At 46.4% G+C, this 244,480-nt stretch overlaps 2 protein-coding genes and 1 long non-coding RNA gene across 10 annotated transcripts; 1 reads left to right on the top strand and 2 right to left on the bottom strand.

Moving 5' to 3' along the window:
• Positions 1–19,995: 19,995 nt before the first annotated feature.
• PRICKLE2 (prickle planar cell polarity protein 2) lies at positions 19,996–124,711 on the bottom strand. Of its 4 annotated transcripts, XM_051788789.1 has the most exons (9): positions 124,601–124,711; positions 124,213–124,298; positions 51,867–52,050; positions 39,997–40,110; positions 38,113–38,250; positions 37,264–37,467; positions 35,384–35,570; positions 32,191–33,054; positions 19,996–21,885 (listed from the first exon to the last, which is right to left on the bottom strand). In XM_051788789.1, exons 1-9 carry the CDS (start codon positions 124,640–124,642, stop codon positions 21,017–21,019), a joined length of 2,688 nt encoding a protein of 895 aa, XP_051644749.1. In that variant the 5' UTR covers positions 124,643–124,711; the 3' UTR covers positions 19,996–21,016. The 4 variants fall into 4 exon arrangements, with proteins under 4 accessions (XP_051644749.1, XP_051644752.1, XP_051644751.1 ...); XM_051788792.1 differs by lacking the exons at positions 124,213–124,298; positions 124,601–124,711 and adding an exon at positions 117,616–117,791; XM_051788791.1 differs by lacking the exons at positions 124,213–124,298; positions 124,601–124,711 and adding an exon at positions 77,528–77,676.
• Positions 124,712–134,909: 10,198 nt separating this feature from the next.
• ADAMTS9 (ADAM metallopeptidase with thrombospondin type 1 motif 9) lies at positions 134,910–218,420 on the bottom strand. Of its 5 annotated transcripts, none has more exons than XM_051788735.1 (40): positions 217,821–218,420; positions 217,312–217,700; positions 215,909–216,071; positions 202,553–202,839; positions 201,499–201,582; positions 201,275–201,396; positions 200,830–200,870; positions 200,604–200,709; positions 198,486–198,632; positions 197,471–197,612; positions 197,150–197,257; positions 192,418–192,563; positions 186,339–186,520; positions 186,098–186,234; positions 184,925–185,042; positions 184,567–184,662; positions 181,784–181,950; positions 181,546–181,675; positions 180,849–180,975; positions 179,107–179,317; positions 178,184–178,348; positions 176,910–177,074; positions 175,917–176,036; positions 174,036–174,140; positions 173,723–173,890; positions 173,245–173,529; positions 172,432–172,593; positions 171,666–171,842; positions 158,110–158,277; positions 153,845–154,018; positions 147,704–147,877; positions 145,997–146,191; positions 144,428–144,560; positions 144,088–144,182; positions 143,839–143,933; positions 143,610–143,743; positions 142,037–142,128; positions 139,929–140,033; positions 137,759–137,853; positions 134,910–137,455 (listed from the first exon to the last, which is right to left on the bottom strand). In XM_051788735.1, the coding sequence occupies exons 1-39, from the start codon at positions 217,912–217,914 to the stop codon at positions 137,764–137,766; spliced, it is 5,799 nt and encodes a 1,932-aa protein (XP_051644695.1). In that variant the 5' UTR covers positions 217,915–218,420; the 3' UTR covers positions 134,910–137,455; positions 137,759–137,763. The 5 variants fall into 5 exon arrangements, 4 of the variants coding, with proteins under 4 accessions (XP_051644695.1, XP_051644696.1, XP_051644699.1 ...); XM_051788736.1 differs by having other exon boundaries at positions 197,150–197,254; XR_007904718.1 differs by lacking the exon at positions 134,910–137,455 and having other exon boundaries at positions 143,644–143,743.
• Positions 217,636–219,166, top strand: LOC127471663 (uncharacterized). Its single transcript, XR_007904723.1, has 2 exons — positions 217,636–217,882; positions 218,664–219,166. It is a non-coding gene; the product is annotated as an uncharacterized LOC127471663 (long non-coding RNA).
• Positions 219,167–244,480: the final 25,314 nt, after the last annotated feature.

Raw genomic sequence — 244,480 nt, 5'->3', positions numbered from 1 at the left:
GTATAGATTTACTTTCAGAAAACAGGTACTCTAGATCAACCCACTGATGTATTTGTTTCATACACAGCAGCAGCACCCAGTGTTTCCTGTGAAAAGTGGTGTCAATATTACCAGAGGCTGGTGCTGGATCTGGCCCTTGCTTTCCCATGGAGCACAAATATTGATACCTCCTCCAGACTGATGTGACAGTTTTTTGGGGGGTACCATCCACAAGGTAAGGTGTGCTGCTGTTTAAGGTATCCTATTGCATGTAGAAATCCACAAATCCTCATTAAGATTTCTCAGCTCCAGCTGTGTCTGTCTGCCTTTGTTTTTTAGGTAATTTGTGCTGTACACTTTCACCCCATGATTGCTTTCATTGTATATGGATCCTTCTGTTGGGCACTTCTTTGTTGACTATGATTACTACCACATCAACTGAAAATGTTCCTGTACTGTATAATTAACTTTATCTGCTTAGCTACAATGCCTCTCACTGGTAATTACACACACTTCAGCTCTTTCACTATGTTTCTAAGACTCTAAGAAATGCTGATTACTCTTGCTCAATCTCTGTCCAAACTGGAGGGACTTTACATGTCTAAAATTATAACTTTTTCCTTGCGACAGCCCTGGGGTAATGTGGATACTGATGGTAGTACATATAAGATGATCTTTAAATAAACCATCTGTTTGGAATTCATTTGGGCTTACATGTGCTGGTGGCAAAAAGCTTATTTAAATCCTCAGGTTGTTGGCTGGTTGATGTGATAGTTATCAGTTTACTGAGATAATCTGAAATGGAGAGCAAGGAATTTGAAATCTTTCAGTCCTCTGGGGAGTTACTCCATTTTCCTCCTCCTTAGCTCAGCCTTGTCAGCCTTCCCTGCGGTGCCTTAGTGACTTTTGTCCTTTGATGATTTTTTTAAGCCTCTTTTTCTCAGGCAACAGTCTCATGTGATTATACTCTCTACCCATCAGCCTGCATTTCTGTTTTGTGCTCTAATGCCTTTGAACACACTGGTCAGCTTGAACCAAGTTTGATAGATGTCATGAGCTCTCTGTAATGTCCAATTCCTCGAAGTCACATGCAGATCAGAGAGAGCAGATCCAAACTGGAAGGATCAGCCATTCTGGCTCTAACCCACACCATCCAGCCCTGCAATGACTCTATGCCTGTGTCTCTTGCTCAGCTGGTGTTTAGGGAATGTGGCCAGCGATGAGGACTGCTGTGTGGCCGGTGCAGGGTGCGTGGAGGGAAGGGAAATGTATAGGAGTGAGCAGCATAGGAAGGAAGAGCTGGGAGTCTCGCCATAGTGAGGATGAAGTGGGGAGAAGGGGTATGGGATCCATGGGAAAGCAGCCTTCATCCCTGACTGCTCACAGAGCAGCAGCTGCCTCTGTAGTTGCAAATATTGATGTATTTTCCACAGCTTCTTTTCAAACACACAGCCTGTTCTGTTTTGTTTGTTTTTTTCACTCTTTATAACACAAGTGAGTTTCACATCATGCAAGGAAAAGCACTTGGCTGAGAAGTGTTGTGTAACTTCTGTTAAAATCTCGTAACAAAACAGGCACACATTTATTAATCAAATGAAGTGGTGTTTGACACAAACACCAGTGTGATGATTTAACGTTGCATTGTCTTTTAAAACAAAACCAATGGTGAAGTGACTACAGTGTGAACGTTATAACTTTACGGGGCAAGGGACTTCTCTAAAACATGTGGGAATTTAGCTCTGGCTGTTGCTGCAGGCTTTTGGGGTTCCTGGAGAGCACCTGCCAAATGCCCATTGAACATCAGTTTGACTGAGGAAGGTGCTTTTATTTCCTTCTCTCTAGTGCACTACAAGTTGTAGAGCAAATGGGATGTGAGGGTAACACACAGTGCTGTGCTTTAGTGCCCCAGCACTGATCTCCCTAACTGTTGCACTTTATGTTTACTAATAGGCAAGTAGCCAGCCACTTCAGTTTGGGTGAAAATAACTGGATTATTACTTTAGGGGGTTTTATGTCCATTTTAATAAGTGTGCAGAAATTTAAACCATCTGGAACTGAGAGTCTGTGTCTGTGCAGTGCTGGAGGATCCTCCTCAGTTAATGGAAACAGCTCTACCATCACACAGAGGTGCCTGAGTGACTTTGGGAAGCAGAGTACTTAGATGCCCAAGTACCTTCAGCATATTTCTTTCTTTTATTTGGAAGACTAAGCCCGCTTTCCCAGAATAGGAATATCCTTCATCCGGTAGAGGTGAAGAAAACTCTCCAGATGATTTACATCATGTCTCGAGATCAAACCTTCAAAGGTCAGCGAGAAGGGCCTTAAGCAAGGGAAGCATGATTTAGCCCTCTATAAATGCTACTGTTATTAGTGGTATTACAGCAATATAGGTGACTTCTGATTGCATATTTAATCTTCTTGAGCTGCGATTTGACATTATTGAGTGAAAAGATACGTGCAATTAATTCCTTTCGGTGTCTTTCCATGTTGTAAATTCTCGGAAGTAAAGAAACCTGTGCCTCAATGGTATTTCATAAATACCTGGTTAGTGCCCTGTAAAGCCCCAGCAGCATCCAGTCTCTGCTGCCATGGTAGTTATCCACCCATCTCCGTGTCTCGCTGCTCTGCAGTTGGGGCTGCATTTAACTGTCCCCTTGTAGCTGATTAGAACTGCCTCTTCACTGGGGTTATTTTTCTCTCCATTTTCATTTTCCTTTCACCTCTTCCCGGACTTTCACCTCCTCATCTCTTGCTCTCTGGACCTTTCTTCTTTCCCTGTTCCTTGCACTTGGGGTTAGCAATCGCCTCTGGTAAATGAGATTATTCACTCACTGTTGCCTCCTTTTGGGGTGTCATCTGAGTTACTGATCATTATCCACATGGTGTGGATATGACCAACTTCTAAAATCCCCCCCACAACTCACATGAACCCAATGCAATGCCAGAACACCTCTGGTACTCACCTTGAACAAACTCTTTTTGTCTTGTCTGATGAGATATACTGCTTGGCATTTACTAGTGCACATATACCATTTGCTGTTGCAGGATTATTCCTGGTTATTCACTGTTTCTTCCAATGTGGAAGAAACACATTGGAAAAAATGGAGTGGGATTATCCTGGCCCTAGCCAGCCGTGTGTGCTGCTGAATGATGTAACATATATTCAGCTGCTTCTCACATCTTCCAGCTAATGTTTTTCCCTGTTACAGCTCAATTCATTCCTTTCCAAGTGCATAAATCGCCCTCTAATGTTTTCCTAGTGTGACCTGCATGACAGTACCTCCACTCTCACCTGCTTTCCTCTGTGTTCACACTGAATCCCACCCTGCCATTCCTGACACAGTCGCATAGAGGTTGTAACTGCTGCTCCTCTTTCTGGACTGGCACCCCTGCTCCTTCCCCTGTGCTTGCAGCTCCTTGCACTGACAGTTTTGGCTGGAAGAACATCCCTGAATGTGCCACTGTCCATCTGACACGGGGAGGTGTTCTTCACAGCAAAGAAAAGGCTCTTTGTGGAATGCAGTTTGCTGCTTATTTGAGCAGAGACAAAGCTGTCCTGGTTTGTGGCCATCAATCCTTTCTGTTAATTGCCGAATACCTCCCCGTTGGCTGGAGGCTGTACCCCTTCTTTCCACCCATCAGGGCTCTCTGCACACATGCTGAGCTCCATTTCATGCATTTTCTGATTATTTCAGTTCTTTGGCACCTGTCCATTCTGCTGTTGGGTGGCTGGATCTCACTCTTGCTGTGTGTTTTCTGGTCACAGCCATCCTTGGGCAGATGCCATTTAAACACTGGTCCAACTCATCAAAGAACTTGATTTCCTGCTCAAGGCCTTGGACGTCAGTCAAGTTAACCTCTGAGAAACCCTCTCATCTTCAGTTTGGTGCAGGAAGTATTTTGTGCTGGCTTCTTTTATTCAGTATTATTTTCCCAGAAGGGTATATATATAGTTACATATCTAGTTATATATATAGTTACATATGTGCATTCTACCTGTATATATGTAATCACACACACATGTATGAGTTTATCTATCTATACATCTCTGGGTATATATATTATAAAGCTTGCAGGAGTCTTACTTGCATTCATTTTCCTCTCAGAGCTTTTTTTTCCCTGGAGTTTTCCCTGAGCCGTAGTTTGGTGGTTTGCCCCATTTTTCCCTTTAAAATCCATTTTCCGAGAACATCTAAAATTACTAAGCTGTTTATTCAGTCGCCTTTTAATGTCTAGAACCTTTGCAAAGAAACATTCCTGGAGCAGCTATTTTCAGCTACCTTTTTCATACCTACTTGTGTTTTGTGCTACTTTACTTGTAGTTTCCATGACAATTATCCCCAGAGTTAGAGGCAGCCTTACCCTTGGTTGCTGTTTTGCAAAGCAGCTTTTGCTCTTGACCATCTGAGAATCTGACTGCAGAAGTTCATGCTCAGCTCAGGTTTTTATTTTCATACCTTCTGAAGGTCCCACTAGCACTACATGGGTGCTGCAGGTTACTCTGATTATATATATTGCCTTCCACCTATTGCCATGGGAATGATCTGAAGGGCAAAGCCATCCCATGCTCAAAAGGAGCAGCATATTCTGGCTGGTGGAAGAGGACACATCACCTGTGGAAGACTCATACAAAGGACTAGTTTTGCCTGGTGCAAGGTAACTCACTGCCCAACAAGAATTCCCAAGACGGCAGCAGAGCCAGGTTTGGCACCCACTAGGATAGAAGAGGAGGGTGGGCAGAGCAGGTTTGTGCCATTGTGGTGCTGGTTTGTGCAGAGCCTGAGCCCTTGATGGCTCCTGCCCCCACACCCCAGCACCAGCTGCCCTCTGCCCAACCACATCCTCCCTCCTGGGCACATTGCTCAACTACCACTCTCTTACTGCACAGTTGTCCAAACATAAAAAACCATATTTTGAATATTTTTAACTATATTGCAACATCTTTTAATGCTTTTAAGATCTTGGTGTTTTCCTCTCGCTCATTCCCCTTTTCCTGTTTCCTCCATCCCACCTCTAGTGACTCACAGCAGTTCCTGAAGTGCCCAGCAGCACTTTGATACATTATCCTTATACATTTCCTTGTTATCCTTATCTGTTCAGTCTGGTACATACAGCTCCAAGGTTTCTGTATGATCTACTCTCAGTCCTCACCCTTTCTGTGCATCTTTTTTTTCCTTTATTTGACTTCCATTTTTCCATGCACTGACTCCTTTCATTCTTACCTACTCGCATCCTTCCCGCCCACCACCCCCAGTTTCCTCTCCTGAATCCACTTAAGTGTAATCTAAAACACACTGCATGGAAGTGGAAGCCCAGAGAAATATTTGCTCTGGCTCTCGCTAGCACCTCACAATGCCAGTGAGCTCTGAGACAGTGGATTCTCAACCCTGCAGTAAAATGAGCTTTTCCCGTAAGTTTAAAATTTGATTCTTTCTCACAAGCTACAGTCAAAGTGTTTGTCAGCTCAAAAAGTGCCTTTTAACTAAATTCAAAGGAACACATTCAGAGCAGATATTTGAATTTCCACCATGATAAAACTAATTACAATTAGCAGCCTGTTACTGAAACAGAAAACATCCAGAATGCCACAATATTTGAAGTTATATTTTAAAGAACAAACACATATCAGATCAGAGAAAAAAAGCTTCAAAGTCCAAACTGATCATCTTCTTAAACAGTCTTAATTGCTTGTAAGATAAATGGTAATGAAGAACTAGGGGAAAGAGAGAGCCTTGCAGACAATCCACGTGGAGAATGTGATCTGCCATGGCAAATGAGCTGTGTGTGATTCAGTACTGAATCGTCCCAAATTACCAACCCGCCCGCCCAAATGCCACCACCTACCAGCAGACTGACTTGGCTCATAGTGTGGTAAGGGAGACTGAGAGCTGCCATTTCAGGTGGCTATGGGATAATGAATGCTGCTGCTGGCTATTGAGAGCAGCTCTTCAAAGCTCCTGAAATGTTTATTCATCCTTGTAGCTGCTCTTACTCATCTCATCCTTAATCAGGTGAAATGCAGAGTTTTGCAGCTGTACAGGGTGAGTCACTGGGTGAGCTCCTTGACTCGTTCCACTGGCTGCTGGAGGTGGTCTCCATGAGTGCACTTTGCTAGTCTCATCCCTGCACTGTGTATTGTTCACTGTCAGGTCCAGCCCAGCTACAGTGGGGTTTGAGGTGATATTCCTTGTCCAGTGTGTCTCGCCAGGACATGGAGACCCCTGCTGTGGGTAGTCCAGCAGGGAGATGTTAACCTCACTTTCCCAAGGATTGCTAGTGTTTGATGCTCTGCTGTCCTCATGCTCCACTGCATATCCAACCTCAGTTCCTTCAGATGACCTCAGTAAGACTTCTATTTCCAAAATGCCACATGCTCAGGGCTGTACCCTGCAGCACAGCAGTCAGTTCTGCTGAGATGCCCAGTTGGACTCCTCCATGTGCAGTGACTGGTTGCCTGATTTCACAGGGTCTATCTGCACCACTTTCTGGGCCAGTCTGCATGTAGAATGGGCTACAGAGAAGTCAAAGGGGTGGCAAAACAAATTAGAGGAAAAAAGGCAGTGGAGGACCAACCCCTACACTCACCAACCCACTGTGCACTGCAGCTTTGTCTCAAAGCATTAGCCAGGAGTGGGGCTGGGACCCCTAAAAACAGGGCTGGGGTGTGTAAGAAAGAGAAGGGGAAGGTGGCCGGGCTGGTGAGGTGAGCCTGGGAATTGCATCTGGACTTGAATCTCACAAAGCACATCTTTCCATGTGTGGTTGGACTTGTTGCAGTGCCCCAGGGATGTGGATTTTGGAGGCAGTCATGGCTCACTTCTTCTTGGGCTGTGGTGTTTATGGCCGGCTGTGGTTTTGGCTCACAGTTCCTGTTTCAGCTTCTCCCAGATGCGTGGTTTTGGTATGATGGTTCCCTGTGGCACAGGGGTCTGCTCCCAAAGTCTGAGGGCTGGGCAGGCATTGACTCTTCTAGGGTTGACTCTTCCAGGATCGTTTTCCAGTGATGATGAAGGCAAGGTGTGGCTGCCCTGTGGCTCCCCTCTGTTGGTACAAGGCAGATAATATTTTATTCCGAGTTAGACTAATGATGAAAATGTTCTGGACACTGGAAAGAGATGTCTTGAGCACACAAAGCAACTTACAAGCCTGAGAAGTGAGGAGGGAATTTTTCATCTGGCAGAACGACACGCGTAGTGAGCACTCTTGTTTTTAATAAGCTCACAAAGCTTTCTTGAAAGCCAGGGATTTTTTTTTCCATCCTGAACACATGAGGTATTTTCATTTCATAATGAATGTATGTTATGTCCAACTCCCAGAAAGCCTTTCACATGAAAAAAAAAATAGCAAAGAATTTTTCAGATGCTGAAGTGAACAGGGTGGAAGTAATCATGACATAAACTGCTGGAATATTTGCTCTGTGCTCAGAGATTGTGTGGCATCTTGTATTGTCTGAAACAGCCCTAGATTGTAATCATACGTGCAAATCTCTCAGACTGGGGCAACAGGGAGAGGAGCCAATCTCTGTGTCTCCATAGAGCTGGAAGAAATTTCAGATATTTCTGTTTGTCTGCAGAACAGCTGGGGACTTCTCAGACATGAATCTAATTAAGCATATTCCTCACCACAAACACTTTGAGTCCTATTTCTGAGATCCAAATAGCTTTCCGAAATGAAGCCATAGGAATATAGCTTTCATGAAGCCAGCTTTTTTTCCCCCTAACTTGATCTGGACAAAATTAAATTACAGTTATAGGCTCAGAGGAAAATTTACTGAAGTCAATAATATTGATTGATATTGGGATATCAGCAGAATCTCATGCATTAATGGTACTGAATTTAATCCACAGGACTTGTTTTGTTTTGTGGCACGAGGTTGCCACTGACTTCTCTACTGCATGTAAAAACCCTCTCTGGATTTCTTGAAGATTTGAATGCATCTTTTCCTGTGGATATTGCAGGGAATGCATTAATCTGAGGAAAATCACAGTATTGATGCACTACAGTTTTCATCCATCTGCTTTTTTCCCCTGGTATCTTTAATTCTATTCTTAATCCAGTTATGCCAAGCACGAGGCTTGTAGGAGGTTGGTCCTAGGCTTCAGGTCCTGCTTTCTAATGCAGGTCACAGCTGTGCAAGGATCATCAGCAAAGGCACATTCTCTAAGACCATCAAATGCAACTGGAAAAAACAGATAAGCTTTCAGTCACATTTCTTATATGCAAAGTTACTTGTCTCTGCTCCTCAGAGAGTTCGATTTCTGTTAATTTGCATGTACCAAGTATAGTGAAACCCAGTGAATTCTCTTGATATGTTTTCATTCCTGCAAGAAACATGATGGGAAGTGGAAGATATGATCATCTTTCTCCCTAGTGGCATCAGTAAGTATCACACATATCAGATTAAACCCTTGACATTTTTCCAACAGTGTGAAATTTGCTTGAAGATGCTGGAAAATGAGTTATAGATGTGAAAGCAAGGCTTGGAATAGGAATGCAAACACATTAACCCTAAAACCAGTGCAGTTTGCTTTTCCTGACATTCTGCTGTGTGGAGCTGGAGGGGCTGTGGGGGAGAGCTCCCACCACAGAGCCTGGGGGTGAGTAGGATGTGAGCCATGAGACGGAAATGCCTTTTGGCTCTTGAGTGGATGGATGGCTAAATCCTGCCCAGAAATCCTCAGGGATGCAGCCCAGCAGTGAGGGGGAACATCACCTGCTCTGTCAGGTGCCTGGGTGGTGTCAGGTGTATTCCTGCCCCAATATTGGGGTGCAAACGTCTCCTGTGGCAGCTCAGACCCTGGGGAGAGCTGCCCAGCAGCTTGTGCATGAAAAATACACTTTTCACTTAGCTGGAAACACAAAATCCCTGCAAAAACTCTCCAGCAGGTTTCAGACACATCTGCCCCTGGCATGCCACGGGTGAAAGTTGCACTAAGGTAACAATGTTGGATGTTTGTGCTTGCCTTTGGGGTCTTTCATGTCCTGATGGTGAAACCCCACCCTGATTTCCGTGACCCCTGAGCGCAGCACACCCTGCTTGGGCCCCTTCAGCCTCCTCCACGGACATGAGCAGGGCAGAACTGAGCAGCAGCAGAGCAAGAGCTGAGAGACACTAGAAATATTGCTCATTTTCAGGAACAGACTAATTGTAATCCGGAGGAATTGTTGAGGCAATTATACTGTTCAAACACTTTGAATGCCTCTTATTAATTTCCTCTGCATTATCCTCTTGCCCCCTTGGAGATGACCAAGACAGAACTTGATTGCAACTGCTGCTTGCGAGCGCGGCGGTTCCTTGGGAGCCATTAGGAATGCAGCATCCGCTGGAGTTGCCATGGAGATGCCAAGGCTGATTGTAAGCCAGGTGAAGCGCTCCTGCTGCTGCTGGCTCATCCCTCCTCGGGGACATGGCCACGCAGCCTGGCACTTGGGCAGGAGGGACAGTAGCCCCAGCCCAGGCAGTAGTGCTGCTGGAAGGGATGGCTGTGGAAACTGGAGTGTGGGCCAGGTGCTGGTGGCTGGAGAGGGACTCGTGGTGAAACTGTCAGGAGTAATATTGACAAGCCTGAGACCTACGTCTGCAAACAGAGTTGGGGTAACAGGAAAGGTTCACTGTGCCAAATCCATGCCCCAGATATCCCGGGTCCAGCCTTTTGCAGGTCCTCTCTAGATGGCCTCGCTGACCGGGCCAAGAGCTGCTCTGAGGGAGCTGTGGCCATTGCTGGGTGTTTTGCCCCTATCAGAGGAGGGGGTGACTCCTTCTGGGGTTGTGCTGTAGCACTGAGAAATCCAGTCTTTCAAAATTTGGCAAGCACAGTGTGACTTGAAATAGAGTCTGAGCACAAATTAGCTGAGAACACATTTGTCTGTGGCAGAGGGAAGGTGGCTGCTTGGCAGCAGGTGGCTTGCTTTTATGCAACAGATATTCTGTCTTCACTTAATAAACATCTATCAGATAAAAAGGTGATGCAGCTGACATTGGGCTCATCTATTCTTAGATCTGGCATTTGGGAACAGGGTTTCACTGCTTGGATCTGCCTGGAAGCATGTACCATTTCACAGGCAGGAAGGTCCTTCACTGTTAATAAATTTTGACTCCAATTTAATTGCAAGATAAGCGGACATCCTCTGTGCCCCAGCTTGTCACTGCAGTGTGTGCTCAGCCATTGCCTGCATTTGTGTGGTTTGCCCAAAAAATCAGACTTCTCACACTCAGTGCTGCCCTCTCCTTTCAGGGTTCAATTTCAGGAGAGCCCATCAGACCACAGGGGCACCAACTGGGGCGTATCTGCTCTATGGATGCTATTACTTTATATAAATCCTACTTTTATACATATATATATATATACACACAAAAATATATATATCTCTTACTTTGTAGGTATCTTACTCTGACACTATGATTATCTCCCTTGAAATACAAAGTTAAAACATAAAACAGTTCTTACAGATTTCAGACATCTGAGTGAAGGGCAAGAATCCTTTTTTTTTGGTCTTCTTTTGAGAATGGTAATGGAAAAAAATATTACTAGATATGAAAACAGGGTCAAAAAGCTGCAGATAAATGGGGCAGGGCATCAACTGAAGTGACAGGAGACCCAATTATGGGATTGAAGCTGCGGGATAAAATAGGTAAAAATCTCACGGGAATTTGTATCTCCTTGTATTTTTTTTTTTTTTAAGAACTTGAAATGCTCTTTTCTCTTCTCACCTGAGCCTTTTAGAAATCGGTATATTTTTAGCTGAAAGTTGGAGACAAGGACCAAATGGCCTTGGCATTAAAAAAGACATTTGAGTTGTCCAAGAACAGTTGGAGAGATGTTTGCATTTCTTTCCTCATATTCAGAACTGGGTGGCTGACCTTGGAAATGTGGGGGAAATCAAGGAAAACTGTTGGGCTTTTTTCCCACTTTTTCAAATTGGAGTTTGTAATCACCACCACCATCTGTCCCGTTGTACTTTCTACCATCTACCCACTTCATGTGCTTCACTTAGAAGGGCAAAATTATAGAGCACCAAGACAATATACCATGACTACAGCAGTCACCCATCCAGGATGGGATGGGCCAAATGGACCTCTAATGGAAGATGTCCCTGCCCATGGCAGGGAGGTTGGAACTAGATGATCTTTAAGGCCCTTTCCAACCCAAACCATTCGATGATTCTGTGATTCCATGCTTGCAGAGTCACATTTGCACACTCAGGAGTGATTGTTCACGTTCCTGCTCAAGTGCTTGTTCACGTTCCTGCTGCCCATCCCAAAGTTCAAACTTGCAGGTGCAAATGGCATTTGGCAGTATGGATGGGTCAGCTAGCCACAAACCTCAGAAAATCAGGCATCTGAAAGCCTGAGATGCTGGGACACACAGTCTGAGGGAGGAAATTAGGAATCAGGTTGAGCAAATGTCCCCCATGCCTTGTGCTGTGCTCTGTGAGAAGAATAAGGAGTGTGTGCTCTGCAGGTGGGCAGAGGCCTGGGAAGTTGCTGGTGGGCAATTCATTTGCTGGGAGAGTGATGGTAATGCATCAGTGAGAGGAACATATTAGTTTGTGGGTATGTAGCCTGCTCCCGCTGCTCATGAGGCTCCACATTTCCCAGGGCACTATGAATAAATAATGCAGTATGAAAATGAAGGCAATGTGGTTATCGGGGCCGTTAGATGGAAACACATCGGGAGCTGATTTGGATCTGAATATTCTGCCTATAGTTGAATGTAGTGGCTACTGGGGAAATCACTTCTCTGGAAGACCGTGCATGCTGGTGAGGAGAGGGTATCACGCTGGTCCTGGGACATGCTTATCTTTAGGAAAGAGTACTGGGAAATTTTGCTTCACGTTGGTGAAACTTGATTACTGCCTTATCATTCAGAGCTCGAGGGATATATCCATGCTGTTCTTATAACCTGTTATTTCCTCACAGTTCCTCATAGAAGTGATGGAGGCTGTGATGTAGAACTGCACGTGTGTTTGTGCAGGAGAGAGAGAGCCTTGTGCCTCTGTAAATGAAAATCCATCTGCTTTCTGTCTGGAGGAGGATGCTCGGTGCTGGGCACAGGCTGTTTGTTCTGGCTGTCACAGTGAGCAGGCCCCAGAAACGGGAAACTTGCAGTAGCTGATTGAGGACAGCGATGTGACTCCTCTGGCAACCCCCCAGGTCCTAAATCTGCCCAAAGCAGCAGCTCAGGGCCCCTGGGAGATTCTGTTTCTGCAGCAGGGCTCATTGCTGATTCTGTGGGAAAGGGAGCCAGGGGGGAACAAACCAGGGCTGTGCCAGGGTGCTCACACTGTTGTTCCTGGTCCATGTGCCAGGACCCCCACTGCTCCCACCAGTGTCTCACAGGGAGACACTGATCCCATGCCAGACCCTCAAACCAGGGACTTCAGTCCCAGGGACTTGAACTCCACTTTGATGCCAACAGGCAGGAAACCTGCTGATAGTGCTGGAAGGAGATCCAAAGCAGTGCCAGCACATCCCAGTCCGTGTCCAAGTGTGGAGCTGGAGGTGCCTTTTTGATTGGGGGTTGCACTAAAGCCTTTCAGTCTTCAGTGACTTCTTCAGTGACTTCTTCAGTGAGAAACAGGTGAGTAGGGAATTACTGGGAGAACTTCTGCCTCCTCTGCCAAGCACAGAGTGACAGCCCCGTGCAGGGACCTGGGGGAACACTGTGAGCTCTCCAGTAGGTTGTTAAAAAATCATTTTCATTAGGAAGCAGAAATCCCACTGCTGAGAAAGATTGTTTCATAGCAGTAGATCTGGGCTTGCTAAACAGAGTTTTCAACTTCCAGCCAACCCACGTCACATGGTGGATGTTCTGGTTGTCTTGCCAAAAGGTGGGCTCAGGCTACACCAAGAGGGTGTTTCTATGTGCACCAATGCTTTTTTTTTTACCATGAACAAACCTCAGACCTCTGGGGTCCACAGGTGCAGGGACAATGGCACCTGGAGAGGCACTTGGTGCTTACAGCACCCCTGGAAGTGTTTAATCTCAGGGCCTTGACACAAAGCTCCTCCTCAATTTTCTATTTTTTTTTGCCCATTCTTTAGCTCGTTTCATTCTTCATCCCAGTTTCCTCCTGAACATGTGATTGAATCCAATACTGCTCCCTACTCTGTTATGGAGTTCTGGAATATAGCACTGAACTCTTTGATTTTCAAACTTTGTCATCTGCAAAAAAAAATTGCTTTACGTGTGAAAGTAAAATAAAAATTAAAACATCATTGACAAGAAAAATGGTTTTGAGCAATTTTCATTTTACTCTTTATGTCTTAAAACTGCCTCAATATTCTAGCAATAATTTTGGGTTGTTTTGACCTGAAAGAATCAAAGTCTTTCTTTTCTGACAAGGCTGACAGATGCTTTGACTGATGATAGCAGAAAATCAGGTCTTTTAGTCTAAGAAATGTTACAACATCATTTGCATACAAACAGGGACAGAGACAAGCTCTTGAAAATCTTTTGCACTTGCAAATCCTGACACTGGAGACAAATAAAAGGAATTTTACTCCCTAAGCCCAGTGGATGCTCAGCAATAATGACATTGTTATCAACACTGGTTTGAAACTCCAAATTATGAGAGTGAAACTGGGAGATTTTTGCCTTTCCTCCCCCCAGACAGGCTCTCCCCATCCTCTCTCGGCTGTTAACAATCCAGAAGCATTAAAGGCAGGGATCTCTGAGGCTGCAGTGAAGCCCCATGGGGAGCCAGGCTTGTTTGTTCCAGTTCTGTGTGCATCCCAAATCAACTTCTCTTCTTTGTATCTTTTGCCATAAACAATTATGTTCATAAATATGCAAAGATCTGCTTCCTCTGAGCAAAACCCTCCACTGTCACAACCGGGCCAGGCGGTGAAGCCACGCACGCTTATTCCCATCATTATGAACTCCAAAATGAAATGAAATGAGAAGGGCAAGTGTTGGGAGAGGAGGCTGTGGGACAGGGACAGGGACAGGGCAGTGCCTCTTGTGGGGGCTGCTCTGTTGCCCCTGCCTAGGGGGCTGCACATTGCCCTGCTGTGTGCTCAGTGGGGGGAGAGCTTCTCCCATTCCCCTTTCTCTTCCTCTTCCCCTTTGCCTTTCTTCTCTGTTTTCCCTTTCCCTTTCTTCCCTTTTCCTTTTTCCTTTTCCTTTTTTCCTTTTCCTTCCCTCCTTATTTTCTCTCTTTCTCTCCTTTCCTTTTTCCCCTTTCCCTTTTCTCCTTTTCCTTTCCATTTCCTTTTCCCTTTTCCTCTTTCCCTTCCAGGCTGGCAGCACCCACCAGGGCTGGCAGCAAGCCATCCCCACCCCAGACTGGGGCCACAGTGGCACTTCTGGAGGGGCTCACCGAGGTCCCCCACACTCAGACACTGCTGTGGCGGGGTCTGGCCTCCCCTGGCACATAAAAAAATAAATTGCCATTTCACCCATGTGCTACCCAACGATGAGGTTTCAGTTTAACTCCTCAGAGGGGCCCCGAGCTGCAGGGGAGCACAGGCCAGCATCACATCTGCTGGACAGAAATCTTGCAAATTTCGGTCTAAACCATGAGGATTTTGCAGTGGCTCTCCCTGGCTCCCTTTTCCTCCCCTGTGATCACATGAACAGTGCACCATGTGAGAGGCAAGTACTTCACTCAGCATTTTAAAACTGTTTGTTATGAGACTCTATGAATTTAGTAAAACTTCCTAAATATTCACAAACTGCTCAGCAGCTCCATGAAGGATGGAGCAGGCTTGGGCGGGGGGGGGGGGGGAGAATTTACTATTTTGTAGAGTCATCATATAAATTATTCACCAGCCCTAATCTGCCCAGCTGTATTTACTGTCCTGGGCCAAGAACTCCAGAGGCTGCTGCTCCCAACACAAACCAGCAATTTTGCTGCTTCGGCTTTTGGCGGTGAGTCAAGGTCAGACCTGACCCAGGCAGATGGGGTGGGAGGATGGGGGGATCACTGGAAGCATCCAACAGGAAAAATCTCCATTAGGCCAATATATGAATGGCCTTCCCAACAGGCACTCTATGCATGGTGAACAAGCAGCAGTAATTATGGAATTGCAGGGGCTCCAGATGTTTTGTGTACGTTTTAGTCTTCATTTACTTGTTTTCTGTGCTGAGTTACTTGGGATACTGAAAAATGTAAATAATGAATATGTGATGAGCAGCAAGAATAGATCTCTGCCCTGCCTCCCTCTTCCAGAAAAGCTAATTAATCCAAATACTAAAATAAAAACTGCCTGAGTCTGCTCCAGCATCAGCCATGAAAGAGAGCTCATAAGCAAATAACTGACAATTAAAGCCCAACTTACAGAAAAGAAGAAAAATTCCCAAGTTGTATAGTGCTACAGCGAGCTCTTTCTACCAGTGGGGATCTAAGGGAGAGTTGTGTCAATAGGAAACAACTCTGATAGAAATTGCTGGCACCCAGGTGCCAAAAAACTGCCTCAAACCCTGGGCTAGAGCCACTGGTTTAAATCAGAACTGTTTTGACAGCCTCCTTCATCCCAGATTTTTTAGCTCCTTGTTGTTAAAAGCATCATTCTGGTGGAAGTTTGGAGATGGAGAAACTGAGGCACAGAGCACAAGCAGGGCTGGCAGCTGAAGGGATCCCTGTGACTGGGGTGGGAGCAGATTGCTGGGCTGGGTTTGTTAAAAATCAGGGCATGTGATAATACATACATCGCCTGATATACACCCAGCATGGCTCAGGGCTGGCTTTCTCCTGGCTGTTGATATGGGATCCCAGCATGGAGGACTGAGGGTATGACTGCAGGAATTATATGGAGGATATATATATACACACACATATATATGTGTACATATGTATATACTGTGATCTGATGTGTGCTCTTCAGAGTTTAATGCTTTATTTAGACTGAATTAACTTGCTTCACAGGGCTTTGTTTATCCATTTTAATAAATCAGCTCTTTCAGCTAAATCTTGCCTTAAGAGTTGATCATAACCAGAGCCTCTAAGAGCGCAGCAGATATAAATATTTGCTTTTACATCAGGAAAACTCTCCTGAGAATGCTTTAGAACTGATTGGGTTTGCCTAAAACAGAGAAGCTGGTAATTTGCTGAGTTGTTAAAAAGAAGTGAAGAAGCAGAGAGGCAGAGCTGCAGGTAAGGGATCTTTGGTCACTGACCTAAGGGCCAGTGTGCCACAGGTGCTTTGAGCCTGCAAGCTGGTTTCCTCCACTCCTCCCAGGTGAGGATGGAGCCTGGAGGCAGTTGAAGCTGATGCTGTAACATGGAGGGAGCACAAAGCACAACACTGGAGTCCAGTGTGGATGGGCAGAGGCAGCAAATACAAGTAATATAAACTTTCTAATTTTTTTCCTCTACTTAGAGATCTAGACAAGCATTCTTGGCACTAGAAATAAGTGTCTTTCCCCTTTCCTTCTCCTTTCCTTTCTCCCCTATAAATGCACTGATATGTCACAATTTGTGGGTGCTTTTGGAAAGGGGCCCCAGATCTCCAGTGACTTGTTCCCGGCCCTTGGCATCCTTGGCCACCGACTCCCCTTTGTGCTCAAACAGGAGCTGAATTCCTAAATAGTTTTAAGGATCTAGGTTGAAAATGTGTTGCATAAAAAAAAAAATCTTTAAAATAAAATACTCCAGAATTGCTCTTAGCTAATGAGCTTTCCTGGCTGGGGAGGATGGTCATCTAAATGGTGGCAGATAATCTCCAGGAGAATGAGGACAGCCTAGATTTCAAGAATAGCATAATTGTATGTAAATGCAAGGAACAGGGAGCTTTTTTTAGCCTGAAAGAGTAAAGTTCATCAGATAACATGGCAGCTTGAAGCCCAGGAGCTCAGATTAGCTGGGGGCTGGGAAGCAGACAGAACAGAGCCTGGTGGGTGCTGCCAGCCCAATGCTACACAGGCACGGCTTTTGGGGGTATTAAATTGTGAGGGTAAATATGTGCCCGTTTCTCAAGAGCCCTCAGCCTTCATCTAACAGCTCCTATTAATTAACCCCCCACTCAGTGCTGCTGTCTTTTCAGAGAACCTTCGTCAGCAAATGGCTCTGCAAAGCCACCGAGCACAGTGGACGATGCCAGAGCCACTTGGGCCTTTTGCAAATGTGGGATTATCTGGGGAAAATAATTTCCAGATCAGGGTGCTGCTGATTATTTCTAACCTCACACTTATGTTATCTGCATCTTTCTGCAGAGGCTCTGCTGATGTGCTGATGTGCACTGGGTCCAAGGCTGGGTGGCTTTTGCCTTCCTGGAAAACAAGTCTCAGTGTGCTGGAAGCTTCCCTGCACAGCTTCAGTGACTTTTGGGCTGACATGCTGCCAACACTGGGGTGTTTTAGGTGTTACAGGGGCCTATACTGAGCCCCACAGCCTGCTGGGAACATGGATGTAAAGGATGATGTGCTCTCACTACCACCTGGGCTATGGCCAAGTGTGCAATGCAGATGCTGGTTTTGCAATGAAGGTTAACTCTAGTCCATTCCCTGGGTTCACACTTGGCAGGTCTTGCCAAGGACTTCTTGGAGAAAAAAAGGGAGGAAAAAAAGAGGTATTTTATGGAGGAAAATTGTGGCAGCAATAGACCTGATCGTATTTAATTATTTTATTTTTTTTAAGCAACAGTGACTGTGCCAGGCCGACTCTGGCAGCACAGCTGTCTGGGGCAACCCAGCAAAAAGCTACCCACTCCCTCAGCCAGTAATGAGCCCAGAGAAACTGGACCCACTGACACTCATCCTGAGCTTCAGGTGGTGTCACCTTCACTTAGTTGTTGGAGACACGAAAGTAAATGTCTGTGTGTGCCCCCTGCTCCCACGGGGCGCTGGCACCCGCACGCAGCGGGCACAGAGAGGGAAACCAGCAGGGCCAGATGGCGACAGAGCAACATTTTACAGACTGGTAGCTCCGTCCCTCAAGCTCAGTGGGTTTGTCAGGAATGGTTAATCATACTCCAAATGGGCTAAAGAAGACGAAAAAGAGCATTCTTTTTTTTTCCTTTTTTAACCACGTGTCTCCAAGTGTACAGGACTTCTGGAGCCCGTAGGAAAAATGAAAAAGGTTTGAAAGATGCATTTGCACTTTTTTTGCTGAAATTTGTACCAACTCTGTCTTTCTTATAAAATGTGATCTGAGACCTTTCTCTTGTGCTGGTGAAGGGCCCAGGAGAGTGGAGCATCATCTGAGACACTCTCACCTCCCCAGTTTGTTGCCCACCTGTTCTGATTCCAGGGCTGCATTAAAGCCGGGGTGTACACCAGTCACAGCAGGGATAGAGATGCTCTGCAGTGAGAACCAATTTTTTGAAGAGCTGCATCCAGCAGCAAAACCATCCTGTGAATGGGGGCACTGTGCCCTGGATTTCAGTATAAAATTGCAGGGGAAAAGTGCAGCAATTCTGTTGCAAGGAGTTTCTACAGCTTGTTCCATTAGCCCTGGGGAGAAGCAGCTAGGAGGAAAAGGGGAAAGGTTGGGAATTAGTGTTTTACCGTTTGCTGAGCAATCCAGGCTCCTGGTGTACAAGAGTAACTCAGCTGTACCACAGCTTACAGACAACATTCATTGTCCTTTTAATCACTGACAGTGAATTAAACTGTACATATTAAATAATATAATATAAAATACATATAATAACCTGCAGTTCCAGTGTCATACTTGTTCCTGAAAACAATACCCCTACCCGACTCACCAGGTCTATTTTGGAAAACATGGAAAGATCTGTGGTCTTTCTAAGAAAAAGGATGTTATTTGTAAATTCCACATTGAAGTCTCCCCCAGACTATGCCAGAGGCCCACCAGGGATTTTGGCTGAGCAGTGCTGGCTTTTACCAGGTGAAGACTTCAAAACACCCTGGAAGTGTTCAGAAGGTGGCACTTGGGGATATGGGGGTAGTGAACACGGTGTGTTGAGCTGATCTTGCTCGATGATCTTAGAGGTCTTTTCCAACCTCAATGATTCTATGACTTGGTTTTTTTAACACCAAAAAATTAGTCCAGGACACCAACCCTGGGGAAGGTGCGTGGTGTGCAGGAGATGCTTTCCTTGTCCACCAAAACCACACCAAGGATGGGGCTGAACTGGTTCTTGTGCTTTTATTGGAACACCAGCTTAACGAAAATCAAGTTTTCTACTCACAATTAACCAATACTCCTTAAGAGCAAAAAACATACACATGAGACTCTTCCCTTTGGATGAATACTTCCATTTATTCCAACTGGAAAAAACATTTTTTTTAAATATACTTAAGTGTAATTTCTTTTTTCTTTTTAAAGGAATAATAATTATCACATTGTCCTTTACAAACAACAAAAAAATTCCTAGCAATAGTCTGTGGTATGGAGACATCCATCTTCCAGATTTTTCTGCATCTGCTGCTTTGAGTAGGCATCAGGGTGTCCCTATGTGTGCCAGGGATGCCGGTGCCATCCCTGCAGTGGGACCCTCATTCCCACTGGTGCAGGGCAGGGGCTGGCTTGGAGGTGCAGTGGCATCCTGAGATGCTGGCAGCACATGGGAGGAGGGCTATTAAGCCAGTTAAGCTCTCAGCCCTCCTGTGGCTCAAAGCCCAGCCTTATCTTAACACCCCTCAGGCGCTAACCCGAATCTTTGGGTGCCAAGAGCCCCTTTTGCAAACCTGCTTCTTTCTGGGAAGCACTGAGACAACCTTTCATTGGCTTGCAACTGGGACATGCTGGGATGGCAGAGCCCCAATGGATTAAAGCACACAGAGAACAAACTCACATCCACCATAAATACAACACAGCTGAGCCCTATTTATAGACCCTCTGCCACGGTGAGGGCTGTCCTGGCTCTGTGGCAGAGGCTGAGCCCCTCTAGGGGTCAAACCCCCTGGCCCCACATGGCCCCAGAGGGGTGGGGGCATCTCGCCAGACAGGATGGGGCCCACGGGGAGCAGTTTGCAGGTGTTCTCATATGTGTTAGGCAGTAGGCAATACTGAGACTTCCACTTGGTAATGAACAGCAGTTAACATAACCCAGGAGACTAGAGCACCATAAGACAAGTCTATATTCAAAACAACGTCATGCTGACATCACACAATTGCACCATTTACACTTTATTTACTCCAAATAATAGTTCAATGTTTAGTAACTTCAGCGTTCTCTACAGAGGTGTGAAATTCCTTCTCCGGCTTTGGTCATTTACAATGTTGCAGACATTTGGTAGTTTTGTTCTTTCCTGTTTAATAACAACAATTTAAAAAAAAAAAAAAAAGTCCCTTTTTCAGCTGTCAGGGTTCCTGTATCTGACTGGTGGAGCATACCTGTGAATCACAGGCGTGAGCAGATTTCAAAATGCCACTGAGGCCTCATCAAGACCTAATGAATCAGAAAATGCTCTCCTTATTGACCAGGATCAAAAAAAATTAACAGAAAAGAGAGTTAAAACAAAAAAACTAAACCTCAAAAACCAATGACAACTCAATTCTCACTGATATACTTAAAGAATTTGGTGATGAAATGGAAAGGGGGATCAAAAGTACTGTTTGGTTAGCTCTGGCTGAAAACAATTCTGAACGTGCATGCATTTTCCCAGTGACTCCTAAGATATAGAAATTACTCTGATATTACAAAATACAAAAATATTTTCTCCAAACTGTCATTTACATCGCATTTACAACAACCATGGAAATAACTTAGGTTCCCACACTGTCTGAGAGACAAATCACCTACCAACATGGCTAATGGAAAACAAAAACGTGGTGGAAAGCAAAAGCTACCGGCAAACTGATGCTGAGAGTCAACAGTGGCAACCAAAACGTATGGACAAACAGAGCTCAAAGGGGTGGCAGTATCTGGGAGAAGGAGGAGAAACTACTGGGTAAATATTACAGGCTAAAGTGAACTTTTTAAATTTTTTTCTCCAAAGTAAGATGTGCAAAATATATTCACCGTGCCCAGGATTATGACTATTTATAGAAGCCAGTCTACAACCTTCTTACAAATCCCCACTCTTCAGGCCTTTTTTTTGTTACAATAAAAGCACTTACATGATCTAAAACAGTGCAAGATTGTGAGTTAATTTACATTCTCCCAAGGTGCCTGGCAAGGATGCCATTAGGATATGATACAGTTTTTGCTCTTCTGTCTTTTCCGGCTGTGCAACTGTCCCCTGGCACCCACCGTGGAAGACTTGGGCATGCTGTACGAGCCGTACTTGTGCAGGAGCTCCTCGCTGGTCACGTACCGGAGGCGGGTGGGCTGGGGAATGGGCTCCCCAAGGAAATAGCCCTCGTTGTCGGACTCCGAAGAGGAGGAGCAGGTGGAGCACCAGTCGTATTCAGCGAAGTAGGGCCCCCACCTCTCGCCCAAGTGGTTCTGCAAGGCGAGATCCGACACCGTCCGGGGACAGTGGCCGTAGACGTCCCTGCGGGGACCCTGCTCCACCGTCTCTCTGCAGCTCCTCTGGTGCATGAACGGGTCGTAGTCGTCCCTGGCTCGGAGCGAGGGTCTCTCCTTCAGCCGGTAGCACTGCTCGCTGGCCAGGTGCAGGGCGTTATCCGACCGGGAACGCCGAGACCGCCGGGGCCGGTGCGGGCGGTAGTGCCGGTCGTCATCCCGCAGGGTAGTTCGCCGGCGCGTGCGCTCACTCATGGGGGCATGTCTGGGCACCTCCTGCACCCCCAGGTTGCCCCCGGGCACCCCACTGCCGTAGTCAAAGCTCTGGTGCATCCGCCCTGGCAGTGGCCGCTCTCGGTAGCCGAGGGGGCTGGCGAGGTCGTGCAGGGTGGGCTCCATGTCCTGGTACTGCTGTGCTGACAGCAGGCTGCGGACGGACTCAGCGCTTCGGAACTGCATGGAGGAGTTCAGGGTCCCCATGTTGCTCATCTTCTCCGAGACGTTCATACCTGAGTCTTTGCTCAGGTCAGGCATGGAGAACCTGGAGAGATGCTCCTGGCGCTTGGCTCCACCATCTGCTGAGAGGCCTTTGCAGGGAAAGGGCAAAGGAAGGAAAAAAGAGAGTTAAGATGGAGAATTTTCTATCAGTGGAGGGTGGAGGCTGGTTTTGGCCCAAGGATTTTGCTTTAAAAAATAACTCAGTGGTTTCGATGCTGTCCTGAAGAGCCCTTTCAAGAGGAGGATTTTTATTTTTTTTTTAAAGAGCAGGCAGTTCCTCCTTTGGGGAAATCACACCAATTTAAGGTGTTTTGTGTTGGACTCCAAGTTGCTTTTCACGACTTCCTTTCCCATATGTCTACACTGTCTGCGACTTGATAGGAATAACCAGCGATGCCAGGGAGAAATCATGCGTCAGAGGTAACCTGAGGCCTCCTGCACGCCAAGATAACTGGGGTGCCATGATCCAGCACCCACACCTTGTGCTTGGAGGACTGAACAACGTCGGGGCAAATGAAAACAGGGCCACTGACTAATTCAGGCTTGTCACCATGCTGCACTGCACAGATCCCCGAATGACACCCGAAGGCACAGCCTTGGCCACGTGCATGCAGTCGGGTTTCCCAGGAGACAAGGAAACACCCCAGGACAAGAGAGTCTTCTATAGCTCCCTGTAAGCAGCGGGACAGCTGGAGGGTCAGGCTATCCCTACAGATATCCAGGGAGTTGTGCATGGGCAGGAGCCAGGAATATCAGCTCCAGCTTGATGAGCTGCCCTGCCTGGGAAGGTGACCCACTGGGTCACTCTGATGTGATAACAAGCCCTGAGCTCCTACAAGGTGCTTTCCTCCAGCCCAGAAAGCCTTCACCAGGCAGCAGGGAAGCGGGGTGTCTCCTCAGCACCTGCCCATCAAGAAAAAACAATGCACCCCACACTGCCTAGTCCTTGTCCTGTTTTATGGGTGTTTCCTGACTATTTTCTATCTCCCCATTGGCTTGACGAGTGGCAGCAGTCGGTGCTTGCACTGCAGGCTCAGGACAACATGTTTCGCAAGTTATTTCAAAGGAAATCCATTTCATCCCAAATCAAACGCAAAGTGTTTGCTTTGGCTCTCTTTTCCCTGTCCCTCTCTGACAGCCTCCCGGTGCAGACCCAACACGCAGAGCTGTGCACCATCAGCAGGATTTCCAGCATGACGCACTGCCTTTATGCAATCATCGAGAATTTATGACTTTGTAAATTAATTAAAAAAAATAGCAACCCAGCCCAGAGTTCAAGAACAAACCTCCTCTTCCCTCAACAAAAGCTGTCTGCATTTCATCGACAGCTCGGCTCCTTCGGCATTAGCCGCTGCTGCCAAACCTGAACAAGAACATGGGCTGCTTCAGGGTTTCTCTGGATTCAGCCTTAAAAAAATCAACAGATCCTGCAAAGCTGGACAAAGTTTTCCAAACTGTCCCCTCGGTGGCACTATGGAGAACTCTGACTGGCTCTCACACGGTTTGGCTTTGCTCCCCGAGTCCCAGTGCCACAGCCACTTCTCCCTGAACCTTTGCTTTTCTGCTCTAAATGGGGATGTTTCTGGAGTTTATGATTACAGAGGAAGGTAAAGTGAAGGTGATCCCTGAATGCTACAGGAAAAGGGAGAGGCTGTGTTAAAAAAAAAGGAAAAGGCATGTTTTGTTTCAAAAAGGACACACTTTCCAAGCCAGGCTCATGCCTTTTTTGTTTTTCCTAACCCACGCTGATCTTGAGTGAGTAAACCCAATCCTGACCACTGCCCTTTAAAAACAGTTCTGGATGGGCTCCCTGTATCCTTCAAAGTCCTGCCCACCCATGCTCACTATGGGAGTGAATGATTCCCAGCATGTTTCTCCTCCCTGCTGGAGCTGCGATTTTCTGTCCCTCCTGTGTCACTGTGGAGGAGCCCAGCAACCCCCAGTGAGGGAAAATTAACTTGGTAACATGCACAAGGACCTCCTGCAAAGCCAGAGCAACAGTGGGATTGCTGGCAGAGCTGATCCCAATGAGAATCACAGTGGCCTTAATCAGACCTGTCAGACAATAGCTGACATTGAAGAAAATGACCCCTTGGTGACATTTATGCAGCTCCTCATTAAGAGAACCGGCGCAGCTCCGCAATAAGAACAAGCTATGGCAGTACTGGGCAGGAATGCAGATCCAGCAGCACAGGATGCTTCTGTGGCATCAGCAGGTTGATTTTGGCAGCACTGTTTAAAAGGGATTGACCTCATCTCACTCACAGGGGTGTGGGGCGAGCTGGTGCTTTGCCCCCAGCACCAGCCGCATTGGGTGGTACGGCTGCCCCTCACAGCCATCTCCCTCCTCCAGTGCTGCATCCAGCAAAGAACAAAACTGAGCATCTGGGGAGAGGCTCTGGAGACACGGAAAGAGCAAAACAGTATTTTTAAATTAAACAAGACACATCTGCTTCTCCACATCACGGGCAGGAATGCTGTGGTCGAGATCAAGCAAGACGACCAGCAGTGAAACCTGTTTGTTTCTGTCAAGAGTAAAGCAAGCTGTGGTAAGCAGGGAGCTCCAGCTTGGAAAAGGCAGAGACAGCACTTCACCAGTTTAGTTCGTGCAGGATAGGGGTTTCCAGCCCCTAACACACACCTCCAGCAGACACCATGAATGCTTTAGTCTTTTCCCCTTGGAATTGCTGGTCAGCACAGGGCAGCGAGTTCAAATAAGGAGCCTGCAATACACACATGGCTCAGGCTCAGAGCGTGAGGTTTAATCAGGGAATGTTTCTGGCTCTTCATCCAGACAGCCTGATTATAATTAAGCACACACGTTTAAGATCTTGAATTGCTGGGAAAATGTTGATTCTAAGAGGAATCCTGCACAGAGCACGTCCACCACCATCATCGCCAGCACACAGAAGCTGGGGTGTGATGGAACCCCTTCTTTCTTGGGAGGCTGTAGCAAAGCAAAGCTACATCCAGTGGCTTCATTTCTCCATAACACAGAGTGGGAAAGGCTCCTTGCTGAGGGCCAAATGCATCTTCCCAGGCAGACTGGGCAGGTTGCACGTGCACATGCCTTTTTTTGGGAACCACAGTACAAAGTGACCCAGCAAACACCGCGTCCGGGAGAGGGAAGTTTTATTCCATTCGCTCATAGTTACAGTGAAGGATTCATTCTGCTCATTCAGGAGCAAAGATGTGCTTTTCCAGCATTGCTGAAGGCACCAAGAGCTCTGCATAGTTCTTATGATGCTCAGAGCAGGTATTAGGTTGAGGATGCAAGTTAAAATCCTCATGGAACACAAAGGTGCCTCCAGGCTGAATATTACATTTATGCCAGTGTAAAGCATCATGAGTGGGGTTAGGCCCACATTAGTCTTTCTAAGCTCCCGATATGATCCTGTCCCTCCCTGTGGAGCGACAAAGGCTCAGCAAAGCATAGTGGGAGCAAGCCAGGAGAGCTCCGGTATGACCGCAGTGAGTTCAGGGGACAGCAATAACCATTTGTCTAAAAAAAATTTCATCTAGAAAGTATAACCTGGGGATAAAGTTTGAAAGAGCAGGGATTGTTTAGTCTAGAAGAGAGAAGGCTGAAGGGGATATAATAACAGCCTTCAAATATGGAAAAAAATGCTTGCAAAGAGGAGGGAATACATTAATTCTCCAGGTCTGCTGACTCCTGCAAGGAAAATTTCAGCTTGGAGAAGAAGAAAACTCTCCCTGTGTAATCACAGCAGAAGGTGGCTGAGGCAGGCTCCAGCACTGGAGAGCTTCCCTGGCACCTAAAGGCCAGGGATGCCCAGGTACACGCAGGGCAGCTCCAAGTCCCTGCTCCCACACTGCCCTGGAGAGCGTAAAGGTGTCTGCTGAGGTTATCTGCCATTCCAGAGCTACACTTGTGCACGAGGTCCCATCTTCTTGAGTTACCAATATTTATTTACAGCCGCTGCAGCTCCCTCTTAATGAAGTGTTTCATCTGGCAACACAGCTAATAACACGAGCAAGCCCCAACCTGGAAGAAAGAGCATGCGAGGGGAGACCCCACCACACAGCCCCGACTTTTTTCTAACAAGGAAACCTGAGAATCTGTTTCCCAAGGCCATCCAGGGGACCAGAAGCCCCGCTCTGGGCCTGTGGCAGGGGATGGTTGCTATCACATCACAAGACCATTACCAGGGTGCAAAACCAGGGGCAACGTGCTGACCCCACCAAAATTTCCTGCTGCAAAACGATGCTCCGAGGCACTGAGCGCATCCATCACTGGCTGCCCCAGAGGCCCTTGCACTGTAAGAGGAGAGATGGCACCTGCTGCCGCCTGCGCGGTGCACCGGCCGGTGGCTGCCCCACGGCCCGATCGGTGCTGGCACCGCGGCGCACGTGGACACAGCAGGTTTTTTTTGCTGCCGCTCTCCGCTGCGTGGGGCTGCCAGGCTCAATATTTCACCCCGGAGCCATGGAAACGCACGCCTTTCGGATGAGCACAAGTGAGAGCTGCAGCTCGTCCGCGGGCGTTCGATACAGAACTCGAGCTGGCTGCAGCGCCAGGAACACAAAGCAGGCTTCTGGTTAACGCTCAGGTTTGATGAGAACACGCTGCACAATCCCCTCTGAAGTCCCTCCCCACCCCTATTAAGAACCGTGTTTATCCCATAAACATTGCCAAGGGAAATAACACCCGAATAAGCAAAGTGACAGCACAAAGATATCCCTCGTGAGCATCACCTCTGCAAACTTGCCACAACAAAGCACTCGGAGGCACTTAAACCCCACTGTGTGCTTTGCTAAACCGGGGCTGCAAGTTGCATTAATTATGAATTATTAAACCACTCGGCAAATGACAGCAGAGAGGCCGCAGAGAGTGCGTAGGCTGGGTGTGAGGCTGGGAGTGGAGCCCCCCGTGAGGGGAAGCAGCTCCCAGCCCCCATTAAATCAAACTCCCCATGAAGCTGGGCTAACACAGGGTGAGCCAGCATCCCACTGCAGAGAGAGCATCAGCTGTTTCACCCCGGCAGGGGAACGCAAAATGCCCTGACTTAGGATATTGCGAACAAACAGGGCTGTGCTGACACTTGCTTCTTGCCTTTACATTTATCACAGTGTACACATATACCTGTACACTACAGCCCTCACCACCTGAGCCCCACAGAGGTGCCTGCCAGCACCAAAACCTGGCACCTAGCCTGGATAGCCAGTGTTTAAATGCAGCACAGCATCTCATGTCCAGCCCCCTGTGTCAGAGCCTTCTCTCCCACAGCATCGGGCAGGCACATCCTCAAACCCCTCAAACCAGGTTTATTTCAAGGTCAATCCCAAGAACTAAAAAGGAACTTAAGGAAAAACAGCCTGCCCAGGGCTTTGTTTATAGCTCAGCCCCATCTCACTTTTGAGCGACCTCAGGGCACGCAGAAATAAAGCACAACCCTTATGTAACTGGAAATTATGGAAACTAAACGATTTGGGGGAAAGCAGAGCACTCACCAAGTGGGTTGCAGTCCCAACAGCCTCCCATGGTGTGCCCCCATCTGCCACCCATGGGTGTCAGGGTGTATTTCCCACCTGATCGGTCCTTCTCTCAGCGAGTGCTGCTTGGGAAAGGGGCTGGATTTTAACCCAAAAGCCTCCCTGTAACCTCTTCATTACCATCCCCAGCTCCTGAGATGAAGCAGGACAGCCAACATGCTGGATTGGGGATGATGTGCCATTGCTTACCCTGACAACATGTCCTTTTAGAAGTCCATTTTGGGTCTCCCTCTGGTTTGGTTCTTAGTCTACATGCTTTGCACTGTCCACATGTGACACTGAAGGGGTGAAGCCATACATATGGCTGATCCTGCAGCACCCACATCAAACCTCCCACAGGCTGAGCAGCAAGAGGCGAGTAAAGGGGAGAAGAAACACTCCTGACAGGTTTTATAGTGTTTTGACATTGGGCCTTTGGGATGGAAAACCTTTATCTTCACATGGGTTTCGAAATTATCTGGCTTGGATTGGGGAGTGTTATACTCAGGTCTCAAAATTGCACGAAATCCTCCCAGGGATCTCATCTTCCGACTTGGAAGCAGTTTTGCGCTGCCCGTGTCTGGGGAAAAGAGAGTGATAAGAACATGCTGGAGAGCTGGGAGCCTCCTTTTTTTCTCAGAAAAAGCCAGGAACAGTAAATGTGTCATTTTCTGGAACTCAGTTGGAGCGCCTGGGGCATCTGCCCTCTCCAGCCCACAGGAGAGAGGAGCCCTCACAGGATGCAGTGCTGCTGAGGACATGGGGATGGGGACCACTTTTCAGATCCCTCACACCTCACTGCCATCCTTGAGGGTGTTCAGGAGCTGCTCCCAAGCCCTCAGTGCAGGAGAGACTGGATCAATGAATATTTCTCCAGAAAATATAACCCTGTCCCTGAGGAACATGGTTTGTTCTCCCCCTCACCCGTCCTGCAGCTTTCAGCTCCTCCTCAAGCAGAGGAAGAAGAGGGACTGGAGATGATGATGCTGTCAGGTCACAACTCAGACATGCAGGGATCAGCCCTGACCCACGTGCATACTCATATGTCCTTTCTCTCCATTTGCTGGGTATATCACAACTGTTGTCTAGTCCTGGAAAAATGAACTAATTGGGGCCTTTAGGTATCTCATAACACTGATGGCAGGAGCAATGTGTGCCATACAAGTGAAATGACATTTCACCCTGTAACAGCACTGCTGTTTAACATCTTTTTAAACTGGATTTATGACTGTGACAGATGAGGCTGTTCCCTTCACCCAAACTCATCTTCTCAAGGAATCCTTTGAAATCTATTTCTCCTTTGCACACAACAGTGTCACCATTCAATGACACTTCTACCTCCAAAGCGCTCCTACTCTCTGCAAGGGGCACACAGAGACTGTTCTAAGAGAATAACATTTAGCCTGCAGGTACTTTCTTAAGTGGACTATTTGACCAGCTGGCATTTTCTGGAAATAACTGCTTGGAATCAGCAGAGATCAGTTCTTGATTTCTAATTCTGCTGCCAGGCACACACAGTGCCTGCAAAACCTTTTTTTATAGGGGAACACAAGCACAAGCACTGGGAGCAGGGTTGATGGACTGAGTATCTTCTGGGAAGTGACTAACCTCTGGTTGGTTCAGGCTTCTCATCATGAGCAAAGCTTCCTGGACAAATTTCATCTTAGCACTGTCCTGATGCAGGGAGCTATGAGGTAAACATTGCTGTAGGATCCCCTGGTTTGTGTTGTTACTAATGCCATTAAAAAAAAAACAAACAAAAAACAAAAGCAGCCAAAGGAAATAAAAATATAAAAGATAATATAAAATTATAACATCAGCAAAAATGAGCTCTCTCTTGGAAAATGGGTTGGGAAATATATTTTGCTCTTTGTCTCTCCATCTAATGGCCATGTTGGGCAAGAGGAGGACCCAGTCTCCAAACTGTAGTGGATCAAAGTCTGTTGTAGTCTTCAGCTGATGGCAGAAAAGGGATTTTTCAAACAGAAACGTGCAGGGGAAGGAGAGATGCCCTCCACCAGCAGGAAATTCTGCCCTTTGCCACTGGATGTGTTTAAATCACATCAGCATTTGTGGCAATTACACAAGCACAAATCAGAGCACAGCGGAGACACTCCCACCTAATTCTAACCCCAAAACAGAGCACAAGGAGGGTCACAACCACCTCTGCCACTACTGTGTCTGCTGGTGCACTAATGCCCACGGTGACAGCAGAGCACAACCCAGAACTGTGAGGGCAGGTGCCCAGGATTAACACGGTGTCTCACCTCTTTACTAATCCATGAGGAATTGGCTTTAAAGTGATTAACAGAGCCTTTTGGGTAAGGTAGAAACCTGGGGTCTTGCAGGAGATTGGGGTCACGTAGATCTTGGCCTACACAATGGCTGACCCCGAAATATTATAGGGAACAGCATCTGCTCACAGCAGGCAGCCTTCCGGCCAAAGGACAGGGATTACCGCTGCACACCCTATAAGTTATCTGCATTTACTGACGTCTCCAGCTAATTAGTAGTTAAAGTCATAATAGAAACATCACAGCAAAATCTGCTGCCAGGGAGGGACCAGCTTTTAACATGTGCTCTGCAGGTCAGGGACTGTTTGCCCTTCAGCTCCCTATAAAAACCAGAACGTTTTCAGCGATGCCATAAAACCTTAGATGGATGCGGTGTTAATTATTTCACTTTATAAGGTGGAGCAACTGTGAAGCATCGGTAGCTCAAAGGGACCTCATATGTGGATGCCTGGGAGGTTCTGGCAAAGCAGAGCTGGGGAATGCGGGGTGGAGGGAAGGGGGTGAGCCAGACCCCCGGGCTGTGTTGGGAGGAGCTCTGTAGGGTGCCTGCTGGGCAGCTTGCTTGGCCCCAGAGGGGATGGCAGGGATGGGAAAAGCCAGGCAGTGGGGTGGTGTGCCCTGACACCACCTGCCCAAAAACCTGCTCTCCCTCAGGTCTCCCTGTCCTCAAAATGCTGCCAATTAAATTGGATGATAACTGCAGACATGGCCCTGGGGTAGCTGCCTGTTGCTGCTGCAGTGCCACCAGCTCAGCTGAGCCAGCTCCCAGAGCAAGGAAAATTATTAGAACCTTACACATTAATAAAAATGTTATCACCTCGCTCTGCAGAGGAACAGTGTACACTTGCTGCAAGCCCCATCACGCTGAGCATCTGCTCCAGAAAGCAGGAAAGCAGTGAAATATTAAGGCAGGCACTGCCTGTAAGGAAACTCATACTTTGGCTCTGTATGGAGGATGGGTGCCTTTGGGAGGTTTCCCTCTCAGCATTCTTAAAAGGGGTTTCTAAAATGAAAGACAGAATGATTTTCACTCCAATACGAAGGCCCTGTCATATTTCCTGCCTCTTGACCTGTATCCCCAATAACTTGCTACACTTCAGCTCCAAAGCATGCAACAACCCCTACGCTGCACAGGGACTACTCATCCGAGCTTGGTGTTGCTCAAGACTCTTTGTACAGATGGGGTTTACGCAATACGAGTTTTTAGGAACACAAGAGGCTTTGGAAATGTGGAGCTTTGCTTAGGGAAATCTTGTTTCAGAGAGCGATTCCCAACTCCCTCTCCATTTCACATCTACTCCTCTGAGTATATTTGAGGCTGTTTGAGCAAAACCCTTCCCAGCTCATTAGCTTCTCTCCCCCATTTTGCTGCTTGCTGGATAAGGAGATCCTGGTTGAACACAGAGATCATTTCACATATTGCCATGGGGCTGGCAGCTTCCCTAAACAAACACACCAAATCCCGGGAGCGGGTGAGGAGGCAAGGGTGTAGCAGAGCAAACCTGTCCATCCAGGCAGGGCAGAGCCCAGAGTTCGGGTTCAGCCGGGCTCAGCTCTCCATGGGCCCAGCGATCCTCGCCGGCGCATCCCCACCACTCAGTGCCAGCACCCTGTGGGGCATCCTCGGGACTGGGTACCAAACACTCCACAGGCCACTCACTGCCAGTGACAAGGACTCTGTTTTGCAGGGGTTCAGGTGCAGGACCTGCCCAAATCCAAGCACGGCTTAGCTGGAACAGAGAAAAGCCAGGGGAGCCGCAAAGAAGCAGCAAGGCAGCATCTCTGGCGAGCAAACCAGGCCCACTATTCTCTTTCCTGAGAAGTTTTCTCTGCTGAGGGACTCAGAAGCAAGGATAGCTGTGCCACATGAGTGGAGTAGAGTGAGCTGCAGGAAGGACTGAGACTGCCCAGTGCCAGCTGTGGACCAGAGCCCCACACAGACACACACCCCCATCCCCGCAGCCACAAATGAAACCCAAACACGTTTGGGGTGAGAGGTCTGAGAAATATGACCCTGGGATGCTCTCGTGAGAAACGGGCTCAGCTTGATAGGACAAGCATCTCGCCAGGCTTTTCCCTGCAGTTTTTACTGAGGGATTGGGGAAGAGGAATTAAAGAGCTGTGCACAGAGGGGGAGGAATTTAACTAGTCATGTGATTGAGGATGGCATAACACTCAAAAGGGGCTAACTGGGCCTATTTCAAAGCATTTAAAAATATTTTTAGCCTGCAAGGGCAGCTGACAGCAGTCCTTCAAGCGCTGAAGCCTGGAATCTGCCTCTGAGTTGGCAACTGGCCTTGATTTTACTCCTCTCTTCACAAAAGGGAGGATTAAAGAGCTTGAAAATACTTGTTTTGAGCTGCACAGAAAGGCCAGCCATCCATAAAGCCCTGCATTTGGTAAACCAGCAAGCAAAGGGAGAGGGGCTGCCAGGCACACGGGGGCCAGGCAGGCAAGCCCATGTCACCAAGCCGTGGTCCCCAAGCTGTCGGTCACTCTCATAATGAGAAGACACCTGCTATGGCACTGACCCAGAACACCAGGGACTCAATCACATGGAGGGCATCCTGGGGTGGTCTATGGGTGGCAGGAGCAGGGGTGACATACCTGTTGCATTGGAGAGTGCAAGGGACTCCATGGAGCCCCGGGGAGTCTGCTCGGTGGGCGTCAGGTCCTCTGTGAACTTGAGGGCATTGATGGGGTGACGGGTGCGGCACTGCGGTGTTGGCATCCCACCTTCCTCTTCCTCCTCGTACTTGGGGACTTTGACACTTCCTCTGGCTTCAGGGAAGCTCTGGTTGGACATGTCACTGTAGCTCTCCTGTGAGCGAAGCCTCCCCGAGTAGTAGTCCTCTCTGCAGTCCTGGATGAAGCTGCTGCCGTGGCTCTTCATCGCCAGCGAGGAGCTCCTCTTTGGGTTGCTGAAATGTTTTCCCCATAAATCTGGCTGTGAGCCTGGGACCTGGCTGGGGTTATAGGAGGTCCTTATGTTGCACTGGCTGAGAAGCTGCAAGGGGGTTTGGGACTGACTTTGCTCCATCTTGCCACCGTAGTGATAGAGCTCGTCCCGGCTCCTCCACAAGTGGTCCCTGTTGAGGCTTGGTGTCTGGCTGGCCAGGCTCAGCAGATCCATCTGCAGGGACAGCGGGTCCACATCGGTGGAGAGACGGTTGGAGGTGACCTGCAGCTGGTTGCACGGGCTGCGTGCCCCCTCCTCGCCTTTGCCCTTGTTCTTGCCGATCTTGGCGCTGCGGCGGGACTCCTTGGCTCGCGCGCTCTGGAAAGCCGAGTCGGAGGAGTCGGAGCCATTGGGGTCATCGCCAATGCTGCAGGCCCTGGAGCAGAAGATCTGACCCTGCTTGGGCAGGAAGGGCCGTCCCAGCAGGGACTTCTTGCACTGAGCACAGCAGAAGCAGGTCTCGGTGGCGTGCCAGTGCTGGCCATCGTATGTCATCTGGCCCTGGTCGATACCTTGAGGAGGAAGATGCACAGTGTCAAGGTCACTTAACACTGCACAACACCTGCATCAAGGTCAGGCTGGACGGGGTTTTGCGCAACCTGGTCTAGTGGAAGGTGCCCCTGCCCATGGTGGGGGGTTGGAACAAGATGATCTTTAAGGTCTCTTCCAACCTTAAGCATTTCATGACTCTATAATCCCCTGTGAGTGACATGCACCTGGTCTCAGTCTCAAAAGTCCTTTTTCAGGGTTTCTCCAACACATGAAACTAATCCCATTTCTAATTCCTCCCAGTTCTAATTCCAGGCCTTTGCTTGGGAGTTACTCAATGTTAGGAAGGGCAGCAGAACCATGCCTCAAGCTATTTTGAATTAAATGGGGATATTTCCGATCATAAAGCAAAGGAATGCAAGAAGTTCTCCATAAAGTCCTTGAAGTCAAAGCAATAACATGTTGCCTATTTAAAAAAACAAAAAGCCTCTAACTGAACCATAATGAGGAATTTGTGCTGCCCTGGTTAAACATGTAACAGACCAGATGACATCCCTGTCCCTTGCTGCTGCTGCGGCCCCATCCCAATTTTATTTTGTCTTCTGGAGCCCCTTCTCCAAAACAGAATAGAAACAGCTGGCCCCAGGGGTCAAACACACACCCTTGCCTTGCACCCAGACGCATTTCCTGGGTTGCTTCGCCAGCCCGCCTTGGGCTCAGTAAGGGAATTGATGCAAACAGTCTGTCCCCCACCCGCAAAACCCCAGGGGGCACACGTCTGCACACTGCTCTCAGTCAGAGCCGTGAGCAAAGCTCCTGAGGTTTCAATTATAACATTTATCCACTTGTTTAAACTGCTGTTCATGGCAAAAACCCTCGTTACCTGAGAAACTGCCATGCACAGCATGGGCTGGCCAGCACGGCGGGTGCTGCACCCCCTGTGTGCACAGCATGTGCTCACACACCCGCCGCGGCCGTGTCGCTGGGGGGCCGAGTGCTGCCAGATAACTTAAAAATGAGCAGTATGTTAATGGTCTGTTTTATTCCAGCCTAAATTAGGTTTGGTGTAATCAGGTTTTTTCTCCCCTCATAACGAGCAAAATGCTTTTATACAGACTGGAGTGCTACACTTCTGGGCAATTAAGAGACAAGACGGTGGGTGGGATCCTATCAGCTCCTTTTCCACTGCCCAAAGCCATCTTGGAGAGGAAGGAGCGCAGCCTCCTTTCTCTATCCTCACCTACCCAACCCAAGCCTTACAAGCACATGCTTACCTCTGATTTATGTGGCTCTTAAGCACAGCACTTAATGACTGCTATGAGCAACTTGCAGCAAAACGGTTGCAGACCCTCCTTTGCTAGAAATGTGCAAATATGCACCAAAACAGGGATTTTACCCTGAAAACCTAACAGTCAGCAGGCTCCAGCCAGCTGGTCAGACTGAAGATCAGCAGATGGGGAAGCACAAGAGAAGGGAGTATGTGAGAAGCGTTAACAGCTGCTTCTTCACCGCTCTGCAGCTGAGCTTTCGGGAAGGATGTGCTGCAGGTCACAGCAAACGCATCCTCCCAAGTGCTTCACTGAAGCCCTGAATTTCCCCTCCCTGTGCCATCTGGCTGGTGCACAAGAGCAAAATGTTTGGTTTTTCTTTCTCTGCAGCCCCTGAAATATTTGAACATGTGAGCTCACCTCTGTGGGCAAAAGGAGAGCTGCCTGCATGCTCACGAGTAAGTGCTCAGCCAAGTGGCAAAGGGGATTGGGGAGAGCAGCAAGGTGCTTCCCAGCCCACCCGGCTGGGGGACAGCATATCCCCCTGAATAAAGTGCATTTTAAACCACTGTTCTAGAAACACAGATGGACCCTCATGAGTTATTTCTTTCTGTCTGAGAACACCTATCTGCGGGGTTGATTTAAAAAGGCAAACAGAAACAATAATGATGCCTAATGATCAAGCACCTTTTCTGACAGTGATCTTTTGGCAAGCCTGGATGGGAAAAATCTGTGTTGAAGAACCAGGTTGTTCACAGGAAAATGAGATTTAAAGGAAAAAAAGCATGCGTTACATTAGGCCAGGGAAGGCTTTCACCACTAGCTGCCACAGCTCCTGAGGTACCCTCTGATAATTAATTCTCCCCTCTCTGACTACAGAAAGGGATAAACAGTGGTTTGACCAAATAAATCACTGTGCCACCTCCTTGGTGGGATGGGAGAGGGGTACAAGAGGCTGGAGCAGACCCCAGCCACAGGCAGTCCTGCCCGCAGCCCCACAGTGTCTTAAAGTAACAGCTCTTGCCATAAACAACCCCCCAGGCAGAGGTTTGCCCCGCTGCCCTCTGGCACCGCTGGCACGTACCGATGTGCTGGGCGCAGGTGTCGCAGTACTCAGCGTAGAGGGACTCGAAGCAGCTGCAGCAATAGGGCCTGCCATCCTTCATGATGTACCGCTGCCCCCCCAGCACCGTCTCACACTCAAAGCAGCAGAAGTGCTTCATGTGCCAGTGCCGCCCTTCGGCCTCTGTGCACTCGTCAGCAAAAATGATCTGGGGGGAAAACACAAACGTGGAGCAGAGTTGGTCAGAAAGGGGTCCTGGGACACAGACACCAACCTCTGTGCCTCTGGCCTGTGCGTGGTAGCTATTCCCATTTGTTCATACAACCTCCAAGTTTTACAGCTAGCCACCCCAGTCCAGCGTGAGAAATTCCCATGGTTTGGCTTGTGGCAGGGGCATCCATCCTTTCATAGGAAAATCCATTAAAATGCAAATACCTCAGGAGCAAGTTATTGCCCGGACTGCAAAGCGTTAAGGCAGAGCTGCAGTAACGTGCTCGAAGCTCATCCATCAGCTGACAGGGTCGATCAGGGTAATAAACACGCTTATACACAACCTATCGATCTGGTGGACTTCTGAAGAACAGAGCAGCCACTTACTGGAACACATTTAGCCATCTCTGAAACAGGGACCTGAGCACAAAGGATGAGCAAAAGCACAAGGAGAAGTGGCATCTCCATGGGGGAGAGAGAAGACAGAGCTACCTGGCTCCTCACAGTTGCCAGTACCCTACCCTGTGTGCTTATCAAGGTGATTGCAGTCATTATACCAGTGGGGAAACTGAGGCACAGAACACTGTTAAGGGTGAGCTGGTGAAGCAGCCATTTAAAATATTTTCAGCAGATGCTTTCTTGCTGTCTCTGTTTCGCATCCCCATTCCATCTCAACTCCCAAGCCAAGTCAAGGGACCAAGAAGCCCTGGCTCTGCTCCCTGGTTCTCTGCCCTGTCACAAGGCACACTAAAACCTTTTCACCTGCAGATCCTCTTAGCCCTGAATTACCCTTTCTCACAATTAGCATTGGATGTTTCAGTAGAAGAAAAGCGTGTTAAAGAAGGAGTTGAATGAAAGACTTAAACAAGAATTTGCAGGGATAAAAAGTACGTGAAAAAAAATTACCCAGCCTAAGCCACAAAGAAATAGGGCCAATCGAATGGTTAGAGGTTGTTTTTCACTGGTAATGCTACAAATTTAATTGGATACATACATCAATGCTCTTCAGATATGAAGTGCATATAGCCTTGGATATTTACTATTACACGCTTGCAAAGATAGGACGTGGTATTTTATAGTACAGATGGTTTTCCACACTATGGTTTTTGTAACTTTAAAAACCAGAACAATTTCCTTCACCAGCCTTTTAAACAGAGATTGACACTTGAGAAATGCTCAGAGACGACTCTGTATGGTTTTCTATATCAGTTTTGTATTCCATTTGTTCAGCTTCCTATAGCCTGTTAATCGCCTCTCTTAAAGCCTATTTCAGCTTAGTGTGTATGCTCAGACACGACTGACTGTAGGAAACACAGCACTCATCCCATCAGAGGCTTCTTCTGGGAAAATAGAGGAGAAAGGAGGACCACCATACCCACCTGGGCTAAAATCACAGTATGGGGGCTGTGCTCCTACTGGAAACAGAGAACCCCCCCAGCTCCCTGCATGTAGACAAGGACCTATCTCTGAACAGTCCTAGGCATACTGCAACAAAGAATACCCGAAACCTCAGGAAAAGCTTGGCTGAACCTTTGGCAAAGCCAAGCCATCATATTTTGTGTGCATGCCTCCATGCAGAGGTCAGGATGGATGGAGAGGAAAATGCCACCCAGGGAGCAAGGGGAACCCTCTTGCACCACCCCCACAGACAGCAGCATCAGCGGCAGATGCTGGGGTGAGCTGGCTCTTACCTCGTCGCACGCGGCACAGCGGGGCTTGAGGCACTCGGCGTGGTGCCTGCCACAGTAGATCTTCCCATCTTGGTAGAAGTAGATCAGGTCAACCAGCAGCTCATTGCAGACGCTGCAGATGAAGCAGGGAGGGTGCCAGCAAACGCCGTGTCCCGCTCGCGAGGCGAAGACGGCCATGTCCCCTCCGTTGATCTGGCCGCCGCACTGTCAGAAAAGCTGGTGACTAATGGGGGGTGTGGGTGAACCCACTGCCACCCATCACCAACCAGTTGCTCTCACAACCACCCCCTGCAGAGTGCCAGGAGCTGAAGTGACTACTCCACATCAAATATTGCAGGGTGCTCTTGAAACACATCCTGACAGACCTCAGTGCTCGTACCTGGTGGGATCATGAGTGGGCGCTTCTCCCGTGAGCTTCATAAAATCATAGAATGGTTTGGGCTGGAAGGGATCTTAAAGATCATCTAGTTCCAACCTCTCCTGCCATGGGCAAGGACACCTTCCACTAGACCAGGACCAAGCCCTGTCCAATCTGGCCTTGAATACTTCCAGGGACAGGGGAGTCACAGCTTCTCTGGGTAACCTGTGCCAGGGTCTCACCACCCTCACAGTAAAGAATTTCTTTCTAATATTTAATCTAAACCTACCCTCTGTTAGTTTAAAGCCATTCTCCCTGTGATAGGGAGTCTCTCTCTAGCTCTCTTGTAGCCCCTTTAGGTACTGGAAAGGGTTCTAAGGTCTCCCTGGAGCCTTCTATTCTCCAGACTGAACAAGCCCAAGTCTCTCAGCCTGCCTTCACAGGAGAGGTGCTTCACTGATTCAAGTGCCAGTTCATCAGCTGCTACCCACCTGTTCACAGATGGCTCCTGTCATAGTTACAGGGAACGGCCGAACATTGCCTCTTCCTAAATTTTCCCTCTTCCTTTGGTTGCTGAAGAGTTTGAGCTCCCTCTTCTCCTCCTCATCCAATGAATTGCAATAGCGGACCTAAAAAACACAAGTGATGTTCAGTGTTAGGAGTGTTCCTGGCTCCCCAGACAGCGAGCTGCAGTCCCACAGGCCCTGCAAACCTCTGCATGGGGACTATGCAAACTCTGCCCTTGGCTCAGGGGACACTGGAGAAATGCAGGTGTCTGGGCTTCAGTCATCTGGGGTTTGGTCGGAATTTCAAGAGGCTGAGATGAGAAGAAAGGGTAAGAGAAAGGTTGCTCTTTGGTTGCTCAGTTTGCAGAAAAGTCTTAGAAGTTAGATTCTCAGAGTCCTACCCAGACCAGCAATTGGAGTGATGGTTTTCCTGCTTTCTCCACCAGACTCCTATAGCAGAGGTCTTCAAAACATTTCACTGGCATTTCCAGAGCACAGCCCCTTTTCCCTGTGCAAATGACGGAGTTTCAGTGATTTGTGAACTATTTTTCCAGCACAGGGTCAAGTCTGTACATTTCCAAAATCTTTGCATTGGAAGGCAATAAGGAAATAAGTAAAATAAAATGATACAGTGAATGATGCCATCTCCCCAAAGCTTATAAAACTCTGAGGTTTTCTGGGCTATTTTCATCCTGCAGGTTTAGTTCTTGGCTGGTTGCACCTCAATGGAGAGTACGAGTGGAGAGTCAAGGCAGCCACGTGTAGTACCAATGCCCGATCCAGTCTCCATTATGCAGGAGAGCAGATTCATGGAGCTGAGCAGGGTTATTCATGTGAGTAACCAACACACCTTGAGTGTTCAAAGGAGCAAAATCGAGCACGAGGGGAACTTGGATGCAAAATCTGCCAATTTACAGAAAATACATGCAGACTTGTGTGTCTAACTTGCAGCAACACGGGCTGGAGTAGCATCATTTGTGCATATTTATTCTCATATTTTTGGCTGTCAGAGGTTGTGGGTTTCAAGCAGATGCCAGGAAAGCAAGCAGGCAGGCAGGTTGGGGCCTGAGGGTGTATAGGAAGAAGCCCCTTCCTGGTGCCTGGAGCTCCCCCTGCGCTGGCAGCGCTGTGCTGTGCCCGTGGCACCCAGCCACGTGCAGGCAAACCTGTTAAAATCTGACCTAGACCAAACAAGTTACCTGCATGTATTTTCCAGAGCGGTTTCTTCAGAAAGCAGCATGAAAACGATTCTTTTTGTTTACACAGGGAAATTTTGCGGGTTACCAGAAGCCAGCGTTCTCACTGGTGAGATCAGGATGTCAAAAGACCAGACCCTTTTTGCTGCCTCACATCGTTCTTGTAAGACGTAAGAGTGTTTATTTGCTCTGACTGGTCTTGACTCAACCTCTGGCTTGCCAGGCTCTCCCAGCTCATGAGGCTCAGCCCAAGTGAAGCCCCTCCTTGGCACACTCACTCCCACTCCCAAGGTGAGTTGGAAGCAGCACCTGGGAAAAGGCTTTTACAACTTTGTATCTGTCTCTAGATGATCTCAACAGCATTACAAGCCACTTTTAATGGGGCTTTGGCCTCCAAGGGCTGATAAAATGCTTTTATTTCAGAGAACTGCAGAACTGATGAAAAATTTTTAACTTCAGAAACAAACAACTCTCCACCTCCAACACAACCAAAGCAGGGAGCAAACACAGTCACTTAAATAGCAACATGATCAAACTTCAAGTAAATCCCCCCAAGAAGAAAAAGGAGTTGAGAAAGGATGACCCACGCTTCCCCCACAAGCAACCCCAGGAGGTGCATCCACTCTCCGCCCGCAGCCCTGCTGATGTCCGAGGACACGTTTTGGACACTGACCTCATTGTCATGCGGTGGCAGCTGATGCAGAAGTTGCTTTATGCGAGACTTTTCTCCCGGGCTGTTGACGTAGGGGACCTTGTCCTCGGGCAGGCAGCTGTAGTACTGGTGCACCTACGGAGCAAGAGAGTGGACTGCAGAGGGGTTCCCCGGCCAAGCCCATGCCCCCAAGCCCAGCCAGCAGCCAACCCCCCGAGCCAGTGGGCGCTGGGTCTTCCCAAAGATTTTGAGCATGGAAAGGCAGCCAGGAGCTGCTCTGGGTTTACTGCCTTTTTCTCCTCGGAGGTAGAGGGGTGGCAGCCCCGGCGAGGCGGCAGGCGCGTTACCGTTTGCTCGGTCAGCCTCCATAGCGTGAGCATGTTGCGCCGGCTGCGGGGATGTGTCGGCACCTGCCTCGGTTGGGGAGGTTAAAAAGGCTGCGCCCCGGCAGCCTCCGAGTTGCCGGCTATCTCAGCCTCCACCTCCATCAAAACCCTCCGGGCTTTTTTCTGCAGCAATTTGTGGAAGTAAACAGCAGATAAAAATCTGTTGGAAGGCTTAGTTTTTCTCTTTTGTCTCAGAGCGTATAATTAAAATCAGCTATTAAAAAGGCTGGAGGACGGCGTGCCCGGCGCTGGGAGCGCAGTGCAGCCCGGAGAGGAAGCACACCCTGAACCCCAGCGTCTCTCCTCCGACTGCCACACCTGGGACGTGCACTGAAGGGCCGGGCCAGCACCGGGAGGGGACTCACTGGCTGATCTGCGCTGAAATGGCCACAGTGAAGCTGAACGGCTTGGGAAGAACCAGGAGAAGCAAGAGGTAAGGGAGAGCTCGGCTGGGATTGGAATTCTCTGCAGACCCAGATGCCTCTGGATGCTTGGGCAGGAGGAGAAGGCTGGCTGGCTTCCTTAAATCTGCTCTTGGCTACAGAGATGCAGGGTGTTTTGCCAGCACACACAGCTTTCTGCCTTTGCCGCGGTGGGATTAGACCCGAGATGCTCCCTCAGCTCTCAGCAATTCATTTTGGAGTGGCTGCACCGCCTGCAGCTTTCACAGGGCTTTTCCCAAATGACACTTCCTTCGCAGTAGCTTCTGATCAGCTTTTTCCCTCGCTGTATGTTTTGGACTTTGGCCTAGAAAGCACCACCTGTGCTGGCTCTCCCCAGAGAAGCCCTCTCTGCCCACACAACCCCACAGCATCTGTGGATGACAAGCTGCCGTGGGTCACTGGGAGGGGTGGGGACACCAGGGTCAGGTCACACAGGGGTGGCTGGCAAGAGAGCTCGCCTGTAGGCTCATAAGCTGACAGAGGTGGATCATAAACATACTTACCTTCCACAGGAAGAAATACTCTTTTATTCCAGAATAAATATCCAAACCTGTCTTTATTCAGGAATAATTGCTTTGCATTCACCTCACTCCCTGCTCTCATTTAGAGCTACCTGCAAGCAGAGTTGCTCCAGTGCTTTTCTCAATTTATGTTCCTCCCCAAACTGATGTCACCATCCACCTTTCCCCATCATCATGTTTTCCAGAAAGGGAGATTTTTAGCAGATTTCCACCCGTAACTCTGCAGTGCTGATGACAAGGGAACGGCTTGTATCATGAAGTTGAAGAATATGCTGAACATATGCCACTGCAAAACCCTAAATTTGTTTTGCTAAGGCACAGCAGAAACAGACCCACCAGCTATGGAAACTGTCAAAGAAAGAATGGCTGCGAAGTATTTTGTTATGTTAAAAAGAAAACAAACTACGTACATTGGAATACTTACTTTGCATTTATAGAGCATCCTTCATCCAAGGACATCAAAGCACACTGAAAACGCTTAAATTCTTATGATGTGCTACACAAGGTGGCAAATATACACACTGGAAAGGACTAATTGCAGCATCACAATGTTAAATGAGCGCCGTGAGTTTATGCAGCAAGCCTGTAGCAGAGTTTGCAGTTGAAAATCTCCAGTGATGTCCCAGATGCCATTATCCTTTACTGGGCTGCCAGGTTTCCTTGCTGCCTGCCCGGCCGGCACACACTCCTGCTGGCTTCTCCTGCCAAACTCCCCACGTGCAAACAGGCTGCTCGCTGTGCACTGTGCTCACATTGGTTAGTTTGTGTTTTTATTTCTTGCAATGAAATTTTTTTGCCCACTGAGTCCTTGAAGTTGAAGGAGACCATAAATTATTTTTTTTTTTGAAGAGCCGCCAAATTCCTAAAGCAACGAGCCCTAAGACGCTCACCCTGGGCAAAAAGTAAGGATTGGGGGTTCTTTCTTCTTCCTTCAGCAGCCTGGGTGCTGCCTTCCCGGAGCCCAGTACAGCAGGATGTATGTGCCCAGCTCCGCTCCTGCTTCCGGTGGGAAGTTTTCCATTCAGTCTCAGCAGGTCCGCAGGAACTGGTTCCCATCAGACCAGCAACATAGCTCGGCAGGGATGGGCAATTTGGTTTGAGAAGCAAAACAAAATAAATATAACAGGTTCAAACCTGTGTTCTGTTGCCTGAAATAACCTGAAAGGGTTTGCTCTGGATCCGCGTCAGCCAGGGGGACCTTCCGCGGGGGTGGCCATGGACAGGATGGAATGGAGACAGCTGCCACTCTTTGCCCAGCGCCTGCGGGACATCTCATGAGGAGGAAATCCTTATGCCTGTCAATGGCTTCCTCCAGCCACCATCCTTCCTGGGGCTGCACAGATCCTTTCACCTGGGGCATTGCTCCTATCCCAAGAGATCCACCCAGAGTGCAGATGAAGAGCAAAAGGACACCCCTTGCCCAGGCTGACGTTAAGCCACGCTTGTTCAAATAATACTCTCCCATCCATCACCCGTTCCCACGGCATGCACCCAGCTCCCTGGCTGGGAGAGCCAAGGCTGGGAGGGACAGTGCCACAGGCTGCCAGCATCCCTGCCTCTGTGCTCAGCCGGCTGCATTTCTGACCCGCCAAGTGAGCATCTGGCTCGAGAATAAGGAAAATAAAAGAAGGAAAAGGGGATTCTCAGATCAGTCTGGTTTTTCAGGGAAAAGGCATGCAGAAAATGTTAACTTGCTGGAAAATGAAAACTGCTCAGTCTGCACTTTGCTTTTGTACAAAAGGTCACTGTTTTACGTTACAGTAACTCCTCCTCCGTCCGGCTCTGGTTTGGAGCACGCACAAGCCTTGTGGCTGGGGAGCCCTGCAGGGCCAGGGCCAGACCCCCCATGCACCGGTGGACGGCTCCTCACTGCCCTTACACGCTCTGCAACATGAGCTGCACCCAGACAAGGACAACAGCGAGGGGCAATGACCTCGGATGGATAACATTTCCTTTTTAAATCGTGCAGTATCTGTAACTGTTTTATTATTAAATACTTCTGCCATATAACACCGCAGCTCTACACACTCCTACTGCCCCTCGCAACAGATCTGCTCTGCCCAAGATTAACCAAACAAGCATCATTAACACACAGGAGCCACTCGTGGTGCCAGACTAGGTTCATCCTCCGTTTCTCCATTTGCCCGACTTCTCTCTGACCTCCACTCACATCTGGATGAGAGAAACTGCAGAGGAATCTGGAATACAAGCCTGACAGAGCTCAAGAAGCATTTGGACAATACTCTCAGGCACACCATGTGACTACTGGGGATGGTCCTGTGCAGGGCTGAGAGTTGGACTCGATGCTCCTTGTGGGTCCCTTCCAATTCAGCATATTCTGTGATTCTGTGAGTTAAAATAAGGCCTCAGACAACACTGGGAGGCCACAGATGACAGGGGGATGGGCTGGACAGTGTGCTGGACACCAGGCCAGCTGTGGGTGCTGAGTGCCATGGCACACTGGCCAGCTGGGCAAGCCCCATCCTGCCCCAGGGAGATCTCCCAGGCACTCGGACAGGCTCTGGGTCGCCAGAACTCAGCACAGCAGATATCCATCTTCCCAGGGTGTTATTATCACCTTCAAAAGGGAAACGTCCAAACACCAAGTTTTGTTAACAAAAACTGATACGCATTTCGGAAATTAACAGCTGCTTGAAGCAAAAAGGGGAAGGGGGCATGGGACAGGAGAGGGATATAGAAATTAAAAGAGAAAGAAACCAGGAGAAAGGAAAGAACATAATGTAAAATGAGGGTTAGAAAAAGCCTTTTAAGTGGAGCCAACTTTATTCAAAGGCACTGAGGAAAGTAATTACGTTAGTTTACAAATGCCTTTGTGTTCTGCAGTCTTCCTAGGTTTGGGGTGTGTTTCCAGTTTAACTTTGACTGTTTACAAACCTACCCCGACTGCTAAATAAAGGCAGGACTGCAGTTTGTCCTGACAGTCCCAGAGTGACCAAAGACAAAACCCACATGAGCATGTCTGTGAGCAACGTCTTACACCTCCTAGAAGAAAAAGTTTGCAAACATCCTGTAAATTTAAGCTATTGATGAAGGATCTCTTTGATCAATGAATTAAAGGAGGTGGAGGGGGAATATCATTTTTCTTATGCCACAAATTGCTGTTGGGAAGCAGTGTTTGGTTGTACTCGCCCTGAGTACAACACATCTTCCTAAAGCACCCACCAAACTGGGCTGTTTGGAATGACTGTGCTGCTGGGATGGACTACAAAGGAGCACGAGGTGTCCTGGCACGGGTGCCGACTTGCTCAGCCCTCACAGCTCTGGCACATCCAGCTGGGCAATCCCACCCGGCTTTCATGGAACCAAACAAACTGCAAAACCATCTGCAAGGTTTTTGCAAAGAGCCCTGCAAGGGCAGGACGTGCTGCACTGTATGCAGTACGGTGTCTGCACACAGATGTCCCCAAAAAGGGGACCTTGGTGCGTCAGCCACTGCTCAGGCACAGCGCAGTAAATCATCACACACAGTGGAGCCCGTTCAAAATACAGGCACACAGCATTGTCTGACATCTACCCATGCCCAGGACAGTATCATTTCCCTTGGGACCATGCTGGGGTACCACAGCCCTGGCAATCCATCCCACACCACCCAGGGATGTAGCACAGCAGCACGGGGAGCTGTCGGCACATTGATGTGCGTGCACTCAGTCGTGGTCCTGTCCCTGGCTCGCTGCGTGCGAGCTCCCACAGGATTTGGCTGCAGAGGGGGGAAGGCAGCCAGTGGCTCTGACAAGCCTGTGCTGGCCCAGGCGAGCAGGGTTGCTCCTGTGGCTTGCCTGCTCCTCCCCAGTGCCAGTTTTGGAACAACACATATCAGGCATTAATGATCTTTTACACTGAGCACTTAAAATTGACAGAGAAACAAATCTGATGCTTTAGTATTTCTCTCATTCCTGCTGGCCTCCCTTAGAAAAGCAAGGGGGAAATATCCCAAACAAGCCACATGCAAATAACCTTCCCAATGTGTCTGCAAAAACACTGCAAGTGCTCGTACACGTCAGCTCACACATGAGCTCCACAGATGACAGCATGTGTGAGCCTGGAAAACGGGTTCAGTGTGCTTTGGTCTGAATCCGGCACGTCCTCCTTTTCAAGGCCATTAGGATACAAAGCACTTATTTATTTCTTGAAGCAAAACAATCCTTACAGCAAGGCCAGATGCTCTGAAACAGAGAGGAGAGTGGGAACTGCTGGCTAAGTCTGCCAAGAGCGGGGATGCAGCCAGGCACGCACCCCAGAGGGACCCGGAGTGCCCCTCGAGACCCTGAAACCCCAGTTGGGAGAAGACCTGTATCACCCCCAGAACCATGAGCATGCCCATGTGCCAGCACACGGCGGCGGGAGGCAGATGCCATCCCTGGCGCCGGGCAGTCCGGCATCCCGCAATGTTGGGTTTGCTCTTGGAAACCCGCTCCTAAGGCAGAGGGACAAAGGCAGGGAACAAAGGAAAAATAATTTTTCTAAGTGCTATTTTTTCTGGCACGCTCTGCAGCTCTCTGCATGCTCCTCTCCCAGGGCTAACGGCAGCTGAGGCGTCTGAGTGTTGCTGCTCCCCAGTTGAGAATGACATCCATTCCTGCCAAGCCTTTGGAGCAGCTTTTGGTCTGTAAGAGATCCCACGGAAACATTGCTTCCTGCTGGCATCAAAGAGGAACATTTGAATGAAGGCTGTACATCCACACGTTTTAGACTTGCGAAAGTGTATGACATGATTTTTCTTTTTTAAGCAGAAATTGAATTTGGATTAAAAGGAGTCAGATCACTCCTTTCAATAGCATCCAAGAGCGGTCTCTGCTGCGAGGTCTTGACCAGCAGAGCTGTTCTTCCAGGGCTCAGGGTCCCCTGGAGCATCAGGAGTGATAATGATCATCTGCTGCATTGATCATTGTTGATCATTCCCCTGTGTATCACACTTAAAATGCTCTAGGATTTCTAAGGCACAGCTCACTAGCATAATGCTGCAACATGGAAAAGCTGTAATTGCATGGTGGAATAAAGCTCCAGGACAAGTTTATATCGTGCAGTTCAGGGCTTTTCAGTTTCCTTTTTCCACTCCCTTCTCCCCTGCCTCTCACCTCTGCTGACCACCACACAGCTGCTTCAAATTTCAGAACTGAGTAAACCATGTCAGGTAAGTGGTTTGACTTCTGTGGCCCACCAAAAGCAGTTGACTCCCTCCCTCATAATAAGATTATTCAAGGATTAAGTAATTTTAACAGCTTCCATGGGTTCACCATGATCAGGCCAACACCCCAGGATACAGAAATGGAGCAAAAGCCCAGACACATGGTTCTGTCATGTTTTCTTTTGCAGCATGGATGTACTCACACTCCTCGATTCACTCTGCTCCAGGGCAGAAGGAATAGCTCTAGGATCTCCTAACCCGCCCCAGCCGCCCCCAAGTCACGCAGCAATGGCATCACACATGGAAAAAGCATTCCATGTGCGGGACTGCTGCTCCATCCAGCAGCTGGGAAGCATTCGGTACAGTCTGATGCCTGGAGGCTGGATTTAGACAGCTCCAGCCTTGAAATAAGAGCCGCTAACTGCCAGGCTATTTAGATACCGAGAGAGTTCACTGAGAAGGTGATGGACTTACCGCTACCTCAAAGTGAAACTGGAGAGCTTTTAAAATTGTGCTGAAATGCGGCTTTTGGCTTAAAATACTCCAGTGTGCACGTGTGTTAGGGGGCAAAATGAGAGGCAGCTGCAGCTCCTGGGACTGGGGTTCATGAGTTACAGCTTCTCCTCAGCACACTCGGCTTCCCATCCACCCTGCCCTGCCAGGAAGGGAGAGCTCTTCATGGAGCTTTTGTCCTTCCTCTACCAGATTATAAATTAGCTTCTCTGCTCCCACTACTATATATGTTTGGGGCACAGGATTGCTTTGGTCTCTCTTACTCCTTCCTTGTTGCATGCAAGACTTTAGTCTCTTGAGGAGTGAAACAGTTTGCTGAACTGAGAAGTCTCAAGAAAGGACAAGAAAGTACAATGCACTTGACCATGACCCACAGGCACAAATGAGACACATGTCCCCCTAGAGATGCCTGGCCCAGATAATGTATTTTCTACCACACCAGGGTGGTGAAAATGGGTATCTTTAGGTAAGGTGTAAATGCACATTCAGTGTAGGTTCACCTCCACTCTCCTTTCCTCACTGCGTGACCTGAACAGCAACTGATGAAACTTGGAGGTTTTATAACTCAGGCCCTTGCTGCAGGTCTTGCAAAAGACCCAGAAGAGGAATTAACATGTATGTCAGCCCCTGAATAAACTCCCTGTGACAGTTACAAGTTTCACACCACTGCAAAGCTCTTGAGGTCCAAGCTCTAACAGCTGCCTTAGAGGAAAATCATCCCCTGAACCTTCACGCTGCTGATTTTAGTTCAGATGAGATTTTCATAACTTTTTAAGGGCCTCAACCAGAGCAACTGTACTGACAAGAGGGATGTAAGGGCACATGCAAAAGGGTCTCAAATGTTGGCATGCTGGAGCCATACAGAAAGCTGCACCACAGCTTAAGTAGAGCTCCATCTTTTGTTTAATTGGAAATCTCTGCCCATAACCAGCTGCTCCTATTACTGAGACACAATAAAGATAGAAATCCTCAAAAATCCCTTGTATTCAGAAATTCAAGCTGGCATGTTATAACCCCTTTGGATTTCTCCAAACCACAGGCCCAAGGAATTCAAGGCTGCATATTCACATGTATTTACACATGCCTTCCTTGCCTAAAAATGTGAAAAACACATCACAAAAGGACTTATTTTTAAGCATCTGCCCTCAAAACTTATGTCAGTCCAGGGAGAATCAGCTGTCAGACTGCCAGCCCCAGCAGACAAACTGGCTCCTGAAGTTGCCTCCCCTGACTTTGCAGCCAGGCTCAGTCTGGGATCTTGCTTTGCTGAGGACACATTTCTATCAGTGTCTGCCCATTTCAAGACTCTCACAGTTATTTCCTTATCTTTCACAAGAGAAGTCCCTCTTCTGCCATACGACAACTTCTCACTGAGGTCCAATCCAAGTGGGATTAGACCCCACAGGAGCTTCCTGGCCATCCTGTGTAGTCGATTGCTACTACAAGAAACCATATTTTCTAATCACTTTGTAATTTATGGAGCTCAGTCTCGGGTTTTTACCCATTGCTCTCCCTGTTGGCAGGTTGCCGCTGAGCCTTACACCTCTGATGGTTTGAAATCTCTTCCAATTTCCTGCCTGAATGCATTTGGAGCCCATTTATATCTATTTTCTTGTGCCAAAGTTGGAGCTTGAGTAACTGCTCTTCCTCCTTTAATGCACAGGGAGTGATCATAATCCTTCAATTTGTTAGGCTGGACAAAACAAGCTCTTCTAGTCTCCTCAACAAAATAGTACTTCCAGTGTCCTTCCAGTTTATATCCCTCTTCTTGAGCAGCAATGGCATATGTTTGAGCTGCTTTTCCAGATGAATTTTTATCCTACCTTAATGCAGTGGTATTATAATTTTTTTATATTGCTATCTTAATCCCTATGTTATGAACATATTTAGAAATATATAATATATATGGCTTTTGAGTAAAGGACTTTGTAATCTTACACACTGATGACTCATAATATAAGGGACAACTTCCAGCTCCACTCCTCATTGCAATGTCTGGATCAATATCTGTGAACACTGGACCAATGCTTTTTTTTCTCTTCAGTAGTGGGCACTGAGTAACCAACAAAATTTTGGCTAGTTGACAGGTACCACAGACCAGCTGATGCCTGAATTAGTATCCAGGAACCCAGTGAAACCTTATAGATTTGAGTCAATTCCCCTCTAGATGACACTTAATAATTTAAGCTTTGGATTGAAGGGACTCTCCAAATTCTGAAATGACCTGTGGATACTGCCAAAAACCGATGTCATGTTAGCAGGCCAACTCCTTCCTGCTGAAATCCTGTAAATTGCTGCGTTGAGTGAGATGTGAACACTGTCTCCCAAGAATAGTGAGGTAGGAAGGCTGTCGTCCAAGTATAATAAGAAAACTGCATTAGTCTTTCAGGGGAACACTTACCTCCCCAGTTCATATGCTGTGTAGAGGTTTTAATAAAGTAGAATATTGCAGAAAAAGTTGTTTCATTTCATCTGTTTCACGTCAAAAAAATACGACAGCGAAACAGCAGAAGGCAGAATTCTCTGCCTGCAAATCTGTATTTTCAGCCCAGACTGACATCAGCGTCCTCAGCCAGAGTGGAGCCCACCAGCTGCTCCATGGCAGACATAACATTGCAGGGGCTCCACATCACGTGCACACACCTGACTCACTGACCAAAAAGCCACAGGTCTGTCTGCAGCCTTGCCCAACTCCAGAGAGTCACTGCAGAGGTATCTCCTACCCCTCAGGAAGCAAATGACCCTTCCTGCACACTGGGACACTCCCAGCCCTGTGATACCCCAGCCACATGATAACTCCTGGAGAAATTCTGTATGCCTGGAAGTGCTGAAGGCCAGGCTGGACGTGGCTTTGAGCAACCTGATCTAGTGGGTGGCATCCCTGCTCATGGCAGGGAGGGTTGGAACCAGATGATCCTTTAAAGGTCCTTTCCAACCCAAACCATTCTACGATTCTATGAAATTCAGGGTGCTGCTCTTCACCAAGGGACAAATCCCAGCCCCGCAGTGTGGCTCTTGCATAGCCCAGAGAAGTCACACCTGGCTCTTGCACAGCCCAGGGAAGTCACACCTCGCTTTTGTCTCCTTAGTGGCTCATCTCACATATGAAAACTCATGGAAGGGCTGGTGAATGAGCTCTGCTGGAAGGATTTCAGTGCCTGTCTCTGGCTCCGCTTACGGCTGCTCTTCATCTCCATGGTGATTAGAGACAGGCCTGAAGTGGCAAATCTGCTAAGAGGCCCAGTAATGCAGACCGAGGAGCATAATGAGAAAACGAGTGTTCGTATTGAGGAGCACTGTGACTTCTGCAAGAAATAGATGCTGGAAGAACCTAAAAGTACATTAACCTGGGTAATGCATGAGATGTCAGTAGCTACTGATAGAGCTAATGGATTTCTATTTTCTCTTGAGCATCCCAAACTCCCTGATAGCACAGGAGTTCTTAAAGAGCACCTGAAGTATCAAAGAAGCACACAGGTCTTCTGGAATATGTCACCACCATGCTCAAAGTGGGTTTCAATCGCTGTCCATGCCATGCTGTACTTATTAGACACCATATCTACCTGGTCAGGTGCCACCTGTCACTAAATACCTGTATTTCCACTCAAAACAACAGGAGCATGGGCCAGCTTGGGCTCCAGAAGCCACTGTCACGCCTGGACAGAAAACAGTGCAGAGAGCAGGTGGCACCACCTTGGGTCTGATCCTTCAACAGGACTCCTCAAATTCAACTGGTTCAGGTCCCCACAGCATGAAGGACCAGCAGAGCTAGTTCAGGACCATCTGCACTTGTCCACACACCATGTCTTGTGCCTCCTGGGAGGCACAAAAGGAGCCTCTAACATAAGGAAGGTGACAGAAAACAAGGCTGCTGCCTGATTTGCACGGTTGGATGGCACCAAATGAAACACACGGTGCTGTGGAGTTTCAAGCTAAGGCTGAGCGAGGCTTATAAAGACAAGAAAAAAACCCCCCAAACCACCAAACAACTGGATTTTCTCTAATCAGACAGATAATATTTACAGCCTACGGGTAGTGCCAAAATATTTCAGGAAATGCCTAAGCCGGTCTGAATAAAAGCTCATGAAAACACAGTATTTAAGGACAGCAACTACAACAGTAAGAATGAAAGCTTTCCACCCTCTCCCAGCCTCCTTACACAATTTAAAATGATTGCCATAGCAATTATCAAGGCTAAGCTCATTTTGCAATCTCCTCTGCAAATTAAGTTCTGAGTTGAACACATAGAAGACTAGCATAAAAACCAAAGGAATCATGTACACTGGAAGGAATAGAATCAATGCCTGTTCCACACACCCAGCACGCTGAGGTCTAATCCATCCTGCTCAATTCCTGCATCGAGAGACTTGAGCTTTATTTGAGCTATTCCTTCCAGTAAGGCACAAACATCATGCTTGAAAAACCCAAACCACAAAGCCTTTGGCCCATTTTTCAGAGTAATCTACCAGCTTTGACTGTCTGCCCTGGACTTACCGCAGAGCAATCCAGGAGGGCAGAACACAAGCACTGAGTCCCTGGGGAACACTGGAGTCCCATCGTTTTTTTCCCAATGAAACATAAGTAGATATGTCTGTATCTTTTCCCTTGCACAACCACAACAAATCCCACCCTGGAAGTATTTTGTTTCCCCTCTCTCAGTTGCCAATTACATCTACAGATGCAGAAAACCACAGGTCCTTGCAAGGATCACATGTGTATTTTGCTCCATTTGTGCATTCAGACCAGATCTGTCTCTGCGAGTATCTCTAGTGCACCAGAAACAGCCACATGCCTGCGCCCCTAGAAGAAAAATCAGGAAAACTATTTCCAAAGAACATATTAGAACAATTATTTTCTGGTAACTGGGTGGTGTCATCGTTACCTGCTCGGGCTTCAGGCCGGGCGGGACCCACGCGTACTCCTCCAAGGCACAGCCTGAGTCGTCGTCAGAAGTGGAATTCCTCTGGAAGTCAAACATGAGCTTCGTGACCGTCTTCTCCATCTCCAGAGGCATAACTGTTACGATGTGCTCTTCCTGGGAGCACTTACAGTGAAGGCAAATCTTCCTGCAAGAGGAGGGGAGAGGAAAAAAAGGAGATGCCTCAGTGAGCTGCACTTTAAATAAGAAAGCAAAGCGATTCCTGCCAGTCACTGGCCTGCAGAGACTAAACTCAACCCTTTCTTATGCTCAGGCATTTCCAAATGCGGGATTTGTCTCTTACAGGGAGGAAATAAAAGTCCATACTTGCTGTAACAACACTTGGCAATCCAGCTGAGTCAGACTGCCCAATGTTTTGGGATATGCAATTGCTTGTCCCTTTACTGCACCACGAGGAGCATTTCCAGGGGCCAGCACAGGCAAGGGTCATGCACACGCCTGGTTCAGGTTGACATGCCAGCTGTAATTGCAGAGTTGTTACTGAATTTAGGACAGCTGAGCACTTCACTAATACGGAAAATGGTTGATTGACTGGGAAGCTGTGAATGACAAGTCCCTTTAGCATGCTGATAGCATAAATTTGCTTATTAAAGTAGCATAAAAATTGATTATAGTCTGAACATATAAAGCTAAATTAAATTAAGGGAGGCTACAAAAACCACAGTCACACTACAATGGAATCTTAACCACCCTGCTCGGCAGCACTTGCTGCAGCTCAGCAGAATAGGGAGGAAAGCACAAGAAGAAATGAAAGAACAGCCCACAGGTTGCAATTGAACAGACATTAGATTAGTTCACTGCAAATATCACTTATTCTTAACACTTCTTTTAAGGGGCTGTTGTTCCTGCAGCTTGTGGTCTGTGAGATTTTCTTCACAGGCTTGAATCTGAGCATTTATCTGCAGGGCTGCAAGGACAACACAGAATCACAGAATCACAGAATGGTCTGGGTCAGAAGGAACCTTAGAGATCATCTAGATCCAACACTCCCTTCCATGGGCAGAGACACCTTCCACTAGACCAGGATGCTCAGAGCTCCATCCAGTCTGGACTTGAACACTTACAGGGATGGGGCATCCACAAGTTCTATGGGCAACCTGTGCCAGGGCCTCACCACTCTCACAGTAAAGAACTTCTTCCTAATATCCAATCTAAATCTACTCTGTTTCAGTTTAAATCCATTCCCCCTTGTCCTATCACTACATGCTCTTGTAAAAAGTCCCTCTCCAGCCTTCCTGTAGGCCCCCCTTCAAGTACTAAAAGGCTGATAAGGTACTAATAAGGTCACCCCAGCCTTCTCTTCTCAAGGCTGAACAATTCCAGTTGTCTCAGCCTCTCCTCATAGGACAGGTGTTCCATCCCTCTAATCATCACACCCCTTTGCCAGGGTAACAGCGAAGGACAAACCTGGCTGAAAACATCCCCCGACAAAGAAAAAGAGGTTAAAGGGAATGCTGATAAATTGGCTTCTATTTCTGAAAACTCAATGCTCTTCCACAGGCTGGGTCAATGGTGTCTATTTTAAAGCAACCACACAGGATTCTGAATTAATTTGCACTAATGAAGCGCCACTGACTTCTGAGGAATGAGATAAGATTTCACTTGGGTAGCAGAAGGGAGACATCTCAGAAATAATAAGGTACCACACAAAAAGCAAGGGAAAAGTTAACGCTGCCATTGCAGGTTTCTCTGCTCTAACGTAAAACAAAGGAATTCAGAGGGAAAAAACAGTTAAACCCAGGGGCTGGAATTTTCAAACACCTTTCCTTCTTTTTCACCACTCTGTACAAGCCAGCTAAGCATACCAGCACTCGGATCCAGCTTCAAGTCTAAATTTCCATTTGGCCATTACAGCACAAAAAATGCACTCCAGCAAAAGTCAAGAGGCTCCGTTAAGTCAAGCCAGGGAGATTTGCCAGATTTTCCCATTTCCTGCCTTTCATCAGATCTAAACCACACAGCGACCCCCACACACCCCAGCGTCTGGTTTGCGTCCAGTCGGAGAGTCTTGGCATCGCCTCTGGCTGTTTCCTTAAAAAATAATCAAGGTACCATTTCATGTGAATACTTTAATTAATCAGCTACCGTGGAAGGGCGCTCTGCCTCAGCAAAGCCACTGCTCTCATTGCTGTTTCCACCTCATTTCAGTATATGATTAAGAAGCAGCTCAATAGGTAACAAGATGTTAAAAATAATTCATATCTCCAGAGCCCCAGATTTGGCATTAGAGATAGTTATTCTAATGGAGTTTAGGACTCCTTAGCCAAATTTTAACTTTCAGGACATCGATCACGAGCTCCAAAGGGGGACAAACCCAACAGTCCATGCTTGGATAGTGGCAATGCTGGGAGCATAAGCACTCCTAAGTGGAAAAAGCCAGCGTGCAGGTTTCTGCCTTCTTCCCGTCTAGACACATCCTGTCCAGGAGATGAGAGATGGCAGGAGAGTATCAGAGGTCTTGGCTTTTAATAAACGAGATAAATCAGGACTTGAAATAACAGTGTCAAAAAGTGAATAGGTGAGATGTATGATCAAGTAGACCCCAGAGGTCATTCATTCCCACCACCAGCCCACAGCTCACCCCACATTCAGCCAGGAGCTTCAGAACCGGGTCAGGAAGCTGATTTACCCCACCCTCCCTCCTGCATCCCAGGCAAGGAGGTATTTCTGGTGAGTGGCTTCCCTGGTCAGAAAAACAAAGGATGAAAATGACACAGGTAGTCTGTCTACTCAGCAGTGATGTCCCCAAGCCAGGACAACTTTGCACCATTAAAACTCGATCATTTCCAGACATGGGGTTTCTGTCACCCTCCCTGGGCAAACTGTACAAAATTCAAGATCTTGCCTTTGAGATGTTCAGTTCCCTTCCTTTCCCCTCGTTAAAAGCAGAAGATTAACAGCTTTAATTACAATTTTCTTTACATTAGGATATGTTGTTTCATGGGAACAATACCCAGTGTCCTAGGAGTGTCTTTCCACTTCTATGATCAGGTTTCCATGACTTCTTCACATATGTCTCACTTACTCAACTTTATTTTATCCCCTTCCAGCTCACTATAATTAAAAATAATTCCCTGTAGTAAAAATTTAATATAAAAATGTACATTTCAAATGTGAGATGAAATTGAAAAAAACCCAGTATTTCCCTCCCCACTCGCAGTGGAGCGGCACAAAGTGAGACGATGCACGTGTCAGCACCCAACCACGCGTGCAGTGACCAGAGTGACAATGTGCTGTGGGTGCTGATACCACAGAGGAGAGCTGGTGGGTGTTGGAGAGGAGCAGAGCCTTGGCTGGCAGCCTGCCTGCTCCCATCAGCAACAGCTCATTAGTTATTAATGCGGGATGAGCAACAAAGCCTGGAGATGCTCGGTGTGCCACACACGTTACCACAGACAGGGCCCTGCAGCCCAGGTGGGGTGGCACCTCCTGCAAAGGGAAACCCATTAGCTTGGCTCTGGCCAGACACAAGCCTTACCTCACCACCACCAAAGCTTCAGCAATAGCAACTTCTGCTGCCTGTGCAACCTCACACAACTCGAGAAGAACGTGGGCAGGTGTTCTTTAAGCACAGATAAATTAACGCCAATCACTGTCTGGAAATCCCAGCTTCGTTCTTGTGCCTTTCCATCCTGCTCTCATCCCAGAGAAAGGTCTGCAAGCTTGTCTCAGGGAAGTGACTCAGAAAGATCTCCAACATCAGGGAGGACAAAAGGCTGGAGATATGTCAGACGTGTTACTAAAAGCTGGGGACATCCTGAAGCATCGCTTCATTCCAGGAGCTGAGAGGGGGTGAGGAGAAACCAATTAAGTTGTGTTTCCCAACGAAGCAAAGAGAGCTGACAGCACGACTGGCTTTAGGCATGGAGGGTAAATAAAGGAGCTGTTAAGCAGGAAAGAAGGGAGGAAAGAAGAGCAGGAGCCAGCCAACAGCCAGGCTGCTGCGGGAGGCACGGGCTGGGGAGCATCGGCAGGGCTGCTCGGCACGGAGCTGCACACAGAGCTGTCCTGTAGCGGGGCCAGGACGGCGGGAAGCAAATGGGGAGAAAAAGAACATTTCCTGGTGTCAGATTTAGCTGGAAAGGAGCCTGCCTTGAATTGACTTCACATGGTACAAAGCAGCAATGGCTCAAAAACAGACTGAAAAATTTCTTCTCCTCAAGGCCAGCGCTTCATGTGATGAAGTTACAAGATGGATGTGCTTTATTTTGCATTGGCTGCTTTTACGTGCTGCTCTTGGCACAGTGGCCAGTCCTCTCCCAGAGGAGGCTCTAACCCCCATCCCCAGTCATATCCCCACCCACACACTGGTGCAGGGGGACACTGCAAATAGATGCACCATCAGGCCTTTTCTCTCTACGGATGAGAACAGGAAATCTGAAGCAAACAGGACCCAACCCATCAATCAGAGAACCTGGTTCCCAAGTCCCTCTCACTTGGGATGCAGAAGCATGCTTCCAGCCTGAGTCCACCCACATACAGCTCTATGTGAACCCAATTGACCCCTGAGGTCTCTGGGACGAGACAGTCCCTTGTGCGCCGTGGTTAGCAAAGCACAGCCTCTGCCATCTCTGGAGTCTCCCACAGCCCTTTCATTACAGCGATGGCACCAACAATAAGCTAAACCACACTGAAAACACTAATGCTGTGCAAGAGGCTCTGGAGAGAGCTGTGAGCATGACCCCAGCTTTCTGAAGAGAGATAAGGTCTCCCTGCTGTGAAAAACCTGCAGACTCCAAACTGGGAAAGCAGAAACAGAGCTAAAAAGCTGGGGAACAGGGATGGGGGACAGCCTGAAGCCAAGGCAAAGGGGGTCCTTGCAAACAGTGTGTAGCTCCAGTAAAAGAAGTGTGTAAGCTGACTTCTCCCAGTAAATAGCCTGCGTGTTTTGGGGTCTGGGCTGGCACAGGCAGGACAGAACTCCCCAGGGTTGTGAGGGCAGCACAACCCTGCCTGTAGGAAAAGCTCCTTGCTGCAGGGCTCTTTTCTTCCAGCTTGGTGAGCGGGCATGGAGAACCTAGGGCAGCAAACAGCACCAAGGCAAAGCCTGCCCGGGCTGGGACCCGCAGATATTCCGAGGAAGGGCAGCACAAGAGCTCAACCCCTTCCTGACAACAGCAAGAATGAAGGCAGAGTTTAAAATTGTGGCAGAAATGTTAAAATTCCTCTTGGACAAAGGAGGAACTCGGTAAACAGCCCTTATCACCCACCAGCCCTGCTTATCTCTGCTTCTCACTTGTTTCTTCTGGGATGGAAATAAATGGGCTGTATCAGGGAGCAGCTCAGTCTCCAGACAAAGCAAGAAGCAAGAATGCCATGGCCTTGCCGGGCCATGCAATGCTTCTGCTGTGCTCCCTCAGATAGGATTTGCATGCATTTGTGCACACATTAACATGCAAGATCCGGAATCCCTCAAAAAGCAATTGTCAGCTCAGGTTAGGATGGGGTGTGTAAATGTAGATGGGCAATTCCCTTCCCATTTGGCTTAAGACACACAGCAGTCTGATTTCTTTCCAGCCTTGTGCCATCATTCTGATTGCAATGAGGCTTTTGGATCAGCCAGTCAGTAAATCAAAAATCACAAGATTTCTCGGAAAAGGGAGAGGTTGAGGATTTGGGGCAGCTCATGTGACCCCTGAGTCTCCTAACAAGGGCATCTTAATATAATATCCCTGTCTGTTACCTCCTCCCCTCATTTGAGAGCTAATGAGGCATCTTCCCATTCCGAGTGAGCTTCAGCTACACAGACCCATTTCTCCAGACCCCACAGGCAGGGTAAACATTTACCTAAACGGAAAAATTAACATAGTCCTTCACTGCCATAGGCAGAGCCCAGCAGCTTTTCTTCAGTACAGGCACCATCCAGCCATGGCTTCCCCACCAAATCCCTGAACGTCAGCTCCATCAGAGGAGCCTTTGAGCTTTTGTGTTCAAAACAGAGTTTGGGTTGAATTTCTGACTCTTTCTCCAACATCTGTAACACTGTATTTTGAACCAAATTCTCCCAGCAGCCCCCAGTATCTGCTGCCCATGGCCACAGGTCCCACGGACCTCAGTGATAAAGCAGAGTCTCTCTGGACAAAAAAATTTCTGCAGCTTCCCAGCTCTTCCAGTCACTTCAGCTGAAAAAAGCCCCCAACTATCAGTGGGAATGAACTGCAAAGACTTTGTGCTGCCTGGGTTGAAAAGGAAGCTTAGTGAAAGCTTTTACCCACCCAGCTGGGGTGCAGGAGGAGGAGTGAATTAGACACGGGTACCTACAGTAGCAGCAATTCAAAGTCTGAGGATAAGGTGCCCTTGGTGGCCTGCAAGGACAGTCAAGGGAGGCCAACACTGACTTGACACAACATGCTGTGGGAACAGCTGGCTTGAAAGATCAACATCAGGTAGCAGCAACAGAGCAGGCAGAACAGCAATGCCAGGAAACCAAGGAAGAGAGAAATAATCCAGCAAGCAAACTGGTTGCATCCTACAGATGGAAGTCCCCCACACACCTATGGCCATAGGGAAGCACGTATAGCCACCCATCTCTGTAAAGATCCACAGTAGGTGGGGAAACACTGAGAGGATGGAGGAGTTGCAAGTCAGATTCTTCTCCACCTTCCCTATCCATCTTCTCTACCCACTTGATTTGCTCAAGGCAACCCAACTTTTCAGAGTTGTTTTATTTTTAGTTCCTCCTTGACCTCTGCAGTGCCAATAGCAGCAGTTGGGAAGGCATCCAGGATGACACTGAAGCTTTTATGACAAACCTCATTTCCACTCTTGGAAAAATTCTCCCCTATGGATGTTGTCCATGCTTGGTCTCAGGTTGGAGACTAATTTTATTTTTAAAACTCATTCTTTACCATTGCAAAAGCTATTCTTGCTTAATTAAGAAAAAGAAAAAAAGAACCATCCCCAGTATTGCCAGTTGCAGCCAAATCAGAGCAAAAGCAGTCTCTGAGAATTTTCCAGTTGCTCTGCCTTCATGGTGAATCAGGTCCATCCATTTGAGAAACGAGTGGAACATCTGCCCATGGGTCCCCACTGCCCTGTCACCAAACCACTGCTTTCCCACGGCACAGCCCAGAGCAGCCTCCAGGCTTCTTCCAATTCTGCTGTCTGTGGTCTGAGGCACCACATGGCAGTCAACAACCATCAGCACACCAGAGGTGACCAAGAAATTAGGACAGAACACGACACAATGCACAAACCCCCAAATTCCTCATCTAGCCTGCCTTGGTGCCCTCTTAGGCAAACAAGGAGTCACAGAACCACAGCCCCAAACTGTGGCCAGATCTTGCAGCAACACCCCAGCATGAATTCAAGCACAACCAACCTTTCTAACCTGTGGCTAATTCACAGGGAGGGATCTGGGGTGCATCACAGGGTGTTTTGGGGAGCCCAGGTGCACCTCAGTGCTCTGCAGTGAACACTGGTCCCTGCTTGGGCTCCAGTTTCTCCTCATGAGCTGGGTAAGAGCCCCAGAGTGTTTTAACACCCTCCTGACCTGAACCACACTGCCAGGCTGCTCCCATGAGCTGCAACCCCTGACACAAACCATGAAAATTCCGATGCATAAAGATGAGATGGTTAAATTAATGGATATTAATAACTCAGCAGCTCTCAGAAGAACTCTCTACTTGGAGCTCTCAGGACATTTTGCAGAAGACTCAGTATTTTTTTTTTCATAATAGAGACTAGACAGACGTGGGCTAAGTGCTACACACCCATGTGAGCTGCAGATCAAGCAAGTGGGTAAAAGAAAAGAGGCAAAAGAAGCTGCAGTGAGCCCCAGCCTGTTGCCCAGCCACGCTACCAGGAGAAAAGACATCCAACAGGCTGCTCTATCACATCCAACTCGACAGAGGCAGCCTGCCAGCACACAGGCTTACCACTACTCTCAGCATATTTATATTAGAGTTTTTTTTTTTCCCCTTAAAGGTCCAGCTCTTAGCATACAGAAACAATAACAACCACATATTTTTCCCCAGTCACGGAGAAATGCAAACCACTAGTTTCCAAGCTGAAGAGAAGAACAGGCTCAATAACAGCAGTAGTAAACCCTGAAGCTGGTGGGCAAACAATGCTGAAAACAATCTCGTGATTTGGAAAGGAAGAAGTAGGTACAGAATGGGCAGATCCAGGAGAGGGATTTGGTGTCCCCCATGGCAGGACAACCTCAACTCAAAGGACCCCAGAGACCAATGGGTTCCCTGGTTGATGGGGATGGGGAAGGGGAGGTAGCAGGGGAATAGGCACAGCAGGACCCTGCCAAACTCTCTCTCTGGGCTCCACATCCGAGAGCCAATATGGGTCTGCGTGACAAAGTCCTGTCCTACCCCAAGGGTTATCTTGCCAGATTTTACTTATACTATTGGGTGGCTTTTCTGCCTAACAAGATACAGAGATGGGGGTTCTTTCTGCTTTGTTCTTAATTAAACAAAGAAAAAAAGCCTGGGGTTCTAGCAAAATTTGGGCTCTCCCCCTGCATCCAAACCCATCTCTCTATTGAGAAGTCTGTCTCTGTTCAGCATGTGGATCCTCACTGTCTTCTCAAGTTTGCATAACCCTGGGCTCTCCACAGGCAGTATTTATCTTCCTGCCCCTCTCTTTCCCCCATCCCATTCCAGGCTTGTAGCCCATCTATCCAGATGGGCTAAGCTAAGCGGGTTCCCAGCGACCTGCCCCGGGGCTGTACGTGCTATTTTAAGGGCCTTCATCAGTTTGTATTTGCAGCATGACAAGCAGAAACCATGGGAAGCTGTAAACATGCTGCAATCCCAGCTTCTCCCGGGCACTACGTCCTAAAGGAAAAAAACTGGCTGGATAGGCAAAATGCTCAGAAGCAGGAAGAGCTAGGCTAAAAATTGTCATTATTTCAAAAGTTAAGGCTTAGACAGCGTCCCTTGAGACAGGCAATATCGACCTGCTTGTGAAAGCAAACACTGCCAGCCTGATCCGTGCCTGTGCCGGCTAAGCCTGAGCCAGGCTGCCAACAGCAAGTGCGCAAGGCTGGGTCATTCTGCTAAGCCGAGTCTGGCTGTCAGAAAACACACAACGGGAGGAGATTAAAACACGAAATCAAAATATAATCTTGTTAGCTGCAGATAGTTTTACTTCACAAATCTTTATCACAGGCTCAAGCTGGCACACTCATAAACACAACGCAGTGATGCGAGACGTGTAAGTGCTCCCACAGTAGGCGAAATAATCACTGAATGAAAATAAGTCAGATAAGTTACAAGATAAGAGAGCTAAAACTGAAAGGATGACACTGCATCTAGTGAGAATAATTATTTTGGCATTTTTCTGTCCAGCGCTAATCCTCAACGGCTTGGAAAGATTCAATCCGTGTTTAGCAACGCCAAGCAATCATGACTAGAAAACAAAGAGTAACTGGATTAAAATCTTTCTACGGTCACAGGTCACGTCTGTGTCACATCTGCTTAAAATGTTCCTTCAAGGGACAAGGAAAGAAAAGGAAATTGGACTTGAAAAGATTGCACTGCAAAACGTAACCCCCGGGTTGCAGTTCTAGGTTGGTTTATAGTTCGGCATTCTGGCATGAACAAGGAAGAGCGCAGAAAGATTATTACTTTAAAACTTTCCATCCTGAGGAAGGCAAACCCACCACAATAAACATCTGAACAGCAACGTCCTCATTCACGCCCCAGCCTGCATACAGTCTGCTCAAAAAATATGCAGAGAACACAGGCTTCCAGGAGCTGCATTTACCAGAGCAGTACAATTAACACCGAGAGAGGAGGATTTTTTTATTTCCTATTAGAGCCAGCTGAGCCTTCCTGATTATTTTTAAAACACAAAGTCCATTGCAGCGGCATTGGCGCTTCTCCCTGATGTCCTGCAGCTGCAGAAATGCAATTTAGCAATTAACCTTTTACATCAATAAACACAGAGAACAGCAAAGGCTTGAGAAACAGCGCAGCCCCTCGCAGCTCACCACCACCAGCACACCGAGCAAAGTTAGCACGCAGCTGCGTGCATCCATGGAATGCTGCTTATTCCTCCTCCTCCTCCTCCGTTCTACTTTCTATCCCTCCTAAAAATCCACGACAACTTTGAAGTCGCTGTCTAAAGGCAGTTTTCCTTACCTGTTCCCACTGACAATGACAGTGCAGGGGGAGAGAATCCGTCGGGTTTCCGAGCTGTCCTAGCTGTGCCCGTTTGGCTCCGGGCTGGTGGGCTGCTCCCAGGACCAGCGGGAGCACCGCAGTGCCATAAAGCATCCCGAGCTCCCCGGCACAGCCCACCGCCAGCGCCTGCCGCCAGACGGGGTTTTGTCGGAGCCTTTCAGAGGAGGCACGAACCGACCGCGGCACGTCTCCAGAGGAAACCTGCCGTGGAAAAACGTGCCATTCCTGCCCCGCGCGTCTTAAGCTTTTGCTTCAATTGCCTCGCTCTGAAATCCAGCTCCGGAGGGTGCCCCCCTCTCTGCTCCCAATCCAAATGAATCCAGCAGCTCCCCCCCTCCAGCCTGCCTTTCACTAAATGACCCTTGGAGGTGGCAAGAGGATGTCCAATTTGCTCGCCGAGCGCAAGGCATTAACGAGGAGCGATGCAGCCCGTGGAGAATAATTGGCGGCGCGGGAGCGGCGCGGGGCTCTGCTGTTGCATTGCTCTCCTCTCCTGCATGTTAATGAGCAATGATGTCAGCAAGCCAAAGTCACCGCATCCCACCCGGACCGCGCGCCGCGGCCCCGGCCACCCGCCCGTTTATTTACATGGAAATCAGCCCGCTCTTCCAAATCAATAAATCCTGTAGGCTGCTTAGGCAAAGGGACAGGGGAAAAAAAACCCCAACAATCCTCCTCACTGGCTTGCGTGTGCGTGTTTCAAAGAGTTGGCTCCGCACCAACAGCCCAAATTGAATGGTGTGAAGACGCTAATTATCTTTCCCCCAACTATCATCTCATTTGATGCTGACCGAACCTCGACTTGCTGTCAAACTTCAGGCACCGTTTCTTAGGTACACGGGCCATTAACGCAATGATCCGCTGGCTCCGAGCAACGTATCATTTTTCTCCTGGCTTTCAATGCCCTCTTAATTATTTTCTGCAGTCGTTTGCTATGATTCCCTACTGGTTTTTAGACGCAGCATGTTTGTGCACCAGCAGGGCTAAATATTCTGGGAAATACGAGTTATTAGCGTGGCATTTTGGTCACTGCATATTTTAATACATTTTCTTTCATATGGCCGCGACAGATGAACGATTCACACCTTTTATGTGTGTCTCAGGTGAATACTGCCAGCTCCAGGAATACACTATCTCAACGGGAATGCTGAAGCCTCTTTCCCCTGTGTTTCCCTCCCCTTAGAAAAGAAAATGCAGGGAAGGAGCTACACTGACAAATCTCTTCTGCTGCTCTTGAAGTCCATTGCTTGGGAATTCGGTGGTCACAAATGACTCTCTAATTCAAGTAAACTGGATGAGAGTGTACTTCTCAGCTTCTGCATTTGCAAAAAGTGAGTGATGTTCAAAAACCTAGTTTCTGTAGACCCAAAAAAACCCCACCGAAAGCAAATAAAACTTGCCCAACACACAGTGCTTCTTGGTGAGGAATCCATCTGGTCCAGGTAGCTGGGGCTGCAAACTGCAGATTGAGATGGAGACTGAAATGCAGATGGAGCTCTGGGTAGCAGTCCCAGACAAGAGGCTGAGAACTGCCAACCTTGGGATAACAAAGGGCATGAAGATGTCAGCTAGGGTTGACAAGGGCTGGGGATGCCAGCCAGGTGAATGGACACTAAGAGACACAGGAGCCAGGAATTGCCAATCTTTTGGATAACTACATATTTCAGAGCCCTTGATTTTGGCAATATTAGCTATGGTTACAGAACACAGAAGGATGCAGAAACTACAGCTGTGAGTCTTTCTGCAGCCTCAAATGCCTTAAATATTATTTCTGAGGCTCATAAATTAGTTTTCATTACATGGAATTACACTCAAAAATCTCAGGGGTGAGATCTTCAGCTGGGACAAAAAAGCCCAGCTCCCACTCAGAGCCTCCCCAAATTACTCAGCCAAGTGGGACAAACCAAGAATGTGCAGAGATCTGAACTGGCTCAGAGAACTTCAGGCAAAAGAAAATATTCAGGGGCATTGATTAAATAGTTGAGCACTTACAGTTCCTTTTATTATTACTAATTTTTTTCCCTCTTTCCCCCCCCCCCCCCCATTTAAATTAAATCTGCACTGCAAGTCCAAGAGCTGAGCACTGACCCTGTTACTGCATCCAGCCAGGTCAGGCTTTCCTTTCATGGAGAAAAGGTTTCTGCTGGAGATGGCTGCAGCACCAAGGATGGTCTCCTCCAACTCCTCAGAGCAACAGAACTTGTAGAAAAATTCCCCTGTATCCTTTAGCTTCCTAAACTGGCCCATTCTGCCCATTCCAGCTTGAACTGGCACTGCAGGCAGGCTGTCAGCTTGCCTCTCTATGGTTAACATGCCATGGCCCCAAGATGATTTATTTTTCCTCTTAAACTCAGAACATGTTAATTACAATACAAAGGAAATGAGACAAAACTGAATTGGGCAAAAGCAAATAAAGAAGCCTGCTTATAAAATGGTAATGTTGAGCAGAAAAGCTGTAGAGCAGAAATTACCCTTGTTCCCTGGAAAGGTATTGCTAAAAGTACACAGCAGTGACTAAGGGCTGCAACTGGCACAAGAACTGCTCCATACAGCAGGTCCTGTAGGCACTAATTTTCACTGAACAGATGAGTAAAATGTCTTTATCTGCATTATCTTTCAAGGAGCAAAGGTCCTTTAGCTAAAAACACTTCGGAGCAAAGTGTCTCTTAGTGCTCCAAGTGCTGTTGGAGCATGACCACCACCCGGCCTCGGACTTGGGGAAAGGCTGGCAGAGCATGAGCCTGAGTGTTCAACCCCATTTCTTGTACAACGTGCTCTGTGTAACAACCTCCAGCAGCTTCCATCGCTCCACACCAGCCTGACATGATCCTACCCCAGGGTGTGTCGCAGTGTCATCCCCACACAGCCAAGCATCCCGACGCTGAGTTCTGCTTGGCTTTCCTGGCCAACTGATCACCCCAAGAAAGGGATCACACCAGCAACTGCAAACTTTTAAGCTGATCCACAAAGATAAAATGGGAGTGAGAATCATGAGCTGAAGTAAAAGATTAGCAAGACCAACGCTTATAACACCTCAGCTGCATGAATAGTTGTGAGCAGAAGAGCTTTGTGTCTCCAAACAGCACGCATGATCGTCATTGCTCCTGGCAGACTTCTTGTTTCCAGTACTTGCAAATCTAAATATCCACAAAATCCAACAAACAGGCTCTTCTGAGACAAGAAATCAGATTAGAAGCTGCCACCTTTGGACACACAACTGTCTTAGGGAAATGGAAATGAGCCCTTCCTGCTTTGAAAGCTGCTGGTTCGTTGGCAATTGCTCCATTATACTGTTACCTACTGCAAGGCTTGTGAAAAGGTCATGTGTTGGAATGGCTCCAGAAGGCACACAAGATTTCTTGACGGATTCTGCACATTATGCAGGTGGAATGGGTGTTTCATTAAGCAACAAGGAGAATACTGAGCTGGTGGAGCACATTATCAAAGGTCACGTGAAGGACTCGCACCATTACAAGGACGGATGCTGACAACTGCCAGCAATGAAGCGAACGAGCCAGAGTAAAAAGCTACTGAAATAAAGAAAGATCAGGAGCAGAAAGCCCCTGCTTCAGTGCAGAGGTGTCAGATGGACAGCTTTGTTTGTAAATGTAGCACCATCTTTCTTCCCTTTGTTGCTAGTTTTAATGAGAAAGAGCCAAACCCAGTCAACTTTAAACTTTCTGCCATTTGCACAACTCATCCCTACAGATAATTTAACAAATTATTGTAAGAGCCCACATTTCATAAATGCTGCATTTTGTAACCTTGGTGTATTGATTGTCTGTCAATCAATAGGGCTCCATGTGACAATGTTGACTCTCCTGATGACAATGGGTTGCACAGCACGGCCACACACGGCGACAGCAGACTGGTGCCCTCAAGGTCACCGGGCTACTAACCTGATGAATGTCAGATCAAGTTGCCTTTCTGAATTATTTAGTGAACATCCTCTGCTGCGGCGTGCCAGGGCACTGCACAGCACTGCTACCTTGGGATGTCACAGAGGCTCCAGCTTCTGCTGCCCCAAAATGCTGCCCATGGGGACGAAGACTGTCCCCTGCACTGCACACACCACCAGCCTGTCTGGGATGAGAGGGATGGCAGGTCCCTCTCTCCCCACACTGAGCCTGTCCCGGCTCACAGCAACAGGCACAATAACAGATTACTTTCCCATTGCTCTTTCTGACCACAGAAATGCAGAATTGGATACCCACAGTGTTTTTTTTCCCCTCCGTTCCCACACTCACCCCTGTAATTTGCAGAGCCAGAGCTCCCGCCCCAGTGCCAGGACAGGATGAGCCCAGTGTGGTCGCTGGGCACAAGGCAGTGATAAGCAGAAGAATGAGAGGCTGGACAAGGCAGCTTTGCAAACACTGGATGGGAAAGGCAAGGGGACTGCAAAAAGCTCTTAGTAAGCAGAGAAGGGAGATGACCCTACGTGGCAGGGTACAGCCCCACTCCTCCCAGCCAAATGCCTGTCTCTTCAGGAGACACATAGGGATATGCCCAAGGTATGGGAAAAGCTCCTTGGAGAACTCGAGTTATGAAATACAGGTCATGACTTTAAATGAGGTTGAGCTCTCTTTTTTCTTTATTCTCTTTGAGCAAGGCAGCAGACCCTCCCCACATCTTTCAATGCCAGAAGCAGGGGTGTCTTATCTCAAAGAAAAATGGGATGAAGGGAGGGGCAGAGAGACCAACATCAGATGCAGATCATTAATCCCAAAACTTGGCCTCCTCCACTTTTCCTCAGGGCTGCCATTTGTACCTTCATGCGGCTGCTGCCTGAGACCGACCAAAACAGTCCCGCTCCTCCTGCTGTCACTGCTGCTGCCTTCCACTCATTTTTGGCAGAGCCATGGGTAGAGATCTGTGCTGTCAGTTTGCAAGGAGGAATTTAGTTTTTAAAACACCATCGAGCCCAGCAGCAGCTGATGCAGAAGGGGAAGTACAGCCCATACGCACTGCGGCTGATTTTAGAGGCAATTTTCTGTATTTCCTACCAATTCCCCCAGCACGACAGGCCCGGCCCTGGCTGGCACCCTCCAGTGCACAGCCAGAGCTGGACAACGAGGCTGTGGCTGTGAGCTCAGCCTGTGCTGCCCATGTCCTCTGGAAGCCCTGAACCACACAAACACAGGGATGATGTCTCAGAAGACCCAGCGCACTGCGCTGATGGCTCCTGAGCATCACTGCCTTGGACCCCCATCCCCTCCATGTCAAGGCACCCCAAAAGGATCCTCACCCACCGTCTCTACCCAAGGGCTACATGCCCTGGCGTGACACACGGAGCACACCAACGACGGCATTTCATCAATCGCTGTATCTCTTTCTCTCTCATTTTTTTTTAATCACCTTAATGCAAGAAGCTTTATAGAGCTTAACACGGTAAGGCTTTCATAGCCTCCAGCTTTAACTCGACACTACTACGTTTTTTACTTTTATATGTTGAAATCACATTTGTAACCGAATGTGAAAAACAACCCGGCTGTTCCTGTGGTTTTCTTCCCTTTGCTAGCCTGACAGGCTTCTCAACTGAAGACTTTTTAATAGTGTCCTTTAATGATGTCTACAAAAGCCTCATTAAAGCTCTATCATAATTTAAGCTAAATAAACTCAACACAGTTATTTTTGTAATCACATATTTTTCTTGGGGCCTTTCCACAAACAATAAAGTGCTCACTGAAAATATGTTACAAAAGAAACGCATAAATCTTCAGCTTATCTGGTGGTATGTTTTCCAAAGATCTAAACCTTTGATCAGCAACTAATTAATTTTCCATTTACACAAAATAGAAGATGTATTTCCAGGATAACCAACTAACCCTGCAATTCTGCATTGACATGTGCCTTGGCAGCAGCTCAGGACTCCCTTGCTGCCGCCCTTCTTGCTGCCTGACACTGTCAGGGTTGCTGTCACATCAGATGATTTTTATTTTATTTTTTGGCTTCAAACCTGTCTAACAGGGTGTTTCGGGTCAGTGGTTATGTCCTAAGGATTTCTTGTCTTCAGTCACTGAGCTCCCCTCTGCACTAGCCATGCGCTGCCTGGTCCCACCATCAAAGATGTGCATCCCCCAAGACCAGGGGCCTCGACCATCTCCGTGCTCAGAGGTGAGTCTTGAGCCAGCACAGTGTTCTGGATGAGTAACACAAGTCTGGTTTTTACCTCCTTAAACCACACTGTGCAAATCTCTTTCCTGGCTGCCAGCAGGATTTTTCCTGCTTCCCTTGCCCTGGCCAACACCACGTGAGACCCTGCACCCAGTTGGGTGCTGCAGGCAGGCCCTGGGGCTGCACAAACCTCCAGCCAAACTCCCCTGAAACCAACAAAGGTTTGAGGTGGCCTTGTTTCTACTCCCACCCAGGAGATACAGCTGCCTGCCCTTTGCCAGCTAAGGAAAAAGACCTGTTTGCTGCTTTCACTCAAACTGTGTTAAATGCACAGGGAGGTGGTAAATCCAGCACATTTTTGGACCCAGCCAATTCTCTTGTAACGTGTCAGGGAGGAAACCCCGCACTTTGGGTCACAGACAAAAAGGGGTTTTCACGATGTCATCAAGCCTTTTTCAAGTCTTAGATTTCCCAGTGTATCTGCAGACACAGGGGGGATCAGACATGGTCAGGAATGCAGCCAGTTCTTCACCTCGCAACTGCTAAGTGGGAAGAAAGATGCCCAAATGGGTTTTTGTATCAAGAAGTAGACCTGGATGACATTAGATGGACTGGCATGTGCTGTTTTGGTCCACCCCAAACTCTACCCATTACAAGACTTCTACAAGCAGGCTAACCTTAAAAAAAGCCCCAAAACACAAAAAACCCAATAAAATTATGAAAAGTGACATCTCAATTTAAGCTTAGGTGGTCTCTCAGCCCCAGCTCTCTTAGGACCATGGCCCAGTGCTCATCCTGGAATGCACAGAGAGGGTCATCCTGTCCTAAGCGATGGCGAGTGCCACTGGCTGAAGCTGGATGGAGCTCCAGTGTCCCCCAGACAGCCTGGCACTACACGCACATGACAAGAGATGTTTGCTATTCTTCCCTTTGTTTTAATTAGTAAGAACAACTTGTTTTCGTGGCTTGACATTTGTTCATACTTAGGAATAAATTGCTTCCTTGAATGATATGCTGAGATTACAACGGGCTTTCTGTGTTTGTGTTGGTTTTAGTAGCTCATAACAAACCATGAAATTCATTACTCTTGCCACAAGCACCCACGAGATGTGCCAACCAGGGTGTGATTTATACGCAGCTCAACTCATGGAAATTAAAAGGTTTTAATGTTGCCTGCAAGAAGTCCAGGGTTTGAAATTTTATACAGCCTTTTATACAGAAAAAAAAGAATCCTAGATGCAAACTACTGCATTGTTTTATCTGCCTAAGGACTAAACATTAAAGTTAGGTTAAAATAATTCACTAAATATTAAGTGCAGAATTTAGACAGCCTTTTTAGTGATAAGCCTTCTGGCCTGCAAGTTACTTCATTCTCATCTGGTTTTAACTGCTTGGAAGCTATTAAAAGGAAAATATTTAACATCAAAACTTCTCTGTTATAATCTAATTCGTCAAAAGCATTCTCACTGAAAGGAATCACTAGAGAACAGCCTGTGCCTCACCATCCTTAATGGGAATGGGCTGTCAGTCATACTCCAGTCCCATTCCTCCATGCCGTGTCAAGCCTTGTACATCAAACCCAATATACAAATCGCCAGCTCCATCAAGATCATTAGAGCCGCTCAGCCCGTCAGGGAAAGGTCAGCGCGTCGCTGGCTGATGGCTGCCTGCTCCAAACACAGCATCAATCACAGCCCTCATCAAAGGCGGCCACGCCGGCGGGAACGTGCAGCTGGAAACCTGCATCCCTTTCTCCTGTAACCTGTCATCCTCTAAACCTGCTTCTCTCGTCGTAAAACACGGTCAGGCTTTTATCTTATCGTCATCTACGGGGAGATGCAACTATACAGTCGGCTCTAGGAACAGGGGGGATCAGGACCTGCAGGGAGGGATTAAGATCGTATCAGGAGAGGGCTGGCCAGAAGCGTGGCCCCTGACTCCAGCACGGGCTCCCTCCTCTGCAGAGTCCCAGACTGTCCCTATTCCCTGGGATGGGTCCAATGCAGGCAGTATCACAGGAGCATCCCTCCTCACTGTGCCAGACTCAGACCCACACGCCTGATAACAGTCCTAGGCAAGGGTCAAAGCCATCCTGTAAGGATGTTTGCTTCCATCATAGCCACACCAAGGCATGACTCGCAGATGTCCCCAGCCAGGGGACTTTCCGGGTGCCCCACACTTGCAGACAAACTAGAATCACTGTGCTAGGCTACTGCTCCCTTCCACCAACCAGAGCCTCAGCCATGGCACTGCCAGCTTGTACAACTCCACAAGGGCATTCTGCCCACAGCTCAAGCACCACAGGGGGTGGACAAACCCAACTGTTGGCAATTAACAGGCATTACTGAATGCTATGGCTCCCACCAGCCACTGCTCAGTAAATGTGCTAAAAACACAGGCCATTTCTTCCTCTTTTTTTCCCTGCCATGCTGTGCTGCATGCAGCATTATCTTCAAAGGGTGAAGCAAATATGTTTGCTAAACATAAGCAGACTAAATACATCAGCCTTTTTTAGAAGCAATTATTGCTGCTAGAGACTTAGTGAGTCTCATTGTTTCGTGGCTCAGGAAGAATTTTGCCGGCTGCTTTGGAGTGGGCTGTCCTCCAAAGCAAGCGCCCTGTGACAGGGTGTAACCCCTCTCCAGGGAAATAAAAACCAGGTGGGCATCCAAAGGAGCCATGCTTTCTTTCTGCTGAGCATTTAACTCATAGTGTCTCCTTACAACAAAAGAACAGCAGGTTGGGGGTCAGCTTGGCTGCTGATAGCGGGTGGCACCAAAGGCAGGTCAGCCAGGCTCCTGCAGCAGAGAGGTGAGGAAAGCAGTGGATGGGTTAAAGCTGGGAACCTTCCAGTGACATGCCCAGACTGGAGGGGATTGCTTTGACCAGTAGTTAGACTGGTTACACGGGTACAGAGCAAAAAACAAAATACAGAGGAAAAAAGGCAACAACATAAGTGCTGGGAATTGTCCTCTTCCCTCCATCCCAAACAAGTTGGGATGCTCCAGATTAGGGTGGTTCACCTGGCCGAGAGCTTTAGAAATGTGGAGTTGCAGAGTCAGGGCAACATCTCCCCTTGGCCTTAATTCAGGGCAAGCAGCTCAACCCCAACAATTCCTTCTCTGTACAAGCTGCGATCATTCCCCTGAGGGAATGCACAGTGGGAGCGCAGTCCGGGCTCCTTGTGGTACTAAGCACTTCAGACGCATCTCAAAAAGATGAGCAACCATGGATTGCCAACCCGACAGATGGGGGAAGGAGAAGGGAAGCTCACGGTACCGGAGAGACTATTGTAATTAGTGTAATAAGCAGCAATCGCAGCTCAACAGCTGCCTTCCCCTCCCTGAGCGCCTGCTGCACACACCAGCACAAACCATGGCCAAGGATTTGACACTTGCTGTACTCTGGACATCTCTGCCGTGACTAAAGTTTTGACTTTGGTAGTTTTCATTCCACGTAAGACACAGAGCAGAGCACTTATCTGCTTTCCCAGCCTCCACCTCCACCTGAGCAAGCAGCACCATGTGCTTACAGAACGGACATGAAATTGGGTTTAGTTTTGATGTCAACTATGATTTTGCATGTGACTTTGAACAAAACCTTGTCTCCTCCACGCTGAGGCAAACCTGCCATACTCAACTTTCTGAAGCCTCAGAGATGAGCCGTTCTACAGAAAATGGCAACACATGACAAAAATCATTTATGGGGGGCATATACAACCATCCTCCTCGGATGGGTATGTGTCCAATGTTGTTCTCTGAAGCATCTCTAAGCTAACTTCCCTTGAAACACAACAACAAAGTCGGCAGTGAGCATACAGCACAGAAAAATTGTATGCAGCTATAACTGTGTTCCTCCACCACCCTCACCCCTAGACACCAGTTTTACAGGCTGGATCAACATCCCCAGTCAGCACAGGGGTTGCAAAGCTGCTGATGTGACAGGCTACAGGACCTAAACTGCAAAAATATGCTGTGGCTTAGATCCAGACTAATTCTGAATCATTTCTGGTGCTCACACTCCAGGAGGGAATGCTCTTCTCGCTTCCTTCCTGCTATCCCTCAGTTTAACAGAGGTGGTCAAGGGAAGAAGTCAGATCCTCAAGGTATCTGCATATTTTGGCAGTAGTTAAGGATTCAGTTCCCAGTGATTTTTACTGGGTGTTGGACACTCAGAAAGTGTCTGCTGTGAAGATGTTTGGAGGTGCGAGCTCCAAGCTCTTCAAGCAAGTGACTGTTTCCTGCAGTGCTTAAGAAAATGCGAGTATGAAGACAACAAATAAGGACAAGCTTGGAGAGCAGTAAATGTTTATGTCGAGGAAACTTAACTCCTCACGAAAGAAAGAAGCCCAGGCTGGGTGGAGAGCTCAGGAGTAACTGCAAACAGGCGGCTGAATGTTTCCTGAACGACCAGTTAGGCAGCCGAAAAGTCAGCGGCAAGTTAACCAAAGCAATCTACTGGAGTGCTACAAGGCATCGCTTCATGCAAAGTGAAAAACAAGACAGACCAGAGGCTGAGGCGCAGTGAGAAGCCCTCTGTGCTGCACGCCTGGCACAAACCACACCCGATGTAGTGACTGCCATGGGGATCAGCCGCCTCCTTTCTCATGCAAAGGATGGGGGAAACATATCAGAGAGCAAAGAGCACGGTACAGTCAAACCTTTCACTTGCTGCTCTGCTGTGTGGTGCCAGTGGAAATTAATGGGGGTTTCAAGTACATAAATGGATTGCAGAGACATCCGCAGCGAGTCTATTAGCTAATTAGTCAAGATTAGCATTTATTTTATCCAACAGGCACTCAGGTAAAGGAGGAAGCTCTCTCTCTGTACATGTCCCTTTTATACACTTGTCAAGAAATAGGACAAAGCAGTCTCCTGGTGACAGTAATACCAAGAAGAACTTAGTCTCCCCCAAGGGAAATGCCCATGGGCACAGCCTGAGCTGGGCATGTCACTTGCTGTGGCTGGACAGGGCCAGCATCTCAGGCCTTCAGCCCCAAAGCCCATACATGGCAGACCTGTGCAACCAAGCTGCTTTTGGTACGAGCCCGAGACCAGTCTTGGGCTTACGGTACTGGTCTAGAACGAGGTATCCTAAAATATGATACATGAGCCTGTGTCATCTCACAGGAATGTTCAATCCATCAGGCTGCTACTGCTTCAGACCTCCCATTTATGCTGTGGGAAGTCTAACACACCTTACCACAATCCTTTATCTGAGAATGCAATGGTCAGCATATAAACACATTTCAACCATTTAAATACCTTCACTTATAAATTGAAAGTGTTTCTTACATTTGTTACCAAAGTAATTTGATACTTTCTATGCTGTTAATGAAGAAAGCATTAATACCATTTTATAATCAGTTCTAATCTTCCTGGCATCATTTCACGCCCTTGAATAACTCACTCTGTAACTTGGTACCTACAGCTCGTGCTGGAGGAGGCCCCCAGTCCCAGCCGGTTTCCAGAGCCCTGAGAACTCAATCTCTGCTAATCCCAGCCCTTTACAGCAACTCAGACCAGAGCAATCTAAAAAGGAGACACATGAAGTCACTTAGGCTTATCTCTCTAATTGCCTGCCTGTGAACCAGGGGTTCGGTGTCAGCCACTCGCACCCACATCAGACATGGCAGCCAGAAAAATCACACCTGAAATATTTACTGTGAGCATTCTGAGAACTGTACTGAAATCCTGCTTACTGCTGCAACTCCAAATGCAATGCCAGCTACAAGGGACTCATCGGGTAACAAAGCCAGCGTTCATGCCTTTCCCCTGCTGCAGCCCTTTCCAGGTCTGTGGCTGTGTAACACAGACTCCAATTCTCTCGACAACTTTCTTGCACTGCCCAGTGCCAACAGAGGGAAAATGTTAATGAATACCGTCCCATAAATATTTAATGCACATTTTCCTGCAAGTTCTGCTGTGATTAAATAGCCACCTCATTACTCAGGCCCATCTTTTTTTCTTTTTTATCTTTGCACAAAATACCAAGAGTTGGAACTGCACCCATACGATCGAGCTGCTGGAAACATCACTGCATAAACCAACACCAACAGGGCAAAATCCAAACACAGATTTCCAAGGAATGTAAAGAAAGGTCAAACCCTGTCAGAGCAAATATTTCCTCTCAGCTACCTCCTCCCAGGATCAGCAGAGAAAGAAAAGCAGAGGGGTCAAGATAACAATATTCTTTCTTCTTGAGTGCAGTTATTTGTCTGTTTTTATTGTCTTTTTTCATTGCATTTGGAGGTCCTGGCCACAACACGGGTTCACTGCAGGTACTGTCCAGATATGGGCATTCTTGAGTACCACCCTGGGGCTGGCTCTGCTCTGGCACCAACTCCTGAACAGCTGCAACAGGAACTCTGCTGCTTCCCTCCATCTGCAACTTGGAGGATGTCCATGATTTGTCTGAGGTTACACAAGCAATACAGGACAGACGTGGAAGGGAACACAAATCACCCAGAGGCATTGCTACATTGGTGACGCTCACCCCTGGTGTGCAAAGCACAGCTGACCACAAGATCCACCACAGCTGCATTTGCAATGTCATGACAATCATTCAGGCCTCGTGATATGGAAATACTAGGACATTGTTTTCTGGGCCACTAGAATTGATGTATTTGAGTCCTTCCCACCAACCCTCAGCTATTTTGCAAACCAAACTGAGAGCTGCAATCCCCCTGGGATACCCCAGAGCACAAGAATAACGCTGAGCACTGAGAGTCAGCCAGGGCTGGCAGCACTGGGTTTGGGGTTTGTGCATGCTGCCAAATGTGACACGTGGGATTTCCAGTGCTGCCATCCAAGCACGTCCCGGCTGGAGCGAGCACTGGTGCTGGAGACACGTTTGTGCTGCTGCCTGTGGTTCTGCGTTGCAGGGCGATGCTCTGGGCCATGGGAAACATTTCCTCTGAGAGAGCGAAGCCGTACAGCCCAAATTCATGCCAAAGTGCTAAAAATGTAAGAGACTCGAAGGACTAAAGCTTGCGTACGTCAGAACTTTTGGTAATTCCTCCCAAATACATAATTTTTTGGCACGGGTGCTACAATGTAACTGGAGGGCAAGCATTTAGTTCCATTTTAGCTGGGAGAGTCCCAGCTTCTGTCTCTCCGATTTATATATGGAAGCAGGCTCATTACGCAATACGTGTTTCAGCGAGTTCTGTGCTGGGGAGGGTGTGAAGTCAAGGCTGAGGAGGGGAATATCATTAAGAGTAATAAACAGTACAAAAGAAGGAACAAATAGGCTGGTATGAGGCACGGGCTGCTGCCACGTACATCACAAGGATTCTCCAAAGAGAAACATTTGAGCCTCTTTGAGAATCAGGAAAAAAGGCAGCAAATGATGGGGAATACTGGTGAAGAACTGGTGCCAGCTGGAGAGGCTGCTTTTGAAGTGTTGTGGAGAGACACTGGGTGGTCAACACAGTGCCACGTGCTAATGCATGGGAAATTTAAAGGCCACTGGGGACTGAAAGAAGCATTATCCTGTTCAGAACTGCCCCTGAGATACCACCCCAGTCCCAGGTCAGTTGATACATGTGAAGAGAGCTTTCAGAAGACCACTGCAACTTACTTTGTTTGCATAACACTGATGCTAGGAAAAAACAAACATCTATATTCTCTCATTTCAAATTCACTGCTGCCAGGAGAGCCAGCCCACAGGAAGCATCAACACCCATCTCTGGGAGTCAGAGACACAGATGCCAGCATATTTCCACCGCCAGCCACCACCAGAACCCTGACGCAGCAGCATTGGGGAAGCCAGCTCACCTGAGCTCCCTTACTGACTTACAATGACAGCTGCCTTCTGGAGAGGAAAAAAAAACCTTTTAGAAGAGAAAAAACAGGAACTTTTTTCCCCCCTCCTCTGGATGAACAAACAGACTCATTTAAGGTATAAGCAGATGAAGTAGCTAATTAAGGAAATAACCAATAACTTAATCAAGATCATTAGAGGAAGCAGCATGTTGCTGCCATTATTTAAATGGTAGCAGAGCAAAAACATTCTCGTGCAACTGGAGCCTTCAAAACCTACAGACAGCCCGATCCATGCGGGGGGAGCTTCCCATGTCACCCCACTGCTGGTGCCAAAGCCACTGAGGAAAACACTCAAATCTCCTGGTAATTTCCCACAGACTGAACATTTAATCATCCCCAGCCGCCACTGCAAAAATCCCAAGTGAATGATCTGCATGTTCAGAGAAATTCATTGTAAGCAGCACGGTCTTCTGCCCTGGGATGCAGCCCCTCCCTGTTTTTGGCAGTGGGGAGAACAACCCCATTGCAGAAATAAAGTCAAATATTTTGGGTCATAATAATTTTGGTTTAGGTATCTTGTGCCGACTGTGCTCCTCAGCCAGCTGCCCCCAGGGGATGGACTCTGGAATCTCTCTACCCCCCCCCAAGGCGTGTTTGCACACCACTGCCACGTCTCTCTCTCTAATTACTTCACCAGTTGCACAGATAAAACATCTGCTGGAAGAGGGAAGGAATCCTAAAGCACACAAATAATTTGCACTGCCTAAACAAAGGCAAACAGAGGATGCTGTTAAACCCCCCTGCACAGCGAACAGCCCCAGGAGCTCTGCCCAGAGCAGACATCCACAGACTGTGAGCTCCTCTGCCTCTCCAGCAGGAATAAACCCTTGTTTCCAACCACAACCATGGTTTGTTACTAACACAGCCTCCTTCTGTTTAATTCCTAAATTATCCTAAAGCAGTTGAATTCAGCAAGTTGATTAAGTACTTAAAAGACTTTGTTTCCTTCAAAAGAAGCCTTTGTTTTGCCTGAAAGAAAATTGGACTTTTTCTCCTGAATTCATGCTAACAAAGGCATAAGAAATCCAACATCTCAAAGTTAAAAATACCCCTTTATCCTGCATTTAACACAGCTGCCAAAGGTACAAAATTCACATTTTGTCATTCCACACAAATCCTTGCAACAGCTGAGAAGACACACAGCACGTTTGGAAACCCGGAGCTGAAGATAAGCTCCAGCCTCCCGCAGGGTTTTACTCTTCAGGGGTTTTTCGATAGAGTGAAAAAGCAGGAGCAGCTCAGGGGCTGGTGACAGAAGTCATGTTTGCATCAAGGAAAAGTTCTCCTGTGTCCAGATATTAGCAGAAGATACAGCACATGCCTGCTACTGGGGGAATGGCGGGGCTGTGCCTGGCCCCCGGCAGCCCCTGCCTGCCCCTGGGCTCTGCCTGCACCGAGAACCAGCGCTTGCAAAGGCAGGCAGCAATCAAGGCTGAAAAAGAAAATCATTTCCTAATGCAAACATTTGTACAGCATTAAAGCGGCTTATACTTTCAGATGCTATAAATCGGGCGCGATTACTTACCCCGGCTAAACAGGCATTCACACGCTGGAAAACCCCCCTGTCACGGGCGAGGGCAGAGGGAAGGACGGGCAGGACGCAGCGTGGGGCATCCTCCGGGGATGGCAGCGCCCGGGCGGGCAGTGCAGTGCCTGCCTTGCGCCCCGGCAGCGGCTGCGGTCATCTGGGGAGGGCAGGTCCCCGCCGGCTGCCCCGGCTGCCGGAGCGACGCCCACCGCAGTTTTAGCTTATTGGTGAAAATCTTAAGCCCTGATCCAATCCTGTCCCTTTACCCAAATGTAGCTCTTTGCAGAGCCAACATCCCTTCCAATTTTGACTAGTGGTATGAAAGCAAAGTTACCTTGCCAGTATATAAATCACATGAAGAGAAGCAATAACAAAAAAAACCCACAAACCTCTCACAATTTGCTTCGCTCTTTCTCCCCCAAAAAAGTTTCTTATCTACCTACTTGGAGAATACCACAGCTGTGTGAGAGCGCTGAAGAAAGCAGGCAACTCTCTGCCTATATCACCGGATCAAAAGTCAGTAAGGTAAATATCAGGATGCCAATAAAACCAGTATGTGTCAGAACGCCTGCTGGTACCGCTGTCACATCTGGGGCAGGACTGTAACACGTATGGAGGAGGTTTGCAGAAACAGTCAGCACATGGTTCCTAAAGTTATACTGAATTTCCCAAAGGTAACTACTGAATCATAAAGCGCTGCTGGCAAACAGCCTGGCCGGCCAAAACACATGGTTTGCTTTCTTTTTTCAGCCTGGTGCAGACATTGACTGTAGGACACGTCTTCCTCTGTACACACAAATCTAGATGCGTGGCCACGATGCTCACTCCTGACACTCAGGCTACACTGGGTCTGCTGGCAGTGGGTCAGAAAGCAAAGGGCTACACCACGGGCAGCTGCCTGCTGCAGGCAGCAACCTGGAATCCTGCCTTCATCCGCAAACAACGGACAGTCAGGGATAAAAGCCTCTCGTGCAACAGCACATTCCTGCACTCGGTTACAGATGTGCAACCCTGGAGCAGCTCCAGGGCGTGGGCTGGCGTCTGGGTGAGCTCTGAATGCACACACACAGCTACCCCGAGTGAGGGGGGAGCCAGTGGTCTGCGCTCCAGGTGTCCCGGCGCACAGGCAGCAGGATCCAGATGTGGGCAAACTGCCCCAGCCCTCGCACAGGCTAGCAATTCAATGAGGTCTATTCATGGAGGAGTGAGCAGGGCTTCAAGGGACACAGAGGAAGCGCTTTTGAGGAGTATTCCCATTGTAAGCTCAAGAACCCCCTTTGCATTCTAGCCCCCTCCACTGCTGCAAGCTTTAAATATAGAAATAATCAAAACATACATTAGAAGAAGAATTTAGACCTTGGCAGTGTTGATCTAAGAACCATCCCACTTGGGAGCGGGGCTCGAAGAGCGCAGGCAGCCTCAGGGAGGGCTGAGCCTGGCTCTCCAGGAACAAAAGCAGCTTACAAACCAGGTTTGCCACGTGAGAGCCTAATTAGAGACCGAAGCCCACACAGCAAACAGACAGACTACAGAGGAAATTGGAGTCTAATTTACATGGAGAACGATTACTTACTGCAACCAATTAGTGTCAAGCTGACTGACAGAATATCCAAAATACATTCTCCCCACCCTCCTCTGCATGTCTGAGCTTTCCTTGCTGCGCTATTTAACCTGGGTAGTTCAGTAGGTGAGCAGTAGCACCTCATCACTAGACATGGGACAGAAAACAGAGACCACCTGAGCTTCCCCACAACAAACACAGAGCTAGAGCCACCCACATGCCCCCCAGTGCCAACCTCAGCCTCAGCCGAGCCAGGGATAGCAACAGAAGAGAGCAGTGCAATGTACTTTCTTTCCTGGTCTTAAATCCTTAAATGACATCCTGAAGGTCACAAAATTAATTATTTAAGAGAGGTGCTCCCCCATTCCTGAACATGTATTCTGCATAGGGGTTTTCACACTCTCATTTGCAATCATGTGATAGAGCTTCAGGTAAAGGTTGTGTCCCTGTTTCCTTTCCAACGTGCTCAGGCTGTGGATTTCGGGTCCCAACTCACGTTGCTGGCCTCTGCCACAGGAAAGCACCATCCACAGCACTGCTGCTGCTACTCGGGACACTCAGCTCCTGCTCATCTGCTCATGAAACAGCCCTTTCTTTGCAGACCAGTCCCCCCTCTCTGGTCATGCTGTTCCCCATGCACTGGCAGGACCATTGCTGCTCAGTGGGGAAATGGAGAATCCCACTGCTGCTGGAGAGAGCCAACGTGGACAGAAAAACTCCTCCTTGGCTGCCACAGCCCAATGGTGCCCAAGGTCCCACCAGTGCCTGTGCTGGGGAAGGACATCACCTTTGTTCAGGGCTTCTCTCTCCAGGTGCCCTCGAAGAAGACAACTTTATGTTTTCCAAAGTACAAGCCTGCTGATAGTTCTGCAGAAAACCTGCCCCTCCTCCCTATCAATTAGTCCCCAAACTGGTAAAAAGACTTTTAAAAACTCCTGAAATGCACACATGGAACCGACCAAATGCTATTTTCCTTCCTTTTACTGTTACAGAAGAAACCATTCTATCATCATGAGCAACACGCTCATTATTAACAGGACTAACTGCTGTCCTTTCCTCCACACCGTGGATATGTGCATTTGGAATGCACAGTGACAACAGCATTTCAATGCAATTTGCTGTGCTATTCTTCATAAATTCTTAAGGACAGTCTGTCTGGGCAGCATCTCTGACTATTCATCAGACAGCTCTTGTGTACATATGCTCAGGCACGCAGGGACCACATTTTGGATATTTAAGACCAGGCAATCAGCCCTTCCTTTGAAAAGCACCAGTATAAAGCATATTTAAAGACTTTATGGGTCTTCTGTATGGATGAGATAAGCTATTCTTTTAGTCTCTGCAGGCTACATGGATATATGGCATTTTAAAGGAAACTTACTCTAAAAAGAAAACTCAAAGGAAATGCTTGGTAGAGTATCTAGTAGCTGTTTGATAATATCTGGAGACAGCCAGGACCTCAGGTAGGGTAAAGCATCAGCAGGGATCCTTTGAATTTCAGCTCACTTCAAGTCATAAGTGCTAAAACAACTTACACCACAGGAGCACCATCAAGAGAGGTAATGCAGGACATCTCACCTGGGTCTTCTTTGGGTACAGACAAAACACCAGAAAGGCTGCAACTCCTAGTGGCTCTGGTCTCCCTCTTGGTTAAATTAAAAGTCTGCATTAATTACCAAGTGGATGCAATGAAAATGCATGTGTGCTCATGCTCAGAATTAGGCTGTTAATCTGGTGTTTGTGCTCCTGGAGTTTATCTCCTCCACACCTCCCTTCTCCCCTGGGAACTGACTCGCTGCCACTTTATCTGCAGCTGCTCCAAGGACAACACACACTGCTTGGTTTTTAAATTCCCCTCCAATGCTATGCCCCGAACCAGCTCTTCAGAGAGGGAGCCTCCACCAGCTGTAATTCCCATTAATTCCTCTTACGATTAACAGGTCAGCTCACTCCACCCCGATGACAGTGGGCTTCAGAAGTCCAACTCTATCAAAATTATCTATGCATGAAAGACAATCATTATAGGAGCAAGTGCCTCGCTGAGACTTTTATCAGCTGTGCACTTGCTGCTCGCTGTTGTGCCGCTAATGGCTTTACAGAGAGTGGGGAAAGCTTCAGCCTCATCTCTCTGTGGTGGCTCCAGGCACAGGAACCTCTCTGCACTGGGAGAGATGTTGATTATAAAGCTGTAGAGGCAATCACTCCTGGAGAGGGGCAAGGGCAGGCAGGAGCACAGGGAAATTAGAGAAACCTTCTTCTGAGTGTATCCCATTAGGGCTGGCGGCAATTACGTGTGCTGATGAAGGAGGTGGGCTTCCCAGAACCCCCTCTGAAATTACCAGGAGGGGAGGGGAGGGAAGGTGAGAAAAAGAAGGAAAAGAGCAGAGAAACAGAAGCAGCAAAATAACCCTCAACAACGGCAGCAGACATCCCCCAGGTGGCTGGGAGTGGGGCACAGGGGAGCAGCGTCCTCCCTGCAGGCATCCCTGTGCTGGTGGTCACTCAGAGGAGACCCACAGAGATAAAAGGCAGTAAGACCAGTCGAAAAATGCTTGTAAAAATGCTAATGGTCTTAGGTCCTTTTAAACGACCTCCAGCACTGCTAAATCACTTCTTTTATTTGCTTTCTGGTGGGATTTGCTTAGGTTTGAGCTCTCCATGTTTACGCTGATATGCTGCATGTCCTGGTGTGCACGTCAATGCCAGCCTGGACCCGTGAGCCAACCCACGATGTAGCCACCACTGCCAACCTCTACAGACCATTCCTCCCTTCACCCTTCCACTTTTTTCACTGGTTGCACAGGAAGAAATGAAGAAACCAACTTAACAACATCTTCCTTTCAATATGCACTATTGGGAGCTATTGTAATAATAAAAACCAGAAGGAAAGGCAAGAACTTTCATTGCAAGCACTGTGCAGCCTTGCAGTCCTGACCCCGAAACTCCTGACAAGGTGACACATTATTAAGAAATATCCATATTAATCCCAACTGTAAAGCTCTACATTCAGCCAATTAAACTGCCTGAGTGGCTGAGTGCTCCTGGAGACCTTTGTACTCTCTCCTTTTTTTCTTTTTTTTTTTTTTTAATGCCCTCTTAGGAAAAGGAATGGCTTCTGCAGAGATGAGCCACCCAGCTCCTTCCAGCCTCGCCTTGTGTGTATAAAATGTTTTTGGCTGCTTTCAAACACTGCACATTAATCTGCGCGATAGAGCCTGTCTCCTTCAGCGTTCGATGATTTCTCTTCGAGGCGGGTAAGACAGAGCTGTTCCACTTGGCATCACATCGCCTCCCTGCCCCCTTCCCAGCCTTTTATTTTTTGTTTTTTTCTTTTGTATTGCCAGAATAGCTTACAGGCCACCACCCCTAGCATATGTGAACATGGAGAAGAATATATTGCTATAGGAGCCCACAGAGGTATGAGAGAGCCCAGATGCTCCGAAACAGAACTGGAAGATTATAGTTTTAATGCTTCAAATTATGAAAAATACCATCACTCCCCTCCTGCAGCTTAGGACACATCACATCTTTCTCCCTCAACCAGTTCTTTGCTTGTCACTGAACCTGGAGTGACAGAAACTGTTTCTTGAATTAAGAGCTGCTGGAAACAAAACCCCAGAGAGGTCTTTGGGTGGTGATGACTGGGATTTGTTCTCGAGCAATGTGAGCTCCACTGTCCCACCCTGATGAGCTCCTGCACCAATAAATCAGAGCATCTCCCCCACGCAAAGGGCTGTCTGGTACAAAGCCAAGTATTTTTACTAACACCACTCCCAGGACATGCATTTTCATGCCTGTCTGCCCAAAATTTACACAAGTGAGGATGCCTGTTGCTCAGGCCACTACCAGCCAGGCACCTCTCGCTGGCTGCTTGCACGTGTGACCCCTGCCATGTCCAAAGCACATGCTGAACTACCCACAGGCCACCAGAGCCCAGACTGGTGAATCATGACGTTTCCTCAAGTCTTCATTAAATATGAAAACGTTCAGTAGTTGCAGTCAACAGGCTTCCCCAGAGCAGACACTGAAGCTGCAGCCTTGTCTGCTGGGAAGTGTAACCCCGGCTGTAGCCCACACTTTGTTGCTGGACCAAGTGGTTCCTTGCCACAAGCTATGGTGGACATTTCCCTTCTTCACCTCGGGCATTGTGCTCCATGGAAACACCCAGAGTTTGAGGAATGGAACAGGAGCCGATCAGAGAGGGACCACAGCCCTCCTCCACTCCTGATGGCAGCAACTGCTTGATCACACCCAGGTTAACCATGAGGATGAGCTTCCCAGGAGGGAGGATGGATGTGAAGGATAAAAGCTGTCTCAGAACGTATGAGCATCCTAAACCCTAACAGTTGCTGGAAATCCAGCAGCCTCAGGCTTCTGCAGCACATCTCACATTTTGGAAGCTGCAATGGAAACACCATGCACTTTCCCTTATTTCCAAGCATCCCTAAATCCTTGGCTCCTGGCAATTCTACGGTAATTAAACACACAGTTCTCAACACTGAAATCCCATAAAAACAAAAATCCATATGGGGAGTGTCCCTATAAACCAGCCGATACCTGCCAGCAGCTGTAATCTTGGTGCCATCAGATCTGCACAATAAATGAGTTCATTTTACTGGGGCAAGATTTTTCTACAACTAAAATGGAAACAAAAATTGGCTTGTGAAGATGAACGATGCCTGTGAAAGTTTTTTTCTGCACTTGATTAAATACAGCACACAACAAACCCATTTTTTCCTCCTTGAACAATAAACTCAATAGTCTAAAATTAAGCCCAGCAGGGTAAGCAAGATTTGTATAGATTTTGAAAGATACTGTGATTTGTTTTTGGAAAACCTGACCGCAATGTATACACTCTTTGCAAAATCACTGAAGTACCTCTGGCACTGAACATAAACACAGGGAAAGCTAAAAATCATGTCATGTTTTTATCTTGATACAGCCTACACCACAAAGTACAGCCGTGGTTTGCCGTTTCATGATAAACCAACTCTTTGCTTTTGATGATTTTAGTGTGTAACCATGGACGTGAATGTACATGAGTATCATAAAAAGCAAACAGTACGAAAAAGCCCAATCACAGAAGCACACCAACCTGAACCCCACACTTCCCAAGCAAAGGGTATTTGTAGATATCAGAATTACCATTTCTCTTCAAGACAAGTGATCCCTTTCATGAAAATATAAGAAGCTCTAAAGAAATTCTGGTTGATCATTATTAAATGAATAGGCCTCACACATTTTTTTTTCCCAAGAAAATGACTGAAGCTTGGCTTTAGCATAATCCTGAAGATTATTTACATCTTCTGTATTTTTTTCCACTGCTGCTGAATAATCACAGCTCCTTAGGAAACCACTGCCAGAGAAACATAAGTCTTCTTTTTTTCCCCCCTCCTTTCCTCTCTCTTTTACCTGTTTTTATACATTCTTTCTTGCACAGGAACAGTGAGGAGGCAAACAGGCATGAGAGAAATCCCTGGGGAGTGGCTGGGAAGGGGCAGTGTGCACATTCTCAATCCTTCTCCTCAGTCCCCAGCTTCCAGATATATGATGAAGGGGAGCTTGGGTTGCCTTTCAAACATTTCTCTTTTTTTCAACAGAAAAATCTAAGAGAGGAAAAAATTTTGACTCCTCAGAAGGCAGTGGGAGAAGAAAGGGCTCCAAAACACTGCAGTTTCCTTGAGTATTGGGATGCTTTGGGGAGGGATTCTTACAGGGATGCTTCCAGACAAGCGCTTCAATCTCTGCCTCAGCATCCTTATTGTTTCCAGTCACACAACCTCCCTCCCTCTTCTGCTTCTGCCCTATGCACTAAAACGGCTGTGCTCGGGGAATGAAAACAATTAAATACTCTTAAACAGGCAGGGCTGCAACTGGCATGGTAATGAGGTCATTATGCGCCTAAACGTGCTTTCTAAAAATAAATTACATCCAGGTATAGAGATCTCCTGGCTGCACTGTGCCCAGGGAATTGTCTTAATGCAAAATCTCTAACAGCCTGGTTTGGTTTTGCTGTTTCAAAGCAAACCTGTCCCCATCAGGACAACAAGAAGGGCTTGGCTGATGTGCAGCATCCCAAATTTCAGCTCCTCTCAGGTCAAAGGGAAGCCAAGAGACCTGGTGCTCTGAACAGCCAAATGCTGCATTATAGCCAAGGGTCACTTCTCAATGCACCAGGGCACAGACAAGCTCAGGGATCTCTGCTCCACAACCAGCTGCCATCACAGGTCAGGACCAACATCTCATCCTGCTCATGTGACCTGCTCCCTGTCACCATTGTGGGGACAGACATTGCCAAGGTCTTGCCTGGGAGGGATCCCATCTGGCAAGCAGCCTTGGTTAGAATTACACAGCAGCCTGGGCTGCAGAAGGCTCATTTGCAGTAATTAGAAGCATGATGTGGGCACATGGGAGACTTCAAAGGACACCGGTAGCCTCGATGGCACAAGTCTCTTTTTTTAGTGGTCAAGCAGCAAAAACTCCCCTGTGCCCTTGAGCTTCTCTTAATAAACCAAAATTATACAGAACTCTTTTTTTTTGGAGGTAACCAGACAGGTCACTGCAAAACCCACTCCAGGGAAAGTTAAAGGTCAAAATTTTTATTTTAACATGTACAATTCCCAGAATCATAGAATCATTTAGGTTGGAAAAGTCCTCTAAGATTATTGAGCCTAACCATTAATTAGCACTGCCAAGTCCACCACTAAACCATGTCCCCAAGTGCCACAAAAGACACGTCCACGTGTGTTCATATCCACACATATGTTCCCTGCTCCAACACACACAGCCATATGGGCTGCTTTGCTTCCACCAGTCTCCCAAACTGAATACAAACAAGGCTTCATGTATATTGGAATCTGTAGGAAGCTTAACATTTACTTGGCTTTTGTGTAAACACTTACGTGAATTACACAAGTTTCAGCCAAGAGTCTCGGCACCCTGCCGTGCCGAGCCAGATAATTCATTACAATTAAAAGCAGAAAGAGAGGCAATCAAGCTCATCCAACACTGGGCTGGTATGGATTTGCTCTTCCAAATGGTTTCCAATTTGTCTTCGCAGCAGCTCAGCCTCTCTGGAGGAAACCTCGCTGGCATTTGCCTGGTGCTCCATGGGGATTCTGCTCCTGCACCCAGGGTCAAACTGTGTACAGGACGGACCCAGGACACTTAAATGTCCCAGCCTCAGCTGCCCCACACCATATCAAAGCAGGATGTTTTGGCCTCTGCCTTTGCACCATCAGAGTGAGGCCTGTTCTCACTGAAAATCACCATGCAGGCAAGGTGAGAGCTGCCCTGGGTGCAGGTTTTATACATACAGAGCACCACATCCCAACAAAAGTACTTTGGTAATAATAACAATAATCAACAAAAAGGCACGTGGATGTGGCACTTGGGAATATGGTTTAGTGCTGGACTTGGCAGTGCTGCGTTAATGGTTGGACTCTGTGATCCCAGAGGTCTATTCCAACCTTTATCATTCTATGATAAAAGAACTCCCCCCATAAGCAAATGCATCACCCCAAACTGCAAGGCAGCATCTATTCCCCAAGCCTCTGCCTTTCTCACTCAGTATTCATAATATGCTAAGCTATTAAAACTATCCTATGGAAAGTGCCACGGCTTACAGTGCTGCAGAGAAGTGGTGTTATCATTTGGTATTTCTTCTTTTGTTATTACAGTGAATCTTCCTACATCTCTGAAAATAATCCAATTATTGCTTACTGCTGCTAAGGTCACTGTTGCTTTGAACAGAGATTTGGGTAATACTCTGATTACTCTTAAGCAAATATTGCTGGGACTTGAGCAGAAATTTCAGAGAGACCGAAAATCCATTTAACTGGAAACCACAGACGGAAAAATATTCACACTCTAGAGGATATAAACAACAAAAAGAAGGTATCATTTCTCTGCCTTATTAGAAAAATATTGGTTTATCTGAAATCAACAGCATAGATATATTCAGCTTTTAAAACAATATATGATTTCTCATATCATATAACCTTCAAAACATGGCAATCATCGATTCTTTATTAAATGATCCCATATGGGTTTCCAAAGGTATTGAACTACTTAAGTGCAATATATGGAAAACAGCAGAAGGTTTGTATCACTTGTGGGAATAAAAGAGCTCCTGGAGAAAAGCAGATATCAAAGATCAATCTGTAATAAGGAAAAGGAAGTTAACATCCCTTACGGCAGCCTTGGAGATAATTTTTCTGCATTGAGCCAACGAGATAACAGCAAAATCATACAAAATTCAGATGGTGCCAAGAAAAGGTGTCTATTATATTTCTTTTGGTGCAATTAATCATGGCTTCTTTACTGTCAGACCATCTCTAGGTAATGGCAAAAAAAAGGAAAAAAATACCCAACTCTTTTTTTTTTATTTTTCCTTAAGAAGGAATTAATCATATTGTCACTGGAAGAGGTTTTTTCTGACATTGCTTTTCTTGCATTGGCCAACCGATATTAAAAACAAAACACTGCTAGGACTTGCTGTCCTTCTGCTGAAAGAGTGGAAAGATGCTCAGATTAACCCCTGTGCATCCTGCCAGCTGGGAAGAGCCCGTCTCAGTGATACCACCAGAAAACCCAAACCAGTCTCTCTGGACAAGGGGAAGGATGAAAATCTCCAACAGCTCTGGGGTGGCCAGGGCTGCCTGACCCATGGATGGCTTCTCCTTCTCCTCCTCCTCTCCTCCCTGCTTGTTAAAGAGTTTCCTCCCAACACTCCCACAATACATACATCTTCATCCCCCAGCAGGGATCTGTACCAGGGTCCCAGCTGAACCCCTGTTCAGCCCCAGTGGGTTTGGCACAGGAACACCCCTGTGCCCTTTTCAGAGCTGCATCTTTTTTTTTCCCCACACTCTTTTAGCCTCATGAGATTTCCAGCACTGCAGGCGGATAACACCAGGGCAGGATGTCATGGTGTTGCGCCTGGAGCTGAGACAGGCAGTGACACGCCACTGGGGACACAGACGGGTGAGCAGGCACAGTGCTGCACTGTCTCTCTCCTAGGAAACCTGCTCTGCCTGCCTCAGACACGCCAAAATCCCAAGGGGATAGTGAAGAGTGGAAAATACATCAAGAAAACCTATTTAAAGTGATACCCTGCTGTCATGCAGCAAAGGCAAAATGTGAGCGTGTCTCAGCCCTCCTGATAACTCTGCTCCCTCCAGGGAGCTGCCTGCCAGAGCAGGGCAACCCATGGGGCCAGTGACATGGCAGCACCATCACAAAGCCTAACCCTGCCTTTGCCTTCCCCGTCTTTGCCTCCTGCCTTCCCATCTCAGACCAAGAATGGGACAAAAAAAGGCTTGGAGAAGAGAGGACCACTGCTGGGGCAGCTTCTGGCTAGAAAAGACGCCTGGGGGATGAGGATGCTCAGGGAACACGGATGGCTAGGAGATGAGGAGATCCCACACAAGGCTCATTTCCCACTGATGGCAACGTGGGGTGCCCACTCCCCTCCCAGTACTGGCCTCTCACCCCCCTCTCCCCAGCCAGGAGGCAGCGAGTGGCCGCACAGGGACTCAGGCAGGTTTGGCATCATGAGGCATTAATGTTCTTATCCAAACACTTCACATATTCTCTGTTTTGAACCTCAGTCCTGGTGCCTTTCTCCTGTTTGCTTCTTAATGCTTTATTCACCACTGCCCACACCCACTCTGCAGCACAGATACCTGTAGGCTTTTAATTGCCCCTGGATTGCCTTGATTAGACGGGGACCTTTGACTTTTCTCTCAAGATGTATCCAAGAGACAGGCCAGGCCACAGCCTCACAGTGCCAATCCAGAGCACTGGGCTTGATTTCCTCTTCTACACAGCAGACAGGGCTTGGGCTCTGCTTAGACCATCCCTGGGCATCTACAGTGCTATGGAATCAGCATGAAAAGGGTACAAAACAGCAACTACAGCAACTACACTTCCACTGGGCTAAGGACTCATGCCTCATGGCTTATTTCTACAAAACCATAAGTATGTTGCCAACTAATCCCCTCTTTCCAAAGTAATAACTGTATCTGGTTTTGGTTTTTTTTGTTTTTTTTTTTTTTTTTTAGCACGAGATCTTCTTTTTAGAGAAAAAGCAGCAGCCTAAAAAGCTGAAAACTGACTGTTTAAGAAATAAACTGTATTGGTGCCTTAGGAAGGACATGGGATATTTTAAGCACATTAGACTGTTAGGTTAAGTATCAGCAAACAGAAAAAGAAAAACACACACAGTTTTGTGCTTCTCGTTAATGGTACTAAAACCCAGCACACAGGAAAGCCCGTGGCACAGGATTTTTAAAACCATCCTGCAAGCCACAGAATAGCCTCCAGGTTAAAAGTGCATTAAGACAATTATAATCAAAACACCCCTGTCCAGGGTGGATCCCAAATCCATGTCCAGGGATGGATTTAACTCCTCAGCAAGTGAACACAACCAAACCACACCACTGTTTTGTTGCCAGTGGCAGGAATAAGTTATCCCAGCTACCTCACTGGGACCAGTGCTAGTATGGGGACCTTGGATCCACTGCTGCAGGATGCAGGCACTGCAGGGGGGGTCCTGGCATGCCAGGGGAGACCAGCATGTCAAAATGTCCAGGCTTCTCACAGCATCCCCCTTCCAAAAACTAGATGAGGTGAGACAGGCTGAGACCTAAGAAGTGATAGATGGGTCTGAGATAAATGAACGGATGCACCATCCGAGGAGAGGCAGAGCAAAATGCAGAGCCAGGTAGCAAGTGGTGCCTGTGATTATGCTGGTACAGAAAAGGTAGGGTTTTCAAGGAAGAAATAAAAAATAATAATGAAAACCCCCAAACTGAACTGGCAGACCCCTTTCTAAAGACTTGTGTACAGATTCTGGAGCAATATCCAAAGCATAGTTGTGTTTAATACTGTATGTTTACAAACAGCACCTGATAATGCTGACTGGGTACAACACTTCCCAAATTAACTTCAGAGTCAGGAGGACCAAGAGAGGATACACTCTCATCTGCTTTTAGCCAGGCCTGTTTAAATGTGAGGAGCCTGGGGAGGCTGGTAGGTAGCAGGAAGAGAAAACAATATGGGTGGATTTAATGCAGAATCTGAGCTGGCTCACTAGCGTGGAAACGAGTTGTCAAAGAGCTCAGGATTCCACCAAGGCACCCACCTGGCAAACTGAGCCCAGATATTTAACCCAGAATGAATGAGACTTCACCACACATCAGCCTGATGCCGCTGGTACGGTGCCACCATGCAGACCTTACACAGATGAAACAGCCAACAAACTCCATGTATGGTGGTTTTCCAAAAAAACAGTCAAATAACCAGTTGGACAGAGCAAATGCACATTGAAGTAATGCCACTCGCACTATCGAGGTTCTCACCAGGGATGAGTATGCCATGAATCACTGCTGAAGCCAAATTTAAAAGGATATTGATGGTAAGAATCCCAGGCATCCCATTTGGTGCTCAGATAACATATGGCTCATGTGAATTTTATGGCTTTTATATTAATCTGCCCAGAAAGCCGTCACTTTGTGAGATTTCATGAAATATTAAAATTAATGAGGATAATTTATTTTACAACTCCAGGCAAAGGCCCTGAGAATGATGAGAACCTCCCCATTAAATTCATGCAGGTCTGTGACTTGAAGCCCTAATATCTTGCATCTGTTTGCTGAGTGAAAGACGCGATGTCTTTCAACTTGGTTATTTGATAGATTGGCCTGAATTTGCTTATTAAGGGTTCTACAATCCATTATCACTGCAGGAAACAGAGAGGGAGGGATGATAGACTGAGCATGTTTATCAAACCATGTGAAATCCAGAAAGACACTCAAAACAAATCTCTACAGCCACTGCAGGAAAGCATCGGGCATCTTTATTGACAGCCCAAATATGAATTGCACAGTTGGCTTTCAAAAACACAACAGAAGGCTATGATGTATAAGAATAGTATAGGAAAAGACTGAATTTTCCTCTCTTAAGATGCATACAGGAGTGCTAGAGGCATTTCTAAAGGACTCTGCTCACCTGTGTGCGTAACAGTATTTGAGGTATCAGCAGGTGGCAAAACGCTCGAGCACCAACGCACAAACCCAGGCTGTAACGAATAGTGCTGAAAAGCAGATGGGGCCAAAATATTCCCTGCTATAACAATTACTTGTAGAAGAGAGTGGTTTCTGCAATATGTATCCAGAAGATTCAAAGCCAACAGCTGCTGGGAACTTCGAGCAACCACGGAATTCAATAGTAAATCTCTGATGAACGGTTAACACCTTGCAAATCTTTTCAAGAGCAGGGAATGGTATAAAAGTAGTAGCCTATTGCAAAACTAACCGTGTGCAAGATACAAAGTCAATGTTTTCACCAACTAATCACAAAAAAAAGAAGGGTTCATGCAAGGTTCCTTAGTCCAGTCAAGTGCCCCAAGGGGCAGGGGCATTGATCGTGTGAGTAATCGCGTGCGTCTTGGACCTTGGCTACGTCTGCGCACGCAGGAAGAGGCAGCGGAAGAAATCAACTGCAGCATGACACAGTCGTGCACTGGTGTGTAACAGCCTTGGCTGTGCTCACGTCTGAAAAAGCAGTTAGTAATTCCTGTACCTTAAACACATCACGCACCAACTTCTGCAAAATTTATTATTCCCTTATTTCTTATTGCCAGTTGGGCTGACTGAAATCCTCTAAGCCTCGCGACTGAACAAATCATCCTATTAAACATGAACTGAAGGGAATGGGTGGAGATACATCTGCTTAAATGAGCACACAACTGGTAGTTACTGAACATGCAATTATGAAAACTTGAGCCTGTATCTACAGAGATGTTTCCCATTAAGAAACATCTTGTTAATACCAAATACTCTTGGACCACTTCTCCACAATGTAAAAAAATCACGTGCAAAACTACATTCCGCCTCCAAGATGCCATAAACATGAACAGCAGAAAAATAATATTATGAAAAAGGAACTTCACAGTTGGTGTTATTTGTGCCAAAACGGCTGCGCTGCAACCAAGCGCACAAACAGCACCATCCACAAAAGAGCCATCATCTGCCCAACAGCAGCCTGCCGTCGGAATCACGATTGATAAGGACAATGATGATGATAAATGAAGTTGGACCGACAACGGCTGGCTCTGAATTACACTTTGATTCTGTTATTTCCAGCTCCCAAGGCACATATGCTCAATATATTGAGGACGTATCATGGTGACATGTGGATTTGCGCATCGATTTCAAAGGTACGTGGAGTCACATAAACAGAGTGGGAGTGTGTGCTCAGTCCAGCCAAGACACTCCTTCATTCCTCATATGCATTCAGGGATGGGAATGGGCTCATCGGCATCACTGCTTGGTTCATCCATATATTAACATCTGGATGCCAAAAGAGAACGAAAGCTGACACAAGATCCAAGTATTCCAAAACTCTGTGAGCTCTCTGGATCCTTGAAAACTAAACACTGAATTAAATAAGGTATGTCTTGACCTGAGAAGGAGAATTTTCATTTCCAGTTTAAACATGTGCTAAATTGTACAGACACATTGGTCCAGGGTGTTGACCCAATGTCTCAGCTGATGAGGAATGACCTTGCAGATGGAGTGATCACACAGCACTGCCAAAACAAGGAGAGATTTTGCTTTAACAACTCTTTTCTGGGAAATGATCAAGTGGAAACAGCCTCATTAAAGTAAGGGGGGGAACAGAGAATAACAAAACAGAGGCGAAAAAAAGGAAGGCAGAAAAGCTTTCATGCACCACCAAAACATGACAAGGATGCAGATAGCCATGCCTTGCTGCTGCAAGGACACTTGTTGGAGAAAAATCCATCGAGAGATAACTCCAGCCCCTGTTCATCACACACCAGCCTGGAGCCCTATTCTCTCCCCAGAGTGATCACAGCACTGAACTGGCTAGGATGCAAAATTTTAGCTGGAACCAAAGAATCCTGAATTGGCTTCACAATTTTGTTTCTGGAAACCTCAGAGCAGCCCTGTCCTTCCCTCTTAAACAGCCCCGTGCTGCTCGTGTGTGGTTTCACTGAGCGTCCTTGCTTTTACAGGTCTACTAGATGTAACTAGGGTCAGCAAAGGGACAAACACAGCTGGGAAAAGTCATTAAAATACTTGCAATGTTCCCTTAAATGTTCATTGTTGTGCTTTGCTGGAGGACACCACATGCCCTCTGCATTCTGTGGTCTCTGGCAAAGGAAGTAAACCTGTTTCTTCCATGCTTTAAACCACAGCAAATCAATCTGCATCACCACATTATACCTGTCCTGAGATAAAAGGAGGCATTTCTCCATGGAACTACCTTCTCCTCAGCTCAACCCTTCTGGAAAGCCCCTCAACAGACTGGCTGTTCCCATGCTTACGATGATCCCAAATTACAGTTTTTTTCAGAGGTCCTGGCTATAATTTAGATGTTGACTGACCTAACACCAAAACCCTCAGCCATCACCTTTGCTGTGCTAGGGCTTGCAAATCCATGCAACGCACCCTCAAGGTGTGATTTTCTGCTGGTATAACCGACCCAGGAGCAGATGTGATCCCTGCTCACACCATGGAGAGATGAGAGGCTGAAGCTGGCGGACAGTTTGCTTTCAAGTAGCTGTTGGAGATGGAGGTGAAATCATCATGAAGCAGAGGCAGGTGTGACCAGCAGTGCTGTGGTAACTGCGAGGTGAAAAAGAGGACATACACCTCCCTACCAGTCCTCAGCCACACTGTTTTGCCAAGCCATTAGGGATAGACTCCACTCACCACAAACATGCTTTTTGTTTGCAAACTAAACTAATGCCATGGCAAAATCTGTTTACAGAATGTCAGCACAAGTCTTTCAGATACATTTTCTCCCCATCCAAAAAGAAGATTAACCATAGCACCTTTGGCAACTTACATTTCAACTAATAAGACCACTACCCTGTGAATAAAACCCAATTATCAACTATCAAAATCTAAAGTTTTTCCTACAAGGGGGGTTTCAGCAAATGAGGAAAACAAAGCCTCATCTACGGTTAGCAGAAAGATGCTCCATCTTTACCTTCCCAGATGCTCTGGGCATTTGGCATCACAACCACAACACAGTATGTCAATATACATATTATATACATGACATATTTTATCTACCAGAGCTCTGGTAGTCATAGCAAAAGCATAGGACTATAGACCACTCATCAAGAGCAAAGCTTGTGTGCTATTTTCCACGTAGTTCATGCTTCCAATCTGCCCAGCATAACTGTCTTGGGTGATTTAAATAAGAACTGAAAATCTTCCCACAAGACTGAAGCAGCACCACAGAATTTGTAAATACCTCGGGCTCCACAGAAGGTCGTTAATGTTAATACAGGGAATCTGTTTGATGCAAATGAAAAATGAAAAAAAAACACTCATTACAGAGTTTCTTGTAATGACAGTGCTCAAATATAACCACAACAGTCTGCTTTTGATTAGAGCAAGCCATTTAGTGCTGCAGTTATTATTTGTTGTTTCTATGGTTCCGTGAGTGCACATCACTCTTCCCAGACAAACACTGAGAAAGGCTCAAACACTTCTTTGCTGAAGTAACAAATCCTGCTCGATTTCAGCAAGGTTGATCCCATGCACACCTTTGCCTTCCTCCCAGCTCCAGTACTGCTTTCCATATTGACTTGAACTCCCTTCTCTTCTCTTTCCTCCTTTTCGGAGGAGGAGTGGGGTTCCCTTACACATTCAGCTGCACTGGGAACTTTCCATGTTCTCCTATCCACTTTCAGCAGAAAATGTTCTCATTTTTATTATATCTGAAAAAAGTCATTCCCATCTTATGGAGAACTGTTTGGGGCTCATTTAAATCTGCGTGGTGCCATGGATGCAAAAACAAAGGGCCCAGATTAGCACCTAAAATTAAGGACATGGTCCCCATCCAGTTGACTCCAATGTACATCTTCTACATGACCAGCACCCAGCAACCCTGCAGGCTGGCAAAGCCATCTTCAGCCATCACAAAAATACATTTTTCTTCAGACTTCTCAACCTGAGGCTTATTTTAATTTCTTTTTTTTTTTTAAAGAAAAAACCCAACAAAACAAAAACCTCCAGCAATCGGTTGGGTCAGAGGGTTAGAAAACAGGAGTCCAAGTTTAATAAGGTGATGGTGGTTAACGGCCCCAAAAACACGTTGTGTGCCCAGATTTGTGACCTTGGTTCCTTGGCACGAGCCTTCGTTTGGCTGCAAGAGATGACACCAGACACACAAAAGCGGCTGCACAGCTCCAGGGTCGGTTTGTGCAGTATTAATGAAGCAATATAGATGATAAGAAATACATCCAGTGCCTGGATATACCAAATGCTCGGGGGAACTGGGCTCATATTAAACAACAAAATAGTGATCTATTGTGTAGGATGCACGTCTGAAAGAATGGTTTCCAGATGGGACCACACCACTCCTAAACAGAGATTGCAAAAACCTCTCTTTTTAAATAAAACAGAATCCAAAGAACAGTATCTGCACATATAGTACATCTATAACACACATATATTGCTTACATTTTTCCAAGGAGACTTTATGACAGCTTTCCTTTAATCTGTGCCTCTTTTGCACTGAGATTTCATTTTTGAGCATAAGGTATTTTATCAACACAGAATGGGGCTTTCTACCTTAGAAGAACAGAATTTAAATGAGAATTGCCACACCTTGCTTTTGCCCCACCCAGCTGTGGATGACTGGGAAGGATTGTGAGGCCGGAGCTCAGATAGCAAGGAAAAAAATGTAAAGTTGTTTTAATTTTTATAGTACTTCCATGTGCAGTACATAAACCCCTACTCAGGGTAAACAAACCCATTGTGGAGCTGGAGGGAGTGATAACCAGAGTACACAGATCTCAATAAATACGTCAAACTATCAAACTGTCAGACTTGGCTCTTTCCTTTGCTATTTGAAAGGGACCAAACAAACACTTGGAATTAATAAAAAATCATTTAGAAAGGCCATATAATAAGAAGGCTGGTAATAAATCACGTTAGCAAAGCATCCCAGTACAGACTTGTGTGTTAGAGCAACCGATCCTGGGAGAAAAATGCTGTTCTCCGCTCCTATGTAAACGTTATTAAAAACTTGCTTTGTTGCCACTGACATGTTGTTCCCAAAGCTGTTGAAAAATTTCCTTCTCATCAGTGCTGTTAAAGAAATGTTCACCATGGGTTGAAATCTCACCAGAAGTCATTCGGGTTGCTATGGGGCAGGTCACCACACCCCTGCTCCTCCTGTCCCTGGATGCTGGACGAGAGGCAGAGAGGAACCAGGACACTGAACAGCCTGACTACGATTTTACCTATTATTACAACTCCACAATTTGATTTCTACTCCACTTCTCACATCTGTTTGCCAAATCCAGCTATTTGCTTACCTGTTCCATTTAAACATTATTTTCCTCTTCGACATAAACAGTTTATCAGTGGAGAGCTACTCCACACCAAACGAGGGCTGTGAGCAATATTCCACCCTCTTACTTATGTAAATACTGTTTATTAATGACAGACACAAAGTGCGATGCCTGAACCGAGGCCTGCGAAGCTTTGCACCCACATTTTGGCAGAAAATCCGAGAAATGTGGGAAGGTTTGATGGGGTATAAATCAGAAGGAACCCTACCTTGCTAACAGGGAGCTGTTGGAGCTCCAAGATCCTTGCCATGCCGGGCAAGGCTCTCCATGCACCACGAGCCACCCCAAAATGCAAAGCCATTTTCTGTGAGTCCCAAATGGTTCTAAAAAGGCAAATTTTTCCGAGTGGAAGTGTCAGATTGTGGCAAGGGACAGCTTTTTGCTTTATGTCACCATTTTACCTCACAGTCAGTTGTAGCCCTGCAGGAGGAGTTGAGCGAAATGACTATTAAAATATTATGGCAACAGATTTGCACCACGGATCATGATGGGTTGATGAAAAACAATATTCCCCAGTAAAATGCTATTCCCTGAATGACTGACCAGGCAACTGATACAAGTTTGGTACCAAAAAAAAAAAACTAAAAATGTATAGGTCAAATGACTTCAAATCCTGTCTAATCCTTGTTTACTTCACTAATGACTCCAAACTCTCTCACACTTCATCTGCATTACTTCAGCTGTTTATCAAACATTTCAATAAAGAGCTTTTTTTCTTCTTCTTGTTCCTGTTTATTTCCATTTCCTATTTACAGATTTCAGACTTCAGCTTTGAACAGAGGCCCCACTTTGCTGCTTTTCATCTTGTACCAGCAGACTTGCGGCCGACTGAAACAAGGTAACCTCTCCTCTACCTGCCCCTGGGCAGAGCCCAGAGCAAGGTGCAACTCTCTGGATAAACACCCTGTGAGTCACTTCGGTAACGAGGCTGGGTGAAAGCTAATTAATTGACTGTATCTGTTCCTCTGTACTGTATTTATTCAATGAAGTCTCCCCAGAAAGGCTGGCTGCCTCATGATTACAGCATTCAGATGTTATAAGTTCATGAGCCAGAATCAGTAAACATGATGCAATTATAAAAATAAGTTGATGTGGAAAATCAATTTAAAGGGTCCTCGAGAGAAAAAGCACTTCTAGATAAAATGCCTCATAAAAATGCACATAATAGCACCCTGGCTGCAGCACAACCAACAAACCAGGATTGCGTTTTATTTTGTACTGGGTGAATTACACCCTGAGACATCTGATTCTGCCTTTCCCACATAGCCCTGTATCCAAGGTTTCCAGCCCTGGATCTGCTCCCGCTTCCCAAGCCGCTTTGAGTGGACCACACCAAGCACTCAGCCATTTGGAAGATGGACAGGATGGGTCCTCTCCTATTGTGCTTCTTGGTGTTTCCCAGGGTTTCTTTTTGATTTTACTGTCATGTTAATACTCCTGAAATCCTATGATAATCACCCTTAATCCAGCTGTCAGGATCCCAGCATTTGTTACCCTGCATTTACTCCAAGGAAGGTGTGAAGGTGTTTTATCCCACCAGTCACAGACAGATGAGCTTCTAATTGCAGAACCTTTCCCAGGTTCCTTGTTTCTACTTGCAAACCAATTTCCACATGGGAGACAAGAAAGCCTTTGCACAGACCCTGCACTTTCACATGGTCAGCACATTTTTTTGGCTCTCCTGGCAGCTCACAAAACCACTGACTACCAGCTTTACTGCCCACCTGCAGGACTGGACAAGAGAAGACAAGTCTGCTCACCAGTGGCTTCTTCCTGATTTGGAGATCTCAAGAAATTCAAGTGGGTAAATCTCTAATCTCACCAGAGGGCCCCTGTGAATCACAGCCCCTCACTCATAGTCTGAGGTCACCAAGATGTGCTTTTGGTTGCAAGACTGTCTCTTCAGGACACTCTGCTCTAAATCTCCAACAGCTGGTGCATGGGCTGAAGTGAGGACACCTACACCTTAGGAGAAAGCCCAGCTGCAAAGCAGGCACCATACAAACATGTGCCCAGGATGATATCTCTGCCCTAAAGACCCTGTAATCCTCTTAAGGAGAGAACAAGCCTAAAGAATCCCAAAATTCTTTAGACTGAAAAAGGTCTCTAAGACCATCAAGTCCAACCATTAACCTAGTACTGCCCAGCCCACCACTAAACCATGTCCCTGAGTGCCACATCTACATATCTTTTAAATACCTCCAGGGATGGTGACTCAACCACTTCTCTGGGCAGCCCGTTCCAGTGCTTGACAACCCTTTCAGAGAATAATTACTTTCTGAAGTGCAATCTAAACCTCCCCGGTGCAGCTTGAGGCCATTTCTTCTTGTCCTGTTGCTTGTTACCTGGGAGAAGAGACTGACCCACATGTGGCTACAACCTCCTTTCAGGTAGTTGTAGAGAGCAATAAGGTCCACCCTGAGTCTCCTTTTCTGCAGGCTGACTCCCTCAGCTGTTCCTCATAACCAGTTAGAAGCACTCCTCCCCTTCACTTCTACCAGCATTTTCTAAGAGTCCTGCAAGCACTGTGAGGAGCCTCACCTTGCTGGAGCCAGGATTACAGCTTCCTTGCCCACAACTCCCCTGCAGGAAGAGCTGCCAGGGTGTGCAGGGAGACACACTGATATAATAACTATCAGAGCACAGGGACAGCCGTGTAGGTCGGGTTGATGTGTGATTCCCTGGGGGTCCCAGGGCAGGTGCTGCAGCAGAGCACAACTTTTGGGATCTCCTGGTAGAGGATCACCCCTGTATCCCCTCCCAGGCTTCTCACCAGCCTCAACTCCAAGCACTTTCCTCCTGCTCATGCTGAGGAGCCACAAGCTCTTTAGGGATCAGGACTGGGGTCATCTCCTTTCCCTGGCTCCAAGCAATGGAACAAACTGTCTGAGCATTTGGGCAGAGCGTTATCCCAGCACTCATGCCAATGTGTGCCAGACACCATGGCAACTGTGCACTGAGATAATGATGTCCAGCCACACTGCTCAGTAAGGAGGCATTACATTGCTTCCTTTGAAAGCCTTTGCCTGGCTCTGTCCTCTCTCCCCATGCTGCCTGCAAGGGGCAGGGACCACTCCAGCAATCACACTGAAGGGCCCTTCCACCCGCTCCTTACAGCAAAAAAGGCTTTTTTTTGTGACAGAGGTGATGGAGCTGGGCCTGCAAACTCTTCACTACTCCTCTAGAAAAAACTCTGTGCCACGAGAAAAAGAGATGAGTGAGCTGGAGAGACGATGTTATCCCTTGTACTCAGCACGGCCCCTTCCCTTTGCCTCTCCCCACCTTGAGCTTTGGGCAGCTCAGCAAAGCATCCCGGACTTGGTGCTGGTTCCCACCCACCAGTATCCACACAGGACCCTGCTTGGCTGGCCTGACCAGCACCATTTCTGTGGTCTCTGTGTGTGGTCCCTGTTCAAGCACCATCTGTCTCGAGTTTAGCACAACAACGCCACAGCCCCACCAATTAAAACAGGCTGCAGAGTTAAATCCTGAATAAATGCAAAGTTAAGTAAACAATCAGCAGCGAAGATAAATAACACAGGGATGGGTCTGACACAGAGGTGGGAGCCAGAGGGGCTGGGACACCACAGGAGGTGAGGGCATGCACCCCAAACTGAACCCAGGTAGAGTCAGTCCCTTGGTGACAGCGACACCAGGACACCGCTCACTGTCGGTCTCTAATGCAGATTTAGCTGTACATTTACTGCTGCACTGCACCTCACTACACCAGTGCCAGGTGAAAATGCAATTACCCAGCCTGCCTGGCATCCTCCCCATTCCAAGCGTGGGCCATGTCATACTGGAGGAACAGGGTCGGATGCTCCCAGTGCCTGCATCCAACCCAGGCTGCATGTGACAGCCCAGCACCAAGCCCTGCCTGCAGGTCCTACCTGCTGTCCCAGTATCACATCTACCAAGGATTTTAGGAGATCCAGGAGTTCTGTGATGTGCTCAGGGGAGTAGCTGTGCACCCCACAGGCAAGACAGGACACACACCCTTGTAATAGTACAGCCCACTGACCCCACTGGAGAGGTCCCACTGGCTCCAGTGGGAATGGGACCTTGTCCTAATGCAGACGATGCAGGTGGAAGCTACTCAGTGGGGATAGTTTAGATAAGCATCATATAAAATAGCTGAATCCCAATTCCTGTGCAGAAATGTATCTGCTTGTATTTACCACCCACATGCTATTTTATTAAGACATAATCTCAAACAAGAATTGTTGCCATTGCTGAAGTTTATTTTAACATATGGTCAACTGAGCCTAAGAAAAACATGTAAAATACATTTTAACGTGCTATTCTTGCCTAATGGTTTTTATAATTTTTTTAATGTGCTATATATATTTATACATTCCAAACATTTGGGGGGTGCACATTAAAAAATTATATCAGTCACAAGTTGACTGTTAAAAGAAAAAAGTACTGTGGTTCCTTTGTGTTAGTCTAAAACCACGAGTGTTGTATTAATTTTCAATAGGTAAAAGGTAATTTGTGGTTTCATAAATTCTGTTCAAGACACGGTAATTCTTACCTGGTCACAGCTGTCAGACGTTGATAGGCTATACCGTGGTGATGGGTTTTTAAAACCAGAAATGGATATCTTGTAAAAAAACCTGAGGTATTTAAAAGGCTTAAAAATTTTTTAAGTCCAGAAAAAGACCAACTGAAGCCCTGGCTGAGGTTAGATCCTTTCTTACAGTTCAAGGTACTGAAACACACTCCCAATATTGAGCACCGGAGTCAGCTCTGCTGTCTTTGATAAACCATCCGTGTACACAACTTTAAGCACACAATTTGCCACATAATCACAGATCTCAGGACCCCATTAACTGAAAACCATTTGCAGAACGAGCATCCCTGGGGTTTCCAGCTCCCTCATCCCATTTGCACACTCTATAGGGTGCGACCATCCTGCTTCTGCAAACAGCATCCCCATTCCCAAATTATTCCCCCAGGCCTTGAAAGAGCGTCTGATGGTGGTGATCATCCCCACAAAAGTGAAGTGCGATAACACATCAGACCACCCTTGGGCTAGCACAGATAGAAAGCATTCCCTCTATCCAGGTTGTTCAGAGCTGCTTGCTCCGATGGAGGAACATCCTGATGGGGGACTGGTGTGTCCCACCCAGCCAGAGGGATGCTCGTGTCCCAGCAGGGTGCAGCCCATGAAGAGAGTCCACAGAGCAACCCAGGCTTCCCCAAGGAAGCAGTTGAGCTGCTGTGGCCCTCCAACCCTTCCCAGATTGGTTTCTCATCCACATGATGCAGATACTGACACAAACAAGGGTGGCAATCATAGAATCACAGAATCATTTAGGTTGGAAAAGATCCTTAAGATCAAATCCAACCATAAACTTGACACAATTGGTCTTGTTCCTTCCACGATGCCATACAACCAGAACATGCCAGCCCTTCCCAGGTGGAAGATGGGCTCCCGACTCATCAGCAACCACACCCAGGGCTGGAAAAAGCCTTTGTCACAAGCATGGACAAGGTTACACCAAAACACCTCTTCACCTGTCCCCCCGTTTCTCATGCTTGAAGGGACGTGGCCCTAAATGTATTTATCCTCACGTGACAGCCCACTCTGCAGAATTTAATTGGATAAATTCTAAAATATCAGCTTTGTTTCTTCACCAGTAAAACCAGAAAGCCGCTCTCTCACATGTTTATTTGAAATAGGGATTTAGCAAGTATTTAATGCTCTCCTCTTAGCTACGGTTTCAGGCCAGGATTTAAGTATCTGCGTTAAAAGACGAATTTGAGTTTTAAACCGCAGTAAGCACATTCTAAAAATGGAATAAAATAATCAATTCCATGTGCAAATCTCTGCCCTCCTGGTAACCCTCCTGACCCAAATACAACCAATGCTCTGACCTGCCTGGGATGGTCCCTTCGCTGTCTGCTTAAAGAAAGAGAAGCTGAAGAGCCAAGATAGAAAACACACCCTAATTTTTGCAGTTTTCAGCTATTTCCCTCAAAGGACAGATGGATGGGGAGGATGAACTCAGATCACTTGCAAAGGCCACACTGCACACACGCAGCATTCTTTATTCAGCATTTACATATTGACTCGCATCCTGTTTTGCTGTAAACCATAATGTTACTTCACTGCTGTCTGCAAAATAAGCAGATCTGGCAAAACACTTTAGCCACTGCATAACTCCCAGCCCCGCAGTTGCTCAATGGGGCTATTCATGGGCCCTGCACAGACTTTAATCCTTTCCGCACCAAGCGGTGCTGAGCTCTTTTCCTGGCTGCAATCCTGAGTTCCCGGCAGGAGACATTTTCACCTCTGCCCTCTGGCTTTATCTCCTCTCTTCGTGCTACACATGATGCAACAGAAAAAAAAAAAAAAGGAAAATCATACAGAATGCAATGACTTTGATTTGTTTTCAGTGCTGGCCTGAAGGCAGCCATGGTTCAGCACAAGTAATGGGCAGCAAAGGATGGTATTGCTGATCCCAGCCTGGCTCACCATTACAGACACAGCAGAACTATTATTTTCTATGTTTCTAGAACACCACTCATACAGAAAACACTCAAGATTAACCTTACATCAGATACAGGGTTGTCATTTTCTGATACACCTTTTTTATTTCTTTTTTTTAAAGAGAAAAAGAAGAATTATATAGCTTTTTACATCCAGTGAATCAAACTCCTTATAATTAGGGTTGCTCGTTTCCATGGTAACAAGGATTCAACTCTGTTTTACGTGAAGTAAAAATAAAGGATAGCTCCATCCAGCTGTCAGTGTGGCCTGGGCACTTTAAGCCAGTGATGGGATGGTGCTGCAGATGTGGTGGAGCCTGGAGCACCCAGAGCAGATCTGCTCTGCTCCTAGTGCCACCACACTGGAGGAGGGACACACACTGAAACACTCTTGTCTCCATCTGGCCGAAATCATGGACATGGACAAGATGTAGACAGGGAATTCTCCAGCCTTCCCACTGGTGCCTGTGTCCCCTTGCCCTGGGACTCCACCACCACCCTTCTTTCTGCAAGAGCAGCATCGCCCACACCCTTCCCCAAGGGTTACAGCCTCCTCTGTGATGACTTCACCTCTAATAATAACTTCCAGAATCCTATGGACTCCAGAGGAAAATAAACTCCAGTTATTTTTTCCTTTTACAGTCCTCTTATTTTAGGAATTTGATGTGGGTGTAAAATAAAAAAGACACACCTATCCTAGCTGGAATAAAGCGCTGTGGGTATGATGTGACTCTGGCAAGCACATAAGTGAATCACAGGAGGATCTGCACTGACTTTCTAAAGCAGTAATTTGCCTGGGCCAGGCTTCCGTAACAGATGTTGCCGTTTATATATGTAATTTTGTATTGCTTTTTCAAATATATGAAGGGAGAAGAAAAAAAAAAAAGAACCTTCAGCAATATAATAATCCTCCCTGGCACACCAGCACTGCTCTGCACACACACACACACACACACACACACATGTCTGTAATGCTGGAGATGAACACATGCAAAAAATAAAATGCACAACGAATGCCTGCTGGTGCGGAGAGGCGGGCGCCCGGCGGCATCGCTGCCTGCGGGCAGCTGCCCATCTGCCGAGGACACGGGGCCCCAGCATCGCTGCAGACCTCAGCCTGGGCAAAACAAGGAGGATTATATCAAAAGCAGGTGATAACTGACCGTGCAGGTACGGTCTCAATGTCACACCGCTTGCACTCTGCCGTGGGCTCCACGAGAGCCGCGTGCAACTGGAAATCCGTGACTTCCTCCACCAGCCTGCGGCAGATAACGACAACGTCGCCCGATTTGATTTCACTAATCAATACTGAGTGCAAAAGAAGGGAGCTGGTTGGAAAAGGTTTTGTGTGTGTGGAGTTCCATGGGGGAAAAAAAGGAATTTTCCATTATAATTTCGATGCTGACATTTTGAACAAACAAGCCCTCCTTTCTTGGAGATGCTGTGCCACGCACACGGGATCAGGGCTCCAGGTTTCCCCAGGACAGGCACAGGGGAGGCAGCATCTCCCACAGAGCAGCTGTGTGTCCCCAGGACCAAGTCCCTCACAGAGAAGCAGGGTAGAAGAAAAAGATTATAAATAGAAGCTCGTTACAAAAAGTCACCACTTTTGAACCAAGATCTGGGCACCTGGAAAGCTGAGATGCCCAAAAACCCACAAGTAAATTCTACAAAATCTGAACCTGGTCATTTTCTGGATGGCTTCTCCCTCTCCTCCTGCTTCTGGCAACCCAGCACCAAAGCCTGTCTAGATAGCAGCTGAAGGGACATGGCCAATGGGACAGCCCCTCTCATCCACAGTTAGACTTTATGCACCCCATATAATGTGGAGGAAGCTCCCAGCCTCCATCTGTCACCTAAGTCTGGGAGATGATTTCCAATCAAAGCACCACATACTCCTGCAGCCCTTGATATGTCGTACTCCAGTGCCAGATGTCAGGTCAGAGTCATTCATGCAGTCAAAAAACCTGGTTACATCAACAAACCATCCGAGCTAACAGGATGTCTCTTGAACAAAACAAACCCAATTATTTGCACAACATTGGACAGGGGGTTGTTCACTTCTGCAGAAGAATGCCTGCAACGTTTAAACACTTTCCAAGAAAAACCCTTTCCTTTTCTCACTTTACATTGAATGACAAAGCCTTTTCCTTATCAATTAGGAATCTTAATTACAGATAAACTGATGACAGAACCAGTTTGGCTGAGTAAATCTGCAACTGCTACTATACTTTAAGCCAAAAGGGAAACAGAAATTACTTGCTTGAGCTTCCAAGTACTGGTTTGAGAGGAAACACGGCCATCAGTGCAGCCCTGGTACTGGCATGGACCTGTAGGCAGCCTGGGAAGGTCTTTCCTTCTCCCTCCTCTTTTCCCCACATGGATGGCATGCTCTCAGCAGAGGAAATTAACTGGGTTCCAAGTAACCCAAGCAAGGTGGTCTCCCATGCAGGGGCACCAAGCCATGGTAAATGATGCTGTGGATGCCCAAAGTCCGTGTGGGCTCAAAGGGAGGACAGATAACTCACAGGACAGAAAGGCACCTGGGGACACCGAATACTTAGAAATCACATTGGCTTAGAAAGTCATCCAACTGGAAATCCTTTGGGTGTGGGAGAGCATTGAGAGACAGTCACACTGTTCTCTCCCCAACTCTGTCACAAACCCTCCCATTTACCTGACTCCTCCTCTCCACTCTCAGGTTGTGTTCAGCTTTGCATTCCAAGAACTAGAGCATCTTGAAACCACCAAATTACTGTTTGCTTGTCTGTATTTTCAGTTGAAAAAATAGAAATGCTACATTTGAGGAGTCATTCCTTTTGCATCCAGACACTCTTCAGACCTGTCTCCCTCCCTCTCCACCTCCCCTCCACTGCCCAAGTTTTACCAAGGAAGTTTTTCAACCCAAGCCTAATGTTAAATAAAGCTCAAATTCATGGGACACTCTACATAAACCCAGCAGGAACATAATGTGGCATGAGGCATTTGCAAAATCCACTTTGGAAATCCACAGAGGTGCTTACAAAGACTTTCGCCCCAATCAAAGTGATTTATATTTTTCACGAGTGAGCAATTTGCTTACTAGGAAAGAGACAAATTTAATTTTTAATTTGATCTCCATCAAAACAATATTTTCTTGTTGCTATGACAGCTGAGAGGAAAACCTCTTCCCTCGGCAAGAGCCAGCAAACAGCATTGCCACACGTCCCCCTGCAGCAGCTCGGGGAGGGAACGCAGCCACGTGCATCATTTTTGGCTCTCGATGTCTCTGATTTGATGGGATTTTTTAAAAGGACATTCTGAAAGCCAAGAAGTAGAAAGTGTCTTTGGAGAGACTGAGGGGAAAGAGCTATGAAACATGGGAGCCTCGTAACGCCTGCAGGACCGTGAACTCTCCGAAGCCCAGTGGATCATTCCAGGGACCCTCTGGGTTTCACACCAGGCTCTAGGGATCAGCTGCCCTGCACCATAACCAGAGCTGCACCTCTAATCCAAGATGCACAATGCTGGGAGGGGAAGAAAAAGACATCTGCTGACCATCAGTAGATATGGCAAGAGTCCAACAACAATAACAGAAAGGACTTAAATACATAACCGTTTCTTTTCCTTCCACTCCTCCTCCATGGCTACCAGCCTTGCAGTACTGAAGAAGTGCCCTGATGAATAAATATCTTCTTTCCCTTAGCAACAGTTAGCAACAGAGTCAAGGTTTTTTTGCCTTGCTCGAAAGAAACACATCTCAAACTAACACAGATGATTTAAACGGCAATAAATATAGGACGTGGGTGTAATCAAAAATCGCTGAAACGCAAATCGCACTTTTTAGCCTGGGTTATTTTAAAGCACAAGCAGAGCTGCCAGTGATCTGTAGAAAGAGCATGGAGAGGGCTAGAGGGGAAAGGAAAAATGCAGCAAGATTTTGGAGGAGGACAGAGAGATACTGTCCATTCCTCCCGAGTAAAGCCCAGGCCAGGAAAAGCGATGATACTCTGACGTTTGCTTTCAGCCTTTAGTACAATTTGAGTTTCTGCAGCAGATTTCTCTTTCTACAAACTGTAAAGGTCGCATATACTCAAAAATCTGTTAAATGCATAACCCCAGCTCACAGCAAATGTATTCTTTTCACGGCTCTATTCCTTTAACAGTTCATTTAAGACGTCTGCCTTGCATTTTTCCATTTGGTGTTGGGAAAATGTTTTCTTTCACCTGGCGCAGAGCCCAATTCAACAGAAAAAGAAAGCCCTCCCCGTTTCCATGGGGCCCTGCAGTATAAGACATTGGACTGATTTTATCCTTAACTGGGCTACTTTCGGCTCTGTTACCAGGTGTTTCAGCCCTTCCCTTTTGCACAGGCTCTTTTACTCCTCTGTCATTAGGAGGATGAGTTAATCTTTTCCTGGTTCCTTGATGCTACCAGCAAGGGCAATCCCCTACCACCACTTCTGCTCCTCACAGTGTTGTTGTCACCACAAACATCACTGCAATCCATGAGGGCCCTCTCCCTGCAGCCCTTCCCCATCTCACCTCAAGCCTTGGTCCCAAAGAATGCAAACCTCTGCTGCCACCATCCCAGCAAAGCACTACGAGACAGAGGTCTAGCTGGGCTTTTGGTGACATCTCACTCTTCTTTCTCCACAAAGAGAAATATTCGTGATTTCCATACAATTCACATGCCTTAAAAAACAGTGAATCACAGCTAGACCACAGAACATAGCCTGGTTTTTACCAAAACCTGAACAAAGCCAAATATCACTAACTGCAAAACAAAACCATGGCATGGTCCTGCTGATATCGCACTGCTGGAAGGTAGTTGGACTGTCCAAGGGTTCCATGGGGAAAAGTGTCTCTTGGGGATGCCTGGTTCCTGGGGATATGGTGATGGATGGTGATGGAGCCAGGCAGCTCCAACACATCCCGATTTTATTTCTCTAGAGACCCAGAGTGATAACAGCATTTGGTTCCTGCTGAGTTTTTCAGGATAAAAAAATTGATTCAATTTTTTTATTTATTTTAAACTGAAGTTGGAGATGGCAGAAGGCAATTCTGCAGCTGAGGAAGCCCAGCTCCCTGGCTGACACTGTGTAATGAATGCCACATCTCCTCCTTCACCCTGTTCTATTCCAACAACTGGAAACCTATCAGGTGCTTTTCTCTAATTAGCCATTGACTTCAGAGAAGGAAAAGTCCTCTACTCAGTGATGAACTGAGGAATGATTCCCATCTCATACACTGTCAGGACACTGCTGTAATGCACGTCATAAGGCCATGCCATATGGATTTGTAGCTAAAATGACTCAGTAGAATGATGCCAGCTGTGCCGACTGAGAATTGGGCTGCTACGTCTTTTTCTGTTATACGTAGATGTCTAAATCCCTAAGCCTGAAGTAAAATAATTTAGAAGCTCCAGGTAGAAAAGATCTGTTCCCAAATCCTCATCACTTTTCAATCCGGTCTCCAACACATTATACTCTTTCTGCATTTAATGTGCCCTTAAGGTGGGGATTAGGTAGGCATTTGATTACGCCTTTTATGTTTATAGCAATTCATTTCCAAACCTTTACAAACTTTAATTAAACGCTACATTTTTTACCACCTCGTCCTCAATTGAGTGAGAGCAGCACAGAAAAATCTGTCCTCAAACAAAATTTACATTTCTAAAGCACCTTTTTCTGTGCAAGCACCTTGGGGCTACTGCATAAAATCATCCTGGGCTGCCTTAAGATGTATCAGTGCAGACATCAAAGCAGCTCTAATACCCAGCCTCACGCAGACCCGCAGACAGCTGAGATCACTGTGTTCACAAGCACGAAATAAAACAGCTCCTGCCAAAACCAGCCATCGATCCCCTCAAGAGGTGGCCGTGGGGGAAGCGAGAGCAGCAGCCAAGCTCCAGCAGTAAAAACCAACCTTTGCCTTGGAGAAAGCCCACAAGAAGGGGCCCAGTAGCCAAAAGCACGGCAACTTCATCCAATCCCACAGTGTTTTTGAGCATCACTGCCCATGAGAGGAGACATCGTTGTGTTCCCATGAAGCTAAAGGGGAGCTGAGCATTGCCAGTGAAGAGAAGAGCTCAGCAGAGCCAGCTCCCCAAAGCTGGGAATGACCAAACCACCTCCAAAAGTAACCACCCCCTCGACTGTAAAGACTTCCAGTGACTGGGGAATGTAATGCCATTGCCTTAAAATCTGGACTCTTCTCTTAAGAGTTGGCTGCAGTTGGGGTCACCCCATCCCTATCTCAGTGAAAGGCCATGCACTGGCACACATTGTCCCTGTAGTCATTTCCCAGAGGTCTCACAACCCAAAATTTGTCTCTTTTCAGCATTTAGGACCTGAGAAATTGGTTTTGAAGCCAAATTTTAATTGCAGTTTGGAAATTGGGAATCTGGTCCATTTTAAAGTCTGGGTGCAGCAGAAACCATTCTCGGGAGCTGTCAGATCAAAAAGACATGGATCTCATAAGATTAGCTAGGCTCTGCAGCTTTGCCCTTTGGGACCAAGACAGAAGAATGATATCAAATCTTTATCAATCCTGAAACTCAAGCCTGGCTTGAACACCAGCACATCTCTGCAGCCCAGTGGAATAAATTCAGACTGCACAAGGAGAATACTAAAAAAGGTTCAGTTAAAAATCTCACAGGTCGGGTAGCATCAAGGTCGAAGCTGCAGACACTCCTGTGCACAGATACACAAAACACTGAAACAGCAGCAAAATCCTCATTTTCTGCTTTCTTGCAACTCCCTACCTGTCCCTCCAACAATAGGAAGGGGTTCAGCATGCAAGGATGCTGTGCCCCATTTGCTGCCTCCCCATCCTACAGGCTCCAGGGTGCCATGGGCAGGTGAGATCTCTGCAGCTGTGGACGGTGCCACCTGAGCTGGCAGGGCACCCCAGCTCCTTGTGCCACAGCCAGCTTCAAACCTTTTAAACAGCTTGGGGGGGATTTAAATCATTGATCAGCCTTGCGCTTGCCCTCTGCGCTGGGCTGAAATTTCACTCCTCGGGTTACCATGGCTGGAAGCACCGCATGTGCACGGAGCGTCCAGCTCTGCAAACTCACTCACTGCTCACATCCAAACAGCTTCACTTTTCCTGGATCACGCAGAGGCATTTCCCAGCAATAACTATGGTCAGGCCAAATTTTGGCCTTCTCGCTGCAGTTGTTGCCATCAAAGAGCATTGAGAAGATGTAAAGCTGTGTTTTACCTCGCCTGGAATGTCCTGCAAAGGCCAGACAGGTTTTATTTGAAGACTGTTATCACAGGTCACTGAAGATCACTTTCCCAGTCCCTGGGAAATTCACGACATGACTTCCCCAGGTTAAGATTTCACTTCAAACTTGAAAAGTTCAGGCCAAAAGGAAAGTTTAGGCAGTTGCTGCATGTGCTTGAAGGAGCGGCTGGAGCAGGAAGCCAGTGCTTAACAGCACAAGCAGCCCTGCAAAATTTTACAAGACACAACCCTCACGTTAGAGGATCCATTTCTTTCTTCGTAAAATATATTGGGCCTTTCCACAAACTTCTTTTATTGGTCCATTTGGCTACTCACTCCTTTTATGAACTACTCAAGCTCCCGGATCATCTGGAAAAGCTGAGGAAGACGGCCGAGCTAAACCACAAGGACGTGCCAGCCATTGCTAACAACCTCCTCTGCTACCATGGCTTGGGCACTGTGCGTGGGAGCAAGGAAGGGAAAAGCCAGCAGACAGGGCAGCTGGATTTCATCACCTGAAAGGAAGCACACATCATCTTTTTAACCCATTTCTTTTCAATGCCTACAAGGTTTTGGAGTCCCAAAGTTGAGATAAATCCTGGAAGCCCAGGTGTCTTTGCGCCTTTCACCTCAGCCCAAAATCCACTTGGCAGCAAACAAGCAGTTAAGACTGGGATTTTCTTTTTAACCAGCCTCCTACATATCTTCCATGGGGGTCCTTTAATGGATCCAGTTAAAGAGCAAGCTTGCATGGAGGTCCACATGCTAACATAACAACATATTTTAACTGTGTATTTAAATAGTTTAATTTCTATTGACATTGGCTAAGGTGAGTCCTAAGGTTTGCCAGTCTCCAGCACAAGGCTGGACAGCTCACCAGTGCAGCCTTTCAAGCCCTATATTGCCAAATCTCCTTTAACAACAAGCTCCTGCAAAACATTTCATAACCATCATTTCCCAAGGAGAGGGGTGCCTGAGGCACTCAGCGTGCTAAGTCCAGTCTTTGTGGCACAGTCAGTGCTGAAAAAAGACCACAAGAGCCTTAAAAGAGAGGAAAAGCCAAGCAGCATGAGCAGATGTGCCTGGTTCTGCATATCTGCTCCTACCCAAAAACCTGGAGCCAGTGGGGCAGAACCAGGCTCCTGTGCTCCAGGCTGTGGTGTTGCATTTTGCTTTTGGTCCCAATCCCAGACCTATAACACTTCATTCCCAGTACTGTTCTCCTAATACTTCCCAGCCCACCAGTCCAGGCAGGAATACCTAACTGGTGGTGGTAGCATCATGTTGCTCTCACAGCTCCAAAACACGCAATGCAGGAATCAGGGTAATGGGACAAAATGTCCCTTCCCAGAGCCCAGCTCTGGCGAGACCTCCAGGAAAGCAATTATCCAGGCACATCAATATAACAGCATCTTTATCCTAGTGAGAAGGTGCTTCTCAGCACACAGGCCAGCTTGTACCCTTGAAATTATTCACATATGTCATGTCTGAGCTGTACCAAGCCCTTGTGAAATAACCAGCAAAGGGCGAACGCTGCTTGCGACAATCCCACAGAGAGGCTGCTTTAAGCCCTATAATAAGGAGCTCTGCTGCCCTCCCAAATAGCAGGGGCTACTTTAAAAAAACCTTACTATTGTAATCTTGGATTACTCTCTACCACCCAAATCCATTTCATCATAATTAGTGCCCATTATTATAAAGCCCCTCCAACATTTCCATATTCCTCTGAACGTTTTAGACTCTGCAGATACTCTAGTAAAATCCACCCAGCTGTGTATTTTGCATAAACTGGTTATCTTGAACCACATGCCCTCTCACTCTTGTTACCAGCCCCATATTTTATACAACAGCATTGACACTTCCAGCCTCTTGCAGGAGCCTTGCTTTGAGAGATTTAAATTAAGCCCAATCCAAGCAGTTCACTGGGGTAGATAGAGGAAATATGAATTCTTCTTGAATTAATGACTAAAACCTGAACATTCAGCATAGCATCATATGTTTTTACCAGAAAACACATCACCTGAAGCATGGCACAAAATTCAGCTGCCCAGAATATTTTAACAGCACCACATTGCAGCCAAAAGCTGATCATGGACTTGGCTTTGGAGTTCTTTATTCCTTCTTAAAAGAAATACAAGGTTCACAAAGAGTTCAACAAGAAACACACCTCGGTAGTGTTTGTGCAATTAGCTACAGGGAAGATTAAAGAATAAAGTCCATTTCTGTTGGAGAAACCTTATTACAGAAGATGAAGTCCCAATCTCTGACCAATTAAGTACACACCTCTGCACCTGCAGGATGGGGTCCCTCACTAGCAAGCAGGTCCTTCATCATCTAACTAACAATGCTCCAGCCAGCATCTAAGCCCTGCCACCTCACCCTGCCTTCTGCTCCAGCCACGAACTCTGTATTTTAAGTTTCCTTACACAGATGATAACCTCTACAGTAGGGGTAAGAACCATCTCAATGACTTCCACAAGAGCCCTGCAACTCCATCAGCTTTGGTGGCGCTGAGAACAAGACCTCAGCACTGCAAACTCTAGCACAGAAACCCCCAAGTCCCCAGATGTGCTGCTTTTCTAGACACAAGGACTCATAATTCTGCATTCCCCAATATTACCCATCTTTCAAGACCTTTTCTTGACTTGGGTAGTTCCCAGCATCCTAAGATGTCTCTAGACTTTGTGTCTTCAAGAGGAAGATGATGATTGCAACCCTTCACTAGCTAGGGCCTCCTCGTTTTTCCCCTCTCAGCACACTTCAGTGCCCTCCAAAGCTCAGTGTAACACCAGGCTGAGTATTAATCAACACAACATGCGCTTCATCCAACTTCAGTGACCACTACGAATATTTAAGTTTTATATTATGTGCTGGGATTATTTTTATATATATGCCACCCTGTGTCTTTTTATATACACACTCACACCCCTATATAAGCAAACACACACACAAGAGTATTTCATTTCTGCAAAATATAATATAAGCGCAGGAATTTTTTTTCCCCTTCAGGCAGCTGGATCAGCAGCCGCTCAGCACAGCAGCGATGCAGAGTGCCCTCTGCTGTACATGAGACAAATGCTTCTTTGTTTAAAAATATTTTCTAAATGCTTACAACTTTTCTTAGGACAAAATACATATTAAAATTACACTCGATCATTTCAAGCGCACCGTGCAATACCGGTGCCACCAGATTTCTCCTGTCAGACTGAAAGATTCATGTCTCTCACAAGTTGCATCAGCAGAAAGTAAATAAGCCTGGGCTGGAACTACACTGGGTACAATGTGAAAATGTTTTATTTATACATTTGAAAATAGCAAAGGGAAATCAGAGCAAACAATAAAGCTTTATTATTCAGGCATTTATCAGATAGCCTTCACACTTCAGCAAATTGCACATCTATTAGAGGTACACGCTAAAACTGTCACGTGGCAACGTGAAATCATTTTTCTATTGTAAAGCAGCATTGTTCCTGCTACTGGAAGGAAAGATAATATTAAAACATATTCAAATATATGTATTTGAAACCGTTATACCTTGTAATAAATTATGCAGTTGATATTAAAAATCCAAGCTATGCTGCAGAAACCTGACTTTCAAATATTAACTTTTATTATCTTCTCACGTCCCAGCTCTTCTCAAATCTGACATTTAAAGGGGTTGCACTTTCAGCATGTGGCCTTTATGGCATTGAACGCAGATAATATGACAGGGCCACACCTCTGTCAAGACCATTCCCACTGTCTGGCAGGCGAGAAGAGGAAAGGAATCAGCCTTGTCTCTGCCTCGCTGCCTCTTCTTCAAATGTTGTGTAATTTTAAGCAAAAGTCTGACTACTGTAGAGTTGGGTTTTTGCAAAAACAGGGATGAAACCATCCGCAAAGAGTCAGGATAAGATACAGGACACCGAATCCAGCAGCATCTCTGCTCTGGGGTCCACCTCCACCCAAGGCAAATGGGTCAAAGACCAGTCAGGTCTTCCTCCATAGAGCAAACCCTGCCACGACAAGCACCTGATGGCTTGGGGAGGTCGGAGCAGCAACGTCTGATACACAAGCACCAAAATCCCAGTTACCGGCACCACAATGTATTTTTTCTCCCTGTGTCACACTCCCACAGAAGGAGACATCTTTTTTTAACCTATCTCTGTGCAACACCTCGGCTCTGCAAGCAGGGCCCATCTGCTCTGCAGAGCTCCGTGGGCACACCTCCACAGTGACCTGGGAGGGTGGGAGGGGGCCGGTGGGGTCAGAGCACCCATGGGTGCTGTCTCCAGATGCCCAGGCCCCCAGGTGCTTCCACACAGCCACCCTATCCCCACCGCTCTGTGAGCTGGTTGCTCATGGGAACCGGCACAACTGGTTCCCCATCCCTTCCAGTGACTCACTGCAAAGCCTCTCCATTTCCAGCATTTGTATTCGCCTCACAGTTTGGATTTCCTAGAGGAGGCACTACCCAGGAAAACAAGCCTCCTCTTACGCCCTCCTGTAAACGTGTCCACATGAAGCTGACCAAAAATATTCCAGTTTATTTTTTTAAACAGAATCTTATACCAGCATTTTTTTTTTCTCCCAACAAAACGTTGTGGTTTTTTATAACTTTTCATCCTGCTCTTCTCAGAGATTCTTGTCCTAGATTCCCCGTCTTGGTTGAAGGCCAAGCATCACTAGCTGAGCCAGAGGGAATATAAAAGCATCTTTCTAAGACACTATAGAAAAGAAGAATTGGACCCTGGGAGCCAATTCACTTTTATGCCTTGGGTATTTAAGGATCAAACACGCATTTGTGAGCTGACACAAGGTAAAAAGGTGGCTTTGAAACTTTATGGCGTATAAAGAAGCCTCCGAAAGCATCTTTTTACCAACTAGAGTGTAAGAGAAAACCAGGAGCAGCAACACATCCCTTGGGGACAGATGGGCTCACTGGCCACTCGTGGTGGCACCAAGGGCACTGAGCACTTGCAACCACTGCTCTGCTTGCAGAGCAAACAGCTGAAGGCAAGGAAACAAGAAACATCCAAGACACGCTAAGGAGGTTTCCTATGGTTACTGCTGCCATGGAAATACTTTTTTGTTGGCTTGATCTAAATAATCTCTGGCTCCTTGGCTGCAGTACACTTCCTGCAAGGTTGGGTTGGATCCTTAGACCTGCACCCCGTACTGGAGTGTAACCACACTGAGTACCAGCCGCCTGCAAGCTGGTCCAGGAGTATCTCTAACCTGAGCTGCTTGGGGCTTTCCTCCAGGCTCCCCGGAGCACATGGCTTGGTTTCAAGCAGAAGAGGAGGAAAGAAAGTGGAGGGAGGGGAAAAGACATCCTTTACTAATTGCTCACAGCTGTGTCCGAGCAGCTCCCACTTCAGCTGCCAGGAGCTGCAGACTCCTGCTCGCCCAAACAGGCTCTGAGCAAAAGAAACCCCTCACAGGGAGAGGGACTCTCCATCCATCCACAGGCTCTGCGTAGGGATTTCAATAATTATATTTATACACTCCCCTTATCAGCAAGAGCAGCCATTATGTCTTTTATCACCACGGCAGCAGCGTCTGCACAAGGGCAATTGATAGGGGATGAAATATTTGCTGCAATGGCTGAGTACAAAGTGCCTCCTTCCATGGCAAGAATAATAATTGTCTCACTGAGCTCTCGAAGTGTTAAGCTCTGGTATCGGGGTCCTGTGATGAGCAAAGAGCCACACATGGGAGGAAACAGCCTCTCCAGCAGTGGAGAGGAGCACCCTGAATTCTCTCCACACCTCTTGGCCCAAGCACCGCTGAACCTGAGACAGGCCCTGGCCATCAGGGCTGCTTTGATGAGTGTCCAGAGCCCACGAGAAAAACGCTCTTAACAGCCATGCTCGCGAGGCTCACCCTGAAATTTTCCTCACATCAGACAATTCTGCTAATGTTACAAATTCCTCCAACATTAGATAGTGACCGCAGAGATGCTGCGCTCGGGAAGAGTCTGGCTTTCCCCGCCACGGCTGGGAGATTATTCATTGGAGAAAAAAGCAAATATCCAAATGAGCATCACAAATTGCAAAACCAGCTGCCAAAGGTCTCAGCTGATACTATCAGCCATCCTTAAGCTCGGTGATAGACTTACAAGCCAGACAATGAAAACGCAATTGATTATTTGAAGAGTGACTCACTGGTGTAATAAGGATGGATTACAGGGCGGGGTGGGGGGAGACCGTCTTTTGAAAAAACCTAAAAGACTGCAGATTGACTGTTTAAAGGCAAACAGAAAGGGAATAAAACCAATGAAAAAACTCTTGAAAGCACTAAACAGCCCTCTACAGCCGGGAGCAACAAAGAGGAGGGGAGCGCTCAGTGGGCGTCAGCCGAATAGCTGCACCCCGGCCCCCTCCAGCTGGGAATCCCGGGCATCACCTTCTATCCAACCAAACTGGTGACCGGGAGCTTTCCCTTTCACGCCACACCACGCTCGTGAAAGGCCTGTTGCAAACCCTCTATTAAAGGAGTTTTCCTCCCCACGGAACATGTGCCACACGCTCCGGGCGGGCGATCGCAGCCACCGCAGCACGGCACCTCCAGGGCTCCAGCAGGACACATCCTGCGAGGAGAGCGGGCTCAGGGCATTCCTTGGGAGCCAGTGAGGAGGACCGAGAGGGCTGAGGCTACGGCAGGGAAGGAAAATTCAGTAAGTGGATAGGGATGCCAGCCCAGCTTTGCCTGTCACGGGACCGATGTGACTCTTCATCTCCCACCTCCTCCCTCGCATCAGTCCAGCAGAGACTTCAACAAGTGATTTAACTCATTTCCCTGGGCTTGGGTGGATGCACAGGGAGCTCAGGAGCTGTTAAATCAGTTCACTACATCCCACTAAATCACAGCCGACACGGCTCCCAAATCCATAACCTCAGTCTCCAGCACTGACAGCTGTCTGCTTGAAGGAGATCCCCACTGCAAGCCAATCCATCCTGCTTCCAATCCATCCCACTTAAGTGGGTCTCTCTCGGGCAAATCCATTTTGAAAGGCTCTGTGAGGAAACTGTGCTTTGCCAGTGCAACCCCATGGCCGAGGCACCAGGAAAGTGCTTGCTGGCCACCGTTCTGCCTTCGGGATGGCAAAACCCGCTCACTCACACAAGGCAGGTAACATTCCTCTCTCTGCATACCAAGAAGCAGCTGTAGTCATTTTCCAAAAAACCTCAGTGCAAAAAAACCCCACCAACCTTTAAAATTATTTGTTTAGAAGTAAAATATCAGGTAAACACAGAATGCACTGTTTGTCTGCTCTGCCCCCCTCCATCACCAGTGTCATTCACAATCACTCCAGAAACAGAATACCCCCCCCCCAAACCAGCCCAAATCCCTCAACAGCTTATTAGTGGTTTTTCACCCCATTCATAAAACTAGAATTGCACAAGGCCACTTCAAAACAGACAGAAAACGTACCCACACTGCCTGTTCTCTAGGAGAAATTCTGCTTTTTTGGCTTTCGCCAGCAGCTCAGTGGCACTGGAGCAGGGCAGAGCAGATCCAGTTAGAGCAGCTGCAGAGCAGGGCTCCGTGCTCAGCTGAAATTCAATCAACAAGTGTCTCAAACTCCTTTGAGTTCTTGCAATACAATCCTGAGTGGCTTGTAAAGGACTTCAAACAGGCTCCCTGAGTTTGCCCGGAAACAAGCACATACCTCACCTGCTCTTTTGTACATCGCATACAAAAAAATTAAAGAATTTATTTTAGGCTTTTTGCCAGGGACAATACTGCCTCCGATACTGTAATGCTCTGCTAATGTGCATATTGTGTCTCCCAGCCAACACAAACAGGATACCTTATCAGTCTCGGCTGTTTAAAGTGCTGTTTCAGCAGCAGGGCATGAAGGAATGGAATGGACAAGCCAGAAAAAATGTTTGGGAGATCCTTAAATGCAACTGTACATGCAACATTAGGAAAAGATTGTCCCAGGGCAGGACGATGCTGATCCCTACACCACACCCATGCAAACTTCCATCCCAATGGCCCAGCTGCCCCTTGGCAAAGACGCTCTGGGAACAGTGGGATCAGCACAAGCATCACTAGTTATCCTGTTCTGTCCCTACTACCACAGAGGGGGGAAAACTCAAAGAAAAAGTAGACCTGATTTTCCAAACACTTACACAAGTGTTTAACCTCGCAGGTGTGAGTAAATAGGACAGCTGAAGTCATTGATGCCAATCTAAGTGCACACTCCAGCATCCCCCCGAGCTGAGCCTCAGTGCACACAGCAGCCACCCCCACCAAACCACCCCCAACCAAACCAGCACAGGGGCTGAAGGACACAGACTCTGTCACTGAGTAACCTGGCAGGGAACAGCCTCTCCTTTCTGAACTGCTTACGAATATCGAATATCGTTAAAGACAAACTAACGATAGCAACCCTTCTGTGAAAGGCTTTAAAATCAGCAGACACAACCAGGCTTTCACTTTTTTTTTTTGCATCCCCTCCACCATGATGCAGTATCCTTGGGAGGCAGGTGACTCCTGCCTACCCCTGGGGACAGGCACAGGTCTCCTAGGGACAGCAGCACACTTGGCCCCTCTGTAGTCCCCCAGGGACTCACCTCAGGAGTGCTGTGATGGATAAGCACTGGGATGGACCCACACTGGCTGAATGTTGCCTATTTCAGCAGGTTCTCCATTGCAAAATGACAAATTTGCTAAAACCCACCAGGCCAGCACAATTCACTGTGGCAGCCATAGCCCATTCAAGATAAGGTATTGCTATTCTCACATCTCCAAAGCCTTTCAAATAAACATGCATGGAAGTGTGGAATATCTGAATCCTAAAGGAGTGAGGCACAAAGCCTGTTATTCATGAAAGGGAAAAGCTGGGAGCGTGTGTGTGAAAGACACATAACCTACGAAAAATGCTGAAAACATATGGAAGCAATAATCTGTACTTTTTTTTTTTTTTTTGGAAGTAGAAACAAATGCTTCAGAACTCGGTGTTATTCGTTCATGTGCTGCGTTACAAATATTATTGTTTCTGCTCTCTGGATGAGGAAAGAGGCATCAAACCGGAGACCCAAAGGCGCCCAGGATGTGTATGGGAGCCTGCCCGGGCAGGGTCAGTGCTGGGGGAATGCAGAGGGAGGCTGCAAACACAGAGTTTCTTGGTGCTCGCCACGCACGAGCACCCGACCCTCTGGAGCGCTGGGCACTGGACAAACACAGGAAGAAAACAAACATCCACTGCCACGAGCAACTCCCTGCCTACAGTCAACAAGGCAGAGAAGGGAGTTGCAAAGCGACTTATCCACCATCACCCAGCAACCTCAAACATGCCAACAACCCCTTTGTGGGTCACCGTCTCGTGACACGCGTCTCTTTTTCCTCGTCTGTAGGTTTTTGTGATCAAGTGGTCAATCATAACCCTTTGGGTTGATCACCTGGGATCTCTAGGTGGATCTCTCCTGAGAAGCTGAAAAGTTTATCCTTGCAGATGCTCCCTGATCTGACGAGGCCAGATGAGATGAAACTTCAGGGGGACTGACTGCAGTAGAATTTAGCAAGATGCCGAGTTATGGAAATACATAAATGCTCAAAACACTTGTACGCATCAAAACTTGTTAATACAGAATATTACTGAATATTATGTCAAGTCACATAAATTTGCCTTGGAGTGTAAGGGCCAGGCACTATGCTCTGTACAAACACACACCCACTGATGTTAAGACCACGATGTGTGATGGAAACACATGACGAGAAGCAGATCTCTTCCCCGGCAAAACGTGATTCCAAGGGACAAAGATTACACAACACATGCAAGGAAGAAGATATTCCAAGAAAAGATGTAAAACATAATCTCACACTGAAACTAAAGACGAAGACTGATTTGCCAGGGTTTTATGTCATGTTTATTACTGCTTTTTAAATGCTTCTGCAAACCAGAAGAATAACTATGGCAACAAAGACTTCTCCAAAGGTTTTCAGACACTATTTTTAAATTTGTCTTCTCTGTCACAGCATCTGAATGCTGTGACAGAAAACCTCAGAAAACCGGCCGTATGCCACTGCCTCTGCAGGCTTAGCAAACCAGGTGGCACATCCCCCCTCCTCAAACCAGAGCTCAAATAGCACCCTGAGGTCTGGGTGTGCTGCATCTATGCTTTTAGCTGGTCGTTCCGGGGAAGGCAGAGAGCAGGGAACAGCAAGGTCTGTTCAATTGCAAGAGTATGGTTTTTGCAAGGCTTTCTCAAGGAGCAAACCAACCATGGCTCCATGTGCTAAACACATGCCAATCTCCCAACACGAAGGATTCGCTATTTTAACTACAGCATTAAGGCTGTAATTTTACTTCACCCAGAGTAAATCTGAAATTAGTTCTTCACAGTAAGTTTAACAGCAGCAAAAGCCAACCATTTGTCACCTTTAAGGTTTGCATATTCACACTAATTGCACCAGGACTAGGTTATAAATTCCCTTCCCTCCTCCTGGACCACCTCCCTGGAAGGCTTTTCTCTGCAAGACATTATGCAAAAGACATTCCTAATGGCCATTCATTCACCAAACTCCAGTGACAGCTTTATTTAATGCCAAAGCTTGTTAACAAGCTGAATGGCACACAGTTTAATGTAATGCAGATCTGATTAGAAAACAGCAACCGGGCTCCTAAGGAGTTCAATTTTTATTGAATTTGATTTCCCTTTTTCCACACAAAGCCATCGACCTGTATTAATGAGGATTTGGTTATGTACACCCCATTTCCATCCTTCAGACCGCAGCCCACACAGAAGAACTCAGTCCACGTGCACTTTGCTGACAACCCACCACAGCAGAAAGCAACGAGAGGAGAGGAGAGGAAGGAGTCGTTTTGCTGCTCAGACCATGAGAAATTGGGGGTTTTACTGGTTATAGTTTGATAGCAGCATCTTCACAGACTTCACACCCAAGGTGGGTGGAATTCAGTCTTCAGTCTTTTCAGACAAACCACTTACTTTCTCCTCTTCAGGGCTAAATGATTTAAAACTGAAAATTGAACTTCTGCCTTACAATAAGAGGCAGAGATCTGTGGCACTCAGCAGAGAGCTTTGAGGGCATAAAACACAGGGCTTCAGTTTAACTGAGGTGTTTTCAATTCCTCTCTTCCACCCAAATAGCATTAAACATGCTGACACTGCTACAGGATAATTCACCCACTACCTTGAATATGAGATTATAAATTGCAGAGCAAAATTACTAAGATTCAAAAACAAACTTCAAAAAACAGGGACATTATTTAATTACTTAACAATTCCCTTTCATCTTCTTTTTGCACATCACCTGCAGTACAGAGATCAGGTTTATTCTGAAAACAGTTCTGCAGAATACAATTTATTTTCAGGAGGTTTCCCTGGCTCAGGAAGCATGTCTGTGCTTCCAGGAATGATAAATTCAACCAATACTCACAGCCATCTCTGAGAAAAGTGGCTTTTAAGGGGACATACAACCACAGAAATCTTTGTCTAACAAAGCAATTTGCCTGCTGAACGGAGTGGCTGATCACACCTAAAATCACAGGTAAGTAGAAAATACACAGTCCAGCATAATTAGGTATAAGACAATGCCTATCTCAGCAATGGTTTCAGTGCCTGCAAGCTTACAAATTCTGTCTCCCTAAAGCACATCACCATTCGGCATCTCTGAAGCAAAAAAAGTCCCATTTACATTTATCAGCAAAACTCTGCTGTTAAAGGATTATAAAAAGCCTTACAAATCTCTAGTGGTTAATTGATCTGGATTTATATCCCTAATCTGAGGATCTCCTTGCAAACCCTTGTTTCCTTCCAGTCTCATTCTGCACATTCAGGTGAGCAGCCCCAGCAGGCCCTGGCTACACCACCTCGTGCACAGAGGGCACAGGCTCCTCAGCATGTTTTTGACCTGCAAAACTACAATGAATAATTTGCCTTCTTACCTATTCCTGGCATTAATAGACCACTGGCTAGTAAAAAATGAACATGCTTCCTCTCTATTGTGTTCTGGCAAATAGGTTGCCTTTATTTGGTTTAATTGCATAATTACTCCCATATCAAGGCAATTAAATGGAAATGTGTGCAGGAGGGCTCTCAGCTTATGAAGTCCCAGTGTAAGGCAATTTGGTGTAAGGTCTAACCTGCTCAGCAGGATGCAAACCCGGAGCACACAGGCAGCAGTGCCTCTGGGGGCTGACCCCACCCATACCCAAAGGGTGCCCATCTTCTCCTGCCCTTGGGGAGGTAGAGAAAAGGCTGCTAGAACAACCCACACTGTTTCAGCCAAAATCCTTGCCCATGTCTGGGGTCCCTCAGGAAAAGAGATGGCTATGGATGGTCCTGACAGGCTGGACCCTCCTGCACACAGAGTTTGGCAGGATTGGGCCAAGTGGCACAATGTGCCAGTGCAGAGGGCACAACCTGAAAAGAGCCACAACACTCCTCTCATCTGACACTACTCAAGTAGTGGGTGCCCCTTCTGCTGGGTCGTTTGGCCTCCAATGGGGTGCTATCAAAATTCACTTAATTCTTCAAAAGCCACTGAATAGTTGCACCCTCTGACACATTAGAACAGGAACCACAGCACCTCACAAAGTCCTTCGAGCAGGGTAGGAATACTGTTGGTGACCACAGCTTTTCTTCTCATCCTGTACTTGAAATTTCCCCTTGACACTTTTAGCATTATAAAGCAGCTCTGCAACGACAAGGAAACCTGGGACAGCTCCGGAAAGCATTCATAAGCCCTGAAAAGAAGACAACTCAGGGGTGACCTTATAAATCTATTAACACACATGTGGCAGATTCAGATCACTGGGAGGGTGTCAGGACACCACATCTCCTGCAGCCCAGGAAGAAGGGACACCTTCAGCTCCTGAAGGTCTGAGCACTTGGATGTGCCATCAGCACCTGTGGAGGGCCAGGCTGGAGGACCACGGGAAACCTCAGCTGAACCCCACCCATCGCTGTGCATCCCTCGGGGCAGACCTCAGCCTATGGAACCTGTCCCACCACACCCTGGGGCAAATGCCACCAGGAACAGATGATTTGCAAGGCTGAACTTTAAGATACAACTCAATGGGGGTATATCAATCCCCCTCCTTGCTCTAAACCTGAGCTTTAAGCAGCTGAGATGCATCTCTGAGAAGTAGGGCAGGGGCCAGGAGGAATGCCAAGCACAGCAGATACTGGAGAAAAGGGTATATATACCCTGAAAAATAAGGTTAAAAGGTCGCCACACGCTCCCTGGCCTACTAAGTCTGTGCACAGTTCCCAGAGCCCACAGCCCAGATTTAATATCACCAAGTCCCAGATCGCCCATCAGCAGGAACTCATTTCGAGGCAGAAGAACGAGGGGAGGTGAGAAGGGGCTGACCCAGCACGAGGCCAGGGCTCGCTGTGCCTTGCAGGCACCGGCGCTGTCAAGTTTGTAAAGACACACAGCAGAAATAGCCAAAAATACTTGTTCGTTCCTACACACCGCCATCCATTTCAAGAGCTAAATCTCTGCTTGGCATCACTGACAGAGGATAAATCCCGCCATGGGGGAGGCAGGAGTTTCACGCAGTGGTTTGGTGCAAACCATCAGAACGCCTTCAGCCGCGTTTCCCTCTTCCCACCCCACCCAGATTGTCCCCGCCAGGTGAGGGCGGCTTCAGCTCCCCCGGCATGATCCGGGGCAGCAGGACGAGCCCCTGACCGCAATGGGGAGGCTGCGAGTTGGTAATTACCAAACCAGTTACCCCAGTCCCGCGTCTGGATCCTGCTGCACCCCGCACCAGCGGCCGCCACGGGCACACCTGTGGGGCACACCTGTGTGGGGCTGGCAAACCCACCCGCGCCTCCAGAACCCCCACCCCGGGTGCGCGACACGCTTAGGACTAACACAAACGCTCCCCAAAAAAACCCCACACCTGCAACCCGGATGCGCACGGAACCGGGGAGGGAGCCACGAAAACCCTGCGAAGAGAGAGGCTGGATGGGACCCACCGGGGTCCCGCTGCCCGCAGGAGTCGGGGCGATGGGCCGGGGGGTTCACGGGGGTCTCGCCGGGCCTTACCTCCACTTGTGCAGGGCGAAGCCGGGACACTGGTCCCCGCAGGTGTTGCAGGGCTGGCCCCTCTCCGGCTCCCCCGACGCCGTCAGCTGCAAGGAACCGCAGAGTCAGCGCCGGCTGCGGGACGGGGGGAGGATGGGGGACAGGGGACACGCACCCGGGGGGGAAAGGGGGCACGCTCGGGGGAAAGGGGCACCCGCACGGCTGGGAGAGGGCAGGGGCCGGAGAGGGGGACGCACCCGGGGAAAGGGGCACATGCGGGCGGCGGGAGCGGGCGGGGACCCGCACGGAGCCGGAGCGGGCGGCGGGACGGAGCCACAGGTTGGAGCGGAGCGGGGCGGGGGGACGAAGGAGGAGAGAGAGAGAGAAAGAGACCCCCTCGACAACTCACCGAGCGGCTGGAGAGCCGCTTGCGGGAGCCGCGGCCGAACATGGCAGCGCTCCCCGCACCGAGCCCAGCGCAGCCCAGCCCGAGTGCGCGGCAGCAGCGGCCGCCCCGTCCCGTCCCGTCCCGCCCCCCCGGCGGCCGCCCCTCCGCCGCTCCCGCCCTCTCACCCGCCCCTCGGCCCGGCAGGCACCGCCCCGGGAGGGCCCGGCTCCCCCCGCCCCGCATCGCCCCCGCTGTCATCGCCCCGCTCCGGAGCGAGCGTCGCTCCCCCTGCTCTTCCCGGCGCTCTTGTCCCGCCGCCCTCGGGAGCAGCGCGCCCAGCCGGGTCCGTCTGTAGTGCACAGCCCAGTGTGCTCCTTACGTTAGTAAAGAACCTGAGCTCCCGAAGGGCAGAGGTGCGATTTAGCAGGGCTGGAGCGGCAAACGCTGGGGTTACAGCTCTGAGCACGCTGCGCTGTGCCAGGGGGGTTTTACTGGCACAGGCACGGAGCAAACATCCTGGGTTCCTGCTGGGCTTCTGATCCCCTCCTCAAGGACAACAGGTTTAGGCGACAAACACGAACAGGGTGAAGGAGAAACACAGTCACAGGAAATATATTTGCAGCCTGAGATGCTGGGCCAGGACACAAAGCACCTGTTACTGCCCCGGAGCTCACGGTCCCCCCAGAGCTACATATGGGCCAGCAGGGCTGGGATGTGTGAGACCGTGGGGTCGGGAGCCATGGGCCTGGGAGCTGTGGGGCTGGGATCCATAGGGCTGGGAGAGGTTGGGCAGCCCATATATCAACCTGCTCGTGCCCTGTACACAGTGCACTACAAAGGGATCCCCACAGCTAACAACCAGCCTGTACCCCTGGGGTCTGCAATCAAACAGCACATCTGGTGCAAGGCAGAGCAAAATGAACCATGGGGAGAGAGGAAGGAGCAAACACGCTTCACAGAGCACAGGGCTCCTCGGAAACTTGTCCCCAGTGGCGCTGGACCAGCTTTGCTATTAGCATTTCACAGCTTCACCCATGGTTGTGGTTGTTTGCAGATCCTGCCAGCTCTTCCCCTCCTTCCCTCCCTCTTTGTTCCTTTGCCTTGCTGCCTCCCAGGTGGTCAAAACCATAACGCTTTGATAATTTTTTTTTTATTTAATCAATTCTCATTTTTGTCAATTCTTCACTTGTATCTTCCTGTCTAGGAGGCTGAAATGAGGCTGGGAGCTATGTAGCTGCATTATTACCTCTTGAAGAGTCTCAGGCAAAAAGTTTCAGGGAGATTTTTGCTCTTTCCTCCCATACTGGGCTTTCTTAAACAAAAAGAAAACCCAAAAAACCACAGACAATTTTATCATGGAGAAAATTTTCTTTTTCACAGTGTTTTTTCATGTCACTGGGAAAATATCGAATGCTCCCTGCTCTGTTTTTCTATGGTTGCTATTTTTACCTTTCCAAAACCCTCCATCTTCCCTCTAGTGTTCCCTTCTGCTAAATTTCCTCATCATTTTCCTTCTTGGTTTCTCTCCCAGTTTCCAACTCATACAGTGGTGCATGAATATATTATAAACTCTCGAGGGAGGAGGCGATCTCTTCAAGTACACACACATTTCATCACACAGTGGGCAACTGGTTGCAAAGTGGGGTTTGACCTCATATTGAAACACCTCCACCTATAACCTGTATCAAGTGTGGAATACGTTAATATCAGGGTGCTGAGTTACTGTTATCTCTGCTGAAGGACAATGGCATTTCAGGGAACAGATGATGTGCAAGAGAGGGTCTGAAAATCTCCAGCACTTTGGGTGTCTTGCATAAGATTCAGAATATTTAAAACTCCAATTAAAACTGCTGAAATAAAAGCAGTATTGGATACAAGACTTATAACAAGATTCAACGTGCTGTGGGAAATGCTTTAAAGGTGACCTGCAAATCCTCTTTAATTGCTCTGCTGTTGCAAGAGGTGCCGTGTGCCCTCAATAACAGGGCTGGTGAGGACATCTGCTATAAGTTTAAAACAGCAAAAGTAAGTCAAAGTTGGAGGGTAAATTCCTTGGAGGTGTGGCTGTGCTGAATCACAGCTCCAGTCTTCTGATGAAGATGCAGGTCCTTAATTGCTACATAAAACAAGGCAGGTTGGTCCCCTCCCTCCATCCCAAGCTGTCCATGGAGCTACCAAGCCTTCCTGTCACCCTGCACGCTTGTATCCTTAGGCTCCTTCCAGCAGGTACTGCAGGCGCTGGTGGGTGACTCCTTGATACACAGGCAAAAGGCAGGGGAGGCTCTGAGCATCGAGACTTACATCAGTGTGTTCAAAAGAAGAGGGAAGATGAGGGCAGAAGGGACTGCCTAAGATGCAGATAAGAAGGGTGAGGGATGCTCACTGCCTCTGTCCTGGTGTGCCTGGTGAAGGATCTGGGGAAATCATGTACAAACAGAGCCATAAAAATATTCAGGTAGCACAGACCCCAATGGAGTCAGGTCTTTAGGGACTCCCGGTCACATAAATATTTCATGGGGACAGCAGTTTGTCTCTGGCCAAGGACATCCAGGACAAATAAAAGGCCAGTCAGGAGGACTCAATCATATTTTAGGGATGCTCAGATGCTGCATCTACATAAGGAAACAGCCAGGCCAGAACATCATCTCTGGGATGCAGTTGGGAAAGGGAGGGGATACATTATCTCATTGGCCTGAATGCTCCTCTTCTCTTTCCTCCCCCAGAAAAGCTGCCAAGAGTAAAGATCTCTCAGGAAATAAACTCCCACTCCCTTGTTCTCACCATGTGCAAAGGGGATGATGCACCATCCTGGCATGGCTGGGTGGGCAGGGGACAGCAACACAGCTCCAGCCCTACCTGTGCTGCCACAAGTACTTTCGAAAGGGGATTTTGTATTATTGTTTTTATAAACATGGAGATCTTCCTCTTGAGAGGAGGCAGACTCAGCTTGGAGGTGGGGGGTGTCAGATACTGCTGTCAAATAGGCTCAGAAACAGACACACATGGATAATACATGCCAGACAGTTTGTCTGACAAATTATTGTTTCTGCTGTCACTTAAATTGTTCCATACGTCATCTTCCCCTCCCATTTCTGTTTCAACCAAACCTGCCTAGGGATGACACTTCTTCCAGCCCTTCTCATGACTAAACCAGTTTAAAACCCAGTTTGCTCCATTCATGCACTATGAGATGGACCCATTTTCCTTTGAAGTTGTGGATGGCCAAGAGGAGGGAAATGACAGGGATGCTCTTCTTTTCCTGCTCCCTGTTGTACCTGATACTACAGAAATAACTATAATTAAAATCAAAGAGCTCAGGAAAAGGTGAAATGCAGCTCCTGTGTTAGCTTTTGGTCACAGGGTAGGTGGAGCAGAGGGAGGGATCTGTGTAGGAGAGCAGTCTGGGATGTAGGGCAGTGGCCACAAGGTATCCAGGCTCTGTGAGCCCTCATGGCTCAGTGGGTCTGCTCACAAGCCCTGCAGAGCATCTTGGTCCAACATGCTATTCCTTCTGGTCAGATAAATGCACTTCTACAAGCAAATTCAGCCTCTGGCAGCAGAAGGTGAAAAGGAAAAACCCATGTTGCTGCAGAACTGTTCTGCTTGCCTAGTCCCAGCCTGTGTGCCCAACCTTGCACCTCTGCCAAGACTCGTATTGTGTCTGACCACTGCACATGGAGAAAAGGAGCTCCCACCAGGGCTCTGCTCTCCTGGTGACCTCCATTCCCTCTGGGAGACCAGCTTGTGCAAAAGCAGCAATGAAGTGACTTGTGTCCAAGTCCAGTGGGCAACCCTTACCACCCAGGAAGAGGAGCTGCAGGTCCACAGCAGTAACTGCAACAAGGGCATGGGAAATATGGAGACAACTTATGCCACCAAAGACCATGGAAAGTCTGCCTCCAGCTCTGGTCCAGCAATTCTGGATGGGAGTTAGCTGGCAGACACAACACATTTGTGTATGAAGCCAGGAAAATTTGCTAGTCTTTCCAGGAAAGTGCCCCCGGCTCTTCTATCCTGCAAGCCATGCCTCATGTGAGGAAATCACCGCTAAAATATTCACATGCAGAAAGCTCTCAGCATCCCTCCATCAGCTCTGACACTCCTGGGCTTCCTACAGTCCAGCCCTGACCATCAGTACTGAGGCAGCAGTACCACTAGCAGAAAGCAGTGGAGTAAGGCAGAAAACAGTTCTCATTTTGATGCTGGACCCATCCATTTCTCCCCTCTGTGATGTCAAGGTGAATTTGGCTGTTACGGACCGGGTCAGTCCCCTTGTGTTTCCTCCTGCCAGCAGCCTGTGCAGGTGAATTACAGCTCAACACGAATCCTGTCTCCATCTAGTACCCTAAAGGTTATAAATGTCTGACTGTTATTAGGCAGTTATTGTCTGAAGCCCTTCAAACAGCAAAAGGAAGGCTTAAAAATACCTCTAAGTGCCATAGCTGCTGAAGGAGTGTGCTAGGGAACAGGCATCTATTTTACTGCATCCTTCCTCCACCAAGCTTCCCTCTTCCTGGGTAAACGTGCCCCCATGAGGGTCTTTTAGGAGCGAAACAGTTCAGTGTTTCCGCTCATTCCGGCTCCAAGATTTGCAATTACTGCAGAGAAAAGGCTGTGCATAAACCCAAGTTTGAGGTGGGGATATGGAATTTCAATCTGTGCCGTGCATAACAGGAACCCAGGCCGGGATGAATCATGCTATGTTACTTCAGTTTTTAATTTTTTTTGCACTGCGTAGGTTTTTCTGGGGCATATTCCATCAGGCACATAACGGTCAAATTCACTCTGAACGTTTATTACACGGTTAGTCTGTGCTACACACACTTCAGATGTCAGAATCGGGAACAAAGTGGGCTTAGCAACTTAACAAACCCTTCCATCAGTTCTGTAGACTGCCATACATTTTCCGAGTTCTCTTTATCACAGCATTTGACTACTATTTTTTGTTAGATTTGTTGGTTCTGAGGTATTTTGATTAAAACCGTACTGAGTAATTTCACCTTTTATCCTTAATAAGTACACTCATTTGTAAATATCCTAGGAATTTTTTTTCTGTCCTCCCACCCAGGAATGCAAATGGCCATTATGTGCTCCCCAAGGTATCTCCAAATAACCCTTCTCCTTTTAACCTTAGGATTTTATTGTGTTAGTTGCTAGGGAACTGAGTAAGATTTATAGCCATCTATTGTTAATTTTGAAGGCGGTCTTCAATTTCCCTGTAAATAGCATTTGGGAGTTGGAGTCCACACCAATAAAAACTTGGAGCCCAGTCCCACTCTGTGGAGAGGAGCACCTGCTATGAAATGCGAAGCCGAGTGGATACATAAAACTTACCCCCACAAAAAGGGCCCTGCCCTCTCAAACTGGGGAGGTTGGGCACTGCTGGGGTGCTGGAGAGACCCCGGGCACCCTGGCCTCTGATGCTGGTGTGGCAAAATATGAGCAGGCTGTGCATCCTGCTTCCCTCCCTCCTGCTCCTCTTCCAACCCCCTCCTCGTTCTTCAGGCTGTTACTCACTCCCTGAAATGAGATGACAGCACTGCAGCTTTTCCCAGAACTGGATTTCTTTGCTGTCGAGCTCAGAAGTCCCCCGGCACAGCTCTCCCTGCCTGTCTGACAAGGGGTGGGTGGTGGATGGCCCCGGTTCATGCGGTTCCTTAATTCTTCTCAATTTGAGGCTAAACAAAGCAATCAAATGGGGCTCTGCCAATTTACACACAACATCCTTGTGCTATAGCAACAAGTAATTTTCTACTATCCCCCCTCACTCCCTCGAGCTCTCTTTTGGTCCAGCAGAATTATTTGCTTTAAGCTGTAAATTCACATTCCTGCCATGCTGCTTTTACTTCTCAGGACCATTCCCGAAAATGAGAAAAAACCAAACCATTTTGGGGGAGGTGGTGCAGAGGCAGGTGTCAGCAGCCATGGCAGGAGGTGAGCTGGCAGGAGTGACCCATCCTGCCCTTCCCTTGCCACGGTGCTGGAAGTGTCACAGATGTCCTTCAGTCCCTCACATTAATCATTCATTTGCCACCCTGCAGGTGGAAAGGTCCTTTTACTCATATTTTTAAGGCTGCTTTACTGTCTCTTCTTTTTGGGAGAGAAAGAAAACAGCCTTTTTCTTACAGTTTCACAGGATTGAAACCTGCTGATAAATAGGGGAGTGGCAAAGCTGGGCTGCTGGTAGTAGCTGAGATCACCAGACATTAAGTAGCTGGTCAAAGGGAAAATCTAGAAAACTTTGTGTATGGCCCCTGAGATGACAGAAATTTTTTCTTTTATGGTCACCAATGTTGTCAGGTTTTACATTGGTTTTACCTGCTGGAGATGCTGGTTCTTTAGCCAGGGCAAACAGCCCAGGATCTACCTACTGTCAAAAGCTTCTGATTCTCAGAAGTTAAATGCTTCCATACACTTAAGCTCTTGAAAGGCCCCAAGCCATTGGGAATGATCAAGTGGGGAAATGCCATTAGTGAAATCTGAATGCAAGTCATACCTGGAAAGCTTCACATACCACTTGCACAACATGGAGGAAAGCCGACAAAGAGGAGGATATACTCAGGTTATCTTGGGTGTCAGCCTCTCCCAGAGCAGCTCTCAAAGGTTATTCCAGGTGAGCACCAGCACAAGGCACACCCACTGTGTTTTCCACACAGAGCAGGATGAAGCTGTCGGTGTTGACAAGAGCTGTTGAAAGGACTCGAGGACACCCCACTTTATGCAATTCAGTCAGCAGAATTTAGAAATATCTTTGAAAAGTGGATCTGAAGGGCATCACCTCTCCCTTTGCCCTACCTGAATGGAGCAGCAGCTCAAGTGAGAATCATCAAAGAGATCTGCTGGGGTTTCCTTAGATCCCCTGTGCCACTGATCCAGGTGGCACTGTCCCCTGAGACACATGGATTTGAAGAGACATGGCATCCTCAGGGGTCCCCTGGGAAGAGAGCAGTGAAGGAGAGAGGAAGACAGCAAAGCCTTTCAGCAGTTGAGCCCCAGCACAGATGAGATAAGAGGCCAGAGCCTCCTGCTCCCATAGACAAGGCTCAGACTCAGGATTCTGCTCCCTGTGCTACCAGGAATCAAACCTCCATGGCCACTGCTGCTCTGTGCCTCCTTCCAGCAGCTCAGCCCGCACCATACGTGGTTTGTTATTCAGTTGTTTCCCAGTTCAGCTATGCTACGTTTTCTGAAGCAGGGCAGGAATGGACCAGTGGGTACCTGCTTGTTCTGAGTTCCTGCAAGGCGCCAGCCTCAGGGGCGAGCCCAGAACTGCACACGCCCACCACCACACACGTGGCCCCTGCTCCAAAGGGATAGTCAAACCTGGGACACCAAGCTGAGACAACTTCATCAGGGGAGCCCAAGCCATGCATGAGACCAGAGCTCCAGCCCCTGGCAGCATCTGGTACCTGCCTGCATCCTCTGCTGCAGGCGGCTTTGCTCCCACCTGCCAGGGCAGGGGGGGTTTAGAGGCACCACTTGTGTTTGCCAGTCATAGCTACTAACCTGGACATGTCTGCTCTTGCCAGTGAGTTTGCAGGGATCCATTCCCACTTCCCTGCATGAGCGTTTCACAGCAAATGCTGCTTTCTGTTCTGCGTGGGGCTGGGGAAGGCAGGCAGGGAGCAGTGAATAGCTTCAAAGAGGAAGGTCAGCCAGCCAGAGAGGATGGATTAGAAAAGGACAATGCAACAAAGACCTGATTAATTTAATTGCTCATCTGAAATATAGTTGCAGATTAAAAGAAGGATGAAGAAGTTATAAGCATATGAATGGAGCCAAGTAATGATTTTAAGGGAGAGAATAGGCAGAGCCCTGCCTCCCCCTGCACCCTCTGCCCCACATACAAAGGCGTTTGTATTCAGAGATTACTCCAGACTGCTGGCTCTTCTCCTCATGCTGTCTCCTCAGAAATGGAGACACTGAGTACCAACAAATGTTTAAGTAGCTGCAGCTTAGTATTGCTGCTGGCAGCTCAGATTGAGTGTTAGAGCCAGGCATGTGCTGAAGCCTGTGAAATGTAATGTGGAAACCATTCTGCTCCCAACAGACCTGAGGTTTTCTTGGTGGGAATGGATTGATGGGCATGGCCTCAGCCTCTGCACTTCGTATGCAGCCGCTGCCTTGGAGGACCTGGAGCAGCTTCCCTTGGCTTAAAATTGTACCTACAACACATCTCCCTGTGCTTACAGTCAACTAATCACATCTCCAAACACTTCAGAAGCAATATTTATAACTAGAGAGAGGCAGAAGTAATTTCATGGAAAATTTCGCAGGTTTGTTGTTTGTTTTTTTAAAGTGGAACAAACAAACAAAACTTCCCAGGAAATAAAGTATAAAAAGCATCTGGGTTAGGTCAAAACACTATCCTTTTCTCCTTTTGATTTTTTTTTTTAAACTCTGCCTTACGTTTGCTAATATAAAATAGCTGAAAAATTAAGCCAACTTTGAAGTGGAAACTCAGACTCTTCTGTGAAGGCCAAAAATAACTTCTTAGCGTTCTCCATCTCACTATTGCAAAGAGAGGTCAGAAACTTGTCAACTAAATCTGCTTCTGGAGAGCTACAATTCCAATTGCCTGGATAACTCCACAGGCAAAAATACTTGGAAAATATTGGAGTGAGACCGACAGGCACCACTTTTGGTCATCAGCTCCTTCCTCCTGCTCAATACAAGCTGGAGAGCTGCCTCCAGGAATGTGTACTGCAAAGGGACTCATCCCCTCCCACTGCATGACCAACAGCTACAAAGGTTGGTGACTTCTGGATGAACTCAAATGTGTCTCTTACAACGACCTGATTTGAAGAGTTCTCCATTTGAATAGTTCAGGCAATGGGAGAACTTACCACATGGGTTGAGCTGCTTCAGCTGTTAATGACTCCTGGGTTGGGTTGAATTTCTGCGCCTTTGCCTGATAATAAAAGAAGTCTCTCACCTCAATGCTCTTCCCCAGCGGAATGTTTTCTTCTAAGTCAGCCCTCAATCGGTTTGGGAAGAGGAGTTGTGTTGGAAAGACCCACTAGAGCAGGTCTGGAAGTGCCTCAGTGGAAAATTTTTTCCCCCTCCTTAGTCTTTTCTGCCTCTCTGCACTTTTCAATACAGTAAGTGGGGTTATGTGGAGAAGAAGGTTTTCTAGCAAATGTCTTGATTTAACACTAGTTCCTTGAGATGTGTGTTTTCCAACAGCCTTCAACAAAATGCATTTTATTTTTCTATAGTGGAAAAATACCCATTATTGGGGCAGAAGGCTGAAGAGATGAAGCAATCACCTCTGTCTCTGAAGCTGTACAACAAGGCTGAAGAAGAGTGCTGCAATTTGCATAGAATAACAGGACCTAAGCACTAAATGTGTTAAAATGACCCTGTCATTATACAGGGCTGGAAGGTTAAATATGAGTCAGGGACTGTGCACACACCCTGTTTGCTTAATCCCACAGCAGCCCACGTTTAAAATATTTGTAATCATTTATTAAGGATAAATGATAGAAAATAAAGATACCCTTAAGAGATTGGTCATTGAAACTAAGAATTGAGCTTTTGAAATAATGCATGCTCTGTTTTCTGCATCTGACAGTGTTTCAGACAGCATGAGAAAGGGATCCTCTCTCCTTTGGGTTGAAAACTCAGAAGCTGGAAAAAGCTAGAGTTGCCAGCAGTAACAGATCTGCAGCATTTTCTGACACAATGCCTGAGTAACATACAAGGGAGGACAGAAAATGCAACTTCTTCACTCTTACCTGCAGTCTCTGGGGTAGTGGTGATGTCAGAGTGGCTGCAATTCATCATGTGATTGTCCTCCTGGGAGCTGGTCCCCACATTTGCTTCCTTTTAACTCAAATTTCTTCTACCTGAATTTTCTGGTATATTTGATGCTATTTTTTCCCAGCTTAGAAAAGTTGGGGGTTTTCCCCACATTTCTCTCAATAGCACTGCTAGTGGTGTGGACCAGGTCCAGTATCCCAGCTCATCCTTCAAAAACATTTGCAAAATGAACTGTTTTTCTCCCTTATCATCCCATGGCAAAGGATGTCCCTGGTCAATGAAGGCAGCACCAGCTGGCCACCAGGGATCTCTGAACACCTCTGGGATGTGCTTGTGTACGTTTTGCACATTGGGGCACTCCTCTACTGGGCAGAAATTGGGGACCATCAGTCTATCCAACCAGAAGGATAGTCAGGGCCATTCTCCAAAATGGTCCCTGGCCACAGACTCCATTGTGGGCTTGGTGCAGGGTCATATATAAACAACATTCTTCCCCTCCCTCATTCCTTTTGCATGGGACAATCAAACAAGGAACCCAAAGCTTGGAAATAAACACCAGCACAGAAAGGAAGTTTACCATTCAATGTATTATTCCCTTGTGTACAAAGTATTTTGCCTCTATAATAGCACATCCATTGAAATACAATGGCAAATGCAGCAAGACCATACAGACATGTCTTATGGATCTTTTCATTTCCTTTTGAGTATAAGCAGAAAGAAAAGAAACACTGTACAGGAAAGTGCTTGCAAAAAATACCCCAGTTCGTAGAAAAATAATGGCATTGATACACAAAACCCAGAGTTGTTTCCTGAACAAGAAATGTCTATTGTCTCTGGTCCTCAAAATCTGCTCTATTTAATGATGCCCATTAATGAACCACAGGATCAGTGCTCTGTCATTTTTTTCCCTTATAGTTTAATATTTTTTAGGCTTCTCTTGCTCTGTTAATAGCTGCTATGAAACTATACGGTAGAAATGAAAGTGTACAGGTCAAAATAATATTTCTTTTTATAAATAGCCATTCACTTCATTAGAGAAAACATAATAAGCCTGAACTTTCTAAGCACCACTGTTTCTTTCTGAAGTTCATAGTGCAATTTTCCCTTTTGCCCTACAGAAGTTATACATAAGCAATTATCATTAAAAAAAAATTCACTATTCCATTACTACTCCTTTCCCTTTTTCCTCTTCCTCTTTCCCTTTTCCCCTTTCCCTTTTTCCCTTTTTTTTTCACCAGTTCTGTAGCTGCTTGCCTGTGAGATGTCTCCCAGCTGACAGGAGCACGTCGATCCCTGACTGTCAGGCTGACAGGTTTCACTCCAAAGGCTGAACACAGCCCAGCACACACACGGGTTATGAATCCAGGGATCGGATCGTTTATCACCATTGATCCAACTGTTTTGTAACAGACTGATTACACATCCTTTGGGGAGCTCTGTAAAAGACTCACACAAGATCCTGAGGTTGTGTTTGTTAGCTGTTTGCATCCAAAATGGCAAGAGTTATCTGGAGCAGCAGATAAGCCTCTTTGGTTTTCCAAACTGCTGGCAATTTTGTGCTGTAAAGCTTCCTTTCCTTGTACTTTGTGCTCCTGGCTGCCCTGACATATAAGGTGAGAGGGCAGCATCTTCCTATCACTAAGTAAAATTGTGGAGAAACAGATAAGGGACATAGTCATAGACTACAAAAATAATCTGGTCACATCACCCCCGTTCAATGTGCTACGAAGCTCTGCAAAAGCGTGGCGTGCCACAAGTGGAGGGCTATGTACAGGCAGGAGCCATGGCACCTATGGGACATGGCTCCTCAATTTATACTAAAAAAAAGCCAGCACTAAAGGTCTGGTTGTACATGGGATGGCAGAGAAGCAAGGAGCACAGATGCCTTACCAGGAAGATCCGAGGCAACACAGAAGTAGGCGTAAAGCAGCTTGTTTTTGAAGGGGGAGCAGAGTCATCTGTAAGTACAGAGTGATCTTGTTGAAACAAGGCAGCGCCAGCGCTGAAGCCTCCCTTTGCAGATGGTCTGGGAGTGAGTAGGAAGCCGGGGAAATGCTGCAGGTGCCTGCAATGGAGTCCCCTGGCCAAGAGAAGGGGCGGCTTGGCTGGGCGTGCTGTCCCCCATCCCCTGCCGTGGAGGGAACACGGCAGGGATGCTTTCAGCTTCACGCTAGGATTTTGTGACAAACTCTGTAAGAAACTGCATCACTTCTGAGTGCACAGTCCAGGGAAACATATGGCCTGATCAGCCTGTCTGGGATGAGTTAATACCCCGCTTCCAGATGGAGCCAGGAAGCACAGTGGCACATGCAATTAGGAGACAAAGATGTTTTTTTAAAAAGTGCGTTCACTTCAGAGCCCTACGGAAAAGGGGCTTGAGCTGAAGATCCATCTGCAGGAATCTTCCTAAAGCTGGGGTAGATCTTAACAGATTTGAATCGCCTGACAATTTTTCTGCTGTATCCCCTTTTCACTGATAAAGGCATCGGATTAACTAAAACTACAGAGCATTAATAAATATCATGTTAGCACCAAACCAGTGCTTTTAGCACTGGCCACAGAGGTCATGTGAAATTCAAAACATACCTAAAAGATAAAGATTGCTAATGCAACTAGCACTGTATTCATTGTCATGTTTTCCTTGAGTGCTGTCAGCCTAATCCCTAAAAATAAAATTTAAGCACATCTTGTCTATTTTCCTTACATAAAGACAGACTGAAATGCCAAAAATACCCCTATGCAGATTGTGTAGCACCGTGGAGGGCCAAAGGAGCCCATAACTGAAGGAAAATTACTGATTGAAAGTAAACAACTGAATACAGTGACAATAAAGTATCACTTGTCATAATGCTACATATAATGTAGAGTATACAAAATGCAGTGGTTTGACTGCAGAATTTAACAATAAAAAATAAAAATAGTAAAAGCAGCCTTAATATAATGATTTTACGTACAAAAATATTAAATCAAAATAAATAATCCCAAACATAAATATTATACTGTACATTAAGAATATGCAATCTATATACATATAAACAGATAAAAAGTGGAAGGCAGAGGTATTGCATCGCTATCCTTCATCCGTCTCATCTCCGCTGGCTGCTCCCAGAGAACCTGGAAAACACAGACAAGGTGCATATTAGAGTCAGATCATCATCTTCACCTCTGGAACCTGTAACTAGAGAGATCAACACAAGAGCAGAGCCAAAGTAGGTGTCAGTGAGGCGGGAAGTGTGTTTCCATTAACACCATTAAGGTTACTGGGGGAGCAGGGGATCTCACAGGGATGCTGTGTGGAGTGTGTGGCTGTCCCCAGTGTGCTCAATGCACAAGTGTTTTTGCAAGCATGGCCTGATCTGTTCCTTCAGCATGTTTTTGGGAAGATTTCCCTTCATGCAGAAGCTGCTGGGAACTCACCATCGCTATAACACCTGAACGTCGAGGCCTGTTCCAGATGATGGAGTACACTTCCCACAGTAACCACCACATCTTCCCACTACTTTGGTACCATCCTGCAGGCAAAATCAGAAATAACATCTTAGTAAGGGCTCAGGAACTCCACACTGTGGAAGGGCCAGATCCAGGTTGTTCTAGCCAGGATTTTTAATAGAAAATGGCTTGGAAGGAAAACAAATGATGCTTAAATCAATCTACAAAATCACCACTATATTCAAATACACACAAATGTAATTCTCTTCAGTGCTACCAGGCCAGATGGTGGACACAAATAAGAAAGGGTAGTTTTGATTTATTACATTGAAAGCTGCCCAAAGAGAAGGCTGTTTGGAGGGATATCTCAAGGGTATCTGCTTTCTGTGATTTGCCCCACACTGAATAATAGTAATGAGTGGAAAACTTGGCTCATGCAAGAGCAAAAACACATTGGACAATAACAACTCAGCTGTGCCTGAACATGGGAAGGGCATGGGAGGGATATTTGCAGGCAGTACCAAGAAACATCCATTTGGAAGGGAAAAGCCTGGAGCAGTTCCAGAGACAAGATGGGAGGGAAAGTGATGGAGTGAGGCAATCCTACTTGCTCCGGTACCATCCCTCCTCCCCTTCCCACAGCCAGAAAAGGAAAATGTGGAATGGTCCTGAGCTTGGCCTGGTCTCCAGGTGAGCCCTGCAAGCACAGTGCAACTTTGGGCTTGAGTCAGGAGATCAATACCTCCACCTGGTCTTCCTTATCCCAACTCCGCAGAGTCTTTCTCCTCTTGGTCATTACAATGGACAGATAGTCCTTGAGGGGAATTCAACCCTCAATTACCAGAAAATTGGACTTAAGCACAGAACAAGCTTGCACAAAGCATTTATTTTTAAACAAGCTCCACCCTGCCCTTGACATTATTGATCTGGGACTGCAGCAGGCTGCTATCATCTCTTCTCACTGTGCCATTCTTTCTTCTACTCCTGCGGGCACTTATGCCCTTGGAACAGCACTTGATAGATGCCACTGGGTGATGAAGGATCTTTAAGCAACTCTGTCCCTTAAAGTTTGTTTTAATTCTGCCAGTCACGATGTTCTCTGCAAGCCCAAAGCTGTCTGGTCAGGCTTCTCCTTTCTGAAAGGGAGAATAGCAAAGCACCTGCCAGAACTGACATACAGAACTGACAACTGTGCTGGTCCTCTTCTACCTGCAGCGTGGTCAGACCAGTAGCATTTAATTCTCCCCTAAGAGCACCAGAACAGATGAGGCTTAGGGGTTCATGGGGCTCCCCAGAGCCAGGGAGACTGAAAGTAGTGCAGGAGAGAATATTTTGCAAATTGCTTTTTGTTAAATGGTTACAGTGACCTCCTTTGGAGAGTTTTAACAGGGGCAATCAGGATGACTCACATGAAGTAACAGCCAAAAAAGCAATCCTAGTATTCTACCATTTCAGAATGTGACACAGAAGCAACAGAGTGATGGCACACAGTGAGGGAGGTGTCAATGGGCAGGCAAATTAAGCAGTACAAGTTCAAATTTGGCTACGGAGTGATTTTGAAGGGCTGCCTGGCTTAGCCTGAGGCCTCCAGTCAGCAGAGCCACAGGCAGTGGCAGGGGATGGTGCCCCTGCCAGCATGCCAGCAGCACCCCAGCCCACTTGAACTTGAGTCACTTGAGACTCTCTCAAGAAGATAAACCCAGCCCAGCCCAGCAGGAAGGTCCACATCCTCCACACTTTATCAGAGATGTTTTGGGAACAATTCCTACTCAGGGCAGTTGCCTGGCACCTGACCCTCTCCAGCAGGTCCAACCCTGCTCTGCAGCCCTGACCCCACATGCCCTCGTCCTGCTGCCCGGCCCTGTGATGCACACTCCATGATGGACATCTCAGACAACTAATTAAGGATATCTCTGCCCCAAAGCACTCAGTGTTTTCAGCTTCACAGTTAATCAGGCTCACTAATTAATTGCAATAACTCTGATCAAGTTAAACCCGCGAGGGCCTCTCCCCCCCCCCACTACCATTACAGGCAACACTTTAATGTCAGATGTTCTTTTTTATTAGTCTCTATTGGAAGATGTTGCTGTGAATGACAATGTGGTGATTAAAAACTTCTGATGAGCAGGTATAGCCATAACTTAAGTTACAAACTTACTGGGGATTTCTGAATTTCCGACACCGCGTAATTCCCTTGTGAGAGCCACTTGGCTGTTCCCATTAGGGACAGGCCTGTCCCATAAAGGTCTATGCTGAAGCGACCCTAAAAAACAAGAAGAGCCTGGTTATCCCAAAACACTGCTTTGGCCTCCTGGTATCACTTTTCTAACAGGATTTTGCCAGCAACGTTTCCCTTGTTTTCCATCACTGTGACCGTGATTAGCCCATTGTACAAATCACAGCAGGGCTCGCATTAGGAATTTCCTTCTGCTTAGTGGCTGCAGAGAAGGAGGGGCTGCAGCTTGCTTTTGAACTACCCTTTATTCCCGGGTTTTCACTGCCTTACCCAGGTTTTGCACTTTTTTCCTGGTTTTGCACTGCTTTTTCTCTGCCAGGTGAGGGCATTCTTGGCTTTTCCATGGCAAACTGTGGAGCCTGACATGCTCCAGCAGCTGATGGGAAGGGACTCCAGGGATGTGCTGCAGCCACTGTCACTGCTCCCTCCTCAACTGGAGAGGGCACACTTGTCCTTATTTTCCTTATTTTTCACTGGGTTTTTTCATTGTTCAGGGTTTTTTGTTTGTTTGTGTGTTTGTTTGTTTGTTTTTTTCCCCTGGACTTCATTAAAATAAAAACTCTTTCATTTGCTTATTTCTTTAAAACACTTCATTCCCCCTTTTCTCAAAAAATGGAAAATTAAGGAGTATGCTGGCATCCAATGCTCAGCCCCCCAGCCCTCCCCTCACCCCCATGGCAGACCCCAGCCCTGCCCGTTTCTGGACCCACGGAAGAATTCTTTTGGACACATCCCCAGGCTGACCCACAGCCCAGCACAGCCATGAGGTACCAGATGGCTGTTAGCTCTGCTCCTTGCACTTGCTGCCTTGGGAACGCTGGTTTTCTGAGAGGAGCAAACTCTCTGGGTCAGGTAGACAGATATTAACATTCATGAGCATTCCTGAGGTAAGAAGTCAATCCCTAAGCTGCTGAGCTGTGCAGAAAAGTATCAGCTCAAAAAGTAGGGAGGGAAGGAGATGGAGAGGTTTGCCCTCTGCCGTCTGCTGCTGCAATTCCCTGCATAATGCCATTTGCCAATATGGTCCATCCCACACCTTGCACTATCCAAACTTATCACTTATCATCCCCCAACCCCACAAAAGCTGGGCGTGCTGGAGACATGCAGCAAGCCATCTATAACACAGTGTTGTCTCCTAAAGACTTTCAAAAAGCATATTTTTTCCAAGCAGCTGGGCTAGATGTTCTACATCACCTTCTAGAGCTACTGAGGAGGCAACTTAGCCTGTGTCCTACTCCGTGCTTTCATGGGTGGGCAACTTGTGATGCTGGGACAGGCTGGATTTGCCCTGGTGCACAGGCACCACCTTCATTTTGTCAGTGTTTTCACAGCCCCAAAGTGGGGTCAGTGATGGTCCCATGAGGCTGCTGTCAAAATAAACAGCAGGGTGTGGGGACACTGGGGCTGCAGCTGGCAGGTACCACTGTGGTCTCTGACAGATGGGCTCTGTCTTTCCAGCAGCAGAAATCCGACCTGTTCCTGCCCCACAAATGCCCTCTCTTTCTCAGGCACCTCTCCCAGAGCTGGCATGGCAGGAGTCCTGCTGTCTGTCTGCTGCCTTCCTATCCAGAGGGGCTGTCTCACCCATCTTCTTGCACCCCTGCAAACTGGTTTAAGTGGGTACAAGACTGCAGAGCACAGAGGCAGGTTCCCTGACTCCCTCCTGCTCTCCCTGCCCAGCATTTCCACCAATCCCTGTCATGGACTGATCCCCCTGCCTTCAACTACCCATGTAAAGCCCAGTTCTTCTCCCACAGCCTATTTCTTCTTCCTTTTCTCCCTTACTGTTGATTGAGGCCATAGGGAATGTCCCTTAGGCAGCCACTGGCCTGATAATATGGAAAGTGGAAACTACTTTCTCCATCTTCACAAAGGGAACTTTCTCCATCTTCACAGAGGGAAAAGTTTCTGATCACTGAGATAAGAATGTGCCCCACACTGAAGCTGGGCTGATGTGATCAGCAGTAATTAATAGAGGGCCTGAACATAACAAATGGCACCAGTTCCTATGAAATCCTCTTGTCAAATACCTGAGGGCATTTGGCAGCACTGTAGCAGTCCCCAGCAGTGGCATAAGGAACAGGTCGTCCATCGTGTGTCCTTGCAAACTGTAAGTCAGTTGCTGTGGAGAAGAGTTGGCGAATAACATGGAAAGACAGATGCAGGGAGAGAGACAAAATAAATGTAAACGTGTTCTTTGTTAATGTTTAAATTCACTAAACCTGGTTTCACACATTAATCTTGAGAGTGAAGACTACTAGGTCTTTAATATTTAATCTCCCAATTCATCCCACATGTGACTCCCAGCACATGAACACTGGATTTAACAGGAAACTTATACACTCAGTGTTTACAATTTGGTTTAAGTCCATTGGTGATTTAAGAACAAGGTATAAATAACAACAAAACTCGAACCTATGACTTGGGATTTCTTTTTCTATCAGAAAATTCCCCACTTTCAAGAAGGCTACAGGACCTCCTAAATCTCTCTTTTAAACAAAAGCAAACAACCATCTCTGCTCTCCTGGCTGCCCCAGCCCAGGGGTCGGGTTTTCAAAGGGAATTGGGGTATTTTGCTCTGGAAGGATCTGAAGTAACTGAGACTCATTTAGATGGGGATGTGAGATAGCTCCTGCCCGACAGAGGAAGGTGCCCAGCTCCTTTTGAAATTCAAAGGGAGCTGGTATCAAATTCCCCGAGGGTGGTTCCTTTCAGATCTTTACCTAGAAGCTTTTACAGATTATTAGTAGCTTTTTACAGATTAATAGACTGGGAGGTCTTGAAAATTAAGTGATAAAAACCACTTATCAGATAAAGAGTCGTTTTACAAGGAAGGATTTTGATTTGTTAAAAAACCCTCAGCTATTTACTGAATGAACTCCCAACAATATGTTGTATTTTTAAAACATTTGCTGGAAACTGATAGCATCCCTGGAGTCAGGGAGACTGAAACTGTAACCCTATGGGATGCTACAGGCTCTGTGGTGTTGAGGTGGCTTCCAGCTCCAAGGAATTACAAGAGAGAAAGGATATCACTTATATTGCACAGCTACAGCCCTCTTCTCCCCTGCTAATCCATCTCCCCACCTCCATCACTACCAACACAAATTATTTCCCCATGGTCTGGCTCTGCCAAGAGCCTCCTCTGCCCTGGCCATAGGGAGCAGCATCCCCACCCTGGTGGAATTCCCTGCACTGGGGTCTCCTGACATCCCTCTGTGCAAAATGGGGGGGCAGCTCCTCCCTGGTTAAGCTTTGTGTCTGAGTCCAGTCTGAAAATAGGAGATCAAATGAAATAAAATCCTTCAAAAAATACACTGGCCTGCCAGGTGCATGCAAATACTCATTCTGCAGAGCAGATGTACCAGCAATTGTCTTAATATTTTCCTGTTTTACAGAGAAATAATACGAGCATCTCTGATGTACTCAAGTTGCAGTCTCCAAGAGTAAAGCAGCAGAGAGGTGACCAAGTTTAAAAGCAGCTTTTAACAGGAAAGCTCAGGAATATTGCTCACTAGAGCACTACTGCTTGCTTGTAGTTACAGCTATATTTGTGTAAAACAAACGTTTTGTTTTTAATGGCAAGGCCCTGTTTTTACTCACTTATTATTTGCATAGTGTTCAGGTCCAGCCTTACTTTGCTGAAGGTGGAAAACCCAGCTGCTGTGTAATCTTTCCTACACTGGCAGTCTTCTCGTCTGCTCCCGTTATACGGACACTCGGTCGGGTTATGCAATCTAAATCAAAAGAAAACCCTTTCTACTCATGACCGGGAAATATTGCCATGGAAAACAAAAAACACTGTGAAGCTCACCATTACAGGATTCCTTACCTGTAACCATAGACCTCTGAAAAATTCTCTGCATCTCCATTTACAAGGGTCACATACTCCTTTGGGCTGTCAGTCTGCATCCCAGAGCAATACACCTGAGAGAGAGAAGCCAGAATTTTGTCACAAAGGCAAAGGCATCGCTGAGAAAACCAAAGGTAGAAAATCCAAGCGTGGAAGTGAAGAGCACATCCAGGGTCCCCTTGCACCTTTGGAAAATACATTAACTATCATTCTGTTGCTGAAATGCACCTTTAACGTCTTTCCTTTGACTTGCAGGAAATATTCACCATCTTCAGTGACACCTTTGAGATTTTTAACGTCTTCGCAACTCCTTGGTAGTTCACCTGAAACAAAACAGAAATACTTGTAGTTACTGAGCAACTGTACATCAAAATTTCTTTTGGAACACTGTGAGGCATCCAAAACATCAAAACATCTTGTTTATTTTTCAGAGGTTTCCCTGGTGTGCCTTAGTGCTTAGTTGGATGGCTCCCAATGCTTGGAAATACTGCAGATCTCTAGGAGTTTGATGGGAAAAGATGCTGAAGCCGTGAGAAAGGCAAAGGAAGGTGCAAATCTGCAGACTTACAGTCATGGACATTGTGGCATGTCCTCCTCTCCTCAGGTTTCAGATCCACATGGCATAAGCTGCTGACCTGGTCGTCGTTCGTCAAACACTGCACCGACCGGTGCATGACCCCAACTCCACAGGTGACAGAGCACTGCAGGACACAAGACAGAGATCTGGGGTTTATCTCAACAGTTTCTGGGTTCCAGAAGAACAGAGACAGGATGTTTCCCTTGTGTTAAGAGAAAGATTCCAATCCTGCAAAGTGTTCAAACACAAGTTTAATTTTAATCAAATGAGTAGTCCCTTTGATTATTAATCCCTTCATTATTACCATCATCATTGATTACTTCAAGAAGACTATCATACTTTGCTTAGCATTTGCATGCTTTGCTGGATGAGGCAGTTGGTTAAAGTGAACCATGTGCTCAAGTGAAATGGTTTATTTTTCATGTTAAAAAGGTCATACAAGAGAGAAATGTTCACCAGAAGGCCTGCATGGTAGAAATCCTCTCCTGGTGGCTGCGAGACATTGCTTGGGTCACTGCCAGGGGCCTCTGAACAAACATGGCTGTTGTTTTCTATCCAAATTGCACAAAAAAAAAGGAGCCTCAATCTTCTCCCCCCTCACCCACTGGAAAAATAGATAAATCTGTGCAAATACTGGGTCTTCCTCAAACAGCCCAAATCAAGGGCAATCTTAAGGCTGAAGTTGCACAAGTTACTAGAGCTACCAAACAGCAGCTCATCCTCTGCACTAACTCACAGGGAGGATCTGAAGCTTCCTATGGGGCAGGAGGAACTTTGGTTTCAAACAGCTTTGCCAGTTACTGTGACAACTTCCACTACATATTGCTTGGCTTTACCCTCGTTTCCTTGTAAAGGTTTGACAAATTCCTACAAATGCCTGAGCTGGGTTAATAAATCAAGTTTATGGGAGAAACATCACATTTCAAAGAATGTCAGAAGCCCAAAGAAGTGAAATGTTATCACCTTAATTAAAATTTGATCTTGTAGTTCAGGCCCCAGAAGAGGCTCAACCCAAATAACTTTAGCAGAAAGGCCAAATTCTTTCCCCTCCCCTGTCCCAGTATTTGCAAGAAGGAGGGGGAGAAAAAAAAAAAGTAAAAAAAAAAAATTTAAGGCTCGAATAACCAGTGTTTTAGCCTACTGGTGGCTCCAAAGTCTTGTTCATATACGTGGTTGGGTGGGATCAACTGCAGTTGCCAGCGATCCATCAATTTTTCCAGCACAAGACTTTCAAACCCTTGTTTTCTGCAACGACCCCCCTCTTCGACTGAGCGCTCAGCATGACCATCAACACCGCCACAAATTTTGGTTACATCCAAATTTTCATGGAGATTACAACTCTACTTGTAGCTGCTGGGACTCCCCCATATGATGGAGTTCAGTCTGGAGCATGGAGCCCTACACACAGTGGGGCTGCTGCTCCACCAGAGTATTCAGTGCGTTAATTTATGCAGCTTTTAAACATTCCCCCTCCAAACCTTCAGTCTGTGTCCCTGACGTAAGAAAAATACCAGTTTGTTCCAATCTTTTCAGTTAAAAAAAGAAGTTTTCCAAACTTACGCTTCCCCAGTTGCCGACGCGCCAGGATGCCGAGACAGGGCATTCCCCGAGGTAGCAGGGCTGGATGTTGGGTGGCTGAGTGCCAGGACAGTTGACCATGTTCTGGTACCCGTACTCATAGTGGTCCTTCCCGGTGTAAATCTCACTGCAGGACACGAGGCGCTGCCTGTATCCCTTCCCACACGTGACCGAGCACTGCGGGCAGAGGAAACACCAGTGAGCACCACATGCTTCGGTAAGGCCACCCAAAACAGGGAGGAAAAGACAGCTTGTCAGCTTGTAACACAGCAAGCTGCTCCAAGGGATCACTTGTATCTAGTTAAGCCAGTCATGAGTACGGTGAGTGGCTACTACGAGTGAGCTGGTGCCTGACACTGTCTTTGAGCACCCAGTTCCTCTCTGGAATGGATCTACAGGTGCTCCAGGACTCTCTATGCCAGGCTGGCTCCTGGGCACATGTTATTTCTTCCCAAGTGCAAAGAAAGGAGCAGAAGAGCCTTGGGAACTCAGAAATGCCTCTATTATTTAGTTGTTTTGGTTTGTTGTTTGTTTTTTTTTCCATGGGATACACAGAGATAGAAAACAGTCAAGATTGACCCTGAAGTACAGGTATTTGGCACAACTGGAAGAACGACAAATTTTTCCTTGTAATTAGAAGATAAATAGTGTTCTGCCTTCCTCAAAAGGCTGAGTGGGAGCTGAGGAGAGACAAGCTCTGGTTCTGAGAGCCCTATCCCACCTCTCTGTTTTCATGGGCCAGAGTGCTCCCAGAGGGTCAGAGATGCTGGGAGTGGGTAGAGGGTGTCTGAGCAAGGGGCAGCCAGGGCTTCAGCCTCACAGGCAGCTCAATATTTCTCTTAGGAAATCACTCAGGAGACCAGGCTGCTCTGAGATATTATCATGTCACCACGTTTCCCCCTCCTGCTCTATCTTGGGTGGTTTGTCTCTCCTCCCCCTCAGTCCTGGCATGTTTTCTTTTTTCCCTTTCCTTGTTCTTTCTTTTTAATCAGTGCTGTGTCAGCAGCTGCCTTGTCATTTCCCTCTGCTGTTCCTCCAACTGAAAGTAATCCTTCACTGGCTGCAGGAGGAAACAGGCTGAGATTAGCCCAGGTCCTCCCGCATGCGGTGCCTGCCGCAAGGAAAACTCATCTATTTTCCTTGCCGAGCCCTCTCCCAGCTGTGAGGGTGAATCTCCTGCCTTTGCTCACTCTGGGTCCTTGCTCCTGCCAAAGACAGCACTGAGGAAGGATGTGTCCCCATGGTCACATCCAGGCTTGCCTTTCCCCCGTGATGCTCGCCTGGACCCTTGCACAGCCCACGGGGCCCTGGAGCCGTCCAGGAGGGGATGGCAATAAAACCACATAAATAAATGAATGAATGAAATAAACCAGCAAAAAACCAAAGAGGGTGCCTGCTGAACACGATGTACTTTGGAAGGAAATTGCCTCCAGATATTAGCTAGGACCCTGAGCATGCTGCTTTTAGTCTTTAATATCCTGGTCATCTCCCACAGCCTTTTTCCTTTCTCTCCAACAGGTAGATTGCACAGAGAAACAGCCCCAAAAATAATAATTAAAGCACGAAGCACTGCCCTGCCAGTGTTGATTTGGGTTGCAATACCTCAGCAAGGGCAGCACTGAGAGAAGGAGAGTACGGCCCGGTGCTGAGTGGCACAGTCCCTGTGCACGGACAGGGATGGGGACTCACCTCTGACCACTCCCCCGTGATCCAGATGTATTCACAGGGTGGCAGCCCACAGCTCTCGATTTCGGGGGGCCGTTTGCTGGCGTCGCAGTAGCCGCTGTCCTGCAGCTGCTTGTTGTTCTCATCCACACAGACCACCTTGCGGTACCGGGATGTCTCCCCGCATGTCTTCATGCACTGTGTGCAAGAAACAATGGTTCATGCAACCCATGAGAGACTTCAGAAAATGAACAGCCATCTGGAGGGATCCCTCCTCCCAGCAGCCTGCCTGAGTGGTGTCTCTGTGCCTCATGTTGGCATCTGCCACTGGTATCACTTGGGGGCAAATTTTCGACCAGGGCCCTCCTGTGCCAGGTGTTGTGGGAACATCCAGTGACAAACTGTTCCTGACTTCTGGAGGTACTAACCCAAATCAAAGATGTAGGGAGAGAGAAGAAACTGAGGTAGGAGGTATTGGGAAGGGGCAGATATAGGATCCAGCTGTGATGGGACCAAGAGATGCAGGAACAGGCATGTTGGGCCAGGAGATGGGGCAAGGGGACAAGAAAGGGGCCAACCCCCATCATTTCAGCCTCTAGTAAATACAACTGTTTGAAGAATGACAACTCAACCATCCCCCTTCCAAAAAGCACACTGCTACACCTTTGGCAGTGGCTGGTGTTGGGGGACCCCTTCCCCAGTCCCCATCAGCAGGCGAGCAGCAACGCCCTGCCCTGGCATGGAGTGGGGTCCCATAGAATCATCATGGAATCTTTTGGGTTGGAAAACACCTTAAAGTTCCAACCCATGGGCAGGGACACCTTCCACTAGACTAGGTTGCTCAGAGCTTCTTCCAGCCTGGCCTTGAACACAACTCTGCAGCCACTGCACTGGAGGCAGCCCTGTGGGTTTATTCTCTTTTAAACATTGCCCTGCCTGATATTAAGAGCAACCCATGCCAGCTGAGCACAACTGCTCCCCAGGGACTTCTGGAGACTTTAAGGACTCAGTTCTTTCTCATCTTGGAAAAGCCAGCCCAACTGTGAGGCTGTGCTTGGAGAGCATCTTAGAAAAAATACACATAAAACAAAATAAATCAGCGTAGGAGCAGCTGTCTGGATAAAACCCTTTATATTAAAGTTATTGCCTGTAATGGACTTCTAACACTTTCAACTAACTGGATTAACAAGGAGAAAAATGCATGAAAATAATCATTTTATACAACATGGAGGAAATGTCTTCCCCCAAGGAAAAGGATAAAACATTCCATCAGACCATCCCTATTTGTACAGAAGCCCTGTTTGAAGTCACCTAGGCTTGGAGGACTGTGCAAGTTTAATCTATTTAGGGTCTCATCCTCCAAACATCGTTTCAAGCCTCCCTGAAGCAGCTCCTGCTCCCCTGGCTGGCCCACAATTAGTGAGATCTTAGTGGGTTCAGCTAATTGCAAAACACAGGCACTGTCGGGGCCCTATTTCTGTAATTAGCTGTCAGAACCAAGATTGTAAATTATGTGAGAACTCTGAAAAATCAGATCAGTCCATGGCAGGAGCAGCAAACCAGGAGAGTCACAGTGAGTGCAACGTCATGTTGGGTGTAAATACTTAGTACTGGGGCAAAGTGGAGAGTGATGGGGAAGGAAAGGGAGGCCCACAAAGCAGCATTTATTCCAAAAGAATAACTTAGGAGCTCTTAGGCAACAGTCAACATTGCAAAATCCACAGTCTGCCAAAAGACCCCAAGGGCTCTGTGTGCTTTCAACCTTATTTACTCTCTTGCTTTGAGTCCTTGGAGTGGAAGCTCCTTTTAGGTCTTTGCTGAAACATGGCGATCCTACAGGGGGTGGAGGAATTTGCTGGAGTGTGATTTCCCCAGAAAGCAAACAAACTGTGCTATATCTGCCCATCTCTGATTATCTCCCTATTACATAAGTAAAAACTGAAAGGGGGTCATTGCATGTGCATGTGGCATCACTCGTGCTCCATCTGGAAGGTGCAGCTTCCCTGAGCACCAGGCACCTTTTGGGGCAGCCTGAACCCCGACCTTCCTGCTCCCCCCTAATGAGGGACTCTCTAGCACAGTGGGAGTGGGGCCATGGGATGCTCAAAACTCCCCTTGTCTTTGGTTTGCATTTGCCAGCCTAGTAAGGGGTCACCAGCACCGGGTGAATGGTTCCAGCCCTCGGCTGCTGATGGCCACAGGAGGCACCTTGTAAGGAGTGGGAAGAAAGGCTGATTTTGTCTCCTCCCCTTAATGTATATTTAAGTCTAAATTTGCAAAGTTCATTTGCTCAGGCTTAATTTTAAGAGGGTGAACAATCTCTATGCCATCAACGCATTTTCTGACTTTGGCCGGTGAAGAGCTATCAGATCAAAAGCCCATCCTTGTTTACAGCACACCAAAAGCCCATCCTCTCCTAGTTTAAAGTCATTACTTGCTGATGGGAGATTGACACTCTCAAGCACATGCCAGCCTGCTTTGGGTTTCTCTGCAAATAACAGCTGTATGGCCAAATAAACCTGAGCCAGCTCTGTGCATTTTGTCATAATCAGTAAATTAAAGTTTGATTATTTGTATTTTTTAGGGGTAACCGGCAACTAAAATAATCCCTATTAAATGTGGCTCAAAGACAGTGAGGCTGTCATAAACTAAATCAAAGAGAAACACTGCAGAGGTTCCAATCAGCCCCCCCAAGGTTATAAAACATTATTCATGTAGAAAGCAGACAGTCCAGATAGCATGGAAAGGCTATTATTCCTTTCAATACAGTGATAGATTTTGTATGAAATCTCATGTTCAAGACTGATTTAAATCTCACATAAAAACAGTGGGGCCAGGGTATAACAGCTATTGATAGCAAAAGCTGAAAAACAGGTCAGGCATTTGACAATATTTGTCTCTTGCGTCTCATTTCCCAAATTCTGAACTATTTTCCTGGCAGTTCAAATTAAGGACCATTTCAAGCACTTCTGCAACTGTTTTAGAAGAGTAATAACAATAATTAAAATAACCCCAAAGGCATTGCTTTGCAAAAGCATTCATTGTTTTTTTTTTTTTTTAAATCACCATCTGACACAGAGAAGAAATGAACTCCCCATGCCACGAACACTTGGAACATGCCTTGGGTAACTCTGCAATTCAAATCAGGCAAGGATGGCATAATTTCACCCCAAATGGCAAATGTCAAAGATTCAAGAATTGCATTGCAGCTTTGAGAACCACGCATTGTCCTTCCACAGACACTCATATTAAAGAAAAAACCCTTCTCTCTCCCAATTTTCTCTTTTCCTTCATGACTCTGGTCTGAGTTTCACTTTGACATCAGCAAGGCTCTTTCTATTGACTTTCTTCTCCCCGGTGTGGGCACTGAGAACAGGTAATTAATGGTGATATACCAACAGAGCAGTAAAGGCTTTCCAATAAGTTCCCTATTCCTTCACATTGGCAAGACCAACTTTTCTAAACAACAACAAAAAAGAACAATAAAAAAACCCCCAAACCTCTTGACAGACTGCCTTTAAAGATAAGAAATCAAGAACAAGACAGCGCTGGGATGTTATTTTACATCCTGGCTTTCATGTCAATTAGGGATTTCATTGCTGCTCCCTGCTCAGAGAATACTAATGCAATCTGTGCCTCCTCACTGTAAATAACACACAGACAGTACTTAAAGGCTGGGGAGAAGGGGCTATTTCTTTTTTTCACTAGATACATCAGAACAAAATAAGAAGAGCTTGAAAGAAGAACTGCCTGGAGTCAGCCAAAGGGGCGAGCTCACATTGGGCATCTCTGGTGTTCTCCTATTAATGGTTACCTATGGGTGAGGAAACTTTCAGCCCATCCCCCTAATAAAGCTCTTCTGGGGAAAAAAGTATCTGTATAATATGTTAAAAATTTTCCCAGTGCAACTGGGGGAGCCCTGGAAAACTTAGGAAAACATCAGCATTCACCTCTCACCAAGGGCTTGGTAGGGTAGAAGCAGACAGAGGCCTCTCACCACTGGTTTGAAAAGTTGCAAAAATAAGGGAGAGAGGGCAAAATTTGGTTGAAAGTTGGACTTGATAATCTTGGAGGTCTTTTCAAACCTTAATGATTCTATGATTCTATGAAAGGATGGGGCAGGAGCTCTAGCTTTTCAGGACTAATTGCACCACTAGGTAAGGACTAGCACTGCATGCTGTTTGGTGACCTACTTTGCTGACTGTAAATTTATTAGCTGAAGAAATTAATGGGCTCTGTAAATCCAAAAGTTCATTGCAAGGAATTTGCTGGAGCCCCCTCAGCCATTCCTACATTTCTTTTTCAGGCTGGGATGTTTCCATCAGGTACCACTGCATGGCCAGCTCGGCTTTGCCTCCTGCTGCTTCCCATCTCACCTTGGCTCCCTGGCAGCTGGGAAAGGGCACAGTCCCCTCTGGCCTCCTGTACTTGTGGCCAGGTTACACAGGATTATAAACCCAGCTTCCCAGCACTACTGAGACTGGGGAAATGAAGCTAAACTTGAAGCCTGTGGGGAAGAAGAGATGAGAGGAAAGCAAACACTGCCTTAACCTGGAATTTTTTCTTGCTGTAGAGGAAAAGTTGCACAGCCTCTGCATGTGTGAGCTGCTTTTTCTCTCATCAAATTTGCTTTTTCTAAAGTCTTGCTTTTTTCTTTTTTTTTTTTTTCTTTCTTCTTTTTATTGACACCATAAAGGCTCTGGAAGTGTCTGCAAACACCAAAGCTCTGAGCAGGAAGCTGGTGGCTCCTCTCCATCTTTTGTTACCAGAGCAGGAGGCCCTGCTTTCCTTCACACCGTGGCCTCTTTACACTGTCTCGACAGCAAAGGGACCTGGACCAATTTTATCCCCCTTCAAGACCTCTCTGGGCCATGCAGGAGCACTATAAAAGCCCCCTGACTGCCAAGGAACGCTGTTTGATTAATATTTTTCCTGCTCCCTGAAGTTGTGCACTGCAGGATTCCAGGTGGCCAGGATCAGGCTCTGATCATCTGCCTCCAAAGTCAGTGAGACCTTTGCTGTTCCAAGGGTGAAGGGTTGAGCTCGGGTTGCTCTGCCACTGGAGCCAGCAATAGTTTTGCAGAGAGGCTGATGCACCTGGGTGAGGGTGTCTTCTGCCCCCTCCACCCCCTGCATCCTGGAGGGCCCATAATGGGCAATCCCTTTCTCCCTGTGTGATGAGGACACCCTCTCCATAGTAGTGGTGGCCCCTCCTGTGTGACACAGGAGTCAGCTCCCCAGAGCTGCCTTTCCCATTTCCAAGGCTGGCAGACTCTGCACCGCAGGGAAGAGCCTGGGACAGTGGGACAGGGATGGAAGAAAACTGGGGCAGGACTCTTACCCGGGTTTGGCTAAAAATGGGACAAAAGCAGAATGCAAAGAATAATTTTGGTACCTGGTCTGAACTCTCTCAGCCAAAACCTGTTGTGCACTTGAAGGTTGACACGGCACCCTCTCGGCAGCGCATGGGAAGGCTCCTCCTGCTCAGAGTCCCCTCATTCTCCTAACACCCCTCAGCCTCGGGCCCCCCCATTGCCCACAATGCAGGAGAGTTGTAGTCACTCCATGAACCACTGGAGCAGCAGCTTTATCCCCTGATCCAGCCTAAAGGGTTGTTTTTGCTGGGGACTGATCCTAATCACTCAGAAAAGCACCGTGTCCCTTGGGAGACCCCATCTTGGCACTGCTCATGGCTTGACAAAAGAGCAGGGACAGGGAGCTCAGTGAAAGGAGAGGGACATCAAAAGAAGATGGGGTGATGGTGCAGGAAAATGGGAATTACCACTGTTCCCTGATTCCTTCAAACCCACAAGCACAAAACTCAAGCTGCAGCAGCACGGCAGGGCTCTGCCTCCGGGAACAGACCCAAATCCGCCCTACCCAAAACCTGCTCAATATTTGCATAGGTCCCAGCCAAACACAGGGCAGTACGAAGCAATAAATTAACCCTACTGAGGTATTTCTCCTCTCCCCCTTCCAGCCAGCACGCATGAGCACTCCCTCTGCTCTTTTTTGCTGTTTTGGCAAGCCCTGCTTGCACCCCCCAACACCCCGACCCTCCAGCAGCAATCCCCGGCCTCCTCCACCCCGTCTCCAGCATCATCCCGCGCTTGAGAGCACAAGTGCCGTGACCCCGGGGATGGGTGAAGGGGGGTCCCCGCTTACCGGCTGCCATTCGCCGGCTGCCCAGCGGTGCGTGGGGCACTCGGGGAGGTGACAGTCCCGCTGCGGAGGGGGACGGCTGGCCGGGTCACACTCGGCATCCTCGGCTGCCTTCGGGGCGCCGCTGTGGCAGTGCACGGCGCGGCGCTGGACACCCCGGCCACAGGACACGGAGCACTGGAGGAAAGGACAGAAGGTGAGTGTCGGTGCCCATCACACCCGTCACGGTAAGTTCGTGGGGTTCACCCTCTGCTCTGGGCTCGACAGCAGCGATGCTCTGTGAAACTTCCAGGTGAGGCTTTTCATTGCACAAAGGGGAAATTATTGCAGACAGGCTGAAATCCCTGCTCCGCTGAAGCCAGCGGGAATTTTTTGCCACTGGCTTCACTGGGGTCAGGACTTCCCCGGCCAGGATTTTTATTGCAAAATCCTCTGGAGACAGCGGCACTGCTAAACCATCACGACACGCCAGAGGCAGCTCAGGCGCTCACTCAAAAAAGTAATAGTTCAAAATACATCAAATGCCACAAACAGAGTGGACTTTAATGGAAAGCAAATTTGGATTGTATAGAAGGAAGTCTGTAGCAATAGAGGGGGAAAGGTGTGATACAGCTGGGATTTCTTTCAGCAAGCATCTAAACATGCACATGCACACAAGGCAGGGAATAATGTTAGTTTGTGAAAATAAATGTCTTTTTGAAATTAACTGCATTTCATATTTCCTCCATTACACTGTGGAGTTTTTCTCAACTCCGAACTTCCAGGCACAGCAAGAAATGCCTGAATTACCCTGATTCTCAGACATCCTCAAATTATTATCTATACTACAATGCTTTTAACAGCTTATTTTTTCTTTCATGCAACATTTCTTAGTGTTGTGACTGCTCACTAATATGTTTAGCAGTACTTAACATCCCTCTGATATAGATTCTTTCTGGCTAGAGCAGTATACTGTGTAGATTTGAAATAAAGAGAATTTGCATTTATAGAAGAAAGCATATAAAAATCAAAGGTACGTATTTAAAACACAGTTGAATTAAAAGCTAATATAAGCAATCTTATTAATATATCAGGAACTAAGAAAACAAGTTCACAGCCTGTTATTGCAATACCAATAAAACCGAGCCTTCTTAAGGCAGGGAATTAATCGGTGCCTAATGGGGAAGCAATTCCCTCTTCTGCGGAGTGTTCCTCCACAATGCTGTTTGCTTTACTATCCTAATGCCCCATAAAGCCAAGAGGACCAAAGAAAAGCTGAGTGTGACTATTCCTCTCGCTTCTGATATTTCTAAGAGAGTGGGAGTATCCTTGTGTAGCTTTTTGAAAGCAGCAGTGACAGGGATTTCTGTCACTGGTGATGCAAACAATTCCCATATGCTGCGCTGGGATTAACAGTGCTGTTTGTCCTATGTGTTCCATAGGGGACACTAAACTGAATAATGGCCACAAACTTGAAGAAACTTATAGACCAGGGTGCCTACCATGCTCTAAAATGCCTTTTGGTTTGCATTTATCATCAACCTAAAAAGCACATGCCCGGGTATGTTAGTATAGAGGAGCACAAGTGACACTGTGGCTCTTTTACTGTGGCCTGTGCTGTGTGTGACACCCGGGTTTGGAGAGAGGAGGGTGGTCCCTGTGCTGTGCCAGAATCATTACCTGATGTTCTATCCGTGTTTTTAAACAAGGCTGAATTTCAGCCTGTAACTGAAATACGTAAATACCAGAGAGCAGAATAAATATTGGTATTTTTGCTAAGTGAAAGGTAAATGGCCATAATTGATATCACTTAGGAGAAGCAAACACATTAAATCTGACATTTCAGTGCAGACACAGGCACATTTAAAACTTGGAGAAAAAGCCTTTTTCCTTCCCTTCTGATTATTACAGGTATATTAAAAATGCTTTGCTGCAGGGAGGTAAGTTCATAACAATCTAGAAAAGAATTTACCACCCACTGAATATAAAACATCCAAAGAGAAAAAAATCCAGGAGCAGAGCATCAGCATAGCCAGTGTCCGACTGGGATTAATTTTTAACCCTTCCTGTATTTTTTAATCCTGATTTTCTGAATAATTCCTTTTCCCAAAAGGAAAAGAAAAAAAGACCCTAAAGGTATAATGCAACAAGTCCTGTGCATATATGGCAACACAAAGATGCATTTTTATGGGAAAACCTTGGCTTAGTTCTCATGCAGACTTTGCTGACTTACCGAGGAGAAAAGGCAGCCAGCTCACAGCAGCTCAGCTTTGGGATTGTCTTTCTGAGGCAATTAGACCTTCAGAAAGCTTTATATTTTTTGATAGTATCTGAGTGCAAACTGATCATGGCTCCTATTTGCAACAGTGGCACTGGTGACAGGGAAGGTGACAAAGAGTTTCTTTGCCCATTTATACCCTGATTTCCTGGATATTCAGAGCGCCAAACCCCTGTCGGTTTCATGGTCTTAATGAGAAATTCAGCACCTAAATCCAGCTCAGGTCTAAAGCATTAAATCTTTGGCAAAGCCCTGCAATAGCCAGGGACCCACAGCCAGTGCTCCAAACCTCTGACAGCCCCAACTCTTCATCTGTCACAGACAAAGAAACGCTGCCAGCACCAGTGAGGCTCAGAGATCTGTGTCACAGCATTCCATGTGGCTAGTTTGATATTGTAGAATAAGTATTTCTATCCCTTCATTTTTTCCCCAAGCAAGATCCTGGCTGGCTGAGTACATCCAGCATCAGGGACTGGGCCGAGGAGCTACTCCTGGAAATGCCTATTCTTAGCCTTATCATTACCATACAAATATTCCTTAATTGCCAAGTCATGAGAGATTACCTCAGGCCATAAATCACCTTCTCCTATTAACTTGAGTTTCTTTCTCCACTTGCATAAATTAACTACCATCATGCAGTGGAATGCTGGGAATTTTAGAACACTTTTATCAATTAATATTAGTGCATTTTAATGCAATCGACAGATCATCATGTTATTATGTTTACAATTATTAGCTGTAAAAAACTGCTTTCAGGAGCAGTCACTTTAAATAAGGTGCAAATCAGATATGACGAGACTATCTAATTTCCTTTCATTTCAGTCCAGCTCCTGTATAAAATTAAGGTTTCAGTCCTGAAGGTAATAACGGCAATAATATTGACTTAATTTCCAATATGGAAGCAGCACTGTGGATTTCACAGGCTGGATGCTCCCAGCCATTCCTCAGGTAAAGAGCCCAGACCTCAGTAACTGAACCTCCATTCTGAATGAACACTTAGCACTTCATGCATTTAACAACAAATAACTCTTATCCTATGAATTCAAAGGTAAGCATGAGGAAAAAAATAAGAGCCTGAAAACAATCAAGATCTTCAATGGGTTTATTGTCTTTTTTAGTAGTGTACATTAAACAACAGCACCTGTCTCAGCCCTAACATTTGCATGTGTGTCTGTTAGCAATGTTAATGGTTTGTCTTTCAGGGAACTTGCATATATCAAGAACTGGTGTTTTCTACCTTAATTTGGAAGACAGAGTGCAAGGGAACACGATGTTTTACAAGTTAACAGTTCATTTAGTCTGGGATTTTCAATAATTCCGCTGATTAGCACACTAATGAGGTAGAGGGAAAAGCAAGGCTCAGAGATAAAAATGTGATGCAGCAGATTCAAGGTGATGACAAAGACATTATTTTCAGGAAAACAAGGACTCAAGGTATGCTTTCAGCAAGCAAGATGCTTAATAACTCCAAGCACTTTCTCATTTCCAGCAGACTCTGCTCTATACATCACTGTCTGACTTTTTAATGAGGAAAATCAAGTGATGAGTTTGTTAAGAAACAAAGGGAGTGAAAAGCAGTTTTAATGAACAGCTCTGATTATTCTTTAAGCTTCCTCAGGAAGCTGATAATAAATGAGTTTCAGATTTCTCAAAACTAAGGAAGATTTTGCTTGAGATGTGATATTTACATAATGATATTAAAAACATGAATAAATAGTAGATTCTCTTTCATATTATATACTAATGATGTTTCTAGCAGAAACTTATAATATACAATAAGGAATTTACTTTCAGATAGACACCAAAAGCAAGTTTCCATGTTTTCAGCTGGTACAAATCAGTGCTACTCCACTGCTGTCCATGAAGCTACACTATTTTATGCCAGGATCTGGCCAAAAACTTTTATCCTTTAATAATTCAAGAGGACAGAAGTGATCAGAAGACCAAGTTCTAACCAATTTGAGGAAGGAAGAATATCAAAGGGTGCAAAAGGGTACACAATGTGTCTCACCTGTCCCCAATCTCCTGCTTTCCACTTCGGACATCTGCCCCCTCTGCATTTCTTTTGCACGTTGGGCTTAGCAAGGTGTTTGCAATACTCTTCTTCTACATGTCTCCCTTCCTTTGACAAACAGTACACACTGCGGTGCTTTTGGCCCCTTCCACAGGAGACAGAACACTGTAAATATAAAGTAACAACAGATCAGCTTTCACACAGGGCTGTCTACACAGTCATACAGGGGCCATGGTTATACAGGGCACTTTCCCAGGTCCCAGGCAGCCTACACAAAACCTTGAGGTGGGTACAGAAGGGCAGCATTTAACCACTGGAAATGCTACCAATTACACTTAATATTCCATGGTATTCTTGGTCAGAGCCCCCAAAAATGCCAATATCAAAACAAGAGAAAGCAGCTGACATTCAGCAGGGCTAACAGGCTGGATTCCTGGCATTGCTCCAGTGGTTTCAAAGGAGCAGAGTCATCTTACAGGGATCAAGGCAGGAGCCCTCAGTATCTACTTAGAAGAACTTGAAAGGAACCATTTCCATTTACCTTGGTACAAAGGGATGTCAAATGTTGGTAAATCAGGAGGCTAAAGTGTGATACTGCACCTTCACAGAGGGAAATAACTGCACAAAAGACAAGGCAGAAAAGGGCAGCCTTTCCATGTCCTTGGTACTAAAGCCTGTGTTTGTTTTACCACTGTAGACTGACTTTTTTTTACTTTTCACTAAATAGACCGAAACCAAGACATGCTCATCCTTAAGATTTATGCATTTTGAAAACAACTCGGAAGGTGGCAAGAAGGCAGAGCCTGGAGAATCAAAGCAAAAAGCAAACCAGCAGGTATGTTAGCTGTAAGCTTTGTAGTGAAGCAACTAATTTCAACCTCCCTCTGCAGGTTCACTGAACTTTTTCAAATGTGACCACTTCTGGCATGCAAACCCCAAGCAACTTCACTTTGATTTCAGATTAGTCTCCTCCAAAAGATTTAGGAATCAAAGGGGTCTGGAATCACGACAAGAATTTAATATGACAGTTTCGTGTAGAACAAGCCTCTTACTCAGCATGATGCACCCAGAGACTCAACTTCAATTTCTTCATTACATGCTATGTCATAAGCATACTGGTTTAATCCTTGAGTGCAAACACACTGTTTTAACCATCTCTCCATAGAAAATGTTCTGTTTTCTTTTCAAAATGGAGGAAACACACAGAAATGAGGCTTCTACCTTCATTTTGGAACCACTCCATCAGCATATTTCCCAAGAAATATATTACAGCTCAAGCTCTTCCCAGCCTATGAATACATTTGAAACCTAAAATATTTATATATGTAGCAGCTCTGGAAGATCCACTAGAATAGAAATTGGCATATACAATGACACCTGTGAATATTTTATATTACAGCCCTACTTACAACTCATTCAGCCCACAAAGAACCAGCAAGAGTAGTAACTTGCTCCTAAATGGAAAAGGTCAGACCAGCGTGGAGAGAAATGGATATAACTCCTAAAATCAGACATTGCTGCTTAAAAGCTTGTACAAGTAATGCCCTGAAAAAGGTTGTTTTCCTGCTGCCAGAGCGTTACAGATCAAGGAAAGATGGCTGAGGTCCCTTGTGATCAGCAGGGTTTAAGAGCCATTAACGGTGCTCCTCTGAGAGGCAGGGATGGCTGACTCTGAGTTCTCCTGAGCCCAGATCCAATTTCAGGATAGGCCAAAAAAATCCAACGAGCAACATTCAATCTTGCACTGAGAAATAGAGGAAAGGCTGTCCCTTGTAATAAAATAAAACTTCCACGAGTTACCCATATCCATAAACTTCCCTTTTTTTTCTTTAGTATCAACAGAAAAAAAGACTGAGCTAATGAGCTATATTTTTATAAGCCTTTAAATTTCATCTGAAGTTCATTTTTTCATTCTCTTCCCAGGCAATGAATGTCAGTAAGAAGGAAATGTCAAATCTTACCAAACCCAGTTGTAAACTTTCATCCATTTACTGTCTTTGGTCTAAACACCAACACTGACACTTAGGAAAAAATTCAAGTGCTCCTCTGTTAGTGCTCTCCTTGCAGGTTGATGCCACTTTACTGTGACAACCAATGCTAAAGAGTAAATTTACAGCCTTCATCAGGATTCTGTCTTGCCCCACATCCTGACCTGGTACAGCCCAGAGCATTCCTTAGGTGAAAGAATACATTGGATCCACTACTTATCCTAAAGGAAGACTAACCACATTGTGCAACAATGCAAGTACATCTCTGGGGATCTGAAGCTGGTTGATAAATATTTGATATCACAAATAATATGGTGCTAGTCGTTTCCAAAATTATTATTCCCCATCTACAAAATGTTTAACTGTGGTGTAGAGCCTGATTCTGACATTTATCTTGTGATCCCATGATCAAACAACAAGTCTGCATGAACACCTTGGTGCACTCAGAGGTTGAGGCATAATTTGCCTAATTTTGTTAATTCTTAAATGTAATTCCCAAGATGCTGGAATTAATCATTTCTATGTCTGCCTTTAATATAAATCAAAGTTAGGCAGCTGTGCATTTTCAGATCTAAACCACCCGTTTGCTTTCATGCACATTTGAGTTATGATCTCATTTGCACTGACAGAAAAGAAAGGTTGGATAATCTAATGTAACAAGTATCAGAGACTAAAAATTCCTTTGCAAAGAGTCTACTTCATAACTACCATCTAATTCGTCTCAGGTATTTTCAGCTTTTATCTAGCACGTAGATATGAAGCATATGTGAGCCACATGCGAAGAATAATTTAATAGTGGGCTTCATCTCAGTGCCATATGAGTCAGAGAAGTGCTACACCTAGCTACCACCATCAGTCTCATCTATTTGAGACCCTGGAGGAACTTTCATTATCAGGACTCTTCATCGCTGCAAATGCTGCTGCTGCTTAAGGTACCCATCAATAGCAGTGCCATAGTGAGGTAAGCTTGGATCGTGCTTTCCTTAAAACATTTGACTAGAACAGACAAAACCACTCCCTTCATATTTCTCTTTTTTTTCTTGATTCCTTTCCCTCACCCCCTATAGAAAGTGATTCCAAGTGCTGGGGACAGACAGGTGGAATACCAGCCTCATCCAAGGCTCTTTGCAGACAACAGAAAAACTTCTACTGGCTTTAAGCACCTCTGATGCAGCTCTGAAGGTGTAGCCAGGTACTGTATTGATTTTTTTTTTTTTACTAAGCAGCTTTCTGGAGTCAAGGATCATGTCCACTTGGGTACACCCGTGGTCACCCACCTCTTTCTCCACTCATGTGGGAAAACGTTGCTCTTAAAGGTTGTTTGCAGCCCGTGATTGAGGCACAACAGCAAATAGCACCCCTGGGAGAACCTGGGAGGGCAGCCAGGCATGGAAGAGGGTGTGAAAACAACACATTGTGGTGTTTCTATTAAAGATCCACCAAAATGTTTGTGGCACATAAAGTAATAGGGAAATACTATTTCAAAAAAATCAACTACAGCCATCACACTAAAACTCTACCAGACCTTCCTCTGGTTATTATCTTTATTATCTCCTAAACCCACCACAGTCACACCTGGTACTTTCTGCAGAGAAGAAAAACAGAAGGACTTCCCTAAGAGCATTAGGATCAAAGCATTCAGCACAGATTTGAGGGGTTTATATTTATTGCATGGTTAGTGTTGTTAACATGCCAAGAACTAGAGATTGGCATGCTGCTGAGCTATTCAAACAAGTATACTGCCTAGTTTAAATAAATGAAAGAAAATAGTTTAAATAAATATAACAAGAATATTTCCATATCAACTGTTTCCATAAAGGTCAGAACATGATGCTAAATGTCTCCTGCAATGCCTTGCTCTGCTCCAGCACACAGAAAAGCTTGTGTTTTTGTTTCCACAAAAAATTTGTTTTCTGTTTCAGAGTTCAGGAATGACAACGCTTATTCTGTTTTACCAAGTACGTGCAAATTGCTTTAAAACAACCCTTGCTGCATTTCCTACTCTGATGTTTGGAAGATGAGGGTACATCTTGTTCATTTCTTAATGAAAGGCTGTTACTTGATTCACCGGGCTTGTAGCAGGAAAAAAACCAGAGTATGTAACCCAAAAGCTCTTAAAAATTTGTACAGAATTTCAGGGTGGTTGGGGCCAGTTTCTGAGCCTCTTGCCAGAGACCATGACCTGCTCTTCTGCACTGGGAGCCCACGCTATGGCTGTGCTGCTGCCAGGCTGAGGGCTGGGAACGAGGTCAGTCCAGCACCAAAAGGACTCCGCAGCCCTGGGCACAAATGAGCAAATCTTGGTGAGAAGAAAGAGGCAGAACAGAGCAACCAAGAAGAAATGGAATGACTCTGCTTCTTGTAAGCTGTGCATTCAAGGGAAGATCAACACAGGGCAGAAAGGCATATCCCCAGCAAGAACCTGGGAACACTCTCCCCCAGAAGTAAAAAGTTTCAGAAAATGCTGTCAGACCACTTTTCAGGCCCACCTCGCATCAGCCGACGATTTGGGAGGTATTTGAGATAATAAATGCAAGCTGTGGTGATCACCAAATGAATTCCCAAAGATAGGTATGCTCCGATAGCTCACCAACAGCAGGGCTGGGGGCTGGGAAGAATTAAGACCAAAAATGGCTTTATCAGATTCTGCCAGGAGCAACTTTTTGGAGGAAATTAAAATCAACCCTTGTAGATTTAGATTTCCCCACATTAAGTATTATATGGAAAGTAAACACTCATAAGTAAGCCATGGTTCATCCTTTCCAACAGTCTGAGACAAAACATGTGCTGGATGAGATAAAGCAGAAAAGCAACAGCACCCTACGATGCTTTACACCCCCTTTCCATGAGGGCTGTGCTCCTGGATGTCAGCAAACTTCTCCAGCTATGAGCAAAGCCCAACTATGCACCCTCATAGTTACCTTTCAGCATCATATTAGTCTATGTCAGCTCTTACTACAACTTACACTGCTCCTGTCAGATGCTGAAACCACTGCCCTGTGACTTCAGTACTTCTGAAGTCTCTTGAGCACAAAGGACATCAGCAGACACACCACCAAGGAAAGCCTGAACCCTTCCTCACCAGCTGAACCTTTACTAGAAGTCTTAATATGCCTGAACCTATCTAGCAACAGAGGCATTGTGGCACCCAAACCAAATTAGCTTCACAACAGCAACGAATTTTAGCAGGTAACTCCCTTGGCTTCAGTGAGAGAAGCAACAAGTTGAAAGCAAGGGTGCAACACTTGATACTTAGGAAATATTTATTGCTACTTTGAAGTCCTGTTCCTTCCACTGCTCTGTTTTAGCGTGGTCTCACACCTGGCTGCATCAGCATGGTGAGAACTCTGTGTCTGTGGGGTAGCAACACGTGTGCAGGGCAGGAGTCACCCAACTTGGCTTTCCTTTCCTGACAAACTACAGAGCCACACCTCAACGCACCCAAGAGCGTATGGTCATGGTGATTTTAGCTGGTATGTGGCCAGAAAATACATGTGATTTTTGTATATTTAAAAGGGAAGGGGGGGTCTCTACATTCAAAGGAGGGCAAAGGGACTAGAGAGCTGAGCAAAACACACTAAAGCACTGCACTGCAGTTTGAAGGAGGCTTTGGGAATGTTTAATCCATGCTGACTCTCCAGAGAAATGGGACAATTAAAAAAAAAAGACATGAACATTAGGGATTTTGGAAAGTGTAGTCAGAGTATGTTTGTAAGCATTGTCCAGAATCCCTGTGGAAGTGTCTTGAGGAGCTGCATTACAGCCCTTGGTGTGCACAAGAGCAGGGTTTGCCCCATTGTCCCCGAGGATCACTCCTTGCCCCGGGCACGGGTGAGAGAGAACATCCATGCTGGCCTGCCCTGTCCCTCTAGTGCACTCAGGGTCTCCATCCTCCACAGTTCTGTTCCTGGCTCTGAGCAGAGCTTCCCAAGTGATTATTTGCAAAAGGGAGAAATAACACAGTCCACTAAATCTTCACCTTCCCACTGCCAAACTCAGCTGCAGGGACTGGTGAGTGACCTTGGATGATGTCTTTTAACACATTAAAAAGAAAAACAGGAAAAAAAAGGAAAATTTCTCAAAGAAAAGGGTCCAACTTGATGTGTTGCTGCAGCAGAGGGAAGAGGCTGCTGTGTCTGAAGCCCATTCCTCCAGCACAGATTGCCCAGCAGAAAGGATGCTCTTGGTCTCTTTAACTTCTGCAAGATTTAAAGCCCTGAGCGCCAAAGTCAATACCATAATTTCCCCGGGCTTGGAAACCTCACAAGATATATGGGTAAAAAAGAGGTAACTACAACAGGAGAAGCCATGCATCCTCCTCTCCTGCAGCATCCACCTAGTAAGCAGCACCTTCTCCCCCCACCCTTTCCCCTGCCCTGTTGCTACACCATATACAAAGACTTCACCAGGTACAGAAATCAGCAGGGCTGTGAGCACGCAGAGCTGCCGTACAAGCTTCATCCCTGCCCTGCTCCACACTATTTACCTTAGACAACAAAAAAGCAAAAGCTCCCTTACAGCCACTGCAGGTCTCTCAAGGGGGGGAGGTGTTACATGGCATTTCCTCAAATTAGGAGATGTGTGAGCTACCCAAGGACACCAGTATAATGGGATGTGGAAGGCACTGATGAAGCCTATTTTCCATGCTGTGGCACTTCTAGGACAGTACCAATTGAAGCAGCAAGGTGCCTCAGCTAACTGACACTTCATATTTTTAGTGAACAGTTGTATTATAATGCCATTTAGATGTTCCATTCAAGAATAGAATTTCTCCATGTTGGATGGAGTGAAACACAAAGCAAAGAGCTCTCCAAGGATCGTTAGCTCTATTTCACAGATGTGCATCACACCGGGGGGCTGTAGGAGCATTGGGCTGCTGCTTACTTCCCAGTTTTATAAAGAAAAATCTTGGCTTAATGCAGTAGGGATACTGTCAGCCTGCACATGGTCTTGGGCATCAGACAGATTTTCAGCCATGCTGCTGGCTCACTCACCTCCCCTGTGAGCTAGTAAAATTAAAACATGAACAGAAAATTAAGTGCCTTTGGAACAGGACTGACTACAACATTTTCCCTTAAAAACTGCACAAATCAGTCACAAGGAAAGTTAGAAACACAGTAAATCTCTTTGTGCTTGGTGTCCCTCATCATTACACATCCTTGTTTCTAAATCCCTAGCATCTGAGCAACAGCAATTATTGCAGTGAGGGGTATACAGCTTGACTCTGAAAAATGAGCAACACTGCACACAGATTTCTCAATGCCCAGCTCAGGGATCTGCCTGAAGATGCTCAACTTCACAGCTCATCCTTGAAAAGTGTGTTACTGTTCCAAAGTGTCTCCTGCAGCCTAACACACACTGTGATTCCTGCACTCAGAGCCAGTGCTTTGGGAGACAAATGTTCCCAGCAATTGCCATTTTAAGTATTGCTTTATTTCTCCTGGGTGTGAGCGTGTGCAGAGGTGCAGGTATAGGAGGTCTGCAGGCCTTATGGAGCCAGAGCCACAGATGGGCCACCCACGACATAGAGACTGAAACCAGGCATTGCTGAACAGCAGCTCCACCACTTTGAGTTCAAGCCATGCACAGCCTAGAAAATGACCATTTAGCTGAGAAAACGTGTAAGAGGAGGTGTAAAAAGGCACAGAGGCACACCAAGTGCAGCCAAACAGCCACTGCACTTCTTTGGGAGGAGAGAAGCATTTTACAGTGTTAGGACAGAAGCATGGTAAGAAACATCAGTGAATACTAATGGAAGAGAAGATTTTGAAGAAAATAACCTTCCTGCGTCTAACCACTGGCCCAGCACGTCTGTCCTGGCAGTAGCAACAGGAGAGGCTAACGAAGGAGAGCAGATGAGATTCTCTGCAGCTCATTTCCCAGCATTTAGTCACTGGACTGGGGAGGTTAGAGAGGACACTGCTACCCAATCCTTTTACTTCTCCATCAGACTAAAAGACCCTCGATTTAATCACCAGGTCAGGTGATGAGGGCTGCAAGGGCCAATAGGGGCTTTCAAGGGAGGAGTTTGGATTGCAACAGCTGAGCTTTAAGTTGCAGGAAATCAGTCCTTGGAAGGGTGGATCCAGAAAAATCACTACAGGGCTGGCGCAGTGTTAAGCAGAGGGTGGTCCCTCACCTGCAGGTTAGCAGACAGAATTCCATGGTTGTTTTCCTGCTCATGGAGCATCAACACTCGCAAACAGGAGACAGAAAACTGAAAGAAAAAGTACACCTATATAGTTCTTCTTTTTTAAGGAGAAAGAGAAGTATCAATGAAAGATGGTGATGGCAGACAAAAAGTAAAAATGGAAAGGAAAATAAAAATGGGAGATTTTAGGGCAGCAAGAGAGAAATAAAGGGATGTTCCCCTACCAGGCAGCTGGGTACCACTGGCTTTACCCACCTGTGATTGGCTTGGAGCCATCAGCTGTGGGTCTGAGCCTTAACAGGAACAGCAGGCACTGAGCTGAGGAAAGAGATGCATGAGCCTCAAAGGAGCAACAGGCAAACACTTCACACAAAAAACCCAACTGCATTTACCCTCTGGGACAAGCTCTGAGAAGGGCACAAGGCAGCAAATTGGTGAATTCCCAGTTATGGGATGTGCAGTTTTGGAGGTTGGCTGAAGCTGGGCACTGGTGGTGGGATGCTCTGGATGAGTGTCACACTGCAGGGAGTACAAGAAAGGGTCTGGTTTGCTTTTATAAACAAAAACAGAGAGGGCTGCACTGTCAAAGGCCTATTTTTGACTAGGGAACCAAAGCAGACAACTTCTTGCCTTTCATCAGCACAGTGAACCGGCAGTCCCTGGAGTCAGTCAGTCTGCGAGATCCTAGAGGGAGGCAGCCAGGAACCCAAGAGGGACAACAGCCTTGGTGGGCCAGCCTAAGCACACAGTAAACAGCTCTGAGACAGAGACAGCTTCAGACAGATGTCTGGGGATATCCATGGGCTACCAACCTCTCATTTTGGTCAGGATCAGCTTTATTAAATCTGTTTCTACTCGCTTTCTGAAGGCATGCAAGTCACCCACTGCATCCCTCTGCCGGGGTTATGGGTGCTGGGGCTATATGTGCAGCCGTCCTCTGCTGCAGCAACATTTGTGCTTCCCCCACAGGCTCCCAGGGTAGGACTGTTTTTATTAGTTTTCTGATAATACCTGGCACTACAGAGAAATACAGACTTGCTGCTGCAGTCTTGAAGCCCAAACCTTCATCGTATGAATGAAGGACAGAAAAAGCAATATGAATCACTGAGTGACTGGAGAGTTTAGTGTGCCTATCACTTCATTTTCAAGGATGGCTTTGTTATTGCAAAACATGTGTAAAGAATCACACAGCAGCTTAGTAGTGCTGCTGTCACAGCAAATTCATTTTCTGCAGGAGAGAGGAAGACAACAGCAGAGTTATATACACTTGCAACCAAATCTGTCCCTGGTTATCACTTCTGTCTTAGCAAGAGCTGACATCCTGCCTGCTAAGAACATTATCAGAATAACGACACAGAGAATACTGCTGTTGAACAGCCTATTTTCATCCAGCTGCATGGGGAAGGCATTTTGTAAACAACATGTTGGGGCTTTGACACAATTAAATACAAATAACCTGAAGTTTCCACTGACACCAATGTTAAGATTAAAATTCCTGAGCGCCAGCTGCCTGAAACAGATGTTGGCCAGGCAGTTCTCCCACTTCTCACCCAGCTCAGAGACCCTTTGCTGCTACCATGTCTCTGAGTGCAGCCAAAGAGCCCTGCAAAGCCATCAATGCCACCAGCTTCCTGCCAAGGGGATACAGTAATGCTGTCCTAGCCCAAACCTGAATTCACATCCACAACAGAGTCTGGAGCTTAGCCAGCTAATATTCTAATTATTTTACACTAAGCTTCCAATTCTTCATTAGAGCAAAAGGCCCTCAAAGACTATGATACCAGCACCTCTGCCTATGGGAGAAGCTGGAAAGGACACACTGCTGTTCTGCAGGCAGTCAGAGCTACACAACCATCACATCAGCAGCTCAAACTTTAGATACTTGAGAGACAACTACTTGAAAAGAAAAATCAGACTACTTTTAAAATTATAATACTTTTTAGAAAAAAAAAAAACAATCTAAAATCCCACCCACCTGTTTTACACAGTTCAAAGTCAAATGATCACTGTCCCAGCGCGGTGAAGCCCAAATGAGTCACCCAACTGAACCAGGGTGCTGTGAGATATAATTGTTTTACCTTTTCTGTGCCCATTTCCTAACTCAGAAAGAATGAGAAACCCACACCAAGTTAATTCAGCATTATTCATAAATTGTATCAGGATACAGTTGGATATTAAGGTAAACTTAGATTATTGCAAGGAACAAATCTGCTCCAAGAGAAGTGTTTTAAGTGATATGGGTATATTTTACATATGTGATATATATATACGGGTATATATGTTAAAAACCAGACTTGGGTTTTAAGTGAAGTGATGGGCAATTCTCTCTTTGAACATCTCCCTCATTCTGGAGAACATGGCAAGATTTCCTCTCGATATTCGAGAGCGTGTATGGAGATCTGTGTTCATACCATAAGGCATTCAGAGGAGAAAAAACACTCTCTATTCTGGTGACAATCTGTGCATGTTTTCTAAAGCATGGTTTTAATAAAAAGGTCAGTTCTATCACATGGTGTACAATTCTGTAGTGTGTAAATACATGTTCTTAAGGAAGCAAGGAAATAAAAGTGTCACCTCCTCTTAGTCCTCTTTGAACATACATTATAATGACATGACATCTCACCAGTCTCCTTTTATAAAATTATCATTTAAACACACAGTCTGTTTATCCATTTAATTATCTCTTCCAAACCTGGATTTAACCAGCCAGATAAAAATTACTTGTTTACTGTATAAAATCCCAGTGGAATTCTGCCCAAGGACTGCCCAAGGTTGGACTCTTCAGACTCTCTCTGCTTTAATTTGTATGTATTTTATAGTACTAATTTCACTGAAACTTGAGTAAAGCCAGTCAGATGCTTGTGAGAAATTAGTTATCCAAACTTCGTAATTCATACGATTTTAACTGTGTTTAATTGTTGAAAATAACAATTTCTGTTGGAGAACAAAGCAAGTAAAAGAAAAGCCAGTAAAAAATGGAACGTTGCAGTACCATTTCAGAAAATTTAGCAAAAGTTACCAAAACTAAGTATATGATCTTAATTTAGCAAAAGACTCAAGAAATCATTATACAAATTCATTGTTCATTACATTCTACTTGTCTTTAATTTTCACTGTTCAACATTAACATTAGACATCGTAAAGGTATGCAACATTTATATAAAATTAAATAACAATATTGGAAAAATAAATACACTTTTACATAAATACATAAATCCATACTGCTGAAAAGTTTCAGCTAATACTATACTCTTGTTTCAAAAGTGACCAAGAAAATATGGTAGTGACACTCCATCTCGACAGATGAAGTATGTACAGCTACAGGATGATGTTTGCAACCAATGGCAGAGCTAAAGCAAATCCAGGTGACACCACACTAAAGGAAAAAAGTTTGGCCGTTACTACCTACAGTAGTAGCACGAGGTAGACATACACATGGAGTGTTCTGCTGGAGGGACACGAAGCCCTGTGGACCCTATAGATGCTTCTCAGTCTTCAGACAGCTCTGGGGTCCCCTAGGTCAGAGCCCAGGGACACCTCGGTAAATAAGACTGGAAAATCAAGTCACTTTGTGGCAGCAATCAGGGCTCAGCCCTGCAGCACCTTCCCATGTGGAGGCCAAGGGCTGTGAGCCCTGTGGGCAGCTGGGAAGAGGTACCACAGGCAGGACAGGATGTCCCTGCCCTCCACCTGTCTGCCTGACACCCCACCCGCTCCCAGGAGAGCGAGGAAGGACAACCCACCGAGGTTAGTATGACTGAGTCAAGGGAATTTTTTCCTGGGTGAAAAGAAAACAACTCAAAACCAAGCTAGAGGACTGCACCCTGCCTCTCCAACAGCGAGGAGCAGGCACAGACCTGGAGCCTGCTCCTGAAACAGCTGTGAAGAGGCTGAGTGACATCAGAATGCCACACAACTCTGTCCACACCTTTGGTTCTTGCAAATGGTCCAGCACAGGTAGCCAAGGTTGGCAGCACCTCCCAGCTGGTAAATCCTGCAGAGCAGCCAGTGCACACGTCGCCAGCCCTGCTTACCTCCCCTCGCTCATGGGTAGCACCAGCCAGATCGGCGGACAAGGGACACATTAGCACCTCAAATGAAATATTTCATAGCACTGTTGCTTGTACTGGTGAAGCACCGGATAAACACCAGTTCAGCAGTTTTATGGCTATTGCAGAACTCACTGAGGTATGATAAAAATACAGAGGAGGATACTGAAGGCATCCATGTCACTGAAAGCACCCGCAGAATGAGAGGTGGTTTTGGCAAGATGACTTTTCAAACTGTGACAATTAAGGAAGTCCAATACATTACAAACAGGTCTCTTTTTGATTTTCCTATAAAGTGCTTTTGAGTCAGATTATTTTTTTTAAACTTCTTCAAATGTTTTTATAACAACATACACAATAAAGATTGACATTTGTTTAAAGGCCACTCCAAAAGAGACAGGTCTGTGGTTTCCAGCGCTCCAGAAGCACCCCAAGTGGCACATGCCTTGGTGCAGGGCTCAGAGCAGAGGGTGCTGCTCTGGGCAGGGAGAATTTCAAAGCTGTGGCACCCAAAATAGCACCCCAACCCTGCAGTTCAGGGCTGCTCGGCCCTCATAAGAGCATCTCTGTAGCAGAGTCCTCCAGCAGCAAAGGAGCAGTATAAGACACCTCTGCTCCAAACACTATTTTGTTATTGGAAAACTCCCAGGGTTTTAAGCCTTCTAGCACCTTGCTGATCCTTTGCTGACTTAATGATAGAGCAGCAGCTGGAGATCAGGCTAGACAATCACTCTCCAGAACCAGAGCGATGCACAAGGACAGCTTAGAGGTGCCTTTGCACTGTACATCACACTCATATTATATACACAGGAACAGAAATTAGAGCACAGGTGTGAATGCACACGTGTTTCTACATAGGTCTATGTGTGGGCAGGTAGGGACTTGCACACACATCTGTACACACTTGTACACGGCTGGGAATTGATGCAATTTAGTACATTCTACCCAGTCATCTTGCTTTTGGCAGAGAACATGCGACTGGTAAACCAGTAGGTGCACAGTGCAGTATTACCATTAAAGAGCAGAACAATTTAACTTCAATGGCAATGTACTGCTTGAATGCCAGGTTTAAATTCATATGCAAAGAACTCAGAACCAAGATTCACAATGCACAGCGTTTGCACAGTGTAATAAAATGGACAAAGGTGGCTACTTAGCGGAAAGTGCCTTTTAAATTAAAAGACTTGAGCTCCTCTAATGTAAGCTCTTCCTGAACAGGTGTTATTCTGAATATATTGTCAATAATCCTCTTTAAGTGCAGTTTTAAGACATGAAGCATTAGCACCTTGGTTCGAAGCAAATTAAATCTGTTGTTACGGGATATCCACAAAACGGTTCACAAAGAGAAAGAGTTTATGGTCGTACCGAGCTCCAAGGACCAGCACTCCAGGCAGCATCTCTAGGACAGTCCTGCACATTGCACTGCTCTCTGTCCGGTGGCTTGTCAAGGATTTCACAGCTCAGATCCGTAAACCTTTCTCCATTGGGGCGCTGGCACACCACCAGCCGCGTTCTTGTCCCTCCCCCGCATGGCTTCGTGCACTGGAAGTCAGCAGAGGACAGAGCAATCACTGTCAGGGCAGCAAAAATACTGCTGACCAGCTGCTCGAAGCATTAGCACCTCAGAAGCCCAATGGTTGTTTCTGTTCCCAACGAACCCACTCCAGCCAAATCCCCCCCAAATGCCATGTGACACTCAGAAGGGGTATCAGCTGCTTCAGCTTCTCTCTTCCTGAAACTGTTCATGCTCCACCATGATCCTGCCAGACCCAACAAGATACTGGATGTTTACATCTCCAATTGCTCATCTCAGATGAATTTTCAGAAGGGAGCAGTGTTTTTATTAAAAAGAGAGGCCTTATGTTAAACTAGGCTTCTCTTCAAAAAAAATAAAAATCTCCATCTTTGTAGAATTTGCTTTTGCTTGGGAGGAAAATTTTCCCATGACAAATGGAAAGGAGAACAACACCAAGCAGTTGCTAGGGCTCACTCATTTATCAGAGGCTGCCTTTCAAGTTCCAATCTTTCTAATAAATGTCACCACAATATCCCTCTCTTCTTCCATTTTTCAGCTGCCCGCTAATGAAAGTCATCCCCTGTGCTGGGAGCCCAGGATGGATGGTGCACTCACCTCTCCCCAGTTGCCATAAGCCCACTGCGGACAGGGGCCAGATTCGCATGATCTCTGCTCCATGGGTTTGCTTTTCTCATCGCAGTTATTTGCAGTGTATCCGTTTTCATCCTGGCACACCACGACCCGCCGCTGGAACCCCCCCGCACATGTGCTAGAGCACTGCAAGACACAATTGCCCACGGCATCGTTGAGTCCAGGAATAAGTGTGCATTCCCAGCTCCTTCCCAGTGCCTTGCACCGTGGGAATGCACCGCTAGAAATTTAATACAGCTAACAGGCATTATTAAACTTCAAACCCCAGCTATTATTAATAGCAGCGCAATGACTTAGGTGCTGACTAAGCAAAGAAAGTAAACACCAGCCTAGTTTTAAGCAGGTGAGTAATCCCCACTGACTTTAATGCAGTGTTTGACATCCCATTTGTCCTTAATTCCCTTTAGGGACTTCCATGCTAAAGCACTGCATACTGGTTGGAGTGAGAGGAACTGGTATTGAGGCTCTGCTGTGCTTTGGCAACAACTCTGCACAGCTGTAAACATCCCGGGAGACGGCCAAGAAGCAGAGGTTGGCCTTTGCCTCATGGAAAATGATGCTTTCAGCTTTCTGCCTAGAGAGCCTTGGAGATATGAGGTGTGAGAGGCTGAGAGGTGAAGACTGAGCGCTACTGCAACACTTGCTTCTGTGAGCAGAGAGCGGGAGAAGGGTCCCTCTTTTCCCTGCACGGTGACTAGAAGGAAAGACCGGACTAGTCCAGAAAGAAAACCAAAACCAAACAGCAAAACCCAGCAGTAAGAAAACCAGGGCACTTACAGCACCCCAGGGGCCAATCCTCCACTGATTGCCTCCCGGTATATGCGCACGGTTTCGGTTCGGGCTGCCCCCAGGGTGCACTTTCAGGCGATGATCCGGATAGAGGAAAGGGTGGATGGGCCTGCCGTAGTCATGGCTGTTTGGATGACAAGGAGACATGGAGCAGTCTTGCTCGGTGGCAGGGAGGTCGTCTGGGTCACACTCACTCCTATCCACCAGCTGGTCACTGTAATTGACGCAGATCACTTGTCGCGTTGCCTTACCTTGACCACAAGTCACCGAGCACTGTGTTACAGTGGGAAAAGGAGACAATCACATTTCCAGCTTTGAAAACCAGAAAGACAGCTATTGCTAACAACAATCAGCAGAAAACCTTAATATCCTCACTTATAAAAGCGCAAGTGTGACAGATTAATGAAGCACATTTCCAGCAGTGAGGTCTATAAGGCTGTCCTGCAAGAGACAGCGTGATGCTTACAGAGCTCCACTCCAAGGCTTTCCACTGCCCACATGGTGTCACGGTGCACATTTCTGTGGCTGATGGCTTTGGAAGGTGGAAACAAGCTGACTCGTCGGCCACGGAGCCCTGGTCATCCCGACAGCTGACGTATCTCATCCGGGTACCCTTCCCACATGTTGCAGAGCACTAGGGAAGAGCAACAAGCACTCTGCTAGGCAGTTTCCTGATATACATTGCAAGGACTTTGGAATGAAAAGTTGCTTAAACACACTTAAAAATATCATATTGTCTACTGTAAAATAATCCTGAAAGTATTATGACACATGCTTACCGGTGTCCAGGATCCAAATCTCCACTGTGTCCTGTGAACGCCTGATATGGATCTCTTGGCTTCGGGACTATTTGGATGGGGAGGACATACAGCTATTTCACAGTCCTGTGCAGGAAATAAATGAGGGAAAACTGGGAAATAAAGAATTTGCAGATGTTTTGCTTAAACCACCTCCTCTTCAATGTAATTATGAATAACATGCAATATCTTGAAACTCTGGGACCTGCATGCCTGTGTGGAGGCAGGCTTCCTCCTTGCATCCTCTTGGTGAATCAGCAAAACTCAGTATCAACATCCCAAGGCCTTTATATGCAGAACCCTCCGTGGACTTTTGACTTATTAGGAATTCTACATCAGGGATCCCCATAACCATGTGCCATCTCCACGCATTAAAACCAGATGTTTTTGAGGCAAAAGATGAAAGTTCATTAAGAGTTCTGGTATGAACACACATCTGCAAAGCAGCAACTTTATCTCCCTTCAAAGCTCCCTTCCTTCAGCACAAGACCTGCAGCCCACACAATAAAGGTTATGCTGCTGATTGCAGCCCTTTGATTCCCTGCAGCCCACCAGACCGCCTATATCCATGTGCTGATCTTCACCACACACCAAGCATGTGAGGGGTTGGGGACAGGCATGTCATTCTGCACAGTCTTGGTACAGCGCCTCACAGGAGGGCTCTGGTCCTGTCTGGGCCTCCTGGGAGGTCTGGTGACAGAAATGATGAATAGCCATGACTTTACTCCATGAGTAGTCCTTGCCAAAAAGGAAGTTAATACTGATTGTCCCCGCGAGGGAGAGCGTGGCTCCTGACAAATGGCATACATGATTTCTGGATGGTTGGGATTTCACTGACACTGGAGACATGCATGCCAAATGATGGCTGATGACAAGTGGGTTTGTTACCCCTTGACTGTAGTGCAATTGGTCTCCATACATGGGAAAAACAGCCCTTTCCCAAATGTTGTGGCCTCAGTCAAACTCTGCGAGGTCACGCAGGACTGAAGCTGGGCAGGGCATCAGCACTACAACTCTCCTATGACAGGCAGACAGTAATGTTCTGTTTTATTCAACTCCTTCAGACACCTTGGACACATCCTCTGCTTGAAAGGGGAATTCATATGTTTGCTTCCAAGTACACAGCATGGAAAGCCTCTTCAGCAAATTTGCAACTTGTACAACATTTCTCAATTTATCTAGCCAGGGAGGATGTCCCCGGAATTGTAGCTGCCACAAACACTACCATGTCACATGCAGCAGGCAAGAAATTATATCCCCTCACCATCATTTGTATCACACAGCAACAGTCCTGCAGCCACGTGAGCCCAGACTGCAGCCAGGCATCCTCAACTCCATGCAAGTCAAAGGAGGTGTCTGCTGTGTCTGAGAGGCCAGTGAATACTGACTCAACCTTATGGTCTCTGGTTGTTTTCCCATATTCATCCACTGTGGCTTCTTTGGCTCGTGAGCTCCTAGAGACCAGCTTTAGCTCTGCATCTGAACAGCCCCTCTCACATCCCATCCTATGGCTAGAGCTCCGTGGACATAAACCATAAGCAAAGGTAATTAATCTTCACCCTCTGAAGTCCTGATGCCCTCATAACAAGTTGTCCATTGCCTTTTTGGCAATTTGGTGCATCAAGCACACATGGAGAGAGTCTGGATGGGAAATCCCTGATTATGGCTTCTCTGCCCCACTTCTACCAAAGCAGGGTGCTGTGCTACACCTTTCCAACAGCCATGTAGCAGACCAAAGCACTGCCCTGCATGGGCTGGTGTTCAGGGCAAGGCTTTGCTGCAGAAAGGTGTCCCCTGACACTACAGCCTGGATGCCTCCATATGCATGCTGGCAAAAGATGGAGACAGGGAAGCAGGATTTACCTGGGTATCTGTTGGCCTGGTTGCAGCGTTACACTCATTATCATCCACCACTGACACGTAGGTGCCCACAACACACTTCACTGCTCTCATCTGGTAGCCTTGGCCACAAGTCACTGTGCACTGGGAGAGGAAAGACGGGAGAAAAAAGTGCTGGGTCTGAGTAGCTGCTTCAGTTAGAAAGTATTAATCAGTCCAGTCTGTATTTAGGCATGCAGCAAGAGCAGCAAAAATAAAACACAGCTTCCTTTCTGGTTTCTCTCCACTTCATGCATTTCAGCTTTAAATTAGGTCAAAGTTTTAACTCACTGCGCCCACCAGTGCCTCACACGCTTCACTTGCTTCCTTGGGAATGAAGGTGTGAGCATTGAAATGATTTACTTTGCTGCACACATTAGAATCAGAGTCTGGGGTAGAACTTGCATGATATCTCTCTTTAAAACTGGTTGTTCAGCCCCATGGTAGCACGAGCAGCTAATGAATAATTTTGCTGATGGGAAATATGTCTGACTGGGACAACTGGTCTGGGTTTGCTGCTGTTTTTTTAAGTCAAGAGCTAACAGCTTCGTGGAAAAGCAGATGCCAGAACACTCTGGGAGAAATGAGCATTTTCTGTATTTTAACAGAAAAAAACCCCTCACCAACCCAGAAACTGGAAAACATTAAAATCAACAAAAGTTATTCAATGGGGGCAGCTTTTCTGTGAAAATTAGGCCATGTATTTATATGCCTAAATATGGATTTAGGAGCGTAACCTTGGAAACCCCTTTTTTGAAAATCACGGCCAATTTAGTATGACAGAGATTAAATTTAGCACAAAGGGCAGGTACTGTTATTGCTGCCTATCCGCTGAACCCAAGCGACCAGAGGGCTGCTTTGGTGTGCAAATCAATTAGCACAGTTATGCTGCTGAATTTGGATGAAAGGGCAGCGCCCAGCCTCAGCCACCCTCGCCCAGGTCCCACTGGCTCGGAGCCCCACGGGGCTCTGCAGTACCTGGCCCCACGGCCCCACTTGCCACGATGCACACTCCTGCTGCTGGCACGTCTGCACCGACTCCGGCTTCGTCTCGGGATCGCAAAACCTGTCATTTAATCGATCTTCTCCAAACTGGCACCAGGTCTGGCGGTGCTTGTGCCCTTTTCCACAGGTGACCAAACACTGCAAAGAGAAAAGTGCAAGCTCAGGTGGTGCCAGGGACGCGCAGCCAGCTCAGCACCTGCCCTGGCACTGAAAAATAAACCTGGAGACCCACTGCAACCACTGCTTAAAAAAGAAGTGGTGCCAAGAGGCAATTCTTTAGCTAACAGTAACAACGTCCTGGAAGACAGGCAAGTGTCTTGCAATGAGAGAGGATTGCTCTGAGGAGCTGGTCTGGAGCCGAAGCTGGAGCATGGAGCATGGAGCACAGCCAGGCTGAGACCCCTCAGCACGGGCAGAGTGAGCCCACAAAGACTCTTGTCTTCCAGTAGCTGTGAGACACAGGGCAAAGGCACAGCACTGTCCTGTGGGGTTTTAGCTGTGCACAATGGGGTGACAAAGGCTTCTGAAAAACTTGCTCAGCTCTGGGTGTGTATGTTAAGGGTCTTGACTTCTGCGGGCTGCAACAGCCTCTTCTACTGCCCTGGAGTGGCTTGGCCTGCCAGCAGCTTGACTCAGGAGACAGATGTTTTGCAGAGAACAATCCCTGTTCTACTTAATTGGTTTCATTATGTCCTAAAAGAATACAATTCACAGAAACAAGAGCAATTTGGCCATAAAGGTGACAAGCAGCCTTTGAAGACTGCTCTCCAGCATCCCCAGTCCTGCTGCAGGAAAATGCCTATCAAGATACAGTTTTGTTTCATTGCAAAGGACACCAGCAGCAGCAGAAGAGGTAACAAACAGCAGGGAGAGGCTGAGCAAGACATCAGTAGGGTGAAATCCTGCCCTCCAGTGACAGCCAGAGCTGCCAGGGCTTTTGAGGACAATCTCAAGGGAAAACAAGGGCAGAAGGTATTTTTCTTCCCAATGTTATAGAGGAACTGTGGAAAAACTAGGGAGAAATTACTGCAGGATTGGAGAGGAATTAACCCCCTGGTAGCTTTTCAGGGAGGCAAGTGACCAGTGGCAACAAGGCCAGTAACTTTGCTGCCTGTCTGAAGCCTCACTGTGCACAGGCTCAGAGAGACCTTCTGCAAGAGGCACAAACAAATCACAGGGGACGAGCACGGACAGAGATATCCCTTTGATCTCTCTGCAGCCCCTCAGGGTGGAGGACCGGCACCCACCTCGGACCAGTCTCCAGTTTTCCACTGGGGGCAGGAGAAGTCGCTGCACCGCTGCACCGTCAGCTTCTCCTGCTGACTGCACTTGCTGTCGTCCAGGACGTCGTTGTAGGTGTTCACGCACATGGCTCGGCGCCGCCGCGTGCCCCCGCCGCAGCTCTTGGAGCACTGCGAAGGACAGACAACGACTAAGTATTTTCTGCCACTCTACTGCTGTTGCCTTTCTCCCTCCTCACAGCCAGGACTGCAGAGTGACTGCAGAAAACCTCCGGAAGAACAATTTGTACTTTAAGTAACAGGTTTTTACTTTATGTATTCCTTTAAAAAGCCAATCTTGCTAAAGCTTAATAAAATGTCACGGCAATGCATTTCATAAATTTATTTCAGGTTATAACCCCATTATTACTTTTACAAGTGTTGCCTTTCAGTTCTCCTAAATAGCTGCTGCTCATTCTCATTTTAGGAGAGATTAACTCTCTCTGACCAGCCAGCCCCCCTTCACCATGCCCTCCCTGGAAAGCCCCAGGCTCGTCAATCTCTCAGTGCCAGGCCTGCATTCAGGAATTTTCTTGTTCAAGTGAAAACTAAAATGTGTTAAGGAAACAAATTTCAGAAGTCCTCTGCTGATGGCAATGCGTCCTCAGCAGCTCCTGGCAGTGGTGATGGCTTTGATGGGAGAAGACAGCTAGCAGAGCTTAGTGTAATGAGGACTTTGGGATGCTTAAAAGCATAAATTAATTGCAGGGAAAAATAAGGAGTACCAGGCTGATTCAGACTACAGTGTCCTCCAGAAAAAGCAGTCGAAGAAGAATCATGGCCAACTTTTGTGGACAACTTTTACATATGTGCTGTTTGCAACCTAAACAGCCTGACATACCCCTGTGCAAGGGGGAGACAGTGTTTGCTGTGCGACGAGCTTCCCTTACCTCGGTCCAGGCCGAGTACCGCCACCCTCCCACGTTACAGTCTCCAGTGCACTTCTCCCTGGTGCTGGGCTTGGGCTGGCTGCTGCAGAAGCGGTCATCCACCTTCTCTATCTTGCCCTCCAGCCTGCTGTACTTGGAGCAGTAGATCTCCAGGATGCGGTAGCCCAGCCCGCACTGTGCCGTGCACTCGCTCTTCCTCGCGATGTGCCACCTGCGCCGAGGAGAGCAAACATCAGCTGCGGGGTTCCAGCGCTCTGCAGGTGACGTGCTCGAGGGTGTTTGACATAAATAGGGAATATATACTCTTGAACTGGAAGTTCTGGCTTTTTGTAACACTTCCCAATGCTTTGTGACTTCCAAAAATCAGAGGCAATTAATCCTGGCATTGCTCCTTGAAGGGAAGGAGCTGTCGCCAGGTCCCTCTTGCAGACAGTGGAGTCACACTGCGACCCTGTGGGACCAGCCAAAGTGGTGAGGGGAATCTGTGGCCAAGCAAGGAACAGTGCTTTGAATGCTTTGCACCCCACGTTCCCCTGCAGGAGTGCCACCTCAGCCTCTAAAGGACAAGCAAATGACTTGCTACAAGACACTTGAGCCCCAGTGGTGTCAGTGGGGATTAGAGGTGTTCCCTCTCAACAGACAGATTTCCACTCTGCTGCCTCCTTCCTAGGACGGACAACAAGGATTGGTGCTGGTGACCCTCAAGGACCCACCTGGGGATACACCCCTGCTTCATATCAGCCCAGCCCTTGCAAGAGATGCTGGACATGAGGCCTGATCCAGGGAGGTGCTGGAGACCCTGAAGCCAATAGGAGCCCATTGCCCCTCAAACCTGGCAGGAGTTTCCCCTTGGGGACCTGGAGACCCCCGGGCTGTTGCCAGTGCCTGTGCGGGGAGTGCAGAGCCCCACTCCCAAGCCAAGAGAGCAAACTTGAGCACAGCCCAGAGAAGAATAAGATCAAGGGGATTTGGAGTCAATAGCTCCTGACTGGTGGGAGCCTCACATCCCTGCCTGCTTTTCAGACTCCTGCGTTTGCCCTTCTCAAGTTTCCAACCTGTTGCAATGGCAACAGCTGTTACCGCGACAACCCGACCCTACACAGCCCCTGCACGGCCCCGGTTTAACAGAGCCAGAGAAACCCCTCGGGAACTCGGCCATCTGAATTGCTTCACCAGCAGCCGCTTAATGCCACCATATTTAAGCCCCAGAAAGGAAAACAGATTGCTTTTTAAAGGAAAATGGGTTGTGATGATTTAGGCTGTGCTCCATCAATTCCAGCACGCCAGGAATTGTCTGGGGACAGCCACAAACCCACTCTACACTAAAGCCTATTCTTTGCTTTAAATAAATGATGATAAATTCAAATATTAGTTACTTCTTTGCTTAAAGTATATGTTTTTCCATCTTTGCAGGCTGTTTGTAGGATGGTGCTGAGCATTTCTGACAGAGGCAGATGCAGATTTCAGGCACTGTATTGCACAGGGAGATTTTTCAACATTAGGAGCATTTTTGTTACAGTTAGTCCTAATTTAATGCAACAAGAGAAATGTGAAAATGTACAACTGTGCCTCTCAAAACACTGCTGGTTCCCTCTTGATTGACAAAGAGGCAACTACTAATCCTTTTCTTTTTTAAAATCTAATGCAGGCTGGTGAGAAAAGGAATTGTGGTGAGAGGTGAAAGGAAAGAGTAAACAATAAATACACAATGTAATGTATATACGCAGCTGAGCAGAGTGCACCTTAATTCACATTCAGTGTTACAAGGCTCAGTGGTGGGATCAGGCTGTGGAATTCGATCGCATCGCTGGTCTGACACCGTGAGCTGATCTGACTCTCTCTTACACACAGGTTTCCTTTTTCTTTCTCCTGCACAGAGAAAACCATCACATTGTTTGCCATGCAGGAAAGTGATCAATTCAGTTATTTCTCTTCCCCCTTTTATGGTAGCATTTAAGAGATGTTCAATTGTGCTTTTCCATTTCTTTCAGAAACAGGAGGGGGTTACGACTGAGCAGAGCAGAAGGGGTTTATTGCAGAAGGGATGGACACAGGCAGAGAGCTGCAGCCCCCCCTGTGAGAATGGGCTCTGAGTGTTTAGCAGGGTGGGCACTGGCAGGTGGCAATGATTGGGTATCAGACTCCAAACCAGACACTGATGACTTTTGCAGCCTTAGCAAATGTCATGTAAGGTTTTCTGTGCTTCAGCTTCCTCACCTGCAAACCAGGTCGTGAGGCTCACCTTGCTCAGAGGGGCTGTAAAGTGCCCTGCTCTGAAACCCATAAGCACCTTTTAAGATGTTACCTACTACTGAAGCCCAGTGAAACAATCACACCCATAATGTGGGAATTCAAAGAAATCAAACAGAGAGGGATCTCACAGCCCTGCCCAGATCCCAAATGAATCCAGGACCAAACTTAGCCTTCTCAAACACCCACCTTGACAGAGCTTACTGCAGGACTGCCATGGGCCATGCTCATTCCAGTAAAACTGCTGAGGTTTGTCCTCAATGGGGATATTAAATGTGTAACGAACGTCAGGATTGTACAAATTGCCAACTGATAAAACCTGAGAGGAAGAAAAGTGAAGCAGAGTAAATCAACAGAAATCACTGGCCACTATTTTCAGCACAATTATGCTGGGCAGACTTTTCCATACGCACAACATATACTTCACCTGGAGCGTTATTTCTTGCTCAATCCGATCTGTAGAATTAATCCTTTCAACAGTATTATCCGATCCACTGTATTCGATCACAGCATTCCCAACTTTGATTTCCCTTTTAAACATACTGACGACAAAGTCTCCATTTAATATAAAGTCTCCTTGACTGTTAGATAAGGCTGCATAGGTGCAAAAAACAAGAACTAAAGAAGCAGAATTAACTCATACGTACACAATAACGTGGGTCATGCGCTCTCAGTGCTCCTTTCCTTTGGGGCTGGGAGGAAAAGCCCACTAGCACTCTCAAACAGAAAGGATGTACAGAGAGCAGCAGAGCTTTTGCAGATATTGTTCCTTCTCCTTTTTCCACTGGAAAGCCTCATTAAAATGAAGGCTGAATGCCTGAAGTTGTTGCTGAACAGTTCACCCATAACCCTGGGCAGAGATATCCAAAAGGCTGCTGTACAGAGCACACACAGGCTGTATCCCCTCATATACCACAAAAATAATCCTGTCCAAACCTTTTCATAAGCCATGTGGATAGAATGGCTTCCCTGTTGTTTCCAGGTGTATTCTTAGGGTAAATGTTTGTACCCTAATTGTCTAAATATCATTTTCTAGTAGATAATGTCAGGAAGTTTGGTCAGTATCTCCCCCTCTCTCTCCATCTCCCTCCTCCCCCCATACTTTTTATTATTCCAAATCTTAAGGTATGTGAAAGCACTGAAGGCTTAAAGCCTAAATGCTTTATAAAAGGAACAGTTTCCTGAAAACAGCAGTCTGCTGCACAACTTCACACTAATGCGATTATGTAGCTAATTTCCTAAGTTAGTTTCCCCACCATTTCACCCATCACAGCTACATTACTACAAAGCCCCTGTACTGAAAAATCTAAACTTAACACCAAAACACCAAAGGCAAGGTTTTTCCATCGAATGAGGAGAGATAATGAAGTAAAACACTGCTCTATAGCAAACAGACGTAGATGGAGAAAAACTCACAAAGCAGAGGCTATACTCAACCAAACCCCACACTTTGGAGGCTTTAATGTTATTAGGCAGTAGTAAAACTCACTAAAGGACTCCTTCCTGTTTACTGTATCTCCTACAACAGTAGGTACATGTCTTGGACTTGATGACAACATCAAATTCCTCCTAAATTGTTAAGCAACTACAAGGTTCACAGTACCAAGGGCCTAAGATTTCACACTCAGTGAGCTGCAAAATAAGTGGACACATGCACACTTCTCATTTGCTTCTAGTCAGGCCTAATGTGAAGAGATGCTTTCCCAGCAATATTAAAGCAACATTAAAGAAGATTTGACTTCATTGCTTCCCAAGAAGATTAAAGGCCCTCCAAGAAGAGCTGGGAAGTTTGGGGCTCCTTCTGGGATGAACCAGTTTTAATAGGCACAACATGGGGAGGATTGCTTTTTCCAGGAAAGAGGAATAATAAAACTTAACTCCCTTCCACAAGAGGGAAAACAATTACACCACAGTATGGTTTTTTTTGGTGCTGATGTGCAGTCATGCTGCACCATCTCATTTCACTGATGTGAATGTGCAAAAATTATGTGACGCAGCTGCAAATGCACAGAGAGCCCTGCACGGTGCCCTCCTGGGAATGGGGACAGGGAACACCCACTTAGCTTTTTGTCTCAATAAAGGGTCCAGCAACAGGATAGTATTTCAGAGCAACAGCCAAAGCTGTCAGCATTATTTCCCTTTGGTACATGGTAGTCTCCTCTACTTGCTCCTCAAGTGAGTCCTTTTACCTTTGATGGGGACCACCAGCCTAGTCATGTTTTTAACATTCCCAGTTACAGGAATTTTGCAAGATAAAACAAGATGAAGTGCCCTGTTCACAGATGTAAATACAGGACCCTGTGCTACTGGAGCACAGCTGGTGGTGCCAGGCACAGGGCATGTCAAAGAGGAGAACCAGAGACTCTGAGAGACCCCAAACAGGACTTAATGGCAAAACCAGCCTTCAACTGGCAGGTGTAACACCAGTTGTAATGTGCATTTGTGTTACCTCTGCAATTGAGCCCAAACAGAACTATGGGGTGAATTACTGATCAGCATAGTGGAAGAGAGACTCAAGCCCATGCTAAAGTATATGTGTGTGCAACAGAGTGGTCTAACAGAGCACCACAAGCACATTCATCTGCCTCTAGAGGCATACCCACAGGTTAAAGAAAACAGTGACTAAGGGAGTCCAACATCTAAAGGCCAAGTTATTGTTAGGTTTATATCAAAGCCAGTATTTTTGGTGCAGAGTATTTCTTTATGGTTATGTATCACTGTCAAGGGCTCAGTCTAAGTGACATCAGAATTATTATTCTCAGAAGAATAGAAAATAATTTCTCTATGTGTTTGTACACACATCTTTCAGGGCATGGCATATTTACTCTCCAGCCAAAGAATGATGACAGCAGAGATAAAGTCGCAGTGTGGAGACTCCAGCAGAGCTCAGAAGCCTGTTTGGTTCCCAGTTTTGTGCCTCAACTCCCATCCACAGCCCAGGCTCAACAGTCCTTCCCAGCCCTACACACACTCTAAGGGGGTATTTTTTATAATCTGTGAACCTCCCAAACTTTGCATCTAGGATGGCATGCATGAAAAGAAGGAAGAAGATAAGGTTGAATGTTTGGCAGACATAGATAAATTCTCGCCAAGAAAACATTTTCCTTAAATGAATTCTTCATCCTCCCAAGCAAAGAGCAGTCAGTAGATATATCACCACAACCAGACAACAAAGCAGATTTCTGGACCAAAATAAGGACTACAACTCACCCAGGTAGTTGTCATCCTCTGGTTTCCCTGAGTAACTGTGCTGACGCACATCAATATTAGTTGCACCAGCTGGGATGCGAACCACAACGTTATAGCCTAGGAAAGATTTAACAGAAAGTCAAGGCCATAACACAGACATTTCATTTGCTTTCTAGGGGGAAGGGAAATGAGGAAAATTATCTCACATTACACAAGCCGATACTTTTCATTTAGGGATAGCATAAATAGTTATAAAATGGAATATACTATAGCTAGAAGGGTTTTGTGTTTTACATCAATGTTTTTGTAGATTAAGTGTGGTAATGGCTTTTATGGACCCACATTTTTCATTATAAAGTTTTTAGCAACAGATTCTTACCATAATGCACCGTGTTAAATGTGCCTGCAACCGTTTTACATGAAGAATTATCTCCACCACAAACACCACATTTATCTCTTCTTGCTTTTGAATTCAGCACATGATCGCATCCAGCTTGCTTTAAGAGAAAAATTGAAAAAACTAGTTTGAGCAAATACAGACTAGAACAGCATTTACAAACCTCCTAATTAAGGCACACAAAAGCTGTGTATGCAAAAGGCTGCCATGAGACAAATTGTTTTGCTTCCCCACATTTTTCCACTGATTTACAGTGTGGCCATCCCACAAGGTTTTCCAATAAAAGGCTTTTTCACAAAGCAAGGATCAGAACTGCTGTTTGCACCAGGCAATGCCTTCACTAGAGAAAAATTCTTGCATCAATTGTTCACATAGAGAAAAGTGTGAAAAATAATTGTGATGGAAATGTAAAGGGCTCTGGGGCCTGAACAGGAGGAACTGTGGCAGAGCACATAAGAAACCATCATTTGGATTTATGCTCAGACCCCCACAGCCCTCACTAACCTAGGGCAGACGTGTAAACAACCTCCACTTGAGCGTGTCCCAAGAAGAGCTGGTGAATGGTCTAGAGTACATGTCTGATGAAGAGCAGCTGAGGGAGCTCAGCCTGCAGAAAAGGAGGCTCAAGGGGAGACCTCATCACTCCCTACAACTCCCTGAAAGGAGGTTGTAGTCAGGTGGGGGTTGGTCTCTTCTCCCAGGTAACAAGCGACAGGAAATAGCCTCACGTTGCACCAGGGAAGGTTTAGATTGGATAGTAGGAAATAATTCTTCACCAAGAGTTGTCAAACATTGGAACAGGCTGCCCAGAGCTGTGGTGGAGTCACCTTCCCTTGAGGTATTTAAAAGGTGTGTGGATGTGACATATAGGGACACGTTTTAGTGGTAGACTTGGCAGTGCTGTGTTAATGGTTGGACTTGATGATGACTTAGAGGTCTTTTCCAACCTAAATAATTCCATGTGTGGCTCTTCTGCAAATCTGGTGGTTGGCACAAGTTTCAGACCAGCTGGGGCTGGCAGAGCCTGGTGATAATGTTGGCAGCCCACGGGCAAAGAGGACACGCCAAGAACCGCGTGGAGCACAGTGCAGAAGTGCCACCCTGCCATGCAAAACTGCAATTCCCCCTTTGCTGAAGAGGGTGGGAGATAATTACCCGGCAGAGGCCCTGCACGCAGATGTCGTTGGTGTCGGGGCCGCAGGGCGTGCCGTCGATGACGCGGTCCCGCAGCTGGTAATACGCCGTGTTTCCCGCCACCCGGCAGAACAACTTGCACCGATCCTTCATCAAGACTGGGCGTGGGAGGGAGGAAAACCAGAGGCATGTTATCTGAACGTCATCACCCCGAGGTGGCGATGCAGGAGGCAGGATCTGTATCCCCGCCCCAGCCACTTACTGCCGCTGTATTTGGGAACCCAGCGCACGTTCGTGGGCAGCCCGTTGATGTTAAAGTGCTTCCCGTCGAAGTCAGCACACTGCTCATCCCGGAAATCCTTCTTCAGCTTTGAGCATGGTTCGGTGTTGCAGGATTTAAACTTCATGCGGCGACCCACACAGTATTTCCCACCATTTTTGGGCCTGCAGAGACAAGATCAGGCTAGACATGAGATGAAATTGCAGTTCTGCACCTGCTCAACACAGTCAGGATTTGCAACACCATTTTGCGGGCTCTGTCTCAGTGCATACCTTTAATTATTAGCCTAGACTGACAAGCAGGAAATGTTATGCAGGTGTCTAACAAAAAGAGGCCGTATATGTGATGCTAAAAAGGGATGAAAAAGGGAGTAATTGCTTTCTGCTGAATGACAACATAGTGAGAGAAGCTAGAGATGAAGAGCAACATCTTCCTCCTCATCTGAGGATTTATTGTCACACCAAGGGATTCTGTCCAGCACCATACTTCCACAACCCCTTTGGTCCTATGAATTTGATGGCTCAGTTTGCATCTGATCTAGTGGTTTGCAAATAACTAACTACCACATGAGAAAGAAGAAAGGGCTTCCTTCCCTGCAGAGGCTGAAAGGCCAGGCAGCACTTAGTCCTTCAGGATTTCTAGCCCCAAATGTTCGAAATGGTAATGTTGGACACTTCAAAACAATTTTATCTCCATGTATGCCAGAAAGCACCAAACATGGCCAATAAATACTTTACCTCCATTTTATAGCAGGATGACAGTGGTATAAACTGGAGAGAGAGATACCATCCAAGCCACATAAAAGCCAGTGGATAAGCCTAGGAGAAACTGTCATTTTGAATTTCCTGACTCCCAGATTCAGGGTTGTAGTCATAAAACTATTTTTGTCCTCATATGTAGACGGAGCCTTTGCCAGAAAACAGATTACTCTGGGGACTGAAAAAGCCTCTACCATTCCAGCTGCTGTCAGCAGTGGTGCAGGAGTGAGCTGCACATCAAAATAACCACCAAACCTGCATCTTCTACCCACCCCCAAACAAAACGAGTGCCAGGGCTAGCAAGAAGTGCAGATTAGAAGAGCAACTCACTGGGCTCTGCTATCCTGGCACCCACACCTCCTGCCTTCCAAGGCTGTTCCTCAGGATCAGCTCTGCCTTACCTTGGGACCAGACACCCATCAGTGCCCCAGGGATGCTGTCAGAGTGCATCTTCCCTTGGAGCCCCCTCGGGAGGGAAGCTGTTTTGCACACTTGGAGACCCTTTAAGATGCAAATGAACGAGTGATAAATGGGAACTACCCCTGCCCTTAGCAGGGAGATGCTCACCGTGAGTTCTCCACTTTGCATGCAGCCAGCACCTCTAACAAAAGGGACAGCACCCCCCTGCACATGCAAGATGGCCTCTACACACAGTGAAACAACAAGTTCCTACAGCCGAACAGAATTTTTTAGCATCTCTACACATCCACCACCTAGGAAGCCTGGCAATGCCTTTTCTCCCAAAAATAACAATTCTTATGCTTGAAAACTCTTTGTGACTCAAGGAGCAGAGTTCCTGTGAAACAAATGGGGAGACAGAGGCACAGAACAGCTTGCCCTTGCTGAAAGATTGCCTGCAAAGCAGGGAAAGGCAGGCAGACTTCCCACCTCTCCATTAGCACCACACTAGGGATGATCACTGGTTTGGCAGGAGTTGCCTCCTTAAGCGGCTCCAGATGAGATGATGAGAACTACCAGCTACAAACGTGGGATTTTTCCTGCCAGCATCCTCTCCTTGCTGAGATCCACACTGCTATGGTGCAGACCCTTCCAGTCCTATCCCAAATGCCAAGGGGTATGATTTGTCTTCAGGCACAGCCTGGAGCAATAGCTGGTAACATCAGCTCTACCTGCTCCGAGGGCAGCTCTCATGTGCCACCTGGAAATGAAATGTGTGCCATTTGCAAAGGTTTATGATGCTTCCAATTAAAGCAAGTGCCCATGATAAAAAGCCCAAGCAATCACACAGTGCCCAGTGCAGATTTCTAATTACATAGTGATTTTACACCAGTTCCTAGTGGAGCAAGTCTAAGCCTGGTTTCTACTGATTTAGTCTATTCTCCACCTTGTTGTGTCACACAACTTGAAATAACTTGATTACACCTGGGACAACTCCAGAGCTAACCCAGTGCAGCGGTCCCTGTAATTGCTGGGGTTTTCCCACCACTGGAGGCTATCCCAGGGACTATTCCCAGAGCCCAGCCTGTAGACTACTCCCATGCAGGCACATTAGCTACCTCCAGCTACAAAGGGACATCTCAACAATCTCACTACACAGCACTTAGGGAAACTTAGTTGTGGTGGCAGCACACTCTAGACCTTGGTGAGTCCATGTCATCCATGGGGATTCATTTTCATTTTGAAAGCATTTAAACCACAACAGAACTGTTGCAGTTTGACAGAGGCTCTAAGTTACACAAACCTCTAAATGCCCTTAAAGAAGGCATTTCTTTAAAACAAGTTGCAGTTACAACATTGTTATGGTAACCACATTGCTTACAATATAAATCAATTTAACTAAAATGAAACTTTTAAATATTAAGTTAGTTACGAAGAACTTGCAGGAGCATTTTCTTTTTTAAAGGGTATGTCTAACAAAATCCAAAGATTTTAGTTTCCTCTTCTCTAGACATGACCCCTGAGATTGAGATAACATTGACACACCATGAACTGAAGGATGCTAAAACTTGCCATTGTGTTGCAAACTGTCAGCGTCAGTGTGGCATTAAATCTCCCCTCAGACAGAGCTGGGAGTCGAAGCACACTCACACTTATGACATTTCAAAACTGCTCCAAACCACCCTGACAGTTTTAGGGTGTTTTTAAACCAACACTGCTTTTCACAGTGTCTGAGGAAACAGAAAGAGCTGAACCTGAAAAATAAGTCAGCCTTATGTGACCTTGATTTTCAGTGTCACGAAGAAATACTGCATACTTCCCTCTACGTAATATTTTTATAGATAAACAACAATGTACCACAGAGACAGAAGGGAAAGCAGTACATGCATAGAAATCTCCTTGTCCACTTTCAATCCAGTATCACTCCCTTACAAGCTGCTGCACACACTCCAGCCTCACTGCACTCCTCCCAGTAGCCCAGAAACTCTTAGGCCCACGGAATGGTGGGGTCTCATCCCCACTCCCAGCCCAACAGGTCTTAAATATGTGATGTTTAGTGCATCACCTGCAATCACTAACTTTGAATATTTTCACTTGCAGACCTTGTGGCAGCACCCAACTCCCAGGAGTCCAGGAGCACCAGGTACAGGCACCCCTCCAAGAAGTGCTGTTTTGGGGCTGCTTTGCACTTGCTTACCCCCACGGGTGGCACCTCTGCCTGGGAGCACAGGCAGTCACAACGAAAGGCCCCTGGAGAATTTTAACTGCAGGGCATGTGTGTTCATCTGCATATCTGCCCATGTACCTGTCCTGTACATGTACCATGTACCTGTGCGTGACTGCAGAAAAATCTGTGAAGCTCTAGTGTGCACAGATCAGTTTGAGATATCCTGGGAAGCCCTGGGACTGGGAGTTGGTTGGTGTGCTGCCAGTGGCCAGCACAGTCATCTATAGATGTGTTTACATGTCAGGCTGAGACAGCTTTCAGCACAGGTGGATACTTTTGTGATGGACTAAAATGCAAATGTGATCTGACTCACATCCAGAGATAACACTCCCCCATCCAGAGAGCCATTTCTGAAAACAAGGCTCCTGGTATTGACATCTTATCAAATATATCCTTTCCCATAATTCTGCAGCTATGTCTTTCTGTTGAAACCAGGGCTTACACCATGAACCCTCTAACGTGACACACTGCAGCCATAGGCTTTGTCTACCAGCCAGCCTCCAATTCCCAAGTGGCCAAACTCAGTGGGAAGGGTATGGTCTGGTTAGTGAATACTTCCTTCAGTGTATGTCAAAACACAGTCTGCTGCCATTCCAGAGGCTTATAGCTCTTCCTGCATCCCTGCAAGATATTTATCCAGGTAGGTGTCAGAGCACTTTACAGAGACAGAAGCTGTAGCCTTACTTTCTGCACTACAGTGGGAATGGGTGTCATTTTCAATGCCAGATTTTACTGGATGCAAGATCTGACTCCAGATCCCTGTGAACAGAAAAAGCTTTAAAAAGCTAAACCATCTTTGAATATAAAAGATTTACTGAGAACTATTTCAGGTCTTAATTGAGGTTTCTGGGTTGGGTTTGCTGCCTTCTACAACAGAGGAGAAACTCTGGTTTTTTTTTGAAATACTTTGAAAAGCAAGTGAGGTGAGAGAGCACCCAGGAGTCTCATCCATTTGCATTGTCTCAGCAGTCCCATGACAACATGGATGGTGGGAGCTCACACTGTGATGTCAAATTACAGGCACAAAACAACAGCCAGTGTAAAGTTGTGTGGATGGTGCTGGGACAGACGACTCCTTGTGGAGACCTTGGGAGGAGTTGGAGAAGAGAGGCCATGCCCAGTACATGGCTCATGAAAAGAGGCCTGGAAAGAACCACTATCAACAATAAGCACAGAGGATTTCTCGGGCAGGTTGGTGCCGAGTGTATTTAGGTGCTCTTGCAAATCCCAGCCAAAGCAATACGCCTCCCAAAGCACCAAGAGACAAAACACAAGCTATGAGAGAAGATGGAATTTAAAATCCCTCGGCTAGCCTTCAGGATAAAGGAGATTTTCTATCACAAAAAGTTATCAGTCCAAACAGATGCCCCTTCATAAGATGGGAATACATCTCACTGACAGCATCCAAGTTTCGGCAGCAGAGCTGTTTTTGATCATGGAAAGATACTTTATTTTTGTCTCTCCGTGGCTACTGGAAGACCATATGGCATGTGCTGACTCAACACAGCCAGAGGAGAATCCCTTTGCACTTGTGTGTTTCTTAGCATCGTTTTAATTAATGTGCTGGTGTCCTACTCCCTAAGCTTTGACCCTACTCTTTCGACACCTGCCCAGCCGTGCTGAGCAGCCTCTCCTGTCACTACACCACCGGTGTCACAGCTACAGTCTCTCTCCCTTCTCCCATTAGCAGTGATGAAACTGTCACTGGCACATCCCTAATGGCAACTTCCTTGGCAGCAAGCCATCCAACACCAATGATGAGAAAGAGGAGTCAGCCTGCTCAATCTTTTCAAGACCCTTCAGTGCAACCAGCCCTGCAGACCCCTCTACTCTGTCTCAGTCCCAAACGAGAGCCCAGAAAGCCTCCTGCCCACCACCCCTTCTTCTGAAAGAAGGTAGTTCAACAGAAACCAGCACAATTCACAATTTATGTAAACAGGCTGTTTTCATACCAGTTGCTCAAGCTATTACTAATATTTCGTCAGCCACATATTTGTCTACTTGAAGCCCACGGCAAAACTCCCTGCCATTTCAAAGAGTGCAGGATTTTGCATTCCAGGCTGACAGCAAACATTTTTGAGGGCCACTTTTTAATAGGGCACAGATTTCTGCTGAGGTTTGGCTAGTCTGCACCAGCTGAAATGTAACTGTATAAAGGATCAGATGCAAAAGGAGCCAAAAGCTGCAAAACCAGTCAAAGCAGGAGTAAAATGGTAGAAAACTGTATAAAAGCCGGTAGGAACAGCTGCAAAAGCAGTCAAAGCTGGGATAAAATGGTGAAAAAGGATAAAAACATGGCTCCTTCTTTTCTCCCTCCTTTCTAAATCACAACTTTGGAGGAAGAAAAACACCTCTGGAAGTGGGATCCCAGCTGTGCCTCCACAGGAATACAGGAGGCAATAAACCCATGCAGAGGTATTAGATTTTTCCTTAGCTCACTGTTGAATGGATGGCTTTTAGAGCACTTTGCCCACAAACCAAACCTGTGCCCGGCTCCTCCTTGGTTCCCACCCTAGCTCATCTATGCCAGGCAAAGCCACCCATCCCCAGAGCAGAGTCACCTGTCCCTAGGGCACACAAGGGTTGGGGACAGACAAAAAGGGGATTTCAGCCCATTTGGGCAGCCCAGCTGCTTTTCCCCATTTCACCCACTGGCACTTCCCCTCCGTGCACTTACTCGGGCCTGTTGCACTCTCGTATCGCCGTCTTTATGCCGCCACCGCAGGTCCTCGAGCAGGTCCCAAAAGGGCTCCATGTCCCCCATGCTCCGTCTATCACCGGTGCCTCTCGCTCTTTGGGCACACACATCCCAAACCGGCAGTGCTGTGTGCAGGGAAACATGGGAAAGGTGGGTTTGTGTTGCTTTTGCACCGTGAGCCGACCAACAGCCCCCAGCCCGGGCGACGACTCAGGTTCGCTCATTTCCCAGCCACACACAATGATTTTTGCAATCAAATAAAGTTGAACTTCTCTATATATCTTTTCTGTCACCCCTGTATTTTAGTTTCTCTGCACCCTTAAATGGCAAAGTGAAGGCAAGGCGCTGAGTCCACGGAATGATTTATGGGATGAAGACTGAGGACAACAGTAACCACTGAATATTCCCTGTTTACTGGTGCTGAACAGCACGGCAAAGCTCATGGCACTGGCTTTTCAAAAAGCTGCTTATCTGATTTCCTGGAGAGCTGCAGGAACTGTGCCGTGTCAGGGGAGGAGACAGGCAATAAGGACAAAACACCAGGGAAACCTCAAACCTCCCCACAGCTATCCAAAGCAGGAAAGGAAACTTCCAAATCTAAAAGGCAATTAAAATAGAAAAATGAATTCCTCAATCCAAAGTCTTTTTTTTTTTTCACTCAGTCATAACATGGGACTTGCCAAGACCTGGTCAACACTTTTGTTTTTTAGCTATGACTCTTGTTTTCTTTTGTTTGGAAAACTGCATAAAGTCATCATAGCAAGCCCCCGTCCCAGTTCTCATGGTATAAATTGTGTCCTTTGGGGTATGTTTGCTAGATTGACTACACAGACTTCTGGAGAGGTGAGCTCTAGGGGAGAGTCACCTTCTGGCCCCACCAGAGTGGATGGAAAAATGTCCCCAAGACCCGTGAGAGCAGGACTTCCCTCTCACTGAACAGTGCTCGCTAAAGTGGATTTAAACACAGAGACATGCAGATACCTAAATCTTTGCAATTATAGGAAGCCCAAACATTGCTGATTGCTCACAGAATAGAAGAGGCTACAGACTTACAGAAGAATATAGGTGCAGCATCATTAAAATATTCCCTTGCAATATTTCGCTGGATCAAGCAGGGAAACACCTGATGATCTTTATGGCAACAGGGTCAAATTTACTGATGTACAGTGTTTTTCAGTCCTTTCACTAATAGCACAAGGTTGTGTCACGACACACACACCATGAGCTCGTGCCCCTTTTTTGGACATCCTTATGAGCCACTTTAGATAAAGCTGTTTAGGAAAACAGAGCAAAAGCAAGCTGTCATAGGGCTGTGCATCCAACAGCCAGCTCTGCAGCACGCTGAACACCTTCTGCCACGATGGCTGACCTGTTGCATTGCTTTGCTGATGAAGAAAGCTGATCTCAGGTGCATTTGCCCACAGGTATGGTTTGCAGGACATCTGAAGAACTCATAGCTTGAGTCCTACATGTGATGTTTGCTCAGAGACGAGCATGGTCTTTGGGCTGCAACATGCCCTAGATTTGCTTCCATCTAAAGATTTGGTTCCCCAGACAAAAAACTGGCTAAAAACCATCTGCTACAGTAAAGGACAGCAATAAAATCAGCTGCAATGCCTCTTTCTTTGCTGCAGGACAAACCCTTATGATGCACAACTCCTCCTTGCACTAGAGGTTGAAAACCTGAAGGCTGGGGACCCCTAGGTCAGCCCTGTACAAGGACAAAGAGGTCCCACAACTATCATCAAAGTACAAAAATACATGACACCAACCCAACAGAGCTGTCCCAGAGGAGAACTTCTCGCAGCAACGTCGATGCTCACAGCTAAATATATAACCAGAGTCATGCTTGGCACCACTGACCCAGAGAAGACGACTGAATAGCTAACTAGTGAATGAACACAGCTAACAGACCGTGACATGACCTATATGTTTCCCATCCCATGGTTGAGAATTAACCAGGAAATCACCTGCATCCGTTGATTTTATTAAAAATTGGGGGGTTGGAGGTGATGGCAATTCAAAGGTGGGGAAAAGAGCAGCTGTTTTAAATAAACAGCAAGATTAGCTTATGGAAATGCAATGGTGTTTCTTGGAACCACACTGTGAACAGTCTGGCTGCGCAGCCTCTGTGCCTTTCGCATTTTAAAAATAATTTCTATGTTGAGATACAACAGAAAAACTAAAAAGCTTGCCAGGATTCTCTTTCCTATGAGCTTACAGATCACAGAATGAAGAGAATAAAAGGGGTTTTGTCTGGAGCAAATTCAAAATATCTTAAGACACAGAGCTGAGCAGGAGAGCACTGGCAGGGATGGGAGACACTACAACAGACTTTCCTTTCCTTTGTCTTGCCACTGGAGTCCCAGATAATTCACCAAATCCAGCTCCCATCCTTGGGCTGACTGGCTGAATAGAGTAGCAGGGGGCAGACAAGGGCTGTGAAGCTCCATGCATGCATAACAGATACGCTACCTGCTGCCATACGGCAGGAGACACAAACGATTACTATTCCTCTCTACTCTTCTGCTATCATTCTCTAAACAGCCCTGAAAACCACAAGAGAGAGAGAGAAAGGCCCAAATTTACGACCCTCTTTATTTTCTTTCAGTGATTTATCTCCACCCAACAATGAGCTGGTGCTGTGAAATGGTAAAACCACCCGATAGTGCTCGCCCAGCAAAGCCAAACTTTGAGCTGGGCTTATGGCTTGATTTAGCAAAACCAAATTCAGTGTTCTCACATGCAAAATATGTGTAAGTTAATACTCTTGTGTTGTTTTAGTGTCCTTGATTTAGGACTAAATTTAGAGCCCGGTTAAATCTACATCCCAGTAGTTTTAGCTAGATTTTTTTAGCTATTCAGGCTCCCTCATTTCCAAAGATATCTCCATAAAAAATGGCATGGTATTTTCTCCATCTGCCAACCCATACATCACAGGCTTTAAACATGCAGACTTGAGGCATTAGTCAGCAAGCACCAGTTTGATGGGGCTCCTGGCCACAGCAAAGTACCAAAATAGCAATTTATTCCTAGGAAAAGAACTCTGGATTCGCACCTCAGCACTTTACAAGCCCAAGTAAACACCAAAGAGGAGAGAGTTTATGATGATCCAAACTTTAACATCGAATTAGACCAACACACAGATACAAGAATTACTCTGTAAAGCCCTTTTGTGAGAACACATTCAAATGCCTGAACACAAGTAGGCTGCATTAGCTTTTCTTAAGAGCCCATCTGCTCTCAGCTGAGAAGTTCAGGTCACACTTGTCTAATTTGTCTAAACTTGTCAAATTGTCTAAATTTGTGGGCTGAAATGTTTTTGCTCACACGGTCTTTATTAAGAGCCATGCAGCTGGACAGTGCCTCTAGCATGACATGGGGTAACTGAGGGAGTGCTAATCTGCTCAATTGCAGTTGTTTGCACATCACTCTGGTCACATCCAAGGGTAACTGCAGGTTTGTTGGAAGAAAATTGCAGCCCAGATTTTTGGAATTTCAAGAAAATAGTAATTTCTGACCTTCCAGCGGTGAGCAGACCCCAAGCTCACCAACAGAGAAATTGAGGACACAAGGTCTCAAGTCACAGGGACTCCACAGATAACTAAGCTTTATCCTGTGCCTCAAAACAGGGGGGATTTCACACAAAAACATTAGAGATTCCAACCACATCTCTAATGTGCATTCTCAACAATAAAAACAAACATGTTGACTGCACTTTTCCCTAAGAAAGGAAGGCAAATTGATCCATGATGCTCATTGTCCTGAAGGAAATCAGTCAAGTGTCATTGAACAATCAAGTTTTCAGATGCATGCAACACAAGATTAATTACCAAAGAGTTCCACAGTCTGTATGGAAAATTATATCTAAAATAGCATCCAGAATTCTTATTAAAATATATATGAAAGACTATGATTTAAAACTCTGACTCTTTCTAAAGAAAACTTATTAATATTATTATTATTGTTGTTGATTTTAAGAGCCAGAAAAGTAAAATTTTAAGCTGTACCATGTAGAATAACATCACACTATTTTTACTAGAACCAGATGGAGAATAGTTTTGTTCAGACACAAATGATGAGAACCAGTTAGCATTTTTATTCAAAAGCTTCAGCATTTCAATAAAAGAAAAAGAAAAATCATCTAACTACTTTTCTCCAGATCTGAACAACTAAAAATTAAATACTTACTCTAAAAACCACAATGCTAGCTGGAAATTAACATTGCACATGGAAATCAAAAGTTTCTATGAATTACTGCCAAAAATGTTCCATACAGAAAATGTCAACCAATTCTATATTTTACTCTGAAGTTGTCAAGATGAGAAGCCAGCTGACAAGTTTATGTTACACAAAATTACTAATTGCTCACATCACACAGCAGATTTCTAACAAAAGCTTAGGGAAGCTTTGCAAAAGTTTTGCTCAAAAGTTCACTCAAGGGCATTAATTTAAAAAGATAAGCACTCCAGAAGGAATACCTGCTTTAAACAATGTTATGCCAAGCAGTCAATTTTAATCACATTATCTGGGCTAGAGATGATCCAGGCACAACAGGCTTAAAACACACGGAGCTGCTTTGGGCTTCCACCCTTGCAGTCAGGGCTGTACCCCACACAGCTGGCTCTGGGATAGGATGATTTTGACTGATATGCTTAGCTGAGCCCTAGGAAATACAGCTACGAGGCACAAACCACCAGGTACTACAGACCTTTCCAGGCTCACATTCTGTCCCATCGGCCCAAGGCGTGTGCTGGGTTCGACATCCCTTGTGAGCACCATCCACGTTGATACACCAAAGTCGTCGACACTGCATCTGCTTAAATGATTGAAAAGATCAAAGTATTAAGTATGAGCCACAGGCCTTACCAGATAGATGATTCTTTATGAAATTATCCCCCTAGGATTTATCACTAACTCACAAGCTTGACAGTAAGTTGATGGATTGTGAGCCTGCCATTCATTCAACCCCAAGAGACCTTATTTTGCTCTGGTAAAAACAGGAAAAAAAAAGGTGCAAAATTTCACTTACCATATAGGGGCACACTTGAGATCCGGGTCCAAAAATTAACTCACATTGTTTGTTGACATCATAAATCAGCCCCGGGAGCTGCTGAGGCAACGTGTAAGTTCTTGATGAAGGTTCATCAAGCAAACACTCTCCATAACCAGTGCTACAACACAAATCAGAAAAATGGTGTTAAAACAGGAGGCAATGAGATTAAATCCCATTGGTGTTTGCCCAGATTAGCCTTAGGGCAGCTGCACACCACATTTGCCATATTTAACAAGCACTACAAGAGCTACTGCAAACTCAAGCACAGGAGGGTATGTTACTCATCCACCACCACCCCCGTGCTGTGACAGCAACCATCCACCACAGCACAGTCAGCTACCCTGGCAAAAGCATTTCTGAATGTGCACAACCTGCATTTAGTTGCTGAGCAAGCACTGGTACATTTTTATAAAGAATTCAGAAAGAAAAATCATTGATTAGCAGAACTGCCCAAGGGACTGAGTTCCTGGATTTGCCAAAAACACCATTGTGGCTCTTGTTCTGTTCCACATCAGCACACACAGGAAGACATCACGGCAAAATAGGTGATCACTATGCATCAAACTGACCCGTGGGCTCCTGGAACGGTGTTCCCACCATGGATTAGTGCCAGGGCTTTATCTTGACCTGTGGAGCAGAAAGGCAGATTCAATCTGCCTTCTAAAACACAGCTCCGTATCTGGGCCACGGGGCTTGGAAAAGTCACTCTTCAGGTTTGAGGGGCACACACAGTCCTTAAAAGCAATATCCATGTGGGAAGACTTATTCTTCCCTATCGAGAGGCCGGTCCTTGCCAGCCTATCAAGAGGCTGAACCGGCAGGGACTGGATGCCAGGGGTGCATTCCTGCTCTATGTAAAGGATGTGTGCACACACAAATCCCTCTGATTTCCTCTAAATGCTGCTCTCTAGGACTTCAGAATTACTGAAGAACTCCACGGGACACATGCACATGTAAAAACAGCCCAACACATGCATATGCAAGGCCTTACTCCAGAAATTCAGTGATGTATTTCCTACTGCATTTTGACCACATCCAGGGATTGGTGTAGAAATTCAGTGTTGGTGCCATGACGTGCTGTTGATTTTTACCCCCATCTTCCTTGCACTTAAGATTGTCATCGTGTGGCATGTTAAAACTAAGAGAAAAAGAGCAGAGAAGAGTAGAGTCACTTAAGAGTGACTCTTAAGTATGTCAAGTATTTAGCATAGCAAGAGCAACACTGTGAACTAAATGCAAGCAAACCCAAGAATTTTTCCTAGATATGCTGCTGACAGATATTACAAAATAAAAGTATTAATATGCACACATTCACAAGTGTCAACAAACATTGCTTAAACAGGGTTCCCAGCACTCATGTGCAAAAAGCTGTGCAGCACCCTGCTAAGCTCTCCACACCGTGACTGCATATATTTAGCCAGACAAATCCTCAAGGGAGCCTGGAGCAAGACGCAATTCCAGCTGCAGTTTCCTGTTCAGCTGATGGTTGCTATCATGCAGACAGGCTGGAGTCTGGCTCCACCTTCATAAAAATGGCAAATACTCTGGAAGTGAGCCACAGAGCCAGGAGTTGATCTGAAGGAGTAAGTTTCTGAAGGAGATGAATGACTTGAGCCCACCAACCACTGCTGGCTGAAGACCCTCGGGCACACCGGCAATACCCTGTGTGGGATGCGAAATGTTTTCTAATGCTGTTGAACGCCTTGGGCCATGCCGTTGCCTAAATAGCCTTGCACCAGGGATAGACTTGGCTCTTACATTTATGTGGCAGGTTTACAAAATGCCATCAAGCCTTGATATCAGCAGAAATCCAAGCAAAGTTTGCAGCACATGACATCTTGAAGAATGTGGTAAATACACTAACGGAGACAGAACGGCTTAAAGCACTGTGCTGTTTGAAGTGGAGAAGGGGAAATGACCTGGTGTGATCCTGTATTCCAAGGCTGGGGAGTTTATATTCCATTAACATGACTTCCAACAAACCACCTTTACTCTCTATAAAAGGGCACAGAGGCATTTCCTGCTTTGGAGCACTGCTAACCCCTCCTGTAGCTGCCCTGCAGCTATGGGGCAGCATTAGTGAAGGAATTAGCCACAGGTTAGGTGTGGGGAATGCCAAACCTTTGGGGACTTTCTGTCAGGAAGTGTCATTTAAACAAATACTACTGTGGTTAAAAATAGAGTCTCAGCCAGCTCTCTGTGAAGAAAAATGGAGTTTAAAACAATGAGAGATCTGTTCCCAAGTACTCAGGCATCCCACACTTACAGACCCCCACTGCAAACCAGGCGTGAGATGGCTTGGGACTGGACCAGCTGCCTAAGGGTTGTAGCCACGGGGTAAAGGACTACATGATCTAAGATGATTTTTCTCAGTACCTGTCTCAAAAAATGTCAAAATCAGTTAAAAGAAATTTTCACTGGAGGAGGTATATCTTGAATGACAGCATCTCTGTTGGGGATGTCCAGCAGCACAAGACTTTCCCTGGGAAACAGTTCAGGAGGTGGGTCAGGCTCACTTATACAGCCCCATCACCTCCTAGATGCCCTGGGTAAATTCCAGCTTCACACACAGCTGCTGCACTGCCTTCAGCAGCACCACACGAAGCTGTGGGATGAGCTGTGGCAGGCTGAGGACCTGCTCTCAGAGGAGACTTCAGTCTCAAAAGGTAGTCAAAATGTGCCTGTGTCCCTCGCCTGGGTCCTCCCCAAGGAGCACCTCCTAGCTCCAGCCAAATCCTGGCTAGTCCCAGTGGCTTGGCTAGGACACCATGTCTGCTGAGGCAGACTCTGCTGACATCCACATGTAGATATGAGAAGACACAGTAATAAGGGACATTTTGTTAGCTCTCGTCCCTTGCTTAGGTGCTGCTTGGGGTACTCTGTCATTCATCCTCCCCAAAACATGGACCTGTTGGTTTTGCTGCTCTCAGATAGGCTTTGGAGCACCCCACAGTTTCATCTTCCTCAGTGGTGCATCTTCTACCCAGGTACATTTATCTCCTCTCAGATAATTAGGCTCAGCAGGTACCAATTCCCAGCCTGGCTGGCAAGCCCTAGTTAGCACAAATCTCGGGCTATTTAAATGTAAATGTATTTACATAAAACATACACATGGCCAAGTTCATGTGCTATTGTGAAGGCAGTGCTCAGTCCATTATCTTCACTAATTGAACAGCTCCTGTATGGGTCACAGACTGTGCCCAGCTCTGCCAAACCTAGGAGAGAACAAAGAGGATTACAATAGAAAAAGAAATGTCACCCATGGTTCAACAAAGGCAACTAACAATGTCACTACAAAAAAAGTTGCTAAAAGACAAAGAAAAGGATTCTCTTACCCAGAGTATCACATTTGTTGTGCGCTCTACAAATATCCTGTCTGAAAGCAGAACAGACCTGACACATTAATTTTCAATGCAGCAGTGAGTTAAGGTACAAGTACAATAACAGCAGTCGAAACCAACTATTGGTCCTTCAAGGGACCTTCTCATGCAGGTTTGCCACATCATCCAGAGTCCAAATTAACCCCCTACCATAGTCAGAGTTTTTTCATCTTATGCTGAACCCACGGGCAGACTTTAGACAGTCCTGAATCTCTCAAAGTCATCTATTGCTATGGTGGACACATCATCCCAATTTTGCTCACAGTTACACCACTCCCACGATTGGAAATGTCCTTACACCCACATCAAAACCTGAACATTTCCCATAGCTGGATGTGTTACACACTCACAGTCTCTGACACACGACTGGCTACAGTTGTTATGAGAATATTCACCACACCTGGTAACAAGCACAGCTGTATCATGTTGAAGGTGACTTCCTTCTGGGTGGTTCTGGGATTGCTGCCACTGGCAGAAGTTTTTTAATGTAGTTTGGGCGTTGTAAGATATTGCAGGACCATCCTGATAAGCAACACACAGAAAGCAGATATTTTAATTATTCATCACAATGCTCACTACAAATGCCATTGCCAAACAGAAGGTGAAGAAAATCACTTCCATTACCTGCTCATTATGTATCACGACCAATTTCACAATAACAATATTAATTAAATTTCCAATGCTTGGATCTTTGTAGATAGAAGCCACCTGTTGCAAAAAGCAATATTCGAAATTATTGCTAACATTCAAGGAAACAAACAATTAAGAGAGCACAATCATGTTTTCCATTTTATAACTGTTTTTCTCCTGAGCTGCTCTTCTACCCCACTCAGTGCTCTGATGCTGTTTGGAGAGACCTCCTGCCAGAAGCACAATTTTAGAATGAAACAAACCTGCTGGTATCACAGAAATCCAGCATTTCCTTTTGCTTTATCACACATTTCACTAAATTACAGGATCATTCTGCTCTGACATTCAAAGACCACCAACCAAGACTGTCAAAAGCAACTTTCTCGAGTGCCTGATTTTGACATGGACAGTTTCAGACCACATATTCACTGCACATCTACCCTCAAACAGGATGAACATCCCTCTAGTGACACAACTGTGCAGGATACCCCCTTCCAGTCACTCTGCATCTACAGAGCTGCTTACTTGGGGACTGCACGACTGCATCCTAGTACCAGCAGCTATTAAAATGCTTGTCCTCAGCCTGGAAAGCCAACCCTACAACTATGCCAAGGATCAAGGTGACCACAGGCTTTTTCTCCTTGCAAGAGCAAGGGAGGTGAGGCAACTGCATAACCTATAGCATCAGTCCCCTGGAAGGCACAGTGCCCAAAGAATCTTTTTAAATTCAGCTTTTTCACATGAATTTAAATAAAAAGAAGAGTACACTATGTGGACTAAAGGGCCAGTGATATTTCTCATGCTGCCTGGCATTCAGAAAGATGGGAGAGGTGTGGGAAGGATTAAGAAACATGATGGGTCTGGGAAAGAAGACTCCAACCAATATTTCCCAGCCAAATTTTACCAATTTTTACTGTAATCCCAGCATTATCTCCATGCCTAGCCAAGGCAAACTAATGGCGTTGCACACGAATGCAGCAGAAAGGGGCTCTGTGACCACTGGAGAACGATTTGTGGGTGGATCTGCTCCCCCTGGTTGAATACTCACTATTGACATCAGTGTTAAGACGTAGTGCTGCAGGTTGGCTCCATGGTAGGCGACCATCCTGCTGTCAGCCACCACCATCACCTCCACAAACCGCGGGTAGGAGAGGAACCGCTTCGTTCTCTTGTGGCTCTTCTTTTCACCGACGGTCCCAGTCTTGTTGCTATCGCCAGAAAAAGAATTCACTTCCAGGCTGTGTTTCAACATCTCCACGTCAGATAATATGCTGCTTTCTGCCCACTGTCTTCTCCAGTGTTTCCGCTTGTTCTTTTTGTGACTGTGCTCATGATCTATGGTTAAAACACAGATAAAAACAAAGTACGTTCTGGAGTGAATAAAATACCACATGTACGTTATGTCAAAATACCTATTATTACTTCAACAAAGAGTTAGCAGCTAACTGAAAGAGAAGCATTCTGTGGAAGCTCACCATGTAATCCAACATCCAAGGCTTAAATTTCAGAGTCATCCTGGGGAAGCCACTGGCACTTAGAGGTGGACATTCCTGTCAAGGCTTCCCTGCAGCAGAACTGTCTCCTTGCCCGTGCAGGAGGGATGGAGCCTGGTGATGGTAATTAGCCACCACAGCGGCCGTGTGAGGATTCTGGGCACGTCCAAGGTGGCCAGGAAACCACAGGAAACAAAGGTCCAAATCCTGTATTTCTAACTCAGGCATGAAGGACGGCAGGATTTGGCCTTCATAGTGAAGCAATTATATATGATTTATTTCTGTCTCTAACAATAACACGGCTGGGCTTCAGTTCCCCCCCTCCCTTTATTATTCTGTGCTACAGGAATGGTAAAGGTCATCTAATAGCACAGCTGCCACTGGCAAAAGAATAGAATTCAGGAAGTTTCACATATACTGCTTTTGATATTCAATTAGGCCAAACATAAAAGCAGCCTGAAAATATACTCCATGCTGATACAAAGACGACAAAGTGAAGAGGGAGAACAGGCAAATAAAACATATGGAACATGTACAATTAAGATTTACCATCTGATTAGTATGTAATTATAGCATTATTTAAATGTAAGAGCAAAATCAGTCTTATTTGATGCCACTTAATTTTTAATCAGTTCATCATAGGAAGTAGCTAATTGAATGTGATTCATCCATGAGAGACTGTTCGTTTCTGCATTTACTATAAAGCCAGATCTGAACTACTCATCTACAACTCCAGGCTATAACCCTCACGCTCTTTGTAGCTTTAGTTTAATTTCTTCACGGTGGTGAAAAATATCAGATTTCCGTATCTGACCCACTGAGTAGGTTAGAGGAAGCATAATATTAGGGAACAAAGGAATATTCAATGCTCAAACAAGATTGAAATGATAGGAAACTTCTTAGTTATTTTTCCTGGGTAGTTTCCTTTTAGGAATAGTTGTAATAATTTCCAAAAAGACATACATTCTCTAATATCTCGGCAGGCAAAGGAGATCAGCCAGCTTCTACCTATGTGAAAAAAACTATCCTTTTGCCCTACGTGTAAATAGGCAACAGAGTATTTAAGAACTAAATCCTGTTTACTGTGAACTACCAAAGTCCTATAAATTCTTCTTTCTTGATATAGTCCAGACCACCTTAATACAGCAGAGAGTCCACAGTTATTTGAGTAAGAATTCAAGAAAGCCAATGGCATTTGTGGTTATAATTGGATTGCCCTAGTTCCTCTGCTCTAATCAATGCCCTTGTGTTGGCAAGGTTGTGCTCTCATGCTGGCACAGCTTCGTGGGCAACCATGACATTATCCTGACTCATTCAGTGCCAATCAGTGTGAGAAGCCAACTATGCATACAAATAACTTAAAGGTGAGAAGAGGACCAGACTGAGGAGAAAGCGCTAACCTCAGTCCTTCAGCCAGTTCCCCTCGTCTCTGCACCCTCAGCCAGCCACTTGATTTTCCCCTTTAAATAACTAACTTCAAAAAGGAGCAGGTGCTCAAGGAAAAGTGTGTTAAGGATGAGGAGGTGCTCAGCGAGGCTCTGAGGACTGTGGTGTGAAGCCAGAGCTCTGTACCATCCTCTACCATGGCTCCACAGAGCCCCAGACGGGACAATGAGGCTCAGGTGCCTTCTTCTCTGGCCTGCCTAGCAGAGGGAGGTTAGATGGCAAAAGAAGAGGGAAACACAAAGGATTCTTTGCAGACACCTATTACACAGGAGGTGTATAAAAGAAATTAACTGATATTCACTGGGCTTGCAATGAAAACCTGCAGCTGGTATCGCACACAAAAAAACCCCAACAAATCCACCCATAACCCAGAGAGACCCACATGAGATGCAATGTCTGGTTCCAAGAGCCCTGACCTGACCCACCAAGCAGGAGAATCAGAGCCCAACACAGCCAGGTATGCCCAGCACAGAGCAAAAACTACCTTCCTTTTTGTTGTAGAGATCTGGCACAGTGTCACAGAGTCATTTAGGCTGGAAAAGACCCTTAAGATCATCAAGTCCAATCATTAACCTAATGCTGCCAAGTGTCGGTACAGTATCAGTGTTCTTCCCCCATCCAGCACACAAATCAGATAAATCATCCCTTCAAAAACATCGTACTTTTTTCCAGGCATGATGCCACTCCAGCGCTTGGAGCATGTTATTTGGACAGGTCATGTACTGTGTGTTTGCCAGCCTGGTTACTGGAAAACCAGGCACCAGTGATGTGGAAGCACTGCTCACGAAGCCACTCCCGGACTTTGATAGTAGTGAGATGTTATCTTCACCCATCTTTCTTGCATATAACTACACTCAGAGACGGTGCACATTCACCTGTAAAAACCTGAATGCTAATGGCTGTGCACTGCTCTCAGCCCATCCATAAAACCCCCACATTAATGGAAGCTGCACACAGGCACTGCCAGTACTCTGTGTACCTGATGCTGGTGATATCCCGCTCCACTACGATGGTCACAACAGCAGTGCTCTGACTGAATGGTGCAATGTGCTGCCCTTTCTTTGATCAGACAGAAGTGAAAATCTCTCACATTACACAAGACAACTGCAATTTTACAGCTACAGCTTCCTACTGCCACACACACCACCAAAAAAAAAGGGTGTAATGTTTTTTCCAACTTGTTTTCCTTTTTTTTCCTATTGTGTTAACATATTAACAGAAATCAAGAAGAAAAATGGTTTGCTTGGCAGGCTCTCAATTCCTGCAATGACCTGAAAAACATCTACCTACACATGGCAGTAATTGGATGGGTTTAAGCAACAAAACATTTTTTTTAATTTGCAGAAAAATCAAACCCCAGTGAGTAGACAAACCCTTTAAACTATGCAAACTACAGATCAATAATTCAAGTATCAGAGGAGCCCATGCACTGATTCAACAGTTCACATTCATTTGAGAGGTGGATAAAGGCTGCTGGCATAATGTCCATTTTACTGCATGCTTTACTAAGACAACCTACGCTATTTCCACTGTTTTTAAAAGACCTGTATGTGTATCTTAATTCTTTTTCTGCTTGGTTTCTCCTTTGTAATGTGGGACTTAAAATAGAGACCAAATTCTGTGACAGGGATATTCCCTCCCGATGGCATCTTCCCACTCCTGCTATTTATTTTTGCTTGTGCAAGAAGCCTCAGCCCAGAACTCATTCAGCTGATTTATGGATGATTCCTGCTGGTTAATGTACTTTGGATCTATCACAAGAAAGAGGGCAGGGAAGACTCTGGCCCTACCTGAGTACTTTGCCTGCATGAAAGGGTGACAGGGCAGAGTCAGGAACCGCTTTTGAAATAGTAACTATTGTTACATTAACATCAAAGATTTAAAGAAGGAACAATACCTTAACCCAACAGTTCTAATCCTTTCCATTTCTACGTTAACTTGTCCTTGGAATAGAAAGCAATTTGCTCAATTAAATAAGACATGTAACAATTCAAGCAATTCCAGTTCAGCTCCAAGTTCATAAGAGTTGCACATAGCAGGGGAAAAAAAAAATGTAAAAGAGAGAGAGAGAGTAAGCAAGAGAGGGGCAAAAGAAATCTATTCCTTGAGCTAAAAACATTAACATCGTCTCCCTGCTAGAAAAGGAGTGTGATCCTTTCAAACCAACTCATGACAATAACTTTTCTGAATGTGCGACCTAGGATTTCTAACAAAGTTTGCCGCTCAGTGGTTGGCCCACAACACTCCTAGACCTGCTCTGATCCAGCTGGGCAGATGAGAAAACTATCATTTGGAAGCTAATTATTTATTGCACACCCCCATAAAGCAGATCAAAATTCAGCTGAGCTCCCTCAGGGCAATCAGTCAGCATGTGACCCATCTCCCTTGACTTGGGCAGGAGCCCCAGCAGCAAACCCTGCCCAAATGCATCGGTACAAGTTCCAGCTACAGTGGCTGGCTGGAATTTACTGCCTCTAGCTGGTACAAAAGCAGCTGTCTAAGTGACTGCCATCATTTGGAAAACAGAGGGGAGAGGCAAAATGGATTTTCCTTCATGCAGAGATCAGACTGGCTGAAATCAAGCCAGATTTTTAGGCTCTTCCTGCCAGGAAAAAGGATGGAAGCTGGCTCCTCTTTAGGACACAAACAGGTCCTAAGCTGGACCAAAGGATTCTTCTAGCCCTGGCTCTGTTTTAGTTCTCTATCAGTATGTTTTATATCTCTATCTACCTTTCAATATATCTCCAGATATATCTCAGATGGATTTGCATGAGGCCAAATTCTCACCTCTGTTACTGTGGGGGTGCTGTTGTAGCAAGTATAAGCCAGAGCTGAACACACCTTCTCCGACAGCAGCTTCACAGACAACAGCCAGGGATGGAAACAATAACAGGGGACCAGCTGTTCCCTTACTCTGTACCACACTGATATGACCAGTTCTATGAGCAGGACTAATCCTGCCTTCCCTCTGGATAGCTCCTTGACTGTGCAATCAGAGCTGCTGCTATAGATGGAAAGGGAAAACAGATTTTATTGACAGAGATGAGATAATGGCCTACATCAGAAGGGAAATGAAGGATCCAGGCCAGCTGGGATCCAGAGAGAAAGATATTCTGCACTAAGGGTGTAAATGAAAGTTTGCTCAATTTCTCTAATCTGCAAACCAGAAAGTGTTCAACTTTTAATTAACCTGAACCCACTTAACAGAGACCAACTAGGGTTTCAACCTTTGTCAGCAAGAACTGCATAAAACTGCACAGATCAAGCTTTCATGGTTGGAATAATGGCAATGCAGTAAAATATCTGCACTTTCACAAGTGCCACTCTTAGAGCAATACAAAGGAGGGAAGCTGTGATTTCCCCATGTTGTTCATACTTTCCTTTGAATTAGGAAACAGTCTGGTCTCAGAAGAGTTCCCTCCCAAACTGTTACAGGAGGATCAAAATCTTGGGCTTCTAAGAAGATCTCTCCTTTGCTACCAAGAGAAATACTTGCATGGATGAATCATAAGCCCTCATGAACCAGGCACTCCTGCTTGTTAACTTTCTCACCCTTACTCCACTTTGAACTTTGCACATACTCTTCAGTAAGTGGTTTCCTAAGTGTCCAGATGGAGCAATGTTCAGGTTCTCAGACAGGTCCATGTCTAGGAGCACCTGCTGCTGAAGTCAGTCCTACATGTCAAGCCTGGAATTTGTGTTTGCAATATATAAAAATATTAAGGCCAGAAAGCACGGCTACATAGCTATGAGCAGTTCAGACTGGCACGAACCATCACTGATGGAAAAATCAACAGTTCCACCCCTATTCACCCACTGCAACCTCTGGTGGCTTTGGCTATAGACACCTCAGCCTTGGAGGTGCCAAAGCTCAAGGTGATGCTGAACCCTGATGTCTCTCAGGGTGACCCTGCATTTCTGCTTACTTGAACCAGAACACTTGAGAACCACGAACTTGCAGTTTGCACCAGTCAACTTTTCTCAGTAATAAAATATTCTCTGGTTTGTGCCATGCAAACACCAAAGGCCACACATACTCTAGACACTTCCTTTCCTGATGATGAATATCAGAATGCATTCCAGCCTAAAAGACCTTTTTTCTGCCTAAGGTAAAAAGTTGTACGTGAAAGCTATCAATTTTGCACAGTAGACAGAAACTAGATTAATGAACAAAACAATAAATTGTGCCTTTAAGAAAGGAAATACTAACAGATGAGCTGAGCATGTGGCAGAAAATGATTCAAATCATCTTATAGGCAAGATAATTAAATAAGTGCGCCTCACCACTGAATTGGTACAACATACAGTGCTGAAAATTACTGCAAACCAGTTCCATAATTTACTGGTTTAGGAAAAAAATGAAAAAAACCCAACAGTTTTGTAAAATGGCTAAAAAACCACACGCCAAAATGACCTTGAAATTCACCCTGACCTCGCAAGGGACTGTTTTCTAAAGTACATCCCAATGTTTTTACCTGTGAGCAGACATGTCTGAGCCAGGCTGTGGGTCAAACTGGTATGAATACAGGCACACTGATCTACTCTGGTGGCTTTTCAGCACATCAGGAAAACAGCCAGAGCTGCTGCCTTTGGCACTGCCTGGGCTAATGGGACCTATTTGTCTGCAGATCTCTAGAGGTGACACTTGCTGAGCCCTATTTCTGCCTTGCAAGGCGCCTGAGCACCCAAACTCCCACACTTGCTTGCTCTTAAAAGGCAACTTTCAACACATAACAGTCACAAGTCCACCAACATGTTAACCCCACTTGTGTCTAGTGATACCTATGAGGTACCATGCCAACAAGAACAACACTGAGATCACCACAATGTTGTACTGTCACTCAGTAAAAGGTAAGAAAAAATATCCCATTAGAAGGAAAGAAATTGCCCAGCAACTGGCCACAGGAATGCTGGCAATGACAACACAGGCACGTGGGAAAAGAAGTCACAGAACAGTCAGTCTATTTTCAGTAGTATATGCTAAAGGGAACAGGCAGAAAGCATCAGTGATTCCTCCCTGCTTCTTCCACCTGCCCTTCTTCAGTGGATGTCCACACAGATGAGGTAAAAGTAGACACAAAACTGCAAGTATATCCATTTTGATTCCAGGAGAATAATATAACTCTGTTCAGTTACCACGTTTAACTTGCAAAACAATAACCACTCAATAATAATTTGTTTGGTCACAATTTTAGTCTTACTCCTTTAGGGTGCCAGATGGATGCTTAATACATTTTCAATAAGGAATTTTAAACCAAAACCAGTTATGGGAGCTGTGTCCTTGACTGCGATCAATTTTTTTAACTGAAGTCGGTCTATTACCTTATTTCACTTGCCAACATCACAATATACCACAAACATTACAGACTGATCCCTTCCCCAGCTCAGCATGGGAAAAGCTTGTGCTTGACATCCCAGGCCCATTTGATCAAGTACTAGTTGGCTCTTACTGTGCTTTTACCTCAATAGGATGCCAGAAATAGAATTAATTACATTGGCATATGGGACTTGTGACATAACTCTCTCCTTTGCTGTTTTTGGGAGGGAAGGAAACCTGAAATAATTAGTATCTGACTAAAAATTACAATTCACTTCCTTAAGATGAGAAACTCTTCTGAGGGAAAGAACGAAGTCAGTGTTTTACCCGGAGGCCAAAAGCAAAGCTGACAGCTTAAACAGACTTTTGAAAGAGCTCAAGGATTGCTCAACCTGGAAGCAAAGGCTTAGGAAAACCTCCCTGCAAACATTCTGTAACCCTGAGGTTACGTGACACCCAGCAGTACAGAATTTGCCTGAAGACCTGCCTGGAAACCAGACACCTAGAATGTGAAATTCTGCTGGATGAAGGAGTTGAAAACAAAAAAAAGGGACACAGTTGGAACCAAGACAAACAGTCCAAAAGAAACAGCAAAAATACAAAAGGGCTCTAGACCAACAGCCAGGCTGCAAAGGATCTGTGATTTCACCATGGACCACTCACAAGAATACAAATACTGAATCCTGTGGAAAGGGAATTCAAAGTTTTTGCCTCAAAACTGCTATAAAATAAACATAAAGGGTCTGTAGAAGGAGTAGGAAATTTTCCACCCCTGGCCCCATTCTGCTCCATTGCCAATTCTAACACTGAGTACACACCTTGACCCACGGCAAGAGCTCATCCCCTTCCTGCACCAATGAAAGGCCATGCTTCATGGAGAGGCTTCAACCACGGTGCCAGATCTCCAACACATCCTCCCCCGGGTCTCCTGATAACACTCTTAACAAACCCATATCCCGGCAACCTCAACCTGGCCACTCCTTCCCAAGCACATGGGAACACAGTGACAGGACCATCTCCTGCTTGTGCCATGGGTTCACCAGTAACTTCCCATGCAGCTGGGTGGCATTAGGAGAGAGATGACAACCATCTGTATGAGCTGAGCGGGTTGGTGCTAATTATCAAGCAGAAACAGGATCACAGTCATTGAGCTGGCAGCACCAGCCATTTGGTTGCTCAAGACACAGGACAGCAATCCTCTGTTCTGATGGTTTCCCAGTGTCCCAGTGTTCAGTGGGAAAGGTTGTTAAAAGTTACTACGAAAGTGTAATCTATTACAAATTACTCATTAATGCAACTGAAAAATCGGTGACATATTACTGATTATGCCACTGGTCCATGTCTAGGAGCACCTGCTGCTGAAGTCAGTCCCACATGTCAAGCCTGGAACTTGTGTTTGCAATATGTAAAAATATTAAGGTCAGAAAGCACAGCTACATAGCTATGAGCAGTATAGTACAGTATGATTATGCCAGCTCAATAGCAAGACTTGGTTCACACTGCTGGTTTCTCTAATGCCTCTTAGGAACCCTTCTCAGCATGACTGAGACACAGAGCTTCTCTCCTTCTCACCTGGATGGGTACGTGGGGCTTCCCTTTGCGGATCTTCTGTGCCTCGCCACACATGTACTGCCTCTCCAGTAGCTGAACTACTTTAACACCGCAACTGAATGCCCAGCTGCAAATCTGAGACCCTTTTGCATCTGTTTCTGTCAGGTATTGGGATGTGCTAAGCCTGGAGCCTGTGCCTTGCAGCCATCTGTGCTGGTAGTACTGGGTGGTTTTTGGAGAGCAGCCTCAGCAGTTGAGTCACTGGGCTTTCCCACCTCTGCCAGCAGCGGTGGGGGCACAGCCAGCGCAGCGCAGGTAAGACCTGCTCTGTCCTGCACTCAAATGAGCCCATTTCTAAAACCTCACCACCTCAGCACATATTGCTGCAAGGCCTCTTTGCTGGCTACAGCCCCTTGGCTCCCCTCCAGAAACAGAAACAGCTCTAATCATCTTCCTACTAGTTTGGCACCATCAGTGTTATTGCTGCTTCTGCCTGAGGAGTTTTGCCCATGGTGGATATTCCTGCTTTAAACGCTCTCATTAAGGAACAAGGACTTTGTTCAAGATCCTCACACGCAGCCCCAGAGTCCACATCTAATGCCAGCCTCGGGACAGATACAGCTGGCCAGCAGCAAGTCATGGGAGCAGCAGGCACCCACTATACATTTAGTCCTTGGTTTATTCATCTCAGACCCAAGTGAGTCTTGAATATAAAAGAATTACGAAAAATGAGGAAAGAACAGGGAGGTATTTAACTAAGGAAGCTGGGAAGGAAATGGGAAGTGCAGATCAGCAAAATGAAGGCAGTTGGTACAAAGAAGGAGCTGCCCAATAACGTTCATTCGTGAGTTCTGCACCAGGGTCACAGAAAATGCTGCAAGGAATTTGCAAAGATTGGAGCAATAGCTGTGCAGGCAGCAGAAGTGGGGCAACAAAAAAGCCCAGTTCTCACAATTATACTCATGGACACAGGGGAATTGTGTCTCAGTGGATGTGAAGGCCATGTCTGTCTCAGAACAAGGGGTGGCTGACAGGCAGAATGATTGGGTAACATTCAGTAAAAGGCTAAAGCTATGATAAAACCCAGCAAAACTGGAAGAGAAGAGCTCCAGAGAAGCCAACAACAAAAACACATATACAAATACATCAACAACAGAAAACAAAGAAAATGAGAGAAAGGAGAAGTAGCAGAAAGACACAAGATACAGAACAAGAGATGGCCTGAAGTAGTTTACTCAGGTGATGACCAGAGGCAGTGTTCTGTTGGCACCTGGAGCTGGACATCTCTCTGCAAGACCAAACCTTCAGGGTTTCACGTGGAAACCAGTGGGTAGGGCTAACTGGCCTGCTCCTGGCAGAGTGTCATACTGGATGGGGGGCATGGAGAGCTGCTACCAGCCCCCTGAAGGCGGCCGGCACGCGGACACGGCTCCCTTCGCACCACAGGATGCAGCTCCGCGTCTTTTATCACTGGAGTCAGACTGTTCCTCTGCGGGGCGCAGGAAAGCTCCGTGCTCCGGCTTCGCAATGAGCCACTTCCTTTTTTTTCTTTTTTTAGGATCGCAATTTCTTTTCTCTTCCTCCTCCACCTCAAAAAGGCGGATATTTAATAACTGGGATCGGAAGAGCCTGCTATCGTGAAGCGATGGGTGGTAGCGGTGCTGCACCTAGTGACATCACACTGTCAGCCCGGCCAAGCCTTCATCCCGTCAGGGCTATTCAGTGCAACACAACTAATCACTCTGCCAGATCCTCGGCCAGATGACAAATTGATTCACAGCACTAACTAAAAGAAGGGAAGGAGAAGAAATTGCACCATTTCCTATGACTGAAACTACATTAACCTGTTACCCCAAGGAAAACTTTGTCAAAAGTTTTTATTGCGGTGGCTGAGCTATACGCCAGACGGCTGAAGTGCATTGCCAGAGACCTCAGTGCTGTGCTATGAAAGTTCATCTGCAGAGCACAGTTTGCATTCGATATCCATCAGTGTTCAGAGGAAAAGGATCTTTTTTCAGAACATCTGCAGAGTATCTTGTATGTCAGAGGACCTAAAGCTGTTATCAGAAACTGCTAATTAAAATGTAACAAAAGCAAATACCTGTTTTTCTAAGCTGACCTGAGGACGCTGAAAACTAAAAGTAAGACCAGGGAGACTGCTGGAAATGAAAGCTTTTACTCAATCTGTCAATGAATTCACAAGGGAAAGTTTCCTGGAATACTGCAAGGAAGTCTAGAATTACATCATCATGGCAAGGGCACACCAGCATGTTGCTTATTAATCATTTCCAGGAAGCAGGAAGAAGACTATCAGAAAGTAATTTTTAATAGTACCACTGCCCGGCAATGTGGGCTCCCTTGCTCACTGCAGGGTGGGTACCTCAGATTTCCCGCGCATGAATTTCCTCTTCAAGCGAATTTCCACCCCTGCCAAAAACCTGTGGTGCAAACACACCATTTCACACGTTCTTCTGACAAAAGACTGGATTCACACAACGTCCCACAGCTATGACTAATCCTAAACTCTCATGAATCCACTCTTCTCTGGTATGAGTGAGAGATGTACCCTGTCCCAAACAGTGAGTGCTGCTAGATTTTGCATGTTCACTGCTGCTCCAAAGAATGAGACACCCTCACTCACCAGACATAACCCCAGGGAGGACACCAAAGTTCAGCATTATCCAAGCTGCCCTGAACTCACTCCTTAAACAAAATGACCAAGACTTGTTCACCATACACGTATGACCATAGCATCATTCCCTTTCAAAAGCTTGGACAGTGGTAAAAAGGAGAGGCAGAGATGGAGGGAAAGAAAACGGGAGGACAAATAAGATCTCATGCCTATCAGGAACCTTTAAGCTTGTATTTGAGAGGTGAGACCTCCTCCCTCCACTGCATGAAGCAACTGAGCAGAGCAAGAAAACAAAGGCAAATGAGCAAAGCATGTTGGAAAAGAGGAGGAAGAGATATACACCGTGTAGGTAATACCACAGAGAGAGTATTATTCTTCTGGATCACGATCCAGAAGAATAATAGCCTAAATGGAAGCTATGATACAGTGGGGTGAAATACAGCACACTGTTACAGCAGCACAGTCAAGTCCACAAGCCAAAGTCAGAGCCCTCCCAGCTACCTTTGATTCAATGAGTCCTGTGATCTGCTGCTCCGTTCCTCCAAGGGCTACTGATGCAATGTGCCAGATTCCGTGTTTCTTTCCAACTGTTCTGAGTCTCCTGCATCTGATCTCAAAGAAGGGAGCAGAAACAGCTGGAAGAGAGAAACCAGAATGGCATAGTCCAGCAGCAACCCTTGGAAGAACAAACAATGACAGCCTTGTGAGAGGTACCATTGTACCCCAGCACACATGCTTGCATGTGGACTTGTATCCACATGTCTCCTAGAAGAAACACGTGTTGCTAGTGCTCTGGCTGGTCACAGAGCATCAGAGCATCTTCTGACTTAGCATGATCAGTGCAAGCTGAACAGACTGACAGCTCAACAGCACGGCCATGATCCATGGTCATGGGTGCCAAACAAGTCACGCATGCTAAATGCATCCTAATTTTGGCACCACGCTTCTCCTCCAGTGATGCTTTCACTCCCTGAGCAACTCCACCTACTTTGCAGCATATGAGCAGCTTGCAGCCCGTGCAAGGGGACCCAGTCAAGGTCTACTCTGTTTAGGCTTTAAAGTTCCTGAAGATCTAGCTGCAGGCCAAAGGAAGAGGGCAAAACAGCAGGTGAAACAGGAGACTAAAGGAATAAGCTTCTTCAGAGAAAATTTAGGTATTTGCTGCCAAAGGAGAGGATTAGTTGTGAACATCAGGAAGTCAACAAAGCAGAGAACAGCAGGAGGCCACTGCAGATAACAGGGACAGTAGGAGCAAGGCTATTGCTCATGAAGGCCCGTGAAGGGGAGATAAAAAGGCCTGTGCTCTTTCATATGTGCAAGGACTAGAAAGAAGGAGTGAGGAGGTCATGGAGATGGTGGTGGTGGAGGAAGGGCCACAAGGAAAAAGAAAAAGCCTTTGAAAATGAACCGTGAAAAAGTGATTAATAAGGGAAGAACTGTTAGGGTTGGTGTTAGGACCTTCTCATTTCCACTAGAAAGAAAAGACATGCAACAGCCAGATTTGGGGAGGGAAAACCAGGAGCACAGCAAGACCAAGACAGAAGGATGTTATTTAAAGAATAGGAACAGAATATCAGACAGGGAGCAAATAAGATTAGGGTGGTTAGGAATTACCATGGACGGTTAGACAGGAGAAAACAGAAAACAAGTTTTAGAGGCTCATAGGATATTTAAGGCAAGACAGCCCAAAAGATCTCTTGCCAGCCTTACAGCAGGGATGAAAGGGAAACCGGAACATTTTTCCTGACCGCAACTTCCTTATAGCCAATTACTAGAAAGCACAGGCGCACCACATCTCTCCAGGACAGCATTACTATCACGAGCCCAGTCCTAGCGCACACAACACCATTTCTGGAGGGGTCCCTCAACTCCACATCTCTTCTGTCCCACACAAACCTCCTGCCTTTTAGCTGCAAACAGCACTTTTAAGTGCCAAATCATCAAGGGCAGTAACAAAACGAGTACCTGGAGTATCGCAAGTCTGCCTGTCCCCTGAAGAGTTGGTTGGAGGTGTCCGGTGTCGGTAGACAAGATGTGGTTTATTGTGTTCTTCTTCATACTCCTGTTCTTCAAGTGACAGCAGCGGCTCTACAAAATAGTCCCCATCGTCAGACTTGAATGTGCCTAGCTGAAAGGGACCAGACAGAGGAAAAGGTGGTCAGCTTTGGGCGATGACAAACCACAGAGCAGTACTACCCCACAAAGCGAGCAGTTAACAAGGGAGGTGTGTGACTGTCCAGTTCTACAGCGACCCCTGTGAAGGTACAGGCTGCAGCTCCAAGTTTCAGTCACACCACTTGCACCCACACTGGGCTGCACTGCTTCCTGCAGTCATCCCACTGGAGCTCACAGAGAGATAATTACTAGTCATAGGCAGGGGGTGTGAGAGGGGCACATCTGCCAGACCCCATCCCTATGTCAGTGACGTTTCCAAGCCAACCCTGCCTGAGGGGCAATGGTGCTGCAATGTGCTGGAGGCCCCAGTATGACCCCATCACATGCTGGTTTCACACAGCATTTCTCTCTAAGATAGGCTTTAAACCCACACTGACCAGAGGGCAGTGTCCAGCCACTGAAATCCCTGCTTATGAGAAGACACCAACACTCCTAGTTGCACATGACTATGAACGTAGGGATTTGGTGGGCAAATAAAAGATATCCAAGGGAAAAACCATCCTACAACCATCCCAGACTGGGATGCTGGACCAGTAACTGGGAAGGAGGCCCACCCAGCCACACACACATGCCCTAGCCTAGGTACACACATGCACCCAGAGGAGCTGCTGGACCAGACAGAGCCAGCAGAGGCTTCTAGGAAGCCCCTGGGAGTGGCAATCCGGGGGGTTGAAAGGCACCAGGGCAGACTAAGAGTCAGCCCTTCCGGGAGCTTCTGCTCATCCCGGTGCCAACATCCCTGGACTGAAGAGCACCAAGCTGGGGTACCAGGCAGTGAGCCATGCTCCTGCCCCGTGGTGCCGGGTGGTCCGGGGCCGGCGCTGCTGGGGAGCCCCCCGTCACCCCCTCCGGCACTGCGGGGGCAAGTGGGTGTCTGTGCCCGGGTCCGTCGCGAATCGACCCCCGGGGTGCCGCTGGGTGGCAGTTTTTCCCCCAAAAACGGTGGAGCAGGAGGGGCTCACCCAGGAACCCGACGGAATAATAAACGCGGGGTCGGAGAAATCTCCGAGCGGGGAAAGCCGGTGCCGCCAGCGGCGGCCGAGGGCGGGGGAAGGGGCCGGTCCCAAAGCTCTGCCCAACCCTCCATCGCCCTGCTCCTCCTCCTCCTCCTCCTCCTCGCTTCCGCCCCGGCGCACCGCCCCTGGGCGCCCGGCGGGGCCCGGCCGGGAGCGGGAGCGGGGTGCGGGTCTCACCATCCCGGAGCAGAGGCTGATGACGGCGGTGAGCCGCGGGCGGGCATTGACGTGCCCCCGGTAGAAGCAGTGCTTCACGTCGGCGTCGGCCGCCTCGGCGTACAGGCGCCGCTGGTCGGCGGCGGGCTCTCCCAGGAGGCTGACGGTGAAGAGCGGGGCGATGAAGGCCGAGCTGGCCGTCAGGTTGAAGAGGAACTGCTGCCCGAAGGCGGACAGCCTGTAGTGCGCCTTGGGGGAGGCGGCGGCGGCCGCCGTCCAGGCGTCGGGGGCAGCGCTGGTGCTCCGCCGGCGCCGCCTGAAGTGGACATCGGTGGGGAAGGGCTCGCCGAACTCATTCACCCGGGTAGGAGTCACGATCTCGTACTCGCTGAGCTTCTCCAGCAGCTGGGCTGCGAGGGGAGAGAGGTGCACATGTCGCTGAGCGGGGTGGCCCAGCTCCGCGCCCCCCGGGGGGGCGGCAGCCCAGCACCCCCCACCCGCGCCCCGCCCCTCCCCGAGCACCCCCTTACCTTGCCTGGGGTGCAGCTTCTGCCTCCTCGCTCCCGTCCTCAAGCCGTCGATGAAGAGCGTGGTGAGTGCCAGCGCCAGCGGCGCCAGCTGCATGGTGCTGCGCGCTGTCCTCGGAGGAGCAGCCTTCCCCGCGCTCCGCTTCTCCTCCTCCTTCTTCTTCCTCCCTTTCCCTCTTTTTTCTTCTTCTTTTTTTTTTTTTTTCCCTTCCTTTCGCCCCTCTCTCCCCCCTCCCCGCCCCCGGAGCGCTGCCGGGGGAAGGCGCCGGAGCCGGGCGGCGTTAGGGGCGGGCGGGCCGGCGGGGCGCGGGGCGCCGGGGGCCGCGCATGGTGCGCGGGGGCGGACGGGCCGGGGTCGGGACCGACGGGCCGGGACGGGGGAGCCGCCCGCCCGCCCGCCTGCCTTGCCTGCTCTCCCTCGCTTTCCGCCTCTCCCCCCGTCGGGCTGGTGGACGGGGCGCTCCCGGGAGTCAATTTAAGGGGGCGGGCTCCATAGATCAAGCAGGAGAAAAGATCCCGCCCTTGCAGGAGCAGGGACAGCCCTTCCTCTCTCCCCCACTCCCCTCCTTCCAGCATGTCACTTTCTTTCATTCCCGACGAACGCCGAAGTCTCGGGGTTTGGCCAAGACAAGCCATCGCTGTGGCTGGACGGGGCGGGCCGGGGGGAGCCTCTCCCGGCCGGCTCCTTCCAAGAGACTTTAAAATCGCAAAGTGGCCCGGGCAGAGCGGCACCGGCAGCTGCCTGGTCTGCCAGGTCCTGGGGGGAAGAGCCACTTTGTCACTCACCGGGAGGAGAGCTGAGTTTTCTTACATAATTGATGGTTTTCCTTTCTTTTTTTTTTTAAGGCAGCTCGAAGAAGTGGACCAGTAATCGAAGAATCTCCCCGTGTGACACTTCTTTCAGCAGTTGTTTTCTTCTGCATTTCTCAGATAGGAGACAATTCAAGCAAGTTTTGTTTAGGGTTATATTTATGTTGTGCAGTTTTCAGGCACCCTGAGGGAAAAGAAAGAGTATTTCCTTATCTGAGTTTATTTTGTTTTGTTTTACTATTTGAAAGTTTTCTGTAAAAATTTAAGACATCCTTTAGAACTAAATGTAATTAAGCATTGTCTTCTACCCCTTCCTCAAACCAAACCCCCAAACCTTGGTTTAAAAGGTTTTTAAACCTTCAAAGCCTGTAGGCAAGGCAAAAGAAAATAGATCTCTGGAAGTTTGATTTGCACTTCCATAGAAAATTTTAAAGTTCTGTACTTTCTTCACTTGACTTTGGGACAAAGAACAGAAATGCCAATATTTGCTGCAGAAAAGAAAAGCTTTAAAATAAAAATAAAAATCAATTCAGAATCTACTTCTGGGCAAAATATCACCTCCTGGCTTTTCAAAACAACTGGTGAAGTCCTAGAAACCTCAACTGTTAGCAGTAAATTATTAATTTTGTATGATGAATATAAAAGTCGGAGTAAGCAAAGCACCACCTGTAAAGCTGCACGTCTTCAACCCTACAGTTGACTCTCTGGGGTCGGAGGGCTGGAGGCAGGCCCTCAGCAGTGCAGGAATCTTCAGGATTGTGGAGACTCAAGTCAAGACACCCGCGGGGCAAGGTGTAATGGCACATAACCTCCCCGTGTGGCATCGTGCCCACACTTATAAAGCGTGGTTTAATTAAAGTCTCGGATGCTTACAATAAGATAACTCACTCATATTGGCTGGGGGGTGTTGACAAAGCTCAGGTGCTTCCAGAGTGGAGTTGCCTTGTGTGCAGACAACTCTGACAGCAGTGTTGGGTCTTCTCACTGTGTCCAGCCTTCGGCCTGGTGTGAGCAGCCTGATGGCCTCTGAGTTCTGGGGACAGAGTTGTCCCCTGCTTCCACGGTGAGTGTGTAGGAGCAGTGACGTGCCCATTCTGGTGTGTGTCATCTACTGCCAGGAGCAAGTTTTCCCAAAACCAAACATGGCTGTGTCCCAGTGCACTCACCTGTTTATGAGTGAACCTGGACCAGATTTGCTTTTCTTGCTGCAAAGGGCCTGCACAGTAACATTTTCCTGTCCTTGCAGCTGATTGCTCATCCACACACATTAAGAAAGAAATCAATCCTCAGAAGAGGAGCAAGACCAAACTATTGTAAAATAACGTCAGTCTGTAAAGCCTGCCACACATCCCTGGTTTGTATGGCCTTTCCTGGCTCAGCACGAAAGCATGTGGAATTCCCATCTATCCCACACCATTTTGTGTCCCAAAAGGTGAGTCAGAAAAGGTGCCGAGGTCTTTAGGCTGCTGGATGAACAAAAAGGGGAGTCTCATAACGCCATCATGTAGCAGCCCAGGCTTCCTTCCAGGTGTGTTTTCTCACCCTGATTCTTTTTCTTTCTTTCTTTGTCTCATCAAATAAATGACTTGACTCACAGCTGGAGTAACATCTGCTCCCTGAGCTGCAGTGCTGCTCCATGATGCTTGCAGGAACACCCTGAACCCTGACCCTCTTCCAGCACCTTCCTACAACTTCTATATGTGCCCCAAAGATTTCAAACTTCACAGGAATGCAGGGTGCTTGAGCTTGGGATATGGCCCCAGAAATCATGGCAGGGGAAGGGGAGGCTGTATCCCATGCTCAGGTGGGTGTGGGGATGTATCCTGGGAGTGCTGGGGGGAGCCGGTGCTGCCAGTTGGGCGTGTGGAGCGATATCAAGCAGCCGGTCAGCAAAGGGGGAGTGAAGAACAGTGAACCAAGTTGCCTGAGGAAGGAGAGAGTGAGAAGCTAAGCATAGCATTAGAGCTGAGTCAGAGGGGAGGGGAGGAGGCTTACGTGGAGCTAGTCCTGCCAGTGTCCTGGGGGAGAGGGGTGCAGCCTTCACTCATCTCCTCGTCCTTGGATCAGGATAGTGTTGGGAAACAGGTCTGCTGCTGGTTTATCTGGGCTGCAGAGTGCCCCAGGGCATCCCCATTTCACAAACACCCTTCATCCCACCACTGAGCCTCAGTATCCCCTGTGCCATGTCGGGTGTTGGTGGGAGCTGCCTCTCTTCTGTTCTGCTCACTGTCACAGAAAAACCTATCAAAGCCTTGGGTTTTTTTTTTCTCCTTCATTTTCTGCAAGGAAATACCCAGTTAATTTGGCTCTGGGGTGAGGTTCAGAGGAGTTCTGGAGCTGGCAAGGGGTGAGAAGTGGCAGCACATACCTGTGACTTTGTTGGGTAGGATTCCTTTTGGCACTGAGCTGAATGGAGCAAGGTTGTCTTGTGGAGCATCCTCACAGGCTCACCCGCTGATCTGAAACTACCAACATGAGGGAAGGCATGAAACAGAACTCCATCACTCAAAAGAGGGGAGCTGACCCATAGGACTAATTGGAAGTCAATTATGGGGCAGAGTTGGGAGCAGACTGAAGGCTTCCAGGACCAAATTCTGGCTTTGCAATGTCACTAGGCATGCTCCAGCAGCATGGCATGACTTCCAGAGCCATTTCCATCAATATACACAAGTTGTAGGTTGTGAAGCATTTTGAATCTTCACAGCTGCAGATTAGGAAGTGCAGAAGGAAAGCTGTAGTGTAAGTAAATAGATTATGTAGAGTTTAGAGAAGCTAAGCTACAATCTTAAATTCAAATAACTTTCCTATTAGGAAGGATCTATTAATACTTACGGTATGGTAATTGTGCAGACTCCAAGCCCTCACCCAGTCAAAAGTAAGCCCTAAGAGCCCATACCTACCAATGGAAAAATCCCCTTAAAACACTGGGAATTTTGCCTACATAAATACTGCAAAAGTTGAGCTGCAGATGATGCTTCTATAAACTACAAAATGAGAACTTGATCACAACAGCAAAACTTCAGTAAGAAATTTAAAGCAGTGCACACTGCTGCAAGAACACACTCGAGGAACCCAAATTTCTTGAAGTTTTTGCACTGCTTTTCCCCCATGTTACCATTTCCTTTTCCCCATAGGTGAGGCCATCCCCAATACTAATCTTTGTTCTTTGTGGCTCAGTCTCTCTGGGTAAACCTCATCTTCCTTTATCTGCAGCATCCTCTTGCTTGCCCAACGATTATCCCACAAAGCAGACGGTTTCCCTTTGATGGTTTCTCCTCAATACCACAAGATAACTGAAAACAGCCAACATTTTCTCCTCGTGTCTAATCTGTGTGGTCAGAAAGTGAAAGATTTCATTCCCTTCAAACAGCCGACTGCCTCTCTCACTCATCTGCTGATGCTGGTAACAAGGATACCACTCCGGGCTGCCTTTCCCTCTGTTGGGGAAGCTCTTCTGCTCACATAAAGGCTTCTCTTTAAAAGCTATTTTCAATAATTGTCTTATGGCTGCATTTTAAAGATGTTTTTAGCCTTTCACATTTGTTTAGAGGGGCTGAGATTTGCAAGTTCTTGGTGTATACTTAATTTTCAGATTTGTTATCTGTGCCAAGCCAACTCTTTGATCCTTGTTAAAAGGATTTAAATATTCAGTTTAGCACATCTACAGTAGCCATTTAAGCTCTTGCTTCCTCCGTGGGGTTCTGTCCTTCCCCCAGGTAGTGTGCTGCTGCCATCAAGGGCTGAATCACTGGGTTGTTTGAAGTCTCCTTCCTTCTAGGAGGCTGGAAAGCGCAACATGTCATTCCCAGCAACACCAGCACAGCACTGCTGTCACAGCTTGCCCTCTCTGGGCTCATATCCTGCTCTCCATTTTAGGGCCAGTGGCTGAGGGAGACATGAAATGATGTGCTGGGGTGCTGCAGTGCCATCAGTGCCATCCCGCTCCCCTGAATACTGAGATGTGCACATCGAAGTGACTAATCCAAGGTCACAGGGGCAAATAAGACCCAAACTGCTTCAACTTGGTCCTGTGTCAGACTGCAGCTCTGATGCCTTCCCAGCCAGTGCACTGCAGCAGGAGCTGTGTCCTGTGGGAACCATCTATTGCTCTGCACAGAGGTGCAAGGGGGAGGGCACAGTGGAAATTTGAGTATAGCTGTGCTCTTGCAGACCTCACCCCTGCTCCTTGCCTGGGTGGGGAACCACCGTTTGGGAACAGAAGGTGAAGGAGAGAAAGCAAACAAGTATCTTGTATTGCTCTACTCACATGCAAGGAAACTGGCTCTCAGTTTGCCTCAGAAACAACTCTGACCCTGGAAAACAGATACATGAGTAGGAACTAGGGACTGGGTGGGAGGAACAGCAAAGTCCACGTAGACTCTGCAAATGTGTGGGATTTTCGTCTTCAGGTCAGCACGGATGGACATAATGATCCCTTGAGGCTCTCCACTTAAAGCTGCTGGCTCCAGCTTACCCCTCCCCTGCTCCCAGCATTACTGCTGACCGTTCACACACTGCTCCTTTTCCTTACACCTCTTATCTGCCACAGGAAAAATGCTCAGAGTAGCCCAGCTTCTGGGTCTCACTGCAGCCTGGCAGTTCCTTTGGCCTGACAAGCATTTATAGATCCCATCCCCCTTTTTACTACAGGTAGCAATCTGGGACAGGTCCTAAAGTAGCTGAGAAACATTTATTTCTGGATCTTCCCATTTTCGTGTAAATTAAGCCATCAAGCCAAACATTATTTTGGTTTATCTTCTGTATTTGACACGCTATAAATCAAAACAGGACCTGAATACACCCCTTTTGACTTTTGATATCATGTACATGTGCATCTATGCTGTGTTCCAGGTGCCTTTGCCAAAACATTAACAGTAATACTAGGAGGACTAAACAGAGCAGATGTTCTGTAATCCCACACCAAAAGGCAACCTGGGAATGTTGGAAGTTCTGCAGGTACAAAAAGCTTTACCCCTCGAGCCATGTACTTGTATTATATAAACTAATTATTGTAACAGCTCCGTGAGGGGTCACCATCACCTTATGAAGAGGAGACCGAGATGGCAAAGGACACGGGGTCGTGGAGCTCTGATCCTGTGATAGTTCCACCCTCCCTCTCAAGCTTCCATGCAGCCTAAATGTACAATGTAATATTTCAGTGCAGGGATCATTAAACTGCAAAACTCTATTTTAGGAGGGTTGTTTTCATTCTTTCCCCAAATAGTAGATTGTCTCCAGAGATAATAAAATACAAATATCCATTAGAGTAGGGAAAAAGCTAAGCAACTTTACAGATACCAAGTTCTTTTTCCCTACACTGTATGATTTCCCTTGGGGTGTCACAAGGTATGCAGCTAAAAGAAAAGACATCTTCCTGGGGGAAGTCTTTGCAATGTTGTTGTATTTGTATAGTGGTAGGAAGTCTCTACTGGTTATAAAACCATCAGAAAAATTGTCAATGGCTAAAAAGTGGGAATGTTTTAGGCCTAATCCAGCTTCTGTCAAAACTCATCATCAAAAACTTCCACTGACTTGGAGAAGTGCAGAATCTCTGACAGTTCCAGAAGCTTTTACAGCATCACATCATGTTCATTAATATCCACCTGACAAGCATATATAACACCCAGTATTTTGTTACTAAGATGCAACAGCAAAAAAACCATTTCACTCTGACTTTGAAAAACGTCTCTGCTCAATAAGCTGCAGTACCCAAAGCCAGAGCATTTTAAAATGCTGCCCAGATAGCTGAGGGTTGCCAGAACAGACAGGCACAGGGAGGGAGAAGATAATCTAATGACCTCTCCATCACTTGGTACCACTGCTGGCATCATATCATTACCACAGCAAGAAGGTGCACCAGACCAGAGCAGCCATGTGGGATTGCTCTTTCCAGCCTAAAGGAGTGGGAGATGCTGCTTATATGTGATGTTGCAGACTTGTCTGCAGTCTCCAACTTGTCCTGTGCGGGATGTGCTGAGGAGACAGCTCTCCTCCTACATGTGCACTCGGTTTCCTCATATCCTCTGAAAGCAGCATTGATAAGGAGCAGACTAGGGATGCTTAGTGGTGAAGACTTGGCATATAAACACGTGACAAAACTCTAAAAAAGGATTTGGTATCTCCCTAACTATGGTATGTTTGCCCTGGATGAGTGAGTGGTGAACACGTTCTATTTTCAGCTGCACGCTCTGCAACAACCTGCCTGTTTCTCACGATGGCTGTCACCCGCCTGAATGGCTGAGCACACCTAAGGCAGGATCCCTCACTCTGCTTTGTGCCCAGATTACTGCTTTGCTGTCAGGTGCCCACAGCCCTGTCTTTGTTACTGATATACTATCAAGCCCTGCTTTTGCAACCAAAATAGGGCATTTAACAGTAAGAATTCAGCATTTCTGAGATGGACCGTAAATGAGATGTTAAGGAGCAGACACAGAAGTAGCAGGATGCAACCGAGGGAGAGCAAACTGGATGATCTGCAAAGCTGAAACAGAGTTGTCCTTTCCTCCCCAGCTGTTTCCATCAGCCACCTCTGCTCTAAGCCTTCCTGCCTTCTCACTCACTAAATACCTTTTTTTGATGGCTGAGGCTGTGTAGGAGCAAACCTGGAATCCATACGTTCCCTCGCAGGTGTGGAGAGAGCTACAGGAATGATGTGAATTGGCTGCAGCCTTCCTAACCACATTCATGTCATGCCACTCAGGCTGGGATGCTGGAGAGAGAGAATTAATGGAGTGTAAATCCCTGTTTGGAAGTCTCCAGCTTCTCCCTGTAACTCCTTCACTCCCTTTTCAAACACATGAGGAAGGGATCTCCCCAAAGAACCACAGCTGGACATTTTGAGTCATTTTAGAAAGTTGGGGAGAATTCACACAGCCAGACCTGCCTGGCTGACGGATTCAGAGTGAGCTGTGATACTTCCAAGGGAATCTCTAGTCCTGAGACTAAACCCTGCTAGCAACAATCCTCTTTTAAAGTTATTGTATGGCTTGGCTGCAAAGATAAGGCACCAGATGGCTTGGGAAGAATTTTTAGGAGACAGTCGTGCTGGTATGCCTGGAAGGATCTTGAGAGTTTACGTTTACAATAGACTATTTCTTTGGAGGCAAATGTTTGTCAGGAACATCAGTTTTAATTACTTAAAATGTAGGCTGTTTCCAAATGCAGACAGTGATAAGAGGAGAGTTTTTTCTGTCTTAGTTTTTTTCCTGAAGAGAGAATAGCCAGCAGAAATCCCTTCCTTTATAGGTAGCAGATTGACTCGTTCAGACTAACCTTATGCAGCTTTCATCCCAAATACTATCCTGCAGCATGTTCTTTCACTGATGAATTATTCATTGCACAAGTAGGTATTTCTTTTTATCTGTCTTCATTCAATGAAGCGAGCAGCTAATTTTGTCAGCTCAAAGAACACAGAAACATGGGTCAGTCATCAAAATTCCCAAGACTTTTCCACCAAGCCTTACTTTGTCTTTTGGTTGCAAAGAGGGATGAGCTGGGACAGGATCCATCAGGATGCCAGTAGGAATAAGCAGCCTGCCAGTAATCTCGATGTTGCTTTCATGCACCCAATTTACTTCTAAAACCGAATGTGATCAGTCTGCAGTAAGGATTATAGCACTACTACCTACAATATCGAGCTGAATTTGATGACAGTAGGAATTGAGCTCTCATATACCCAGCCTGACATTTCTTTCCCAGCTAGAAGTGTTACTCAAACTTATTTAGAGGATTTGGACCATTTAGGTCTTCCTGACAACCACAACCCTGCTGGAGCTCCTCATCACCTGCAGGTGCATGGTAGACCCGAGGAGATGTGCACAGCTTGTAGGCCTGGAGATATGGCAGCTCTGCTGAGGAGATGATTTCCTGCCCTACAATGCAGGGATGTTGGGATATACATGTCATATTTTTCAGACTTCTCTACTTTCTGTATATATCACGACATAAATAACATTACTGAATGCTGGTAATGGGAATCAGGCTCATGTTTGTGAGCCAGCTGTTTCCATGTTTTCTCCCCATGTTTTATCAGCTTAATTCTTAAATATCTCTAACATTTCCATCCTGAATTTTTAAAGGGAGGAAGCACGACTTGGAAATTACTGTAACGCGAGGAGATTTGTTGACTTAACTGACATTGTTTTGACATGACAGGGCCTACCAAGGGACCAAGACCCCTTTGTGCTAACTGCAGAGCAAACACAGGACTGAGAACAGAGCTGGTATCGGAGTTCCCCTGCCTTATCACACTCAGTTAATGCGTTACTCCACACCAGCCGGCCAGCTAAGAGTAGCATTTGTTACAGGGAGAGGTAAAACTCATACACACCAGCAGCATTCTTTCTTTCTACTGTTTTCATAGCAAGTTCCCGCCCATGGCTCTTTGTAAGTCAAGCCCATAGTCAGAACAGAATTGTCCAAATCTGAGCCATTTTATCTACCCACAAAGTGGATGTTTGCCTTTATACAACAGCAGGACAAGGAGATGCTGGCCCACGGCTGAGACTCCTAGAGCTGTCATAACTTATAAGCCATGCTGGCATCTTCCAGCACCCACAGGTCAACCAAGCACCACAAGAGCCAGAAGAGAACCTCCCTCGAACAGATGTGTAGTACTGGGCTCATTTAAAAATACGTGTGTTATCCTGCTTCATTCAGTGAATTAATTAACCCCTGTGAACAGTGAGGATGTAACTTTGCAGCCCTGGCTATGTATATATAAAACCATCTGGTTTAGGATGGCCAAATCTAATTGACTGCATGAAATTTTTTTGAACACAGTTATGTAGAGAAAATAGGCCTCTGGGCCAAGAACTGGCAGTTTTCAGGATCTGACCTGCTTCTACTGAGAGCATCAGGAAGGATCCAGTGTCACCACCTCTCTGCTGCTTAGGCAGCATCACTAACATTTTTGACCAAGAACCATCCCCATAGCCCTTCTCTCTTGAAGCCATCCCTGAGCCACTTTCCTGCAGCACAAGAAACAAAAGAGGAGATTCTGCATTGCTTAAACACATGGGAACTACTGCCCTGACCCTGTTAGGGCCATTTCATGTTATCTCCAGGGCATGCCAATAGTTACTGTTCAATGATGACAGGGTAAGAACAAGGAAAGTTACAGCAGCCATACCTGAGCACCAGTCCATCTTTCAGGGATCTGCAGTTGGGTGACCTGTACCAGAGGGGATGTCCTTGTGCTCCTCTGCTGAGCTGCTCCAGGAAGAGAGGGACATGAGTCCTGCCTGGAGAGATAGAAACATCACTGTAACTCTCACCCTTGTGCAAATGCAATGCTGGTGTTCAAAAGCTAACCTTGCACTGCCCTGTGGTCTGAGTTAATACCAAACATGATGGTTTAACTTCCACTGATCACCTAGGACACATAAGGCCATGGAAATCCCAGATTTACAAATTCCGATTAAAAACACACCACAGTCTCAGTGGCATGTGTGTGTAGAACTGCCAGTGGCTGTGAGATCTCCTAGGGCATGGAGATATAATTACAGCTGTCAAGCATAGAAGTCCCTTTTTACTTCTCTACCCCATTCCCTAAGATTTTTCTCATGCCCCAGCCTTCTCCTTGTGTCCCTCCCTCAGGCCATGTGTCATCTGTCCAGGTCACCAAGGGATTGGGTTCCTATGCCTGGAACCAGTTCTTGTCTTATTGGCAGCTCTTCTTTCTGCACCCATTGAAATCTATAAAAATAAGACAATGCATGAGCAGCTTTTTAATCTAATTATACTTATGTTTACTTGGCAGAATCTTAGGTATTTTGCAACCAATTTATTTGACCCAGCAAAGAGCTTCCAGGAGAAGACATGAGCGGGTGATACAGTGACATGGATGTCTCCTGTCAGTCTGAAATGTGGTACAAATGTGCCCTTCTCCATCCAAGCCCTTCAGCAAAAGCATATCTAGTCCATTTCTTGATTTCAGAAAACGGGTGCAAATGCACCCCAGGCTCACCATGCAGCTGGAGGTGTCTGGAGCACCCTGCAAGTGTGGGTACTGCTGAATCTGTCCCTCGTGTCACAGGCATGAGCCCCCTGGCCCCGGGCGGTGTGTGAGTAGCACAGCAGTTGGAAAAATTCACACAGAAGATTTTGCAAGCGTATTTGCTGGTTTAAACTTTGTCCTAGAGACTAGAGACTCCTACAACTGTGAGAAAGGAGGCTCCTTGTCGTTTATAGCTGAGGTCAGCGGAGGGCCAGAGCAAGGAAGTTTGTATTGCAGCAATTTGTACCTTATCTTGTTTATAGATGTAAACAGAAGGTTTGCGCTTCCGTTACTGAACTCTCCTACACCAAAAATGTTCAGTGCAAAGAGGAGGAGACAGATAGGCAATGTGTGTTCACTAATTTCTTGAGCATATTTCAAAAAGTACAGTTAAAGAGTCCTGTGTTTCTGAAGCGTTTGGAACTTGGGACTCCCTTGAAGGGTTTAAAAACCCATCTCTCTGCAGACTGCAGGGGTCATTCCAGGATCTCCATAGGATCTGGATGTAACTTGTAAGTTTGATGGACTTGGGTCAACACCATTGAAGCCAAGAGTCCTTTCATGAGCTTTAGGTCACTCCCAATTTCTTCTGAAGTCATTGCCCAGGCTTTTCTCATTTTAGTTACAGTACCAGAGTTTTGTATCATCTGAAAAGCTCCAAGGCAAGGGACATATGGAGCCTACAAAAGCATAGTTATTGTGCTAGCTAGCTCCAGTCCCATGCCAAGCAAATTATTCATGCACACTCTGTGGATAGGAGGCACAAGCTTTCATGTGGTTATATGGCTAAAGGGAGGAGAATTTGGGCCACTGACTCAGCCTGTCAGCAATGTTTCCCCCTAAATACAGCCATGGAGCTGCAAAGCAGATTTCTCACAGTGCTGATGGTGGGGCAGTAGTCCCTTTGGAAAGTGTGACCCCGATTTACATGCTGCTTGGAAACCAGTATCATATAAGGGATACAAGCCAAATTCTTCCTAAAGTCTGGCCTTTTGATTATAACCTTTCAGGAAAGTAAGCAAATGAACAAAAGCAGCTTAGAGATAGCATTTCAAATGAGAATCAGACAGCTTGCCTGGAACAGGAGCAGTACAAACTGCCCAGGCTGTTGGAGATGTGACCATGCCATGTGATGCTGCTCTCCTGCATCCAAAAGGAAACCTGACATTCTACAGGTGTTCTGCTTTTTGGGTGGTCTCATGGAAGAAAAAAGAGTTTGAGGAGACACACTACAAAAAGGTCCTTATAAGGCTGCTGCTTTTCCATTTCAGCTCCATGACTGAAGTGCTTTTTGGTTTTTGTTTGTTTGGTTTGTTGGGGTTTTTTCCTCTTAGTGGATTTTATTCAATTACCATTTCAGTGGCCACTGTGGAGTGCAGGATACATTCCTGCTTCAGTCGTCTTTGTGTCCGCTTGGCAGCAATTCTGAACACCCAGCAAAGCAAGCAGTTGGTATTTTCCTCCATTTTCACTTTCCCCTTAGAAATATTTCCTGTATAGCCTTGCCACACTGAAAAAAAAAAAAAAAAGGAAAAAAACCCCAAATTCTTATGATCCTTCCATAAAGGAATTAAATTTGCTTTATTATTCTAGTTAGTGGGAATAGAAAAGCCAATCAGCTGACTATTATTGTACAATAAAGCCAAGAGTAGTTCATTTCAATCCTTGTTCCATAATACTTATATAATTCAGACCTGGAGACAAAAGCACTAAGGTCATGGATTAGCCATGGCTTAAAGTTGAAAATAGCCTGAGGAAGTAAGGATGACAAAGTAATTACTAGTGGGCAAATCATATATTAATGGGTATGGGAATTACTCAGTGTATGACATTTTATCAACGTAAATGGAAGAAATACAAAAGCGAATTCAACTTTTAAGGTCTCCATGAAAAAATATATATCTATATAAATGTGGCTAGTCTCTATACTTGAAATAGAGCTAAAAAAAATAAATTGAAATGACAATATATTAAAATAAATTATTTAGTAATAATTAAAACAGTTGTTGAAATATTGAGCTGGTTCTCATTAACAGGGCTTTATAAATTTACTTTTTTTCAGTGATGTATAAAACTAAAACCTGTGTCATTAACTGAGGTGCCAAGTAGTTCAAAAAACACACTGTGAAGAAACTCATCCCTAAACACCAGCCATAAACTGCACTTTTCTAGATAGAAGATCATGATCCAGAGGTAAATACTTATGGCAGTTTGCTTGGCTATAGCATGTGAGTTAAATCACATCAAAGCCTTCACATGCATATCCAAAAAAATTAGCAAAATCCACAATAAAAGCTCTGGTGGGGTCCATATTCACCAGTGCTGCAATTTCACAAGACACCTACCAAGGTTTCATTAGGATCACCTATTACAAGTATTACAGCTGCTACAATAATAATTGCTGTGCCAAAGATAATTGTGAGAGTGCAAAACACAGAAGAACTAGAAAAGGAATTATGTGACAAGAATGCTACGCAATTTTTCACACAACAGCGAAGAAAATTAGATTTCTAAGCAGAGGGTGAACACTTACTTGCCATGTAACAGCCACTGCCTGCACAGAAACCATCCCTCAGAGCCCATGGGAAGTTCAGAACAAGCAGCAGCTGAACACATCCAAGAAGAACAGTGGTACTTAATTATTTAGTGCTTCCGTGCTAGAAGAAATTACACCTGCACACGTTACTGTGGGGTAAAAAAAAAAAACAATCATCAGTAAAACTACATATGAACTAGCTCTGTATCGATCAGACACTTCTAACCTATTCACCCAGAACACCTCCTTGAAGAGGAGAGCCTTGTTCTGATGATTGGGACTTGCTGGGAGAAGTTTATCTTGGCCTTAATTTGTAGCTCACTCAGAGCAGAGAGTTTATAGAGACCTCTTGAGTCTTTGTAACACTGTGTTAAATAACAGCAGAAATAAAACCACTGTCTTGGGATAATGCACCTTTTTTTATACAAACATTTCATCTCGAACTCTTAAACAGGCAATAAAACAACATTCAGTCTCGTAAGTCTTCTTTGGTTAGGTTCATAATGTACCTATCTATAATTACATTCCTTGCATTCAGAACACCAAGAAACCTCTATTTGTTAGTAACTCAGCCCAAAATAAATGTGCTATTTGAGTAAAAGATAATCTATTCTGAAGAAGGCTGCTAGACAGGTCCTGGGGATGTAGGAGTGTACGGTGCACATGATTATTTAAAACAAACAAACCAACCAAACAAACAAAAGAAAAATCAAGCGTTTTCCAGTTCAGAAGTGAATTTTTCCACACTTTTCTTCAAAGTCATGTTTTCTTCATTCAGATATAGGTTGTGACCTCACATAGATATCCACACCTGTCTTACTCCCAGCCTTTGGATGCCAACATTTGGAAAACGAGGAGATATCGCATCCTGTGCCCACATGCACAACACAGTATCTCAGGCTGTTCCACTGTTTTGCCTGTCTTTCAAGTGCCCCATGCAGAAGCAAAATGGTTGGTACATGTACGTAGTACAACTTAAAGGCTGATTAACAGGCTGGTTCTCATTCTCTCTGCCTTATGAGCTCCATAGTCCTATTTAGTGTTTTAGCTGTGTCATACATGAATAGGTGGCTCTGTGCAGTTCCTTGTCCAGTGATGGCAAAGAATAATGCCTTTGGCTTGCAATACTCAGCTGAGTCAAGCATAGAAAGTGTTAACTCAGAGGCAGGATAATATCCTATTTGGTTGAAGTAAAAAGTAAACAAATACGGGCTTTACTGCAATTTAAGGCTTAAGATGAGATCAGATGCCTGTCATCTCCAAAAGCCTCTCAATCAGCAAAAAATAATCCTTCATGAAATAGATTGTTGGGTTTTGGTGCAAATTTTTTTGAGAAAATGGAGCCATATGTTATTGTTCTGTAGAGTGGAGGGAGGTGAAGCATAAACTCAGCTGAAAACTTATCCAGGGCTTCTGGCAAGTGCGGGCCAGAAGCGTGTGATTTGTGCTGCTTACCAGATCTCTGCATTTCATGAATCCCAGATGATGTGCAGGGGGATCTCTTTAAAAGGGTGCGGGAAGTTAGAACTATCATCAGCTAATGAAGAGGGCAGGGAAATGAAAATGGAGCCAGAGGGAAAGGAGAACACACTCATTTTCCTGGGAATTACTGTGTTAGAGCCACCTGCTTACAGGGTTAACTTTCTTCCCCTCTTTATGTCAAATGAGGGGAGTCAACCCGACCTTTACTTTCAGATCTGAGAGAAGCCTTGAAAACGAGAACAGTGAAGCCGTCCAAATGCAAACACTGGCTGCAGCAGACCTATTTATAAATAGTTTAGAAGAACACCATGAACTGCAGAAGAAGGGGAATTTTCCCCCCCCACCCAAGTTTGCTGCCTCAGTGAACACAGTGACATGCTTGAATTTGCTTTCTTACATACCAGGAGGCCTGTAGCAGAAAATGAGGTTAAATCCACAAACACAGGACCCAATGCAGTCAAGTGGCACCAGCTCCAGTTTTGCTGCAATGCATGACTGCTGTTCTGTAGAAAATGTCCCTAGTCCAACATGGTCCCTCGGGCTTTAGAGTTGGTGGTCCTGCCCCATGGCAACAGGCCCTGGGCAGGGCTGCTGAGGGGAAAAATCCCAAACCAGCTCAAGTGGCTCTGAGGACATCTACCTCTGAGAAGGGAGGAGCTGAGGACACCCTCCCAGGTTGCCTTCATCTTTCTCTTCCACCTCTCTCCAACCTAAAAAGGTTTTCTTTCATAAAAAATAAACAACAAAGCATTCAACTGTGATAATAAGTAACATTAAAAATTCATAAAGTGAGAAACTAATCCAAAATAGCCAGCACCCAAGCCCTCATATATCCTCATAACAATTCAGATTTATCATAGTCCCTAGCCTGCTATAAAACTCCAAGTCACATCTACTATTACACACGTCTGCTGGGCTGCAACTTTCAATTTCGAACCTTAGCCCTACAAGGAGTTCTCTGAGCAGAAGGTCAACCTTTGTTTTGAAGAATGTCATAAATGAAAACAAACTCTGGCCTTGCAAAACTTCCCTGTTTGTAGTTTTTCCCCCAAATTACTCAGAACAAGCAGTCCAATAGATTAAATTTCCCTTTCTGAGAAGTGTTTTCTAATGGCAAACCAGTGGTGATGTCACTGGGCAGATGATACAGTCACTGAAGTGCACCAGAGATGGCTCAGATGCTTGGAAAGACATTGCAGAAGGAGCATTTAATCCCCTTTCTGTTTGCCCTCACACACAAACACTGAGGACCAGGGCAGCTTTCTGGGGCCTAACAAAGTTAGAGCAGGTGACAGAGACAGTTGGCCAGTCGAATTCTGTATTATTTCAGAATAATACCTAGCTACCTGTAATTATTGCCCTGTTTTGGTTTCTTCTGTCTGCAGACATCACAGGCTCTCCCTTACCCCTCTTTGAATCACATCAGATGCCACTGGAGCATGCCAGGACTAGGAACAGAAGTCAATTGAAGGTGAGATGCAGGGAAGAAGAATGTATACCTTTGACACATCTCTATAAACAAAGGTTAACCCATCATCCCCTCTTTCGCAGGTCACTCTAAAAGTGGGGTGAATTTTACTGACCCAGACATTTCCAGCTACCTGTATCTTCTGTTTCCCATCTCGTTTCTCCTGAAGCCTCTCTAACAAACTTCATGGGTGATTTCTTGGGTCAGGGTGGTATCTTTATATATCATAGTTCTCAGTAGAATTGTTTTCCATAAACTTGTTTGGTTACTCCTGAACTGAGGAAGTTCACAGAAAGTCAGCTGTAGAAAGAACTGAAGATGAGATTTTTTTAATGTTTTTTTGCTATGGATAATAGTCATAGACAGGCTCCTCTCTCCAACCAGCTGCCTGAAACATCCCACTCCATTTCTCAGAAAATGATCTTGTATATGGGTTAGCTTGAAGGGTCATTGAGCAAGTTGCTGGCTACATCAATGGCACACTTGCTCTTCCAAGATAGCTGTGGCTAAGTTACTTTAATTGCTCACAGGTCCACTTTTGGATTAAAGGAGAATAAGAAAAAAATAAAGACAAGGGGTGGGTTCAATGTGTTGAGCAGTCTCCACCTTGGACAACCTGCTGGCAAAGAGGCAGAGTCCCCAGAAGTTTAAGGATGTCCCAGGGCCTCTGCAAATCAGCTCCAACAGGGCCCAGTAACACCTGGGGTGATGAAGGAAGGAGCCCTGACACTCCCTGTGCCTGCACCAAAGCCTCTGACAGTACTGGCAAAACATTGAATTTATTTGCTTTAGATTGAGCTGATTAGAGCAACAGCTGGAAAGGTGAGTGTCTTTAATTAAACAGACAATAATTTATGACTTATATTGGATGCCTCACAGTAAAAAATAAACTGTTTATTAGTAATGGTTTTAAAGCTCAGTTCCTGTTTTAAGCAAAATAAATTTAAGTAAGCAGTCCCAGCTGAGCTTCTGGTGGGAGGGAATTTACTGGCAAAATTAAACAAGTTAAAAAAGAAAACTACTCAGAATTTACTAGTGTTCATTCACCATCCTTAAGTTTTGGGAGAAATGTAGTGCAACCTAGCACTTGCACTTCAAAGGTTTTCATGAGCCACTGGCAACAGGCATAACTCTCCTCTGCATGAGAATTTACAATCTTGGAAGCTCTCTCTCATTTCTTATTTTCTTAGTACTGTAAATATATTTTTTACAGACACATTTGCATACACACACTATGTGTATATATATATATATATATATATATACACGCACTTATATATAGTAATATACATATATATACTTGTTCCTGATGCAAAGCAGTTTGAGAGTTTCCCTGCACAGACAATTTAGCAGCTGAAAGGTGTCCAGCTGGCAAACTCACTAGAATGGAGCACACGAGATGGAAAGGGCAGCAACTGAACACCAGTTTTGTTGCTGGAGAAGGATGAGTTTCCTGTAATACTGAAAATTCCCTCTGTAACCATGGGTAGATGATTCAGTAACAGACATTCAGAGGGATTTAGGTTTGCAAAGACGTGAATAGAAAACTTACAGGAATTTCTTTAATGCTTGATGCCAAGGGGAGCTGGACATCTCAGGAGACTTTTGAGAATTGTTCTGCGTGCCTCTTTCTCTCCTAATTTGCTTCAACAGATGTATTTTCCTCTGCCTTGGCTCTTCTCATTAAGAAAATGTCAAATTCAGTGATTTCATCCCTCATCGGGAAGGATCGGGAGGGTGAGATGCTCCAGCAAACAAGTCAGCTAAAAAAAGGAGATAGATGAAGGAATCTGAAAAGTTTCATGTATTGCTGCTCACCTTTGCCAGACATGAATGACCTATGAGATGTTTATCATCAGAACCACTGACCTCATGTGGGTAATGCTACTCAGGGCCTCTATGGCTTTGCTGCTTTCCTTCTTTTGCACTGAGCAGGAAATGTTTGTGCAGACTTGGAGGAGAGAAGAGCTTCACACCTGAAAGCGGGGTTCAGCTCCAGCACCTTTTCTCAGCAATGATGGCCTGTGCCATTGGTCATGAGGGTCTACTAAACCCTCAGATATGAAAACCAGCCCCACTCTGTTCCCCGCCACACAACAGGCCTGCAATCTGTCAGAAACTCACCATTATGGTGCAAATGTAGATGTCCCGGGCAGAGCTCTGGGATCATGGAGTCATTGCACCATGTCACACGAATCTGGCATATTTGTGTTTTGATCTTATACAAGCCATGGACCCACACAAGGATGTTCTCAGGCTGCCACCCTCTGCAATAAAGCTTTCTGTGCCCCCTGCCCTCAGGTTCCGTTTCCCAATCACGCTCAGGAATTATTACTAAATAAGTACTGGAAATGCACCTCCCAGCACAGTTACACAACATTTAATGGAAAAACCACCTTTGTGTGCTTAAGACAAAAGCCCAAAAGCCGACATGCATCTCTAACAGTGAGTTAGAAAAGAGTTTAACAAGAAGCCAACCTGTGAGCAACAGAAGCTGCAAAGCCTTGTTTCCTTTGGCTCCCTGGCTCAGGGTTGGGCCAGTCTCTGGGTAGTAACACACAAAATCAAATCAGAACATCTCCTATAGCAGGAATACTTTTCCTATGAGTGGTTTGTGGGATTTGGAGATTTACTTGAGATTACAGAACAACTTTTGTTCCTGATTTGGGGGATTTGAATTTAATCTCTCCCCAGTTGCTTATCTTGCTATTGCTGACAGATCTAGTTGTCTGTCAAATTTGGATGAAACTTAATATATTCAGGTGTAGAGTCTGACTTACAGTGTGATGGTGGAAATCTCTTTGGGAAACCGGGCTTAAAAATCCCCCAACAAAACTAAGTAATTGTAGTTTGACTTGTCTACTTCAGCTGCATCAACTCGACTGGTGACTCATGGGAAGTTACTGAAGCAAGTTCACGAACCATCACTGATGCACAGCATGGGAACCCTGCTGATTGTAATTACTAGGAGGATTGGTTGGAGCACTAAATGACAGCCATTTATTGGACTAATAAACACAGAGCTTAGTGTTCCTATAGGAAACACCAGCAACTTTTGATACAAGACAAGGGAACATGGAAGATCTTTCCTTGTGGATGTAGTACCTGCAAAGAAGCAGCTGCATTTGTTCCATCAGAGTCATAACATCTTTCTGAGCAACACTTCTAAATGAAGGACCACTGAGAAATTGAGATATTGTCCATTTTCTTGCTAGGATACATCCTGCTGGGGTTTTTTACAGGCCATTAGTATGTTATCTGCTAGGCCATAGGACAACAAGCAAAGACAGAGAAATGCAGTCCAGTGAAATTTGACAAGAGGAGAGGATGCAAAGGTTTGCTACTTAAATAAATAAATGTTTAAATATTTAAACAAAAGTTTTGGTTTGAAAGGAAAAGCTCTGTGCAAGGGAGAGTTCAGATGAAAGCTGATGTTTCCTGGACCGACAACAGATATAACTACTGATCCAAAAAAACTTGAATACAGAGAGCACTGCCAGGTTCCATTTGGATGGCTGATGAATAGCTGGAGTAGTTAAATGAAAAGAGATGCTAATACATAAAGCTCCAAAAGGATGTAATTGGACTGCTTTGATCAAGTGAAGAAAGAAATCCCCACCTTGGCTTTTCACAGCAGAGATGGTCATCTTGGCAAAGCTGAGGAGAAGAAATGGCCAGGCTTGCTCTGAGTCAGTGTCAGCAGCCTCCTGATGGCTCCCCATCTGACCCTGCTGTACAGGAAAGCCACAAGAAAGAGGAGAGCAGTATCCTGAGTAGGAGTAATTTGGTGACCTTGTCCAGGCAGTGTTATTCCCCTGCACACATGGAGACAAGTTTCAGTGTTTTACATGACAATGGTAATGGGAGCCCCTATTCACCACACACAGTGGGGTACCCCCTCTGAATGTGAGTGTCAATCAGGACCACTCTGTTTCGTAGAGTTCGATAGGAAAGCTACATCTGCTGGCAAAACTTTTAAAATTAGGATATAATTCTGCTCTGAATGTTAGCAACCAAATGACCAAAATATGCATTGTTTTCCAGTCATCTCATAGGGAGGGTGATGCCTGGGGCTCCAGGAACACAGTGTCTTTCCTTCCTTCATATTCTCACCAGAAGAACATCTCACCTACCTCAGTTTTACAGTGTTTTTACCTCCCACATCCCTTTCACTCCAGCTGTTTACCAAACTCCAGCCACTTTATTGGGCAGAACTAGAAGAATAAGTGATAGTGAAAATATCTTGAGGGAAGCATAATCAGTGACTACAAATCCAAATAAAGTTATTCAGCTATTGTTCATTCAGCACCATGCCCAAGAGAAAATGAAGCTCTGACCTTCGGCTATTTCATAACCTAAAAACTCCTGCTAATATCAAGACAAACATTTTCTTGCATACTTGTGGGAGATATCTGCTGAAATCAAAAGAGAGGTTCCCATTGCTTTAAAGTTCAGGGTGTCAGAGCAACCCAAGTTTTCAGAATCCCTTGCAGGTGTCCAGCACATCCCCATTAAAGGATGCAGTCCCATTTCATGGAGTTGCACATACAGTGCTTGCCAAAAATCAGGCATCTTTGGCTACACAGATTCTGGAGGCTGCTTAAACCCAGCTATGTTCCTTAACCAAGCACTTTGCAGGTCTTTATTCCTTTACAACCGTATGTGCTTTAATAAATAGCATAGGGCTCAGAATCACAGTATATTTTAAAATTATACAAAATGTTTCACGTGTCAAATTAGAAGTTATACAGAAAACTTCATGTGGACCATCTGTGTTTGGCCACTCAGATAATATTAATTTCTGGAGTTCTGGGTCACAAAATTCTATTCATTTCAAAAGCTGGCTAAAAGATCAGTTGGATTTTATCCTGTTGGCTTGAATCTTGTATATCTTGTACAACTTCCTGGCTGTGTAGTTGACATGTTGCAGCAGTAAGCTCAGAACACTTAGAGGAATAAAACTGAACAGTATTTGGACACTGGGACAATTTTCAAAGGGCATTGCAAATACACTCAATCCATCATTTGTTTTGCATTACTCTAAACCACATATATTCCCTGGGAGATATAAGTAACTTTTGATGGGGAAAGGAATGGAAGAGGGCAAGGGAGAGAAACTAAGAAAATGTAAATACTTTAAGTGGAAATTAATATCGAAGAAATAGTTATTTGTGCTAAATAAGTATTCCCAGGCTGAATATTAAACATTTTCTATTTAAATATAAACCAAACTATCTGCGAAACATAAGCATAGTTGAGAAACAGGAGTTTATTTCAAGTAAATACATATTTTTCAATTAAAATAATCACTCAAGCTAGTGAAATATCTCAAGCAATTTTACAATTTAATCAAGGCCCTGTGTGACTGCTGGGATTTTTTTGTATATACCAAGGCTCTGGTACACACTGGAATATCAGAGGATAGAGACACTCCCAGTGCCCAAGGTTGACCCTAGAAACTTTTGATTTCTGTAGTCCTGCACGCGCTTTCTCCTCTCACCCCCCTTTTGCAAAGTAGAGACAAATAGGAGAAACAGATATTTAAGCCTGTCCTCATGCTGTGAATGCCATCACATGCTGCCTGTGACTCTATTCCACTGACTCTGGGCAAGGAACCCAGAGCGTTCAGTTCACCTGCCTTGGCCTGGGAGACCTCCCCACCTCTTTTTCTCTTCCCATTCCCCAATTCACACACACTAATTTATTTCGTATAGTTGTCGTCTTCCTTTCCCTATTGGGAAAGTTTGTAAGGTTTTGCCTGGCCCTAAAATGAAACCGAACAGAAAGAGTAGGCAATACCCACCTTTGGGAAATAGCCTAGGCAAGAGGACAAGCATGGCTGTTCTTCCTGTTGTCTCACTGTTGTTTTTTTCTGAAAATCTTGGTCTCAATGTTGTGTCTGAGACATCACTCAAAAGCCATTCATGAGCCGCTGGCCATGGGTTTGCATAGTTCCTTTTGATCCCATTCATGCTTTGGCTTCCTCAGCTTCCAGCGGCAAGAAGCTCCATGACCAAATCGTGCTTTTTCTGGACAAGAGCACAGCAAACCAAACAATGCCCGGGACAGATGGCGTTTTGGCTTTCCTCCCCAGCCTTGTCAGTCCACCCACAGCTGCAGGGACACATTGATGGCAGGGACACAACTCTGACCTGTGCAAGCACAAACACACCAAGCTGAGCATGTGCACAGAAGACATGCCAAGGCCCTTGATCCAACCAGCCGCTCTCTGCTAGTCTGTTCACAGCTCCTCCTCTCTTATTGCAAACATAAATCAGAGAATCAAGCGGGAAGGTTGTCCCGTTCATGCCTGCGCCCTGCAGTGGAGTATGTTACTGCTGAGACCTTCTCAGCAGGTGTTTTACCTGCCCTCAGACCCTGCCAGTAATGGCAGTTAGTGCCCTCCAGAAACAAATAATTTCCATTCTCAAACATAACTGCAGTTACAGAGTTTACCCCAGTGCCAGCTCAGAGTCTCCCTCACCACCCTTTAACCCCAAGCCCTCCTGCAGTGTTTCCTGTAATGATTGCCATTTCCCTTCCCTGCTTCTGGGACAGAAGAGGATAAAAGGAGACAATACAACATGCAAGATGCTTGGGCAGGGGAGAAACTCCCCCTGTGGGCTTTCAGAGCAGGCTGGTTATCTTTGGAACCATGGCTGCATTCAAGCCTCACTGTGTCTCTCCATACTTGCAAAGTCCTCACGTCTCTATTAGTCCTTCAAGGTGGATGGGAAGCAGAGATAAGCTCATTCAGTTCCTCTGAGGTGGTGGTCAGGGGCAGGAGGGTATTTCTTAAAGCTGTTGCTAGTGGAGGTTCAAGGTTTCACTCCCTGGTCCTTCTCTAACACGTAATGTACATTCAGCTCACTTGTACTGCAAAATATCCCATGGACCTAATGATGTCACACATGATGCAGTATCAAATTTTTGCAAGACAAAACAGCAACAGGGGATGCAAAACAAGTGCTGGCAAGAACAAAATAATTTCCAGACTGGAAGCTCAGGGAACGTTATCTTCAGAGAAGTGGGTTTCTGAGTTGCTTTGATCAAATGAGTTTCAAAGGTGATTATAGCCCCATAAGTGTTTTCCTAAGCAGTATCCTGTGGGATGGGGAAAGGCCAGAATTCAGGCAGAAGCTTTCTCCCGTACAAAAGCCTTGCCACTGACATTGTCAAGGGATCTGTTGCACTCCATTGTGTCCATAATCTTCAAATTAAAGCTCCCTAAATCCACAATAGTCTAATAAACCACAAGCCTGTAACAGCCCCTTCAATTTTCCACGTTAATAATCCATGGATTAAGAGTCCCTCTGCTGCTACAATAGCCAGAACTGATCTTCTCTACTGTGTCAATGACCCATGAATTATAGGGCTGTGTCTCAGATGGTTAGATAATACTTCACTCAAGTCCCAGCGATAGATTTTTCTAACAGGGCAGATTCAGGACTGTGTTTTGAAGTAAAAGCACATCGTAGCATTCTCATTTTTGGGACTGTTCTTCCTATTTCTCTTGGCAGTATCCTCACACAAAAGCACAGCCCCCTTTTTATCATATCAATCCATTTGTTTTGCAATAAATGGCCTAGTCACCTTTCATTTACAACTGTACATTTCATATGTCATATGAAAGTTTAATAAGTGGCACAGTTTCATAACTGGTTAATCAACTGATGCAAAATCCTTCCATTTTCTTGTAATAGGGTCTTATAATAGCCTGGAATATTTTATACTGATTTGTGGATAGCACTTCTTAACACACTTGTATCACTTAATAACCCTTTATTACACCATTTACTGTGAAGTACACACTGCATCTCCAGCAGTCAAATCAGAGGGCAAAAGGAAGCAGAGCAGAGTCACTCCAGAACTGCTGCCCAAACCCATCATCTGTAAAATGCTCATCGACTTTTCTGATGGGGAGCGAGCAAGCTTTTGTAACAGCTGCATGATTTCACCTTTGCAAATACCACCGCAGCCAGCAGCCTGGATTTCGCGTACGGATGAAGTGCCCTGTCAGCCACTGGCATGGAAAGCAATGTGATGGGTAGGAGCAGACAGATTGTCTCTATGGCATTTTCACTGGGGAGCATAGTCCCAATGGCACGTTGTCTGCCGGAACAGAATGCCAGTGCAATTACTTCTTTTTCCCTTTACTTTTTAAAGCAGAAACCTTCATATTGAACTCAAAGCCACACAACTCATTGCACATTGTTGCAGGGTTGTTAAGCCAAGGAATCCCTGTTAGGTTAGCCAGCCATGCCTTCATCAAAGCCTGGCTGTTCCATGCCATATCTTTTACATTTGGTTTAGACTCCTATTACTTGGAACATTTAAAACTACATTGTCGGTTTAGCTAGACATGGGAAGAGGCTCTGCACTGTAAGTAATCAGCTACTTTAAACTCTGCTGCCACATCTTAATGTGTATTGAATAAGAAGTTGGGTTTTATTCTGTCCTTCACAGGGCGATAAATCATCTACTCAAAAGTTAGAGCAATAATGCTTTGGGGTAGGTAAAGCTGTGGCCATGACTTAGGTGCCATGGTGGTTCCCAGTAAGGAGGGATCCCATTACTTTCCAAAGAAACGTATTCCCTGATTTTCTCTTTTTCCACAGTCAGTGAAGGTCAAATTCGTAAATCACTCCTAGGAGCTATGAGAGTTTATTAAATAAAATAGTCCCAAATAAAGGCTTGTTAACATCGATTCTGGAGCTTAACTCCACTGTTAAATCTTTCAGTGTCAGAAAGATCAGTGCAGCATCTACAGACAATTAAAATTACAGTCAAAGTAACAGTGCCAGCAGTTGTGGTGGCTGATAGAGAGTGAAGATAAATCTCTTCTGATGCAACGAAAAGAGAGAGACAGGAGCACTGAACAGCAGTAGGCGATGAGTTTTTACTGTTTGTATAGCAATTGTGACAAGTGTCAAGCCGGAGTGAAGTAAGTTTTGTGCTGCTGGCTACCGCTTGTGATGTGATCCTGCAGCAAAACCCTGCAGTGCCACAAATAATTGGATTCTCCTTAGCTAGCAGCCTGGTTTACAGCTATCAGAATCTCACCTCTTACTTCACTCTAGTGGAGATTATAATGATTTAATTTATTGTCTTTCAGAAGATGATAAAACAAGGGTCTGAATTGCCTATGTATATCCCGGGTTGCAGCTCAGATTTGTGAGACCAGATATACTGCACTAAATGGCAAAAATAAAGAAACCTGGCCCATTTGCCTCATGGAGAGGCTCTAAAATTCTGTCATCAGTTCATTTCCCTTTGCAAACAGGTGTAAGAACAATAACTACATTGTCATTAGCCAGCATATAGAATAAATACAAGGAACAAGCCCATACTAGCTGACCCAAGTGTGATAGAAAGTGCTGCTTTATCTCCTACAACTGCCAGGACCTGAGCAATGACTCTCCCCTGACTTTGACACAAAGTCAGCATTGTCTTCTGAACCCATCTCAGCCTGTAAGTTGACCTTGCAATATATTTCTTGGTTGTCATGCTGAGCGCAATGTTTGTTATACTATTTATATAGAGCAGACTATTTTTCCATAAGGAAAGTATCAAGTCAAGCATCTGACAGTCCAGAGGACCATATACTCGGCCAGGCTCCCTGCTCCAGAAATGGGGTGACCAGTGGGAACACCGTGGCAGCGCTGAGCTCCCAGTGCCCAGCATGATGGCCCTTGGACTTTCTCATGATACCAATAGCAGCAGCATCCTATTCATTCACTCATTCAGCCCCACATTAAAAGACCAGTTGCTACTGTGAGACCTGTGGTAGTTTCTAAGGTAGGGCAGAGCTATGATTCCCATTTAATGATAAAACACTAAGCCCCGAGAGATGAGAGAACAGGGCAGCACATGCAGTTGCCATACAAACAGCAGAGCCTGTCACTCCTTTCATGACCAAACAGCCTAGTTTCCAAGGTGACTGGGGTCAGGTGAAGCACCACTGGTGTGCTCCCCAGCCAGTCATTTGGAGATGAGGGCAGGAGGGACACCTAAAGGACAGCTCAGGACAACCCCAAGCCCACTACACTGAAAGGCTTCTGTGCAGGTTTTGGATCCCGTGAGCTTGCTCACCCCTCTGTCCCCCCTGCCTCCAGCATATCCCTACGTGCTCTCAATATACACACAGCTTGTTAGCAGCTCTGCAGGGTTCCCGGGAGCAGTGAATGAACAGAAACCGGGATTGTATGATCATAACAACCAGCTCAGTTTCTTCTGTCTCCTAAGCCCCCCTCCCCAAGCACTGGAGGAGTGGCTCTGGAGGAAAGGCCATGAATTTTATATTTCCCTGACCAGAGGGTGATTTTGCCTGGTCAAAGCTATATACATTGTTCCTTGTTACTAAGGCAACA

This window comes from Manacus candei, unplaced genomic scaffold (assembly GCF_025592945.1).
Source record: "Manacus candei isolate 608988 ecotype Guabito, Panama unplaced genomic scaffold, ASM2559294v1 h1tg000025l, whole genome shotgun sequence".
NCBI lineage: Eukaryota > Metazoa > Chordata > Aves > Passeriformes > Pipridae > Manacus > Manacus candei.
The sequence above is the reverse complement of the archived record's forward strand: the minus strand, read 5'-3'. Positions and strand labels throughout refer to the sequence as shown.

Coding starts and splice junctions, on each gene's coding strand:
- PRICKLE2 (XM_051788789.1), bottom strand. CDS start 124,642: ATGTTCGGCCGCGGCTCCCGCAAGCGGCTCTCCAGCCGCTCG. Junction 124,299..124,600: donor AGCGGCTCTCCAGCCGCTCG/GTGAGTTGTCGA, acceptor GGTTCCTTGCAG/CTGACGGCGTCGGGGGAGCC. Junction 33,055..35,383: donor CACCTGCGCCCAGCACATCG/GTACGTGCCAGC, acceptor TTCCTCCTCAAG/GTATCGACCAGGGCCAGATG.
- ADAMTS9 (XM_051788735.1), bottom strand. CDS start 217,914: ATGCAGCTGGCGCCGCTGGCGCTGGCACTCACCACGCTCTTCATCGAC. Junction 216,072..217,311: donor TCAGCCTCTGCTCCGGGATG/GTGAGACCCGCA, acceptor GGTCCCTTTCAG/CTAGGCACATTCAAGTCTGA. Junction 158,278..171,665: donor GTGCTGGTCCTTGGAGCTCG/GTACGACCATAA, acceptor TTATATTTACAG/TGTTCTGTCTCCTGTGGAAG.